The sequence below is a fragment of the Geotrypetes seraphini genome, chromosome 15 (assembly GCF_902459505.1).
Source record: "Geotrypetes seraphini chromosome 15, aGeoSer1.1, whole genome shotgun sequence".
NCBI lineage: Eukaryota > Metazoa > Chordata > Amphibia > Gymnophiona > Dermophiidae > Geotrypetes > Geotrypetes seraphini.
The window spans coordinates 30,067,863-30,356,220 of NC_047098.1; the positions used below are offsets into that span (position 1 = coordinate 30,067,863).

A 288,358-nucleotide genomic window follows, 5' to 3' on the forward strand; every position below is an offset into this window, starting at 1 on the left:
GGAAATCCATGCAGGACGTACTTCTTGAACAGAGAAACTTTAACTAGGACTTCAGCAGAACGAGATTTAGGAGTAATCATCAGTGCAGACATGAACACTGCCAATCAAGTGGAGAAGGCTTCATCTAAGGCAAGGCAGATATTGGGTTGTATCAATAGAAGTTTCGTCAGCCGAAAGCCTGAAGTCATAATGCCGTTGTACAGGGTCATGGTGAGACCTCATCTGGAGTACTGTGTGCAATTCAGGAAGCCACATTACAGTAAAGATGTGCGCAGAATTGAATCGGTTCAGCGGATGGCCACCAGGATGATCTCGGGGCTCAAGGGTCTCTCGTACGAAGAGAGACTGAACAAATTGCAGCTCTATACTCTCGAGGAACGTAGGGAGAGGGGAGACATGATCGAAACATTTAAGTACCTCACGGGACGTGTCGAAGTGGAAGATGATATTTTCTTTCTCAAGGGACCCTCGGCCACAAGAGGGCACCCGCTCAAACTCAGGGGCGGAAAATTTCATGGCGGCACCAGAAAGTATTTCTTCACAGAGAGAGTGGTTGATCATTGGAACAAGCTTCCAGTGCAGGTGATCGAGGCAGACAGCGTGCCAGACTTTAAGAATAAATGGGATACCCATGTGGGAACCCTACGAAGGTCAAGATAAGGAAATTGGGTCATTAGGGCATAGACAGGGGGTGGGTAAGCAGAGTGGGCAGACTTGATGGGCTGTAGCCCTTTTCTGCCGTCATCTTCTATGTTTCTATTGGTCTGACCCAGTTCTTATGAAGATTCAAATCTGCATGCATTCATTCCAGCTAGAGAATGACACAAGGACACATTTTTCCCCTTCCCCGTGGGAACTCAGTTTCCCATCCCCGTGAGTTCTTTTCCTGTCCCTGCCCCATTCCTGCAAGCTCTGTCCTCATCTGCACAAGCCTCAAACCCTTTAAAATCATAAGTGTTCGAGGCTTGTGTGGTTAAGGCAGAACTTACAGGAATGGAGCAGAGGCAGGGACAGGGACAACAACAAAACTCACGGGGATGAGATGGGAAAATTGAGCTCCTGTGGGGAAAGGGACACATTTCTTCCATGCCATTCTCTAGCTGGAAGGAATGCATACATATTTGAATCTTCATATCTATACAAGCTGTTTTCCTACAGAAAAAAGAAAAGCAGGTGTCAAAGTTCCCCAGTCCTTTATACTGTATCCATGGGCAATATTTAAAATAGGGATGGGCATTCATTTGCAATGATATGGGGGATGTCAACAACATAATGGCCAAAAGAAAATGAATAAAGCATTCCTGGAAATTACACAGGGAATGATATGAAATGAAATGTTTCAGGCTGCCCATCCCTAAAGTATGTGTGTGCTATTTACATCTAGGTTGGCTGTTTGAAAAACCTCCATCTCTTCCTCAACTTGTAAATCTCTGGCCTACTCCCATACCATCCAAATTGCTTAACAGTCTTCTGTATGGACCAGGTGTCAAGTCCTTACTGAAAGCCAAAAGGATGGTATTTGCCACACACCTCCCTGATCCACCAGGTTATCAGAAAAGGAAGAGACATGAAATATGTGATGAGTGTGGAACTGGTGGAGCACCCAGGATTATTCTTATCTCCCCTCTTTTTAACCTTTCAAATTCCTTTAGATCATTGTAATCTTATTAGTATGTTTATTTTCTTATTTTTCTCCTCTATCTCTGTTTTCTTTCTTTATTACTCTTCTAATTGTCATTTTTCCTGGTACTTTAGTTAGTTTGTGAGCCTTCGGGACAGTAAGGGAATTTCTAAGTACCTATCTTACTTATAATTTTAATGCACCAATATATTCATTGTAACCCGTTCTGGGCTCTTTTGGGAGGACGGGCTAAAAAATCGAATAAATAAATAAATAAATAATAAATCAGGAACTTAAGGATCCTGCCCTGCAACATGTTCAGGAAATTATTCCTGACACTTTCTACATCAGTTCTCTTTGGTTTCTCAGAAGCCAGCCCTGATGGACCAGAATGCTGAGTTTTCACTTTTCTCTTAGGACCTTTGTTAGTTCAACAATTCTGAGAGATAGTGGGGAAGGGGTAAAACACGGACCTTACGGATCTAAAATCGCACGTCCTTAAAAATCCGAGGTCCGTGCCACTTTTGAGGTCCGTGCCACTTTTAGTCTCTGGCTCTGACAGAGCTCTATGACAATTTAACTCTGACGGATCCTAGCATAGGGAGGGAAAAGCATTAGGATCCGTCAGAGTTAAATTGTCATAGAGCTCTGTCAGAGCCAGAGACTAAAAGTGGCAGGGACCTCAAAAGTGGTGTGGACCTCGGATTTTTAAGGATGTGACGTGCAGTTCAGATCCGTGAGGTCCGCGAGGGAGCTGGGGACCTGAGCTGAGCTGCAGGGAAAGCGAAAGCGGACTTGTCAATGTACGGACCTCGGATTTTTAAGGACGTGCGGTTTTAGATCTGCGAGGTCTGTAAGGTTCGTGAGGTCCGCGTTTTACGCGTTTTACCCCTTCCCGAGACAGTGCATTCTCTGTGCTTTTTTCCAAGCTTCTGTTTTCTACTTTCACTTGAATCCCTTCTGCTTTCTTTCTGCTTCTAACGTGCACCTGCTTTCACCCCAACTATCCTGTTACTTCTCTTCAGATGTATTAGGTATCTGGTCTGGAGCTCACTTGATTCTTTGACCTTATTTTGCTGTACAGCCTTTTTCCTGCTTAAGGCTCTGCCACTGGGGTGCTTCACACTTCTATGGGAACTGTTTTGCATAAAGCTTGCTTTGAACCACACTGGAACATGGGAAAGGTATACGAGATTACATATGTAGCAAGGTGAAAGAGGAAGAAACGTTGTAACATGCAGGATGCTAAAATGTGTAGGAGTGTAACAAGAGAAGGGGCTATAACTTGTAGAGCAGTGGTCTCAAACTCGCGGCCCGGGCACCACATGCAGCCCACAAGGTACTATTTTGAGGCCCTTGGTATGTTTATCATAATCACAAAAATAAAATAAAACAGTTTCTTGATCATATGTCTCTTTAGTTTTAAATTACAATATTATTATTAAGACTTAGCCAAAAGGAAAGATTTATAAACTACAAAGAGTTTTGCCTCATGCAAAATTGTCATTTCTTTAATAAGACATTAACCATTTTTTTCTGCGGCCCTCCAAGTACCTACAAATCCAAAATGTGGCCCCGCAAAGGGTTTGAGTTTAAGACCACTGTTGTAGAGGAACTGGAAAAGATTGAGGGCTGCTTTTACTAAGGCGCGCTAGCATTTTTAGCTGCGTTGCCGTGCACGCTAACCCCGCGCTACGCACCATGAACTAACGCCAGCTCAATGCTGGCGTTAGCATCTAGCACGTGGGCTAAAACCGCTAGCGCAGCTTAGTAAAAGGAGCCCTGAGTGATAGAGCATGTACAGGGGCAATGTGGGTGAAGGAAAGTAACAGGAAGAAGGGTATGGGATGGATCACATTCAAGGGCTAGAACTGTAGATTGGTGCCAATATGAGGATGCCTAGACAGGAGGGCTACAACATACAGAAAAGGGTGCAATGTTTGGAACTGTGGATTGGTGACAATATGTAAAAAAAAAGCCAGGACAAAGAAAGTAGAATATGTGGAGGGCCATGCCAGGATATCCTGTTAATTTGTTGTAACCATATGTATAGCTACAGTCAGCACCTAAATTATGTGACACAAATAATTTTGATATAAGAGCCCAACCAGAATAACATCCATGGCACAAATTCTCATCAACAATTATAAATTTGGCAGAGGATCTCACTAATAATGTGGTTTATAAGGCAGAGTGTGAGACACAATGATGCCCATGGCACAGGAGGCTGCCAAAGAGGTCTATAACATGGAATTTTGCTGATGAAGTCATTTGTAGCACAAAGTGTCACAGATTGCACCATTATAAATGTTAGGAAAGTGCACAGGATAGCACATAGATTGGGGAGGAGGGGAGAGTTTGAAAAAAAAAAAAAAAAAAGTAAAAAGTTTTTTCCAACCAGAAACTTCTCCAAATTTACAAGAAGTTTGTGAGCATCTGCCTGCAGCCTGGTGACGATATTGCATTGCTGTGTATGTGCAACTCATTTCCAAATACTCTGGGATATTGTCCAAAAACAGACGTACAACATGACTGTACTCTCACCAAGTAAGAGCTGGGAGGAGGAGGAGGAGAGCGTGAAATGGGCGATGGCATGAACAGATTCCAGTTTTCGGCTCTGCCAGTAGTGATTACTCAAGGCATGAGTAACAGGGTATGAGGGCAACAGACTTTGTGGGGGGCTTTATGCATCTGCCTGTGTGTGGGAAAGCAAGCAGGAATTCTTTAATTAGCTAGTAATAAAATGTCACAGAAGGTCTGAAGCCATCAGTATATGTGTCTGAATGTTTACGTGTTTGCATTATACAACGGTGGATAACCAGGTGTGTGTGTCTTCTATCCAGTATAATTACATATGTATGTATGCATTGTTATATATTCATGCAAGATTGTGGGCATATGCAAATATATGTATAATTGCGTTGCTTGGTGTATGTGAACCATTCATGTTTTATGAGTTATTGAGCCAACTTCCTATGAATATTTGTCTTTAACTGAATTTCAAAGTTTTCAAGACAATATTAAAAACTTACTTTTCCCAATCTGCCTTTGGGTCTGATATTCCTCAGAATGAACATATTTATTAAGAAGACATTAACGCACTTTTTATGGAGTGGTTTCTTTTTTCTTTCTTCTCTTTCTCTTGTATGATTGCATAGGTCTTTCCTTTCTTACTTCTATTGAATATATGTTTTAATTGTTAGCCGCAGAGAACTGTTGTAAGCTTCCTGGAATCTTCTTTTTCTAACATTCCAGTCTGATGGAAAAAAGAGTAGAAGGTAATTAATAATGAAACATTTGATAATCCATTTGGGAGTGGGTCATGGTGCTTTTGGAGTGCGTTTCCTTCCTGTGTTCAAACTATTTTTCCATTGCTTGGTCCCCTGCTCTTTGGAGATCTCTCCTGCTTTGGCTAAGCTTAATTTAGTAACTGGAAGAGTACAAGAGAGGAATGGAAGAGTACACGAGAGGAATGTGAGATGGGGCTGGGATCTAACATAGAAACATGATGACAGATAAAGGCCAAATGGCCCATCCAGTCTGCCCATCTGCAGTAACTACACTTCTCTTCCTCTCTCTAAGAGATCCCATGAGCCTATCCTAGGCTTTTTTGAAATCAGACACAGTCTCTGTCTCCACCACCTCTACCGGGAGACTGTTCCAGCATCTACCACCCTTTCTGTAAAAAAGGATTTCGTTAGATTACTCCTGAGCCTATCACCTCTTAACTTCATCCTATGCCCTCTCATTCCAGAGCTTCCTTTCAAATGAAAGAGACTCGATTCATGCGATTTTACGCCACATAGGTATTTAAACGTCTCTAACATAAGGATAGCAAAGGATGAAGTGGGAGGAGACATCAAGAGATGGGGGGAAAAAGCTGGAAGGCCCCAGCCTTCCCAGCAGGTGAAAGAGGCAGTTAAAATAATCTGGAAGCTGCAGAGAGAGGAATAAAAAAGAAATAGAAGGCTGGGTTTAGTTTACCTGATATAAAGCAGTTTACAAATGTAATACAGCAAAGGAAATAGAGATAAATGAAGAAAACAGTTACCTCATTAAAATATAAATAGAGAGTAAAATGTGGTGCTTTAGAAGAAGTCTATGCACCTGCTAAGATAAAAAATTCATTAATCTAATCTAACCTAAACCTTAAGTTTATATACCGCATCATCTCCATGAGAATGGAGCTCGACACGGTTTACAAGAACTTAAAATAGTGGGTAGAGAAGAAGAAAAAGGATTACATGAACTTATGTGTAGAAGGGGGGAGAGAAAGGGGGGGAAGGATAGACATTTTTCTTCCTACTATACTAGGAACCAAGTGGATCTTGAAATAAAAATGATTTCAGATTTTTCCTGAAATGGATATATGAGGATTCTGGGTGTAAATAATTGGTATACTATTCCCCAGAGGGAGGGACCCACTATGCTAAAGATAGAATCTCGTATCGAATCCAGATGATTGTGGCAAAAGACAGATACTACTAAAAGATTCTGTCTCAAGGATCTAGATGGCGTATATGTTTATGTTTATTAAAATTTGGTATCCTGCAATTTACAACAGATCAATGTGGCTTACAAAACGCACTTAAAACAAGAAAAGAATGCTATTATCAATAGGAAAGACTTAGGGCTCCTTTTACTAAGCTGTGGTAGTGTTTTTAGCACACACTAACCCCCGTGCTACGCGAAAAAACTAACGCCAGCTCTACGGAGGCGTTAGCATCTAGCGCACGCGGCATTGTAGCACGCGCTACGCACGTGCTAAAACCACTAGTGCAGCTTAGTAAAAGGAGCCCTTAATCTAAATATTGAGGAGAGAAAAAAAACAAATAAACCTCTTTTTGTTGTGGTCTCATGAATGCAGTCTTCTCATGTCCACTGACAATCTCAAAATTACCTCAAATTAAATGCCAAATTGAAACAATGAGTTTTCAATATAGATTTCAATTTTAGAAATGAAAATTCACTCCCAATAACTTGTGGAAGGTCGTTCGATAAGAATGGAAATAATAAAAAAAAAGCAAGCAGAATTACAAGTTGATTCATAATGAGCCATTTTTGGTGAAGGAGTCCCAAAATGAAATAATTTATATACTAAACAGATAATCTTCACAGAGATCCTACGAGCTACTGGCAACCAATGTTCGTCCCTTAATAACAGGGTGATATGTTCCCATTTCTGTGCCCTTTATTTACCCCCTCCTTTACAAAGCCACGCTAGAGTTTTTAGCGCCAGCCACCGCTCTGATGCTCATAGGAATTCTGTGAGCATTGGAGCTGTTACTGCGGCTGCCAGCAGTATTTTGGGATAATTGATGATGATGAATGCCAATGATAAAAATCCCTTTCAATGGGAAATGCTCAGATAACCTCCTCGATTAATTCTGATTCCTTTGAAGGCAGAGTAGGGATTGAGAGAAGGACCATGATGTCATCGGCATAACTATAGCTCTTAATTCTTGATGAGGCTAGTTGTTTCCCCTGCGAACATAAATAGATGTTGAACAGGATTGGGGACAGTGGGGAGCCTTGAGGGACTCCGTAGTGTGTGGTCTAGAGAAGGGGAGAGTTCATCATCGTGGAAGACTTGGTATGAGTGACTTGTTAGAAAGGCCTGTGTCTGTGATGCCAATAACATCCAGGCAAGAAAGAAGTATGTGATGATCTACTAAGTCAAAGGCGCTGCTCAAGTTGAATTGCAGGATAAGGGCACTCTGTCCTCCGCTGAAAAGTTGGTAGATGTTATTCAGTAAATCCTCAAGGCCTAAATTATGTAAACATATATGTAAATTCCCATGGTCACACCCCCTTCTTGGAACTGTGCACAAAATTTATGCACATAAATTTTAATTCCAATTAGCACCTATAATTGTTTAAGGTCCCAATTATCAGCGTTAATTGGCTCATTCAATTAGATTAATTTTTAGCTCCTTTAATAGAATTTGGGGCTTAGTATGCATGCCATCAAAAGCATGTAAACTTAACATGATCTGTGTATAGGTGTTCCTGGGGGTATAGTTAGGCAGTGTTGTGATATACATATGTACTTTATAAAATACATGCTCACATGCATACAGTACATTAAGTTATATCAAATTCCAGTGGTCTATGTTGCTGGTGATTCAAATCAGAGGGACTTCACCTTGAGAAAGCCTATCAGCGAAACATGTTGGTGAATGTTTGTCCCCGATTTAGAAGCGAACTTAATGCAAATGAAATATTTATTTAAATATTTAAAAAATTAAAAACTTAAATATATTTAAAAATCATTTAATCTATTTATACATATATTACTGTGGATCCGATGAAGATTTAACACGTAAAGCTTGGAGTAATGAAACTACTTGAACTCTGAGTGGTGTAGCTGAGGATCACAAACATTGATGAAGGGTGTTATTCATAGGGTTTATTAAGTAATTTTCCCTTATTGCTAGCTACAGTACATTAAGGACATAAGAATTGCCATACTGGGACAGACCGAAGGTCCATGAAGCCCAGTATCCTGTTTCCAACAGTGGCCAACCCAGGTCCCATGTACCTAGCTAGATCTCAAGTAGCATAATAGATTCATGTACATCTTCCTCAGAGAAAATGTAAATTTGTATACTACGAGGGGCTACTGGGTAGGTCTGGTACCATTCAAGGCTCTCAATATACTGTCAATTCTCTTCTTCTTACATTTTGCCAAAGAAATTTTCTGTTTGGTGCTTGTAAGGTGTAAGATATACAAGGGGTAGATTGAGGTGTACTTTGGAAGTTTTTCAATGAGGTCAGTGGCACCTAAGACCAGTGGGACTATTTCTGTATTTTGGGACCTGTATCTTCTGTCTTTCCATAGGTAGTACAGAACTGTTATTTCGTATTCACGCATCTTCTCTTCAGGGCCACATTAACCACCCAAGGGACTCTGGGTATATGGGTCTCCTTCATCCAGGGCCACAGTCCTCAGTCCAGAGTTCCGTCTCATGTGTGGTAATGAGCAGTGCTGAGTGAATCTGGTCGTGCTATAGAAATGAAAAGTAGCAGTAGTAAAGAGGATGAGAGAAGTACTGTAGTACTGTATAACACTTAAATATAACACCAGATGGATACTGATCACTTTCACTAATGACTATCTCAATAAGTTCAAGCATACAGTACAGCCTATTTTCAATGTTTTAATTTCTTAATTTTTATTACAAAGGGGAAAGGATCTCAGAAAACCGGCCTGCAAAAATATATCTGTCAATTTCCATCGGTTCCGTTCTCACTCATTGGTCCAAAAAACCCTCTGTTTTTCTTTTTGCTGTAAAAATGTCATGGTGGGGCTAAAAGCATCCAATTTATGCAATTTTGCAATATGTACTAGCTACCATGAAGAAGCTTGTGTAATTGGGTGAAGTGGGACCCGTCGCTTTGAAATTAACTATAAAGCTAAGTATATTTCTTATAAGTGCAATAATGAAATTTTACTGTATAAGCAAAAAAAAAACACAACAAAACAGAGGGGGTTTTGACCAATGAGTGAGAACGTAACTGATGGAAACTAACAGATACGTATATTTTTTAATTAAAATTTGCAGTCCGGTTTTCTGAGGTCCTTTCCCCTATTGTAAAAAAATTGAGAAATTAAAAAATTGAAAATAGACTGCATTGAATGCTTGATCTTCTTGAGATAGTAGTACTGTACTGTGTACCCATCCTGCATGCTTCTGAAGAGGATGCAGGATTAGATCCACCCCGAACTACTTGATCCAGTCCTGGTTGTGCCTTATTGCAATGCTTGTTAACCCTCTCCTGGAGGCATACCTTGCTATTTAGGTTTTCAGGATCACTACAATGAATATGCATGACATAGATTTGTATATAATGGATCTCTGTGATATGCAAATTTGGTGGTAATCCTGAAAACCCGACTGGCTAGGTGTACCTCTAGAAGAGGGTGAGAAGCAGTCCCATTGAATACAGGAAGTTGCAGTTCCAATGTCCGTAAGGAGAATTGGAACATATTCCCATTCGTGCAACAGGACAAACCCAGACTAATCTGTTTGAGCTGGCAACACAAAATTGCTTAGCTCCTAGCTGTTTTATATTCTATTACAAATTCTGCCCCAGCAAAACTCAGAATAATGGAGACAAAGATGCACATAGACCAAATGTACTACAGAGCGGGAGGCTTTGAGCATAACATACAGAGCAATTTCTGAGCATGATTTTCTGTGCTTCTGTGGCCACCCAATGCCTAAAAGCAGTTTTGCACATGAGCAAACTGAGCACATATACTGTAACTCATTTAAATCCCATGGTAATGAAGGTGTTACCTATTAAACCCAGATGCAAAGGACTGCACAAAAGACCTGAAGGACAAGCCTGTGGTTTTCTAATACCAGGGCTTTAATGCCAAGTCTGAGGAGGAGTAAAAACCTCTCTCATTCTTCTGTGACTGGTGTTAATGAGGATTTTATGTCTTGTTTGTTCTTCTTTCTACAAGCAAGAAAGGGCTAGATTCACTAAGCAAACCGATCGTGTACTGATTGGTTTGCGACCCCTTAACAAGCAAATTTCCCTCCGACCTGATTCACTTACCTCTCCTGCGATCCGCTTTGAATCCATGCATGCAAATGAGGAGAAACGCATGCAAATTGGACAGCGACCCGATTCACTACACAAAATTTCATATCGGACAGGGCTGGCCGATCAACTGCTGGGGAGCAATCAAAAACGTCCTTCTGACTCTCCTGTTATATTGAAGCCCTGCTCTCTGCCCTGTCAGTTTACTGTAGAAGTCATAAATCAGATATCATCCATATTATCTCAGATAGAGCAATGGACTATTAGTTTCAGGCTGAAACTCAATACAGAAAAAACAAAACTTTTTTTTAGCTAGTCCCAATGATAAAATAACAGAAACATGTCTCTGTCTTAATGGACATGTCTATCCAATAACCAATTCCATAAAAGTTCTGGGTATCACGCTTGACCGCCAACTGACTTGGATCAATCACACAAACTTGGTAGTACAAAAATGTTTCTATATATTGTGGAAATTACGGACCATTAAAAAATACTTTGACCCAGTGTCTCTCAGATTACTGGTACAATCATGATCCTACTCATTCTGGATTATTGTAACATCATTTATTTGGGATCTTCCCAAAAGATTTTAAGAAGACTAAGAATAGTTCAGAATGCTGCAGTTCGATTGATTTTGGTCTGAAGAAGAATGACCACATTAGTCCATATTATCAATTATTGCATTGGCTAGCGTTGGAAGCAAGAATACTATTTAAGTTTTCTTGTATTTGTTTTAAGCTGATTTCAGGAGAGTCTCCAATTTATTTGTCCCCTCACTTTGAATTTTATAGACCATCAAGGATTACAAGAAGCTTCAGCTTATTTACCTATCCTAAGCCAAATGGTGTCAGATATAAGACCTTTTTTGAAAGGACCTCAGCGTTTCAGGCAGGCAAACTACAATGTTGGCTCGGTGAATGTTTTCATCAAGCCATGTCTTATTGTTCTTTTCGAAAATTAGTAAAGTCTGCTTTGTTTGACAAATTTATCACATAATTAGGTCTTTTTAACATTGTAATTATTCTACTAACTTTTAATCCTGGTTTTTATCTTATGATATGTATGTACTTCACTGATTGTTCAGTTTCTTATGGTGTAAATCGCCTAGAACTCTTGGATAAAAGAATAAATTTATTATTATTATTATTATTATTACAGAATACGGCAGCTAAATTCATCTTTGGGTAGAGAAAATACGATCATGTCTCTCTTATGTTGAGAAAGCTTCATTGGCTCCCAATCCATTTTAGGATCCAGTTTAAATGCACCTGCGTCATTTTTGGTCCTTTGGTCCCTTTATACTAGAATACCCTTATCTTGCCATTCGAGGAATACACAGAGATATATCACTGTGAATGTTCAGTATCTTTACTCTGTAGTAGCTGCAGTATACAAGCATATTGTTATGTTATATAAACTACTGTTCCCTTCCTTCAAAGGAATTAAATCGGCCAGGAAACTCAGTCAATCTTTCGCTTATAAATTGGTAGAAATGTGGAATGGGCTTCCTGATTCTGTCAGATTGATAGGTCAGTTACAACAATTTTGTAAAGTTCTAAAAACTTTATTATTTACACAATACTTGAACAGTTTACCTAAAGATTCAACAAATTGATTGCTCTATAACACTTATTTTCTCTTATGCTCTTGTTTGCTTTTTTTTTTTTTTTGCTGGTCTTTATTTACTTGTAAACTGAGTCGAGCTCTGCTGGGAGATGACCCGGTATATAAATCAAAGACTAGATTAGATCCCACTAGAAAGAGGTAAACCACTGTAAGGCACGCCTGGCTAAACCAATGTCTGTGAACTGAGCAAACAGCAAAAGGTGATCTGCTAAGGTAAAAAGAACTGCATCCAGAGGCATAAGAGGCATTCTGCCCTCTATTAAAGACATTATGAAGTTCCCTAACCAAGGATGTATGATCAGGCCTGAATCTAGCCTTACAAAAGGGGCAACACATGAGAATATTACAGCTGTTGGTGGGAAAAACACCCCCCCAACCTTTTCAGTAAAGGCTGATAGGATAAGAAGATTCAAAATTGGCCTGAAATTGGCAGGGATTGAGATGCTGGGGTTGTCAGCTGGAGGGGCTTGGAGAACTCCATTGTTGAATGGGCCTGTGCCCACTCTAGCAAGTAGTGGGTATAGCTTTTTTTTCTGCCTGCACTTCACTACTAATAGTTTCAGATCTTACAGGGACACTTCTCCTTTCATATGACCAAGCAGAAAGTGCCAATTGCCATATCTGAAGGTGCCCAGGGTGGCAAACTGGGCAAAGAAGTGTTACAGAAGGGGAGGATTGAAGACAAAGCATGGGCGGAGCCAGGAGGTGCGGGTCAAACTCTACAGCTGGAAAAATGTTCTCTCTTTTTCTCTCCTCTTCTGGCGTCTTGAGATCTCTGCAGTGATCGCCATTGCTGAGTAACTGTCAGAGAGGCTTTGAAATCATAAGAACATAAAAATTGCCATTCTGGGACAGACCGAAGGTTCATCAAACACAGTATTCTGTTTCCCAACAGTGGCCAAAACCAGGTCCCCAAAGTACCCAGTTAGATCCCAAGTAGCAAAACAGATAAGCAGTGGATTTCCCTAAGCCGTCTCAATAATGGCCGGACTTCTCTTTTAGGAAATTAGCCAAGCCTTTTAAAACCCCGCCAAGTGAATTAGGGGGACATGCAATGCTTAAAGTTCCACATCCTTGCCGGCACAGAATCTTAGCCAATCAGCTTCAGGGGTGGGCGTTGACATTTTAACTATGAAGTGGTCTGCGAATGACGAGAGATATGACGCCGATTCTCAGTTCCGGGTTCGATTGCTTATCCCTGTTTCGGCTCAGGGCTCGACTTGTGCTGCCTCTTCGGTACACCTGGGGGTTTGCTTGCGATGGCCACAGTATCGGGAGCGTTGGAAGGAGGCCTCGGCTCGGAGCCGGCCGTAGCGGGAGAGCCTGGAACAGGGTCCGGCTCGGAAACGGCCGGCGGGATTCCGAGCCGGCAGGATGGAGAGAAAACGCCAGCGATTCCAGCATCAGGTTAGGAAGTCTGATGTCTGGGGAGTCTTTTCCCCTCCCCCTTTTTCTCGTAGCCACACCGAAGCGTTGCATCCAGTGTTTAGTGGACCACGTGCAAGAGCCCAGCTGCACTTAAATTTGATTATGCTCCTTTCCTTATTTGTACGGCAAGAAGTGTGCACCTACGTTGCTAGGTGCATGCTATGAGAACTTTGAATTTATTACAGTACTTTTTCTTATTTAGAATTTTACCCATAGATTTCTTTCTTTAAAAAAAAAAAAACAACAACAACCCACCAAATTAAGCCAGCAGAGATTCTTCCATGAAAAAGTCGATTTCAGGTTGTGTTACCCACATTGGTAGACCTTGGGCATTTTTAGTTAAGAAGTAGAGAATGACTTGGGGAGGGGGGAATCTATCGCTGTCCCTGCGAGCTCAGTCCCGTCCCCGCCTTGCAAACTGTCGGATCCCACCCGCATAAGCCTGGAATAGTTATGATTTTATACTGAACTAGTCTTTAAGCCCGTTGCATTAACGGGTGCTAGAATAGATGTGTCTGTCAGTCTGTGTTTCTTTATCTCTCTTTCCTTGGCCGCTGTCTGTATCCTTCTGTCTCCCCCCTCCCCGATCAAAACTGTCTGCCCCCAGCACCCACTTCCCCCCCAAATGTCTCTCCATGGTCCTCTTCTGTCTTCCCCCCCAGAGCAAAGCTGTCTGTCCCCTTTCCCTGTCTCTCCATGGCCCCTTCTGGCTTTCCCCCCAGATCTAAGCTGTTTGCCCCAAGCACACCCCTCCCCCCAAAGCAGCCCCCTTTCCCTCTCCCGCTGACTCTCTCTCTGGCCCCCTTTCTCTGTCTGCCTTTCTGTCCCTCTCCCTGCCCCTGTGTCTTTCTTTCTTTCTGTCTCCCTCCCTCCCGCTGTCTGTCTGTCATTTTTCCCCATTTCCCTGTGCAGCAGCATTTCCATCCCACTTCCCTATGCAGCAGCAACAGCATTTCCCTCCTATCCCCCCCTTTCCTGTGTAGAAGCAGTAGCAGAATTTTCCCCCACTCCCCCTTTCCTTTTTCGTACCTTATCTTCCCTGCTCCGTTCGGCCCCTCCCCCTTCTTTTACTGCCGTTGTCGATCCGGCCTGCTCCTGACCCTTCCACCGCTGACAAACCTCTGGACTCCAGCCGCGTAGGCAGCACTTTAAACGCGCTGCTCCCGACACTCACAGAGTTCCTAGCCTGCACTAAATAAACTTTAGCGGTTTTGTAAAAGTGGGGATAAGTTACTTCGCTTCATGCATTCTCTCTAAAACTCAGAACCTGATTTATAACAGGGTGCCTGTTTTTATAAGGCCACATAGGTTTAGATGGACCTTTATTAAAAAGGCTGCAGCTCCAGTTATATGCAAACACTAGTGAACACATTTACATTTGACTCTAAGTTGGTGTTAAATATATGCCAGTATATTTATTTTTTTTATTTTTTTTTATTTATTCAATTTTTCTATACCGCTCTCCCAGGGAAGCTCAGAACTGTTTACATTAATTTATTCAGGTACTCAAGCATTTTTCCCTGTCTGTCCCGGCGGGCTCACAATCTACCCAATGCACCTGGGGCAAAGGGGGGATTAAGTGACTTGCCCAGGGTCACAAGGAGCAGCGTGGCTTTGAACCCACAACCCCAGGGTGCTGAGGTTGTAGCTTTAACCACTGCACCACACACTCCCAAAATATATATATGACAGCAGTATACTGGCATATATTTAACACCAACTTAGAGTCGAATGTAAATGTGTTCACTAGTATTTGCATAACTCCGAAATGCATGGACAGATTTTAACCAAACATGGTATACATATCAATACTATCAGGGGAAAAATACTGTGGGGGGGGGGGGTGACATGTAAAGAATCATCGAAAAAGACAGATGTTGCTTTGACCAATGGTGTGAAGTTTGGGGAATGATGTCACAGCCAGAATGATGTCACAGTCAACAGTATAAAAGGAAGTGCAGCTGTGGTGTGTGGTGAAGCCTAAACAGAAAGTGAAAACTGCAAATTTGTGTGATGTTAATCCTCAAGGGAATGTTCCTCAAAGGAATTTATTTCAAGGCAACGCCAGGTGATCAGCTAGTATTTAATAAAATACACTTTTACATTTCAACTCCAGCTCTGCCTCCAATCTGGCCAAGCTTGTCATTCCCCGGAGTATGTGCCAAGTAGTTATGTATTTTCCATGGCCCCTTCAATTAAGTGGGTCCAAGGGATACCGTAATAGGTAGGGTCTGTGACCGAAAATGTTTAACTCTTCTTTTCTCCTTAGATTAGGGAACCAAAGTTCAGATGGACCCTAGAGTGGGTAACCTAATTTCAGTTCTGTTGGGCAACTTTGTAGAATAGTCAGATTTGATTGTCGCCTTTCTGGAGCAGAGGCCCAGACATTTTGCCAAATGCATAGGAAAGGCACATTGGCAGCTTGCTACACATTCAATTTTTACCTGCATATACAGCCATGCAGTTATATAAACACCTCTAAACTGAGAGTATTTGTGTCTCCCAATTTAGGATGGGCTGTTATGGGGCATAGTATTATTAAGCCTTTTTTTTGCATGTAGCCTGTTTTATGTGCTGAAAAAGGTTCATGACCTAGATTCATCCCTTCTTAGCAATGGCATTATTTCAGACATTTGTCATGTTAATCTGAGCCCTCTACTCTGAGTTCTGTTAAGCACTGAGCAGGAGCCTTGATTCCTGTGGTTCCGATTCATACTGTAAGATATCATTGGCACAGAGCAATTTTCTGCCCAGGTCCCACTCATACCCTTGATGTTCTGTTCATTTGCTTATATGAACATAGAATAAATATGATGGGCCAGACTAAATCATGTTCTTGATTTTTTTATATTTTATTGTAGCGAGTCATTCTATTCATTATATCATACATTCAACAGACCAAATTAACACATCTGTATTTTGATTATTGGATTTTTATTTTATTGCTACAATGATGATATAGATGTTTTTTCTTATTTGTCTTGAATATGGTTTCCCCAATTTTATTTCTAGTGTAGTGCTGTAGACTAAGGCCCTGATTCTGCATAGCACATCTTATGTTAGGCGCAGTTTGGATGTCCAAGTTAGGCATCCTTTGTAAAATCACGCTCAGCACTATTTAGACATCCAGATTTTGAGACGTCCTTTAGAGAATCGGGTTTTAGACGAGAGACGCCCAAACAATGTCCTTAATGTTATAATATTTTATTATTATGATGTTATTAGAATGGCGATTTTATGGTGTTTTTCATTATAATTGTGATACTGGGAGTTGGATCTGTTTAATGCTTTTATTTATGTCTCTTCCATCAGTGAGAGTGACTAGGATTCGAACCAGCAACATTAGGGTAGAAGGCTGTAGGTTCAACCAGTGTGCTACACTATGAGCTAGCAAGTTGTATAGCAATTGTAAAACTAGGCGAGTCATTCCTAAAAAACTGCACATGCAAATGAGGTTTGCTAAATTTGCATCTGCCGATCGTTGGTGATCGCAATCGCCACATATGCAGAATAAATGCACAAATAAAAATACCCCAAATTGAAGATCGGCAGGAGGGATGCCCACTCCCTGAGGATTACGAGAAATTGCAAAAGGATCTTGAGACCAGTAGTTTGGGCATCTAAATGACAGATTCAATTTAATCACCACATTCCTTGCTCCTTTTTCCAAATTGTTTATGTATATTTTAAACAGCACAGGTCCTAGTGGGGTACTCCACTATTAACTTTATTTGAAAAATTGACTATTTAGTCCTAATCTCTGCTTCCTGTCTTTTAGCCAGCATTCAGTCCATAAAAGGACATTGCCTTCTGCTCCGTGACTTTTTAATTTCCTGAGTCGTCTTTCATGAAGGACTTTGTCAAATGCCTTCTGAAAATTCAAATATGCTATATCAACTTCTTCACATGTTTGCTTACACCTTCAAAAAAATCTAATTGGTGAGAAGACTTGCCTTTGATTAACTCATGCTGACTCATTTCTATTACTGTAAGCTGAGTCTGTGTATTACTCTATGTCAGTAAATTAATTTACCGTAGTTTGTTTTTAGAATAGTAACATAGTAGATGACGGCAGATAAAGACCTGAATGGTCCATCTAGCTTCCACCATTTTGCCCATCACCATATTGGGTCATCTCTGAAACCTTTTTTTAAAACTTTGTGTTATATGGGTGAGACTCCAGTCATCAGAACTGTGGTTGTTTAAGTTATAGATTACTAGTAACAAGTTGAGCTCTTTCAAAACTTCTAGGATTAGGATTACCATATGGCTCCAGAAAAAGGAGGACAGATGGAGACAATGAAAGTAAAACCTGGATGTCTCGATCCATCCTCCTTTTTTTTTTCTTGAGACCAATGGTAACCCAAATTATAGCCTCATCAGGATTGTTCACTGCCTTTTATAACATGTTGATTTTCTTTTATACTAGAAAACCAGTAGTGTATTTGCAGTTCTGATCCACAATACTTTCCTGACTTGAGGAAGAAGGTTCTGGCCTTCAAAGGCTAGGCATATAATGTGTTATGAAGATAACCTTTTTTTAAGACCATAAGAATTGCCGCTGCTGGGTCAGACCAGTGGTCCATCATGCCCAGCAGTCTGCTCACGCGGCGGCCCTCTGGTCAAAGACCAGCACCCTAACTGAGACTAGCCCTACCAGCGAAAGTTCTTGTTCAGCAGGAATTTGTCTAACTTTGTCTAGAATCCCTGGAGGGTGTTTTCCCCTATGACAGACTCCGGAAGAGCGTTCCAGTTTTCTACCACTCTCTGGGTGAAGAAGAACTTCCTTACGTTTGTACGGAATCTATCCCCTTTCAATTTTAGAGAGTGCCTTCTCGTTCTCCCTACCGTGGAGAGGGTGAACAACCTGTCCTTATCTACTAAGTTTATTCCATAATCACAGATCAAAAGGTATACAACAATGTGCTACATCATAGGTAAAGGAAAATTTCCAGAGTTATCAATCTTTTTTAACTTTTTAAACCAACCTTACAACTCACCCCTCTCTCCCCCCCCCCCTCCTTCACAGCAACAGACCTCCCCTTGAGCCAGGACTAAGCAAAGGGAAAGATAAGCCAACATCCTGCTAGTTCCACCGGGGATTCCAGAGAAGATTGTAAGTGCCACCCCCCTTCCCCTACCTACCAAAATCTGGCCCTACCATCCAGCAACAAAAGAAAGGATAGTGTTTCTAGTGAGACAAAAAGTAGTAAGGATAATCATATGCTTAATGCTAGAGCTGAAAGTCTTTCCCCCCTCCCCCAACAAGATAACCTTTTTTAAAAATTTGGACTAACGTTTTGTTTTATTTATATTTATTAATCATTATATTAGGAGGAACTTGATATACCACTCCCTTAGAAATTAATCGGCACAATCTCCACATGACATACACGCTAGAGAGCTATCTAAAAAATTCCTAGTTAAATAAAGATGACATAAGTCTCAAGCACTGAACGATTAATCAAACTGGTAAGTTGTCCAAGAGGTAGGAAAAAGCCTCGGAACTCCTCCCATACCAACCAGTTAAAGTGGGGAAGAACCTTACAGGGGTAAGTGCACTTCATCGGCATGAAAACCTCCTCAATTGGACTGCTAGCCATAAAACCTTGTGCAATGCAGGAGACTAGAGTCAGCTAATGAGAAAGATGAGTACAGAGGTACCTTGGTTTGCGAGCGTAATTCGTTCCAGAAGCACGCTCGTAATCCAAAGCACTCGTTTATCAAAGCGAATTTCCCCACAGGAAATAATGGAAACTCGGACGATTCATTCCACATCCCAAAAACTCAAAGAGAAAATACAGTACTGTACATACTTGTATTGCAAATATCACTCATTTCGAACAGTGCCAATATACTATGGGTGAATTGGGCGTGATGTTTTTATTACGTTCAGCTGTACGCGCTTGAACTGCGGGTGCATGTATTACATTCAGCCGCGATCAGTGATGTAACGCGCCTATGCTGTGCATATTTGACGTGATGTATGTATATGTGCTCGTACTGCAAGACAACGCTCGTTTATAGAGTTAAAATTTAAGAAAATGTTTTGCTTGTCTTGCAAAACACTTGTAAACCACGTTATTCGCTATCCAAGGTTTGACTGTATTTCATTCTCGCTCTCTCCCATTAGATAACTCTAGTCTCCTGCATTGCACAAGGTTTTATGGTTAGCAGTCCAATTGAGGAGGTTTTCATGCCGATGAAGTGCACTTACCCCTGTAAGGTTCTTCCCCACTTTAACTGGTTGGTATGGGAGGAGTTCTGAGGCTTTTTCCTACCTCTTGGACAATTTACCAGCTTGATTAAGCGTTCAGTGCTTGAGACTTGTATCATTTTTATTTGACTAGGAATAGCTCTCTAGTGTGTGTCATGTGGAGATTGTGCTGATTAATTTCTAAGGGAGTAGCATATTATGTTCCGATTGTCCTTATGAACTTGTGTTGCGAGTACTAGTATTAGAGCAGTGGTCTCAAACACGCGACCCGGGGGCCACATGCGGCCCGCCAGGTACTATTTTGAGGCCCTCAGTATGTCTATCATAATCACAAAAGTAAAATAAAACAGTTTCTTGATCATCTGTCTCTTTAGCTATAAAATGACAATATTATTATTAAGACTTAGCCAAAAGGAAAGATTTATAAACTATAAAGAATTTTACCTCATGCAAAATTGTCAATTCTTTAATAACACATGAACTATTTTTTCAGAGGCCCTCCAAGTACCTACAAATCCAAAATGTGGCCCTGCAAAGGGGTTGAGTTTGAGACCACTGTATTAGAGGAACTCTTAACATTTTTCTGTTCAACCTTATACGAGATGGCAGAAATCATTTCAATATTTTATTTTCTGTAATTCCTTCTATTCCTAATGGAATCTGGGCATAATGTTTTTAAATTCTGTATACTATTGTTTTTCGAGTAGTAATGAATAACTCATAGATATTATTCTCATAGATATTATTCTCCAGAAGTACAGTGATACACCGCCAGTGATTTTTGGATTTAGCAATCCATAGAGTACAAAAGCTCTGAGCTGCAGGCAGTATGGACTTCTTGCAGCTGCCGAATATTGTGGCAACACAGTGGTATTTGTATTTATTGTTGCATATAGTTGTCTAAAAAAAGTCTGTATTGCTTGCCACTCTTCTTGTGCTTTGCAGATTACTAAATAAAAATCTCTGCAATCTAGAAAAACACATACACATGCACACTCCTTCTCATCCGCCCTTCAACATTCTCTCCTCCTAAACTAAACTAAACCTTAGGTTTATATACCGCATCATCTCCACAATCTTAGAGCTCGGCACGGTTTACAGGAGTTGAGAGAGAAAGGAACTCCATGAAGGTTAAAGGGTATAGAGAAAGGGTGATTGGGGGGCTTACGATGCCAAAGATGGGGTAAGAATTACATTTTTGAAAACAGCCAGGTTTTCAGATGTTTGCGGAAGAGTTGGAGAGAGCTCAGGGTCCGGAGGGGGGAGGAAAGGTTGTTCCAGAGCTCAGTGAGTCTGAAGGGGAGGGAGGTCCCTAGTTTTCCTGTGCGGGAAATGCCTTTTAATGAAGGAAAGGATAATTTAAGTTTGTGAGTGGGTCTGGTGGTATTAAGATTTAAGGAGTTCTAGGAGAGTGGGATGAAGGGGGGGGGGGGAGGATGCCATGGAGGATTTTGAAAGCTAGACAGGCGCATTTAAAATGGACCCTGGTGATATTCGGAAGCCAGTGGAGCTTGGACAGGAGCGGTGAGACATGGCCGAATTTACTTTTTGCGAAGATGAGCTTGGCCGCGGCATTCTCCTCCTCTGCACTGTTCTCAGATTCTCACAAGAACAGTACTTCAGTTACCACATGGATCACACTCTGAGAGCTATGTGGTTCAGGATGAAGACATCACAGACTCCACCTGCTACTGGTTGGAGGTTAGATTCTGTGTAGACACATGTAAATTCTGCACCCCAAAAGAATTCTGTGCAGATTTTTATTTTTTATTTTATTTATTTATTCCATTTTCTATACCGTTCTCCCAAGAGAGCTCTGAATGATTTACATGAATTTATTCAGGTACTCGAGCATTTTTCCATGTCTGTCCCGGTGGGCTCACAATCTATCTAGTGTATCTGGGGCAATGGGGGGATTAAGTGACTTGCCCAGGGTCACAAGGTACAGCGTGGGTTTGAACCCACAACTCCAGGGTGCTGAGGCTGTAGCTTTAACCACTGCGCCACACTCTCCCCTCCTGCATTCTGCAGCTTATTTCCCCAAGAGTACCGCCTTGTTTGTGTGTAAACTAATACATGTTTGGATTTCTTTCTCAAAGTGAAGAATTGTTCCTCCTTTTATATGGTTTTTTTCTTCCTAGCCTCATGGATGTTCCACTTCCATCTTAAACTTAACATGGCTAAAGACAGAACTTCACTTCCCCCCAGCCCTGTTACCCTCTTTTGTTCGTTTTCTGTTTTGATGGGTAAACAATGTATTCTACTCTTATTAAGTCCCTTCAGTCTTGGGGCTATTTTTATTCTTCTCTTTCTACACATATCCAAAACATAAGAATAGCCAAGCTGGGTAAGACCAAAGGTGCATCGTGTGCAGCTTTCTTGTCTCTTGACAGTGGCTAAGTAAGGTCACCAGAAAGTATCTCGTATTCAATTCGATTCAGCTTTGAATGGTGCCCCCAAACCATTTATTCGTATTTGGCCGAATAGTGATTTTAAAATCAAATACAAATAATCTGGGGCTATACTGTGCTAAATCCTACTGAAATAAGCATTTGATCTTTTGATTTTACATTTATTCTTTTGTTTATGTTAAAGCTACGTGCCCATTATTCATATTCAGTACTCGTGTTCAATCAACTATTGAATTTCTTAGAAAATTCTTCATACTAGACAATCTGCTTTCAAAAAAGGTCTGAGTACGGAAACCATAATTACAGCTTTTTCTGGTGTACATGACATACGAGTCCTGATGATTAGTTTAACTTCCCCTAACTGCAAAGCTGTGCAGAAGGAATTGTACACTTTTTCTTCAGCTCCTCCTCCTTCCTCAGTGGTCTACTCTTTACTGCCTCTCTCCATTTTTTTCCTTTTGCATGTGAGCTGGGAGGTTTCTTTCTGATCTGCTCTGAGATGTTTTTTTGTTTTGGGTTTTTTTTTAAACTAAACTAAACCTTAAGTTTGTATACCGCATCATCTCCATAAAGATAAAGCTCGGCACGGTTTACAGGTAATTCAAGAAATGAGGGAAGGACATTATAAGAAACTAGGGGTTATGAAGAGGATAGCTAGCTTTATGTTTTGGAGAAAAAACAGGTTTTCAGATGCTTTTGGAATAATTGGAATGAGCCTAGGTTCTGCAGCAGGGCAGGGAGGTTATTCCAAAGCTCAGTGAATTTGAAGTAAAGGGATTTCCCTAATTTACCTGCATACATGACGCCTTTTAACGAGGGGAAAGATAGTTTAAGTTTGTGAGCAGATCTGGTAGTGTCAAGGTCTTGAAGAATTCCAGGATAGTGGAATTAGGAAGAATGCCGTGTAGGATCTTGAATATTAGGCAGGTACATTTAAAGTGAATTCTAGAAATCACCGGAAGCCAGTGAAGTTTTGACAGAAGTGGGGAAACATGATCGAATTTGCTTTTCGTGAAGATCAACCTAGCCGCAGTGTTATGGATCTGCTGAAGTCTCTGAAGATTTTTCTTGGTTAGACTTAGATGGAATTACAATAGTCCAGTCTAGAAAGAATGATTGATTGTACAAGGACAGCAAAATGTTATTGGCGGAAGCAGGATCTCACTTTCCTCAGCATGTGAAGACTAAAAAAAACTTCTTCTTTTTTTTTTTTTTTAACCAGAGTGTTGAGATGATCATTAAAGGAAAGTGTAAGTCAATAATGATGCCCAAAACTTTGCTTGAGAATTTGATCTGCAGTGTGGGACCAGAAGGTAGTGGAATGAACGTGGGTAACTGATCTAAGTTTGGACCAAGCCAGAGTAGTTTTGTTTAGGACTCATTCAGCTTCATTTGTACAGTGAGAGCCCAGGATTGGAGTTTCATTATGCAAGCTGTTATATTTTTAGTGAGGTTAGTGAGATTCGAATCTATCTCGAGAAGGACAAGGATGTCATCTGCATATGTAAATAGAGTTTCAAAGAGAGATAGATGGAAGAGTTTCAAAGAAGACATATAAATGTTGAAAAGAATTGGGGACAGGGGTGATTCCTGGGATTACACCACATAGCGGTCTCCAAGGAGAAGACATGGGTCCATTCATGTTAACAGTGTAAGAGCGGGATCGTAAAAAATTTCGAGAGCCAGTCTATGACTGTGGAATCAATGCCTATCTCAGAAAGTTGGTAATTTAGGATATCGTGGTGGACAACATCAAAGGCCGCAGACAGGTCGAATTGTAGTAGGATAGCAAATTTATTATAAGATTGAAGTTGTTGAATCTTTGAGATTAAAGAGGCCAGCAGGGGATTCAGTGTTGAAATTGGGTCTGAAACCATATTGGCAAGGTAATAGAATGGAGAATATCTCTAAGTAAGATGAGAGCTGAGTGGATATAATAGCCTCGAGCATTTTGGTTTTTATCCAAATTTTGAGGCTTTCAGTGCTCAAGAGTCCCCTAGTAGCCCTGGGGCAACTCTGCCTGGGAGAAGATGCAGACTTTTGGCAATAGTAGTCTGCGGCTAACAGGGTAACCCTTTAAGAAACCTGTCTGGCTAGCCTACGCTAACACTTAAGGAGCTAAGGGACCATCCTCCCCTGGGAGCAAGGCTCGCCCATGATTTATTAGGCACTTGAGTGCAGGCTGTTTGGCCCCACGAGGATCAGGGAAGATTTTGACGGGTGCCAGCTGTATTTTCCTCCTCCCGTTGCCGCGCAGGGGACCGTGGGGGGGTCTGAAATCTAGGTATGTTATGAGTAAAGTTCACTCTAATATGGACACTGGATGTGTTGTCCTTGCTGTTTCTTCAGATCTCAACATAGTGTTCAACCTTATTGATCATTCTTTCTTGATCCAAAGACTGCAGGAAATAGGTATCAGAGGACAAGTCTTGGATTGCTTTGGGGGTTTTTTTCCCCTTACTTTCTGACAGAACATTCCAAGTAGACTGTTTTGGATTGTTTATTATAAGTACGTCTGCTTACCTATGAGTTTTGTAGAGTTCCTTCTTATCCCCATCTTTATTCAACATTTTTCTCTGTCCCCTGGCTACTGATTCAAGAATGTGCTTAAAGAAAGCTTGGTGGCTAGACTATCATAAATTGGTATTAAATACATCAAAGACTATTGCCTCTTTTCCTATCTGTCTTTGGGATTTTCTGCTTCAACTGGTGAATTCATTTAGATATTTAGGGATTTATTTTGACTTGTCTCTGCCTTTCATTTAAAGCTCAGGTTTCCTCAGTGGTTCAGATGGGCTTTCTAGTTCTATAACGTCTACAAATAATTTTTCACTTATTTGACTTTTCAACCATGCATTCTCTTATTCTGTGTAGCTTTCTCCTGCTTAGATTACTGTAATGTGATGTACCCCAGGATCCCTCAGTACCAAATTTGATGTCTACAGCGTCTTCAAAACATTGCAGCTAGATTATTTTATAATGCCAAAAGATACAATCGTGTTACTCCACTGTTGACAAATCTTTGCTGGCTTCCAGTTCGATTCATTTATAAATATAAGATACTTACCCTTATCTATTGATCTCTTTATGAAAGAATACCCTCATATTTAGCAAACTTGATTTTTTACTACTCTCAGCGGTTATACTTGCAATCTTCCTTTCAACAACAGCTGTCTTTTCCCCCCTCCTTCTAAGGCATATCTTGAGTCAACCCATCATTTGGCTTTCTTTTTTTATTGCACCTGCTTAGTAGAATGCAATGCCAGTACTTCACAAAGAGCATTCCTTGAAAAAATTTAAGACACTGTTAAACTCTCTCTCTTATTTTTTTTTTTTTAACTATAGCTTTGGTACACATCCAACCGAGCAAGCTCTTGTGGCATCGGGTCGACCTACATGACTTGCCCAGCTTGTTTTTCGAGTGAATGATCTTCTTTTGAATGAAGTCTGTCCTTTATTTTTATGGTGTTTCTTTTCTGTTTTTATTGTCATGGTGTACAATCACCTTGATCTGTTTTCTCAGATAAGGCGGCATAAAGTTTTTGAATAAACATTCATAGTAACATAGTAAATGACAGCAGATAAAGATCTGAATGGTCCATCCAGTCTGCCCAAACATATACTCTATAATTTCATTTAAATTGTTCTTTTTCTTAGATATTTCTGGGCCAGAAACCTAAAGCTCTGCCCGGTATTGTGTATCTACTGGAGTCTCTGTCAAAGCTCCAGCTCATCTAAACCATCCCAGCCCATCCTCACCTGAACAGTCATATATGTGACACAGACCGTGCAAGTCTGTCCAGTACTGGTCTAAGGCCTATATTCGCTAAGCCCACCGATCCTACCCGATCCGTGGCAGGCTGACTGATTTTCAACGTGGAAATGGGGGTGATTGGAGGCACGCCCTCCCACCGACCACACGGATCGCTACAGAACGATTCTGATGCATGCGCAAACCATTTTCTTTGCCTGTAGATGGTCTGCGCATGCTTACAGAGGTTGAAACGTTTTAGTTTAGTTTTTTTTTACTTTTACTTTGTGAGCCCTGCACTGCGGGGAAGGGTGGGCAGAGAGCGGGGCGGCAGAGAGCAGGCGAATCGGGGCAGAGAGCAGGGCAGTTGTAAAGGATGTGAGCGACTGGTCCCCAGTAGTCGCTTCTTTGTTGTTTGGCCAGCCTAGTCAGTGTTCTTGATTTTGGTTAGTGAATCGCTGCCTTCCTACTTTGCATGCCGTTTCCTCTCATTTGCATGCATATATCGGATCTGAGGATGATCGGCCCAGAGGTTAGTGAATTCGGATCGGAGGAAAATCGGATCGGTACATGATCGCAAACATGATCGGTGGGCTTAGTGAATCTAGCCTTTAGCTCTTCAATATATACCATTATTTTCTGATTAGAGATCCTCGTGTTCATCCCATGCTTTCTTGAACTGTCGCCGTTTTCCTCTCCACCACCTACCTCGGGAGCGCATTCCAGTCACATAATATTCATTAATAGTAAAATATGCTATTCGATACAGCTATATACTGTAGTACCAAATAGAACATGGAAAAATCATCAAAAAACAAACAAAAAAAATTAACGCTGGCTTTTACAAAGCTGCGGTAGTACTATCCCAGATAGATTACTGTAATGGTATCTATCTAGGTTGACCTCAAGTATGCATTAAAGCATTACAAATGATACAAAACTCAGCTGCCCGGCTACTGGCTAAAGTATCTCGATAGGAACACATTACACCTATTTTAAAAAGATTGCACTGGTTGCAGATTCTGTTTCGTATCCAATTCAAAGTTTTGAAACTTGTCCAGCAAGGTGTTTATGACATCTTTCCAAATTATGTGGCAAAATGTCTACCACTGTATACTCCGCCAGGATGCTGAGGTCACAGAATTGTTTGGTTGTTAGACAGTGTCTTAAATTACGATATGTACGGACCAAAAATTAATGTTTCTTTATAGCTGGACCTTTTATGTGGAATGTATTGTCTGGTACTTTACGGCTTTGTAGAAATCTATTGCAATTTAGAAAGTAATATTCTGTTTCTTGAATTAATTTTTTACTTTCTGAATATCATCTTTTTTGCAGGTTATTAGATTTGTGCTGCTTGATTGAAGTAATGTAGTAGATGAGCAGTTGAGATGTAATTTATAGGTGAGATGGTAAAATCCTATGATTTTTGATGATGTAGAGCGGGGTGCCCACACTTTTTGAGCTTGCGAGCTACTTTTAAAATGACCAAGTCAAAATGATCTACCAACAATAAAATTTTAAAAAACACAACGCATACTGTACGCATAGAAAATGTTAATTATCATTCCTATTCCAGGGTTTTTCAAAGAGGTCAAAGCAGATGACTCTATGCACTATCACCTCAGTAACAACCATACAAAAATAGACAAATATACCCCCCTCCCTTTTTACTAAACCACGATAGCAGTTTTTAGAGCGCAGGGAGCTGCGCTGAATGCCCAGCGCTGCTCTCGACGCTCATAGGCTCCCTGCGCTAAAAAACTTTATTGCAGTTTAGTAAAAGGGGACCTTAGTGTAAAATATAGACAGCAGGTATAAATTCAGACACATTTTGATCACTAAATTTAAAATAAAATCATTTTTCCTACCTTGTCTGGTGATTTCATGAGTCTCTGGTTGCACTTTCTTCTTCTGACTGTGCATCCAATCTTTCTTCCCTTCTTTTAGCCTGTATGCTTCCTTTCCTCCAGACCTCGTTCCCTCCCCCAACTTTTCCTTCCTCTCCCCCTGCCTTTTCTTTCTCTCTGCCTCCCTTTCTTTTTTTTCTGTTTCTCTTCTTTCCTTCTGTCTCCCTGCCTGCCCTTTTTCTTTCTTTCTCCCTGCCCTCCCCCAAGCCACTGCCATTGCCATCGGGGACCAGGACCCAAACCGCCACCAATAACAGGCCCGAAAGCCGACCCGCCCCAAGCTCTCTCTGCTTCGGCCGACCAGCATTCCTCTCCCCGACGTCAATTCTGCCGTCGGGGAGAAGAAGGCTGATTGGCCCAAGATCACGATCGACCTATTGGGAGAAATGCTGCCGGATCCTGCCTTCGCGGAAACAGAAAGTAGGCAGGACCCGGCAGCAAGAAGAGCAAATGCTTCACTAACCTGTCTCCCGCCTTAGCCCATAGCGAACGCTTGCTTCAGGGCTCTCAATTTGTGCGTGCTGGCTTCCCTTCTCCATCCCCCCCCCCCCCCCCCCGGACATAACTTCCGGTTTCGGAGGGAAGAGAAGGGAAGCCGGCACGCACACGTTAGAGCCACAGAGCATAAGTTCGCTACGGGCTGAAATCTCCAAGCCTGTTTTTTTTTTTGTTTTTTTTTAATGTTCAGCAGCGGCGGCGGCAGCAGATGACAGCTAAAAGGCCCTAGAGAGAACACTGGAGAGGAAGGCTGATCGGCCCGGTAGATCAGGACGGCAACACGAGTCTATCACGGAGCCCGGGATGGGCTCCGCGATCGACTCGCGTTGCCTTCCTTAGCTACTGGTCGATCGCGATCGACGTGTTGGGCACCCCTGATGTAGAGGATGTTTATTTTGTGCAAGTCTTGAAATATGTATGCAATACTGTGGACACCTGGAATGCGCTTCCAGAGAGCGTAATAGGGCAGAGTACGGTACTGGGGTTCAAGAAAGGATTGGACAATTTCTTGCTGGAAAAGGGGATAGAGGGGTATAGATAGAGGCTTACTGCACAGGTCCTGGACCTGTTGGGCCGCCGCGTGAGCGGACTGCTGGGCATGATGGACCTCAGGTGTGACCCAGCAGAGGCATTGCTTATATTCTAAATAAATAAATAAAACTTCCTCTTATAGGGCAATAGACTTCTTCCCTAAGCCCCACCCTACAGCCAGATTGGAGAGGAGCTGATCAGTTACCTCTATTGGAGGTGCTACTGTAGAAGGCCTGTCTTTTTGTCTCATGTGATTTCCATCTTCTGTCTTTCTCCCTAGGGATTGATTTTGTGTTTCAAAGGGCAATTCTGTTCTGCAGTCACCTACTGAGAGAGACTGGAGCTGATTCTCTGGTTTTAGTTACCACTTCCTCTCTGTTTTTATATCCAAAGTGATGGGACATAGATCCCGTCACATGCCCTTATGTGTAACCCAGCATGTAGGACTGCATAAAATGCAGTCCTGTCTTTGGCCAGTTAGGTATGCAGGTACTGACACTGAATATCGGCTGGCACCCATGTAACTTTAGATTTATCAAAGACATGAATATTCATTGTTGGTGCCTGGCCATAGTCTTGCATGGGATATCAAGGTGTAATTTAGCCAGTCACCATTGACTGAATAGCAATCCAATAGTATTACTCATATTCTAGGGGAAGAACTTTAAAATCCTACCCACCCCATTGGCTCTGCTTTTATGTAGGATCCCCAAAAAGCCCCATTCCTTGCAGATTGATTAAATAAGCTATCACTCCTCAGTTAATTCCACATATAACATACCTGCTTTAGTTCTTACTAGAGCTGCCCGATTCAAATCGATTCACCAATTTCACTTCAGTTGAATTGATTTCAAATCAGTTTGATCTGGGAAAAAATTAGCCTCACCAATTCAGTGCAGGCTCAGCATCTTCACGGTCCGGGAATTTCTCCACAATGGCAGCCTTCACAACATGATGCTCTTGCCTGTGTCGGGCCTTCCTCTCTGTCAGGTTATGCCTTCGTTGAAACAGGAAGTAAGCAGGACCCATCAGAAGAAGGCCCGATGCCAGCAAGAACAGTGTATTGTGGAGGCTGCACTACCGAAGGTGTATGTGTGTGTAAGGGGGGGGGGGGGGTTAACAAAGAAAGAACAAATGGGGGAGGGGAAGGGATTAGGGGGAGTTATGGAGGGTGCCAAATCGGAGAGGGGGGGTGGAAGATGCCTTACTATATAGGGCAGGCAAGGAAGGAGATGGTCTGGAGATGAGAGAGAGATTAGGTATTATTAGATTATTTACATTGTCCAATTTGACACGGACAAGAGGACATGAAATGAAGCTAAGGGGGGACAAGTTCAGGACTAATGTCAGAAAGTTCTGCTTCACACAGAGAGTGGTTGGCATCTGGAATACTCTCCCAGGGGAGATTATTGCAGAATCGACAGTCCTAGGCTTCAAAAGCAAACTAGATGCATATCTCCTTGAGAGAGGCATATAAAGTATGGTTGGCTATACTTGTATACCTGGCAGGGCCTCCGCGTGTGCGGATCACCGGACTTGATGGACCGAAGGTCTGATCCGGAGATGGCGCTTCTTATGTTCTTAGGTAAGGCAACGGGAAAGAATGGGAGAGGCTGAAGTCAAGGAGGGAGATGCTAGGGGGGAGCTAGAAGAGCAAAGGGAAGAGAGAGAAATGAGGAGAGAAGAGTGGGAAAGATGCTAAATTCACAAATGGAGAGAAAAAAAAAGAGAGATGCTTACCCTGGGATGAAGGGTTTATCAGGAGAAAGGGAGCAGAGGGGGAAAAGCTGGACAGAAGGAGAGGCAGGGCCATAGGGAGCGCACAGTGAATGGAAGGGGCAGAGAAAGAGGGCAGATGTATGGAAGGGAGAGAAAGGACAGATGCTGGATGAAAAGAAGAGAATGAAGAAGATGATTAAAGCAGAAATGACAAAAGGTAGAAAAAATATTTTTGGGGTTGCTTTATTGTAGCTGTACTGATAATGTTTTTAAATAGAAAATGGAAATAAAGTAATCTTTTTATTAGGACTAATTTTAATACATTTTTTTACTTACCAGGTCAGGACAGGATATCGTAACAGCAGTATACTGTACTGACCTGAAGAATGTTTTGGCCTCTGAAAGCTAATTTAAAAATGGATTAGTCCTACAGCATCTTCAGGGGAACTGCAAGGAACCACAAGTGAGAAATATTAAACTTCAACATAGCAAGAGAAAATGGTGCCAGCATCTTTTTTTCTCTCTTCTCCTCTTGACATCATCACCTAAGCCCCGCCTACCAAAATGCTTTTCATTAAATGAAGCGATTTTAAACTGGCAGGCATAACTGAGTTTGAGTTTAATGCAGAAATCCACTGCTGCTCTCGTCCTAATCATTGATGTGTATTGCCCCTCTGAATCCCCATCTGTATCTGTTCAGTACTAAGCATCGAAACGAAGAGAACTCTTGGTTGAACATTGGTTATTACAAAACCATATGTTTCCCAACTGTCACACAATGCCGATGCTGTATCAAACGGGTCTTCAGCTGACGGGACATTTGACCCACCTAATAAAGATTGCAAGGACAGATAAGCCGGTAGATAACATTGTGGGATTCACAGCATGTATTTGAGGACATAATTGTTCTATTTGTCTTAGGATCTGTAAAGGTAGAACATTCCACCATCAACTAGCAAACTGAACAGTGACCACATTTTTAACGCCATTTTAGCACTTTAGCCATTTCTTTTTCTCCATCTTCATGTCTACCTTTCTTCCCCTCTTTCTAATAGACTTTGTCTCCCCCTTATAGCTGGCAAACCTCGGCGCCGCATGACCAGTCACATCCCCCAACAAATTCTGGACAATCAGCAGCTGCAAGAGGCTGTGGGGACCCTACCCAACAACTACAACTTTGAGATTTACAAAACCATCTGGCGTATTCAGCAGACAAAAGCTAAACGGGGTAAGAGTGTGTGCATGGAATGGATGTTGAGGGTTAAGGTAAACTGCAGTGAGCAGGATAAGAATTAGGAACACCTTCAAAGGTTGGGGTGGGAAGGAAAGTTGCTGCAGGAGGATGAATGTGGCTGTTGTATCATCCTAGCATGAAGGTTGTAAGATTTGTGCTTTTTGTGAAATGTAACACCCTCTATATATAAACAATTGGTGTAAATACTCAGCAGCAGATTGTTTTTGAGTGAGGAAACCTGCTTCCTATTACCAGCATGTGAGATGTGATGACAAGAACCTGATAAACAGCCTGTGTGTAGTATCTGCATAATCAAGTCCTGTGTCCTTATGCCTAAGAAACAGCTGGTACACTAGGGACTGGTGCAATGAAACTGTCCATGGACATGCATAAATTTATATGGTACACCTGGGGTTTCCCAGCTTGAACCCATTCCTGCTGAAAGGTGCATACACAAAGCCAGCACCTTCAAGAGGTCACACTGTCCAACAATTGCCAGAGGTTTTCAGAACTTAAGTTAAAGTAAATTTTGATACTGATGCATGCTTTGCGTACCTTGCTTCTCACAACTAATATGCTTTCTCCCTATGTACTATCTCACCCTCTCCTCCAGTGTGCAGCACCTTTCCTTTCCTTTCCCTACCCTTCTCTTTCTAGTCCAGCAGTACCTTTCGTTCCTTTTCTGCCAGGTTCAGCAGTACCTCTTCTCCCTTCCCTTTCACTCTCCCTTTCCCCATGTCCAGCAGCAGTACCTCTCCTCCCTATCCCTCTTCCCCATATCCAGTAGTATCGTTCCCTCTCTCCATGTCCAGCAGTACCTTTTCTCCCTTCCCTTTCCCTCCTTACCAGTCTAGCAGTACCTTTCCTCTCCCTAGCAGCAGCTCACTGTGTGCTTTTAACTTCCCCACACCGCTGATGCTAGCATTAGTTTAACTGCGGTTCCATCAGGCAGCCTCGGGGCTTTTGCTAGGCCAGGCTGCCTCTGACGAAAGAGGAAGTTGCATCATCAGAGGTTGGCTGGCCTAGCAAAGACCCTGAGGCTGCCTGATGGAATCGTCAGCTAAACTAACACTAGTGGCAGCAGTGTGGGGAAGTTAAAAGCAAGTAGTGAACTGTCACTGCTTGGGGGGGGGGGGGAAAGGCTGGGAAGACAAGATGAGGAAGGCGGGAGATACACAAAGGCAGAAAGAAGTTGGGAGACATATAGCGCCGGCGCCAGACATATAAACTTTGGGGATTTTATATGTTTCCTGCAGTTCAGGAGCCCTTCCACATTCTTCCTTGAGGTCTGTCTGTGTTTATTAACATTGGTCTTTCTCTCGCCCCTTCCAGTTGCGCTACAGATGCCAGAAGGTCTCCTAATGTTTGCCTGCACTATTGCTGATATTATTGAAAGGTAAGGACACAGCTCTCTTGTCTGTTCTCTTTGTAGGCTGGATAGGAGACAGCTCTCGTATGCATGATCTCTCTGGGAAGGTTAGGATAAAGCTCTCTCTTGTATGGGCCTTCCCAGTTACTCACTGGGCAGTTTTGCCAAAAAGAGACGCTGGTTTCAATTCACAGCTGAGGTCTTATTTAATCTATATTTATAGATGATTTACTTAGCTTATAGCTGCCCAAAGACACCAATTCCACCCATCCAATTCAATTCCATCTAGAATACTAAAAGGGAACTTTAAGACAATCCCAAGAACGTAAAACCTTTGAAATCAAAATGAAAAAATATTTTGACACCTACCAGAAAGGACTTAACAGAGATCAGGACTTCCTTTTCCGCTACAGACGTTTAAAACTGCTCTGTCACCTCTGTCTCCTGTCCACCCACCCCTCCCTCTTCCTATCCCTGAAATGCTTTCATGTTTTCCTTTATATTTACTGATAATTGTCAACATTTGCTTATTTCTGATCTGAAGAAGAAGGGTTACTTTCGAAAGTTCAGCATAAAACACATTGAGTTAGTCCAATAAAAAAGGTATTTCATTTGTGTTTTGTTTTATTTCTTTATATTACCTTGGTGATCAGAGAATTGGATAGAGGGAATGCGCTAGATGTGGTATATTTAGATTTTAGCAAAGCTCTTCACTGTGTTCCACACAGATTTCTAATAAATAAATTGAGTGCTCTTGGTATGGGCCCCAAAGTGACGGGTTGGGTCAGGAACTGGTTGAGTGGAAGATGACAGAGGGTAGTGGTCAATGGAGATCGCTCTTAGGAAAGGGATGTTACCAGTGGTGTGCCTCAAGGGTCTGTTCTTGGGCCTGTTCTTTTTAACACTTTTATAAGTGATATTGCTGAAGGGCTGTTGGTTAAGATTTGCCTCTTTGCAGATGATACCAAAATCTGCAATAGAATAGACATCCCGGATGAAGCCGGAATAACATGAAGAAAGACCTAGCAAAGCTTGAAGATTTGTTTGAAATTTGGCAGCTAAAATTTAATGCTAGGAAATGCAAGGTCATGCTTTTGAGCTGCAAATAACTGAAGGAACGGTACAGTTAAGGAGGTGAAGAACTTTGTGCATGACAGAAGAGCGGGACTTGGGTATGATTGTATGTGAAAAGTTGAAAAGGTGATGGCGAAAGCTAAAAGGATTCTAGGGTGCATAGAAAGAGGTATGACCAGTAGTAAAAAGGAGGTATTGAATGCCCCTGTATAAGACTCTGGCAAGACCTCATTTAGAATATTGTGTACCATTCTGGAGACCGCACCTTCAAAAAGATAGAAAAAGGATGGAGTTGGTCCAGAGGAAGGCTATTAAAGTGGTGCATGGCCTTCATCATAAGGCATATGGGGACAGACTTATAAGATCTCAATCTGTATACTTTGGAGGAAAGGCAGGAGAGGGGATATATGATATAGAGACTTTTAAATTAAAAAATCTAAAAGAAATGTTATTTGCCAGAGTGGTGGAAGCACCCGCTGAAACCATTTACACAGAAGTGGAGAAAAAGCCTCAACCATCCATAAATGCAGACGGCAACCCAATGAGTTTTTAAGCTGTTCTTATTCTGTATCATAGGCAAAAAAACTCCACTACTTTCTCAAAATGTCATTTTCAAAAACAGGGAAACATCCCACCACTGTGCACAGGGAAAAGAAACAGAACAAGAGAACCAAAAAAACTGTACTTATCTTCACTGATAACCCTTTACTCCATCCAAAATCATGATGTTCCGGTAGTACACCTCTAGCAGTCAAGTCCCTGTTTTTGAAAATGACATTTTGACATTTTGAGAAACTAGTGGAGTTTTTTTGCCTATGATACAGAATAAGAACGGCTTAAAAACTCATATTATGGATGGTTGAGGCTTTTTCTCCGCTTCTGTGTAAATGGTTTTCAGCGGGTGCTTCCACCACTCTGGCAAATAACATTTTTCTTAGATTTTTGAATTAATTGTTATTTTGTTTTTGTCTTGAGAGACTTTTAAATACCTACGTGGTATAAATACGCACGAGTCGAGTCTTTCATTTGAAAGGAAGCTCTGGAATGAGAAGGCATAAAATGAAATTAAGAGATGATAGGCTCAGGAGTAATCTAAGGAAATACTTTTTTACAGAAAGGGTGGTAGATGTGTGTATTTGACGGTCTGTCTGCGTTCTGCAGGTGAGAGATTTTCTAGGGAGTGAAACATCCATTGTTCAAAGCTGATGCCTACTGACTGGATTCAGAGCCCATGATGGACTCGACATAGTCTGTGTTTCAGCTAAATAGCCTGCATCAGAAGTCCCGAAAGGTAAGTAACAAGCCAACAATGAAAATAAAATCCTTGAGGATACAAGGTTAAGCTTCCGAATGAAAAGCTCAGAGGGGAGATATGATAGACATTTAAATACGTACATGGCAAAAATGTACATGAGGCAAGTTTCTTTCACTTGAAAGGAAGCTCCGGAATGAGGCAGCATAGGATGAAGTTGAGGTGATAGGCTCAGAAGTAACCTTAAAAAATTATTTTTCATGGAAATGGTGGTGGAGATGAAAACTATATTTGAATTCGAGAAAGTTTGGGAGAGGAAGGAATAATGGATAGAAAAGCTCAGAGAGGAGATATGATATAGACATTTAAATACCTACAAGGCAAAAATGTGCATGAGGGAAGTCTTTCATTTGAGAGAAATCTCCAGAATGAGGCAGCATAGGTGATAGGCTCAGAAGTAACCTCAAAAGAGGTGACCCGGAGAACTAGACTGGTAAGTATGACCTCGGTTCTGGGGAAAATGGACAAAGGGACTGGGAGGGAACTTTTGGACAAAGGGACTGAGTGGAAATCTTCAGAAAAAGGGCCCACAGATGCAATGCAGGGGCCCAGTGCCCAAATGCAACTAACAGGCAGGGTCGAGAGAGAAAAATGGGAGCCAGGGGACCATCCAAAAAAGGGGATACTAGCTGGGGGCAGAACGGACACGCCACGGGAGGTGGATGACCGAGTAAAGGCAAGCCAAGTGGGAGCGCCGAGCCATGGAAAGAAAACAGCAGGGCGGGCGACAGATCAGGACCTATATTGCCTCTACACAAATGCGAGGAGCCTCAGGGCCAAAATGGGAGAGTTGGAAATTATAGCCAGTCAAAAAGCCCTAGACATAATTGGAATCACAGAAACATGGTGGGCTGATGACAATAAATGGGTTTTGGTCATACCAGGGTACAAACTCTACAGGAGAGACAGGACGCACAAGAAGGGTGGAGGAATAGCGCTATACATAAAGGACTCCATACCCTCAACCAAAATGGAAACAGCGGTAAGGGCGGACGGCTTGGAATCAATATGGGTTAAGATACCAGGAGGATCTAGAGCAGACATCAAATTGGGTCTATACTATCGTCCGCCTGACCAATCGGAAGAAATCGACCGGGACCTGGAGACTGAACTGCGGCAGGTATGCAAGAATGGAAGTGTGGTGGTGATGGGGGACTTCAACTACCCTGGGATAGACTGGAGTATCGGGCACTCAAGTTGCGTGAGAGAGACCAACTTCCTGGAAGCCACGAGGGACTGTTTCCTGGAGCAGCTGGTCACGGAACCTACACGAGGAGAAGCTACTCTTGATCTAATCTTCAGTGGACTGGGGGGACCTGCAAAGGAAGTAGCAGTATTAGACCCACTGGGGAACAGCGATCATAACATGATCCAGTGCAGACTAGAACTGGGATCATCCAGGGTGAAAAGAACCACAACAACAGCGCTCAACTTCAAAAAAGGGAATTATGATGCAATGAGGAAAATGGTGGGGAAGAACCTCAATGGCAGCACAAGGAAGATAGAGTCCGTAGAAAGCGCCTGGACCCTGCTCAAGCGTACGGTGCACGAAGCACAGAACCTGTACGTCCCCAGGTTCAGAAAAGAGTGCAAGAAAAATCGAATAAAGAACCCAGCATGGATAACGGCTGCTGTAAAAAAGGCGATCAGTGATAAGAAAGCATCGTTCAAAAAATGGAAACAGGACCAAACGCAGGCCAACCAAAAGGAACACAAGGAAAGCCAGAAGGAGTGCCACCGAGTGGTTAGGAGAGCAAAGAGGGAATATGAAGAGAGACTAGCGGGAGAGGTAAAAAATTTCAAATCATTCTTCAGGTACGTAAAGGGAAAGCAACCAGCGAGGGAGGAAGTGGGGCCCTTGGATGATGGGGATAGAAAGGGAGTAGTGAGGGAGGAAAAAGAAATAGCTGACAAGTTAAATGACTTCTTTACGTCGGTCTTCACGAGGGAGGACACATCCAAAATTCCGGAACCAGAGGCAATAGAAAATGGAGATCAAGATAGCGAGCTGGTCCAACTAGAGGTGAGCCAGGAGGATGTCCTCAGGCAGATAGACAAGCTAAAGAGCAACAAGTCACCAGGTCCGGACGGCATTCACCCAAGGGTGCTCAAGGAATTAAGGAATGAAATAGCAGAGACACTTCAACAAATATGCAACCTATCCCTAAAAACTGGAGAGATCCCGGAGGACTGGAAAATAGCTAATGTCACGCCCATCTTCAAGAAGGGTTCAAGGGGCGACCCGGGAAACTATAGGCCGGTGAGCCTCACATCGGTCCCGGGAAAGATGATGGAGGCGCTGATTAAGGACAGCATCTGTGATCATATCGAAAAAAATGGACAGCTAAGGTCGAGCCAGCATGGGTTCTGCAAGGGTAGGTCGTGCCTCACAAACTTGTTGTACTTCTTCGAGGGGGTAAATAGCCAGGTGGACAAAGGTGAACCCATAGACATAATTTACCTGGACTTCCAGAAAGCCTTCGATAAGGTACCACATGAGTGGTTGCTCAGGAAGCTATGGAATCACGGGGTGCGAGGGGAGGTCCACCGATGGATCAAAAACTGGCTGGCAGACAGGAAGCAGAGGGTTGGTGTAAAGGGCCACTACTCGGACTGGCAAGGGGTCACGAGCGGGGTTCCTCAAGGGTCAGTGCTGGGACCGCTCCTGTTTAACATATTCATTGACGACCTGGAGACGGGAACAAAATGTGAGGTCATCAAATTTGCAGATGACACCAAACTATTCAGCAAGGTTGAAACCACGGTAGATTGCGAGGATCTCCAAAGGGATCTTACGACACTGGAAGAATGGGCGAAAAAGTGGCAAATGAGCTTCAACGTAGGGAAATGCAAGGTCATGCATATAGGGAGAAGGAACCCGATGTTCACTTACAAAATGGGGGGATCAATGCTAGGGGTCAGTAAGCTGGAAAGAGACCTGGGAGTGATGGTAGACACGACATTGAAGGCGTCGGCACAGTGCGCCACAGCCTCGAGGAAAGCAAACCAAATGTTAGGTATCATTAAGAAGGGTATCTCGACCAGAACGAAGGAAGTCATCCTGCCACTGTACCGGGCTATGGTGCGCCCGCATCTTGAATACTGTGTACAGTACTGGTCACCGTACCTCAAAAAGGACATGGCAATGCTTGAGGGAGTCCAGAGAAGAGCAACTAAACTTATTAAGGGTATGGAAAACCTTACATACACTGACAGACTGAAGAGGCTGGGGCTGTTCTCCCTGGAAAAGCGGAGACTCAGAGGAGATATGATAGAGACCTTCAAGATCCTGAGGGGCATCGAAAAGGTTGACAAGGACAGATTTTTCAATTTGAAAGAAACCACAAGAACAAGGGGACACTCGATGAAATTGAAGGGGGACAGGTTTAGAACAAACGCAAGGAAATTCTTTTTCACACAGAGGGTGGTGGATACATGGAACACCCTTCCAGAGGCCGTGATAGGAAATAGCACAGTACATGGTTTCAAGGAAGACCTGGATAGGTTCCTGGAGGAAAAAGGGATTGAGGGGTACAGATAAGAGCAGTGGAAGGTTTAGAGATAAGTGTAGAGGTAGGTATAAAATTAGTCAGGGACCGCTGCTCAGGCAATATGCCTGATGGGCCGCCGCGTGAGCGGACCGCTGGGCGGGATGGACCTCTGGTCTGCCCCGGCGGAGGCGACTACTTATGTACTTATGTACTTAAGCGCTGATAAAAGACAGCATCGATGAGCATTTTGAAAGAAATAAACTTCTAATCACAAGCCAACATGGCTTCTGCAAGGGGAGATCGTGCCTAACGAACTTACTGCACTTCTTCGAAGGAATTAACAAAATGATGGACAAAGGGGACCCCATGAACGCATACTTCGGAAACTGAAGAACCATGGGGTGGAAGGAGACGTACACAGATGGATCAGAAATTGGTTGGCGGGTAGGAAGCAGAGGGTAGGAGTGAAGGGCCACTACTTGGATTTGAGGAGAGTCACGAGTGGTGTTCCGCAGGGGTCGGTGCTCAGACCGCTGCTATTCAATATATTTATAAATGATATAGAAACAGGGACGAAGTGCGAAATAATAAAATTTGCAGACGTCATCAAACTATTTAGTGGTGCTTGGACTAAAGAGGACTGTGAAGAATTACAAAGGAACCTGAACAAGCTAGTGGAGTGGGCGACGAATGAAGGTCAATGTAGAGAAATGTAAAGTTTTGCATGTAGGAAGCAAAAACCCGAGGTACAGCTATACGATTCGAGGGATACTATTGAGTGACAGTACCCAAGAAATGGACTTGGGGGTAATAGTGGACAAGACAATGAAGCCGTCGGCACAGTGCGCAGCGGCCGCCAAGAGAGCAAATAGAATGCTAGGTATAATCAAGAAGGGTATTACAACCAGAACGAAAGAAGTTATCCTGCCGTTGTGTCGGGCGATGGTGCGTCCGCATCTGGATTACTGCTTCTAATATTGGTCGCCGTACCTTAAGAAGGATATGGCGATACTCGAGAAGGTTCAGAGGAGAGCGACACGTTTGATAAAGGGTATGGAACACCTTTCATACACCGAGAGACTGGAAAAACTGGGGCTCTTTTCCCTGGAGAAGAGAAGACTTAGAGGGGACTTGAATGAGACCTATAAGATCATGAAGGGCATAGAGAAAGTGGAGAGGGACAGATTCTTCAAACTCTTGAAAACTACAAGAACGAGAGGGCATTCGGAAAAGTTGAAAGGGGACAGATTCAAAACCAATGCTAGGAAGTTTTTCTTCACCCAACGGGTGGTGGACACCTGGAATGCGCTTCCAGAGGGCGTGATAGGGCAGAGTACAGTATTAGGGATCAAGAAGGGATTGGACAATTTTCTAAAGGCTAAGGGGATAGAAAGGTATAGATAGAGGACTACTACACGGGTCCTGGACCTGTTGGGCTGCCGCGTGAGCGGAATGCTGGGCACGATGGACCTCTGGTCTGACCCAGCAGAGGCATTTCTTATGTTCTTATGATTGTAGGGATCTAGAAGGACTTGCTGTGTGTTTTCTGGCTAAGACTGTCACTGCATTCATTGTATTAAAGTAAATAGGGAGAAAATCTCTATGCAGTTATGAATGCCACTTCTCTGCTTGTTCTGGCCTGCTGCTTCTGTCTCCTTCTTGATTTGGCTGATCTGAAAGAGTAAGAAAGTAGAAGACAATGGTTGGGTCAAATAAATAAAACGAGGACAAAAAGGAGAATCTAGGTTTTGGTGCTGGTCTGTATTTGCCCTCATTTGACTACATTTCTGGCCTGGTGGTAGAAGACAATATATTTTGCTGCTTGTCCTGTTTCTCCCACATTTAAATTATCTGCTTGTTCTTTTCATTTTCTCTATCAGCTTTGGGGAAAACACTTACCAGTACATTTTCTGTTTTGTTTCTCCATTGTTGCTCTGCATGTGGAATCTAGGGCAGTGGTTCCCAACCCTGTCCTGGAGGACCACCAGGCCAGTCGGGTTTGGGGGATAGCCCTAATGAATATGCATGGAGCAGATTTGCATGCCTGTCACCTCCATTATATGCAAATATCTCTCATTAGGGCTATCCCCAAAACCTGACTGGCCTGGTTGTCCTTCAGAACAGGTTTGGGAACCACTGGACAGTATCTCCAGATGGGTTAATTTTACGCATACCAGGACAGTTATGAACCTTAGTCCTAATCAAGAGAACACAGGAGTGTGATTTTTTTTTTTTTGTCTCTCCAAAAAGCTTTTTGGAGTTACCACTTCCGTTTTTGTTAGTACTTTATTTTTAATCTCTATTTTGTATTTGATGGTCTGTCTGCGTTCTGCAGGTGAGATATTCTAGAATGTAGTTTCTTGGTATGGATTGATCACAAGCCACCTTTTTCCACTTGGAGGTGTATTGGTGTAATAGGGTCAGATGTCATAATTATTGCAGTGCTGCCATTTCATAGTTTCTGTTGTTGCTCTATGAGTCCAGGCAGTTAGTGCTGTTTTGTGAAAGCAGATTTCCTACATAGGTGTTGAGTATATGTGATGGGGACTTAGCTGTTGCTCTTTCCTAGTCACTCTTCCTGACTCTCATTCTTGCTCTGTTAAGTGCCATCTTCCTTGTCTGTGCTTTATTAACTGTAGAGTGGAAGGGTAAGCAGTTGACACTGGGTTGTGGGAGGTCTGAGCAGGTGAATCTGTGGAGAATTCAGTTCGATTTGGTTCACTGGGTGGTTGTTTTTTGTTTTTATGAAGTTGGCTCAGCTTGTTTGCTGATTCTTTGAGCTGTCAACCCTATCTGTGCCATCTTACCCTTTGTATCTGGGTGCCATTATATAGGTTCATGTCAGTAGCTTCTTGAATTTGACCGGCATTGTGATGCATTCTAGGTATCTTAATGAGACAAGGCTAAGCAGACAAACTGAAGGAGCTGATATTAGGCAGATGCATCCCTTTACTTATCTAGGAAGAAATATAACTATAAAAAGCAAATCGAAAGTAGGGTGCCCAGAGTCTGGAGGGTTTTACTAATTTATCTCTCCAGAAATCTTGAAGATGCAAATACTGTCAGCACCCTGTTTCTACCTGTTCTTATCTGCTGCTCCATAATCTTTTTTTTTTTCTTTTTCCTGAAGAAGAGAGACCCTTTTTTTTGCTCCATCAGGGAAAAGTTGGTGAAGGAGACCCATGGAAGGAGGATGCTGATGTATAAGTGGTTGCTTTTCCATTAGCCTTCCTGGGTTTAATTCTTCCCATCTCATCTTCAAACCAGTGAGCACAGAGGCTGCAGCTTCTGCACAAGTACTGCTATTAAATATCAATTGATTGTATTGTGCTCCTAGATGTGAAAATTAACATTCAGAAAGTAAAAGGCTTTCCTAGTGTTCTTCCTCTTAAGATCCTTTTAGGAAGACTAAAAGATGAAGGAAGAAATTTGGGACAGCAAAAGCGTGAGTGCAAGAAAAGATAGCTAAAGAGTAGAGATGTGCAGTTGTTGTGCATTTGATTTATTTTAGGATCTTTAAGTGCATGTAGAATCAGTTTTTACATACAATTAAGATATAAATTAATGCACATAAAATCTATTTCTTGCGATAAAAAAAATCTATTAACCAAAAGTTGAAAACAAGAAACTAAAGTCCAAAAATTAGGAAAAAGGTTCAGAAATGAACCTAGGTATGTCCCTGTCTTTAATGTTATACCTGAGACAGTGGAGGGTTCAGTGACTTGTGGAAGTTCACAAGATAACAGCAGCAGGATTTGAACCTTGGCTTTGCTGGTTGTCAGTCAGGTGCTTCTTCAGTGAAGGGAGGAAGACCATAGGTAGAAAGGAGATGAGGAGCAATGTGTAGCAAGAAATGAGAAAAATGCTAAACTTATTTATGGGTAGCTGGACTAGAAATGGGGTACCAGGTACAGCACCATTTACAGGAGAAAGTGTTTATGTAAAACTAGCAAAATCTGAAAATAGACAGATGCATCCTAAGACGCTAATGAGAGCTTAAAAAAAGGTTCTAGAAGGTCCGCTGAACAATCTTTGTGAATTTTTGGAGATAAGAATTTTTGTTTTTCCTCTTTACAAAGATGTTATGGAAAAGAGTGTTAGAAATTGCAGACTAGTTTTACTTTGGTGAAAAATTGAAAAGTAAACTCTATTGTAGGAAAGGACTGGTTTATTATAGGAGCCAAAGTAGCATCATTTTGCCATAAGAAAATAAGAATAGCCTTACTGGGTCAGACCAGTAGTTTACCTAGCCCAATATCCCGTCTTCATGGAGGCCAATCCAAGTTACAAGTACCTGGCAAAAACCCAAATAGTATTCTGCTTCAGCCGCATCTAACAGCTCCTCTCTTGCTTCACAGTTTGAGTTCTCTATGGCATGCTTTTTCTTTTTTTGCTGCATCCTATAAATGAGTTTTCTTTTGGTTGGTGGAGCCTTATTCCTCCCCTCCCCACCACCCCAACACATGCTGCTTCTGAGCTTCCGTTTTGCTTTATGCTTAGGTTTGTTTGTGAGTGCAGATGGACTTTTTTTCAGTAGGTCCTGTCACTGCCATGAAATATCTTATATGAAAAAAGAGAGATAAATCAAAGAGAATCCCTGGAGGCAAGAGGATGGCAATCAAACATGGAGATAACTTTTGTGGCATGTTGGTTTGGCTCAGAACAGTAATCGTATGTTTTATGTGCAAATTTTAAGTCCTTATTGTCTCTTGTTATATATGCAGTACATACAGATATGGAATGAACTACCTCCTCAAATTAGATCATGTTTATCTTTTCAGATCTTTTGCAAAACCTTAAAAACCACTATGTTTCATCGTTTTTTAAGCTATAGCTCCAATGAATGTCAAATGTGTCTTTCTTTGTGATCTAATTATGTAAACCGAATCGAGCTCCTATTTTTAGGAGATGATTCAGTATATAAGACTAAGGACTCCTTTTATGAAGGTGCGCTAGCATTTTTAGTGCACGCACCGGATTAGCGCGTGCTATAGCGCGCACTAGCCGAAAAACTACCGCCTGCTTAAGAGGAGGCAGTAGCGGCTAGTGCACGCGGCATTTTAATGTGCACTATTCCGCGTGTTAAGGCCCTAACGTGCCTTCGTAAAAGGAGCCCTAAGAGATAAGTTTATCGTATCTAATTTAAACAGAGTTTTGGGGGGGGTTTTTTCCTGTGCGGCAAGACACAGAATAGACAAATTAGGCAAGACAGAAAAGGCGAATAAGAGTATTTGTAGTGCATATGGCAAAGGATTCCAAGCGATAGGCTTTATACCCCTGGTCCGTGAATTGATTGCAGAAGGATTTCATGTATCATATATACTTGAATTTAAGATGATCCGAATATAACTCGAGGTATCCTTTTCCCCCCCAAAGGAGGAAAAAAGATTGACTTGAATATAAGGGTGGGTGGGTTAATAGTCATGTGCTCTGCCCTGCCAGGCTCTGCACCCAGCTCCCCTCCCTGCCTTTCCAGGCTCTGCATCCTGTCCCAACTCCCTGCTCTATACCCTGTCCCCCCCCCTCTCTCCTGATGTCCTGCAGGCCTCCACAGAGCCTGCTCTATGACCTGGTGGTCCAGTGGTAGGCTAGGACAGAAGCGATCCCATCTCCTGTTCCGGCTGACTCTGACAATTTTTTACCTCCCTTCCATCTCCCCCCACAATCCTTTTTGAATCCCTGGTGCTCCAGTGGTGAGCTTTCTGCACTCCTGCCCCACAAAGGCTCTCCCTGAATGGCTGCTTCCTTGATTTCTCACGGGCCAGCGATATACTGGGCAGGAGCAAGCTTTCCTTGCTCCTGCCTAGCCCTGAGCCACTCCCTGAATGGCTGCCATGAATTCTCACAAGTCCTACAAGAATTGGTGGCTGCCATTCAGCAAGTGGCTCGGCGCCGGGCAGGAACGCAAAAAGTTAACTCCTGCTCCATACACCGCTGGACCGTAAGAACTTGCAGCAGCCAATCAGAAGGGCTCATCATGGGGCAGGAGCATGGAAAGCTTGCTTCTGCCTGGTACACCGCTGGACTACCAGGGATTCAAAAAGGTAGGTGGGGAGAGGCAGGAGGGAGGTTAAAAAAATTGTCAGAGTCGGTTTGGACAGGGTAGGTTTTTAAAACAGGGGGGGGGGGGGTGTTCCAAAATTGTACCTTCGCTCCATAAGACTCACCGAGATTTCCACCCACTTGTCTTATGGAGCGAAAAATACGGTAGGTGTTTTGAAGCATGCAGTTTGTTCTACCATTTGACTTCCTAATAATTATCGTCCTACAGTTACAGTTATTTTATTTGATATACCGCCATTTTTAACAAAAAAAAGTCAAATCCTACCAATTATAGAACCACGGTTCAAAGACTTTTGGATATTTGAGCCATAGAGCCCGTTCCTAAAAAATAATCCAGCTCAGGCTGATACTCCATATACTTTATAATGCCCAAGAAAGGCTCGGACAACTGGAGACCTATCCTATCCTTGAAATCCTTAAATGTGGCACTGCGGGTGCCTCGCTTCAAAATGGAGATCATTGGCTCAGTCATTGTGGCAGTGGCTGCAGGGGAATTTTTAGGCCTCTATCAAGTCCAGGTAGGCTATTCCAATATTCCTGGACCACATCCAAGTGCTAGGGACAGTGTCAGCGACCATAGAAGTGGTTCCTTGGGCAAAGGCTTATATGTGTCCACTCCAGGACTCTCTCCTGTCCCATTGGTCTCCCCAAAAGGATTCTTTCCAGCTGATGCTTCCCTGGACGGCAGAAGTGTGGAACAGTCTGTGCTGGTGGCTCCAGAGGGACTCATTGTCCAAGGAAATGTTACTTCACATCTCCTCATTGGTGGTGTTGATGACTGATGCCAGCTTGTATGGCTGGGGGGGGGGGGGGGGGGCTAATGTGGTGGACATCCGGTACAGGGCTGCTGGACTCACTCACAGAGAAAATGGTCCAAAAATTGATTGGCTAGCATTGCAAACAATGGAGAAATCCCTGGAAGACAAGGCAGTCAGGGTTTTCTCAGATAATGCCTCCACAGTGGCCTATATCAACTGATAAGGGGGCACCAGAAGTGCTCAACGGCGACTAGAGGTCCAGTTCTTTTTCCAGTGGGCAGAGGCTCATCTGTAGGCTCTCTCCGCAGCACATGTAGCAGGAGTAGAGAATGTACAGGCTGACTACCTCAGCCCTCAGACGTTAGACTTAGGAGAATGGCCATTAACCGGAAGGGCATTTGACCTTATTGTTCAACATTGGGATCAACCGATGATGGACATGATGGCATCAGCTGAAAACAAGAAGGTAGATCGCTTCTACTGGCAAAGATTCGAACCCGGAAGTTCAAGGTTGATGCATTAGTAGAACCATGGCTGTAGAAAGGTCTGTTTTATGTGTTTTTCCTCTGTGGCCCATGGTAGGCTGGATCATTCGCAGAGGGGTGAACCATCCAGGGTTAGTAGTACTAGTGGCTCCAGATTAGCCACATTGTCTGTGGTATGCAGATCTAGTTAATCTCCAAAGAGACAGAAACATAAAGCTGCCAGTACATGTAGAATCTATTCAGGGACTAGTTCCCAAGGAGAATCCAGAATGCTTTGGGCTTATGGCATGGCTCTTGAACGTATAGCCTTAGCATTTAAGGGATACTAGGAAGTAGTCATTTCTACTCGGAACTAAGAAGCCTACAAAAGTTGTGGCTTATGCGAAGGCCTGGAAGACCTTTCAGTGCTGGTGCACCAAGGATAATGTGGAGCCCTTTAAAGTTCCAATTTTGGTGATCCTGCCATTCTTAAAAGCAGTACTAGAAAACGGTCTGGTGGTGGGATCACTTAAAGTACAAGTGGAAGGTCTTACATGCTCTTGAGCCTGAGTAGAAATTAATTCTTTGGCTTTGCACCCAGACCTGTCCAGATTAATGTTCTATTTTAATATTTGTCATTGCATTATGTTCAACTGGGTTTGTTCCCATTAATATAAATATATTGCTATCTGCCACAAACTCGTAAGGGCTTTGGAAGAATATGAGTCGGAATGTAATGTAAATTTTTGAAGGGAGTGCTCAGGTTACGCCAACCTGTATATAAACCTTTCCCATTGTGGAATCTTAACATTGTTCTGAAGGGACTTAGTAAGGCTCGGTATGAGCCTCTTCAACAGGCATTGCTGATTGTTTCTGTGAGAAGGGTCTTGGAGTTACAAGCACACTCATGCAGAGAACCATTCCTCAGGATCACAGAAGTGAGGATTTCCCTGCTTTCAGTCCCTTCTTTCCTACCAAAGGTTGTTACAGCCTTCCATGTCAACTAGGAGGTTCATTTACCTGTGTTTCAGTCTATGGGTTTGATGAAGCAGGATAAGCTATTGCAGGTGCTAGATGTCAGAAGAACTTTGCTCCGCTATTTGGAAAAGACCAATGATTTTTTTGTCTCTTAGACCATCTTTTTATTCTAACTAGTCTGACTACAAGACATTTCCAAGGGGAGATATGATAGAGATGTTGAAATACCCACGTGGTGTAAATGCGCATGAGTCACGTCTTTCAATTGAAAGGAAACTCTGGAATGAGAGGGCATAGGATGACTTTAAGAGGTGATTGGCTCCAGAGTAATCAAAGGAAATACTTTTTTACAGAAAGGATGGTAGATGCATGGAACAGTCTTCCAGAAGAAGTGGTGGAGACAGAGAGTGAATTCAAGAAGGTGTGGGATAAGCAAGTGGGATCTCTTGGAGAAAGAAAGAGATAATGCTTACTGTGGATGGGCAGACTAGATAGGCCATTTGGCTTTTATCTGCCATCATGTTTATATTTTAGATGGATCTGTATGGCAATTTCTTTGGCGTACATTGGCTGTGGCAAACAGCTGCTGATCTCGCTGATAGCACACACTACTAGAGGTGTAGCCTCTTTATGAGCAGAGTCTTGGGCAGTTTCGCCTGAGGATATATGGTCTACTCGTCATACCTTTATGAAGCTTTACAGAGTGGACGTAGTGGCTTTTGAGGATGCCATGTTTGGGTCCTTGGTTTTACAGGCAGGCTCATCTGTCTCACCTTAGATGTAAGATACTGCGTTGTACATCACCTATCGTCCAGAATCCTTTGCAGTACAAGGGAAGATTTTTTTTTTTTGCCTCAATTTTCTTTGTAGTAGAAGGGCAAAAGAGTCCGGGTACCCCGCCCCGTTGGTTACTTAACATACTTACTTCCTTGGACAAATTTTGTTGGTCTGGAAATGGAGATCTATTCCAGCCAGTTGGATGAGAATGTACTGGATCATAACAACAAAAAAGAATAGAAGTGATTGAAATTGATAAGTGTTTAAGAGCTCCAGATCTGTTAGTGTTGATTGCACACAGAGGTGGATTGTTAGTTCCATCTTGAGTTTTACTGTTTGGGTTAACATTGTTCAATTTATTTGTTACAGCCCAGAACAGAAATGTATTGTTGGGGAGGTTTCCCCATTTCCCTCCTTCTGATTTCTTATATTATAGTGGTAATTGACTGCTTTGGTACAAGCTGAAGATGGCAGTACAGCCCACTGGGGAAGGAGATGGAGTCAAAAGATGTAGATGACATCCTTCTGCAATCAATTTGTGACCAGGGGTATAAAGTCTGTCATCCAGAATTTATTGCTCTTCTATTACAAAGAAAATTATTGAGGTAAGAACCTAATGTTCCTTTTGGGAGAAGTAGATTTTATGGTTTAAAAAAGATGGAGTTTAGAGACTGGTACTTTTTTTATCTAATTAGATAAAGATGCAAGAAATCAGGCCTTTGCCTCACTAAAGGCCCCCCTTTATCAAGCTGCGTAAGGGTTTTTTATTGCAAGCTGCGGCGGTAAAAGCTCTGACGCTCATAGGAATTCTATGAGTGTCGGAGCTTTTACTGCCGCGGCCTGTGATTTAAAAAAAACAAACAAACCCTAATGCGGCTTGATAAAAGGGGGAGATGAGAATTTAAGAAAGCAGGTCGTAAGGAGAATTGACGAGGGCCTCTAAAGGAAAAAAAAAGGTATGTCTGATTTAACCTGGTGATTGTTTGCATAAAACTTTATTTTTATCAATGTATCATTGCTGAGTGTGAAAACATAAAACATTTTAACTATAATACAAAGACATTTGCTCCATAAACAAAAATAATAGCAAATTTTAAGAAAAACGGAGCTTTATGTAATTGGTGGCTTTAAGTGACCCCAGGATGAGCTTTGAAACATTTAAAAAATTATTTTCTGATCAAGCACAATCAAATTCATGGAAAAAACTTCAATTTGCACAGTTTTTCTAACTTTAGGTTTTTCTGGACAACCCTACCATATCCGCAGCATATCCTGGGGACAGAGTTGGGGGCAACACCAGGATTTATCCAGTTAGTGGAGATATGCTGCCTGCTAACTGAGTAAGTGCCTGCGTAAAGTTAAGACAGCAGAGGCGCTCTGTATCCGCATACAAAGATTCAACTTGTCCAAGCCATAGTACTTTCAATGATATATGGATTTGATGGTTGAACAGTGAAGTAGCAAGACGGAGAAAAATATTGCATATACCATGGACTTCTGGAAGGACAAATCAATTGATTATTGAAGGAGATCAAACCTAAGCTTTCCTTGAAAGCTCAGATAATAAGATTTCAACTTTCATACTTTGAATACATCAAGTGAAGAGAGAGATCATTAAAGAAAGAGGACGTACTTAGCAAAGTTGAAGGTCAGTGCAAAAGAGGAATACCAGCAATGCGATGGACTGATTTAACAGCAGCTATGGATACCACTTTATCAATTAGCCACCTGTCTGAAGACTGAACACAGTTCAGGGCAAATATCCACAGCATTACAGTGAATTAGCACCAATTTGACAACACTTTACAATCACCCAAGTACTGATCTGGGTATTGCTGGTACCCTGATAAGTTCCAGCAATTGCCTGCAACCCAGATATTCAATGCTGGTACCAAGATTACAGTAGAATCTCAGTTATCCGGCACCCATGGGGATTGGTGGATACTGAATAACTTTTTCTGGTTAATTGAGAGTGTGTTAGAAACCTTGTCTTAACACACTCTCAATTCCCTTCCCCCCCTCCCCCTGCCCCGAAGTGCCAGTGAGGCAGTGGTCCTGAGCGGCAAAGCCTTCCTCTCTCCCTCAAGCCCTGAAGTGGCAGAAGCAGGTAGCGGTCTTTTAGCCTCGAACCCTCTCCCTCTCTTCCTTATCTGAAGTGCAGTGGTCAGCAGGATGCAGCCTCAAAACAGGCTGCCTGTGGCCAGCCCTGGCAGGGCCTTTCATCTGATGCATTGGAAGTGATGCGTTGGAGGAAAAATGTTGCCAGGGCTGGCCACAAGCAATCTGTGCCTCCTGCTGACTGCTGTGCTTTGGGTAAGGAAGGGAGGGGGGGGGGGGGTTTGTAGCTGCTTTAGAGAGGAAGGATTTGCGACTTGGGACGCTGCCACTGGTGCTACGGGGGGCACTATCCCCCTCCCCCCCCCGGTGATTTTTTTTTATTTTGCCAGTTGTGTGAATCCCGGTTAACTGAGACTCTACTGCAGTGTATCGCAAACTATGTGCCACCCGAGATTCTGGGGGGAGAAGGAGGAGAGGCGCCAGCTGATTGCCTCCATTACATGCCTTTCGTGGCAAGAAGCACATCCTGTAGGCGTCAGCTGGTACCAGCGACTCTCCTCCTCCCCGGCACCTCTCCACACCTCTTCCCTTCTAGCATCCCCTACCGGTGGCTCATGGCCCCATCAGGAGGACCTTTGCGTGTGGACGGATGTCGATGTGGTGATGTCATGCATGCGTGTGACATCCACACACATCCGGATGCCCTTGAGCCACAGCCACCAGTTTAGTGTGCACGGCTTCGCAAAGTTTGCAAAACACTGCTCTCCTGTATATTTATTTATTTAAGTATTTATTATACCACTTATAGCCTAAGTAGTTTACATTCAGATGCTCAAGAATTACAACCAAAAGAACTGAACGCCAACAAATATCGGGCTCTTACACTATGTAATGTACCTGGGTCAATGGGGGATTAAGTGACTTGCCCAGGGTCACAAGGAGCAATATGATGTTTGAACCCACAACTTCAGGGTGCTGAAGCTGTAGCTCTAACCACTGCACCACATACTCCTCAGATTCAGCTAACCATCTCCCCCCCCCCCCTTCAATCCATTCAAAATTCTGTTGCACAACCATTTTATGTCCAAGTCGCCAGGCCCACAGCACCCCTCTCCTCAAGTCAGTTTATTGGCTCCCTATCCATTTCTGCATACTGTTCAAACTTCTGCTACTAACTTAAGTGCATTCACTCTGTGACTCCTCTATATCTTTCCTCTCTTATTTCTCCCTATACCACTCATCAGGAACTCCATCAGGCAAGCCTCTCTTATCTACACCCTTCTCCTCTACTGTGAATTCCAGATTACATCCTTCTAAATTGCTGCACCTAGAACAGACTGCCCAAGTCAATACATCAAGCTCTGTCCCTGGCAATATTTAAATCCAATCCAAAAGCCACCTTTTTGAGGCTGTGTTTAACTCTTAACCCCCACCATGCCTGAGAAACTCCCTAACCCCCTACTAGTCCTGTTGTCTGTTTGTTTAGATAAGCTCTATTGAGCAGAGACTAACATCTCTTGAATGTTTTAATATTACATTACATTAGTGACTTCTATTCTGCTTGTACCTTGCAGTTCTAAGCGGATTACAGTATAAGATAGCTGGACATTTCCAGGAAGTTACAATTTGGTGGACGTTTACAGTTCTAAGCGGATTACAGTATAATATACAGCACTATGTACGTCTAGCAGCAATATAAAAATAAGTAGTAGTAGTAATATGCTGATTGCTGACCGAAGAAAGTTGGGGGTGCATTTTTAGTATACTAGAATAATGGTTCCCAATCCTGACCTGAAGGAGTCAGGTTTTTGGGCTAGCCCTAATGAATATGAATGGGAAAGATTTTCTTATAATGGAGAATGAAAGTCATGCAAATCTGCCTCATGCATATTCACTAGGGTTATCCTGAAAACCTGACTGGCTGGTGATCCTCCAGGACAGGGTTGAGAACCATTGTACTAGAGCACATGAGGCATATTGGGTTCTGTAAAGGATGCGATTGAAGGTTCTGTCTATTGTGCATCAGACTCTATATCATAGGGCCCCAGTGTGGTTTCGAGACGTTGAAACAGTACTATCCGGCTAGAATTAAGGCCAGAAAATGCAATGAGACTGACCACTGACAGAGTAAACACTATATCATGTCGGGTGGACAATGGGGACTATATCAGTCGGGTGGACTATATCAGTCGGGTGGACAATGGGGAACCCATAGACATCATTTACCTCGATTTTCAAAAGGCTTTCGACAAGGTGCCACATGAAAGGCTGCTTAGGAAGCTGTGGAACCACGGGGTGGGAGGGGATGTGCACAGATGGATCAAGCACTGGTTGTCGGGTAGACTGCAGAGGGTCGGAGTGAAGGGCCAATATTCTGACTGGCGGGGAGTCACAAGCGGTGTGCCACAGGGATCGGTGCTGGGGCCGTTACTCTTCAACATATTTATCAATGACCTGGAAAAGGAGGCAAAGTGCGAGGTTATAAAATTTGCAGACGATACCAAACTGTGCGGCAGAGTTAGGTCCAGGGAGGAGTGTGAGGACCTGCAAAGGGACCTGGACAAGCTGGAAGACTGGGCAAACAAATGGCAAATGCGCTTTAACGTGGAAAAATGCAAGGTCATGCATATAGGGAAAAAGAACCCGTTGTTCAATTACAAATTGGGGGGGGGGGCATTGTTGGGAGACAGCAGACTTGAGAGAGACTTGGGTGTGCTGGTGGATGCATCACTGAAGCCATCTGCACAGTGCGCAGCAGCCTCGAAAAAAGCCAACAGGATGCTGGGCATCATAAAGAGGGGCATAACAACCAGGACGCGGGAAGTCATCATGCCATTGTATCGAGCGATGGTGCGTCCACATCTGGAATACTGCGTTCAGTATTGGTCGCCGCACCTCAAGAAGGACATGGCGGTACTTGAGAGAGTCCAAAGGAGAGCAACGAAACTGGTAAAAGGGCTGGAACACTGCCCATATGCCGAGAGGTTGGATAGGCTGGGGCTCTTCTCTCTGGAAAAAAGGAGGCTCAGGGGAGATATGATAGAGACCTTCAAGATCATGAGGGGCATAGAGAGGGTGGATAGGGACAGATTCTTCAGACTGAAGGGGACAACAAGTACGAGGGGGCATTCGGAGAAACTGAAGGGAGATAGGTTCAAAACAAATGCAAGGAAGTTTTTTTTCACCCAAAGGGTCGTGGACACTTGGAATGCGCTACCGGAGGAAGTGATCAGGCAGAGTACGGTCCAGGGATTCAAACAGGGATTGGACGGATTCCTGAGGGATAAAGGGATCGTGGGATACTGAGAGAGGAGCTGGGATGTAACACAAGTATAGAAAGCTAACCAGGTAATAAGTATAGAAACCCAACCAGGTCGTGCATGTGCAAGACCGGAGGGTTAGGACTTCGATGGGAAGATAGGACTTCAATGAGAAACCAAGGTGGCAAGGAAGCCCCTTCTGGTGATTCAGACAGGTCGTAACCTGTTTGGGCCGCCGCGGGAGCGGACTGCCGGGCAGGATGGACCTATGGTCTGACCCGGCGGAGGCACTGCTTATGTTCTTATGTGTGCGTATAGGGTTGTTAATGTTCTCTGTCATGGATGTCAAGCTGTGGAATGTTTTGGGTGGGCAAATGTGCTTGTTAAGCCCAGGTATGTGTTTAAAAAAATTTAGAAGACGGATTTGTATGTGTCAGCTTTTGTGTGAAATTGGGGTATTTAATGCATTCGGTTCTGGAAGAGTTGATTGCTTGATGCATGTTTAAAATTTTGTATGTCGATTGTACACTGCTTTGGTTTAAAGCAGTATATAATTTTTAAAATATAAACATTTCACTTTTTAAATAATATTAAAGGATGTAAGACAGAAGAGTTCTCTCAGGCTGGCCTTCACTATTCGTTCCCTGTGCCCTCCCACCAGTTTGTTTTCCTACTTCTCGGACTGGCTAATAGTTACCCAGAATGCCCCAGTATGGAGAGCTGTACATCAACTGGGGAAAACAGAACCCTCGTCAGTCATAAGCTGACTGGAGCAGATTTCACACTCATGCCAGCAAATATTAGATGTTTAAAATGGTTGAAGACCCGGTCTATAAAATTAAGTTTTAGTTTAATTGAAAAAACTTTGCTTACCTTTTGTTTAAATGTTTAATGTTTATTATCCCTGCTGCAGACAGGAATAATTGGGACGGCGTGACCAGTGGCATTTCACAGTGATGAGAGAGCCCTGGTTACCACCTGTCGCTGATGAATAGTTTGGGAGAATTAGCCGTGACAGCACCGCTTGAGCAGTACATCAAAAGATGACAGGAATAGGTGGTTGCTTGCACACACATAGTAACATAGTAGATGACAGCAGGTAAAGACCCGAATGGTCCATCCAGTCTGCCCAACCTGATTCAATTTTTTAAAAATTTTATTTTTTTTCTTAGCTATTTCTGGGCAAGAATCCAAAGCTCTGCCCGGTACTGTGCTTGGGTTCCAACTGCTGAAGTCTCTGTCAAAGCGCACTCCATCCTATCTACACCCTCCCAGCCATTGAAACCCTCCCCAGTCCATCCCTAACCAAAAGGCCATACTGTGCAAGTATGCCCAGTACCAGCCTTAGTTCTTCAATATTTACTATTATTTTCTGATTGATTTCTTTTTCTTTCTCCTTGAGTTCTCGCTTTTCTTCCTATGTATCGGTCCTTTTTATACATAGACCACTGTCCTGCTGGTGGTTCTTTCTTCCTGCACAAGCAGTTCTCTGCCTTTTGTTTCCTCTTAACCAGGGCATTGCCCTTGAGAGGGTGAATCCTAAGCCATGTTGGCATTTCCCCACAGCTACCATAAAATAGCAACTGGATGCTTAGCATAGAGCCTGGGGAATTTAAGACACTTTCAGAATTGATCCTTGCAAATCCGCATTAATTAGTGCTAATAGGGTTCAGTTATTATCTACTTCATGAAATAGCTCTTGGGCTTATAGTGTGGAAGGGAAGAAGTTCTCTTAACACATCTGCCAGGCATTTGCAGGAGAAAAGAAGTCTGGTCTTGGCATGGGGGGGGGAGTTGCTGTGTATTTGAATCCTTGCATGGCGTGAGGAATAGGGAAGAGACTGCTGTCAGGACTCTGGCCCAGATGCTCTAAAATCACCGTTAAAATCCTGTGAATCACTATGGGGCCGGTACATGTCCGATTTGAAAATGGCGATTGATGTTCAAACAATTTTGCATGTAAATGACTTTTGCAGAAGTCCGCTGTAATCCCATCTGATCATTTGTTGGAAAAGCGACTGACAACATGTGCAGAGCTGGCAGGGGAAGCCTGAACAGCTGAGTGGCAAGGGAAGCCCTGATGCAGCCTCCTTCCACTTAGTTGTTTGGGGCAGGAAGACTTTTTATTTTTTATTTTTAAATGGGCACAGATATTGCGCATGTGTAACACGCACAATATCTGTCCCCCATTAAAAAAAAATTGTGCCGCCCCCCCCTCCTCTGACAACAGTCCCCGAACTTTAAAAAAAAAAAATTGACAGGAGGGAAGTGCACTCTCCTGCCTTGATCCCCGGCCCCCACTGTGAAAATCAGCAGGAGGGATGCCCACTCCCTCCTGCCTCAGCCACCTAGTTCTCCCAGACCCAACACCCCCACCCCTCCGGTACCTTATTCACATTACAGCAGGAGAGATGCCCACTCCCTCCTGCCAGCAGGCCTGCCTCTTCAAAATGGCGAGACTTCCCCTTCCTAGTGCATCCTAGGTTTCACTGGAAGGGGCCCATGACTGGTTCAGATACCAACGGCCTCTCCTATGGGAGTTGCCTTGGGCGCCAGGACCAATTAGAACCTTGGAGAGTGGGCATCCCTTCCTGCAGTCATCTGAATAAGGAATGGGGGATCATGGAGTTTGGGGGGGTACTGTGTAGGCTGAGGCAAGAGGGAGTAGGCATTTCTCCTGTTGATCCTTGCAGGGGGAGTGGCTGAGACAGGAGGGTGTGAGCTTCCCTCTTGCCAATGTTTTTATTTGTTTGTTTAAAGTTTGGGGGCCGTGAGGGGGGGGAGCACACCTTTTTTTAATGGGGACAGATATTATGCCCATTAAACAAAAAAAAAAAAAAGTTGGCTTTTTAAAGGCTACTTGCACCTTCAGGCCTGTTGGAGATTTTGGAGTGTTAAAAACCATTGCTTCATTTTGTGCAGCCTCCTTCCACGATCAGAGTGCTCATTTTAATATTGATGAGCTCCTTGTAATATATTTACATATGATTACCGGAGACTGCTACAAACCACAGAAAAGACCACAATTTGCCATTTTAGGCATTGATAAGTATGATACTTTGTCACTAAACCAGTTCAAACTGGTTTAGCGACGATTGTTAAATGCACGGTGATTTTTATGTATCTGGCCCTCTGTGTACACACAGGTTAGGACAAAAAAGTTAGTCAGTGTAGATTTTCCTTTTTTTTAACAATTTTTATCATTATTGAGGTAAACAAAGCCAAAAGAACTCGCACCAACAAATATCCAATTCAATAAAACGACAAAGTTGTACCTGAACTCTTTGTTACAAGGTCTAAAATATACAGTCTGGTACACTTTCTCCCCCCCCCTCACTCCCCCTCTCGCCCATCTCCCTAGAGAGGTATGTTTTTCCTCTCAAACAAGAATATTAAGTTGATGCTTTGGATTGTTCTTTTCATGTAGGTTTCCCAGATCTTCTGAAAAACTGGTATTCAATTCCTGGAACGTGCAGTCAGCATAGATATGCGAAATATGAAGTCCACTTAACACCAGCAATTGTTGATGAGTTGGTGTCTGAGCCTGTTTCCACTGAGCAGCCAATAACGGCCAACTTCACTGTAACTATATGGAACAATAACCTTGAGTGTTTGCCAGGAAGTTTTTGTCAAATGGATATGGAGCATAGCACACCCCATGGATTTCTGTAAGGTCTTGTAGTATAGATAGATTTTCAAAAAGCATTTGACAGAGCTCTTTGTTGAGATACTTCTTAAGAAATTTTTAAAAAGTTGTAGGGTAGGTGGCCATGCCTTATTATAGACTGGTGACTGCTTAAAAGATAGGGGGAAAATTACAACAAAATGGTCGTTTTTTTCCAGTGGAGAGAGGTGTATAAAGGTGTGCTCCAAGGATCTCTGTTGGGGGCCAGAGTTTAATGAATCAGATAAAAGGAGCATTAAGCGAGGTGATGAAATTTGTAGATGACACATTATCCAGTGTAGTTGTGAGACTAAAACTGGGCATCCAAATGGTAGATGAAATTAATATGAACAAGTGCAAAATGATGCACATAAGGAATACTGAGCCCGAGAACGGGTCTCGACAGATGACTTTAACAATGGGCTGGAAGGCCCAGGTTGGTCGACCATTGAGACCTTTCTAGAAAAGTCCTGGGAGTGGAGTTTGGTAGATTAGTGGCAGGGAGCTATAGGAATCATGGCTTCCCACTTGGAAAACATCAGTTTGGGCAAGGGCCGAAGAGTAAGGAGTTATGGGAGTGAGTATAAAGATTGTTGCTTCCGAGGTAGAGGACCTTGGCCTGTTCCTTGGAGGCGGCTTTCCGTACCTCCCTCCCTAAAAAGGTTGGTCATGGTGTAAGGAAGCTTAAGATTGTCACAGTGATGGCTACTGGATATTGGGCTCATCAGAAGTTGAGCAGCTAATTGACTGTAAGCTCACAGAGTGAACGCAGTTTGGGTCAGGTGACCTGGAAATGGGGCATGGAGGTCCATGCCACCCTAGACCCTAGCTGATATGGCAGGGTCAGGGGACTATACATGTTGATAGCTCGGGAGGAGATGTTTTTGTTAATTGTTTGCACAATTGTGTTTTCCAATAAACAGAGCTGTGGCCTGGTTTTATTCCATCAGAAAGTGTCTTATGGTCTGATTTACTGTAATCAATATGTTTAAAGGTATACCAATGCTTTTTCTGAAATGGGTGTGAGGATGGAATGATAAGAAAGAGATGGTGGGATGGGGTTGGGCCCAGCTGGGCCATTCCAGATCCAGGTGTTAATAGTCTTAACTATGTAGACACAACAGTAGGTTACATAGTAGGAATTAGGATTTCCAATCAATAATAGCACATGAATTGTCATAGAATCCTTTGACTAAGTTTATTTATGTGTTTATGATGACAAGAAAGAGAGGAAGCCAAAGTACATGCCAACACACAGGAAATAAAAAGCACAAAGGGCCTTCAAGTCAGGGAAAACAAGCTCAGTTTATTTTGGCTCAACACAGGTCATGTTTTGGTGTATCTGCCTGTGTCAAAGGTCTAGATAAAATAAATGTACATGTAAAAAACAGGCCTTGGGGCCCCTTCCACTGCATTCCAAGATGCATTGGGAGGGGGAAGGCCTGTCATTCACAGCATGTGGCCCTGTAGGCAGGAGAGTGTGGGCTTCCCTCCTGCCGATCTGTCTTCGGCAGGTATGGGGGAGTCTGGGGATGTGGGAGGGGGATTGGCAGATTGTTATGGAACAGAGAAGGAAAAGTGCATGCTTGAATCCTTGCCAACCAAAAGATCTTAACAATGTTGGGGGATGGAGGGGATGTTAGGGAGGGGGGTCCAGCAATGTTGGGGGATGCGGGAGGTCCAGAGATGTTGGGGGGAGGGGTGTAGGGCTCTGCAGCTCAGCTGATCCTGGAAGGGGGAATTCCTATCAGCTGGACCGGCAGGAATCCTCCAAACCAAGGGATGGTGGGCCCAGTTTTCACTCTTCTCAGAAGTCTCTTCACCTGGATCTCTGTGATGGGCTCGAACTCTTCCATTGCATCTGCCATTTCCCTCATATCTTTGCCTATTCATATGTTGTTATTTAGGTTCTGAGAACAGTGAAACTGAGCCCACCATTCGTCACCACATGCCCGATACACCCAATGAGAGAGATCGATGGCCCAGGACTGTCCTACCTCACAGACCTTATCAATGACTCATTACAATCTGGACAAGCTCCACTTAAATAGAAACTCTTGTCATCAAGCCCAAAGAAAAGGACCGAGAAGATCTCTCCAACTAAGACCAGTTGCAAACCAACGGTGAATATCTAAACTAACAGGCAAACTAGCCTGCCAATAATATACAGTTAAGTATTATCCTGCCAGGCCATACATTTTCTTTTTTTTTTTCTCAATAAATTTTTATTAACCAGGCCGTGCATTTTCATATTCGTGCCATGGTCTTTTTGTATTGTCTTCCAATTGGAAGGGTATATATTCTCTTACCCCTCCTAACTCTCTTCACAGTGAATAATACAATATTTATAGATCATCAGATGTACTACCTAGCACTTGTACAAATTCATTGTGTCAGGCTTTATGTAGTACTTCCTCACCGGATCTTCCATACTTTGCTATTAAATTTATAAATACTTTTTTCCACCTTAGTGTATAAATAGTTTAAATACTTAGCTTAAAACTTGTGGTCATGCTTTCAGGGATTTATACCCTATTCAAATACGATTAAATGAACATAAATCTCATATCAATATAGGGGCTCTTCAAGCTTCTTTAGTCCAACACTGGGTTCAATAGCAACATACAATAGAACAGTTACAATGGAGAATAATAGAGCATTTGCAAGAAGGGAGGGAGGGTGGTAACTGGGAAGAAAAACTTAACTTTATAGAACAAAGATGGATCTACCGGCTTAATAAGGTGATCCCTTCTGGGTTAAATTTGGAACTCGAATAGACTACATTTATATGATTGGTTTCAGCCGGGTGAGTCTCAGGTTACAATAACTCAGGTCTTTAATATCATGGAGTAAGCTTTTGTCGAGGGCATAGCATAACATAACATTTTGTAACTAAGTTTTTCCAGTTAATTTTCCCTTCCCTATTCTAAATGTTGGTGCCGCCCTATGATGGCATCATCATCATCAGTCCAGGCTGGGTGAGTGTATTAAAGTGAGGCAGGAACAAGCCGCGGCCATTTTGAATTAACTATTCAGTGATCGGTTACAGCGGTGTTAAGCTTAAGAAAGGTAAGCTGAAAGGTTTGAATGTCTTTGTGTATTTTTATAAAAGAACCATCTGTAAAAAGTGTTCCCATGGTGGTGGGATATGGTAGTTAACTAAGTCTAAGATAGTAACATAGTTTAGATATGTGAGCATTAAAATTTTTGTTTTGATTTTATTAGGGATATGGTGCCTTAATAAAACCCCTTTGGGTGAAACATGTGAGGTGGTATAAATCCCTGAAAGCATGACCACAAGTTTTAAGCTAAGTATTTAAACTATTTATACACTAAGGTGGAAAAAAGTATTTATGAATTTAATAGCAAAGTATGGCAGATCCGGTGAGGAAGTAATACATAAAGCATGACACAATGAATTTGTATGAGTGCTAGGTGGTACTTCTGAGGATTTATAAATGTTGTATTATTCACTGTGAAGAGAATTAGGAGGGGTAAGAGAATATATACCCTTCCAATCTGAAGTTTGAGTTATACTCTCACAGAAAATTTAACTTGAACTATTGTGTTGTTTGGTCTTTTTGTATTGTCTGCCATACATCATAATGCACTGTTATGTACTGCCGAACCTAGCTTTGTACTGTTGGGCACTATAATTTAGGTTCACAGTTATTCGCGCCGACATTTGAGCCCAGACAATTGCACGCAAGACTCTAGCGCGCCGCCGGAAAAGTTAATTTTAAAGAGCTCCGATGGGGGGTGTGAGGGGAACCCCCCAGTTTACTTAAGTGTTTGCGCTGCTGTTGGGGGGGGGGGAGTTTGGAACCCCCATTATAGAGGAAACTTAACTTTTATCCTTTTTTTTTTTTGGAAAAAGTTGTTTTCTGTATAATGTGGAGGTTGCACCCCCCCCCCCCCCCAACAGCAGCACAAACAGTATGAAGTAAAGTGGGGGTTCCCCCCCTGCACCCCCCATTGGAGCTCTTTAAAATTAACTTTTACAGCGGTGCACTGGAGTCTTGCACCCAATTGTCTGGGCTGAAATGTCGGCGCGGCTTTGTCCAGCGTGCTTTTGTCCTGTCACCGTAATTTACTGTCAAGTTCTATTAGTTACCGCAAAGTCATACCAAACTCATAACCTCACCACCTCATGACGTCTTGCCTGTCATATCCTGTTATGTGATGCCATGCTTTTGAGTACCATCATGCTCCCCTATATATTGTCCAATTGTGTCTTGATCTAAAATGTACTGTCATGCTCTACATCAGTGTTCTTCAACCACCGGACCATGGACCAATGCCGGTCCACAGAAATTTCCTGCCAGTCCACAGGGCCAGCACGTGCATCAGGCCCAAAACAGTGTTCTTCAACCACCGGTCCATGGTGCGATCGATGCGGCATTATCTTTGAGCCAGCTCCCTCTTCCTAACTGATTCAGTGCACAAAGCCACGGACAGCGGCTCCTACGGGCATCCTGCGCCTGAATCGGAAGCCTTCTCTCTGACGTTGCAATGTCAGAGGGAAGGCTTCCAGATGAGGCACGGGACGTGCAAGGTGCAATTAGTACTATTATGGGGGGGCGGGGTCTAATGTGGAGATTGGGTAGAGAAGGGCGGGGTCTGGCCCACAAGTTAGCCCAGTGTTCTTCAACCGCCGATCCACGGACCGATGCCGGTCCACAGAATAATTATTTTATTTTTGCCGGTCCATAGGGGTAAAAAGGTTGAAAAACACTGCTCTACATTACTATACCCTGTTGTGTTTTATTATGTATGTAAACTCGTAACCTGTTCTGAGCGCTTCAGGGAGGACAGGATATAAATCCAAATAAATAAATAAATACAGCTTTAAAGACAGCGATTGCTGCTTCTGATTCTTGTCTGCAAATAGCAGCAATTTGCCGAGGTGAATTGCAGGGCAGAGTACTGTCTGAAGTATGCTTTCAAGAGCCCAAGCTCATTGCTTCGGTTTAATATATGCATTTAGTCATGGGCTTCCTTACTGGGGAAGGAACAAAAGAGAAAGTCAACAGTTCTGGAAATTAGTCTCCAGCCAGTATTTCAGAAAGTGAGTGTGTAAGATGGAAATAACTTGGGAGGAGGGGGAAGGGGCAGAGAGAAAAGGGATAGTAGAATTTGTTTTAAGTATATGCTGACATTGAAGCTGGAAGTCATTTTTAACACCAAGGCTGAATCAGGACTTTGGAGGAACAAAAACAGGACGATTTTAAGGAAACATTTTGTTCAAGGATTTGGTTATTTTTCTAGGAGTTTTATTTAGTTATCCTAAGCTCATTCAGAGTGAGTTCAACAAACCTTTGCAGCAAAAATGCATAAAACGCAGCGCAATAATAGCAAGTAATAATCCCCATCCCATTTCCCCTGCCCTGTTCCAATCACTACTTATTTTAACCACCAAAAATGAGTAGGTTTTTTAGTGCCCACCTAAATGGAACCAGGTCATTCACTATACTACTTCTAATAACCCCTAAAAATTGCTTAAAGGCAGTTGTAATCTGGTTGAAGGAATATTGGCTGGTTCTCAACCCAGAGAAGATAGCATATTGGCTATTAAGTCATTTTGCCCCCTCCAATTATACCCCTCCTACTTTTCGATCTCCCAGTTTCTCCTATTGACAAATTTAAGTATCTAGTGGAAGATGATATCTTCTTTCTCAAAGGACCCTCGGTCACAAGAGGGCATCCGCTAAAACTTAGGGGCGGGAGATTTCATGGTGACACCAGGAAGTATTTCTTCACTGAAAGAGTGGTTGCTCATTGGAATGAACTTCCGGTGCAGGTAATCGAGGCCAGCGGCGTTCCTGATTTTAAGAGTAAATAGGATGCCCATGTGGGATCTCTAAGAGGGCAGGGTTAAGGGGATGAGTCATTAGGGGAGGGATGGGTTAAGGGATGGGTCATTAGGGCAGGGATCTCTAGGAGGGTAGAATTAGGGGGGTGGGTCAGTAGAGTGGGCAGACTTGATGGGCTATGGCCCTTTTCTGCCGTCATTTTTCTATGTTTCTAGTTTTGATAAGACACTAATCTGACTTTCTCATCAAGTTTCTTCAGACAGTAGATCTAGCTGTTTGGTACGTCGCAAGCTAAAATCAGTCCATAGCTATCTTAGTTTTAATTCTCTCCATACACTAACCCACACATTAGTTGGCTCATACATTGACTACTGTAATCTAGTCTATTCTGGAATTACAAAAGTGGAATTAAAGTGATTACAAACATTATGGAACACTGCGGCTAAGATTTTTATCCATGCTCATAGACGAGATTGTGTTTCTCTGCTACTCATTAAGCGTCAATGGCTACCCATAGAGTATACAGTCCTATATGCTGCTTTGTGTACTCTTTGCTCTCTTAATGACCATAGATGATTTTACCAAATCCAAATGAGAGTGTGGCACAGTGGTTAAAGCTACAGCCTCAGCACCCTGAGGTTGTGGGTTCAAACCCACGCTACTCCTTGTGACCCAGAGAGTGGTAGAGAACTGGAATACTCTTCCGGAGTATGTTATAAGGAAAAACACCCTCCAGGGATTCAAGACAAGTTCCTGCTGAACCAGAATAAACGAAAGTAGGGCTGGTCTCAATTAAGGCACTGGTCTTTGACCTGGGGGCCGCCGCGTGAGCGGACTGCTGGGCGCAATGGACCACTGGTCTGACCCAGCAGTGGCTGTTCTTATGTTCTAAATAGATTGTGAACCCGCCAGGTCAGACAGGAAAAAAGTGTTGAGTACCTGAATAAATTCATTCTGAGCTCTCTTGGGAGAACGATGTAGAAAATTGAATAAATAAATAAATAAATCCACCTGAAGAGCTTTCTACTTTACTGCCCCATTTTTGTAGAATTCTTTGCCTAGCTATTTTAGATCAGAGACCTCTTTTTTATCAGTTCAAGATAGGGCTTAAAAACACTCATATTTTATTTTCAATCTGGTATTTGAAGGTCTCCTACCCAATAAAACTTGACCATTTCTTTTCTTGTTTGCCTTGCTGAGCTTCCTGTGCTGGAGATGTGCCTGCAGCTGGTGGATGCTGAATGTCTCTGCTATCTTTGGTGTTTGTTAACCTGTCCTTTACAATAATGGTGTACTTTTCCTAACATTTACTTTTTTTTATTGTGTTCCGCCTTGATTTGCTTTTGTGGTAAAGGCAGAGTTATCAAATTTTAACAATAAAACAATTTAGCACTCTCAGGGAAGATGGCAGATTGTTATGGGACAGAGAGAGAAAAGTGCATGCGTGAGCCTTTGCCAACCAAAAAAATCTTAACTGATGAAAGTGCCAGTAATCAGCCACTTTGTGATAGCAAGGAGAGAGCACACTACAGAACCTAGAATTTGTTTGCCTTATTATGTAGTCTAAAAAAGCTAGAACTATTAGTCTCATGCTACACAAGGATATATAGTGGATGTCTGGCACAAAACCTTCCAGGAATTCTTTGCCAAAATCCATGAAAGGGGCATCACCAAGGATAGACATATTGCTATACACAAATGTTCTGTAGTGACAAGGACATTGATGAAAGCTGAATGAAAAGGTAATATTTCAAGAAAGCAAAGTCAGGAGAAGAATCGGTAACAATTCAGAACTCTGAAAGAGGCAGCAGCAACCCTTCCAGCAAGCTGCCCTGTCTTGAGGAGGAAATGCTAGACCAGGGATGTCAAACTCAAATCACATAAGGGGCCGAAATCTAAAACACAGGCTAAGTCGTGGGCCGGATTTTTTCTTAAGATACTTACCCCCTCTGTTGCTGATGCACAGTGTGGGCCCCAGCGCCGGTGGCGGCTCCAGTGCTCACAGGACTTCTGTGAGCATCGGATTAATCGCATCAAAACTCACACTCCACGCCAGCAAAAGAGGGGGTTAGTCTTAGTAGAAGTATAGGGATACAACCTCTCCAACCTGACGCCAGCTACAAAATAAATAAAAAAGACTTTTCCTCTTTTAGGTCCTAGTTCATGCTTGCTGTCTAACACCAGCTCTGGTAGGATACACATTTAAAATTTGACATATTGTAATCACAAAATAGAAAATAAAATTATTTTTTCTACCTTTTGTTGTCTGGTCATTTTGCTATTAGTCCCAGTTTCTCTTTCTGATTTTGTCTATCTTCTAATTCTCTTTCCAGTGTCTGCTGTCCATTTTTTTTCCTCTTCTCTCTTGCTCCAGTCCCTGTCTCCAACATATTGATTTTTCCCTTTCAACTTTTCTCTTGTTTTCTTTTCTGCCTCTGTCCTCTCATCCTTCTCCTTTTTAAATTTTCAGCTACCTATCAATTTTCCATCTTCTCTTATTCTGTAGCGCTCCAATTTCCCATCTCACTCCATTCCCAGCCTATTTCCTTCTATCTCTCTTCCTCTCTCCTCTTGGTCCAACATTTTGCTCCCTCTCTATTCTGTTGTTCTTCCATCCCCCTTGATGCTGAACAATGAGATGGAAGGGAAAAAAAAAGATGCTGCATGTCTCTTTCTCCCTTCCACCCCCCAGGCCTAACATTTCTCCCTTCCATCTCAAGATCCAACTTCTCTACCTTTCTCTTCCCAACTGCCCAACATCCCATCTCTCCCCCTGTCTACCTGCCTGCCTCCCTCCCTCTCCCAGGTCCACCATTTCTCCCTTTTTCTTCCCAACGGTTCTCCCTTCAAGTATCTTTTTCCCTCTTCCTCCACACTACCCCAAGTCCAACCTCCTTTCATCTCGCTCTCCTCACAGCCCAACTTGCTTTTCCCTCCTGTGCCGAGCCCTCTCTCCTCATAGCCCAGCATGCCTTTCCCTCCAGCACCAGTCTCTTTCTCCTCACAGCCCTGTGTGTCTTTCCCTCCGGTGCCAGTCTGATGTTGTCACCAAGCTGAGGAATCTGCCGGCCTCAGCGATTCGGGAGTGTTATACCTGGCTTATCCTGCTTTTTGCCTGCTGCGGCCTGTCTCCAGTGACACACAACTTCCTGTTTCCGTTCAGGTGGACCGCAGCAGACAGAAGGCAGGAGGGGGAGCCACGAACAATATTGCTGAATTACTGGCAGACTTTCCAGCATGACGGCAACTTTGGACTGGCGCGGGAGGGAGGACACGCTGGGCTCTGAGAAGGGGAAGTTTGGGAGCATTGCTGCGGGCCACATAAAAAGGCCAAGTGGGCAGGCTTCGCCCCGCGGGCCTTTTGTTTGACACGTGTGCTAGACAAAGCAAAAACAACCGTCTCTCGTAGCCCACCACAGGATACAGAAAAAAGAAGGCAGAAAAATCACCAAAAGGCGATAATATCCTGAGCGGTTCCTAACATCCTTTACAAATGGATTTTGCTGAATTCAAAGAGCAAACGGGAAACTAAAAGAAACAGAACCCCGTGAATGTGTTTTAATAATGAAATTGTAAAAAGAAAACCAAACACAAGATTGGCCTTGTCTGACCAAAAATCATAAAATATCAGATCTGATACTGAAAAGTTGATCTCAAGAGCACTAGAGAAGAATGCTAAAATATATAGCAACAAGAGCCCAAAGGTGCTACAAGATTTGGGCTTTATTCAAAAAGATCTGCAAAGATTAGAAGTGACTGGGCTCTAAATTACTAACCCCAGAGTCTGGCTCACATGGACTGTTGTCCACCCTCTGAGTCTGGTCTATGGGAGAGAGTTATTGATGGTGAAAAACTGGCTTCTGCAAATGATGCACAGAAAACCTGATGTGTGAGAGAAGTTTGGTGTGCTTTCTAAAAGACTTGTACATACTTTCCCTTTCATAAGGTGATATAATTTATGTGCATATCCAGGACCTGAACAATCATTAGGCAAGAATAAGTGGTAGCCCAAGGTTACAGCTTCTTGGGGGCAGCAAAGAACAGCTGCAGTCAATGCAAAACAGAAGGTCCTGGCAACCATACAAACTCAAACAACCACTAGCATATACTTTAATCAACATTTTTATAGGATTTTTGTGTGATGAGCTTGCTTGATCATTTTAATTATCAAAATCTTGGATGGGGGTTTAGTTGCAGGCTAGAATGGGAAACATAGAAGAGAATGTTATATTGCCTTTGTATTGCTCTATAGTGCAGCTGCACTTGGCATACTGTGCAATTCTGGTCACCGCATCTCAAGAAAGATACAGTGTGATTAGAAAAGGTACAGATATTGGTGATGAAAATGATAAAGGGGTAAGGATGTCTTCCCTATGAGAAAAGGCTAAAGCGGCTAGAGCTCTTCAGCTTGGCGAAGAGATGGCTCGGAGGAGATACAAACAAGATCTATAAAATACTGAGTGGGGTAGAATGGGTAGATATGAATCACTTGTTTCTCTTTCCAAAAATATAAGGACTAGGGGACATGCAATGAAGCTACTAAGTAGTAGATTTAAAACAAACAGAAGAAAATATTTCTTAAGAATATAAGCAATGCCTCCACTGGGTCAGACCTGAGGTCCATCGTGCCCAGGAGTCCGCTCACGCGGCGGCCCAACAGGTCCAGGACCTGTGTAGTAATCCTCTGTCTGTACCCCTCTATCCCCTTTTCCAGCAGGAAATTGTCCAATCCTTTCTTAAACCCCAGTACCGTACTCTGCCCTATTACGCCCTCTGGAAGTGCATTCTAGGTGTCCACCACACGTTGGGTAAAGAAAAACTTCCTAGTATTCATTCTCAATCTGTCCCCTTTCAACTTTTCCAAATGCCCTCTTGTTCTTTTATTATTCAAAAGTTTGAAGAATCTGTTCCTCTCCACTTTCTCTATGCCCTTCATGATCTTATAAGTCTTTATCATATCCCCTCTAAGTCTCCTCTTCTCCAGGGAAAAGAGTCCCAGTTTCTCCAGTCTCTCAGCATATGAAAGGTTTTCCATACCTTTTATCAGACGTGTCGCTCTCTTCTGAACCCTCTCGAGTAACGCCATATCCTTCGGTACGGCGACCAATATTGGACGCAGTACTCCAGATGCGGACGCACCATTGCCCGATACAACGGCAGGATAACTTCTTTCGTTCTGGTAGTAATACCCTTCTTGATTATACCTAGCATTCTATTCGCTCTCTTTGCGGCCGCTGCGCACTGTGCCGTTAGCTTCATTGTCATGTCCACCATTACCCCCAAGTCCCTTTCTTGGGTACTCTCCTTCAATAATATTTCTCCCATCATATAGCTGTACCTCGGGTTTGTGCTTCCCACATGTACCTTAGTACTTTACATTTCTCAACGTTGAACTTCATCTGCCATCTCGTCGCCCATTCCCCTAGTTTGTTCAAGTTCCTTTGCAATTCTTCGCAGTCCTCTGTAGTCCAAGCTCCACTAAATAGTTTTGTGTCATCTGCAAATTTTATTATCTCACACTTCGTCCCTGTTTCTAGATCATTTATAAATATATTAAATAGCAGCAGCCCAAGCACCGAGCCCTGCGGGACACCACTTGTGACCCTCCTCCAGTCCAAGTAGTGGCCCTTCACTCCTACCCTCTGTTTCCTACTCGCCAACCAGTTTCCGATCCATCTATGTACATCTCCTTCCACCCCATGATTCTTCAGTTTCCGGAGTAGGCGTTCATGGGGCACCTTGTCGAAGGCTTTTTGGAAATCTAGATATATGATGTCTTTGGGGTCTCCTCTGTCCATCCGTTTGTTAATTCCTTCACTGTGTAATTAATCTCTGGAATTCATTGTCAGAGAATGTGGTGAAAGCAGTTAGCTAAGCAGGGTTTAAAAAAGATTTGGATAATTTCCTAAAAGAAAAATCCATAAGCCATTAGTAAGATGGACTTGGGGAAATCCACTGCTTATTCCTAGGATAAGCAGCATAAAATCTGTTTTACTGTTTTGGGATTTTGCCAGATACTTGTGACCTGGCATGACTGCTGTTGGAAACAGGATACTGGGCTTGATGGACCTTCAGTCAGTCCCAGTATGGCAACTTTTATGTTCTTATAATTAAGAGGAGTATAAAGCCTAGGGTTCCCACCACCTTTGCACCGGCTCTGTGCATGCCTGTTGTACAATTTAGAGGGACTGTTGTATAAAATTACTCTCACCATGTATACAGTTACTCAAGTACATGTTTGATGGTGTTGGGTTTGAGTAATGTAGCTAGACTTGCGCATGTCTAAACTAAACTAAACCTTAGGTTTGTATACCGCATCATCTCCACGTTCGTAGAGTTCGGCACGGTTTACAGGAGATGGGATAGAAAGGATCTACAATGGAAGGTAGAGGTTTACAGGAGGAGGAGAGAAAGGAACTAAAATGAAGGTTAGAGGACCAAGAATGAAGAGTTTTTTGAGAATAGCCAGGTCTTTAGATGTTTGCGGAAAAGTTGGAGAGCTCATGTTTCGTAGAGGGGAGGAAAGGTTGTTCCAGAGCTCGGTGATTCTGAAGGGAAGGGAGGTCCCTAGTTTTCCTTTATGAGAGATGCCTCTTAATGAGGGGAAGGATAGTTTTAATTTTTGGGTGGATCTGGTGGTATTAGGGTTTGAGGAGTTCCAAGAGAGAGGGATGCATGGAGGGAGGATCCCATGTAGGATTTTGAAGGCTAGGCAGGCGCATTTGAAATGGACCCTGGCGATTATCGGTAGCCAGTGGAGCTTGGATAGAAGCGGAGAAACATGGTCAAATTTACTTTTTGCGAAAATCAGCATGTCCCTTTGATGTTCATATTGGGGATGCTGGTTGCTGCAAAACTGATTGGCTTTTATTCCAAGTCTTTTGGGAAAAACACAGCTGTTCTGAGATGTCATCTGTGTCTCCATGTTTTCTAAACAGACAATTAAACTATTAAGATGTCTTTTTAAGCTAAAATTCTGAACCTTTTTGCAGTCCTTTCTGGTGTAATATGCTGGAGAATTTAATAATAGTTATTAAAGCAAGAAAGGTATCATTAGACACACAAAGGCGACTCATTAGAGATGCGTGAACACAAACTTAAACAGCAGTAAAACTGAAGGAGAGCAGAGAGAGGAGTTTACCTTGCTGTGATCATTAAATGGAAGAGAAGACAAAATAAAGGTTAGGATTACACAACAGGGTAATAAAGAAACTGGCAAGGTGGCAGCGTTCCAGTTTTCACTGTGACACTGTCTGCTAGATACCAAGTATCCCAAGGAGACCCACAGAGGACCTTATGTACAGAATATCTCATGGAGATGCACAGAGAGGCTCCTAAACAAAAAATATCCCAAGCAAATATAGCTAGAGAACCTCTTTATTTTTTATATATATATATATATATATATATATATATATATATATATTTATATATAAATAAAAATATATTTATTGTCCTAAGGAGACGCATACAGTGTATACTCCACATACACACTCCAGGCCTACTGGAAACAGTACCATAAGGAAATACACACAGTGCCATCTGTATATAAGGTATTCTGGGGAAGCACACATGTATAGCATCCCATATTTAGTATATATGTAGGTAATGGGGATATGTGGAGAGGGCTCTCTGTAAACAAATGTTTCCCAAATATGCACTCAGAAGGCCTGACATACAGAGAATCCAAGTAAGAGAAACAAAGATGGCCTCCAATATATAGCCATAGCCCATGGAGAGAGGCACATCTGCATCAGAAGGTGAGGGAGCAGTACTCTCTGTTATCCCAGAACACTTTTCGTATAGATACAGAGGATCTTGATGTGCTTTCTCACTATGTCTGAGAGAGTCTCTTACCTCTTTGTATTGTAAAAGGTGTGCAGATAGTCAGAAAGCTCCTTTATAGGAGGTCCCCTGGGTAGATTGTGCAGACTCTTGTGTGATTTAAAGTAATTGCACAGCTGTAGGATTCTTATAAGTGATTTGTAATAAATCTGAAACTTCATTATTTTAATTATGCAGTAGTGTCCTGTGCTAATGAAGTTTGAAATATGCTAATGTGTTTCCTTGACTTGCTCTCCTGTTAATTAAATCTGTGCTTCTCTTGGCGTATCCAGAAAGGATCTCCCGCATATCCTTTTTGAGTGACACCTGTCCAAATGGTGGGTGATGCTGGGTTTGGTTTGGGGTGAATAGGAGGACCATGAAGATATAGGGGTCCTTTTATCAAGCCACGGTAGGAGTTTAACCTGTGTAATACCACGCGTTAAACCGCCTGCCGCGCTAGCCGCTAATGCCTGCATTGAGCAGGCGTTAGTTTTTTAGTCGGCCGCGGGGGTTAGCGTGTGATGAAATGTCCGACGTGCTAACCCCACTAGCGCGGCTTAATAAAAGGACCCCACAGTCAGGGAAAATGGTTATAAAGCAGGTTAGTGGTCAAGAAGGTGGGGCATTGGGGTATGTTGGAGACTTTCCATGGTTACAGCTGCTGCTGTTAGTGGTCTTTGAAGTGAGGGTTTAGATGTGGTTTACAAGTATCCTTGAGAGCTAAAACTTTCATCTATTTGTTAGAATAAATATATATAATAAAAAAAATTGTCTTCGATCCCTGCTGCACTATTTAATATTAGACATTAATCAATGCTTTGTATAAGGAGAGAAGCAATTCAGTGCTTCTTTAGCTCCTTCTAAAAGCCTCATTTAGAATCCCTTTTTGTAAATTCATCAAGTGGCAGCTTACTGAAGGGGCGGCAGGCAAATTACTTCTGTTAACGATAACTGTGGTTCCCTCCCACAGTAGCACTGACTGCTGGCAGTCTCGAGCCATGACTGTCTCTCCAGCTTTAATTGTTGACAGTTACTATTCACACTCACAATTTTGCAGCAGTAATGGCTCTGTTTCCCTTCTTCCTGTCTCCATCTTACTACCATCTTGAAGTAGAATGCTGTAGCATCAACAGGATTACAAATCCTAAAGCTTGCGCGCTTCAGGCCTTCTCCAAGCATTTTTTGTATGGCCCTAATGTAGGACATGCATTTCTCTCCAACACTTCTCTATCCTATGGTGCGGAACCTGGATTTCATCAGGTATCTCTTGTCTATCCTTTGTTGCAAGACTTGGATTATCTTGGGCATCTCTCACATCCCATGGTGCAGGATATAGATTTTGCAGCATCCTTTTCCATCCCCTAGTGCATTACATAGATTTCCCCAAACATCGTTCTTCCATCTACTATTACTGAGCTACACAGCCTGAGCTGTGAAAACACTGTGCTAAGTGTTCAGATCATAGCACACTGATCTAGTCTGTTGGCAGCAAGATATATTGGTGAGAGGCCGGGAGGTTCCCTCGGAGCAGCTGCACTTGGCATTTGCTTATGAAATAAAGCAGTGCACCGTATCGCTCACCACAGCTCATCTGTCAGTGACCCCTCCTCAGGAGGAAGAAACATCACCATTTATTTCTGAGAGGCCTGAAATCAATCAGCTGCCTTTCAGCCCCTCCTGGTGTTGTGATGAGAATTCTTTTATTCTTGGAGTCTCAGCAAAGCTGTGAAGATGAAAGACAGAGGAAGGAAGCCGCTGGCTTTGGGTTTGCAGGCAGTCACTGGGGTGTACACTGAGTACCTGCAGGCTGGAGAAAACTGACATGCTGCTTTCTGTACTTTGGAGCAGATGAACAACATAGACAGGGCAGGCCAGAGTGCTAAGAATTTCTGGAACTCTTTTTTTTTTTCATCTTACAACAAGTGTATCAAGAAATAACATTTGAACTTAAAAACATCATTTGATATTCTATTACAATCAACTTAAATTAATGAATTATAACCCCCTCCCTCCTATCCTTCCCATATCATATGCATTCACATATATAATATAATCTTTCCTATTAATCCAAACATTTAATAAAGAATCAGAACCCCCCCCCCACCCCTATCCCATCATTTCAATTGTATTATTAAGGGAAAATATTAACTACTTATTACAATAATCTGTTAATGGTCCCCAAACATTTTGAAATTTACTAAAATATCCTTTTTGTGTGGCTAATATTCTTTCCATTTTATATAGATGACAAAGAATTCCATCAAAAACTAAAAAATTTCTGGAACTCTAATCCTGACATTCTTGAGGTGTTGGGGGGGAGGGGTTGGGTAATAAGCAGGTCAATTTTTAGTAAAACATCTCGGGAGTTATTGGAAATATTATCTATTCTGGCATCATTGAATATGTAAAGTGGCAATATTTGATATCTTTAAATATAAATTATGTTTAACTCAAATGACCCAAGTCATACCTGGTTTCCCCACATCTAAGTCTAGCATATAATCTCTATGTAGAGAGGCTGACTATCCTTTCCTACATATGTAATCTGTCTGTATGTGGCCCTCCTCTTTGGTCTACGCATAGCAATACATGTATAAAGCTCCTGGGTATTAAAAAAAAAAGTTTGTGGAGGGAGTTATATGTTTAGTTTGGTGCAAAACATAATAATACTGTTAATATAACTGCTGTTTGAGTATTGACCTCAAGGTTTATAGCACCCCTCCCCATCCTATATATAACAATTTATGATTTGGAATTGTTACTCTGGTGTATACTGTACACAGTACTCCCTCAATATTCATGGGGGTTCCGTTCTAGGAACCCCCACGAATCTTGAAATACCGCAAATATGGTTTTTCATGGGGGAGACTGGAGAGGCAGGAGAGAGCAGCCGGAGCACCAGCAAGTGCAGGAAATCACTTGCTGTATGCTCCGACTGCCTCTTCCTGCACTAAGTCGGGCTTTACCAATCGGGAGCTGCGTGTCAAAGCACAGTGAGGCATATTGCCAATATCTAATAATGCCCTTACCTTCCTTATGTAAATATGGCAGTTTCTTGCTCGAGAGACTCTCTAAAAGGAAGATGTTTTACAAGGGTGTCTCTTGTAACGGCCCTGCAGCATATTTAGTGCAGAGAGCTTTCTAGAAGCTGGGGGAGAGGCTAAAGTCTTTACTATGGACTAGCTTTTTTTGAAAGACCACTTGTTTAAGGAAAGAGAGAGTAAAAAGTACATAATATAGAGAAGTTCATTAGGTGGCTCAAAACTGGGTATCAACAAAAAGATTTTTAGAGATATAGGAGGTTAGGAGCAATATATGGGAAAAACTAAAGACTGTTCTATAATGGGTTACATTTTTCTGTGATAGGATCCCTTTCCTATCAATTATTGTATTTCTGATTTTCCCTCCCCTCTATCCCTTTCTTCTATTTGTTTTCTTTTTACTTTTTATAATATTTGTAAACCATTCCGATGTCCTTGCAATGCACAGTATTCTTATTATTTTATTTATTTAAAAATGTATATACTGCATAGAACTATGCGGTTAACATGTTAGTTACATACATAATATACTGATCGCCCTTTAGTCCACATAGATGTGGACAAACATCAATTAAACATTCAGCAATAAAACAGTAAAAAGTTAAAACCCAAATATTCATTAGCATTGTAGCTTACAGGAAGAACAGAAATAGCAACATTTTCATAGGAAAGCATCAACAAAGAGCTGCGTTTTCAACATTTTCTTAAAATTAATCTTTCCGACACAAAATCGCAATATGCCTAGCAGAGCGTTCCAAAATTTGACACCCGCCACTGACATCATTGATATCCAATTCTAACATGAGTAATAGACATCTTCCCCTCTAAATTTAATTTCATAGTGTTTTAACCTTTTCCTATCGTAATACATTTTACGTTACGCTGGTTCCAATCGTAATTATTTTAGCAAAGTTTTGTATTATTCACCGTTATCATTTACGGCTATTATAAACATAATGTAAATAAGTCATAAGTCTGTAAATTCAAATATTTTGTGTTCCTGGCTCTTTATTAGTCCATACAGACTGTTTATCCACTGTCTATGTCATTTTTGGAATGTCCCGTCATCTGGGACACACGATAGGAAAAGGTTAAGACCTTAGATTTCTTCTAGGTCGGTAAATTTCAAACAACTCTCATAGGACCCTTTTCATGAAGAAGTTTCATCCAAAGCGGTTTACAGTACATTGAATAGTAATCAGGTACTCTAAAGCAGTATTCTTCAACCTTTTGACACCTGGTCTGGCGGAAATAAAATAATTATTTTGTGGACCGGTACCAGTCCGCGGACCGGCAGTTGAAGAACACTGGGCTGTGGGCCTTACCCCACCCATCTCCACTACTGACCCCACCCCCATAATAGTACTAATTGTAACACCATTTTTTCCATTCATTTTTCATATATACACACACACAATATATAATCTTATTAACAACACATAATGGTTTACCACAAAAGTAAACTACACAAAGCACACTGTATGCTTCTCAATATTCATTCCTACCAGAACACAGATAACCCCATGCAAATACGTGACCAAAAACTAAAAGTACTAATATATACAAACAAACCCTAAGATGCAAGACTGCATCCAGAGGAAAAGAAACAAATGCATTTCTTCCTGAACAGATAGCAGATGTAAATCAATCACTAAATAAAAAAAATAAAATCATTCCCCCTACTGTTGTTGTCTCCCTCCCTCCATGCTGTGCCTTGCCTTCTGGCCTGCCCCCCCCTCCCCCCAGTGTTATCTTCGGGCTGGCTCCATCTTCCTCAGTGCTGCAGTGCACAAAGCCATGGGCAGCGGCTCCTTGTGCGTCCTGCGCCTCATCTGGAAGCCTTCCCTCTGACGTTGCGATGTCAGAGAGAAGGCTTTCGGTTCAGGTACAGGACGCGTGTAGGAGCCTCTGCCCACGGCTTTGTGCACTGCAGCAGTGACGAAGAGGGAGCCGGCACGAAGACCAACGCCGGAACAATCGTATCGTGGACCGGCGGCTGAAGAACACTGTCTCAGGCCCAAGGCACTGGTGGTTGAAGAAAACTGCTCTAAAGTATTTTCCCGGCAGGTTCGCAGTCTTAACTGTGGTACCTGGGGCGATGGAGTGTTAAAAGTGATTTGCCCAGAGTCGCAGGAAGCAGGCTGGGATCAAACTTACAACCTTAGGGTACAGAGGCAGCAGCTCTAACCACTAGGCATATATTACACAACTTGAATTCAGACAACATAAGGGAAATTCTATAAATCGGTGGCTCAGTCTTGGCACCAAGATTTTGTTATAGAATGCTAGGATGTTGTCATTGGTGCAACTCTATGTAGGCTTGCATGCTCTTATACAATTTCAGTGGCAGGTGTAAGTTGACACATCTAGGTACTCTAAGTGATTTGCATAATTTATAGAATTCTATAACTACATGCATAATTATGATACACCATGCTCCACTCACGTGTGCAACCCCTTGCAGTTAGATGCTATGGAACATAGGTGCTACCTTATAGAATAGAACCTAATGCACATAGGCACCTGCCAGTTTCATGGCACCTTTGATGCACATAAGTGGTGCCTACTTCTAGATGCCACTTTATAGACGTCACCTATATTTCTAGGTGTTTAAACCAGAGGGCGGAGGTGGCAAATAGAAGCAGGTGAGTTCAAAAAGTCACTCCCAGCAAAAGCATGACAACAATGGAGAAAATAATTGAGGATTGAGGCTGTGTTAATTAAGGCCTATTTTTTTTTTTTACAAAGGCCTTCCAAGATCTGGTAATTTTTAGCTTAAACATAGTTTGATATATGTTTTAAGTAACAGGATTGAGACTGTGCGTTAATATGGTATCATGTGTCTGTATTGTTTTACTTATGAATGTGATGTTGTTACCCACTTAGATTTCAGATATGCGGGATATAAATGTTTAAATAAAATAAATTAAAATTAAAAAAAAATCTTAACAACTTACTTATTAGCAACAAAGTAGAAGAGGAGACTAAGCAGAAAGCTATACAGAAGATGAGAGAGAACTAATTAAAGCTGGAAAGCAATGAGCACAATTGCTCACAGCCTGAGAAACAAAGATCAGGATTTGCAAGCCCTGATGTTGGAGGCAGATTTAGATATTATCATCTCAGTAATACGGTTCAGTGACACAGAAACCTGTCTATACACTTCTCCCTCCGTATTTGCTGTGATAGGGGATTAACAGACCCGTGAATACAGAAAAACCGCCTTTTCATATGTTATTCGCTGTTTTCTATTAAAAACCATTGTGAATATGGTGAAACCACAAATAACATGATGAGAGACTTGGCCTGTTCCTGAAGGAGAGGCAAAACACGGTGAAGAAAGTGCTGGGAATTGGCGATTTTCTGTGTAAATGCTTGGAATCAGCGATTTTTCTATGCAAGCTGAAAACCGCAAATAATAATTTTCATTTTTTGATCTTGTGATCTCTTTTTTCCTGGTTGTCTTTTTGACTTTTGTATTTGCCGGGTCTGTTTCTTTTGTGTTTTTGTTTTTTGTTCTAATCAAGTTCTAATAAAGTTGCTTCGATGACGTCATCCTGCTGCTAGGGGGCATTGTCTTTTGCGGGGCTTTTTAATCTGGCCCTCATCGCTCAATCGCTATTAAAGCTTTTCAATGTGTGGGCTATAGAGGGAGTAAAAACTTTGCAAATACTGACCTCTAATATTTAATTTTGAATAGACTTTCTGATTGCAAAAAAGACTGTTTTATCAGGAATGTGCAATATTTTGAAGAATTTAAATCGGAGGGAGTTCGGCTCCTGAAGAAGACAGCGAAACAGAGCTCTGTCGGGCATATCACGGACTTACCTTAGAGAAATCACAGACTTTTTAGTTAAGATAAGTTGGATTTCTTATCATATTTGTAGTAATACATTCTGCTGAAATACCGATTGTATTCGGATTTTTGAACTTTGAGGACGTATTTAAGAAAGGGAGATGTATGAGATTTTTTCACAGTTAAGGTTTTTTCACAGTTAGATTAGATTTATTTTTGTGAAATTGCACTATATATAATTGAGACATGATGATGTATCGGGCGAACTCACCCGGGCTTTGAATAGTTCTTACGAGAGTTGTCAACCCGAGAGATACTGACTGAGAGTTACCAACGCATTTCAGTTCCCTGATACTGAAGTCTCTCACATGTAAGTTTCACTATTTCTTTCTTCCCTTTCCCTCTTTCTCAAATATATGGGAAGAGGTGTCCTCCTCTCCCCATATTTTGTTGCTGATTTTGTTTTAGTTAGATATTGTCCAACAGACATTTCACTGAATGTTGGCTTCATTATCGTTGTATCGGGGGCCCTGTTTTGTTTTTTACCTTAACACTGGATCTTTTGGTTTGAGTTCCTGCTTCACTTCAGTGGTTGGAAAAGTAATGGAGGTGCTACTGAAGGAAAGCATAGTGAACTTCCTAGAATCCAACACGGTACAAGATCCAAAACAACACGGTTTTATCAAAGGAAAATTGTACTAAACAAATCTGATTGTAAATGATGGAGGATGGCGGTAAATGGAATTAATTCGGAAGGAAGAAAAGTGATAGTGGAGTGCCTCAGGGGTTGGTAATGGGGCCATTTCTATTTAGTATATTTGTGAGCGACATTGCTAAAGGATTAGAAGAAAAAGTTTGCTGTTTTTGCAGGTGACATGGAAATTTACAATAGGGAGTAAACAACATGAGAAGTCATCTACAAAAACAATTATATTCTGAGTGCTTATACCCTGCCCAATTTCTGTCTGATTCTAACGGCTTACAACAAAAGAGTTAACATACTATATTGAGAATTACAATAATTAAAACAAAATAGATTAAACTTCATAATATTTAAGAAATAAAAATATTTCAAATTCTTATGACAAGAGTGTAGGAAGGCACAATTTTAAATTGCTGTGGAAGATCATTCCAAATTTTAACAGCTTGAAATGTAAAAGAATGTTTCAAAGCATGCCTAAAGCAAATATGTTTAATTGAGGAATAATACAGATGATGTTACAAAACATAATTGACACCTTACCACAGGATAAGTAATAATTTGTGTAAAATATGAGCCCAAAACATTCAATATTTTATAATACAGACAATTTTAAGCTTGGCTCTTGCTTGAAAACTAGAAGAATGATCTAATGTTTGGCAGTTAATTAATGCAAGAAAAAAAAAAAAGTTCAGCGTGAAAAACTTGTAGAAATCCAAAGGAATTGTGTGTGTGATAAGGCGGAAAAGGCTAACATGCATGGACCAGGAAAGGGACATCATAGAAACATAGAAACATAGAAGATGACGGCAGAAAAGGGCCACAGCCCATCAAGTCTGCCCACTCCAACAACCCTACCCCCTTGAATTTACCCCCCTAGAGATCCCATATGTGTATCCCATTTCCTTTTAAAATCCTTCACGCTGCTGGCCTGAATCACCTGAGGTGGAAGTTCATTCCAACGATCGACCACCCTTTCGGTGAAGAAGAACTTCCTGGTGTCGCCATGAAATTTCCCACCCCTGATTTTCAGCGAATGGCCTCTTGTGGCAGAGGGGCCTTTAAAAAAGAAGATATCATCCTCCACCTCAATACGGCCGGTGATATATTTAAACGTCTCTATCATGTCTCCTCTCTCTCTACGTTCTTCAAGTGAATATAGCTGCAATTTATTCAGCCTTTCTTCATACGGGAGGTCTTTGAGTCCCGAGACCATTTTGGTGGCCATTCTTTGAACCGACTCAACTCTCAGCACATCCTTTTGATAATGTGGCCTCCAGAATTGTACACAATACTCCAGATGAGGCCTCACCATGGATCTGTACAATGGCATTATAACTTCGGGCTTCCGGCTGATAAAACTTCTTCGGATGCATCCCATCATTTGTCTTGCCTTTGATGAAGCCTTCTCCACTTGATTGGCAGTCTTCATGTCTTCGCTAATGATCACCCCCAAATCACGTTCCGCCTTGGTCCTAACTAAGGTTTCACCATTTAGTGTGTAAGTTTTGCATGGATTCCTGCTGCCGAGGTGCATGACCTTACATTTTTTAGCATTGAAGTTTAGCTGCCAAGTCGAGGACCAATGTTCCAATAGAAGTAGGTCCTGCGTCATACTGTCTGGTAAAGTGTTCTCACTTACTATGTTGCATAGTTTGGCGTCATCGGCGAATAATGTGATTTTACCCTGAAGCCCCTGAGTCAGATCTCCCACAAATATGTTGAAGAGGATCGGGCCCAAGACCGAGCCCTGAGGCACTCCACTGATCACCTCCGACGTTTTTGAAGGGGCACCATTTACCACCACTCTCTGAAGTCTACTGTTTAGCCAATCGCCGACCCATGTAGTTAACGTCTCTCCCAGTCCCATTGATTTCATCTTGTTCAATAGTCTGCGGTGCGGAACGCTATCAAAAGCTTTACTAAAGTCCAAGTAAACGACGTCCAGGGACTCACCCACATCCAGTTTCCTTGTTATCCAGTCAATATCGAGCGATAGTGTCTAAGGACCTCAAGGTGGTGGGGGCCAAAGCCAAAAGGATGTTATGCTATACAGAGGGCAGTATAACCAGCAGAAAAATGGCATTAATTCCCCTGTACAGGTCATTGGCGAGGCCCACTTGGAATATTGTGCTAAGTTTTGGAGGCTCTCTCTCATTAAGGACATTAAAGATTTTAAGGGCTCCTTTTACAAAGTATTAGCGTGCGCTAGCCGAAAATCTACCGCCTGCTCAAAAGGAGGCAGTAGTGGCTAGCGCACACGGCAATTTAGTGTGCGCTATTCCGTGCGTTAAGGCCCTAGCGTGCCTTTGTAAAAGGAGCCCTAAGTGGTTCAGAGGCAAGTGCCAAAAAATGTATGAGAAGAGACTTGTAGCCCTGAATATATATATACTGTACCTTAAAGGGGAGATATGATACGGATACTTGAAATGATAGGTAGAGTATGAATTGTTGAGCGAGATAGACTTAGAAGTAACATCATGAAATACTTTCTTTTCTTTTTTTTTTTTTATGAAGAAGAGTAGTGGATGACTGGAATAACCTTCCAAGCATATAGTTGGGATAAAAACGGTGACTGAATTCAATGTGGGATAAACATTGGATCCCTATTTAGAAAGAACATGGAATCAAAATAAAATTCTCTTCACACTTTAAGTAGGGCATAGAGGGGTGTAACCTGTACGTGGTAGCAGGTACAACTGCTGCTTTGTTGGAGAGATTGCATGGACCATACAGGTCTTCATCTGCTATCATTTACTATGTAACTATGAAAAGCAAAGCCTCAGCTGGAACAATTAGAGAGTTAATAGAATGCGGATGAGCTTCTATCCCTCTGGATTAGGTTCTTTCAGTTCATGGCTGTTTTAGTTAATTTTAAATAACTTCCTCCTCCCCCAGCCTACATGCAGAGCATAAGAAAGTGCTCCTGATTAGCATACGTTAGTGCCCGCCCTGCAAACAGACCTTCCCCGAAGCTGCCACTGCTCCTTTTGCTGGTTTTCCACCTAGATTAATAAAAAAGCTCTGAGTTCAGTGGCTTACACAGCAGAAATAAATACCCCTCTCCCAAAACAGGCCCTGAGGGAGCATACACAGACTCTGTACATGGCAGGAGTATATCTAGAAGGCCAAAACTGAATGTACAGAAAGCTGGTAATTCTATAAATGAGCGCCTCTGTTTAGGCATACTACAGCAGAAACAAAGTACTTAGTTTCCTTTGTAGAATACTAGCATAACCTGACACTGGTGCCCCTAACATCTAGGTGCCTGCAATTAACACCAGCCCTAGAGCTGATTTTAAGTGTGCATTCCTAAATACAGTAGGGACGTGCATTAATGATATTCTATAAGTGCTACTATTTATTATTTCTATAGCGCTGAAAGGCGGACACAGCACTGTACATTCTAACACACATTAGACAGTCCCTGCTCAGAAGAGCTTACAATCTAACTTAGACAGGACATTTCTATCTACCTCAGCCTAACCAAGAAAAGCCTCCACAGACTGCAGCGGATTCAGAACGCCGCGGCTAAGCTAATTTTTGCGAAAAGAAAATTTGATCACGTCTCACCACTCCTGTCTAAGCTCCATTGGCTCCTAGTAATCTCCAGGATCCACTTCAAATGTGCGTGCCTAGCCTACAAGATCCTACATAGCATCCTTCCTGCCGTTATCCCTCTATCCTGGAACTCCCCAACCCCTACCTCCTCCAGATCCTCCCAAACTCTTAAACTATCCTTCCCTTCCACAAAAGGTATTTCTCATGCAGGCAAACTTGGGTCATCCCTCCCCTTTAGAATCACTGAGATCTGGAATAACCTTACCTCCCCGCTCCGATCCTCAAGCTCCCTCCAACTTTTCCGTAAACACCTAAAAACCTGGCTATTCTCAAAACTGTAACATTTCCCCCCTCTTAGGCCTCTCCCACCTTCCCCACCCTTTTACATCGAACTCTTAAACTCTCCACTAGAGTTCTCTCTCATCCTAATTCCTGTAAACCGTGCCGAGCTCTGCATTTACTGAGATGGTGCAGTATATAAACCCAAGGTTTAGTTTAGTTTAGGGTTGGGGAGATTATAGTGGGTATAGGTATCTGACAGCAGTGAGTGGGAGTTAAGAGTTGAAAGCAGTTTCAAAAAAGTGGGCCTTTAGCTTGGATTTGAACACTGCCAGGGACGGAGCATGATGTAATGATTCAGGCAGCCATAGGTCCTCATGGTACTTGTACCCCAAAGGGTACAAGAGACATCAGCAGGGATTATGCAACACCCGGCAGATTTCTACTAACTGTTAAGAACCTAGCCTTCCTTGCCTCCCTCCTGCTGCCATTCCTACCACTGCTGATGCCTTCCCAGACCAGCAGCAAAACATTGCCTGGCCGTTGACCATAGTCTTCCTGCTTGCACTGTTGGCTTCTGGCCTTCTGCCTCACAACAGGAAGTTAATGTCGAGAATACAAAGGACTGGCAGAATCAACAGTGTGTGCAGGAAGATTATGGTGGGGGAAACAGAAGGAGTGATTGCAGGAGAGGAAAGAAAAGGCACTGGATGGAAGGGGGGAGAGGAGAGATATTGGATTGAATGATGGGGAGAGGAAGAGGGAAGATGCCAGGTGGAAGGATGGTGAGATCTGGTGTGAGGGAAAGAGATGGAAAGCTTTAGATAGATGCAGTAAAAAGAGAAAAATTTAAGACTTGATAGTAAAGAAAGAATTAAATCTGGACAGAGAGGCAGAAAAATACATTGAAGAAAGCAGAAAAGAAAAATGGCAAGAGAGTTTACAGAAGAAAGAGGAAAAGAGAAACCATAGTTGAAACAAAATAGTGAGAAAAAGAAAGACCTTGGAGCCATCTTTGACTTCTCTCTCTCTGCCCAATTCCATCAGACACCTAAAACCTGTGATTTCTTTATCTGTAATATTACCAAGATTGTCCCTTATTTATTTATTTAAAATTATTTATAACCTGCCTATCTACAAATCTAGGCGAGGAACAATACAAACATACAAAATCAGCAAATGACAAACAACAAATACAATAACAGCAAAAACACAACAAAAATGCAATAAAAACATGATATAAGCATGAGGAGTGTGTGGTGTAGTGGTTAGAGCCACAGCCTCAGCCTCAGCACCCTGAGGTTGTGGGTTCAAATCACACACTGCTCTTTGTGACTCTGGGCAAATCACTTAATCCCCCATTGCTCTAGGTATATTAGATAGAGTGTGAGCCTGCCAGACAGATAGAGAAAAATGTTTGAGTACCTGAATGTACACCACTTAGGTTATAAGTGGTATATAAACACTTAAAAAAAAAAAAAAATATATATATATATATACACTAGTCTTTAAGCCCGTTACATTAATGGGTGCTAGAATAGATGGGTGTGTCTGTCTTTCTCTCCTTGGCCACTTTCTGTCTGTCTTTCTTTCTGTCTCTCTCTTTCCTCAGCTGTCCACCACCACCCCTTGCCTGCTCCCCCTGTCGAGCAGTAGCCCTTCTCCCTTCCTTTTACCTCCCACGTGTCCACCACCACCCCTTGCCTGCTCCCTTGCCAGCAGCAGCCCTTCTCCCTTCGTTTTACCTCTCCCCTGTCCAGCAGCACCTTTTCCCTGCTCCCCCTGTCCAACAGTAGGCCTTCTCCCTTCCTTTTACCTCCCCCCCTTACCTGATCCGCCTGTCCAGTAGTACCCCTTCTCCTTTCCCTGCTCCCCCTGTTCAGCATCTGCTAGCCCAGGCAGCCTCGGGGCTTTTGCTAGGCCAGCCCACCTCACATTATCGAAGTGGGCCGGCCTAGCAAATGCCCTGCGGCTGCTGCATTTGCTGGTCCGAGGGTGAGAAGAGGCGTCCTGGCAGTGGAAGCGCAGGAGTCAAACCGCCACCGCCGCTCAAATCTCTCCACACGCCGCCACAAGCCATCGTGAACCGCCCCACACGCCACAAATCGAATTTGGCACGGAGGCAGACAGCATGGGGGCAGGGATCACAAAACCCTAAGCACACATGTGCACTTAGGGTTTTATTATAGAGGATATATATATACACAGTCACAAAATATATCTTCAAGAAGACAGTTCAGTGCAAGTTCAACCCACAGGCTGAAGCAAAATTGCAGAACCTCATACTAACACATGGCTGGTACCAAAAGCGCATTCAAACAACAAAGTTTTTACTCCTTTTCTAAATTGACAAAGCATAGTCAATTGACGCAATGTCAACAATAAGGCATTCCACAATGCCGGGCCCTGAACAGACAACCTAGATTTATGATTGCCAGTGAGTTTCACAGTTACCAAAGATGGAATTTCCAATCTCAAGCTGTTGGCAGATCGTAACTCACGTGAAGGAGAATGCCACCGAAAAAGGGAACGAACAACTGAAGGACAGTTACTTTGGAGCACCTTAAACATCAAGTAAAGAATCTTAAATTCTACCCACATCCCAATAGGCAGCCAATGAAGCGCTCGTAATATTGGAGTGATATGATCGCATTTTGAAGCATGAACAATAAGGCGTGCAGCAGCGTTCTGTGCCATCTGCAAAGCACGCAAAACACATTTAGGCAAACCTAAATATATGGAGTTGCAATAATCAAGTAGCGGTGTTATCATTAACATGACAACTGTACGAAAGTTATCCGAGAGATAATCATGCAACCTCCTCAATAACCGCAGTTTGAAAAAACTAAACTTATCCAACACAACAGCCTTCATAATGGTTCCATATTATTTGTATAGAGACCCGACTGGTTCTTTCTACTTCTGCAATCCATTATGAAGAACATATAAGAATGAAGTAGCACGGCCCCTGGGGAACTTAGCAGTGAAATGGTTGAGTAACCATTGGACTCTAGTTAAGTGCTTCTTCTGGTAACTCTTTGATGCATACAATTGTTTTGAGTTACAGCGCCTAAAAATTGAATGTGCAACAGACCGATGATGAATGAACCACCCTAGTAAGGGCATGAAAGAAATTTGAGTAATGTCCTGGGCAGGGCTGTGGAGTTGGAGTCGGAGTCGAGGAGTCGGAGGAAATTTCGGGTACCTGGAGTCGGAGTCTGAAGTACAAAAAACTGAGGAGTCGGAGTCGGAACATTTATCTACCGACTCCACAGCCCTGGTCCTGGATGTATGAGGTCTGAGTATTTAGATTATATTGTATCAGTTTGCTCTCTTCATTTTTTTTATATTTATGGTCTACTTTTGAGTGTGCACTTCAGATTTTCACTTGTAATTGTGTTTTTTAGAATGCCCATTTCAAAATCTCTGCTGATTAGAGTTCAGGGGTACTGGTTTGAAATTTGTTTGATGCAGGGGTGCATGACTGAAGTTGAGAAAAACAGAAGTTACCTGCATCTGTCTACGTCCCGACCATGTGTACACCCCTCTTTACAAATACACACTATGTAAGTTATGTGTACACATACCCATAAAAGGGCTAGCGTGGTTCTTAAGTGAGCCGTTCCCCTTGCACTCTATATACAACTGTAAGCCTCTCCTCTTACCCTTGCTCCTCTCCTCCCTTCACATTTTATGTGTATACATTAAGCTACACATCAATTCAAATTTTTTATTGCTCAGTTTTATCTTGCAATTAAAACTTTTAATCACTGTTTGCTTAAACTGGTCTTGATACAATGAAATGTACAAATTTGAAATAAATTTAGCATGGGTGCAACAATTTTTTTCAAAGACTAGCATAACTAAAACCTATCAGACTAGAGGGGACTTAAAAATAAATTCCTATTGTATATATGACAACACTGATTGGTTTCCAATAAAATGTGGTGTCAGGCAAGGATGAATCTTGTCACCTTACCTGTTCAACCTTTATAGCAAAGCCATCTTCAGAAGAGTAAATTTGGAAGAAGAGAGCTTCGGTAAAGTTGGTGACCAAAATATCAACAACCTACGCTATGCAAGTAGATGATACAACACTCAACACCAGCTGCAAAGAAGATATGCTATATCTACTTAGAAGAGTCAAAAGCAAAAGTCATAACATGGGATTAGAACTGAACATAAATAAGATGAAGATCGTAAATACAGAAAATGACAAAGATTTTGAGTTCCTGGGCTCTATCGTAAACAAAGAAGTAACTAGCAGGGAAGAAAGATTTCACAGAATAGCACTTGGTCGCTCTTCAAAGAAGGCTCTTGACAAGAGTATTCAAAGGCAAGGAAATAACACTCCAAACGAAGATCAGACTTGTCCATACACTCGTTTTCTCAGTGGTCAATTACAGATGTGAAAGCTAGACACTAATAATAATAATAACAGCTTATATACCGCAGTACCGTGAAGTTCTATGCGGTTTACAAAAGATTAAGCAAAGGTACAAATTGATTGACTTCAAGAGGGGTAGAAGAAAGAGAATTAATAGGACAGGAAATTCATTGTTGAGGAAACAAGACAGAAAGAAGATTGACTCATTTGATCTTTGGTGCTAGAGAAGGATTTTATGTGAGCCGTGGTCCACTAGAAGAACTAAGAAATCAATTCTGGAAGAGATCAAACTGGCTATGTCCCTTGAAGCCCAATGATAAAGTAAAACTGTCTTATTTTGGTCACACCGCTAGAAGAGAGAAGTGGCTCCAAGCATTGTATAAAAAAAACCTAGCCATTTTACAGCAGAAAGTCCTCAAGAACCTCCATCCTCCTGGCTCTACTCTTGTCTGTTCTTTTAAATCTGTGGCAACCTTAGTTTAATGGTGCATGCAAGACTATGTTCACACCCTACCCCTCCATCTCCCCACATTTCTTCCTTGCCCCTTGCCCCCAACCAGTCTTGCCCTTGCATCAGATGGTGGTGTAACTTCTGTAATTGGTTTGACGGATCTCCTTGTCTACTCTTAATGAACAGGTTGACATGCCCAACCGTCAAACCAGAGCGTTTGTCGCCAGTTTATGAATAAGAAAATGATTCCTTGGGCACAATCATGTGATAGGTATTTTAATGTTTACATTTTATGGGGATGAAAGGTAGATGAAAAAAGTCATCACCCAGATGAATTCATATGCTATGCCTAGTGCTGAAGGAAAAATGACAACAGCAGCTCCAAGAAGTGGATGTCGAATTTGGGCACAGGGATTCCCCTGCCCCGCCCCATCCCACCCCCACACTATTGAACTGAGTAGATGAGATGGTAGTGGAGGTACAGGGATCAAATGAAGACTTTTCACAGGGTACCTTTGAGATAAGTGTGGGCAGTTTCTATTTTCTGGGAGTTGCTGCTGAGTTTCTTTTTGCCCTCTCCTTGCTGTGCTCTGTAGTACCAGCTTGATCAGGATCAGTTACTGCACTGTTGTTTTCATTCAGCCTCTAGCTAGGCCCTTAACACCTGTCTGTAAGTTTATTGATGCTTTCTGAGGGATTTGGTTTTGTTAGGAATTTTTTTTCCTCTTCTATTCTTTTTGTGTGTGTGTCTGTGTCTGTGTCTGTCTCACAGTCTAGTGAAGCGGCACAAATAGAGCTCCAGATGCTTTTTTATCTTTTGCAGAAAATGGCCAAAATCAAGAAGGCATTGTTCAGAACCAAGAGGTGGGTTTGTTTGGTTCATAGTCTAAAGCGCGCGAGGACAAAGGCGCGCTGACAACCGAGTGCGGACAACTGAGCGCAGGACTTCATCGCGCCGAAGAAAAAGCGTAATTTAAAGGGCTCCGACGGGGGGTGTTGGTGGGGAACCCCCCACTTTACGTAATAGAGATCGCGCTGGCGTTGTGGGGGCTTTGGGGGGATGTAACCCCCCTCATTATACTGAAAACTTAACTTTTTCCCTGTTTTTTAGGGAAAAAGTTAAGTTTTCAGTATAATGTGGGGGGTTACACCCCACACACCCCCAACATTGCAGCGTGAGGCAGCGCGATCCCTATTAAGTAGAGTGGAGGGGATCCCCCCCCCTACTCACTGTCAGAGCCCTTTAAAATACGGGTTTTCTTCGATGCGATTAAGCCCTGCGCTCAGTTGTCCACGCTCGGTTGTCGGCGCGCCTTTCTCCTCGCGTGCTTTTGACCCGTCAACGGTTTGTTTAGACCTCAAAAAGGTGGTTTTTTTAAAAAAAACTTGGGGCTCCTTTTACTAAGGTGCGCTAGCGGTTTTAGCACGCGTTAGACGCTAACACCTCCATAGAGCTTGCGTTAGCATTTTTCATTTAGCGCAGGGTTTGCACGCGCTAAAAACGCTAGCACACCTTAGTAAAAGGAGCCCATAGTGGCTAGGTCAGAAAAAAGATGGTTGACTTGGGAGGTGCATAATAGTTTACAGAAAAGGTTTGTAAGGTCTCGCATCAGGAGAAGAAAGTGTAGTAGAATTATTAGAACATAGAAAGGAGGGAGATTAGATGTTTGATCTAACACCCCGCATTCAGAGCCTGTAAATGGGAAAGTTATCCAAATATCCAGTGAAACTTATCCAGGCAAGCCCAAACAGCTCTAGGACAAGCTGTTCTGATCCGTCTTATCTGCCCAAACTTAACTTGTCTGCACTTTCTTGGAAATACAGCCTGCACCACCTCTTTGTATGGGTCAATTTTGTATGGACCCTGCTTTGTCCAAACAATCCATTACACACCAAGATTTGGCTGATTAATTCCTAAGTATGGACATACTAATGGTCTTGCATCACGTGTATTGTTTCAAAATTGGGTAGGGATCACACTATACCCAGGTCTCACCCTCTAAGGCAGGGGTGTCAAACTCAATCACATTAAGGGGCTGAAATCTAAAACACAGGCTAAGTCGCGAGCCAGATCCCGCCCGATCTCCGCCTCAGACCCTGCCCCCATAATAATACCAATTGTAACACCATTTTTTCCATTTTTCATATATATACACAATATAATCTTATTAACAACACAAAATGGTTGATGTTCCATGTGTTCAAACCTGGGAGAAAGGGGAAGGGGAGAGGGGCTTCAGTAGAATAATAATAATAATAATAATAACAGCTTATATACTGCAATACCGTGAAGTTCTATGCGGTTTACAAAAGATTAAGCAAAGGTACAAATTGACTGACTTCAAGAGGGGAAGAAGAAAGAGAAGTAATTAGACAGGAAATTCATTGTTGAGGAGAAAAGCGATCAAAAGGACAGTAGGTTGCTATTGAGAGGAAAGAGATAAGTGGATCAGTTGTCAAGATGTTTTAGGAACAGGTGTGTTTTTAGACGTTTCCTAAATATCTCATAAGTAGAGGGCGAAAGTAATTGTTCTAGATCTTTACCCCATGATGCTGCTTGGTGTGAGAGAAGGAATTCATGGTGTTTTTTCAGTTTTCAACCTCTCACTGGGGGGGAAACGAAGTTGGAATGTGAACTTCTCTTGTGTCTGTTGGTTGAGAAGGAGAAAAGGTCAGTAATGTATTTGGGGGCAAGTCCGTGTAATGCTTTAAAGCAGAAACAGGCAAATTTGAACTTTACGTGTGCCTTCATCGGCAGCCAATGTAGCTGCCGGTAGTAGGGTGTCACATGGTCAAATTTTTTTAGTCCAAAGATTAGTCTGACTGCCGCATTCTGCAACAGTTGTAGGCGTCGCATATTTTTTTGGGAAATTGCCAAATAGGCGATGTTACAGTAGTCAAGCAGGTTTAGTACGAGGGATTGGACTAGGATTCTAAAAACCGATGTAACAAAATAAGCTTTAAGGGATCTGAGTTTCCAGAGAGTGAAAAATCCCTTTCTGATTAAGGAATCTACTTGGTCTTTCATGGTTAGGCATTGATCCAGAGTTACACCTAGTATCTTTATGGAGGGCTGGATAGGGTAACTAAGGTTATTGATACAGAGGGGTGATTTAATGTCAAGTGGATGTGGTGAAACAATGAAAAAAGTCGTTTTATCTGAATTAAGTTTGAGCCTAAAGTTTGTCATCCATTGTTCCATCATGTTTATAGCTTCTGAAGCTTTGGGAATAGTTTCGGAGACAGAATTGGTGAATGGGATGATAATCGTAAAATCATCTGCATAACTAAATAGTTTTATCCCCAGCTGGGTTAGCTTCGTGCCCAGTGAGGACATGTAGACGTTGAAGAGCAATGGGGATAGTGGAGAGCCTTGGTGTTGGATGGATTGCTCCAGGTGTCGGAAAGCTCATAATTAAAACGAACTTGATAGGTGCGGGATATAAGGAAGCCACGGAACCAGTTCAGCACCTTATCCCGGATACCAATGGCATCTAGGCATTGCAGCAGTTTCATGTGGTCCACTAGATCAAAGGCAGAACTCATATCGAATTGCATTATCAGGGCATTAAGGCCTTTACTAAACAGTAGGTGCAAATTGTCTAAGATAGCCGCAATTACTGTCTCCGTACTGAATAATGGCCTAAAACCAGATTGAGTTTCATGGAGGAGAGAGAATTGATCAAGATAACCCATCAGTTGGGTGTGAACCAATCCCTCCTTAATTTTTATAATAAACGGAATGGAAGCTACCGGTCTATAGTTGGATATTAGGGCTGAGGATACTTTATGATTTTTTAGAATTGGGGTTATAATAATGTGACCATTATTAGAAAGGAACTTCCCATTGTTTAGGTTGTAAGCCAAGTATTGCATCAGTGATAATTTAAATTCTAAAGGTGCTGCTTTCATAATTTCTGGGGGGCATGAGTCCAGAACGCAATAGGATCTAGAGTATTTGTTATATAATCTGATATAATCATTCCACTCTAAATCCTGAAAGGAGCTCCAGATCATGTCTGCCGGTATAATGAGGGTTTTTCCCAGGTACCTGTGCTCTTATATCTTCTGTGTCAATGCAGCCTTGGGAGATGGAAGTAAGTTCTGAGAGTAGGTCAAAGGTGATCAGGCCAGCCAGAAACTCTCGTTCCCATTCAAGCTTTGACAGATTGTTGTCCTGTGCTGGAAAGTACTTCCATGGCTTTCAAGCAGTATATCTTCTGGCCGGCTCCCTCCTCCTCATTTCTACAGTGTGCTCAAAGCCGTGGGCGGCAGCTTCTAAGCGCATCCTGTGCCTGAACTGGAAGCCTCTCTGACGTCGCAATGTCAGACGGAATGCTTCCGGATGAGGCGCAGGACGCGCAAAGAACCACGGCCTGCAGCTTTGAGCACACTGCGGAAATGAGGAGGAGGGAGCCGGCCAGAAGATAAAACACCCAGGTGCGGCAATGAAAACACCGCATTGCACTGCGAGCCACATAAAACAGCCAAGCGGGCAGGATTCGGCCCGCAGATTTTGTGTTTGATACCTGTGCTCTAAGGGGATAGTTTTTTTCTTTTGTTTTTTTTGAATTTCTAAAATCTTTATTCATTTTTAAACATACATACAGTGCATCAGAAAATATAACAAATGATACAGTTAAACACTTCCTCCTTCACTGCCCTGATCTCTTCCCATGGCTTCCAGTATCACCTTTATGCTGATGACTCCCAGATCTACCTCTCTACACGTGAAGTTTCACCTAAAGTTCAAGAAAAAGTCTCAGTTTGTTTGGCTGGATGTCCTGCCATTATCTGAAACTCTGCTCCTCTTAATCCGTCTGCTTCTCTCCCTCCTTCTCTGTCTCTGTAAATAATACTGTCAGAGGAGACTGAAACGATGACAGTATTATTTACTTATGGATTGAAGGCTACATCAAAAAGGTGGGTTTTCAGTCTGCTTTTAAACAAGGGAAGTGAAGGGACGTGGTGGACAAACTCAGGTAGTATATTCCAGGCAGCTAGATGAAAGGACTCTGGAATTAGCAGTGGAGGAGAAGGGTACAGTTAAGAGAAGCTGATCTGAGGAATGGAGTTCTCTTGGAGGTGTATAAGGAGAGAGAAGAGAGGAGAAATATTGAGGGGCAGCAGAATGAACACAGATTACGCCTTTCAATAGAATTCGGCCATACTGTTCAGGGTCATTTTGCAGTCTTTGGTCCTGTCTTGCTTGGACTATTATAATCTTGTGCTCTTGGGTTTGCCAAGAACCCTGTTGAGTGCATTACAGGTTGCACAGAATTCAGTGGTTAGAACCCTTTTTCGTTTGGAAAGGACTGAGCATGTTATGTGAAGCTATACTGGCTGAAATTAGAAGATCCGAATACATTTCAGGTTGCTTGTGATTATATATCTGTGTTTGAATGGGTTGGCTCCCCTTGTCAAAATTGTATTTGTCTGTGCCGTCTATAAGGGACCTGAGATTGAACTCCTCACACTTGACTACGTTCTCCTGTAGGGGACCCTAGGAATGGAATCTCCTACCTTTGCACATCAGAAAGCAATGTAAACTTGCTGGGTTTAAGAAGCTATTGAAGAGGCATTTATTTTGTCACATGAAGTATGGGTATTAAGATTGCTGTTTAAGTGTAAAGCGCTGGTCGCTTATTTGTGTGATTGATATGCATGTTATGTATTTTTTATTATGTATGTTTATACTTGTGAGCCACTTTGGGAAAAGCGGGTTATAAATAAAATAAAACAAAAACAAACACTTGGTAGGTTAGTAATAGAAGTTTGAACTGAATGTGAAGGCAGATAGGGAGCCAGTGAAGTGATTTAAGGAGAGGGGTGACATGAGTGTAGCGAGGTTGCTAGAAGATGAGTCGTGCAGCAGATTGTAGGAGGGAGGGAGACGCGGCACAGCGGGAGGCCAGTGAGAAGTAGAGTGCAGTAATCTAAGCATGAGGTTACGAGAGTGCGGACAAGGGTCCAGGTAGTGTGCTCAGAGAGGAAGGGACAAATTTTGGTAAGGTTGTAGAGATAGAAAGGACAGGCCTTAGCAGTTTGTTGGATCTGCAAAGAAAATGAGAGATCAGAATCAAAGACAACTCCAACAAACTACTAAGGCCTCTAGTAATAGTAGACAGATATTGCGTCTGTTTTGTAAAGGCAACATATTGCACAAAGCTTCACCTGTTCCTAGGTGATGGTCATTTCTGCTTGTTTTTATAGAGCGGTGCATATTTTATTATAACACATGCAACTTTGCTGAAATTCTGCCCTTGAGCACCTCTGGGCAGACCAATCCAATCCTTGGTTTTATATATCGATTCATCCCTCAATAGGGCTCGACTCGGTTAACAAAATATTCACAGAACATAGAAAGAGTTCGATAAGACCTCAGCCTCTATAATCATTAGTTTAAAGTAGAGGAATCGGTCAGAAATTTCTGAAATAGATAGGTTTTCAACACTTTCCGAAAGATTGATAAACGAGAAAGAAATCTAACTTCTGAAGGGAGCTCATTCCAAATTTTTGCGAACAAGAAAATAAAAGATTGGCAAAAGTTGCCCTCCTCCACTCCCCCTCCTCCTGGCGGCCAGCAAACAGCATGGTGGACCGCCTTGGCCGCCACCAAGAGGAATCAGCTGCCTGCCTCGCATGTTGGGCCTGCCCCTGACCTGCGACTCCATTCACCACAGCCCGGTAGGCTTAAATTTGGATATTTTTTTTAAACTACAGTAGTAGACTCAAATATAAACTGAGACTGCCATTTCTAGGCCCAAAAATCTCAGTTGATATTCAAGTATATATGGTAATAGTTTTGGAAGGCTGTTTTATAGAGGCACATAGGCATAATGTGACCTGCATTACTCCCACCTAGGACCAGGAAGATCTTTGTGCAGTAGGTTATAGGGTAGCACTTTTAGTTGCCTGCTTTCAATTGAAACCCCCCCCCCCCCCCCATTGTTTATAAGAGAAAAAGAACAAGTAAGATGGGTGCATGTGGGGCAAAACCATGAGCAGACAGAACTGGTGCTTGAGGGCAACAAGTTTTGAACTGTCTACAGGCACTTTTTCACCTACAGCCTCACTGTTCAAAGTGTATACATGTCGTTTCACATTCAAACTTGCCTCTCCATTTTTAGCTATGAAAAATTACACGTGTAACCTACATCTGCAGCCAGGAACAGTTCACCTAATTGTGGGTTAATGAGTACAGATTGTGCAATAACACACACATGCTTCTACCTACATGGGTAAGGCAATTTTCAGATGGCCAGTTTATGGGAATAAATTAGTGTTGACTCGTAGAGAAAAGCCTTTGAAAATTGTCTTTCTGAAAGTTTAAATTCTGTATTTGGAGAACAAGATGGGAAGGGTGCTTCAGCTTTACCACTTGCAGGGTATATTGTGTACCCTGGGACCTGCAAGTTCATCTTCAAAACAGAACTCTCCAGGAAGTTTCCCTTTGAAAATTTGTGGCTGGTAGTGAATTTGTGCACATATGCTTTGCATTTGTAAAGTGTGCACATTAAAATATACATATGGACTCCAAAATGAAACCCCAGCTTCTACTTTTTTCTTTCCTGGCCTGGCCCTGTACCACCCTGTTTGCTGTGGTTAAGATTACACACACTCTCCTAGAACATATATAATGTATTTTTAATCACGTGTACAGTAGCAATATCAAAACAGTTTTACATGGTTCCACACTTTTACCCATGTCAAGACCTTTAGGAAAGCACGCAAGTGTATATCTGGAGGATGGAACTAGGACCAGGTTCCTGCTGAACGGGAAAAGGAGAGGACAGGATTAATCTCTGCCTGTGCCTTTGGAAAGTGTGGATGTAGAAGGCATGTTTGAAGAAATGGATAGTAAAGGGAGGTGTCCTCAGCTTCCTCCTCTGTCATCTAAGCTGTGATATTTACTGCTTTGCTCCCCATGGTCTCCAAACAACTTGAGAACTGTGAGGCTTGAACAGAAGGATATACAAGCATTTAAAATAGTTTTCCTTTTATCTTGTGTAAGTACTGGTTTGCTTCGCAGAGCAGAAGCTAAATGGATTTATTAATTAAAATCCAGACTTCAAGCAGAGTCATCTTCAAATGGCAGATAGTCATTGTCTCTGTTAAGCAAGAATCAATTGTTGAGAGCCTTGAGGGTTGTGTCCTAGAGAGACAGTGAATGTGCATATGTAAGTATAAAAATGGTGGATGTGGGAGCACATCTGCAGTGCTGGGATCACACAGGACACCGAACATTTGCACAGATGCCTGCTTACTCTGGTGCTTCCAGGTGACCATGCCAATAAGGAGGGAGTAGAAATCTCAGCACTCCAAAGATGTACACGAGCATGGGCTTATGTACTTTCAGTGAATATGTGGCTCACTTGTCCAACCTTATGCACATTTGCACACTTGTTCACATGCATACTTTGCACAATTTCATACGCAGTTGTACTCCTACATGCACTTGATGTATAACTCCTCGTGTCTATCGGTAAATGTTTATGAGAGACTTATTAATGTGTGGAAAGATACTATAGGCTGGGAATGAGAGATTTACTGCTGTCCATGTGGACAGACCAGCATATTGTCACATACTAAAACACTGATTTCTGGTTCACCGACTTCTAGAGCATTGGTTCTCAACCCTGTCCTGGAGGACCACCAGGCCAATCGGGTTTTCAGGCTAGCCCTAATGAATATGCATGGAGCAGATTTGCAAACCTGTCACTTCCATTATATGCAAATCTCTCTCATACATATTCATTAGGGCTAGCCTGAAAACCCGATTGGCCTGGTGGTCCTCCAGGACAGGGTTGGGAACCACTGTTCTAGAGAACCTTATTTTTTAGCAACTGTTTGCCTGTATGTAGCCTTCACCCCCTCCCCCTTCATGGTGTAGTTCTCCACTCTTTTGAATGGCTTTAGACACTGGAAGTTGGAGATTCTTCTTCCTCTTCCTTATTCCCAAGAGATCACCCCATGGAAAGTGAACGGTGACTTTCAAGGAGCAGGCAGCAAAACTCTGCGGCTTCTGAGATATTAACATACTTCTTTTTCAGTGAATATTTAGCCCATTCCAAAGAGAGAGAACAAGGACAGGGGGGTGAGCTATGAAATGTAAAGGTGTATATCTCATGCTGTAAAATAATTATGCACAGTTCAGGTCACGCTCTAGCAGTGAGACCTTTGGATCATTCTCTGCATCTCTGAATTCTGATAGCTCAGATCTGGGCGGTTTGCTGTTAAAATGAGATTTTTTTTCCTGCAGCCTGCACACCGTCAGGCCTCATATCCTCAGTAGGGATTGGAGAGTACTGTAGCGGGAGGAGCATGGTAAAAGAAGCTTCCAGTATGAGATTTCTTCACCTTGGTTTCCAGCTGTCCCTTGAGAAACAGCGAGAGAGAGGAATAAGGAATGGTGGTAGATGCAGAGGGATTTCAATGGTGTCTAACAGCTGCCTCATCAGACCTTGGGGCTTAATGTTATCATTACCCACAATCTGACTACGTCCTTAGGCCTCAGCATTTCCTCCCTCTATCCCCATCACAGAACCTTTCCTTCTTCCCAGTCTTTTCCACCACTGCTGCCTCTTTTTTCTCTCCTCCAGTTCTCAGGGTTCTTCCCCCCTTCGTCCCTTCTCTAGTCGTAGTGACACTTTTTTTCTTTACTTAAGACTCAGGGCTACTTATTGCTGGCAGCCTTCCTAAGTGTCACTTTTCTCTCTCCCTTAGCCCAGTTAAGAGAGTGCCCTTCCTCACAAGACCTCAGTGCCCCCCTCTTTCTTTTTCTAATTCAAAGCATTTTTTTCGTTCCTCTTCCTGGGTCTCTGTGCTCCTTCCCTGCTTCCTGTCACTCCTCTCCCTCATCTGTGTCTCCTTCCCTTATCCCCAGGTCTCATGGTTCCCTTTTTTCCCTTGCAGATTCACAGAGGCAGACACACTGGTGATGGGAGACGTGACATATGGGGCATGCTGCGTGGATGATTACACAGCCAGGGCACTCGAAGCAGACTTTATGGTACATTATGGACATAGCTGCCTAAGTACGTATGGGTTCTGATATATGTTCCCCAGTAAATGGGTATTATCACCAAGCTGTTACATGTATATCCAGCAGGGGGTGTTTATAACCAGGATTTTATTAAATGTGTACCGAGCAGGGATAAGGGAGGGTATTCTCACCAAGGTTTTCTTTCATTTTTATCCAGCAGGGGTCTTGTCACCGACATTGTGCTTCCCCCAGAGAATTTCTATAGTTAGTGAAGGGTGTTATCACTGCATTTGTACCCAGCAGATGTTATAGACTACACATTTAGGCATGCAGGAGCCATCAGTTGGATTTTCAGGTTCAGTTTCCATTGCTTTGGTCAACTGGGAATGCTGCAAGTCAGTGTTCATGTTTCCCAGGTTGGGAGAGCCATCACGCAACAACAATGCACACAGTGCCTCAATGTGTGCCCCCCCCCCCCCCGCCACAGATTGTATAAATAAAATGGAAACAGTCTGATAGATGCAAATGAAGCTCATTGCACTGTAACCCCAGTAGAGGCCAGTTTCAAAGGAGTAGGAGGAATCTGGGTGCCAAATGCAAAAGGAAAGTAGCTTTGGGGTAATGTCTCCAAATGAGTTAATATACTGCGTGCCATGACAGCAATGAACTTCACTCCTAAGGCAGGGTATGTGGAATATGATCTCGGTCTCTCAGATTTACTGTTAATGCTTGCTATAACACCTGCATTTTGATCTCAGAGCTGAACTTCCTCTCCTCGCCTGAGTGATAATTCACCCAGAAATCCTTTGCGTCTGCAATATCAGTGGGGAGCCTTTCTGCTGCACCAGGGAATATGTTTATTAGATTTGTTTATTAGATTCTAGATATACTGCCCTTCTGTGTGGTACAACCAAAAAGGTTTACATATTACATACAGATACATTCTCTATCTCCAGTGAGCTCACAGTCTAAACTTTGTAGTCCTTTTGCTCTCTCCTCTCCTCTTTGTGTTGATTTATCTTATGGATCTTAGGGGCATCTGCCTCTCCACGCTCTGGGGGTTTATCTTTATTTTGTTGTTGAGGGGGGAAGTCAAATGACAAAATGTGGGAGCCTACTTTTGCATATTGTTGGATGGTTGTTAGCTGCTTCTCTTTTTAGAGGGCAAAATGCACACGAGGGGGCAAACACATATGAGCCTTAAAGTGTCTCCTGGCCCCTGTTTTCCTGATGGGATCTGTCTCAGGAAGAAAAAAATATCCTGCCTCGGGGCTTTACTCCCTAATGTAGATGCCTATGCATTTACCAATGGACTAAAGTTTCTCTTTTTCTCTCTTGTTTTGTCCTTTGGTTCACGCCATACCTTTCCTTCTCTCATCACTGGAGTTATGCAGCCTGATGGTGGTGAGAGTATAGCAAGAACAGCCCCTTCTTCCTCCTCCGCCTCATTAGAGCTCCTGTTCCTCTTCTGTCCTACCTAGATGGTTTCTGTGCATTGGATTTTGCGTGTGATTGTATATTGGTTTTAATAATTGTGGACCTACCCAGGACTGAGGGTTTTCTATGCTAGGTTCACAGGGGTTTTTTTTCATAATTTTTCTCAGTATTTAGTTTCTGCTTTCCATTTTCAAGAGCCCTCTGGTCCTGCTGCATGTGGCAAATTCATTCTCCTTGCTGTGAAGGTGAGAAGTTAGCTTTGCTATTAAATGCCCCATATTTTCCTCCCTTCCTCCCCCCCCCAAAAAAAAAATAGTGATGCACTAAATCAGGACTTTTCTAAACAGGGAGGCTCCCTGTTCCTTCAGTGCTAGGGCTGCTGCTGCATTTGGTTGCTATGGAAACTGCCTTGTCCCAGATGCAGCTACCTTTGAAGTCCAACGTGATGGATTCAGCCCAAAAATAACAAAGAAAGATGTGAGGATGAAACACTGCACTTTGATTTTAAGATAGACTTGGGTAGTCCTCTTCCTTAACGTGCAAGTGCAGTATGTGAAGAACATATCTTCTGTGACTGTATTGCCTCCATGTCCTGCCCCCCCTCATTGTCGTTTCCAAATTCCATTGTTATATGCTCGAATATAAACTGAAATTTTGGGGCCTAAACAATGGCCCAAAAATGGGGGTCTCTATATATTCAGGTCAGCACTGACCCGCCCCCCCCCTCCTGAACCTGTTGCAAGCCTCTACCGAGTCTGCCATGAGACCTGGTGGTCCAGCGGTGACCAGAAAAGGAGAGATCATTCCCACCACCTGTCCCAGCCAATTCTAAGAAATTTTTACCTCCCTCCCACCTCTCCCACGTACCTTTAGTATCTCTGGTGGTCCAGCAGTGAATCGGGCAGAAGCGACCTTCCTTCACTCCTGCCTGTGCAGAGCCGCTAGCTGATTGACTACTGTGAGTTCTTGGGATCCCTCCTGTCCCGGTCACTGCTAGATCACCAGGACTCACGGCAGCCTGGTGGAGGCCTGCAAGTCATTGGAAGGAAGGGGGGACAGGGTACAGAGCTTGGCATGGTGGAAGTGGGACCGGGTGTAGAGACTGGCAGGACAGGGGAGGAAGTGTGTGAGGGGGCTGGATACAGAGGCTGGCAGAGCAGCGAGGGAGGGGGGAGCAAGGTGCAGAGCAGGGAAACGCAAGGTACTGCACTAGAATAATAACCCACTCCGGGTTTATATTCAAATCAACTTTTTTCCTCGTTTTTTTTTTTTTTTTTTGGGGGGGGGAAAGGTTACCTTGGTTTATATTTGGGTCGGTTTATAGAAACATAGAAATATGATGGAAGATAAAGGCCAAATGGCCCATCCAGTCTGCCCATTCGCAATGACCATTATCTCTTCCTCTCTCTAAGAGATCCCATGTGCCTATCCCAGGCTTTCTTAAATTCAGACAGTCTCTGTCTCCACCACCTTTATTGGGAAACTGTTCCATGCATCTACCACCCTTTCTGTAAAAAAAAGTATTTGAGTATATATGGTAGTTCCTTTTCCTAATCAGTAAGCCAGATAAGAATTTTTTCTCTCTACCATTGGTTGGGACTCTAATTATGGAAAATGCTATGGTGACTCCTGCTAGTTGTTCCATAGAGTAGTCTTATGTGGGAGCTCAAAATGCAACGTAATCCATATTACTTCCAGGGGAATTTTCTTTTGAATGACATACAGAAAATATAAAAAAAAATACTGTAAAATACCACTTATATAGAACAATACACATCAGTATTGTTAAACCCTAACACTATAGGGCTCGCTAAACGGCCTCAGAGATGGAGCCTACGCAGAGCCATACAATCACAAGCTGGGATGATCCGCGTAGATGTAATACTCCTGCTCCAATCATTGGCCAATAAATACTTGGATTGGAGCAGGAGTATTACATCTACGCGGATCATCCCAGCTTGTGATTGTATGGCTGTGCGTAGGCTCCATCTCTGAGGCCGTTTAGCAAGCCCTATAGTGTTAGGGTTTAACAATACTGATGTGTATTGTTCTATATAAGTGGTATTTTACAGTATTTTTGTGATTGTGACATATACCGCTGGGTTGTATGATTTTAGGTTTCATACAGAAAATATCCTCATAACGTTAGGTGGTGAAGAAATTTCTTATTAGTGTTTCTGGATTTTGTGATGCAGTACACCATGTGGGATCTTTAGTAAGGAAGCTGCATTGCTGATACAGTGTGTGGTCTGTATTAATGCAGATGCAGTGCTGACATTCTATGGCCTGCACTAAGGTAGTATTGCAGTACTGATACAGGGGTAATTCTTTTAAGTTGGACATTTTAATATTATACTGTTAACATATTTGTAAATATTATGTTAAACTGTACCTGCTGTACACTGCCTTGGGTTAATCTCTTCATAAAAGCAATTAATAAGTCCCAATCAGTCAAAAAAGAAATACCTGCATGGATGCATGAAAAGTATTTGCATATTCTTCTCTTTGTAAGCTTTAATGAATTTTCAAAATGAAAGTATTCTTTCAACAATTCCGAGAAATTGGTGTTCTTTTACTTCTTTTTTGCACACACATTTTCTGGATTAATTTGTGAAAACGTGTATATAAAAGCCAAATCACCTCCACCCCTTCCCAAATGCCTCTGCTTGAGTGAGCAGTTTAATCCTATTTTTACACCTAAAATGCTGCTTTTCTTCAGAATTGCTTTAGAAAATTATCCTCATAGGAGGTAATTTTTAGAGCAGACTGTCTTTAATAAGGTCCATATCTTATGCCTATTTTATAAAGGTACACAAAACAAAAAAGATATGTATGCAGGTGAAAAAATCCATCCTAGCAAACACTACACTTTTGATTTATATGGGACCATCATATCGGAAATCCTTCCTCATTTCTTTTTTTCCAGAAAGAATTTCAAAGATATAATGATCGGTCCTAAGAGGCAAGTGGTGAAATAATATTTGACTATTCTTTAAATCTATCAATTCAATCCTCTGCGCAAAAGTTCAACATTTTAAAGATCTCTTACCTTAAATAGTTGAATGAAGTAGCCCTCGGCAACACAGGTGATTCATAAGTGACTTCACAGAATCTTCTTATTCAGAAGTGCCATAAAATTCAATTGCCAGTTAATAAAAATACTCTTCTGTTAGATTTGCACTTTTGTCACTGTATCCCAAAAATTCTGGTCACTGTATCCCAAAAAAGATATAGCGGAATTAGAAAAGTTTTAAAGCAGGGCGACCAAAACGATAAAAGGAATGAAATTCCTCTCATATGAGGAGAGGCTAAAGAGAGTAGGTGTCTTCAGCTTGGAAAAGAGATGGCTGGCAGGGGGCTATGATTAAGGTCTGTAAAATACTAAGGGGCTCATAATCGAAAGAGAAAAACGTCCAAAAACCAGCCTAAGTCGGCACTTGGACGATCATAAATGAAAGACGTCCAAGTGCTGATAATCGAAACGGGTTTTGGACATGTTTACAGATGACCTAGGCCTTACCAGTGCCGCTGAACGACCAGAGCTAAACGGGGCGTTTCAGGAGGAGTGTCGAGGGCGGGATTTGGGCAGGACGTGGGCTGTGCTAGACTTAGTCGTACTGAATGTATAACCCAAAGTTTTACAACACAGCCTAGACGGAACTTGGACGTTGTGACTTAGGCCATTTAAAACATTGTCTAAGTCACAAAATACTATATCAAATGACCAGATAAGCACTGCAAACACATAGTACAGACCCCCACACACTACCCCAGTGATCACTGACCCCCCCCCTAAAAATCGTAATCACAACTTTAAATATCTGCCTCCAGAACATCAGCACCTGGCAGCCTGTCATAGGAAAACCTAGTAGAGCTGCACAGAGGCGGCTTAAGTCATCTTGGGGGTGGGTTAGGGACCCATGGAGAGGAGGACTCAGGCCCATAAGCCACTGTAATCACTGCATTCATTGTGAAACATGTGCACTCCCCCCAAAAAATCCAAAACCCTTGTACTGCCATATAAGTGGCTCCTGCAGCCATAAGGGCTATTGGGGTTGTAGACAGGTGGGTATAGTACGTTTTGGGGGGCTCACCATGACCTTTAAGGGAGCTGTAGTGAGATGTTTATGGGGCACCCTTTTTGTGAAGTTCACCGCAGTGCCCTGTAAGGTACCCCATTATTCAGGTGCCATGTCTGGGTGTCCAGTCCATTTCTTTGCTTATCCCTCCCACGTCCAACAGGGCTTATTCTAGGCATTTTTGACCTGGAAGAATATTTGGATGAAAATGTGGTATAAAGATGGACGATTTAGCAGCTTGGACGATCAGACGGCTGGAAATATAGTTAGACAATTTTTGAGAGAAAAAAATATTTTAGGCATATTTTTCGAAAATGTGTCCTAAGCTGTGTCTGACTTTGGACGACTTGCGACATAGGCAAAAATGGAGTTAGACGTTTCTTTCGATTATGCCCCTCCACGTGTATAAAAGTGAATTGATTTTTTACTCTTTCAAAAAGTACAAAGATTAAGGGACACTAAATGAAGTTCCAGTGCAACAGTCCTGAACAGTCGGTAGACACCCTCAAACCACGTGTTTTTGCAGAAGGCATCATTCATTTTCTTTGGCTCCGCCTCCTTCCTCAGTGGGCTGTGCTGTAATCCCTCGGTTTTTCTGTTACGCAAGCATGTTCAGAAGGTATCTGATCTGCTCTGACTTTTTTGTTTTATTTTTTGGGATTTTTTCCCCCAGTTTTTGAGGCTTTAGTACTGCAAAGGTTCTCAGTGTTCCTGGAACAGCTTTGACTGAGGAGACATGGAGCAAAAAAGTCTAGTTAGCAGGCTTCTCTGTTCTCAGAGTATCTGCATAGCCATCCTGCTCTGAAAGTTTAAGGACGCTCTGGGACTGATCCCCTTATAGCAAAGCTTGCCCTGAATTTTGTCCGGAGGTTGGAGTGCAAGTTGTGTGGCCCCAAATCGGTCCCAAGAGCTGGAATTGGAATCAGCTGCGTAGGTTTTTCCCCGCCCTCCTGTGTGTGTGTGTGTGTGGTGGTGGGGGGGGGGCAGCCCACCTTCCAAGATCTGGCTGGTAGTTCACGGAAGTAAACATCTGGATTTTCTGTGCTTCTCGGAGGCAGACATCTCTTCTTCATAGCTACAGTGGCAGCACAAGCAGGCACAGGTGAATACTGGCTTTTGCAACCTATGCGGAAAATGAGGGGGGGGGGAGAATGGTTTTAAAATTTGCATTTTAGAAGGTTTCTGGGGCCAGATTAGGGGTTCCCCATCTCTAAAAACCCCTTGTCCAAATTTTTTTAGTTTGTTTATAGCTTTCTTAGGCTATTTTAGAGCTAAAATTGCTATTGTGGCTGCCAATTTGAATTTTAAAACCTCTATCTGCCTTAATATACATTGATTTTGCAAAAAAATCAACCTAGATGGACTCCTCAAGCTCAGATGCATTGGATTCATGCCAGATTTGTACCATATGATCAGCTGGAGAGCACCCATGTTCCACATGCCACAAGGCGCATGAGGGAGGGTTGGGGGCCTCAGACTCAACTTCCTCTGTTTCTTTGAGGGTGTTGGGATTACAAACAGACTGCTCTGGGGGAGCTAGGGCTTCCCCAGAGATGTCAAAGGCCGAGAGAGCATCAATAGCAAAAAGGTGCTGTGTGAAAGATGCTAGGCCTTCCAGGAGACAGAATAATAATAATAATAATTTATATGCCGCCATACTGGGGAGGTTCTAAGTGGCTCACAGCTCAGAAAACAATACATACAATTCCATAAAAAGTATCCTGGTAAATTAACTTGGTAGAATGAGCCATCACAAGGGGCTTCGGGTCCTCCTGTTCAGGTTTTCACACCAGATTTTGTCAATCTGCTCTATGATTCGCATTTGAATTATAAACAGCAATCAACAGGTTCTGTGTTTGCCCTGGTAGTGGCGTGGAGGGGAGAGCCTACCAGGAGCGCAGAGTGTGCTCGACAGGTTTTGGCCGCAGACCAGGAAGACCAGTTAAAGAAGGACTGGAAGAAAGGGAGTAGAAAATAACATGGTGAAAAATGTGTCCCTAACCCCATGGGATAGGGGGAAAGGGATTGGGACTTGGTTTTGCAATTATAGAACCACACTCAAAGTGTTTTACATACAGGTACTTTAAGCATTTTCCCTATCTGTCCTGGTGAGCTCACAATCTATCTAATATTCCTTTTTTACAGTAAGGGTGGTGGATGCGTGGAACGGTCTCCCGGAGGAGGTGATAGAGACAGAGACTGTGTCTGACTTCAAGAAAGCGTGGGATAGGCATGTGGTATCTCTTAGAGAGAGGAAGAGATAATGGTTACTGCGGATGGGCAGACTGGATGGGCCATTTAGCCTTTATCTACCATCATGTTTCTATGGGGCAGTGGAAGATTAAGTGACTTGCCCAGGGTCACAGGGAGCAGCACGGGTTTGAACCCACAACTGAGGCTGTAGCTCTAACCACTATACCACACTCTCCTCAATATCCCCGTCCTGTTCTTGCAAGTTCTATTCCTGCCCCATTCCTGCAAACTCGGCCTTAACTGCACAAGCCTCGAACATGTATGATTTTAAAGTGTTTGAGACTTGTGCAGATGAGGGACGGAGCTTGCAGGAACGGGGCAGGGACTGGAATAGAGCTGGCTGAGATGGGATGAGGATAGAGAGATCCTGTGGGGATGGGGAAAATTTGTTTCCATGTCATTCTCTAGAACAGAGTTCAGTCTTGATGCCCCTTCATTTTCAAAACAAATTTTCTGTTTTCAGAGGTTCAGAAGCTCAGACAGAGTCCAGGGATCAGCAGGCTGTGGTGGCTCTGGACTAGGGAGATGATCTCTGATGGTTTGCAGGCTTTTGAAGCTTGCTAGTCTGATGGATATCATCACAGGCTTTGCAGGAATTGAATTTAGAACTGCCAGACCTTTGTAATGAGTGGATCTAAAGCACAGCCCATATACTGCCTTTCCTATCTGGATGTTGCACTGCTTCCTAGAGAGCAATGGGAGGCCCAAAGGGACCCTTGAGAGTGGCTAAATCTATGACTACTAGCAGCTGAGTTTCAGTAGCTGTTTGTCACTCCTAAGGTTGATTTCCTGGTAGCGCAGGTCAGTAAGTGAACTTCCCTCCCCAGTGAGGGAGGGGTAGTTCTCAAGGATGCGCAGGATTGTATATTGGATTCAGTCCTCAAAAGACATTTTGACGCTTTAGCAGTGGGACTAAAGGCGGCAGCAGTGGCATTCTTTGTTGCCTACGCTTGTTATACTAGGCTGCATCGCTGTCTTCAATTGGAAGATGACATTTATCCCCACTTACTATTGGCAGGAGTGGATTATGTAGTAGATGCGCTGTATAATATTTTTAGAGTCCTGATTAAATTGTCTGCTTACTCTATTTCCGCCTGCAGAATGCTTTGGATTAGGCAATGGGCAGGTGACTCCTCTTCCAAAGCCATGTTGAGCAGGTTACCCTTCAAGGGGCAAATGCTTTTTGGCAAGGGTGTGAACAATTTGATGACCAGTGTAACAGAACGTCGGCCTAAGCCCCTGCTGGAAACATCCATTAGGATTTTGAACTCTTCTTTGTTACGATTATACAGGTTGTTCTATCCTGGAACTCTTACCTACTGTCATAAGATTGATTAATAACTACCAACTGTTTCGTAAATCACTTAAAACTTTTATTTTTCAAAAATATGTACTTCAGAAAGATTGATGTAGTTTGTTGTATCAGAACATTTACTGTTAGCTCCTGGTCGTATTGTTTTAACCTGTTGAAATCTTTTTGTAATCCGCACAGAACCTTTGAAGGTAGTCGCAGAATATAAGATCAGAATAACATAACATAACAAGCATTCCATTTGTAGATGAAAGTTCACAGGGAATTGACAAAACTGGAAGTAGACAGAGCAGTGAAGTCAGATGGAATCTATCCCAGGATACTAAAACAGATTAGGTTCCACTGCTTTGAGGAAGCAGGACTGGAGAAAGGCCGCATTATCAAAAAGATGTGTGGAGAATTGAGTCGGTTCAGTGAATTGCCACCAGGATGGTCTCAGGACTCGAGGATCTCCCGTATGAGGAACGACTGGGTAAGTTGCAGCTGTACTCACTTGAGGAACGCAGAGAGAGAGGGGAGACATGATCGAGATGTTCAAATATGTCACAGGCCGTATCGAGGTGGAAGAGGATCTCTTTTTCCTTAAAGGACCCACGGCAACAAGAGGGCATCCGTTGAAAATCAGGGGTGGGAAATTTCATGGCGACACCAGAAAATATTTCTTCACCGAAAGGGTGGTTGATCGCTGGAATAATCTTCCACAACAGGTAATTGAGGCAAGCAGCGTGCCAGATTTTAAGAAAAGATGGGATTGGCATGTGGGATCTCTTCATGGAGTTAGTTAGGGGGTGGGTCATTAGTGTGGGCAGACTAGATGGGCCGTGGCCCTTTTCTGCCGTCATGTTCTATGTTTCTATAAGGCCGACACCATTCCTCTTCATACCATTAGAAATACGAAAGAGGTTAGTAATACAGAGTTGCGTGGGGACAGAATTCAAGAGGGCCTGGGATAGGCATGTGGAATCGTTCAGAGAGAGAAAGAGATAATGGTTACTGTGGATGGGCCATTTGGCCTTTATCTGCCGTCATGTTTACATGTTTCTGTCTCCTGGAAGAGGTGGTGGAAATAGAGACTGTGTCTGAAAAAAAAGCCTGTATCCACTGGAATCAAACCCATACCTGCTGGAATCAAATATGTCCCCACCCGTCCCTATAAACTTCAATAGTTATTTTATTTAATTATGCTACTGAATTAAAGGGTCTGATAGAGACCCACTTACAAATAAGCAAAGACACTTTATTAATTTGGAAATATAAATTGGGAAGAATACATATTTTATAAACAGGTCTCTACCAGAGCCTCTAGTGGCAAATATAAAATATAAATACTTCAGCTGATGAGGACTCCCAAGCTATGTCAGCTGAGGACTTCCTCTGAGGTGGCTGGGGGTCCCTTTTGCCAAGAGGTCCCAAGATGTAAATAAGGAGGGGGGGGGGCAGTGTTACAGCATGTTTCCTAATGCAAGTGTAACACCAAATATCTATGCTCCACTGCAGTAAAATTATATGCAAATAAGAGCTGCGTAAAACTGGCGTACTAACCATAGAGAGCGCAATGTATACATGCGGACACGATTCCGTGCTAAGAGCAACTAGTGCTGCGCAGGTGCCTATGCAGAAAAATAAAATGTATCGGCGCACATCTGCTGAAATGCTATTGTGGGCTTCAAATAGTTTCAGTATTATTTATGTGCACAATACCAGCAAGTGTGCAGATGAGTGCTGATGGCATTTCTTTTCCTGCTTGGGCCTGTACATGTGTCTTGTCTGCCCTTAGTGCAGAAACATGTGTCCTCTCTAACTTTACCAGCATATTGCCCTTGTTCTCTTGTGTTTCATACCCACGCTCTTCATGGAGGCCACAGACAAAAGTTACGGGAACTGTAATGCTTGCAACAAAAGGAAGAAACAGGCATTCTCCAAGGATAACCTGACATAATATTCTCACATGTGGGTGATTTCATCCATTCAACCCAGTACGGACACTGCTAAATGCACTGTCACTTTTTAAATCTTTAGGCAGTACCCACATCGTGTGTGTGCAGATGTCTTCCCGCCTGATGTTTATTTATTTTAAAAATTTCTAACCTGCCTAGATCTAAGCGGTTTAATAATAACAGTTTATATACCGCAGGACCGTGAAGTTCTATGCGGTTTACAATGATTAAAAAATGCTACAAATTGAGAGGAGTTAACAAAGTTAAAAGCTAGTGATTAACATCTCTAAGGAATAAGATTGTGCAGGTTAGTTGCCTAAATACTTCAGGGACAGATATGTTTTTAGGCGTTTCCTAAATTCCCCATAAGTAGTAGGCGTAAGCAATTGTTCCAGATCTTTACCCCATAATGCTGCCTGATGTGAGAAAAGATGTTGATGATGTCTTTTAAATTTACTTCCTCTAACCGGAGGGGAAACAAAATTCAAGTGTGAGCTTCTCTTATGTCTGTTGGTTGAGAAAGAGAAAAGGTCAGTTATATATTTAGGAGCTAAACCGAATAGTACCTTAAAACAAAAACAACCAAACTTAAACTTCACCCGTGCCTCCATCGGTAGCCAATGCAGAAGTCGGTAGGAAGGTGTTACATGATCGAACTTCTTCAACCCGAAAATCAGTTTGACCGCTGCATTTTGCACCAGTTGTAGTCGCCGCATGTTCTTCTGGGAAATTGCCAAGTAGGCGATATTACAGTAGTCAAGTTGACTCAGTATGAGGGATTGTACCAGAATTCTGAATGATGACACATCAAAATATGCTCTAATGGACTGAAGCTTCCAGAGAGTGAAAAAACCCTTTCTGATTATGGAGTCCACCTGGTCTTTCATGGTTAGGCTCTGGTCCAGTGTTACACCCAATACTTTCATAGTAAATTGAATAGGATAACTACAAACATAATCATCATATAACCAACATTCAAATAAGTAAACAAACATATCTAAAACATCTTCAATCAAGATCCCAGGTCAATCAAGAGAATGTCTCCACAAAATTGTTTTAAATTGTTTCTTAAATTTTTGAATATCAGAAAGCAACCTCAGCTGTCCTGTTAGATTGTTCCATAATAAAGCACCTTCAACTGATATTATAGATGTCCTCATATTAGTATAATGTACATTCGCTAATCCATCTGTTGATGATCGTAACTTTTCCTCTGATCTTAATGATCTAGATGGATGGTAAAGTCTCATCAATTGTGTTAGATACCAAGGGATCTTATAATGAATGACTTTAAAAGTTAATACCAGAACCTTGGGATGTTCTCTTGTGAGATATGAAAAGTATTTTATGAATGGAGTTTTTTATGCCTATGATAGTATTAAGTCAATACTACACAGGAGGAAAATAACTTCAAAAATCAAAAAGCATGAAAAAATTCCAGAAAATAAAATTCAAGACAATGTTTATGATAGTATTAAGGCAGCTTGTCACAATGTGGTTGAAATGTGCTGCATGGTGTTTTTGAGGCTTTTTCTCTTCTGTTGAAAATACCACATACTCCTCATTGTTTTCCAATTTTTAGCATAGTAACTTTCAGAATAATTTTGTAATAGGACAGGTGGCTTCCTATGACACAGTGCAGCAGCCAAAGTAGAGTCATTCAGGCAGATCCAGGTCTCATCTATTGAGGACATTTGCAAAGCAGCTACTTGGTCCACAGTATATACATTTATCTCTCATTACTGTTCAGAACACAACTTCAGAAGAGTCGGTCTGTTTGGGACCAGGCAAGTGGCAAAAAGTCACTCAGCCAAGGCATGGAGGCAGCCGTCCAGTGAGGGAGGGGCAGGAGATACAGTTCTGGACTGCTGGAATTTAGAAAAGAGGTACCAGGGGTGTGTGTGTCTGCCTGCCTGCCTGGACCGCCGGTATTTAAAAAAGTACTGGGGGGGGGGCATATTCGCTCCATAAGACGCACCCACTTTTCCACCCCCGTTTTGGGGATGGCAAAAGTGCTACTTATGGAGCGAAAAATACGATATATACCTGTTGTCCTCAGAGAATACCTGCTACAGGTAAGTATCTTTGCTTTACTGCAGAAGAACCAGTTACTCCTTCTGTTCCTCTAGAACCTAGCATCTTCGGTTTCTTCTGGAACTAAACCTGTGACCAAAATTAGCAACTCAGTTTTGGCCGAAGCCAAAGATGAAGATGAAACTGGCCCTGCCCCACATCTGTCCAAAACGTGTCCTCCCCCAAACACACTCACCAGCAGCAGCCCTCCTCCCGAGTGTGAGCCTGAGCCTGATCCTTGGCAGCCCCTTCTTGGGCCTATTGTGTCTTGGTGGGTAGTGGGCACAGCAGCAATCCCCATTCACTCCTGTGCACAGTCAGTTCCTCCTTCAATATGCCTTCTGGGATTTTCATTGGCAGTCTCAAGAGACTAACTCGGAGGTTCCAATAACCATATTGAGATTGCTCCTGCTTATGCCATTTCCAATCTTTGTGCCTCCACAGACTTTGTTGTCTGGCATTGTGTTGAACCTTTGCCTTGTGCATCTGTGCAGAATAGCTAAGAGCCTCTTTACCATTGATTTTAATTTGCTGTGCACTGATCTCTACTGCATTACTATAAAAGGCTTTTTTACATAGGGTTACCTTCTGTGCAAACTCTTTTTTTTTTGCATTTTTTCTCCTTACAAAATTGTGCCCTAAAGCCATGCGCACCCTGCGCTAGCCTTGTACAAAGCCTTGCGCGTACTGCATAAGCCCCACCAGGTTAGAGATAAAACAGTGCTTCTCAACCCAGTCCTTTGCCAGTCAGGTTTTCAGGATATCCACAACTTAACATGCCTGAGATAAATTTGCACACACTGCCTCCATTGCTTATAAATTTATCATATTCATTGTGAGTATCCTGAAAACTCGATGAGCTTGATGTGTCCCAAGGATTGGCTTAAGAATTGCTGTAATAGAGGGTGCTGGTGAATTACTTTCATCCCCAGAGAAAAAGGCTGTGTTGAGGATAGTGCCATAAGGGTCAGTTCTTGAACTGATTTTCTTCAATAGCTTTGTATTACAGAGGGATTGGTAGTAAGAAAGGTTTGTCTTTTTACAGATAATGCCAGGAAGCACAACAGGGTGAAAACTCTAGGTGGGCAGAAAATAGGAGAAGTAATTTGAGTAAGCTTGAAGAGCAGTCAAGGACTTGGCCATAAAATTTCATGCATAAAAGTGCAGAGTTATGCGTTTGGTGCTTAGAAATCCAGTGGAGCAATACATGATGGGGTGAGATACTAATTGGTCCCAGCCACAGAGAGAGAGAGAGAGGCCTTGAGGTAATCTGTCCAACATCCCAAGAGCTCTGTGCAAGTCACTGACAAGACCCCCATCTGGAATAATATGGTGCAGTAGTAACAGCATTGGCTCAGAGGAGATCTTCCCCAGCGCCCAGTGCTTTGCTATGAACTGGAGTGAAAGGGCTGTTTGTTGTCCGTTTTTATTTCCTCTGTAATGCTGTTTGGGGAATCGATAAACAGAAATCTAATTCCCCTTAATGCTAAGGAACACTGTGTCACGGCAATTAAGTGAATAATTAAAGAATGAGGGCTGCCTAACGAATCACGGCTGTTCATTAATATTTAATTATATTTGCTATTGACCCCAGCACAGTTAAGTGCAAAATCCCTCCTCCCTACAGAGGGAAAGTAGCCCACAAAAGCTGGGAAAGGAGCAGCCAAGCAGCTCGGTGCATGAGTGTTTTGGTCACCAATTAAACATATTGAATTTCTTTTGGATGTATAAGGAAACTAGTGCATCCTTGTTTAGAAAACCTCAAACTATAGATATAGAAAGTACATAGTCCCGTACACCGCCAGTACATTTGTACCCTTATACTCTGACAGAGGTGCCACCAACCCGTACCTGTAGGACGTTAGTAGATCACTTAGATCAGTGGTTCTCGAACCTTTTCTAGTGGATCACCAGCAATTCCGGTTTTCAGGATATCCTTAATGAATATGCATATAATGGAGGTGACAGGCATGCAAATCTGTTTCAGTCGTATTCATTATGGATATCCTGAAAACTCAACTGACATGGATCTCAGGGTTCACCTGCCTAGTCCTTAGAAACACTTTCCCCATTTGTAAAACCAAGTTTAATATTGTCTCCGCCCCCTTGTGATCTGTCGCCATTTGTCTGAGGAGCACCACTGCTTCTGTTTTTGCATCTCCAACAAGCAACATTTTATCTATCTTTGCAATCTTATATGTGTCTTTTGACTAAATCTGTTTTCAACTCCTTTGCCCTTGATGGAGATTGTATGCCTGCTTGTCCTCAGAGAAGGCAAAGATACTTACCTGTAGCAGGTGTTCTCACAACCCGCCCACCCTCCTTAGTTGGCTTCATAGCTTTTCTACTGAATTGATGGTTCAGCAAGCTGGGTATTGCCTAAAGATTTAAAGTGACAGGGCACTTGGCAGTGTCTGGACTGGGTGCTGTGGATGACATCACCCACATATGAGAATATATGCCTGGGTCTGTCCTTGGAGAACACCTGCTACAGGTAAGTATCTTTGCTTTATCTCGCTAATTAAAATTGTAATCTGGTATGCCCATTTCTCAGTTATGGGACTTACTGAAGCCACATCTCTGATGGCAACAGTATCCAAACCTGCCTCTGCAGTTAGGGCTTTGTTTGAGATCTTATTACCCAACTGTGTAAAGATTTTCACCTATGACTAGATTAGAATTGGGGTGGAGTCACAGGGTGCTAATTGTATAAAAGATGTTTCATGGATAAACCCTGCTGTATGTGGTAAAAGGCCACTTATAAAATTACCTCACAGTATCAAGAAGGTGCACATTTACAGTCTGAGTGTAGGGATATTTGGAGGAGTTTGGATAGAACATGGACAGTCACAAAGTAGGGGTTAAAAGTACCTGTGAATGCCTGTGCTTCAATTGCATACAGTTACATGACCTCCCAAGCAGGTGTGAATGTATGTGGCAGCATTTATAGCTGATTTGGCCTGTTTTCATGATGGTATTGTATTAAGACATCCAGGTACCTTCCTGGCCTTCCAACCTAAGTGACCAGTTACAAAGACTGGCTATGGTGTCAATTTTTCAAAGGGTTTGACACACTACATTTTTTAGATTTTCTATTCAAAACCTGAGGTTTTGAATGTTAAACTAAACTAAACTAAGCCTTAAGTTTATATACCGTATCATCTCCACGGAAGTGGAGCTCGACACGGTTTACAAAGCTTAAAAATAAGAAGAAGGGTTTACAAAAGCATATAAAAAGAGGGGATGTAGACAGAAGGAGAGAGAGTTATATGCTAGGGAAAAGCCAGGTTTTCAGTTGTTTTCGGAATAGTTGGAGGGAACCCAGGTTCCATGTGCTCTCCCCTGCTTACCAGCTAAATTTTTCCCAGCGAACTTGTTCACTACATAAAGTTTAACTAGCTAAAAAAAAAAAATTAGTCAGCATTGATATCCGATGATGATTTGATGAAGTTAGGCAGACTGATTAGTCCTCACAACCTGAAGTTAACCAGATAAATTTTATATATTCCACAGACTTGATGACTATTGCCCTCTGTGTGTCTGTGAGCAGGGAGAGGGGAGTCCTCTATTCTTGTGTCTGGATCACTGGTGGAGGAATGACATCGTCACAGTGCTAGAGGGAGGGGTGTCACTGTGCCACTGCGTACCTTTACCTGTGACTGTTTCTTGGAAATATGGATTGTCATTGTGTGCCTAGACTTTGTCACAGTGGTGGGGGAAGGATGTGCTTGTGATTGTTATGCTAGGGGGATTCTACCAAGTGGTGAATTATCTTGTTGCTTGCATTTCTAGTTCCCATTGATGCAACAAAAGGGATTCAGATGCTGTACGTGTTTGTGGATATCAAGATTGACACATCCCATTTCTTAGAGACCTTGCGCTTTAACTTTCCCCCAGGCCGAACTCTGGCACTGGTCAGCACCATCCAGTTTGTGTCAGCAATACAGGTGGGTCTGGGAAGAGGATAACTAATTTTAGAGCGAAAAGGAACAGCTGAATTGCTTAGAAAAAAATCTTAGTGGTTTATTTAGGTGTTGTGGGTACCAGGGTTTCATCGGAAGAGCTGACTCCTTTGACCCCAACAGAATTGGCATTCCAGTTTTCAGACTCAGTAAATTGGTTATCATCATGCATCTAATTCTGTTATGAACAAACAGATATTTCTCTAAATAGCAACATAAAATCTAATGAGATCAGAGCTACTGTGGCTCTCCTGAAGTTTGCTTTGCTGGATACTATTTTTAAAGCAGCAACCTGGACCTCACATCTTTGTATTATGCTGCTTGAACCAGTCCAAAGTAACAGACCATGCATTTGGTTGAACTGTACTAGCCAGTCTGTCTGTGCGATACTGTAGCTGTCTTGCTCTATTTTTGTGTGTGCTGCTCCTGAAAGTGGACAATACATGAAAAGATGAGCAACCTTGAGTTTGAAAGTCATGTTTGTCTGACTAAATCCTGCTTGTTGATGGAAAAAGCATTGTTGCTCCCTATAAAGCCTTAGACAGCAGGATTGATGATACACACAGTCCCTCTCATTTCTTCAAAGATTGCATTGCATTATATGTTGAGCTATGGAATTAACTAAGGAGCTGAGGAGACTGTGTACAGGAATGACCACGCTGGCTCAGAACTTTATACTACACTAAGATTAAGCTCTGGGAGTATTGTTCTATTTCAGTGATATGCAGTGACATCACCCACTTGCGTGCCTGATCAATTCTTTGATGCTTTTAGTACAGCAGACTTTTTATGACAGGAGAAGGTGACTTAAAAGCAAAGTTTTAAAAACACCTTCTCTGTAGGCTGCTAAGAGAAGGAGGTAGATATAGACATGATACAAACCATGGAATGTTGCTACTAGTTGGGTTTTTGCCATGTACTAGTGATCTGGATTGGCCACCGTGAAGATGGTCCACTGGGCTAGATGGACCATTGGTCTGACCCAGCAAAGCTATTCTTCTGTTCATCCAAAAGATAGCAAGCAAAAATGATGTCAACAATTTCTGTTAGTCATGGAGGGTTATATTACGGAACAACTTGACTGCTATCTCCAATGTTTTATACTTCACAGTTGTTTTTCAGAAGAAATCATAGTATAGAAACGGTTGTTTCAGCATCTATTATCTAAGGGACACTGCGTTATAGTGATTCAGTTTGAGCAGTGCTTTTGATTTAGTTGATTTTGATCGTATGCTGGAAATTTTAAATTATTTTGAAATTGAAGGTTCCATTTTGTCATGGTTTCAAGGTTTTTTTTTGATTGAATGATACTATACTGTGAGAAAAGATAAAAAAATTTTCAGATACCTGGTATCCTTTGAATTGAGTGGGGTACCACAAGGGTTCCTCACTCTCTCCCCCATCGTTTAATATAATTATGCAATCTCTGGGTTCTATTCTGGATCAGACAGGAATTCAACATTACATATATAGAGAGAGAAATGATATTAACCAGTATCCTCATTTTTTTTTTTTATTCTTTATTTATAATTTCAATATTACATATCAAGTTCAAACTTGTACAGAAAGTAAAAGTTAAGTCATCAAGAATTATACATATAAAGAAAATATACTTCCTAAAGCAATCAAATATGTGCTTAAATTCCACTTAAGTCCTCCAAATTAGGATCTAAAATGTTACCAAAAGCAAGACTAAAGGTAATTGTAATCAGAAGAAAAATAAGGTTTAATTAACTGAGGACAGGACTATCTCTTTTCCTTTGTATTACATGACATTAGCTCTTTTCTTTTTCCAGTCGTGACAATGATAAGAACGTGGACAGTTGGAAAGGTTCAAAGAAAACAAATTTTTGTAAAGAATAATGCACAATACATGTATACGGATGATGCAAATAGAAAGTTGCCTCTAGAGCTAACATTCCTGGTTTTAGAAGTAAAAATTCTCGATGACGTCTCTGGATATCATGAGCTAAATCTGGATATATTTGTATTTTTTGACCCAAGAAATCTTTCTGTTTATTTTTAAAGAAAAGTTTCAGTAACCAATTTTTATCTGGCGCTAAAGCAACCGTCAGAATTAAAGTTAATGGTATCACTTGTTCTTTATCAGAAAGTTCTCAGTATCCTCATTTTTAAGAGATACAGTTTCCAATATAAAGATCTGTTTTAATATTATTGAAAATTGGATTTCCATGCAACAACTTTAAACTGAATAAAAATTTTTTAAAAAGTTTCTGTGGCTTGGTTCCAAGAAAGACCGAAGATATGTTCCTACAATTTCTATAGATAGGAATCATTTTCCTCTTGAATTACATTCATGAATACTAGGAGTAGAATTGGATAATAACTTGTCCATGTATTATCATGTACAATAAGTAGTTAAACAATGTTATCTGATCATAAGAAAACAGAGAACTATAAGGAAATATTTTGAGATCCGGATTTTAGTGCAGTCCTTGATTTTGTCTAGAATCAATTACTGCAACCTAGTATTGCTCTAAATCTCTTATTAATCAATTACAGTTGGTTCAAATTTCAGCTGTAAGATTAATATGTACAACCTTATTACAGTAGACTTTATTGGTTACCTTTTGGAAGCTAGAATAAAATTCAAGTTAGGAATTACAGTTTATAAGATCTTAACAGATAATGTTCCTGATTATCTGTCAAAGCTAATGTCATTGTATTAACCCTCTTTCTAAATATCAAATGAGAAATTCTTTTCAATTGAAATTTCCTTTGGGCTAAGAATGTAAAGTCTATTAGACAGTTTTCTTTGTCAATTCAATGTCAACTGGTTAATTTTTGGAACTAACTTCCTTTGGGATTATGTGTCTGTGGGCATTATCTTTGGTGCAGAAAACTTTTAAAATCTTTTCTGTTTCCATCTTGATTGATTTTAAATTGGGCTTAATTATGTTATATAAGTTTTATGTTTTAAATCTGTAATTCCTGGACAGAAGAAAGGACTGCCAATCCATTCTATTGTGCCAAGAAAACTTGATGATGTTCATCAAGTTCTTAGGACTCGAATATGAGTCGATGGCACCTAACAAATTCCCGGACAAATTGGTCTGTTTTTTAATTTCTGTTATCCGTCCTTGAACTATTTAGGTAAAGGCGGAATAGAAAAAACTTGTTAAGATAAGGTGCTGTTAATAGGGGATCTGTATCTACTGCTAGCTTCAGGAAGGTATTTGAATCTTTGCAAAAGGTATTTTTCCCATGCAGATGCAAAGAAGGGTGACCAAAATGATTTAAGAGGGTTGAACTATTTTCATATGCGAAAAGGCAAGGGAAGTTTGAAGAAGAGATGGCCAAGGGGCGATAATAAGAGGTCTATAAAATCCTGAGTAGAGTAGAACAGTTTATCACAAATTGTTTACTTTTTCAAAAATTAGAAATACTAGGGATTGGCATTCCAATAAGCTACTAACTTGTACATTTCAAACAAATCAGAGAAAATATTTATTTCACTTAATGCATAGTTTAGCTCTGGAACGCGCTGCCAGAGGATGTAGTAAAGGCAGATTGCATAGCTGGATTTATAAAATGTTTGGACAAATTCCTGAAGAAAAGTCCATAAGCTATTATTAAGGTATACAGTATATGGAGAAGGCCATTGCTTATTCCTGGGGTTAAACAGAATAGAATCTTGCCACTTTTGGGGGATCTTACCATATAGTTGTGTCTTGGATTGGTCACTGTTGGAAACAGGATGCTAGATTAGATGGACCTTTGGTCTGAACCAGTAAGGCAAATTTAGGTAGCATGGAACCTGATGCTGATAGACAGTTTCACCAGTACCATAGCAGGAGATAACTTGGGGGTCCAACGATTTATCATAGTGTAAATACTGGATTAGAACTGAACAACAGAAGAACAAAGGTTTTAAACTTCAGAAGGACTGACTTGAAGACATGAATGATTTAGGATAAATAAGTCTTATTAGAACAAGTGATCAAAGAGGCAACATTAAAAAAAGGCCTATTGAATAGCAATAAATGTTTGCAGCAGACATGTTAGCAAGGGGAAGTGAGTAAAGAGACCAGAGCAGTAAAGGACAAAGAAAAAAGTTACAGAAAAATAGACTTCACTGTTTAACATTCTTTAGCAATACAAACGTTAACACAATCATTGTAACACTTTGGGCTCCTTTTACTAAAGTGCACTAGCGTTTTTAGCGCACGCAGGATTTTAGCGCACACTAAACCAGCGCTATGCTTCTAGAACTAACACCAGCTCAATGCTGGCGTTAAGGTCTAGCTCGTGCGGCAATTCCGCGCGTTAAAGCCCTAACGCACCTTTGTAAAAGGAGCCCTTTGCCTAGAGATCCTGGCTGTTGAATGTAGGTGTGTAATAAGGTAGGGATCTGCAATGTGAAGAATGTGTGTTGTGCCTTTAATACAAATAAAAGCATTGTAATGTACTTTGTGCTATATTTGAACAATGTCTGAAAATCAGTTAAGAAAAATAAGAATATAGAAAAGGATAACCAGCACCAAATGTTAAGAGAGACATCCTTGACAACTGTTCAACTTACACTCCAAATAGAGTTTTGAGATCTAATGAACAGAATTTATTGACTATTCCCTCGCTGAAGGTTATCAATACAAGACGGCAGTTTATTTTTTCGGTTACCGCACCACAGACTTGGAATGCCCTTCCAATGTTTTTAAGGGAAGAACAGGAACTTGGAAAATTTAAAAGTAATTTAAAAACATTTCTCTTCAAAGATGCCTTTGAAAATTAATTTTAATACTCCATATGCCCTAACTAATTTTATCTTATAAAATTTTAATTGTTATTTTGTTTACCTTCTGTATCTTTCCCTTTATTGTTTCTACTTTACTATATTGATTTGTATTTCATTTCCCTATTTACCCAATGTTATGAGTATGTTAAGTTAAATTTCAATTCCTTGTCAGTATATAAATTTTGTTTTGTATTGTATTGTTTCCCATCAATATGTAATTTTAAACTGTTCATCGCTTAGAAGTATGATTAAGCGATTAATCAAAAAACCATTAAACTTGAAACTTGAAACTTGAAATGAGGATGCTTAATAACGTAGGGGAAAGACTGTTATGTAAATAAGCAGATGATTCATCCATTTTAGGTGGGACTGCTGAATATAAAGTAACAGAGAAAGTGACAGCAGATAAAGGCCATATGGCCTATCCAGTCTGCCCATCCATATCGTCTGCTGTCTCTTCCTCCCCTAAGAGATCCCACATGCCTGTCCAAGGCTTTCTTGATTTCAGATACACTCCTTCTCTCCACAAGGAGGTCATTCCATGCATCCACTACCCTCTCTGTGAAGAAGTATTTCTTTAGATTACTTTTGAGATAATTCCCCTTATATACCCTCTCGTCCCAAAGCTTCCTTTCAGTTGAAAGAGATTCACCTCTTGTGCAGCTATGCCACAGAGATACAGTGGTGTGCAAATGGCTGGAACCACTTCTGAATTTTTCATTCTTTCAACTTTTTGGCTTTCTATTTTAATTTTTTTGTTGACCCAATTCATTTGGCTAGTAGAATCAGCTTTTTATTCAAGCTTGGCCTTAAATTTCTCAGTTTGTTAAAGTTGCCATGCTAATCGATTTTATGCATAAATTGAGTAATGTACTTCGCTGGCCAAAAAAGTACATACGAGCATCATCCTTCATATTCTTGTAGGTGGCCTTGAAAAAGGCTGTTTTGTGTGTCGGTGATGGCTCAGTATTTGGTGGCAAAACATTACCATTTTTCAAAATCAGTCTATCTACAAAAGTAATAATTGATCCAAATTTATTCAAAAAACATAATACATTTTCTTTGAATCCTCAAGACGGCTGTCAGAGTATTTAACTCAGACAGTATTGGCCCTTATCTTCATCGATCCATTTTTCTTATATCTTAATCCATTTTATTCTTTTTTTTTTTTTTCTTTTTCTTTTTATATAAGAATTAAGAATTTATCTTTAATAGATGTATCACCCTCTCCTGATATGAAATCATGTTTCATTCTTCTTCAGGGTCGAACCATGTAATTGATAGAACCCACTGCTATGCTCCTTCACTGACCTCTCGTCTAAGAGAAAATGACCATGCCATGCACTATGTGCCTTGGAATAATGCTGATATGTTATTATAAAAATGCTATAACTAATAAATGAACAGCGAATAAAATAATGATAAAGAAATATTCAGCATATAATCAGACAGCACACAGGAGAGAAATTTACAACATGACTGAATGCTGGCCAATCTATTCGTGTAAAAAAAAATTCTCTAACCAGGGCTGTACTCTGTCCACATTTTTATACTTTTTATAATGTCACTAGAGGATCATCTGATCTGATAAAGCATACCTAACTTTACCCTGGACATGTCCTGTTCCTAATCCGCTTCCCAGCTCTCATGGGTCTCCTTGTCCATATAAGGTGATCGAAACATTCAAGATAATGAAAGGAATAGACTTAGTAAAGACAGGTTGTTCACCTTCTCCAAGGCAGAGAGAACGAGAGGGCACTCTCTAAAGTTAAAAAAGGGGATAGATTCCATACAAACGTAAGGAAGTTCTTCACCCAGAGAGTGGTAGAAAACTGGAATGTTCTTCCGGAGGCTGTTATAGGGGAAAACACCCTCCAGGGATTCAAGACAAAGTTAGACAAGTTCCTTTGATCTAAGGGCCACCATGTGAGCAGACTGCTGGGCACGATGGACCACTGGTCTGACCCAGCAACGGCAATTCTTATGTTCTTATACAACTGGAGTCAGCTTTTTCTATTCTGCTTGGCCTGGACCTTTGGCCAAGGAAAGATGAGTCATCTATAGACAGTGTTCAGATCTGCATGTCCAGCTGAAAGTTTGTTTCCTTGAAAATGCAGGTAGTTTACTGGGAAATACATCAGCCATTTTTTATAGACTTAGGTTTCAGTCTGTGCCATTTTGTATGCCTTCCTTGCCTCCAGCAACTTAGACAGGTCAGGGCCCATCTCATAAAATACTGTGCTGAGAATTTAGTGGCCGTGTTGTATGCACCCTCATCACTTGCACTTACTTGCATGATGTTGCACTGTTGGATGGTGGTGTCCTTGTAGAATCAAAACTAGTACTTAAAATTACATTTGTAAGCCTGAAATCTTTTGTGGCACCCAGAGCTTGCAAACAAATTTGATTGTGTTTTTTTTTTTTGTTTTGTTTTGTTTTTTTGGGGGGGTTGTTTTTTTTAACATGATCAGAATAGTAGATCTGGGAGAGTTTACATCATTTGATCCATCTGGATTTCAATAAACACTTTGATAATGTTCCACAAAGAAAACTGATGACCCCGATAGCTAATCTGGAGTTAAAAATTATGAGAAGTTGGTTGAGCAACAGAAGTTTGTGTGATGATTGGTGGGGTCCATTCTAGGGAAGGGAGGGTAACCAATAGGTGCCACAAGGTCTTTATAAGTGACATTACGGGGAGGCTTTGAAAAGGCAAGTTTGCTTAATTGTGACTAATACAAAAATCAGCAAAAGAGGAAATATGCCAGATGAAAGAAGATACATTTTGGAGGAGTAGTCAAGGGTTTTGGAACTGTTTAAATCATATATTGGAGGGACATAAAGTCAAAGGCAGTATACCATAAGAGAGGGGGAGAACTGGCATTCACAAAAGAACATGAGGAGTTATACCACTTCTTTGCTCCTGCAAATGATACCTGTTCTTATACATTCAAGTGTGCTATTAACTTTACCAACTGATTTTTTCCCACTGAAGTCCTTCAGATCTTCATTTGTAATGATCAATTAATCCGATGGCCTGTGTGAAGGTGGATGTTAGGAGCTAAGGAAACATCCTCTCAAAGTGAGGAGAAATACCATAGATATGTTCAGATTTTTAGGAGGCTTCGGTAAAGTACCTTAAGACAGCTTGTAAACCTAACACCATCCCATATGTAATGCAACCGGTACCTTCTTTTTATGTTTGGGCAGCTTCATTCCTAATCATTCTGCATTGAGCTGAGCAAAGAGTCTCTGCCTGGAAAACTTGTCATAATTGTATTAAGTGAGCTTGGTGCAAACTATCACACCCAACTTATTCGATGACCTTTAATTTTAAGTATTGATTAATTGAGAAGTTAAAAAATGATTGTGAGAAAATACGTTTTTTTAAATCGGGCACCTTGAACATACTTTCAAAAGAGGTGGGAAGAGTCTAAACAATGGCAGAATTCAAGCCTTCTTTGCACTGACTCAGAGGGACAAGGGTGAAAGAGAATGTCAATGCAGTAGTCAGATACTAAAGAGCAAAGTGGCCATTTTCTCTGTTATTGTGCCATTTTCGATGCATTTGAAACATACGTCTAGTCTAGCATGATAACTGAGCAGAGGTCCCAGTAGCTGCATAATGTATGATTATCTAAAGAATCATTTGGCCATAAATTTTATAAATTAAGTGCCATCTTTGTTATGAAGGTTGGCAATAATGGTGTGGCACAGTTCTCTTTCTGTTTGATTTTCCTCTGAACTTTGACACAGACCTGAGACCAGAGAGACAGTTGAGGAAGGGGAGATCCGCTATCGTAGTGGGAGACTCAATCTTGAGAGAAGTGGACAGTCACATAGCCGGAGGGAGAGAGAACCAACTAGTGACATGTCTACCGGGGGCAAGAACGACGGATGTCATCAACAGAATTGAGAGGATCCTGGAGGGAGCCGAGACGGAGGAGACAGCAGTAGTAATCCACATGTAGTAATCCACATTGGAACCAATGACGTCAGCAGGAGGAACTACAACAGGACTACACTAACCGATCCTGGGGAGGAAATTGAAACTGAGGACAAGGAAGATAGCCTTCTCGGAGATCCTGCCAGTACCGAGAGCGGACGCAAGGAGGCAGAGCGAACTACAAGCAATAAACGGTTGGCTGAGGAGATGGTGCGAAGAGGAGGGTTTCCACTTTGTTCGGAACTGGACAACTTTCTTGGGGAAGAACAAGCTCTACAGGAGAGACGGACTGCACCTGAGCACGGCTGGGACAAGGATGCTGGCACGCAACGTCCAGAGCGTCATAGACTTGGCTTTAAACTGAGGAGAAGGGGAAAGCCGATAGTCGATCTGACCTCGACACATCGGACAATAGTATCAAATAAAGATACTGAGCAAGGACATTGTAAAAGAGGGCTCGGGACTGAATGGGAATTTTTGGAAAAAGGACCTAAGGACGCAATGCAGGGGCTCAGGGCACAAATGAAACTAGCAATCAGGATCAACAGAGAACAACAGGAGGCAGAGGGGCAAGGACATTGTAAAAGAGGGCTCGGGACTGAGTGGGAATTTTTGGAAAAGGGACCTAAGGACGCAATACAGGGGCCCAGGGCACAAATGAAACTAGCAAGCAGGATCAGCAGAGAACAACGGGAGCCAGAAGGGCAACCAAAAATGGGGAAACAGGCTGAGGACAGAACAGACACAACGCAGGTGGAGGATGACCGAGACGAGGTTCGGGGACTAGCAGCCCATGAGGGGGTCGCCAGGAGTGCCAAACCACGAGAAAAACCAGCAGGGAAGGCAAACAACCGGGACTTACATTGCCTATACACCAATGCTAGGAGCCTAAGGGCCAAAATGGGAGAGCTGGAAGTCATAGCCAGCAAGAAGGACCTAGACATAATTGGAGTCACAGAAACATGGTGGACTGATGACAATAAATGGGATGTGGCCATACCAGGTACAAACTCTACAGGAGGGACAGGACACACAAGAAGGGTGGAGGAATAGCGCTATATATAAAAGACTCCATACCCTCAACCAGGATGGAAACAACAGTAAAGGCGGATGGCTTAGAATCACTATGGGTTAAGCTACCGGGAGGAACTGGAGCAGATATAAAATTGGGATTGTACTATCGCCCACCTGGACAATCGGAAGAAATCGACCAGGACCTGGAGACTGAACTGAGGCAGGTATGCAAAAGCGGAAGTGTGGTGGTGATGGGGGACATCAACTACCCTGGGATAGACTGGAGTATCGGGCACTCAAACTGCACGAGGGAGACCAAATTCCTGGAGGCCACGAGGGACTGTTTCATGGAACAGCTGGTCACGGAACCAACACGGGGAGATGCCACTCTTGACCTAATCTTCAGTGGTCTAGGGGGACCCGCAAAAGAGGTGGTGGTACTAGCCCCACTAGGAAACAGCGATCACAACACGATCCATTGTAGGCTAGAAATTGGATCATCAAAGGTGAAAAGAACCACAACAACGGCACTCAACTTCAAAAAAGGAAATTATGATGCCATGAGGAAAATGGTAAGAAAGAAACTCGACGGAAACACAAGGAAGATGGAGTCCGTAGAAAAAGCCTGGACCCTACTCAAGGACACGGTGCACGAAGCACAGAACCTGTGCGTCCCCAAGTTCAGGAAAGGGTGCAAAAAAAAAAAAAAAAATAGAACAAAAAACCCAGTGTGGATAACAAATGCAGTGAAAAAGGCGATAAGTGACAAGAAAGCATCATTCAAAAAATGGAAAAAGGACCAAACAAAGGACAACCAAAAGGAGCACAAAGAACACCAGAAGGAGTGTCACCGAGTGTTTAGGAAAGCAAAAAGAGAATATGAAGAGAGACTGGCGGGGGAAGCAACAAACTTCAAATCATTCTTCAGGTACGTTAAGGGGAAGCAACCAGCAAGGGAGGAAGTGGGACCCTTGGATGATGGAGACAGAAAGGGAGTAGTAAAAGAGGAAAAAGAGATAGCTGACAAGTTAAATGAGTTCTTCACGTCAGTCTTCACGAGGGAGGACACAACCAACATTCCGGAACCCGAAGAGATTGTAAATGGAGATCAGGACGATAAGCTGGTCCAACTAGAGGTAAGCCAAGAAGATGTCCTCAGGCAGATAGACAGGCTAAAGAGTGACAAATCACCAGGTCCGGACGGCATTCATCCAAGGGTACTCAAGGAACTAAGGAACGAAATAGCAGAGCCACTTTGACAAATATGCAACCTATCCTTAAAAACTGGAGAGGTTCCGGAGGACTGGAAAATAGCAAATGTCACGCCCATCTTCAAGAAGGGTTCAAGGGGTGACCCAGGAAACTACAGTCCGGTGAGCTTGACCTCGGTCCCGGGAAAGATGATGGAAGCGCTGATTGAGGACAGCATCTGTGAGCACATCGAAAACAATGGGCAGCTAAAGTCGAGTCAGCATGGCTTCTGCAAGGGTAGGTCATGCCTCACAAACTTATTGTACTTCTTTGAGGGGGTAAACAGCCAGGTGGATAAAGGGGAATCCATAGACATCATTTACCTTGACTTCCAAAAAGCCTTCGACAAGGTACCACATGAAAGACTGCAAGGGGGGGTGCAAGGGGAGGTCCACCGATGGATCAAAAACTGGCTAGCAGACAGGAAACAGAGGGTTGGAGTTAAGGGCCATTACTCAGACTGGCAACGGGTCACGAGCGGAGTTCCGCAGGGGTCGGTGCCGGGACCGCTCCTGTTCAATATATTTATCAACGACCTGGAGGCGGGAACAAAATGTGAGCTCATTAAATTTGCGGATGACACCAAACTATATAGCAGGGTTAAAACTACGGAAGACTGCGAAGATCTCCAAAAGGATCTGACGACACTGGAAGAGTGGGCCAAAAAGTGGCAAATGAGCTTCAACATAGGGAAATGCAAGGTCATGCATGTGGGGAAAAAGAACCCGATGTTCACTTACAAAATGGGGGGATCACCGCTAAGGGTAAGTAACCTTGAAAGAGACCTGGGAGTGATGGTGGACACAACATTGAAGACGTCGGCGCAGGCGCCACAGCCTCAAGGAAAGCAAACAAAATGTTGGGTATCATCAAGAAGGGTATCCGACCAGGACGAAGGAAGTCATCCTGCCACTTTATCGTGCAATGGTGCGCCCGCATCTGGAATACTGCGTCCAGTACTGGTCACCGTACCTCAGGAAGGACATGGCAATGCTTGAGGGAGTCCAGAGAAGAGCAACTAAGCTAATAAAGGGCATGGAAAACCTTTCATATACTGACAGGCTGAAAGAGCTGGGGCTGTTCTCCCTGGAGAAGCGGAGACTTAGAGGAGACATGATAGAAACCTTCAAGATCCTGAAGGGCATAGAAAAAGTAGACAGGGACAGATTTTTCAAATTATGGGGAACCACAAGTACGAGGGGGCACCCGGAGAAATTGAAAGGGGACAGGTTTAGAACAAACACTAGGAAGTTCTTTTTCACCCAGATGGTGGTGGATACATGGACCGCACTTCCGGAGGCTGTGATAGGCAGAAGCACGTTACAGGGCTTCAAAGAAGGTTTGGATAGGTTCCTAGAGGACAAAGGGATTGAGGGGTACAGATAGGAGTAGAGGCAGGTTATAGGGATAGGAGTAAGAGGTAAGTTATAGAAATAGTCAGGGATCACTGCTCAGGCAATAGGCCTGATGGGCTGCCGCGGGAGCGGACCGCTGGGTGAGATGGACCTCTGGTCTGCCTCAGCGGAGGCAACTTCTTATGTTCTATTTTGAAGTGATCACTCCAGGCTGCTTTCTCTTTTTCTGTGGGAATTTTGCCCTCTACCATATGCAGATACCTTAGGTGGCCAAATGAACACAAGTCTTCAGAAGAATTCAAGTTGGCTCTATCTGACACGCTGTCAGTTGTGTGTGTCTTCTTGATGACTGCACACAGTGCCTGAGAGGGCTGAGCTCTTGCCTTAATTCAGTGCCACTGTTCTCTTGCTAGAATGTTTGTCAGATACTTTGTACAGTTTTTCATGGCGGTTTCTCTGCTCCTCCCACTCCCAGGAGGTGCTGCTGGAAATGTCAGTGTGCAGAGCGGAGTGCCTGGCATTTTAATGCGGGGGGAAGGGAGGCTTAGCCTTCTTCCTCCTTCATGACCCAGAGGCTGTCTGCAGGATGCTGGCAGATGAATGGCAGTGCCAGGCTCAGGAGCTCACTGAGGCCTGCATGAAACTTCTCATTTCATCAATGCCTCGTTCTAAACTTTTAAGGCATGTTTCTGTTGCAAGCAGATCAAGGAAAGTTTTCCCTATGAAGCCTAAATATTCTGTTTAGCTACCCTTAATATCACTGGACTTTTCATCCCCGTCCTGACAGTATCATCTGCCTCCACCACGCCAGGATTTACTGTCGCACTATGTTGTCGATGCCCCCCACCCTCGAGTTCTCTCCTCATATTGTCAGCACCCCTGCCCCACTTCTATCTTTGTCTTATTTTTTTATTTAGTTGCATTTTAAATCAAGCATATATCATGCATTAGGAAAAAGGTTCAACTGCATTATATTTATTTAATCCCCTTTAAGTCACTATTGGGCAATAAATTTGCAAACTAGTGTCCCAAAATGGTGAAACATTCATCAAAAACAACAAATAGATTTGGGCGGAAAAAAGACCGCGGGTGAGTCGCCGAGTCTTATATTTGGGCAAGGGCGAGGGTGGGTTGGCGGTACCTAATGTGCTGAAGTATTACCAGGCGGCGCAGCTGCGAGCACTCTTGGAGTGGCAGACTCAAGCCCCGAAACTTTGGGTGGACCTTGAACAGGGCTTGGAGGGGGATGTGCCCTTACTACATCTGCCGTGGGTCCCGGGGAGTGGGGGGGGTAGATGTCGGATGTCCTCCGTCCGGACAGCGATGCGGGTGTGGAGAGCGGTGCGCTGTGTGCTTTTACAGGGGCGGCGATATTCTTGGTATGCCCCTTTGCGTTTTAATCCTGAGTTTATTCCGGGAAGGGGGGCCGGGGTGTTTAAGAGGTGGGAGGCTCAGGGTTTGGTTTGTTTGGGACAATTTTGCGATTTGGAAACGAAGAGGGTGAGGTCTTTTGGGGAGCTCCAGCCTCGCTACCAGTTGTTGCCCCGGGATATTTTCCCCTATTTGCAGGTGGTTCACTATGTTCAATCCTCTGGTTTCCTGACTGAGATGTTGGGGGGTAAAACAGGATTTGAGCTTTTATTGGGCCCTGTGGTTCGGAAGGGAGCTCTGTCGGCGATCTACAAGTGTTTGAATTCTGGGGGGGTGAGTGTATTGCCTTATGTGACGTCCTGGGAGGGTGATTGGGGTGCCCCTATCCCGAGGGAGGTGTGGGTGGAAATTTGGCGGGCGATCTCTTCTTCTGGTATTGCTACTTTGATTGTGGAAAATGGGTTTAAAGTTCTGCTCCGGTGGTATTATACCCCCCTGCTATTGGCCAAGATGGGGAGGGGGGGTGGGGGTCTCTGTTGGAGGGGTTGTGGGGAAGTGGGCTCATATCTTCATATGTGGTGGTCCTGTAGGATTGTGCGGGATTATTGGATCGAAATTTTTGATCATATCTCTGTCATTCTGCAGCAGAGGATTCCAGCAGACTGGCGTCATGCCTTGTTGTTTTGGCATGAGCTGGACCTGGAACGGGGAGAATCCACCTTTTGCATTTTAGCTCTTACTGCTGCCCGCTTGCTTTTGGCCTCTAGGTGGAAGCAACCGGTACCTCCATCATGGCAGGAGGTGGAATTGAAGTTACACCAGTGGCAACTCTTGTACCGCCTTACAGCGGCTCAGCATGGGCTCCGCCATAGCTTTGCTCATATATGGAGGAATTTTCGCTCCCTTACTTGACTTCTGTGGGACATCTACTGTGGGGGGTGGGTCTGTTTGGTCTATGCTTTCCTTTCGGGGTACCTTTTTCTTTACTTATTGCTCTTTGAACCTTTCCTGTCCACTGTTGGAGTGGGAGTCTGGGCTTGTCTGGGCTTGTCACCGGGGGTGGGGGGGGGGAGGGGGAGGGCTTGGGACGTTGTTGATTCTGTATTTTTGCATATTTTATTGTACAACATTGTTTTTCTTATTTTGTTCTTGAGAGCCTGATTATTGATTGCCTTTGTTTTCGCTTGTGATGTGTACTGCCTTGCTCTCTTGTGCATTTTCTTTATTAATAAAAATTTCAATTATAAAAATAAAAAAAAAAACAACAAATAGGAGCACTAAAAACTTAAAACCACTTTATAAACTGCCTGAAGGAGCTCAGAACCATGAGATGGTGTAATGAACACGACCAGGATAAAACCCTGTTTAGTGTTTCAAATGTCTATCATTGCTCCCTTTTGGAGTTGTTTATAAAGTTGTTTCATATAGTGTAAAAAAAATTTTAAATAAAAGTGCAAAAGTGTTTCACTGATTCACAACAGCTTTCTTATATTTTAAACTTTGAACTTAGTCTTTTTGAAAAAACTCAAGGTAAGTAAAAGTTATCTTTCTGAAGCAGAATCTTATCTTGCTAAAAGCCAGGTCTGACGCATTTCGCCAAGACGGCTTCCTCAGAGAACCCGCTTCAACAAGTTGACAATCAAAAAGAGAACTGCATTCTGAAAAAAAGAAGAGAAAAAATGCTTGTTACTATATAAGAAAGCTGTTGTGAATTAGTGAAACACTTTTGCACTTCTATTTAATTTTTTTTACACAATATGAAACAACTTTATAAACAACTCCAAAAGGGAGCAATGATAGACATTTGAAACACTAATCAGTGTTTTACCCTGGTCATGTTCATTACACCATCTCATGGTTTTACCCTGGTCATGTTCATTACACCATCTCATGGTCCTTCAGGCAGTTTATAAAGTGGTTTTATTTGTTATATTTATTTAATTCATTTTCTATCCAGCCGTCTCGAAAGAGCTCAGGACAGGTTACAGGTTAATTAACAGACTTGTACGGTCTGTGTCTGTGCATGGCCGTTTGGAGGAGGATGGGCAGGGGAGGGCTTCAATGGCTGGGAGGGTGTAGATGGGCTGGAGTAAGTCTTAACAGAGATTTCGGCAGTTGGAACCCAAGCACAGTACCGGGTAAAGCTTTGGATTCTCGCCCAGAAATAGCTAAGAAGAAAAAATAATAAAAATAATAATAATTTAAATTGAATCAGATTGGGCAGACTGGATGGACCATTCGGGTCTTTATCTGCCGTCATCTACTATGTTACTATGTTATAAATCCAGCAGATAATAACCCACTTCCATCTTTAATAATAATAATAATTAATAATAATAATTGTATTTCTTATATACCGCTATACCCTAAGTTCGAAGCGGTTTACAAAGAGGGTCGTGCCGGGAGAGGGTGCAGTGTTTACAGCAGGAGACATATGTTTACAACAAGATACATATGTTTGGAACAGGATATAAGCTAGGTATTGGAACCAGGGATTTGAGATACATAAGCTTTGTGAATGAGAATGTGCATGAGAAGTTGGATATTACAATGAATAAGATACAGGGAGTTACAATGTGCATGAGATATTGGGGGAAGTTTACAGTGAGAAGAGGATATTACAAAGTGAACAGGAACAGGAGATGTTTACAATACGATACAGGATAATACAAAGTGAGCAGGTACCGGGGAGGTTTACCATAAGATAAAGTAAATTACAGAGTGGACCGATACAGGATGTTTACAATAAGATACAGGATGTTTACAATAAGAAACAGGATATTACAATATGAACAGGAATAAATAGTTTTTATCGATGACTATTAAAAACAACTGAACAATAAAGCGCATCAGTAAAAATAACTGTAGTCATCTGCATCTAATATAATAAAAGCCTAAGCGCGCATGCGCACTCTTACCAGCGTGTTCCCATTTTCTGTGCGCTGTAGGTCCCTGCAGGTAGGAGTGCACATGCGCGCTTCCACGCGTATCTCTCTCTCTCTCTCTCTCCCAAGGCGGATGTCGGCTTCAGGCGACGCAGAGGCTGTGGGCCACGGTGGCTCTTGGCGTCTGCAGGCTGCGGCAGCTGTCGGCGTCTGCAGGCCGCGGCAGCTTAAGGCTGCTGTCGGCGGAGGGCAGACGCGAGGTAATTGGTGCTGATGGACAGGGGAAGAGATGGGGGGGAGAAAAAGGAAGGGAGGCCTACTGCTGGACGGGGGAAGCAGGAAAGAGGTGCTAGGGGGGAAGAAAAAGGAAGGGAGGCCTACTGCTGGACAGGGGGACAGGAAAGAGGTGCTGCTGGACAGGGGGAGATTAAAAAAAGGGAGAAGGGCTGCTGCTGGATAAGGGGAGCAGTGAAGGGGTGGTGGTGGACACAGGGAAGGTAAAAGGAAGAGAGAATGGGTAGACAGCCGAGGAAAAAGAAAGACAGAAATACAGAAAGCGGCTAAGGAGAGAGAGAGAGAGAGAGAGAGAAAGAAATAAAGATAGACACACACACACATATATTCTAGCACCCGTTAATGTAACGGGCTATAAGACTAGTTTGGTAATAATCCCACAATCCCTCTCTCCAAACTCTTGATAAATATGAACAATGTTATCGATGACAGAATAAAAAGTACTACTTATACAGCCACATGGATGCAGTTATCAATAGACAGAGAAAGAAAAACAACCCCCCACCCCCAATTCTTCATAGAAGAACAGGTCGAACCAAGAGCACCCATAACAAAACAGCTACTGTAAACCCACTTCCATCTTTAAATTATACCCGTGTCTTGCAGACTTTGCGAGCCGCGGTACACTAAACCGGCGGCCGTGACTCAAGGGTACCCAGAAGTGCACAGACGTCGGCGTGATGACATCACGTGCATGCCTGACATTATCACACCGATGTCCGCACATGCTCGGAGGCCCTCCAGACGGGGCCCTGAGCTGCCAGAGGGGGGGGGTGTTAAAAAATAGGAAGAGAGACACCAGGGCGGAGGAGAGGCGCTAGCGCTGGCTGACTTCCACAAGAGGCCCATCCTGTAGGCAGTCAGCCAGCGCTGGCGCCTCTTGGCACACCTGAAATGCAGCACACGATTTGCTATGCACTGATGTATACCATTGCATTGTACTCTCATTGTCTTCACTCCTTGGGTTTCCCATCACACTTTTTGCTCACAGTCTTCACTGGTCTAAGTTTACCAAGTTTATTAAGAATTTGTTATACCACCTTATCATGTATTTCAAGGTGGTTGTACAATAAAATCAAGGGAAGAACAAATAATAAGCCAAAAACGGACAACAAGACAGACGAAACAAAGATAAACAAGCTGATACGAGAGGAAAGGGCAAAAGAAAAATAAAAAGCCGGCCCAGAGATCCAGTAAAAAGTTTTAAAAAATGATCACGGCTCTGATGGGCATGCGCAGACCATCTACAGATGGTCTGCGCATGTGCATGGATTGCACAACAGCGATCTGTGCAGGCAGATGGGGGCATTCCTCTGATCGCCCCCATCTGCATATTTTTCTTTCCTGAATTCGTCGGACCTGCCCGGATTGGGTCCGATCGGGCAGATTAGTGAATCTGGGCCTTAGTGCCCCACTGTGCTTGCTATCGTGTGATATCCTCCTGCCCCACCCCCACCTCTCATGCATACTGTTTATTGTTCTGTGATCCTTCTCTCTTATTTGCACACATGTCTTGCTTTAATAGTCTGTTCTCTCTCGTGAACTCCCACTTTATTGACCTTTCTATTCTGTGTGATTGTGAGGTGACAGTTTCGCTCTTTCTCAGGAATTGTATTGTCTCATGATGGCTTTAGCCTGACAAACAAAAACCAATTATTACAAACGTACTTCTCATTTGAATTATAGCCTCCGGTGGAATTCACTATGTGTGTGTGTTATATAACTATGAAACCATTATGGTGGAAAAGTTGGGTTGAAGGTCTAATTATTGGAGGATTTGGGCTCTGTTTAAGAGGGATAAGTAGATGACGTAACTTGAAACCTAATGATCTCTGTTTGTATATTGATGTGTTACTAAATGTTAGATTATTATAACTATACTCCAGCTCTGTGGTTAAAGGGGAGGGGGGCTTGGGGTTAGATATGAATATGTGCTGCACTGCTATGCTGTCTTCATATATATGAATAGGGTGTTTAGGAAGAGGGGTTTTTTTGTTCTTCATTTCAACGTATATTCTCTATAATCAATACAAATATTATGACTTTAAAAAAAATTTTTTTTTGCTCTTTCTGCAGGCTGTATCGCAGGCTCTGAGATCTGAGTATCATGTCATTGTTCCTCAGAGCAAGCCTCTCTCCCCAGGGGAGATACTGGGCTGTACATCTCCACGACTAGAACAAGATGTGGATGCAGTGGTGTAAGTATCATGATGCCTCAAAGAGGGGAGGATTAGGGGAAATTCCTTTGGTGTGAGCAGTGAATAGAGAGCAGATTTTGTTGAGAATTTTGCTTGCTGGAAACTGGAATGTAGGCAGAGTCTCTACTGCAGGGTTGTATTTAAGATTTTGGTACCTAATAAGCTATGAAATCCTGAACTGAGTGGAACCATAAGTATGGATTGATTTATTTACTTTTTTGCTAAAGCTAGGGGACACTCCATGAAGTTTCATAGTAGCACATTTAAAACAAATAAGAGGAATTTTTTTCACTCAGCATACTGTATAATTAAGCTCTGGAACTGATGTTAGGTTAATGTATCTGGTTTTAAAGAGGTTTGTACAAATTCCTGGAGGAAAAGTCTTTCAGCCATTATTAAGGTAGGCCAGACCAGTTGAGAGAGAAGGTTTCTTCAACTGAGATAAAAAAAAACCCATGAATAATAAATCAGGTGGAGTCAGGCTCCTGCTTAGCCGAAACGGTGCCTGGGTTGCCTATGTCTAAGTCCAGGCTTCTGCAGGGACAGTAGGGAATCTATCTGTCTTTAGCTTGTCCTGTTCATGCAAAGCATGTATTTGTTAGGGATCTGCATGAAACGTCTGCCCACGGAAACTATTAATAATGGGAGTGTGTGGCGTAAGGGTTAGAGCTACAGCCTTGACACCCTGAGGTTGTGGGTTCAAATCCCTCGCTTCTCCTTGTGACCCTGGGCAAGTCACTTAATCCCCTCATTGCCCCAGGTACACTAGATAGAGTTTGAGTCCACCGGGACAGATAGAGAAATATGATAAAATACCTGAATGTAAACCACTTAGGATATAAGTGGTATATAAATAAATAAAGTCCAGTAAAATGACTGGGCCAGTATTTCACAAGGATACCTGAGAACATAAGGAGATGGTAAAGCTCCTGTCTATCAATAGATCTTTGCATGCTTAGGCTTTCTGCTCTCAAGAAAAGACTTCAGGGGCTCTCAGGAGTAACCTTAAAACTGTCCGCAATGATGAAAGGTATGCTGGTGCTTTTCAAACTGCAGACTTGGCAGGATTCTTGGAGTAAAAGTACGTGTGTAGTTTCACACTGAAAAATTACACTTTTACTGTACACCTGCTAATTTATGCAAATACATTTTCTGATTTTCAAAAGCATGCACGTATTTTTTTTTTTTAATCTTTATTAAGTTTTCAAAGCTAACAAAAAGTGCAAAACAATATACATACATGTACATTGCATTACATTAGAGATTCTATTCCACCATTGCCTTGCAGTTCAAGGCGAATTACAAAAGAATTACAAGAAACATATTACAAGAAGAAGATATCTGGTAATTTCTAGAGGAGATAAAGAGCGCATAAGGTTGCTTTGGGGAATCAGGAAGGTATTAGGGAGTGGTATTAGGAAGTGGGAAGGAGCTAGTGGTATTAAGTCATTTGCAGGAATTTCTTGAAAAGTAGCGTCTTTACTTCTTTTCTGAATGTTTTGTAGTCTGCGGGGTCATAATTACCGTATTTTCTTGCATATAACGCGTGCGTTATACGTGGTTTTTACATACCGCGCATACCCTTGCGCGTTATACAAATTTTTTTTAACATAGTTCCCCCCCCCAACGTCCGATTCACCCCCCCGCAGGACCCCTCGCACCCCCACCCCGAAGGACCGCTCGCACGCACCCACACCCGCATCCCCACCCCGAAGGACCGCTCGCACGCACTCCCACCCGTACCCCCACCCTGAAGGACTGCTCGCACCCCCACAGCCTCCCGACCCCCCCCCCCCCCATCATGTAGAAGCTCCTACCGGTGTCCTGCTGCTTCCTCTTGGCGGTCCCGACAACCGACACGATCGGGGCAAGAGGGAGCTCAAGCCCTCTTGCCCCAGCCAACCGCGGCACCCCCGACACGATCGGGGCAAGAGGGAGCTCAAGCCCTCTTGCCCCCCGACTCCCCGACACAATCGGGGCAAAAGGGAGCCCAAGCCCTCTTGCCCTGCCGACTCCCCAACTCCCTGACAATATCGGGCCAGGAGGGAGCCCATGTCCTCCTGGCCCTGGCGACCCCCCCCCCCCCCGCTAGTTGTTCAGGCCAGGAGGGAGCCCAAACCCTCCTGGCCACGGCGACCCCCTACGCCCACCCCGCACTACATTACGGGCAGGAGGGATCCCAGGCCCTCCTGCCCTCGACGCAAACCCCCCTCCCCCCAACGACAGCCCCCCCCCAAGACCCCCCGACCGCCCCCCCAGCCGACCCGCGACCCCCCTGGCCGACCCCCACGACACCCCACCCTCCCTCCCCGTACCGTTGTGTAGTTGGCCGGACAGACGGGAGCCAAACCCGCCTGTCCGGCAGGCAGCCAACGACGGATTGAGGCCGGATTGGCCCATCCGTCCCAAAGCTCCGCCTACTGGTGGGGCCTAAGGCGCCTGGGCCAATCAGAATAGGTCCGGAAGCCTTAGGTCCCTCCTGGGGGCGGGGCCTGAGGCACATGGGCTCAACCCCATGCCCCAAGCCCATGTGCCTCAGGCCCCGCCCCAGGAGGGTTTGGCTCCCGTCTGTCCGGCCAACTGCACAAAGGTACGGGGAAGGGGGGTGGGGTGTCGTGGGGGTCGGCCAGTGGGGTCACGGGTCGGCTGGGGGGGCGGTCGGAGGTTCTTGGGGGGGGCAGTTGTTGGGGGGTGGGGGGTTTGCATCGAGGGCAGGAGGGCCTGGGATCCCTCCTTCCCGTAATATAGTGCGGGGTGGGGGTAGGGGGTCGCCATGGCCAGGAGGGTTTGGGCTCCCTCCTGGCCCGAACAACTAGCGGGGGGGGGGAGTCGCCAGGGCCAGGAGGACTTAGGCACCCTCCTGGCCCGAACAACTAGCGGGGGGGGGGGGGGGTCGCCAGGGCCAGGAGGACTTGGGCTCCCTCCTGCCCCGATATTGTCGGGGAGTTGGGGAGTCGGCGGGGCAAGAGGGTTTGGGCTCCCTTTTGCCCCGATCATGTCGGGGAGTCGGGACCGCCAAGAGGAAGCAGCAGGACACCGGTAGGAGCTTCTACATGATGGGGGGGGGGGTCGGGAGGCTGTGGGGGTGCGAGCGGTCCTTCAGGGTGGGGGTGCGGGTGGGAGTGCATGCGAGCGGTCCTTCGGGGTGGGGGTGCGGGTGCGTGCGAGCGGTCCTTTGGGGTGGGGGTGCGAGCGGTCCTGTGGGGGGGTGAATTGGACGTCGGGGGGGCATCAGGCTTTCAGGGTGGGGACAGGACTTCAAGGGAGAGAGGAGACTTGGGGCGGGCGAAAGGAGAGTCGGGGTGGCCAGAGGAGAGTCGGGGCGGGCGAAAGGAGAGTCGGGCGGCGACGGGAGAGTCGGGCAGCATGCGCGGTATACGGGTGTGCGCGGTACATAAAAATTTCTGTACATAAATTTGTGTTTTTCGCGCGCTATACCCATGTGCGCGTTTTACACGGGTGCGCGTTATCTACGTGAAAATACGGTAGTAGATTGGAGATTTGGTTGTTGAGTTTTGCTGCTTGTGTGGCTAGGAGGCCATCATTTAGTTTTTTCCTTTTGACTTCTTTAATTGGCGGGTGCGTGAATGGAGTATGGATTTTCTTATGTCTAGTTGATGTAGTTTGGATGAGGCGGTTGTTCAGGTAGGTTGGGCTGTCGCCGTTTATGGTTTTAAATAGTAGACAGTAGAATTTTAATAGTATTCTTGCCGGAATTGGAAGCCATATATTAATAATCATAATAAGCACTTATAATCCATCAGTAGCAATACAGAAATAATAAAACCCTCAATCCCATCCAACATTTTTATGCATGTATTTTTGATTCAGGAGGGTTGTCCAGAAAAACCTAAAGTTGGAAAAACTGCGAATTGAAATTTTTCCCATGAATTTGATTGTGCTTGATCAGAAAATAATTTTTTTAAGCCCATCCTGGGGTCCCTCAAAGCCGCTGATTACATAAAGCTCTGTTTTTCTTAAAATTTCTGCTCTTTTTGCTTAATGGAGCAAATGGTTATTATAGCTATAACTTTATGTTTTCACACTCAGCAATAATACATTGATAAAAAGGCATTTTCTCTTAGTGGGTAAAACTTCAATTTGCAGTTTTTTCCAACTTTAAGTTTTTCTGGACAACTCTACTGCCCCCTACAGCAAGAAAATGTATGCACTACATGCATTCTGTTGACTGCATAAAGGGTAGACAGGTTTGTAAAAGCCCATTTCCATGGATAAAATATTGCAGGGAAGAAAACCACAGAGGCTTGGTAATACAGAATAGACTAATTCATGCTGTAAATCTGTGTGAAGGATACTGTGAGAGCAGTTTGATACTGCTGTTTTATTCTGTAACTGAAATAACCTAGTGTTTGAACTGGGATTTACTGTATCTTTTGCCCCTGATGCAGCCTGAGGGTGAAACTTGGCCATGCCACATTTTTATTAAAGAATTACATCTGTTCAAGGCTGAATCCCTGCCACCCATGCTGTACCCAGCCAGTTGTTGTTGATCTTTTGTCTCTGCTCCCCCTCCCCATCCAAATTTGGGCAGCTTAGGTAATTGCAAAGTTCTCCAAGTGGTAGAACCAGTCCCAATTTATTTCCAGGACTTAGAGTCCTGGAACAGAAAAGTCACAGAAACAAAAATGAGATAAGAGATGTGGCTAGGGAGAGACAGACTGGACTAAAGAAAGCCAGGTCCTGCTCTACCATCAGGCAAATTAGGTGGCTTTCTAGACCTCGATTGATAGTACACATACTTCCACTGCTGCCTTAAGCAGCTATCTATTCCCCTCTCTGATGGGGTAAAAGAAAATCCAGCACTCTCCCATGCCCCATGTTCCAACAGAGCTCATCTGGGCCTTTGGGAAAAGAAATTTTGTGGCTGCTGCTGAGTCAAATAAAGTCAGTACTGTTTTGCCTCAATTACTTTGCCTATGGCCAACAAGTGAGCTCTCAAACAGCTAATCTCAACTTGGTAGGATGAGCAATAGAGAGGTAACAGGGTCAAGAGAGAAAGAAATCCAGGAGGAGTGGGGCCAAGATCCTTAAAGTTGACTTGTGCTGCTGCTGCTTATATGTGCCACCTTGCAGGTTCCTGGGATCTGCTCTGCAACTTGTAGCTGATAGCTCGGTTTTACTCTTCCTCCCTGCTCCAACATAAACAAGTTTCAAGTATGATATAAATTTGATTGATCGCTTATTCAAAATTCTAAGCAATGTACAAATCAGTAAAATTACAAAATTTAGGGGACAACAAAACAGACAACACAAATTAAATCTTGTAAGACATATTAAAAACTTCTGAGTTCACTAGTGCAAGATAACTACTGTCCCTTTTGCCAGTTCCTTTTACCAAAATGTTTAAAATCCACTTCAGGGACTGCAGGGTGTTGATCTTCCTTGGCTGCTAGCTCCTTCAGGACCCCCCCCCCCCTACAGTGATTCATGTACAAATATATTTAATTTTAAATTTTGTATCTGGCTACAATTCCTATATGGGTGGGACCTCAAGGAATGGGTAAGAGATAAGGCAGAACAAGGATGCAGAAATTAGATTGAGGAAGTGAGGCAAAGGCTCTAAGAATAAGGAAAATAGAAATCTATGGTTTGGAGACAGAGTAGAGACATGAGGTTTGGTTGACAGGGGATTGAAGACTGTGAGGCTTAGTTGAAAGCAGGAACTCTGGAGTTAAGTAGACATAGGCAAGCAGAGATTCAGAGATGAGGGACCATAGGGATGTCCGAAATTAGAGACTTGGGAACTGGTGGGAGGAAACAGAAGAAGAGTAAAAGACAATAAAAGATATAGAAGGTGGCAAACAGAAGTGCTAGAGAGATTGTGATTAGGTAGAAGGTGTATTGGTGTTATAGGATCTGATATAATTGCTATGCTGCCTTTCCATAGGCAGCGTTAGTACTGCTTGAGTCTTGGAAGTTTGTGCTATTATGATATGACCATTTTGCTGCATAGGTTCTAACCCCCTATTTGACAAAGCCAGGCTAGCAGCTGCCATGTGGTGACGGTCCCGAAGCCCATAGAGATTTAAAAGGCTTCGGGGCTGTAGCCACGTGGCTTTGTAGAAGAGGGGGTAAGTGTTGTTTTGTAGGGTTTTAAGCAATTTTTTTGAACCACAGCAGTGCATGTAAAGACATTGGGCTCCTTTTATGAATCCGCACGTAAAAGCGTGCATTAAACCGCCGGCCGCGCTAGCCGCTACCACCTCCTCTTGAACAGGCGGTAGTTTTTAGCCAGCGCAGGGGTTAGCGCGTGATGAAAAGTCGCACGTGTTAACCTCGCTAGCGCGGCTTGATAAAAGGAGCCCATTGTCTTTTGAGGCAAATCTTGTGGGTGGTTAACTATCAAATGACCTGTTTTTATAAAGGCAAAATTAGCTTGCAGACATTTTATTGATAATTTTTAGAATTGTACATGTAGAAACGTACATGTGGTTATATGATAGTAGGGGAGGAGTTGAGAAATCCTGTAGAAAAAAGTCCATTAAGATGTAGCCAGAGTTGCTGCCTTGCTCACAACCTTCTACAAAAGGAGGTCTCGACTTCTGATCTAATATTGTGTATTTGGAATCTTTTTGCTATTTTTTAAAGGACCAATATTTATGGTTCATATAGTCACAAAATATACATGTACTTTCTGAAGCTAATCTTCAGAGAGAAACTATCCTTGGGGATTGGAGAAGAGTGTGTATATTCATGAACATTGCAGATGCCCTTGCTGGGTTGTTGTTTTTTTTTGCCTAATAATACCTCTTTTTAACTCAGTTAAAAATATATACATTATGAAAGCCTGTGCATATTTCTAGCTGGATCCCTTTTTTGTTTTTTCTTCTCTTCTATCAAAAATTGTAACTATTCCCCCTCTTAACCACACATGTCTTGTATGTCTTACCCACAAAATTATTTTAAACTTATGTCTACACTCAGTTTGTTAAATGTGTTAAATTTTAACTAACAACAAATTTGTTTTTATGTTAACATTAACATTGTACTTGTTTAATTTATTAATATATGTTATTATTATTGTACATCGCCTAGTAATTTAAATAGGCGATTCATCAAGAATAAATAAACTTGAACTTGAACTTGAATAGCTTGTAAGAAAGTTGGTTTAACCAGATTAATAGCTATTTACTTGGATAAATGATTTGGAAATACTGTTGTCTGTAAAAGGGCCTTTTATAGTATCCCATATTACTAGATCATAAAGTGTGTTGAAATGCACAAAATAAATACTGGATTGATATGAGTACATCAAGTTCAGAAATATAGCAATAGTGCAAGCGTAGCCTAATAGTTAAACATTGGGCTAAGAATCAGGGAAGCCAGGTTCAAATATTACTGCTGCTTTTGTGAACTTGGGCAAGCCTCTTAACCCTCCATTGCCTCAGATTCAGACTTAGACTGTGAGCCCCCCAGGGACAACGAAATACCTCTTATACCTGAAGGTAACTCAACCTGTGCTGCCACTAGGAAAGGCATGAGAGAAACTCAAATCCTTTCCCTTTCCATTTGAAGTATGTAAATAAAAAAGTTTGTCACTTCCTAAATCAAGATGTGGTGAGGAATATTTTAGGAAGACTCCTCATCACTACTTTCATTTTGTATGACATTTAATCCATTGAGTATTCTATTAACTCTTTGGGCTATGGATTTACCCCCTCTTCTACAGCGCGGGGAGCCGCGCTGCTCCCGATGCTCATAGAGTTTCTATGAGCTTCGGGAGCAGTGTGGGCGATTCAGCGTGGCTCCCCGCGCTAGAAACTGCTATCGCAGTTTCGTAGAAGAGGGGGGCTAGTCTTGATCAGGACCAGATTAAAGGGTACCATACTATACCATTTCTTATATCATGCAAATTTCTATAAGGATTTAGTATGGCTTACAATAAGATTTTTCAGGCAATCCAAGATGGCGCTTAACTGAGGAGCTTGTGCTGTCCGTTTTCCTGAAGTCCCAAAGTCTGAGCCTATTGGCTTTTTCTTGCCATTATTATGGGCAAGAGGAAGGGAACTGCGAAGGCTCAAGTCTCAGCAGCCAGACAGATACCGCCAATGAGGCAAACCACTTTGAAGGATTTTTGGTCATCAGTCAGACCCATAGTGTCTGTCCTCCACTCAAGCGCTGCACTCAGGCAATCGGCGACAGTGGGAATGGGATCTTTAGTCCAGAGAACCACACGGCACCCCTACAACCCAGAAGGAATTTTGAAGGGAGGACAGCAACGATGGAGTTCGGGAGAATTTCAGACCTCTTCATTGCTTTCCGGGAACCTCTCTCCGATAGAATTTTTCCTCCTAGGAGGTATAACATCAAAGGTGTTCACTCCACAAGAATTTTTGCCATCTAGAACTGAGAATGGTGCATGTGGGGGGAATGTTCCTTCTGAAGCTATTGTAGTGGTGAGGACTGAGAAACCAGCTGTTATAACTTCAGAAGTACTCTGGGAGGCCATACCAAATTTAAATTCCTCTTTTATGAGAACTGTGGACAAAATGGAAGGTGGATTAAAAGGTTTTTCCCATGACTCAGTTCAACAATTGGAGAAAGTATCATTTTTAGAACAGAAGGTCGAGAAAGTGCAAAATCTTTGAGTGATTTTGGTGAAACTAGAAGTGATGAGGCAGAGTGATCAAAGCCACTGGATGAGTATAAGCCCTCAAGAAGTCAATCACTGAATACCTCTACATGGATGGGAAAAGGGGGCAATGTCTGGCAAGCAGTATATACTAATGCTCGAAGTATGGGAAACAAGATTCTGGATCTAGAAGCAATGATGGAAGAAGATGAGTTGGATATAGTGGCGATCACAGAGACATGGTTCACAGAGAACTGGGTCTGGGATGTAGTTATACTGCCTATAATCTGTTTAGGAAAGACAGGGTAAGAAGAACAGGAGGGGGAGTAGCCTTATATAAAGATCATATTAAAGCCACCCAATTGCAGGATCTACAGGGCAAGGAAGAGGCACTATGGATCAGTTTGGAAAGAGGGAATGGTAGATATATTTATATCAGTGTGATATACAGGCCTCCTTCACAGACAGAAGAAATGGACAGCGATTTAACAGACATTCAGAATGTATCATAAAAAGGGGAAATTTTACTGACAGGTGATTTTAACATGCCAGATGTTGATTGGAGTATCCCTTTTGCAGGGTCTTCTAGAAGTAGGGAGATCCTGGATTCTCTTCAAGGAGAACTGTTCTAGCAGTTGGTAATGGAACCCACACGGGATGGGGTCATACTGTACTTAGTGCTTACAAATGAGGAAAGTGCTTCTGATGTTACATTGGATGATCATCTGGCATCCAGTGATCACTGCATGGTACAGTTTAATATTAAGACAGGTATAAAGAGGGCTCATTTAAAAGTAAAGGTTCTAGATTTTTAAAAAGCTAACTTTGTTCAGATGGGGGAGTAAGTCAAGAAATTGTTGTCTGGATGGGACCGTCTGGAAGGAGTAAAATGCAGGTCGCTTTGGTTCTCAAAAGTAGTAGCTGAGAAGGTAAAGAATAAGAGGTTTTTAATTTTTAAATTTTTAAATTTTTTTAATTTTTGGATCCACCTATTTCATGAATACATGTTGCTTCCTGGTATCTGTTTTTGTTTTATATTGGAGTCACATCAAATTTCAGAACATGTCAGGGTTCATAGGAATCATAATGGGAGTATGTGTCACAGATCCACATGTTTAATACATGTACACAATGATGTTATCTTAAAACATTTTGCTTTTACATCTGATTTTCATATCAGATTTTTCTCTGGGTATGATGGAGGATGTCTATGGGGATCATGAGAGAATAATTTGAGAGGTATCTCACATAGTCCATGAGAAAACACACACAGTTAAGTTGTTATTGTTAGGTGCCATTGACTCGAGCTCGAGTCCTAGCGACTTGATGAATTGCAGATCTAAAAAGAAATCGGTTTTGTGCTAGTCTGGAAAGGTCCTCCAACATCATCCCCAAGGTTGTTTTCAATGTGTCCAGCCATCTGATTGCTTTGAGTGACATAGCCAGTTTGATCTCTTCAAGAATCGATTTGTTAATTCTTCTGGCGGTCCATGACATGCTTAAAATCCTTTGCTAGCACCAAAGCTCAAATGAGTCAATCTTCTTTCTGTCTTGTTTCCATAGTGTCCACCTTTCGCATCTGTAACTGACCACTGAGAAAATGAGTGCATGGACAAGTCTGATCTTTGTTTGGAATGTTAAATCCTTGCCTTTGAATACTTTGTCGAGAGCCTTCATTGAAGAGCAACCAAGTGCTGTTTCATGGAGTATTTCCTCCCTGCTAGTTGCTTCTTTGTTTACAAAAGAGCCCAGGAGATTGAAATCCTTTACAACTTCTATTTTATTGCGTTCAAGCTCAAAATCTTCATCATTTCCCCCGTTCATGATTTTTGTCTTGTTTATGTTCAGTTCTAATCCCATGTTATGACTTTCGGCTTTGACTTTTCTCAGTAGATATAGCGTGTCTCCTTTGCTGCTGGTGATGAGCGTTGTATCATTTGCATAGCGCAGGTTGTTTAAGTAAGCCACTAAATAAGCTTTGGGTTTTGCATTGGATCCACACCAAATTCCGAGAGATGAGGTGGTCAATAGGAGTCCGACATGAAACTTGTCTTCTATGAACGTAGGGATATGCATTTTGAAAAATAGTGTCCATTATTTTTCTGTGTAACATCTAGATTTTTTTTCTACTACTTTAATTCTTTGGATTTTTAGGATCTTTTTATGGTCGCTGACCTCATGAAGGAAGGATGACTCTTAAAAGCTAGTCACAGATGTTATTAATTTAGTTCAATATTTATCTCTTACAACCAGATTTATACTTATGCTAGATAACAGACCTGTATTTCTGTTCTTTAAAGGAATCTTTTCATTTGGGATGAATTGTATGATCCTGGAGAATTTGAGCATGCTTCTGTACAGGAGAATATTCTTTTTCTGGCACAGGTAGTTGAGTTGTACATTGAAAGAGATAATAGATGGACTGGCAGGAGCATAATTGAGGATGAAAAATGACTTGGGCTCAGCATCACAGTGGCATTCATTTTATTTAAAGACAGCAAATTAGAAAGTCAGCTCCTTTTCCATTACCTAATTATTTTAGGTAATGGAAATGCTTAATGTAGTGTGAATATTGTGAATTAAAAATGAAAGAAATAAACTGAATGGTGAACATAGAAACTAACCCTGGTTGGTTTCGTAAAGATTGTGTGCTTTGGTGGGCTGAATAAGGGAGAAAACGAAGGATTTATGACTAGTCACAGTCTGAGTACTGCAGAAGGCACCAGGAGAATTAACCACATCTAACAGGGAGTACCAGAGAGATTGAAGAGGATCAGTCATAGGTAACAGACAGAACACCACAGAGGAGGCAGAGCAATGGGAATCAACCACATTGTAACATCTATCTCATCAGCCCCGCAGTAGAAACTTCTATCGCTGCTTTGAAAAAAGAGCTCTTTTCTAAATTAACCAACACTGTGTATTCAAAGCCCTGGTAATAGCGCATAAAAGAATTTACGCCACCACCTCTACCTACATAAAATCCAAGCTAACCCTGTATACCCCCACCCGCTCCCTCCGCTCAGAAATGGAGAAACGCCTATGCACCCCCCCAGGAAGGTCCCTCCTGTCAGAAACCGCCCACAAACGCTCCTACAGCCACTTCATTCCCCCCAACTCTGGAACCAACTCCCCCCACAGACTACAGAATTCATTGATGACCTTCCGGAAAGCGGTAAAGACCCTCCTCTTCAACTAAAATTCAACCACAGTCTATGCCTCACCCCCCTTAGACCCCCCTCCCCTCTAACCTCTCTTCTCCATTCGAAACTTCTACTTAAATAGCTGTACAGTCCATTCTTAACCTGTACTTAAATTACTGTATAGTCCTTGTATTTAAACTACTGTATAGTCTTTGTACTATCCAAATGTACTCCACTGTGAATGTTTGCTTGTAGACCGTTCTGAGCTACTGGGAGGATGGGATAAAAATCTAAATAAATAAATAAATGACATCATGACATCATGAGTTACAAGTGATACAAAATACCTCTGCCAGATTAATTTTTGGGTAGGTAAATATGAAAGGACCTCCCTTACAAAATGGTCTACATTGATTACCCATGGAGCAATGCATTAAATTAAAAATTGTTAACTTTGATTCTTAAATCCCTATATGGATTTTGTCTAAATGACCTTATTTAGATACTGAATTTTCCATGCAATTGTACATTTTCAAATTTTAGGACAACTTTAGGAATAGATGTCCTTTGATGAAGAATGTACATTTTAAGTCTTGAATATAATATACTTTTTCTTTACAAGGTGCAAAAATTTAGAACAAAATTCCTTTAAAAATTAAGCATATTTATCCTATCTTCTGTTCTGTAAGACACTGAAGACTAATTTGTTTTCTTTTTGGGTAAATAAATGAATGTCTGTATTCTATTTTATTTGTTTGAAGACAGTTTTATTTCCTTTTTGCAAATTATCTGTACTCCACCCTGAATCCACTGCAGAAATAGGCAGAATATAAATCTTAGAATAAAATGAGGTTTTTTTATGGATGTGATAAGAGTGAGAAGACGAAAATGCAGACCCTCCACAGACACAAACCACAGTGCAAGTAGAATAAGATACTGTACTTTTATTGGGTTGGGCATCAGTTACACACCAAGGCTTCTTCCATCATTGGCCTGGTAACATAGGAGTAAGTAGAATCATTTTGCTACTTAGGGCTCCTTTCATAAGCTGCGTTAGGGCTTTAACACGTGGAATAGCGCGCTAGACCTTAACGCCAGTATTGAGCTGGAGTTAGTTCTAGAAGCGTAGCGCGCGGTAATTTCCTGCGAGCGCTAAAAGCGCTAACGCATCTTGGTAAAAGGAGCCCTTAGTTCCCAGTACAAAATGGAGTAGCGCCTCCTAGGCTACAGTTACACACTGTGGCTCATATTCTATAAACGGCGCCCTACTGGCGCCTAACTTAAATTGAAAACGGCGTTCCCAAAAAAATTAAAAGCATTTTAAAACAATAAATGTAGGCGCCTACTGGTGTCTTAAAAAAAGCACCTGCTTTGAGGCTACGAAGGCACTTTACGATGCCTAGCACCGCTATAGGTAGGACACCTACTATGGCTGCAATCGGGATGTGCGTTTTTGAGAATCAGGCCCTAAATACCTAATGCACTTTAGTGCCTATTTTTTTATGTGAGGTGTGTGTTCTGGGATAGAGAAAGGGAATGGGGTACTTGTATACTGCCTTTTTGTTGCTTTGGCATTTCAAAGTGGTGGGCACTGGAGGATTAAGTAACTTGCCCAGGGTCACACAAGGTGCAGAGGCAGCAGCTCAACCAGTGAGCCACAGTGGACAGATCAGGGATGCACTCATTTCTAACAAGAATACACAAAGGGCATGATTTTCAAACCGCAGGAGGCAGCCTGGCTGTATCCCACAGTCGGCAGCAAACACAGAAATTCAAGGCCAGGGCCATATCCAGTGGCCAGCATTGAATTTCCGCTCTATTTTTAGCCACATTTGACATAGCTGGCCAAGCTGATATTCATCATTTGACATAGCTGGCCAAGCTGATATAGCAGCCAAGGATAGACCTGCTATTTAGCCAGGTCTATATAGCGGCTAAACTTAGCCGGTCAGCCAATGAATATTGGCACTTACTGACTTCATTGTGCGACATAGGGCCTCTTTTACAAAGCTGCGCTAGTGGCCCCGAAGCCCATAGAGATTTAAAGGCCTTCGGGGCTGTTGCCACGCGGCAGCCACTAGCATGGCTTTGTAAAAGAGGCAGATAGTCATGGATCAGGCTAGCCGCTAACCAGGATATTCAGTGGGAAATAGCCGGCTATCTCCCGCTAAATATTAGCAGTTAGCTGGCTTAGCGCTATTTAGCCAGCCAGGAGCCATTCCTAAGCATCTAAATAGCGCTGAATATCGAGCAGGCAAACATTTCTTTTTGCCTAGGAGTTTTCAGGGAGACTATTTAGTAACAATATATAAATGTATGTTTTCTTAGTAAAAATGGGCATGCAGATACATCTATGTGCTTTCTCGGCCTACTACTACTATTTATTATTTCTGTAGCACTACCAGATGCACACAGCACTGTACATTAAACATGTAAGAGACGGTCCCTGCTTGGCCTAGGTACCATGTTATAAAATTACCATCCCTACTGTTCTGGGTTTGGGGTTTTTGGTTTTTTTTTTATAAAACTATTTAGATTCCTAGTCCCTTAGTCTGGCAAGGTCCTTTTCTAGCTATTTGCAGTTTGCTAGTATTTTAACAACCTGAATAATTTTGTGTCATTTAGAAATTTGATCACTTAAATTCCCTTTTCAGGTCATTTGTATCCCACCCATGACTGGTCCTTGGCAGCATTTTTATTATCCACTTCTCTCCACTGGATAAGCTGACCATTTAGTCCAGCTTTTTTCCTAACCTGCAATATGACATTGCCTTCTATCCAATAACTACTTATTTTCTTGAGGAGTTTCACATGAGGTACTATGTGAAAATGTCTTCTGAAAATCCGGGTATACTTTATCAACTGGTTTTCCCCTATGCATGCACATGTTTAGTAACACCGCCAAACAAAATAACAAATTGGTAAATTAAGACTTCCTTTGCTAAACTCAATGGGGCAGCTAAGATGGCATGTCTGTCATGTGCCCAGTAATTCTTAAGAATAACTGAATAGTAGAGAAAAAGAGTGAACATAAGAACATAAGCACTGCCTCTGCCGGGTCAGACCAGGGGTCCATCGTGCCCGGCAGTCCGCTCCCGCGGTGGCCCCCCAGGTCCATGACCTGTAAGTGTTCCCTACCTAACCTAAAATGTCCATACCCTGTTCGCTCAATGTCCTGTAAGGTAAACCTTTATCTGTACCCTGTTATCCCCTTCGCTTCCATGAAGTCATCCAGTCCCTTTTTGAACCCCAGAATTGTACTCTGTCTTATCACCTCTCCGGGAAGCGCGTTCCAGGTGTCTACCACCCGTTGAGTGAAGAACAACTTCCCTGCATTCGTTATGAATCTGTCTCCTCTCAGTTTTTCTGAATGACCTCTTGTTTTTGTTGTCCCTGCTAGTCTAAAGAATCTGTCCCTCTCCATCTTCTCTATGCCTTTCATGATTTTATAAGTCTCTATCATGTCCCCTCTCAGTCTCCGCTTTTCCAGGGTAAAGAGTCCCAGCTTGTCCAACCGTTCGGCATATGAAAGGTTCTCCATGCCCTTTATCATCCTCGTTGCTCTCCTCTGGACCCTCTCGAGTATTGCTAGGAGGATGAAACACATAACAGGCCGCTATTGGCTGGGGAGAGCAGAAGTGGTACAGGCTTCCTCATATGGCAGAGGAAGGGAAATAAAGGTGATTGGCATCCTCTTGGAGTGTTCTGGAAATAAGTGGCCTTATTTCTATGCACTTTAATGTGCTTCACTCACTACCCGTAGAGAAACCTCCTCCCCCCAATTCCTTAAACTAAGTCGTTGATGGAAGTGGATCAATGCCCAGGGTCTTGCCTCCTACGCAAATTCTCTTTTTTTTTCCTACCCCTTTTAAGACTTAGTAAGTTCCTTTCCAGCTCTTGGCTGAGGTTTCCTCCAGACGCCTGTGGTTACGCATTATGCACTGGGATCAGGCAGCATCCATTTAGAATTTACAGACACGTGTGCCCCTCTTTACAGGATGAGTTAAAAGGATGGTGATGATAAATCTGTCTTGGTTAAAATAACAGCCTAATGTCACATCATCACCATTTTAGAGGGAGGCAGACGCCCCTAAATCAGACTTACGGCACACATTAAAATTGAGAGTCTACCAACGACTCCCTTAGAGCAGGAAGCCAGCTTTCCTGTTAGCCTCTGCTACTATTTTTAGCTTCATGGGGTCAGTGTTTCTTGTAAAAGATCTCAAGTCTCTATATCCCTGACTTTCTGTGATTTTAATTTTTTCCTTTTCTGTTCTTCCTGGGTTTTCTGGACTCTTTCTTTTTATATATGATTTTTTTCATTCTTTTTCTTTTGGCTCTCTCTGGTTCTGTAACATTTTCTTTCTTTGTTCTATCTGTCATTTGCTTCTCATCTTCCTTGTGTTTGTTTTTTGTGTTTGAGCATATGGGTATGTATGTGCATGTGGAGGGGCATAATCAAAAAAAGTCTAAGTCCCCTTTTGGCCTAAGGCCTTAAACGCTGAAAGTAGAAGCAGGGAAAATGTCCATTATCCAAAAAAAAACGTCCAAAAGGAGTTTTTTTTTTTATAATGGCCTGCCTCTATGTTCAGCTGTTTAAACGCCCAGACCACCACTACTTCTACACCTAAAATCATATAATCAACCTAAAAAAAGCCTAAGTCCCAAACGTCCAAAACAAGGGCTTTTAGGCGAAGGAGGAGCTAGTCCTTCGCCTAAAAGCTGGATTCTGTAACCGGTGTCTGTCAAAAACAACACCGGTTACAGAATCCCCCCCTACAAAGATCAGGGCAAGAGGGAGCCCAAGCCCTCTTGCCCAGCGGCACCCCCGAACTCCCTGACATTATCGGGGCAGGAGGGATCACAAGCCCTCCTGCCCCGCGGCACCCCCAAACCCCTGATGAAGATCGGGGCAAGAGGAAGCCCAAGCCTTCTTGCCCCGCAGCACCCCCAAACCCCCCCCAACACGATCGGGCAGGAGGGAGCCCAAGCCCTCCTGCCCTCGACGTAAGGGCCCCCCCTGATTGCTTCCCGCCGACCCGCGACCCCCCCCGCCGACCCTCCCGCCCAAACCAGCCCATATGCCTAAGGACTAGATGGACTAGATGGACCTCGGTCTGATCCGGTGAGGGCGTTTCTTATGTTCTTATGCCTCGCCCACAGGAGGGGCCTAAGCCTACCGGGCCTATTCCGGTTGCCCAGGCGTCTCAGGCCCCACCTGTGGGCGGGATTTGAGCCGCCTGGGCCAATGAGGTCCTAAGGCCAGCCATTCAATAGATGGCTGGCCTGTCCATCCGACCAACGTTTTTGAAGGTACGGGGAGTGGAGGTGGGGGGTCGGGGGGTCGGCAGGGGGGATGCAGGGGGGCCCTTGCATCGAAGACAGGAGGGCTTGGGCTCCCTCCTGCCCGATCGTGACAGGGGGGGTTTGGGGGTGCCGCGAGGAGGGCTTGGGTTCTCTTCTGCCCTGATTGTTGGGGGGGGAAGGGTGGATCGCGGCAGAGGAGATGAGCCATCTCTCCTGCCACTATTATTGCTGTAGGGGGTAGGCAGGTTGCTGGGGCCGCTGAGCTGATCGCAGCAGCCACGATCAGATCAGTGGCCCCTTTTCGGCACTTATATCTATTTTGACTTGGTCTAAGTCAAAACGTATAAGTGCCGACTAGGCAACCTGCCTAAAGTTTTGGTTATACCTGCTGCATGCCTAGGTCTCAGTCAGCCCACCTCCCACCTACCGCCCGCCCTTTCCCCTCCTCTAAAAACGCCTCTTTTCTCTCTGTGCGTTTAGAGGCAGGGGAAAAGCCTAAGCTGGTTTTAGATATGTCTAAAACCAGCTTTGATTATGGGTACTTGGACGATCAGGCTTTTTGATCGTCCAGGTACCCATTTAGGCCACTTTTTAGACGTTTTGTTTTGTTTTTGATTATGAGCCCCATAGTACATATGTATACCTTGTTTTACAATAGGGATTTATTTAGCTGCTGTGCTTTGGCAGTTTTCCAACCCAGAAACAGAAAATGATGGCAGAAAAAAAATCACGTGGTATGTCTCGTCTGCCCATTTAAAGCAAATGATTCAGCAGTCTGTTCCTCTCTATCAGAGATCATCTGTGTTTGTTCCATGCTTTCTTGAATTCAGGTATTACTCTCATCTTCACCACCTCTGTAAAGAAATGTATCCTTAGATTAGAAATGTATCCTTAACTTAAAAAGCTTTCTTTTTAAAGATGCTTTTAATCTTTTAATCATATTTAAGCAGTGAAGTAGTGGCCCCCGAAAGATACACTTTGTGTTCTTTCCATTCATGGTTCTCTTTTCTTTTTCAAAGCACTAATTTTGTAACTTTATCCCTTCACTCCTTGTGTATCAATTTTGTCAGTCTAACCCATTATATGCAAATTTTAAATAGTATGTCTAAATTTATGTCTATTTTTATTTTATTGTAATTCACTTAGTAAATTTCAAATAAGCGATTCATCAAATTATAATAAAACTTGAAACTTAGATTGCTTTTACGGTAAGTCTATCCCCTTTTACCCTTATCCTGTAAAGCCTCATTCCAGGGCCTCCCTTCTATTGAAAGAGGCCTGCGTCCTCTGTATTTACACCTTTGAGGTATTTAAATATATTTATCATGTCTCCTCTGTACTGCCAATTCTCTGAAGTATACATGTTAAAATTATTAAGCTTGTTCCCTTATGTTATAGACCATTTTATTAGCTGCTCTCCTCACCAACTCCATTTGGTTTATATCTTTTAAAGGTAAGGTCTCCAGAATTGCACGCAGTATTCCTATTGTGGTTGTGGGTCCATGTGCAGAGATTCATTTTGGGGCCTCATTTGCATAAATATTGATAGAAGTAACTAAGGACTGAAAAGCAGGGCTATGTGCAAAAAAACGTAGCTGCTCATGTATAGGGCAGAATCTGCTCACCAGAAATTTGTACAGAAAGACTATCCTCCTTCCCCTTGGCCATTCCTCTCTCTACGTACTCAAGCTTCCCTCTGGTTATTTCTGTTACCTTATTTACTGGTTTGACCACTAAAAAATCATCAGATATGATAACTATCAAATACTACTCTTCATTTATGCACAGAAATATTTCACCCCTTATACTGTATCACTTGCTTAGATGTTTTCATTTGAGTGGAGGACTTCCATATATCATCAACAATAACACCTAGATCATTTCAATAGTGACTGCAAACTATTCAAAATACTGCTATCAGAGTCCTTGTTAATGCTTGAAGATATGATCACATTTCTCCTTTTTTAAAGGAATATCACTGGCTACCAGTTAAATTTTGCCTTATGCATAAGGCTTTATTTAACGTTTGCGTATAAAGCATTACAATCAGGTCAACCAGACTATTTAGGAAAATTATTAGTTCCCTATAAGCCTTCTCATAGTCTTCGTTTATTGACTGCTCACCAACTTGATTTACCTGCTGTTCATTTGGTACGTCTAGCATCTATGCGGAAATCTGCCTTTTTTGCAGCAGATCCTCGCCCGTGGAATTCCCTCCCAGTCATAATTTGTTCTGAATTATCTTATGAAAAATCAGATCAATGATTAAGATTCATCTTTTTGGTTTAGTATTTTTATGAGAGGATTGGTGACTTGGTATCCTGTTTCTTTTTGGCAACTATTTAAACAAAAATTGTTTTTTAGTTTTTAGGTTTTTTTTTTAATTTATAGATTGCTTGGATTTAATTTCCTTTTCTTGTCTTTGTCTCTTCTTTGCTTTCCTATTTTAAATGGCGTTCTTTTCGTTTCTTGTTTTTATATATTTTGTACACCGTGCTGTTGATAAACCGAAGTGTATTTAAAACTTTTAATAAATATAATAAAACTCCTAATGGTTCAACCCTACATCATATAGCTATATTTTGAATTTCTCTTTCTGACATATGTCACTTTGCACTTGCTCACATTAAATTACATCTGCCATTTAGATATTCAGGCTTCCCGTCATAAAAGATCATCTTGCAATTTCTCACAATCCTCTTGTGATTTAACAACTTTGAATAACTTTGTATGATTAGCAAATTTGATCACCTGACTTATTCCTGGTTCCACTTGATTTCTAAATATTAAAATCAGTGGTCGTAGCACACATCTCTGGGGATCCCCATCTTTAACCTTCTCCATTGAAAATATTGACAATGTAACCCTACTCTGTTTTCTAAATGTTAACCAATTCTTAATCCATAACAGAACACTGCCTCCTATTCCATGACTTTTTAATTTCCTCCAGAGTCATTCATAAGGTATTTTTGTCAAATGCATTCTGAAAATCCAAATGCACAGTATCGACCAGCCTACTTTTATCCACATGTTTTTTTGCCTTTCAAAAAATTAATGTAGTAGATTGGTGAGGAAATATTTCCCTCAGCTAAATCTATGTTGGCTTTCTCCCATTAATCCATGCTTGTGTTTCTTCAGTGACTTTGGTCTTTATAACAGTCTCTCTACCATTTTGTTTGGCCCAACATCAGACTCGCTGCTTTATAATTTCCAATGATGGGCTTGCAGTTATCCTCCTCTACTCTGCAACATGCATGAGCCTAGTAAATTGCGTCCAAGCTGAGTCCTACAAACTCATGCGTCTGATGACTGTCCTTTTCAGCTTACAGCTCTCATTTTTCATGTATTTTTAGCAATTTATTATTATTTGTCTTGGTCTTTTGGACTGAAGTTTGATACAAATTAGCTTTCATCTTTCAAATGTCACATTGTCCAATTATAGGCAGCTTCTAGTCAAGGTTTAGTGTCAGAATTAATTTTGTGAGACCTTTCTCCATTAAAAGGTGAACGACAGGCTTTGAACTGAATTGCTCACTTGAAATCTGATTAGAAATAAATTGCAGAATTATCTGTAATCAACTTACAGCACCTGAACAGTGGACAGAATGTTGGAAGTACAACCAACCCATAAATGCCTAACATCAAAGGATGTGCCAGCTATAACTGACCCAGTAAAGGGCAATACCATGTTTTTAAAAGTTATGTGCATTTCACAGTACACGTGTTTCTCACAGCACAGTTTTATACTTGGTTGTTCTTAGACCTTCTTGGACCATCCACATAACTTGTTCCAGTGAAGGGCTGTTTCAACATTTATCTGCCTTAGGGAGCTACTCTAAATAAATATTCATCCAAACTGTCACCCCCTTTCCATGGCCTCTCTCTTGATTCTGACTCTTGTTTTCAAATGAATACTGCTGGCTTATAAGTAATCCAGATGGCGCCAAAATATAGATGAGAGAACCAGTAATGAAGGGTTCTCAAAGTCCCTCCTTGAGGGCCACAATCCAGGTGAGTTTTCAGGATTTCCCCAATGAATATGCATGAGATCTATGTACATGCACTGCTTTCAATGCATATTCATTGGGGAAATCCTGAAAACTCAATTGGATTGCGGCCCTCAAGGAGGGACTTTGAGATCCCTGCAGTAATGCATAGTGCATCACACCCCAACCAATGGACTTTCTTAATTATATACATAACTGATCTCACTAGGGGGATGAAGGTGATAATGGAGGTCTTACATAAAAGAAATTTATAAGATGTGCCTGAGACTTTAAGCAGAGAGAAAATAGGAAAAATAACCTATTGTGCACCACACAATTTAAAAGAATTGTGCACCACACAATTTAAAAGAATTGTGCACCACACAATTTAAAAGAATTCTGGTTGATAAAGCGAGACTAACTCAAGTTCTAAGCTGGAGGAAAATTAGCAGGCAAAAATGGGAAAAGTGAGCACCTATGATCTGCTTAAATTTAAAAAAAATAAATCCAACATTTACTGGTGATCCCAAAAATTAAAGTACATACAGTTCGCAAAAATGAAATCAAAATTATAATCATACAAAAGTACATTGAATATATGGTTCAAAGTCCTAAAGGCTGAAACATTCCTCTGGATCGCCTCTTCTCTAGGTCCAAGATGGGTATCTCACGCCTCTCAAGTAGCCGTAGAACTAGTCATCTTACCATAAGTAACTTTAATGTATACCTTCAGTTAGTATATTAACCAAGGTAAACACCTGCAGTGTGTATTGGCCTCTGCATGCTGAATAACTTCTAAGTTCCCTTGACCTTATAGCTCCTAGATGGAGATCTAGAAGCATTGCGAATTATCTGTTATTCTTCCCGACATGGTAGATAGGAAAGCATTGTAAGAAAAATGTTTAAGATGTACCCTTGACTAAGAAGTTAACCTAAGACAAACAGCTTCGGGACTTCCCAATCTAATTAGATAGCTTCCTATTATATTCACTACTCAATAATAAAGCTATTCACCAGAAAATCTTTCATCTGCTTTAATCACCAGTTTTTAACAATTGTGGGAGTGTGTGGCGCAGTGGTTAGAGCTACAGCCTCAGCACCCTTAGGTTGTGGGTTCAAATCCCTCGCTGTTCCTTGTGACCCTGGGCAAGCCACTTAATCCCCTCATTGCCCCAGGTACACTAGATAGAGTTTGAGCCCACTGGGACAGATAGGGAAATATGATAAAGTACCTGAATGTAAACCACGTGGGATATAAATAATAATTTTTTTAAAAAATCAATGAACCCACATTGTACAAATTTCTCCATTAAATATTATTTTTATATAATTATCTATATATATAAAATCGAATTATCTATATATATAAAATCGGAGGTATGTATGTGTGTGTGTATGTGCCGCGATCACGCAAAAACGGCTTGACCGATTTGAACGAAACTTGGTATGCAGATCCCTCACTACCTGGGATGATATGTTCTGGGGGTCTCGCGGCCCACCTGCACATGTGGGCGGAGCTACAAACATAAAATCAGATTTCACCCATTCATGTCAATGGAAAAAATGTAAAAAGCTGCCATTCTCACTGTGACCAATTTGGACGAAACTTGGTATGCAGATCCCTCACTACCTGGGGTGATATGTTCTGGGGGTCTCGCGGCCCACCTGCACACGTGGGCGGAGCTACAAACAGAAAATCAGATTTCACCCATTCATGTCAATGGAAAAAATGTAAAAAGCTGCCATTCTCACAGTAATTCACAAACGGCTTGACTGATTTGAACGAAACTTGGTATGCAGATCCCTCACTACCTGGGGTGATATGTTCTGGGGGTCTTGCGGCCCTCCACACGTTGGCGGAGCTACAAACAGAAAATCAGATTTCACCCATTCATGTCAATGGAAAATATGTAAAAAGCTGCCATTCTCACATTAATTCAAAAACGGCTTCACCGATTTGAACGAAACTTGGTATGCTGATCCCTCACTACCTGGGTTGATATGTTCTGGGGGTCTCGCGGCCCACAACTCTATGTTGCTTGCTCAAGGGTGGGTTCACCTAAGAATTTATATGTTCTTGCTCCAGGAGGTGAAACTAAAATTGTTGTTTATAATCACGTTTTGCGTTAGTTGTATTGTATTCATTTTGTCAAATATTTCACATTATTATTTGAATATTGTACTTTTTATTAAGCTGTAAAAAAATACTTTCATTCACCACTATAAAGTATCTTTATTTGAATCCATTTACAGTGTTATTGCTATAATTAAATACCCGTGCAACGCCGGGGCATCAGCTAGTAATACTATAAATACCTCCCTAAGTGAACCTCCAAGTGTCACTCATACTACTCATTCACTGACCCCACTCATCCTTCACACGTACACAATAGCAGCAATTACAACCTAGTAATTACAAAATAGCTCCATAGCAGCAATCTGTTCATATTTATTTCAACGTGTTTGCATGTCACACTTAGCAATATTGTTTATACTCTACTATTGATGTTTCATTACGTATTTGTTGTCAGCTTATTTATGTATGACATTAACGTTTATGCAAGTTTAATACACCACATCTAGCACACTCCCTCTATCCAGTTCTCTGGTCACCCAGTCAAAGAAATTGATCAGATTTGTCTGACAAGACCTACCTCTATTGAATCCATGTTGCCTCCGGTCCTGTTATCCATCAGATTTCCGCCATTCTCTGTTTTAAAAGCGTTTCCATTAATTTGTTTACCACTGAAGTCAGACTTAGCAGCCTGTAATTCCCTACATCTTTCTTACTTCAACCACTTTGGTTGTACCCTCGGAAAGACGGCAAATCAAATCCATGACCCTTTACTCTTACCCTTTACTTTTCAAGCCTAGCCAGCTTGTGGGTTAAAACTGCAGATCATTAGCAGGTGACATAACTGGTTATCTAAGATGCTGTACCCCTTTTGGGTAGCCATAGCCATTCCTGCTACCCGGAAAGAAGCTCCTGTGATTCTGATAGCAGGGTCCCATGTACTTACCTTCAAATTTGAGAGGGAAATCTTCCTGTTTAGTGTCAATCTAAGAGCAGGGTCATGGTGGAGGACACATTTCAGTGATCCTGCTATATATCTTACCAAGATCAACTCTGAACAGTCCACAAGACTAAACAGTGATGTAGAAAAAAATGACTTTTTTTGAGTAATACACAAAAGATAAACTTGAAAATGATGATACTTAAGTGGTCATTTTTTAAATAGAAAATTAAAGGCTCTTTTTACTAAGCTGCGCTAGCGTTTTTATATTTAAATCTTTTTTATTAAGCAGTGACAACAGCAGGTACAACAATAGCAGAAAACAAGGTTTACAATTTCAACCAACAACCGCGGAGGACTGGACTCTGATGTCCTCCACGATCCAAAGCAACACCCCCAACCCCACTGCGCTAGCGTTTTTAGCGCGCACTACACGCTAACACCTCCATGGAGCTGGCGTTAGTAATTTTTGAATAGCGCACGCTAAAAATGCTAGCGCAGCTTAGTAAAAGGAGCCCTAAGTTAAATTAATGGAAATTAAAGATACATAGATGTAAATTGTTACTGAAGAAAATATGGAACAGCAAATAAGATTATATATAAGCTAAGGGAAAAGCCCATAATAAAATGATGGGAAACATAAATGGCAGGCTCCCACCTCAGTTCTACCATCAAGATCCTCAGTCTCTGAAGTGTTTGCTCCACTTGGGTAGGAAGACCTAGGCTCTTTTTTTTTTAGACTTCTTTTTGAAAGTAAGTACTAAGAAAAGCAAAGTAGCCATGGGATGGGGTTACCAGTCTGAGCACATGCAGGTCCTTTTACTCAGCTGCGCTGCCAGATGCCAAGTCGCCAGTTCTATTCCTATGGGCAGCTCAGAATTTAGCATCTTTGTTAAAAAGCCCCCCACCCCCAATGATTTGAGGTAAATGAATGTTGAAACAGAGCCTACATTAGATAGATTACATAAGTTAGATGGCTATACCCTTTTGAAGATTTGAGATCTAAGTATAAGAATTTTTTGTACAAAATAAATATATATTAGAATAAATGAGGACACGAGAAAAATGATTATGAAATTTTTTAAAGAATTTTGCACAGTATTATGTACATGAGAGGTAAACTGGTACAGTGAAGTTGGCCACTTATATGATATGAGCACCTTTCAAAAATATCATTAAAACCTGGATATTGAAGTTTATTTATTTTATTTTTTGAGATTTATTAACCATCTTTATGAAGAGATTCTCCCAAAGCAATGCACCTGTATGCTTGAGCCTAGTATTGTATGATATCAAGACTAGCCCTTAATTTGGACATATTTTAGCTCTTTGACCAATCCATGGTTCCCATCCTAACAGCATAGGGCATGTTAAACTATAGGAAACTCCTAGTATACTAATGGCATAGGGAGTGTCAACTATAACCAACAAACAATGCCGTAACAGCCAAAGGAGCGTTGGAACTATTTTCATAGCCATAGCTGGCGGAGCTATGAGAAGAGTCCCAGCATGGAGCTGGCAGAAAATGAAGGAGAAGGCTCTTTTGTTAAGCATGTGATCTTTTCTTCTGTGTTCTCTGCAGATATCTAGGGGATGGCCACTTTCACTTGGAATCAATCATGATTGCAAACCCTGGGATCCAAGCATACAGGTATTGTAAAAACAATCTCTACAGAGAGCTTTTGGTAAAGGTTGTCCTAGATAGGAATTAAGAACTTGATTGCAGTTCCTGAAGAAAGCGCACTCAGAACCAGGGAAAAGACACAATGTCACCGTTGTGTGTGGGAAGCTTACACTGTTCCTGCCTGTGCTGTTCATTACCTGTGGATGTACTGTCTATGCTGTACTTGATGTATAGTGAGATATGTATATATATCTCTCTATATCTAGCTGTGTGTGTGTGGGAATCTGCCACTGCTGCTGCTTGAGTTATTCCTCCCAAGTGGAAGCTTAAACTTCTGCTGTCAGTTCTGCCCCTGTTCTGAACTGAAATACTCTTCTATGATGGGGCAGCATGCGTATTTGGATTTCAGTAGGCTGTTGGCCATTGTATGTGATTACTGTTAAGAAGTGGGGATTTATGTATCTCTGGAGTTTTTATGTTTAAATATGATTCGCCATATCTTATTTGCTTGTACATTGTTAGGAACCCACGTTTACTCGGTACATTTTTGTTTTGAAACCCCTCTTATCGACTGTCTCCCTCCTTCAGTGCCCTCTTCATCTTATGTAATGTACTTCTTACCCTAATTTGTTAACCACCCCAAGAAAGGTTCCCAGCTATTCAAAACTTCCTACTTAGGGCTAGATGTACTAAAGTCAGTCAGTAATACCAACTGGATCGCTGTTGGCCGATTCTCTGACTGATTCTGGCCGAGCAATCGATACACTACAAGTTTGCATGGAGGTGCAAATCATTTGCATGCAAACCCAACAGATCAATCGCTCATGGAAAGTGATGGGCCTTCCCCTTCTCGATGGCAGGAGGGAGTGGGCATCCCTCCTGCCTTTTTTTGGGGGGGGAGGGTAGGAGATGGTTGGTGGTGCAGTGGTACATGTCAGTTTTTTCTGATAGCTAAAACCCCTAGTGGGTTGTTTTGGGGGGTTTTTTGCATAGCCAAGCATTGTTACTGCATCAATCACTTGGCTACTTTGCATGGGGTTTTAGCTAATTTGCGTGGCCGGATCAGAAAATGAGTGGTCGAGGGGAAAAACTCACGGTGAGCCATTTGTGCATCAGGTTGGTAAAAGTGATTGTCGTTAAAGCTGTGAAAGACAGATATTTATGGTCAATCAAGAGCCATTGTCACAGAAAGATAATAGAAAATAACAGAAACTCAAATCTATGAGGGACAGACCCTCGCCCCTGTTTCTCTCTCTTTGGGCTAGATTCACAAAGCAAACCGATCGTATACCGATCGGTTTGCGACCCCTTAGCGACCCTGGCCCGATTCACTTATCTGTCTGCTGACCATCCTCCGATCCGCGCATGCAAATGAGGGCAACGGCATGCAAAGTAGGCAGGGACGCGATTCACTAAACAAAACCCTGCAACACCAACTGGGCTGCCGATCAAAAAAAAGCAACTTCTGAGGACCAGTCGCTGAAGCCCTTTGCAACTGCCCTGCCTTCTGCAGCCCCGAACGTGCCTGCCTGCCTGGCCTGAACACGCCTGCCTTCTAGCCCCGAACCTGAACACCCTGCCTGCCTGCCCCAACTCTCCCACCCTTCCAAGCACTGCAAGCCCATGGTTTTAACTCGCGGGCTTAAACGGGTTAAAACCATGGGCTCCCAAAAGATCCTCGATTGCCTATTTTAAAAAATCTATGCCGGCCCTGAGGTCCAGCACTTTTCAAGTTCCCTGGCTGCGCTCAGTGTAAAAAAATAGAAGAAGGGGGAAAAAAAACCCCAACTCTGACGGCCTGGAGGTCCCGCGCATGCTCAGACCATCTACAGATGGTCTGCGCATGCACGGGGATCACTATAGCACGATCCACGCCTGCAGATGGGAGAGTTCCTCCGATCGCCCTCATCTGCATGTTGGAGTTTGCTGAATTCATCGGACCTGCCCGGATCGGGCAGGTTAGTGAATCCTGGCCTTTCTCTTCTCCTCCAACTTTTTCACACCTCATGCACCTTAACCCCCTGCAGGCGCTCACACAACATTCAGATAAAACTTCTTGCCTGCTTTTCCACACCCTCTTTCTTTCTATCCTCAGCTTCACACACAAATTTTCCCTCTCTCTTATTTCCCTCTCTTCCCCCACACATCACCCCACCTATCCAGAGACACAAAGGAAAACCTGTCTTTTCTCTCTTATTCACAAGAGCACAGAAGTAGCTACATAATAGAATATCTTTTTGTATCTTTCTTCTAAGCATTGCATTTCTGTAATATTAAGCCTGTTTCTATACAATATATTTTTTAAGCAACCACTGTTGGCTATCAGTTTCATTAATTTCACTTCCCACTAGTCCTCTGAGGGCATTGAACCCAGGACCTCTAGTGCACACTCACAATAGACTAGACAAAAACATACACAATTTTAAACGCCAAAAAATTACGCTAAGAGTTGTTTTAAATGGGTAATTGTCTGCTCGGTTGTAACTTTCTGCCTTTGTGCAGTTTCAAATGGTATTTTGGGAACTTTTATGGGCGTACCTCTTTTGGCTTGTAAATGGTTCGGATATCATTGAAGGGTGGTACTTCCAGGAGTTTAAGTTAATTTAACTCTGCTATATCTGCAATGAGGTGGGAATGGGGGTGGTATGAAGCTTGAACTGTTGTTGCTTGTGCCGTCCCTAGTCCTTGGTAGGACAGTGTGTGCGTATATATTTGAGGGAAGCTTGAACTGCTGCCGCCCATTCTTTCTGTCTTCTGTGTGAATGTGTTTAGAGGAGGTACATTTGCACTACTGCTGTCTTTGTTCTGTGAACAATTCAAAGACTTAACCATATGCTTTACTGACAGCCTGAAGAATTGTTTGCATTCATAAACAAAATGTTTTAGAGTGAAAATGTTACCCCCATACTATGGCACTTGTACCAGAACATATATGTAATGTAATGTAATGTAATTTATTTCTTATATACCGCTACATCCGTTAGGTTCTAAGCGGTTTACAGAAAATATACATTAAGATTAGAAATAAGAAAGGTACTTGAAAAATTCCCTTACTGTCCCGAAGGCTCACAATCTAACTAAAGTACCTGGAGGGTAATAGAGAAGTGAAAAGTAGAGTTAGAGGAAAAATAAAAATAAAATAAACATTTTAACAAGACAGCATTGATCTAAATACTTTGGAAGGTAGAAGAGAGGAGAGAAAGGAATAGAAGCAGAAGGGGGAGCCGTTGAACAGTAGAATTCTGGAGAAATTTAAATGATAGAAATAGAACAAAACAAAGACAAAAGGCAAAACAATAGATAAGATTAAAGATAAATCATAAGCTGGAAAGAAAAATAAAATAAAACTTTGTCTTCAATCCACGGTTTCAGCGTCAGTGATGAAGTGGAGCAAGTAAGTTTAGGATATAGATCGTATCTGAGTGAAAAAGCCTGTTTCCTATAACCGGGAGGTCCCAAAATGTTTTCAAAATGAATTATATCTTATTTTCTCACGGACCTCAGTGGTACCGTCTGCATGCCACTAGACTTTTAGAACATGCAGAACAATGGCACCCCTAATCGTCATTGGTCCCTTGTAATTTTTATCATTTTTCATAAACGCGGGGAGCATGAGCTGGTTGATTTGAGGGGGATTTCCTTGATACAGCCCTGCGGGGCGAAATGTAGCCTACGTCGGAGTGCTTTGCTTACCCCCACCCGCGTAGCTAAAGATAAGTACTGATACATTTAAAAATATAAATTATAAATAAACTATTTATGAAAAATGATAAAAATTACAAGGGACCAATGACGATTAGGGGTGCCATTGTTCTGCATGTTCTAAAAGTCTAGTGGCATGCAGACGGTATCACTGAGGTCCGTGAGAAAATAAGATATAATTCATTTTGAAAACGTTTTGGGACCTCCCAGTTGATGTTTTGAATAGATTATATTTGAGGAAGGTCTGAAGAGTTCTTATAGCCACTGTTGATTTCTTGTTTCCTATAACCAACATGTGAGATCTTGATTAGAGAATGACACAGGAACAAATTTGTCCCCACAGGAACTCAATTTCCCCATCCCGACCCCGCGAGTTTTGTTCATGCCCCTGTCCCATTCCTGTAAGTTCAGCCTTAACCACACAAGCCTGGAACACTTAAGATTTTAAAGTGTTTGAGGCTTCTGCAGATGAGGACAGAGCTTAGGCATTGCTGGAATGAGGCATTATGACATCACAATCTGAGCTCTAGAATGTTGCTACTTATGATTTTAAAGGGTTTGAGGCTTGTGCAGATGAGGACAGAGCTTAGGCATTGGTGGAATGAGGCATTATGACATCACAATTAGCTCTAGAATGTTGCTACTTCTGATTTTAAAGTGTTTGAGGCTTGTGCAGATGAGGACGGAGCTTAGGCATTGGTGGAATGAGGCATTATGACATCACAATCTGAGCTCTAGAATGTTTCTACTTCTGATTTTAAAGTGTTTGAGGCTTGTGCAGATGAGGATGGAGCTTCCAGGAATGGGGCAGGGATAGGAAAAGAACTCGAGGAGACAGGATGGGAAAATAAGTTTCTGCGGGGACCAGGAAAAATTCTCTAATCTTGATGCAATGTGCCTGTGCAGTCTCTGATGTTTCTGCCTGTTCCAACATCAGCCTGAGTCTCTCACCAACTACTCGTCTTTTCCAGACAGCCTTATTATGAGTTCATCTACTGTCTCCTCACCCTTCTTTCCCACCTGCCCCTTGCCCCCCTACTGCGAGGAAGGATACTGCAGGAGAAAGCAAAGCTGAATATAGGTTGCTCCAGGGGGAAGTGGGAAAACAGAGGATAGATGTGGGACAGAAGGAGTGTGGCTGATGAGAGACGTGGAAGCCATTTACTGGAACAGAAAAGAAACATTTTGACAAGTGCCATCCTGTGAAAGCGCTTCTAGTGCCTGCTGTTAAACGCTCTGAAGGCAGAGGCAATAAACTATAATGAGGAAGAAGCTGTGAGCATAGATGAAGTCTAGAGAAGAGCGGGCCAAGCACCGTCCTAATACCAGGACATGCTACAGCAGCTCATCTCTTACTGTAGTGGGAAGAGAGGCAGTTTTATAGCTCTGCAAGGGATGCCAAAACCCGCCTGCAATGTGATTAAAATTCTCTTTTGATCAAATCAAACCACAAATCCCAAAGATTTCTCTATAAATAATATGCAGGATCCCAAGAATGATACATTTCAGAAAAATAACTGGAATATTTTGTAAAAAGCCTGAGAGATTGTAATCCCAAGGCCCCTAATCCATCTTTGGAGGACTACACACAGTCCTGCCTACATCATTACATTACATTATATGTGTTACCTACTGTGCCATAACTCACTACAGTCTTTCAGAGAGTGCCATGTAGAGGGGAGAAGATTGGGACCCAGAGCATTTGAGACAGGAGGCTTAGCACACCTTTAAATCTAGTAAAAGATAAGCCTTCAATATTTTTCACAAGGCATCGACAAGCCAATGCAGAAAGCTTGCATTAGTCATGCTCTGGTGACTTAGCGCATGGCTTCCTAACAGAGCATAATGCCCAATTTTTGTTTGACAGTATAGTAATCAAATTATTTGCAAATAGGACTGTGCAAACGTATGCACTAATCATGGTGAACACATCAGACACTTAAGGGCAGCTAGTGCCATGCGTATAGCTGAACAGTAAAATGTACACCTGTGCAGGTGCTGAAATGCTGCTATATGCATGCATTAAAATTTTTGCAGTGCCTGATTAGCATTCCAGTACATGTGCAGATGTATGCCAATAAAGCTGTTTTCTGCTCAATTCTGGGCAAACAAAAAAAGGAAGAACCAACAGGGTCTGCAGTAAAAGGGTCGAAGACAAAACAAGAAAAACTGCAGGCAAAATTTATTGAATTGATTGCGGTTAAAAACAACACCTTAAAAACAAAACCACGGGACCCAACACGGTCCGTGTTTCAGTACACGCCTTCTTCAGGGGTCCCAGGTTGGAAGGGAATCAAATAAAACCACAAAACAAACTAAAACCTGTTTTGAGACGAACGCCAAAGAACAGCTTGAGCATAGGCTTAGATATCAGAAAATTCTGTGCATAACTGTAACATAGTAAATGATGGCAGATGAAGACCTGAACGGTCCATCCAGTCTGCCCATAAGTTATATCCATTAAAAAATACTTGATTAGATTAACTTGTCTCTTCTTTGATGCTTCTGGGCCTTAGACTGTAAAGTCTGGTATTGTCCTAGGTTCCAAATGCTGAAATTGCCGTTCAAGCTCACTCCAGCCTAGCCAACCTTCCTGTTTGCAGGATATCTACCATAAAGTCTGGCCAGTAACATCCTCATGTTCCAAGTTAGTGGAGTTCCCATTGATGCCCTCTCCAGCCCATCCTACACCAAATCATCACATAAGGGACACAGTAGTTGCCCTTAGCACAGAATCATTACCTCCCTGGTTCTGTCTTTTATTTTTATTTTTTTTTCTGTTCATGCTCTTTATGGAGACCATGAAAAAGGTTGGTGTGTCCCATGTGCTTGCAGGAAAAAAAAACCCCAAGTAAATCCTCACAGAGTTTACTGCAGAAGAGCGAGCTAACCCTTCTGGGCCTCCTCAGACTTGGCATTAAAGCCCGGGTATTGTGCTCAGTCTTAATCCAGTTTATCATGAACTGTGTGCCGTGGCAAGATTCTGGGTATGCCGCCAGGGATCTAAGAAAAAATGGCACGAGTCTGTCACTGCTGGTGCCTTGCCTCCTCTCCGCCCCCACACAAACCTCATCTCGTCTTCCCCGATCTCGGGGCCATGTCCAGAGGGCCTCCGAGCATGCGTGGACGTCGACATGATGGCATCACACACACACGTGCACATGCATGCGACATCATTGCGTCAACATCCGTGCATTCTCGGAGGCCCTCTAGATGTGGCTCTGGGCGCAGGGAAGATGAAACAAAGTTTGTGTAGGGGCAGAGTTGTGGGTGGAGCATGGTGGAGCCACATGTCCTCTTATGTCTGCCACAGAAAACCATTTGCTCCATTAGTGTGTTGGAGCTATAAAAAAAAAAAGTTTGCGGGACACTGCTTTGGTCTTTCTGCACACTTCTCTGTATTGGTGTAGAATAGCTAATTACTTCATTTGTTTGTTTGTTTTATTTATTTATCCCCGCCTTTATCCAGGGCGAGTTACACACTTACATATAAAATTAAATATAACAAACAAGTCACTTCAACGACAAACATCTCTACAAACAATAAAAACAGTCCAGACCAGTGCTCCCTCTAAGCGGGCGGGTGGTGTGAGCAAAATTTTTTCCCCGTGCGCTAAAAATATCGGGCGCCAGCGCCAACTCGCCCGATTCTCCTCTCGCCGCGGCCTGCCATCTCCGTACGCCGTGCGCTGTGACGTGACATTGTGCGCTGCGAGGCAATATTTTGTGCGCCTGCGCACGCCAGCGCAGCTTAGAGGGAACACTGGCCAGACAGTAAAATGCATCAGTGACCAGCACCCTGCAAACAACAATCTCCACTCTTCCTCATTTAAACAATCTCAAACCCTGTATTTTATCTGACAGAACAAGTGCCTTTTGAGTAATTTCTTGAAATTGTTGTTGACGAATATACCGTATTTTTGCGGATATAACGCGCGCGTTATACGCGATTTTACCTACCGCGCATACCCCTCGCGCGTTATATGCCTGAGCGCGGTATAGAAAAGTTTTTAAACATAGTTCCCACCCCGCCCGACGCCCGATTCACCCCCCCAGCAGGACCGCTCGCACCCCCACCCCGAACGACCGCTCGCACGCGCTCCCACCCGCACCCGCATCCACGATCGGAGCAAGAGGGAGCCCAAGCCCTCTTGCCCGGCCGACTCCCCGACGTCCGATACATCCCCCCCCCCCCGAAGGACCGCCGACTTCCCGACAATATCGGGCCAGGAGGGAGCCCAAACCCTCCTGGCCACGGCGACCCCCTACCCCCACCCCGCACTACATTACGGGCAGGAGGGATCCCAGGCCCTCCTGCCCTCGACGCAAACCCCCTCCCCCCAACGACCGCCCCCCCAAGAACCTCCGCCCGTCCCCCAGCCGACCCGCGACCCCCCTGGCCGACCCCCATGACACCCCCACCCGCCTTCCCCGTACCTTTGTGTAGTTGGGCCAGAAGGGAGCCCAAACCCTCCTGGCCACGGCGACCCCCTAACCCCACCCCGCACTACATTACGGGCAGGAGGGATCCCAGGCCCTCCTGCCCTCGACGCAAACCCACCTCCCCCCCCCAACGACCGCCCCCCCCAAGAACCTCCGCCCGTCCCCCAGCCGACCCGCGACCCCCCTGGCCGACCCCCACGACCCCCCCACCCCCCTTCCCCGTACCTTTGGAAGTTGGCCGGACAGACGGGAGCCAAATCCGCCTGTCCGGCAGGCAGCCAACGAAGGAATGAGGCCGGATTGGCCCATCCGTCCTAAAGCTCCGCCTACTGGTGGGGCCTAAGGCGCGTGGGCCAATCAGAATAGGCCCTGGAGCCTTAGGTCCCACCTGGGGGCGCGGCCTGAGACACATGGTCGGGTTTGGCCCATGTGCCTCAGGCCGCGCCCCCAGGTGGGACCTAAGGCTCCAGGGCCTATTCTGATTGGCCCACGCGCCTTAGGCCCCACCAGTAGGCGGAGCTTTAGGATGGATGGGCCAATCCGGCCTCATTCCTTCGTTGGCTGCCTGCCGGACAGGCGGGTTTGGCTCCCGTCTGTCCGGCCAACTTCCAAAGGTACGGGGAAGGGGGGTGGGGGGGTCGTGGGGGTCGGCCAGGGGGGTCGCGGGTCGGCTGGGGGACGGGCGGAGGTTCTTGGGGGGGGGGGTCGTTGGGGGGGGGGGTGGGTTTGCGTCGAGGGCAGGAGGGCCTGGGATCCCTCCTGCCCGTAATGTAGTGCGGGGTGGGGTTAGGGGGTCGCCGTGGCCAGGAGGGTTTGGGCTCCCTTCTGGCCCAACTACACAAAGGTACGGGGAAGGCGGGTGGGGGTGTCGTGGGGGTCGGCCAGGGGGGTCGCGGGTCGGCTGGGGGACGGGCGGAGGTTCTTGGGGGGGGCGGTCGTTGGGGGGAGGGGGTTTGCGTCGAGGGCAGGAGGGCCTGGGATCCCTCCTGCCCGTAATGTAGTGCGGGGTGGGGTTAGGGGGTCGCCGTGGCCAGGAGGGTTTGGGCTCCCTCCTGGCCCGATATTATTGGGGAGTCGGCGGTCCTTCAGGGTGAGGGTGCGAGTGGTGCTGCCGGGGGGGGGATGTATCGGACGTCGGGGGGGGGCATCAGGCTTTCAGGATGGGGACAGACCTTCAAGGGGGGACAGGACTTCAAGGGGGGACAGTGCACGGAAGTCAGGGGGGGTGAACGGAGAGTCGGGACAGCGCACGGAAAGTCAGGGCGGGCGAAAGGAGCGTCGGGCATCATGCGCGTTATATGCCTGAGCGCGGTATAGAAAAGTTTTGGTACATATCATCGTGATTTCTGCGCGCTATACCCCTGTGCGCGTTTTACACAGGTGCGCGTTATATCCGCGAAAATACGGTACTCAGGGAGATTATTCCATTCCCTGGACCCAATACAATGGAAAATACTATCCCTGGATGATGTGCACTAATGTCTAAGGCAAGACTTTGCACAGGTTTATCTTATGCACAAAACTCCTTTCCGCATTATGCGTTTACAAAATTCTGCGCTAAAGTTGTGCTGACTGTAGGGGTGTTTCCTTATTCACACCTGAAGGTTAGGCCTCTCTGACATCATCAAGCCTGAACCATTGTTTGCAAGAAATCATTCCAGCCTAAAACTTGCAAGAAGAGAAAGAAGAATACATCTTTGCTGTTTCTGCCTGATGCATTCTGGGTATGTACCAGAAGTGTATTCTAGTCAAGGACATCCAGCTATGCCTACATGCTCAGCCTTTGTGAATCTTGGGGGAGGCATGGCTCTTATGCTGTTCTTATCTAACGAAGGCGCTTCTGTTTCACAGCCTATACGAGACTCTATACAGAAAGGCTATTCATCTAAGTCCTGTTTCTGGATTGGTCCGAAGAGGTCATCTGATGAATCAAGTGGAATGTGCCTAATTATTAGTTAGTCTGTGCTAGGATGTGAGGGAACTTGCATCTTATCATAGGTGTTCTCTGCACATCTTCTATAATAATTAGGACCTGAAAAGTTACCTCTTGTGACAGCCTGAGAGAGAGAAACCGGACTTTTATACATCTGGATCCATCACATAAAGGAAACCTTTGCTGCCAACCTAATTTATAGTTGTTCCAGTGACTAACGGACTCTTGTTCCTGTACCAAGAGAATTCTTATCTTCAGTACTGAGTAGAAGACGTCTTCCCTTTCACCTGATTCTGTGCTACGGCCTAATCGGATAGTGAGATAAGGAACTTATCTATCTTATCAGCTGGGTTAAGATAAAATAATTCTATTGTGGTTCGGGATAAGGAGATGTAAAGTTACTCGGGGTGATAAGCTATATTTTTAGTTGCTGCTAATCAGGAATTATTATTATTACAAAAAATTGTTTAGAGTATAAGAATTAGTTTTACTCATTTATCTAGCAAGTGTGGTGTGATAATTATGTACTGAGTTTCATATATGTATTTGGATATTTTGTGAACAATAATCATTATTTGCTACTGGCTTATGAATTATATTTTTATATTTCTAATAAAGTATTTCTCATAGCCTGGGTCTCTATGCTTCTTAGTATAAACTGGCAAAATAACGAACCTTGGGTAAGGAGATTATGGTTCCCTTAATCTAAGACAGACACGTAAGTTGTTTATGTAACTGATTAGTCATCCATAAATCTTACTACATGACCCTGTGCAAAATATGAGTGCACTTTAATGCATTAACCCCTTCCCTGAGTTTAGCCCATATCTCAAATGGTAGATTATTTTACAGCCTCCCTTTTTAGAGTTTTCATTACCGTGTGGCTCTCAGTCTAAGCCACCAAGTCCAAAGAGTGCCTGACTAACGTGAAGAGGACAAATGCATAGATGAGTGAGGTGCATAAGTTGCAGGGGATTCTTCGGTATTCTGCCCCCATACCGCAATAATTGTGGTGAAGGGAAATTTAACACCTGTTAGCTCAGCCGGGGAAATTTGTGTAGATTTGAAGTGAAGCTTCTATGACAGTTTGGATAAAAGAAACGAGAAGACCTTATGCGACAGTGTGGCTGATGGCATTGCCTCCTTGTATGCATCAGCCTTCTGAATGTAATCAATCACTACAGATCTTCATTTTCATCTGCCTGTATCTGCTTCTTCCCAGCTGTGAACACTATTTACTTCACGTTCCTTTTCAAACTGTTTTTTTTTTTTTAATGCAATTTTTACATAAGAATTGTCACTGTTGGGTCAGACCAGTGGTCCATCGTGCCTGGCAGTCTGCTCCTGCCGCGGCCCTTAGGTCAAAGACCAGTGCCCTAACTGAGACTAGCCTTACCTGCGTACATTCTGTTTCAGCAGGAACTTGTCTAACTTTGTCTTGAATCCCTGGAGGGTGTTTTCCCCTATAACAGCCTCCGGAAGAGCGTTCCAGGTTTCTACCACTCTCTGGGTGAAGAAGAACTTCCTTACGTTTGTACGGAATCTATCTCCTTTTAACTTTAGAGAGTGCCCTCTCATTCTCCCTACCTTGAAGAGGGTGAACAACCTGTCCTTATCTACTAAGTCTATTCCCTTCATTATCGTGAATGTTTCGATCATGTCCCCTCTCAGTCTCCTCTTTTTAAGGGAGAAGAAGCCCAGTTTCTCTAATCTCTCACTGTACGGCACCTCTGTCATATTTCTCTTCCTTAACTTCCCCCATAGCATCTTTTTTTATGGTGAACTTTTTTCAATGTGGGCTCTTTGTTATTTTACAACACACCCAACAACCCTTTGAATCAAAGGTTTTAGGTTCAGCTGAAAACCCTTTCCTAGATGCTTTGATTCAAAAAGGTGTTGGGTGTGTTGTGATTATTTTGTACCCTTTTTTCCCTGTAGGTTTTTTTTAATGCTCCTGCTATTTTACCCCAGTTATTGGTTAACGAGGTCTTATTGCATAAAATAGCAAGTGTTAATAGTCAAATAAGATGTCTTAATGGGAGCCCACACTGATAACTTCACCCCTTTTGGGAGTCTGAGCTCAGGCATACAGACAATATATCTGTCTATTTAAGTTGTTATAAGTATTTCCACACTGGTTGTGCTGTCTTGCCACTCGAAATTTGGAATGTGATCTTAGTTTAGTTTAGTTTCATTTGAAATTTGATAGACTAGCTAGTCTCAAGTTACATCAAAGCAGTTAGCAATTCATTAAGGGCCTGATTCTGGAAACGGCGCCTGCAAAACGGGTGCCTACTGTCAATCACCAGAGGGTGCCATGTCCAGAATCACGTCTGTTTTCTTATAGAGACGCCTTAAATATAGGCCAGCATTTCACAGGCCTACATTTAAGGTGTCTGACTTGCGCCTACAGATGCCTAAGGCCACTTGCGGCGTAAACCATGTCTATGCTGGCCTTAGGCGTTCGTAGTCTTGCCTAGACATCGCCGTACATGCACGAATAACGCCTACATTGTAGGCATCCTTCACCCCATTGATATATATATATATTTTTTTAAAGAAACATGCATCCCCCGATTGATCTGTTAGACAGAGATAGGATGCTATCTCCTACTGCCGCCTACAATTGGGACGCTGTTTTTAGAATTGGGCCCAAAATGCTTATAAAAGCAAACTTAATGACACACAGGATGAGGAAGGTGTACCACAGATTACACTAAATGAGTTTAATATATAGCAAAAAGATCAAGCTGCCACAGATGTCCCTGTTGCAGGCATATAAGCTCTTTCTAATGTGTCACCTATATAGGGTTATTGTTTTTATGGAATACAGAAATGCATTTAGCACCACATACATTTTAGTTGCTGGGCTGATACTGAAGACATTTTGATAATCTTCCAAACACTTATGAAACTGATTGAATACAGTATGTGGCCTCTTCATCAGAAGTGTAATTAAAAACTGACATTTCTTGTCATCCTGCCAGATCACTCCAGACATAGGTTGCCATCCTGTAAATAGACACAGAGGACCGCAGCTTTCAAGTGATGTCATTACTGTATAGATTAGAACAGTGCTCTTCAACCTTTTTACACCTATAGACCGGCAGAAATAAAATAATTATTTTGTGGTCCGGCATCGGTCCACAGACCGGCGGTTGAAGAACACTGGGCTACGTCGTGGGCCAGACCCTGCCCATCTCTACCCAATCTCCACCCCAGACCCTGCCCTAATTGTAACACTATTTTTCATATATACACAATATAATCTAAACTAAACTAAACCTTAAGTTTGTATACCGCATCATCTCCACAGAAGTGGAGCTCGACACGGTTTACAGGAATTAATATAGAAAGGAACTCCAATGGAAAGAAAAAGGGCTTAGTAAAAAAAGAAAGAAAGAGGGGACTTAGTATAATGGAGAGGGAGGGAGTAGTTACATTTTAGAGAAAAGCTAAGTTTTCAAATGTTTTTGGAAGCGTTGGAGGGAGGTCGAACTCCGAAGAGGGGCAGTAAAGCTGTTCCACAGCTCGGTGATCCTGAAGAGGAGGGATGTCCCAAGTTTTCCTGCATGGGATATGCCTTTTAACAATCTTATTAACAATGCATCGATCGCACCATGGACCAGCAGTTGAAGAACACAGTTTTGGGCCTGATGCACATGCCGGCCCTGTGGACCGGCAGGAAATTTCTGTGGACCGACACCGGTCCATGGACCGGTGGTTGAAGAACACTGGATTAGAAGAATGGTGCATAAAAGGCACTGACAGTATTCTGTACCTCCAGCATATAGTGGATGCGTGCAGAACTAGTACAGCAAGGTGGAAGTCACCCAAAGTCTTCGAGCTGTCTGTGCCTGGTTGAAAATGATCTCTCCTGCTAATTTTGAGATCCTGCCAGGACTTCATGGACCCTTTTTTCTCACCCAGTATAGCAATACTTATGTAATTTGCATTCACAATGGCATATGTGAATTGGCAAAGGCACGTGGAGTGCAGCAGTGATGAGAGGTGATTCTGTTAATTATTTGAGTGGAACACAATCTCCTTTTGACTACATATAGCGGGTGGAAACTGTTAAGACTGACTTACTTAGTTGGCATATCCTGGATACCATGAAATGCGAGCTTCACCTTGAAGCCACCCAACTCATTGTAGACATGTGGGATAGTCTCCACATGGATTTAATGGTGACTTGGGAAACGTCAAGACCAACAAATACAGCTACTAGGAAAAAAATGGAAGTCCAACAGGGAGAGCAGACATACTAACCATTTTATGCTTTTGCAGAAGAGGTATGTCAAAGGGTTAACACTGAATTCATTAGATTCAAGTGTGAAATGGTATGTTGGCCGTGTTAATATATAGAAATACTGTAAAACAAAAAAGGAAATGAGGTAATACCTTTTTTATTGGACTAACTCAATGCATTTTTTGATGAGCTTTCGAATGTAATCCTTCTTCAGATCAGATTCAGGTGGAAATCATAGCCTGGTTTAGGAAGTCACCCATCATTCTTCACTCTTCAGTGAAAACAAGCCACAACCCCCTTTTTCAGCCCCTGGTTCCCTCATGGGATCTGCCTCTTGTTCTTTGCATCCTGGCAGGGGCTCCTTTCAAGCCTCTCTGGTAAGCTTTGATGAAAGTCCTTTCTTTCAAGGTAATGATTGTAGTGGAATTTGATCAGCAAGGTGCACTTCAGAATTGCAGACCTTATTGTATAGGGAACCAAATTTTGTCTTTCACAGCATGGGGGTCTTCTTTTGTCCAGTGACACCCTTCCTGTCTAAGATAGTCTCACCTTTGTATCTCAATCAGTTTCTCTTCTGTCATTCCAGGAAGAGGATTGTTCTCATGGGGGCATTTCCCTCCGTTTGTTGAATTTGTTAGGTACTGCTCCATTATCTTAAGTTGAAAAATTATTTCAGCAAGATGGATTGGCTCTTTGTTTTTCAGTTAGCTGTATAAAGTGGGGGCTGCATCAAAGGCTTCCATTTTTAGGTTTTATCAGAGAGGCTCTTTCATCAGCATATTTGCAAAAAAGGTACCAAGGATACTAAGGCCCTGATTCTCCAAAGTGCCGTCCCGATTTTAGGCAGCTATAGGCGTCCTACAGCTGTCTAATCAGCCAATCGGGATGCACGTTTTTTAAAAAAAAATGCTCCCCAGGCAGGCCTGAAGGCACCTCCGGGAACCTAGGGAGATCCGCAAGAAGCCTAAGCTCGTCTAAGGGCCTTAGGCGAACCTAGGCGGCCCTACGCATCTCCCTAGTAGAGGAGAAGCTTAAAATGTAGGCCAGCAAAATGCTGGTCTACATTGTAAGTAGACGCGGCCGCTATACTTATCGCGGCAAGGGATCTCTCTGCCGCTATAAGTATAGCGGGCCGCGGCCTGTCCGATCGCTGGCAGGAGGGTGCCCAATCCCTCCTGCCCGAAGACGCACCCCCCCCCGACACTACCGACTGCCCCCCCCCCCGACATTACCAATCTCCCCCCCCGACAATATCGATCGCTGGCAGGAGGGTGCCCAATCCCTCCTGCCCGAAGACGCACCCCCCCTGGCGCTAACAACCCCCAAACCTCCACTCCACCAAACCTGTTCTTACGGCCAGATGGGTCTTGCATGTCCAGCCGGCAGGCACGCCTCGTCGAAATGAGGCGGGCCCGCCCCTTCCCGGCCCATCCCGCCGAAGCCTAAGGCCTGATTGGCCCAGGCTCTAGAAGCCTGGACCAATCAGGCCTTAGGCATAGCGGGTCCGCCCATCCCCACTAAGTCTAAGGTCTGATTGGCCAATCTTGAATGCTGTTGTACCCAAGGTAGTAGTGTGAAAGGAGATACCCTTGGTAGGACAGAATAGCTGGGCAGCAGGACAGGCCAAGCGGTCTTTCTGTTGTCATTTACTCTATTACTAAATGAGCCATAGTCTGAAAAATGAAGCTGCAGAACCTGCTGCACAAAACTGGAAGTTTGATTATAGAAATTTCTGACAAGGCAAGAGAACAAATTGGTGCTTATTAGAAAGCCATTTTGATATTGCTCATGGTGCTTCTTAACCCTCAGCCCTCCCTTCTTAACCTATCTCTTCTCACATGTTAATTTGTGTTAAAGTATGACACTCATGCTTGTTTCCACACCTAGTGGGTAATTTTATAACCAACATCAGCACAGAGTACAAGAGTTTTATTTCATCAGCTGGGTACTTCCAAAATTGCCATGGGTATCTTAAGTATAAATTTAGGCATTGGGAACACACAGCACTTAATGCTTTTATTTTATACACGTCAATTTCTTTCAGCGCATGTACATAAGAACATAAGCATGGCCTCTGCCAGGTCAGACCAGGGGTCCATCGTGCCCGGCAGTCCGCTCCCGCGGCGGCCCTCCAGGTCCATGACCTGAAAGTGTTCCCTACCTAACCTAAAATGTCCATACCCTGTTCGCTCAATGTCCTGTAAGGTAAACCTCTATCTGTACCCTGTTATCCCCTTCGCTTCCAGGAAGTCATCCAGTCCCTTTTTGAACCCCAGAATTGTACTCTGTCTTATCACCTCTCCGGGAAGCGCGTTCCAGGTGTACAAGGATGTTACTACTACAGGAAGGCTGCCTTTTTAAAACAGAAGTATGCCTTTTTGCCTAAGCACCCTGTTACAAAATTAGCTTCTACTTATAACAGGCTACCTAACTTGTACAGACATGGGAGAAGCCAAAGCTTGCCCTGGGATCGGTAGCATCAAATATTGCTACTATTTGGGTTTCTGCCAGGTACTTGTGATCTGGATTGACCATTGTGGAAACAGGGTACTGGGCCTGATGGACCATTGGTCTGACCCAGTATGGCTGTTCTTATATAAGTTATAGAAAAAAAGCCGAATAGAGGCAGACCAAATTCCAGCACAAAGGCTTTAGTTAAAAAAGGCCCATTTTCAGCGCAGATGAACTGCAGAAACAAGAACAAGCTGCATCCAAAATGGAGAGTCTATTTAGCACACAAAGTGAAGAGTATTAAACAGGCAGCAGGTCAGCAGAGAAACAGCATCAATGCTAAATAAACTCACTCTTTGGATGCAGCTTGTTTCTGTGGGTCATTTGTATGAATAGTGTATACTTGTTTACAGTGATTTGACTCCTGAGGCAAGTGCTTCTGTGCCAAAATGCAGATCTACGTCGGGTCTTTTTTTTTTTTTTTTTTAATAAAGCCCTTCTGCTGGAATGTGTCTAGTTCACCTCTACTCTTCTTTTTTCTGCATAAACTGTAAGTTACACCAATTTTCAAAGGGAAAGTATGCACATATTTTCCCTTTTTTGAAAATGGACATAATATATGTGTGAAATACATACCTAAGTTGGCTGGTCTTCTATAATTACTCTTTAATGTTACACTTTTGTTTACTGCAAAGGAACATATATTTTTAGCAACTGTATTTATTATAATAAAGACAGACAACATGAAGATGGAAAGAAGTTGATGAAACTGAAAGATTCTTGCTCGTTTCAGGTATGACCCATATAGCAAAATTCTCTCCAAGCAAGCTTACAATCATGAAGCCATGAACCAAACACGGAGAGCTGCCATCAATAAAGCAGCAAATGCTCAGACTTGGGGACTCATCTTGGGTACCCTAGGACGGCAAGGGTCACCTAAAATTCTGCAGGTAAGCCTCAACATTTCCAACTGGCCAATTACAAAATAGGGTGTCTGCAATGCTTGTTTTCCTTTAGGTTGTCTCATGTCTTAAAAGGAACCTTAATGCTGGCTTCCAAAGGCAATGTCATACAGTCTGCACCGTGAGAGTGTGGTGGTGATGTGGGGGCTTCTATCCTAGTGATAGCACCTTGTAGTGTGTGTTGTAAGGGAGCAGTAATTGGACTTTCAGATAAGATCAAACAAATGCTTCGAGCCATGAGCTGAGGATGGCCCCTTCTTGGGCCTTATTAAGTGAGATTGAGTACAATATAAGAACATAAAAATGAACACAGATTGGACCAGTGGTCAGTAGTCTCAGAGTTATTAGTATGCCCAACAAATCTAAACCAGAGATCATCTGCATTCTAGTGAGTGTAGCAACTAGGCCCAGGCTATATATAGGGGTGTTAATATCCTTCCAGCCCAGCCCACATCATTGGGGGGTGTGAAACTATTTGAGCACTGGCCAAAACTGGAGGATTAAATCTCCCTTTTACGTAAAATGTTCTGGAGAGATATTAATCCCCTATACTGGTACTCTTTGAGTCTGAGTGGGAGGAGAGGGAGAGATGATAGATCTCTGCAGCTGTGTTGATATTTTGCATTAGGAAAATAGACAAAAGCTGATTTCTTGGGCTGTGTATTAGGAGGTGACAGTACTCTCATTTCTTTGGTTTTGGAGATGAATGTAAAATACTTTATCAAAGCCTGAGGACCTCTTAGTACTTTTGGGTCTGCATAATCAACAGATAATGCCTCAAGTGCATTTTAATCAGACCCTGTCCTGACCTTCCCAATTATGACATGATTCCACCTTGCCTGCCTGTCAACTTTCAGTTATTCCTCCCAGTCAGGGCAGGATTAACCCTTTGTTGGGCCCTAGGCAAGTAGGTATGTTGGACCCCTCATTGTAATTGCGCAATTCTGACTACAGAGGAAAACTGGCAGAGGAGGAAACAGCAGGTAAGAAGCCCTGCTCAATGGTTCCTGCTGCTGACTAGAAGGCAGTAAACAGGGAATGAGACAGTATGCAGAGCCAACATTGGCTCTGTGCCCTCCACTCCCATCTGATTCTCTTCTGGTAGCAGCTAATGTACCAGGGCAAAAATCTGCCTTGACTTATCCATTTGAGAGGGCCCCTCCTAAATAGTTGGGTCTTAGGCCCATGTTTAGTTTGCCTAAGCTTTAATCCTGCCCTTCTCCTAGTCATCCTGTGTCACTCCCTTTTCTCCTTATGAATATACACATTTGTACAATAGCAGACTTATTTTGCATTCTCTGTGCCTGACAGCACCTCCTGTTGATATAGACAGGGCTGCAGTAATGGAACGTTTTTTCTAGTTTGACCTTGAGGAGCTTCAGGATTACCAAAGGACTAGAGGAGGGAACTGAGGCTCAACTAATTAAAAAGATGCACCGTCTAAGAAACTTATCTCAGGCCATTTCTGAAATTAAGAAAATAGCCAATTATTCTTCTAATGTCACTGACAATGTTTCTGTAATAAAATAATAGATATTTTTGTAATCTGTTTTTCTCTCGCTGCTATAGGAATGCTTGCCCTAAGGGTCAGTTCTTCTCAGGCCATTCATTAGACCTGCCAGCCATGCTCTATAAAATTAATCACTGCCGAAGTTGCATACTCTTCTCCACCGCACACACAGCGCAGGGAGAAAAACCTTCCATGAAAATGGTTCATTTTTTAAAATTCCATTAGCCTTTCTCTGGAGTGACTTTTTAATGATGTGGCTTCTGCTCATTGATCAAGGACTGCTTGTCCCTCTCTGTGCCATGCAAACAGACAGCAGGACACTTACTTGAATCTTAACTTTTATTCAGCATAGAGCAGGAGGAGATCTGTTTCTGCAAGGACGGGGACTCATCATTTGGCCTCTTGTTAAACACATGCTACTCAGTAATGAGAGGGACTCATCTTCCAGTCTCTTGCTAAATTACAGGCCAGTTAGTCTTACCTTCCTATTGAGAAAATTAATGGAGTCTCCGCTGATAAAAAGGACATTGAAGTATCTTGGATTCCAGCAGGCTGCAGGATCCAAAGCAGCATGATTTTATCAAAAGAATATCCTGCCAGTCAAAACTAATCAATCTATTTGATTGGGTGATTAGAGAATTAGATAAGAGTCCTACACAGTATGTGGTATATTTGGACTTTGGCAAAGCGTTTGACAGCTCATAAATAAACTGAGCAGCCAGGGTTTGAGCCCCAAGCTGATGAACAGGTTAGGGATAGATGACAGAATATGGTGGTAAATGGCAGTCATTTTGAGGAAAGAAGGGCAATTAGGGGCACATTCTATAAACGGCATCCTGATTGTAGGCAGTGGTGGAGTCTTACCATTGTCTAACCAACCAATCAGGACGCACGTTTTTTGTTGTTTTTTTTTTTTTAAAAAAACCCAAGGCCGTCTGTTGCGGGTGCAGGGAGGCACCTTCCAATGTCTGTTCATACTTTCCTGGAATTTAGTAACACAGTGTGGGTAGGATGAAGTTTAAGAATATGTTAAAAATGTGTCCGACTATTTTGCCTTCCTGTGTTACACTTGTTGTGGTTTGTCTTTTTATGGATGTAGCGAGCTCAAGATAATGTGTATGTAATTTGTAAACCGCATAGCTAATATGCGGTATATAAATTTTTAAATAAATAAATAGGGATGCGTAAGCTCACCTAAGGCTGGGCGTGGGCATGATTTCACCCAAAAATGACCTGTCAGGGGATGCTTCGGGGAAGGAGGGGGAGCGGCAGGAAGAATTGGGCACTCCTGCCACTGACAGTTTGGGGGGGTGTTGGGGGTTCCCTGCTGCTGCCGCTGAGCTAATCGTGTCAGGGAGATTCCTTTGCCACGATCAGCTCAGCAGCAACGCGATTCTCTAAACGGCGCCTGTGACATGGACACTGGTTAGAGAATCGGAGTGGTTAGGCATCTGTCCATTAAGACAGACACAATTCTGTCTAGGACGCCCATGAGTGATTCTCAAAAGCCGCTTAGGCAGCTGCTGAGATCAGGCGTTCTATACAGAATCAGGCCCTTAGTGCAGTGCTATGTTCCCTCTAAGCCAGTGGTCTCAAACTTGCGGCCCGGGGCCACATGTGACCCGCTAGGTACTATTTTGAGGTCCTTGGTATGTTTATCATAATCAGAAAAGTAAAATAAAAGTTTCTTGATCATATGTCTCTTTAGCTATAAATTACAATATTATTATTAAGACTTAGCCAAAAGGAAAGATTTATAAACTATAAAGAGTTTTACCTCATGCAAAATTGTCATTTCTTTAATAAGACATTAACTATTTTTTGATGCCCTCCAAGTACCTACAAATCCAAAATGTGGCCCTGCATATGGTTTCAGTTTGAGACCACATGAACAATCGCTTCTACATTGTAGGAGCAACACTCACAGATTTTACATGGCTGTTCAAAAAAATACTTGCAAATCTGGAAAATTATTGGGTCACATGAAAAAATTTTTTTAGAACTTGTCGCTCACATGAGCAAAAATTTGCACGGCACCTGGCCAACCCTTAGAGGGAGCATTGATGCAGTGCCTCAGAGAGTCACCATGTGACCAGTTCTGAAGATACATATGCGAGCTATAGAATGTACAGATTTGAACAAGGCTCGGCAATCAAGGCCTGCAGGCTATATGTGATCCACATTCATCCTTCTTGCAGACCATAACAGCATAAGTGGCCTGAGCTGCAGCACTATCTCTTCTACTGGTCCCCAGAAGGAAATTGTAGATTTACAGGCCAGTTGAAGCAAAGTAACTACTGCAGGCCATTCTCCACTCCAAGTGCTTCACTATGTAGTTCCCTGCCCCATTAGTGAGACCTGCTACATAGACAAGGTCATCAGTGTGGCCCTTAAGCCCCAAAAGTTTCCCAAACCTGAGTTGGAAGGGAACATTTATCTTTTTGTAGTTGGCACTAAGATCCACAACAGAGTGGACACCCCTGAGAAATAATCTATGAAAGCTTGAGGCATGATTGAGTGCTTGACAGTTAAGTTTTAGTGCAAAACAGTACATTTAGGCATTTGGCTAGGAATAATAACAAGAGGCACGGAGCACTCTTTGGCTGTCTGACATAGGTATTGAGGCATAGAAAGCTCTACATCAGGGATTCTTAAGCTGGGATCCATGAGGGTCAGATAAAAATTAACATTTTCACTATACAACCCGGTCCTGTTGATTTTTCTCACAGATAACAAGAGAGTAGATGTAGTAGTAATGGCAGTAGAAAACATAGTAGATTTGTTTTAATTTGCACAAGAGGATTGTATTTCATAATGAGTGGCCATTACTTTTTGCATAAAAAGGGTGTGTGTCATATATGTATGAGACAATCAAATCTCGCATATAAGAAGATTTGGGGGCAAAAGAAATGGCCCAAAAATGTGGGTCTCATCTTATTTGGGTCAGCATCCCCCGCCCCCCCCCCCCCCCCCCCGACTTGTTACAGGCCTCAGCTGGCTTGCTGTATGACCTGATGGTCCAGTGGTAGGCCATGACAGGAGGGATCCCTCCCATCTCCTGTTCCGGCCAACTCTGACAGTTTTTTTTTACCTCCCTCCCGCCTCCCCCCATGTACCTTTTTGAATCCCTGGTGGTCTAGCAGTGTACCGGGCAGGACAAGCTTTCCATGCTCCTGCCTTATGCTGAGCCCCTCTGAATGGCTGCTGCGAGTTCTTGCGGTCCAGCTGTGTACCAGGCAGGAGTGAGCTTTTTGCACTCCTGCCTGGTGCTGAGCCTCTCGCTGAATGGCTGCCACCAGTTCTCGCGGGACTCATGAGAACTGGTGGTAGCTATTCAGGGAGCAGCTCAGGGCTGGGCAAGAATACAAAAAGCTTGCTCATGCCCAGCACACTGCTGGGCCGCAAGAACTCAAGGCAGCCATTCAGGGAGGGGCTCAGCGCGGAGCTGCCCAGTACACCGCTGACTCACCAGGGATTCAAAAAGGTACAGGGGGGAGGTGGGAGAGAGGTAAAAAATTTGAGCCGGCCAGAGGGAGAATTAGAAGGGCTTGAGCATGTGCAGATGCATGCTCAAAGCTGGCAGAGACTGGGAAGAAGATCTTCAAGCAGCACCGGCACTTGTGGGCTGCGTGCCGGTGCCAAAGGGGGGGTGAGTTAAAGTTGGGCGGGCGGGGGGTTCCTGTTCGAGCGGGGGGGGGTTCGATTCGAGCGGGGGGGGCCTTTGCGAACGGGTGGGGCGGTTCTCATGCCGATGCCAGACGGGGGGGGGGGGTGAGTTAAAGTTGGGCGGGCGGGGGGTGCCGGATCACGCGGGGGGGGGACTTTGCGAATGGGGGGGAGGAGCAGCGCCCTGGCCTCGGGGGGGGGGGGTGGGAACGTATCAAAGCGAGTTTCCATTATTTCCTATGGGGAAACTCGCTTTGATAAACGAGCATTTTGGATTACGAGCATGCTCCTGGAATGGATTATGCTCGTAATCCAAGGTACCACTGTATATGGTATATTCATTGCATGCAAAGTTGTGTTTATGTGAACATTTGTGGGGAAGGGGGTCCATAGCTTTCATCAGATTCTTAAAGAGGTCTGTGACTCAAAAAAGATCAAGAATCACTGCTCTCCATGAACCTTCTAATTTCGCTCCTGCTGCAATTCAAGACTGCAGCTGATCTTGCCTTTCCTCTCACCTCTGTACCCCTAAAGAGCCTCTGTGCTTATCTCAGGATTTCTGTTACCTTGTTTTGCCTCCCAGCATCCCCTAGGATGCCATGCGATGCATTCGCCACCCTTTTCATGGAGAATGTGGATTAGGAACAGAGAGGTCCAACTTTTCTACTGTTTGTGCTCAGAGCCGGACAGCAAATTTGCTCTTTCTTGCCCTGTGATGATTTTTGTCTAATTTATATAGCTAGGAGCATGAATAAAATAGAAATTGTTGTGAAAAGCATGGTAATATGAACAGAAGGGACAGCAAATGCAATTACCATGGTCTTCCTATCATAACCACCCTTCTAAGCTGCTTCATAAATACTCTTGAAGATTTTTTCCTATCCTACCCCATACCCTTACACATACAATAAGGTTCTTTCTTCTCACTTCTGCCCTCCTTTGTTGCTTCAAATATACTTTGCCGCCATGCCCCCCTCCTCCCTCCCGATTCCCGATTCTCTTGAATCTCTTTTGACTCCTACCCTTCCTACCTATTCTCTCTTCTCCCTTGGCTGCCTCATACAAAAAGATTCTTTCACTACCTTTCTCTCCCTGCAATGCCCACCTCCACCCCCTTCTTGATGGCTGTCTCTGGTGCATACCCTGTGCTTTTTTTCTTCCTGGTACATGCCCTTGGCTGCCTCACATGTGCTCTGGGGATGTCTCCTGCCCATCCTACATCATATACACATTGGTTGTATAGTGCAGTGGTTCCCAACCCTGTCCTGGAGGAACACCAGGCCAATTGGGTTTTCAGGCTAGCCCTAATGAATATGCATGAAGCAAATTTGCATGCCTATCACTTCCATCATATGCAAATCTCTCTCATGCATATTCATTAGGGCTAGCCTGAAAACCCGATTGGCCTGGTGTTCCTCCAGGACAGGGTTGGGAATCACTGGTATAGTACATTGTGTTGAAGAGGAAGGGTGGGGAGTAGGGGGTTGCCTGCTGTTCACTAATGATGCTCTTCAGAGCTGAAAGGCAGCTATATACAGCCAGCTGTATACTTCAGTTGCTCCCCCTTTCTAGTCCCTTCTAATTGATGACTGGATATTGCAGAAGTTTAGAGCAGTGGATGATTATCTGTTCTGGGTGCAGTGAAGCGCTCCTTTTCCCTGCCCCCACCCCCTACATAAAATAATGAATCTGGCTTACCAGGGAAAGCTCAGCACTGTCCTGTTTGGCTGCATTTATCCAACCTGAATTAATTCAAGAGGCCAAAATCCTTTTGTACGGGTTGCACTGCCGCATGTTGCAATTACATATTCTTCAGAGGTAATCTCCTAGTACAGGGGCAGGCAATTCCGGTCCTCGAGAGCCGGAGCCAGGTCAGGTTTTCCACCATGAATATGTATGAGATGCAAATCTATCTCATGCATATTTATTGTGGATATCCTGAAAACCTGACCTGGCTCCGACTCTCGAGGACCGGAATTGCCTACCCCTGCCCTAGTATGATATAATAAAAACATACGGCTCAGCCCAGATTTGTAAGCCATGGTACTGATCGTGGAGAACAGACATCACAGCTCGACCCCTGCAACCTTTTTTTAATGTATATCCAGGACTTAAGTTATAGACACTGTTCTAGAGTGTTCCCTAGCAGTTAAGCCACATACACACAAAGCCAGGAGTGTGTGAGTAACAATATTCAGAAGGTGTACTTCTCTTGTTTTGGCCATTGTCTAGCTGCACTGATAGAGCAGAGAAGGTTGGTCAGGCCCAATACTTGATGTTAACCTTTCCAGCTGCCTGAAAGAAGAATGCCTACATGCCTCGGAGCTGGTTTTGGCTCTGTTGGGAAACACTTAAGCAAAGCAGTGTCTGCAGCTGTGTGAGAATATGCCCTGAACAGACACTGCTCCCCCTCCCATTGTCTGTGTAAGCTCGTTATTCCTTTATTAGAATGGATTTATGGACTAGAAAGGAAGCCTTTCCTGTCTGTTTCTCTCCTCTTGATAGATTCTCGTTTTCTTCAGTTTCCATTTCTATGCTTTCAGTCTCCCGCTTTTGCTCAATTGAACTTATTTCTTCCCTACTCCCTCCATTCTGTATTATTTTTTCTTCTTTTTTTCCCTCGCCATTTGTCTCTTGTGTTATTGCCTAAGATAACAGATCTTGGGGGAGGCAGCTCAGTGCCAGCAGAGAACAGTGCTTTAAAGCTACTGATTATCAGTGTGGTAGTGGGTAAAGAATGGCACGGAGACAAATTTGTCCCCATCCCCGCAGGAACTAATTTTTCCCTTGTCAATGTCCCTGCCCCATTTTTGTAATCTCTGCCTTAACCGCACAAGCCTCAAACAGTGAGGCTTGTGCAGATGAGGTCAGAGCTTAGGCATTGGTGGAATGAGGCATTATGACATCACAATCTGAGCTCTAGAATGTTGCTACTTATGATTTTGAAGTGTTTGAGGCTTGTGCAGATGAGGACAGAGCTTAGACATTGGTGGAATGAGGCATTATGACATCACAATCTGAGCTCTAGAATGTTGCTACTTATGATTTTAAAGTGTTTGAGGCTTGTGCAGATGAGGATGGAGCTTAGGCATTGGTGGAATGAGGCATTATGACATCACAATCTGAGCTCTAGAATCTTGCTACTTATGATTTTAAAGTGTTTGAGGCTTGTGCAGATGAGGACGGAACTTGCAGGAATGGGACAGGGACAGGAAAAGAACTTGTCTGAACAAGACGGGGAAAATTTGTCCCCCTGTCATTCTCTAGTAGTGGGCCTCTAAGCTCTATGTGCCTTCAAGGTCTGAAGTATCTGCCCCCTCCAATGAGAATTTGTTTCAGAGGGCATGGGACTCAGGAGGAGAAGAGAGGGACATTTGAAGAGTCAGAAGTTGGGAGATGGGGTGCCACCATTGATGTGGTCAAGGGGCTGCTGGCGGTGACTAGGGTCTGCTAGACTCCAGAGACTTGAAGAAAATCCACCAAGACATCCAAATATCTAAGATTTGGTAGCCCTACTCTCCTTTCTGTTGTCTTTCCTCACTGTTCTTTTTTTAATTCCTGCAGTCATTGAGAGGAAAGCTGCTTACCAGAACAGATTGTCACTGAGTAGTAAAACATCATTAGATTCAGCTAGAGATCAGGAGCAGTGTGGGAACAGATCTAAACTGGGCCCTGGATTATTTCATTGATATTTGCAAAAGGGGTTATTAGTGAAATGAGATAGTATTGCTTTCTATGTGGACAAACTTCGCTGTCAACGGATTCACTCATCCCTAGGTCAGAGATCTTTGAAAAGGTCCCTGTGAGCACATGCCAGTGGTCCCCATTGAAGAGCCAGCCCATTTTCTTCCTCAATATATTCTATATATAATGCCAGGCAGACAGATCATCCTACTCTTCAATTTTCCCCCATGACGATGTATTCTTTATAGAAAAAAGGAAAGAAGGTACCAAGCCTCGAAGTAAAGTATTCTTTATACCATAATTCTCCTTTTCATGCCCTCTGTTCAGTGTGCAGCAGCGGCTAAGAAAGCAAATAGAATGTTAGGAATTATGAGAAATGGAATGAAAAACAAAGATGAAAATGTTATAATGCCCTCGTATCACTCTATGGTACAGCTACAACTCAAATACTGTGTGCTGATCGCCGTATCTCAAAAAAGATATAGGGGAATTAGGAAAGGTAAAGAGGAGGGCGATGGAAATGATAAAAGGGATGGGACGACATCCTTTTGAGAAAAGGCTAACGTGGCTAGGGCTCTTCAGCTTGGAGAATAGACGGCTCAGGGGTGAAATGATAGAGGTCTATAAATAGTGAGTGGAGTGGAAAGGTAGATGTGAATCACTTGTTTACGTTTTCCAAAAATACTAGGAGTAGGGGGGGATGCAATGAAGTTAGTAAGTTTTAGATTTAAAACAAACCAGAGAAAATATTTCTGCACATAACGTGTAATTAAACTCTGGAATTCGTTGCCTGAGAATGTAGTGAAATCAGTTAGTTTAGCAGGGTTTAAAAAAGGTTTGTATAATTTCCTAAAAGAGAAGTCCATAGGCCATTATTGAGATGGCTTGCAGAAATCCACTACTTGGGGTCTAGCTTGGTACTTGGGACCCGGGTTGGCCACTGTTGGAAATAGGATACTGAGCTTGATGGACCTTCGGTTTGTCCCAGTATGGCAATTTTTATGTTCTTAAGCAAGAGAGAGCAGCTGCATTTGTCCATCTGCAAAGTACCATCAGGACAACCTGCAGAGTTCCATGTGGATCCAGAGCACTTAGGGTCGTGCCCCTCCTCCCCCAAACTCCTCCCCATTAAGCCCATAACAGGCTGCAGTCAGATATGCTGACTTCCCGCTTGACCTAGAGCCATTTGTAACCCATTCCAGGGCTCTATGCTTGTTTACTACTACTGCTATTATTATCTCTATAGCCCTACCAGTGCTGTACAGAGCCACAAAGAACACAGCCCATTCTCAAAAGAGCTTACAATCTAAACAGATAAGACAGACTACCACAAACAGGTACAGGCACTGAGTATCACAGCCTTCTGAGAGATACAGGCCAAAACCACCATAGCCATAATTCTCCTCAACCAACAGTACAGACTCTTTCATGGGGAGAATCCCCTCTACCACTAAGCCCACAATCTGGAGAAAATTGGCTAGATGTCAGCTGGCAAACAAGGTGACTCATGCCGTCTCCAGCAGGCTCCCAGCTTAACAAGCATCCAGTGCTGACCAGCATTGCAATCTTCTCTGCTCAGCACCTCCTCCACTGCTATCATGTGGGAGTTTTCACTTTGGTCTGGCTCACCTGATGACATGCTCTGCCTTGGCACCTCCTCCCTGCACCAATAACACTCGTGGAGAATGACAGGGGGACAAATTTGTCCCCGCAGGAACTCAATTTTTCCGTCCCGTCCCCTTTAGTTTTGTCCCTGACCCATTCCTGCTAGCTCTGCTTTAACCGCACAAGATTTGAACACTTATGATTTTAAAGTATTTGAGGCTTGTGCAGATGAGGACAGAGCTTGCAGGGACAGGAAAAGAACTTGATGGGAAAATGAATTTCTGCAGGGATGGGGGAAAAATTTGCCCCTTTGACATTCTTTCGCACTGGGCCTGCATTAGTTTTCATATTTTCACCAATTCTGCTGCACGTACAACTACTTTTGGAGTAGAGATGTAACCTAATGGTTAGTGCAGCAGCCTGAGGAACTGGTTTGATTTCCACTTCAGCTTCTTGTGACTCTGGGCAAGTCACTTAACCCTCAATTGGCCCAGGAACAAAATAAGTACTTGTATATAATATGTAACCTGCTTTGATTGTAACCATAGAAAGGCGGTATATCAAGTCCTGCCTCTCATGCCATCAGTGTCTCAGCCTCTGGGTGCCATCCTCTGAACTTAGAGAGACACCCACTATTTTGGCTTTGCTCCAAGGCATTACCCATAATGGCCCTTCCACCCACCACATCGTGATGCTCATTTTGGCACCAAACAATGAACCTGGCTATCGCAACTAGTGTGCTCTTCCTCTACCGTCAGAACTCTGAAGGCTTTTCCTTGATCAAACTGGCAGCACAGAACACTAGATTTGATGACCCCCCCCCCCCCCCCCCCAGCTCACCACCATTGTGCTCTTGGTGCCAGTCATCACTCATGTCGGTGCCAATCTAGGAGTGCTCCATTCTTCAAGATGCCACCCATGTTGATCTAATCAAAGACCTGCTCAGAGGGCTTCTGGCTAATCTCATCTGGACCTCTTGCGAAGCCGTGCTACTTGTGCCAGCACCACTGAAAGCCCGATCCCTCCCCTCCCCCTCAACAAGGCTCCATCAGACTGGGAAACACATTCCTTAAGAGGGAGATTCCTACCATATCTGAATGTAACTCACCTTTGAAGTGCTTCTCAGAAAGTGAACTAATTCTACGTCTTACCTTGAATCCTGGCAGACAGCAAGGCAAAGTCTGTAGTTTTCTTTTAAGTTTTGTATGACAAGCAGACCTTCCTTTCTTTTACCATTTCTATGATACCCCCAAAAAAAGTTTTTCAAAAAACTACTGGTAATTTTAAGTCAAGCCGTAACGTAATGATTAGAATAATGGACTGAGAACCTGCTTCCTGCCTATCCACTGCTCCCAGTCAGGGCTAGGGATAATGTATGCACAAAAAGAAAAATAAATCTTCACAGTTCTACACTGGCTACTGACATAGAACCCCCCCAAAAAAAAAACCTCTTCCTGCAATCAAATTACAGCCCTGCTGTTTTCTTAAGACTCTCGCCCAGGCCCAAGGGACATAATCAACAAACTCAAGCTCTGGGAATAAGCAGCAAGCTTCAAACTCTGGGTTTCACATACACTCAATCCTATAAAATCCTCATCCTCAAACAAGATGATTTCACTTTTTACTTAAATCTTTCATAGGAGAGATCTGCCAATATCTAATGCCCCTTCACAACTCTAGAAAGTTGCTCTCACTTGCTAATTCAATTTTAGAATACATTCATCTTATGCTTTCCAATAGGTTGACATTCTCCCTGATCAGGCTGACATTTTTTTCCCTGACTGAGCTGTCCTCGGGATCACACTCCCACAATAGAGGCTTCAGAGTTCCTTTATAAAGGTTGTTTTTCGTAGTACTAAATTCCTTCCACAACATCTCTATACACCTGTCAGCTGGGGAGTCACCTACATACCTGTAACAGGGTTCTCTGTGGGCAGCAGGATAAGTCAGCCACACAAACCTGCCTACCCTTTCAGATAAACCTAAGTATATGCTTTGGAATCAGGGAGAAAGTAGACTGGCTCATGGGTAGGAACTGCTGGAGAATGCTCTGAAGGACCTTTTCAAAATGCCTTTCTGAGCTACAGGAGAGTGTGTCCATTCATGATGCCCTCATAAGATGCCACTTAAGTGTGGGTGAATTATCCTGCTGTCCATGGAGAACCCTTGTTACAGGTAAATAAACTCACACATATTAAACTCATCACCATTGAGAACTGCCGTTTTCAATTGTTTTAAGTGGAAACATTCAGGGCCAGTTTCTCAAAACAAAAATCTGCCCCATGCATCACTCCAAGCGATTCTCTATAATCGCTGAGTGATTCTCTAACCTGGTTGTGCCACATTTACATACAAAATTTACCGACAGGTCTGAGCTGTCATTGCTTTACTTTTTAATCAGTGCCTGAGTGCTGATTGGCTCAGGTACTGACAGCTCAAGCTCCCCCCCCCCACACACACAAACATACACACACAACGCAAATTAAAATAATAATTTTTTTAAAAATTAAAGTTTGGCAGGAGTGATACGCCCCACTCTCTCCTGCTGCGTCACCGACACTAACCCCACACACCCCTGGCAGCGGGAGAGATGCCCAATCTCTCCTGCTGCCAAGAAACACACACCCCCAACACCTTTCGGTGGCAGGAGAGATACTCATCCTCTCCCACTGCCACACAACACCCCCCCCCACCCCTCCCACAGCGGACCTTAAACAACCTGGGCCAATCAGAGTCTCAGGTCCCTCCCTGGTGCATCCCAGGATGCACTGGGAAAGAGACGACCTGTCATTTTGAAGAGGCAGGCCAGCTGGCCAGAGGGAGTAGGCATTCCTTCAGCCATCTAACCAAAGTAAGGGGGAGAGGGCCTGGGTTGTCGGAGGCATGAGGAGGGGAGTGTTGCGTGGTGGCAGGAGAGCGTGGACATATCTCCTACTGCCGAGGGGGGTTGGAGGGTGTTTCTTGGCAACGGGAGAGATTGGGCATCTCTCCCGCTGGGGTGGTGATGTATGGCGGCGGGAGAGCGTGGGCATCTCTCCCACCGCCCAGGGGTGTTGTGGGGTGTTTTTCTTGGCGGCAGGAAAGATTTGGCATCTCTCCCAATGTCAAGGGGGTTTTGGGTGGTGTATTAGTTGGCTGCAGGAGTAGTGGGCATCTCTCCTGCTGTCCGGTGGAGGGTTACTTGTCCCAGCGGCTCAATTTTTTTGTGTTTAATCTGCGCATGTGTCTATTGCTTTCGCGTTTTTTGGAGAATGATTCGCTTTTTTTAAATTGGTACTATTAACGGCTGCAACAGTGGCTTGTAAGTTTTTTACATGGATTTCTGAGAATCTAGCCCCCTAGTGTTGAATTCCAGTAGCATGTTTTAGTACACAGGCACTTGAGACCACACAGATCCCTTTTGTAGATGTTATACTTGTCAAGTTTTGAAAGTTCATGGATTGCATCTCTTTGTTGAACCAAGAAAAGGCTTCATTAGCTTCAGAGACCAATAGGGCCATTAAACCTGCACCACAAAAAGAGCATTTGGGTGAAGAAAGAACTCTTCACTCCTAGATCAAAGAGACTTAAAGTGAGCAATGAGAGTTCTTTTCTCATTTTGAAGCAGTGTAGTCTACTAGAAATCAGGGATACATTTTTAGACTTATACTATGGAATTAAACTCAAGGAAGGGCTAAATGAGACAATGGTAGTCTGTGACTGATTATACTTTCTAATGGGTTTTCAATAATTGGTGACTACATATGTCAAAGATAGCAATAAGCCTAGATCCTTGGGTCCCCAGTAGAGGATTAATGGGGTGATCAGGGTTTAATGCTAGAAGGAGGGGGGAGTCTTGTTATAAAAGAAAACGCTAGCAAAGGAAGCTGCCTTTCCTCTGGAGAGGATTCAAAGAAAAACCTCTGATGCTTTTGGGAGGAAATGTAGGACATCCCACACCTCTTGCTGTGTTAATATGAAACTGAGCCTTCCAATTTAACTTTTAATTCTTGCAGTTTCTGGAGTCCCGTTTGGAGGCCCTTGGCCGCTCTTTTGTGAGAGTCCTCCTGTCTGAGATCTGCCCCAGCAAACTCCAGCTATTCCCTCAAGTGGAAGTGTGAGTATAATTTGAATTTTAGTCCTTCCCTACAGTACCCTTAACTACCCTAGTACTGGGCCTCTCATGTACCACCATGCAGAACTAAGAGCCCTGCACACACAGTTCTGACACATCGACTAATTTCTTGCCATGTCCCGTCTACCCCACATAATTTATTCCTGCCCCACAGCACCTCCTCCTGTTCTAGAACAAAGACCCACTCACAGTAGAGAATGACACGGGGACAAATATTTCCCCGTCCCTACCAGAACTCATTTTCCTGGCCCAGCGAGTTATTTTCCTGTCCCTGCCCCATTCCCGCAAGCTCTGTCCTCACCTGCACAAGCCTCAAACCCTTTAAAATCATAAGTAGCAACATTCTAGAGCTCAGATTGTGATGTCATAATGCCTCATTCCACCAATGCCTAAGCTCCGTCCTCACCTGCACAAGCCTCAAACGCTTTAAAATCATAAGTAGCAACATTCTAGAGCTCAGATTGTGATGTCATAATGCCTCATTCCACCAATGCCTAAGCTCCGTCCTCATCTGCACAAGCCTCAAACACTTTAATATCATAAGTGTTTGAAGCTTGTGCGGTTAAGGCAGAGCTTACAGGAATGGGACAGGGACGGGAAAATTGAGTCCCTGCGGGGACAGGGACAAATTTGTCCCTGTGCCTCACTCCTGCCCTGCAGCGTCCCTGTTAGTCTAGTACTATTACCATGCTTCCATATAGACACAGCTCTGCAATACACCTGCCCTACATAACCCTCTGGTATTCCAGCTCTGAGAGAGAAACCTCAGGGAATGGAGGATAGTTCTGGTAGGGGGAGGTGGGTCGTCCAGCAGTGAAGGAGGGGAAGGGCAAGTCTTCCAGTAGTGACTGTGACTGGAGGAGATGCTGGTTCCTATTGAATAAAAGGGATTGCAGGTGTTACATTTCATGAAGATTCAGTATACATTTCTTATATTACTTCCCTTAACTACATTATTTCTAAACAGCAGTATCCACATGAATCCCTATCCTTCCACCCCAACTTCTCTCTCACACACATGCAGACACACAGACATATCTACATATGCAGTCAAGTCTGTGTTTAGTTATGTTAGTCAATCCAGTGCTTGTCACAGAACCATTGTGGGGAGTGTGTGTGTTGTTCTTCTATCAAATTTGTATCAGACACACACATGAAAAAAAAAAAAACAGCTTAGTGGAAACCTCTTGTGCCTTTGCCTTTTGTTGTCTGCCCCAGTTGAGATATTAAACCTTTTAGTTGTATTGAATTTTTCCGTTATTAGTGTGCAGCAGGAGCTGAGTGTCACTCCAGCCCCCCTCCCCAATCTCAGCAGTGATCCCCAGGGGGGCTGTGAGCAGTCTTTAGCAGGGAGCTTTGTGGTGAGTCTATTGCAAGGATAAATCACAGTAATTCCATTAGGGTTCTTGGACTGACAGAGATGGTTGTCTTTCTGCTTTTAATTTTTACTACTGGCCTTGTGAGTGATGTTTTCTGATCTGCGTCAGAGCTGCAGGCTTTATCTTCCTGGATTTCCAGTTTCCAAGGACCACCTGACACGCTCATAAAAAGAACAAAAAATAGAGATAGAAAATATTTTTAAAAAACAGAAATCCAGGTGGTCATTTGACCAAGAAAGTACAACTTCCATATCTGTATTTTCCAATGATTTTGATATAAAGAAATTACAGTATTCATGTAATTAATGAAATGCAATGTCCCACATATTAAGATTTTAGAACCCAGTGGATTGCATGTAGGCCTGTGGATAAGCTCTAGGGCATGGAGGGCCCCGACAGGCTATAAATTGTAAATATGTGGTAATAATACTAGCAACCAGCTCTTCATTTTGTGCAAGTGACAAGCAATAATGGAAGCACTGATACTGGGTTTGAAGATTAGTTCCTGAACCTCTCTTGAGTGCAGCAGGCAGTGTTCTGGAGCTCTATCCTACACAGACACAACCAAAGTTGCAGAACCTTTGAACAACCTAAGTTTAGTGTTTGAGATATGACCTGTTTAATTATTGTTTTCTCCTACCCTTTTGGGCTAATTTTGTGAAACGGATTGATTCCCCTTCAGGGAAAGACCCCGTATATAAAACTAAGGATTGTATTGGCTTTTGTATATTAGAGATAGTGAACAAACAGTGCTCCCTTCTGTTGATCCCCAGCAGTGTGTCCTCAGCCCACATAGATTCAAAAATCAGTAGTGATGTGTGCTAAATTGAAATAAAGAGAGAAATTAAGAGCCTAAGATAAGCTTGGGGAAAACCTGAAGGAAGCTTCCTGTCAGGATGTTTCTGAAGCAGGATGTAGGGGATTGTTTTATCTGTGGCTCCCTCTGCTGGGCAGGGATGGGATTGTGCCTGAAGTGTTCCTTGAGGATTGTCTCTGAAAACTAGTTTCTCAGCAGTGAATAAAAGGCTGGCACATATTATCTACTTAAAAAGTGGGCACCAAAGGGGATATTAAATGCCTCTAGGAACGCTTAGCAGATTGCACATAATGCTTGCAGTAAGAGCCAAACTATACATTTTTTTAAATCAACACAGAGCAGGGCAGAAAGAAAAAGATAGCCCAGTCAAACTGGATGGACCATTCGGGTCTTTATCTGCCATCATCTACTATGCTACTATGTAATAGCATAGCTGTGATATATCGGAAAATTCCTATTGAACAAATGATGAATTGTCTGTCCTCTTTAGGTGGGTACAGGTGGCTTGTCCAAGGCTTTCCATAGACTGGGGAACAGCATTCTCAAAGCCACTTCTTACTCCTTATGAGGTAAGACCAGTATGTGAGTATAAGGGAAGAAAGCAGAATTTCGATTTTCGATTTGGCAATGAAACAGGCCGAAATACAGGTTGAAAATGGCTGAAATGCCTGTGTATTTTTGGCTGAAACCTGAAACTTACTCCTTCGCTCTCCCCAACACCTCCATCCCACATATAGTCCCTGCCTTAGCCTATCTTAGGAAGGCCTAGTGCTCTAATGGTGACTTCAGGAGGAGAACGAACCCCACTCTTTCCTGCCTCAGGCTCCTGCTCCATTGCAATGATGACTGCTGGGCCCTCCCACAGCAGTCTTGGCAGCTATTGTGATGAAGTAGCATGTAGAGAGTTGCGCGGGGACAGAAATCCCACCCGTCCCCACCCGTCCCCGCCAAAGTCCCACCCGTCCCCACCCGTCCCCGTGAGGAATCCCTCCGTCCCCACCCGTCCCCGCAAGGAATCCCTCCGTCCCCACCCGTCCCCGCGAGGAATCCCCTCCGTCCCCACCCGTCCCCGCGAGGAATCCCCTCCGTCCCCGCCCGTCCCCGCGAGGAATCCCCCTACATCCCCACCTGTCCCTATAAACTACAGAAATAGTTATTTCATTTAATTATGCTACTGAATTAAAGGCTCTGGTAGAAACCCATTTAAAAATAAGCAAAAAGACTTTATTAATTTGGAAATATTAATTGGGAAGAATACATACTTTGTAAACGGGTTTCTACCAGAGCCTCTAATGTTTATAAATTTTTATCAACACAACTAATATACTACTTTATCCTTAAGCAAAAAAAAAAAAAAAAAAATTTTTCCTACCTTTATTGCCTGGTTTCTGCTTTCCTCATGTTCTCATTCAGTTCCTTCCATCCACTGTCTCTCTTCCTTCTGCGTCTTCCATTTGCTCTGTTACTGTGCCTCTCCCTTTCTCCCCCCTCCCAAATTGGTCTGGCACCCATCTTTTTCCCTCCGCTCCCCCCATAGTCTGGCACCTCTGTCTTCTTCCCTGCCAGCGTCTTCTTCCCATTCCCTCTTCCCCATTTCCTTTCAGTGTCCTTCTCCCCCACCATCTTTCCCATGTCCTGTCAGGCAGCATCCTTCTCCCCTCTCTGCCTTCCCCATGTCCTTTCAGCGGCCTTCTCCCCCCTCTGTCTTCCCCATGTCCTTTCAGTGGCATTCTCCACCCCTTTGTCTTCCCCAGTGCTTTCAGGGTCCTTCCCCCCCCCTTCCTCCCGTTTACCCCATGTCCTTTCAGCGTTCTTTTCCACCCCTTTGTCTTCCCCAGTACTTTCAGCGGCCTTCTCCCCCCTTAAGCGTCTTTTCTTCTCCACTCCACCTTTCCTCCCTCCCTGCCTCCACCTTTGTGGCGCTTTTGCACCCGACCGACAACAGAACAGGCCCGGTCGGACAAATCTCCCTGTCCTGTAGCCGCGATCTAAATTACCTTCTTACAGCAGCTGGAGTAGTGAAGCTGCTGTAAGAGGTAATTTAGATTCGCGGCTACAGGGCAGGGAGGTTTGTCGGCCGGGCCTGTTGTCGGTCGATCGGGGGACCTGACCGGCTGTGCACATTCTTCGGAGCGGACCGCCCCCTCCCCCCTCTTTCGTTCGCCATTGCCTTCTTCCTACCTGCCCTGCCGCAGCCGCACACAGCCGACCGGAAGTCTTCCTGATGTCAGCGCTGACGTCGGAGGAAGGGAGGGCTTTGCTTAAGCCCTCCCTCCGACGTCAGCGCTGACATCGGGAAGATTTCCGTTCGGATGTGTGCTGCGACAGGGCAGGTAAGGAGAAGGAGACTACCCTCGCGGCTCGACCAACCCCGCTGCGATCCAACCCCGCAGGAACCCCGCTACCCTCGGAGGCGTCCCCACGGGATCCCCGCGACCCTAGGGGGCGTCCCCACGGGATCCCCGCGACCCTAGGGGGCGTCCCCACGGGATCCCCGTGACCCAAAGGGGGAACCCGCGGGATCCCCGCGGGTCCCGCGGGATTCCCGTCATCCCCGTTCCCGTGCAGCTCTCTAGTAGCATGGGGGCAAGAAAGAGGGGTTCATTCTTTCCACAAAGATTAAACTAGGTCTTAAGCGGGCCTACGAGTGGGGAGTGATTGTGATAAGGGGGCTGCGACAGGGTTGAGGAAACATTTGGCTTGAGAGGAGACTTTTGGTTGGATGCAGAGGGGGTGGGAGGGTTTCGTTGTCAGTTATGGTTTCTGCTGAAACTGAACGGGTCCATTTTGGTCTCTGATTTGGTTTTGACAGAAACTGAAATCCTGGATTTGATTGAGCTTTAGGAGAATGTACATAAGAACATAAGAATTACCATACAGGAAGAGACTGAAGGTCCATCAAGCCCTGTTCCCAACAGTGGCCAACCCAGTTCCCGAGTAACTAGCTAATATGCATTCATTATCCTGTCATTGACTGGGTAATATGAAGTTTTCTTATAGCTAATCATCTGTCTTTTTTATTTTTCCATTAAAATTGCTCATGCTTAGCTCCCTAGACACCTACTGAGAGAGGTTGGGGCTTCAAGAGCTGTGAAACTTTCCCCCATAGTCAGCACTTCTAGTGCGACAATCTATTCCTGAACCTCTGAGTAGTCTAGTCAATCCCTTCTCGCGAGAAGAGAGCATCATTAGCATTCTTTTGTTCCGCCTCCTATCCCTCTGGGCTGTTCTCCAATTCCTCAGTTCATTTCAAAGCAGATGATCAGCCCTGGAGAGGAAATAAAATAGGGAGGGATACATGGATTCTCCCCTAGAAACGTGTCAGTTCTTCTTAGATAAAACAAAACTTAACCATTAGCAATACATAACAAGGTGAAAACAAACAAGTCACCCAGCTGAGCCCAACCTCCACTAAGAATGTGGGAGATTCTACAGATACACCCTAGATTCATTAATGCGACAGTTACATCCTCTATCCTGTTAAAGCTGGATAAAGGAAAGAAACAATGTCTAGATGCCCTGGCACATTTGAGGCAGTAAGCAGGCAAATGAACATCTGACAGGAACAGAGTGTCTGTCTATTAGAAAGAAGATTATCGAGGTAAGAACCTAATCTTTCCTTATGTACCATCCACACCTACCACCTCTCATCCCATTCCTTTCCACTCCTACTGAGAGTCAGTAGAACTGCAAGAATTATGAGCTCCTTCCACACCCAGCACTTGTGCATCATTCCCTACAGTGTTGCCTGAGGCTGTAGGAGATATGATATCTCACAGCCATTGCCTGCACCTCCTCTGGGATTCTGTTGTCCCATGTTCTTAAAATTTGCTAAGTGCCAGTTCAAGGAAGGGGGTTCAGTTCTTTTGTCTGAATTTTTGAAGGGTGGGCATATGATATGGATTTCTGTGTTTAGGGAAGGGGGATTTGGTATATTTTCCATGTTCCTGAAGAAAGGCTGAATTGATTTCAGGCTGCTGTGGCTCTGAAGGAAATTGAATGGCAGCCGATATACCCCATGGATTTCTATGCGGGACAGTCTCTTGGGCCATGGACTGTGAACCATGAGAGTCATCGCCCCCCACGGACTGCTTACAAGATGACTCATGTAAGTAGGAAACAGCAGAGAACCAAAAAGTATGCTTTTGTCTCTGAAAATGAGTCGGATTAAATGCCTTTTGGTATGTAATTCACAGCCAGATTGTTTGCCTCCTCCTATACTATTAGCATGAAATCTTGAAAGCTATTTCACTTTGTAGGACATGTGAACGTTTTGTTTTATCACATACTGATAGTGCTATCTAGTGTTAGAAGCAGGGAGTTGCAACAAGCGAAGTTATGTTTGTTGTGAACTGTGCTAAAGCTGGAAAGAATTAAGATTGCCTATGTTACATGCATCTATGTATTTGCTACTTGGGATAGGAAAATCTGAGTGAGTGATTTTCTTTCTGCGTCTGGTTACATCCTTGCTGGGGCCTGAAGGATCTTAGACAGACAGTGACTGTGTATGTACTTGCTAGGGATAGGAATTACAGTGCAACCTTGGTTTGCGAGCATAATTCATTCCAGAAGCATGCTTGTAAACCAAAGTGCTCGTATATCAAAGCAATTTTCCCCATAGGAGTTAATGGAAAAGCGGGCGATTCGTTCCACATCCCAAAGACACCCCCTACCCTGAGGCCACTAGCATGCTTCCACCCCACCTCCGGGAACCTGCTTCCCCCACTCCACCCCCAAGAACTGGCATCGCCCCGCCCGCCCGCACCCTTACTGTGATTGGGCACCAGCATGCAGCACCAACCCACAGGACGTGCCGGTGCCGAAAGAGCCTGCCGGTGATCTCTGCTGGGCCTTGAGCATCTGCGCATGCTCAAGGCCTTCTGGCTCCCGCTCTCTCTGAGATTCTAATGCCGGTTCTCGGGGGTGGGGGCTCGCATAGCAACACTCGGTTTGTGAGAGTGTTTTGCTCGTCTTGCAAAATACTCGCAAACCGAGGTTTGACTGTAAATGCTATCTATTTTTGCTTGGGATAGGAGTTTCTGAAAGTGTGTTGCCTTTTGTAGCTGGCTGGGGATGGGAGGAGCTTGGTGTGAATTCTGAGTCACATTTTAAGGTCCCACTGAGAGATGGTGCTCTTTCTAGTGAGTAAGCAGTGCTGTAAAAATACTTCCAAGGAGTGACTGCACATGAGACTGCTTTAGTAACAGTTTGTTCTACTTGCTGAGACCTTGTCTTGGACTGGGAGAGGGAATCTCTAGAGCAGTGGTCTCAAATTCACGGCCCATGGGCCGCATGTGGCCCACCAGATATTATTTTGAGGCTCTCGGTCTTCCACTCCACTTCACAAGTGTCTTGCAGTCGCTGTAACCTCACACAAGCGTTTTCCTGTGTCTATATGTGATTGTGAGGTAGAGTCCAATCGCATGCAGACACAGGAAAGGGCTTGTGTGAGGTTACAGCAGTGAAGTGGGCAACAATCCATAAAGTAAGGTAACCATTGGAGCAATGATAAGAGGCAGTACAGCTTGTGCATGTGTCCGGTGCTGGAGGAGGATGCAGTAGAGCTGGAGGCGGTTGCGGACGCCTGTTATAACGGTTATAATCTTTTGTTAATTCAAAGGAAAAGATTTATAAACTATAGAGTTTTACCTCATACAAAATTGTCATCCTATATAATAAAACGCTAGCCGCGCATGCGCACTCAGACCTGCGTGATCTGTAATCCCTGATCCGTGATCTGTAGGTCCGTGGCCAGAGTGCATATGCGGCGGCTAGACAAAGCGGGAGAAACAAACTCGAGCGCTGTGGCCGACTCAGGATGGGAGGATGCGCCACAGCAAAGTGCTGCACAGGTACTGGAGGGGGAGAGACATATCGCTTCTGCACATACTGGTACAGACCTTCCTCCAGCATTGGCAGCCGCAGCACGTTAAACAGGCTGCTTCGCGACTTTCTCCTGCAGTTGAGTCCCTCTGCCGCGTCACTAATGATGTCATCAATGACGCGACAGAGAGACTCAACGGCAGAAGAAAGCCGCAAATCAGCCTGTTTAGCGTGCTGCGGCTGCCAACGCTGGAGGGAGGTTTGTTATTAAAGTCATCTCGCCGGGAGGGTCGCAGAGTCAGCGGGGGTTGGGCTGGGAGGGGAGAGAAGCGTCTGTCTCGGGAGCTTCAGGCAGCAGCAGCGTTTACAATTCGCTGCTGTTGCGGCTTCAGGCCTTCCTCTCTGGCCGGTCCTGCCTACTTCCTGTTTTCATGAACACAGGACCCGCCAGAGAGGAATACCTGAAGCCAGCAACAGCAATGAATTGTGAATGCTGCTGTTTCCTGATGAAGTAGTTGAAGGAAGAAAGTGAGCAGAGGGGGAGAGAGTGGCTTGGAGGGAAGAACAGATGGCAGGGCATGGAGGGAAGGAGGAAGGTATGCCAGACCAAGGGAAAAGGAAAGAGGAGATGGAGAGAGGCCATATGGGACAGAGAGAGAGAGGGGGCGGACACTGGATGGAAAGAGAAGAGAGGGCAGTGAATGGAAGGGGCAACATAGAGGGTGAACAGTATTCTAGCACTCGTTAATGTAACGGGCTTAATGACTAGTTTCTTTAATAAGGCATTAACTATTTTTTTCTGCGGCCCTCCAAGTACTTACAAATCCAAAATGTGGCCCTGCAAAGGGTTTGAGTTTGAGACCCCTGCTTTAGAGGGACTGACAGAACAGATGAGTAGGAAAAGTATGGCTCTTTATTTTTCCCTTTACAGAATAAAGTATGCAAGAAGACTTTACATGTGGAAAACAGTACGACAGGGGTTCCTGCCGAAAGCAGCAGCAGGAGGATTCCTTCCCCTGCAGACCTACATGAACCAAAGAAAAGTGACAGTAGCTGCTGCCAAAGGCCTGTGGAAAGCAACATGAGGATATCTGCCCCTGGAGATACACATGAGATCCAGAAGAACTTCAGCTGCTGTTGCCAAGTGCCCCTGGAGAGTGGCATGAGAATTCCCGCCCTTACAGACACGCATGAAAAACAACAGACGAGCAGCAGCTGCCTCTGCCAAGGGCCTGTAGAAAGCAATAAAGGGCTGCTGCGTGCCCCAGCAGATATGGATGAACAACACAAGCACTGCAACTGCCTCTGCCAAGCGACAAAGCCAGGCTCTGTTGATCTGTAACTAGACTCTGCTCTAGTATTTTCCATCTGTTAGTGAGAGCAGGGACCCAGGACATGTTCTGTTATCAACAAGCAATAGTTTTCTTTATCTGTCTCCAAATTGTGCACCACTTTTCCTTGTTGTATATTCTTGCTTTCAAAAACTTAGCTAAACAAGGTTGTACAGTATATTCTATTAAAGAAACCAATGCACTGCAGCAGTAGACGGGTCTTCCTTGTCCTAGGGATCAAGGCAGTAGGAAGGGGTTTGTACACTAACATGCCTCCGTAGCGAGGCACATGCCAGTACTCCATGATACCACTACAACTACACTGTTCGGAGGAGCAGTTTTCAGCTGTCAGCTTCACCCCTCTGTACTGGGGTGGCCTGCTACTCACTCGGGGGACAAAGGTGCATACAATGCAACTAGATTTCCTTAAGAAATTGCAAGAAAACTTCCGATTGAAAACATAAGAAGAAGAAGAACATAAGAAGTTGCCTCCGCTGAGGCAGATCAGAGGTCCATCTCGCCCAGCGGTCCGCTCCTGCGGCGGCCCATCAGGCCCATTGCCTGATCAGTGGTCCCTGGCTATTCCTATAACTTGCCTCTCACTCCTATCCCTGTACCTACCTCTACTCTTATCTGTACCCCTCAATCCCTTTGTCCTCTAGGAACCTATCCAAACTTTCTTTGAAGCCCTGCAATGTGCTCCTGCCTATCACAGCCTCCGGAAACGTGTTCCATGTATCCACCACTCTGAGTGAAAAAGAACTTCCTAGCGTTTGTTCTAAACCTGTCCCCTTTCAATTTTTCGGGAGTGCCCCCTTGTATTTGCAGCTTTTTCAATAATGATCATGCTCCAAGCCAGGGAAATTTAAAGAATATATCACAGTCTTTTAAAACTTTTTAAACCCTTTTAAAAGACTGTGATATATTCTTTAAATTTCCCTGGCTTGGAGCGTGATCATTATTGAAAAAGCTGCAATGACTGGAAGGCAAACTCTGTACCCATACTGGGGAGGTATATACCTTCCCTGAAGAGTTTCACTTCTCTGAGCAACTTCCAAATTTTTGTTCAATCTCCATAGACAGGTTTTAAGTGAGGTCAGTTTACTTTTTGATACAATGCAACTAGAGCAAAAAGGCCAAACAATAGCTCCAGGCAATGTTTCAAATATTTTCTTTAAACTTGCAACAATGTAATCTCTCAAAGTGCTCAGAGAAGTTGATGTAACCTGTGAGACAATAAGACTAATCTGGGTTACAGACCCGCTGGTCAATGGCTCAGTTCTCAATCATTGCACTTCTGGTAACAGATCTCTTAAAATTGCACATAAAATAAGTAAACACTTGGCAGTACTCTTAGGCCTAGATTCACTAAACTCACTGTTGTTGGGCGATCCGTGGCCGAGTCTTGCCGGGCGACCGATTCACTACAGCGTCCTCATGCAAATGATGTGATTGGACGCACACTGACCCACAGATCGCTGCAGAGCAATCCAGACGCATGCGCAGACCATCCTCTTTGCCTGCAGATGCGATCCGCGCATGCGCGTGCTCTCCGCACAAGGAGAGGGGTGGCTGTACTCGCTGGCCTCACAAGTGGACATTCAGGAATCATTTCAATTTTTGTGCAACCAGAATGGAACAAAACACGCCTTGCGCAGCCCCGCTTTAAACCCGTGGGTTAAAACCACAGGCTTGCACTGCGCTTTTTGCACAAGGGAGATATGTTTTAAGACATTCCAAAAATGTTTTAATTTGATGGTTTTATGTTTTATTATGATACTGGGATTTCAGGGCGGCAGAGAGCAGGACAGTCGGCAAGGATGTGAGCAACTGGCCCTCAGCAGTTGCTTCATTTTGGATCGGCAAGCCCAATCAGTGTTCCTTCTGCCTAGTAAATTGAGGGCTTCCTACTTATGCATGCCATTTCCCCTCATTTGCATGGGTGGATTGGATCAGGTGAGAGATTGATCGGCCAGAAGGTTAATGAATTGGGTCGGGGGTCAGGGAACGCTCGCAAATTGATTGGACAGGATCGGTGAGCTTAGTGAATCTAGCCCTTAATATCAAAATGCTCAGAAGTAGAATTCAAAGTTCTTTCTCAAATGCGGAGTTCAGGTTTCAGTCAGAACTGGCATCCTCTATACCAGCTTCCAGTGTTTCTGCAGCTGTAAAAATAGTTTCAGATAGGGAATGACACAGGGATAAAGTTTGTCCCCTCCCCATCACTGGTGGACTCTGTCCTCATTTGCATAAGCCTCAAACATGTATTTAAATTTTGTACAACTATTTAGAAATTGCAATTAAAGCCTTCCATTTTGATCTAGTTTGGTATAACCTTCCCAAAGATTCAGTTGTCTATGTTTTTACATCATGTGAGAAGGTAATTAAGTTGTCTTTTAGACATGGGTGTAGAAGAGACCCTAAACTGTGGATGAACAGGAAAATGAATGTTTGTTAAATGTTGGAAATGTTCCTTGATGCCCAGCAACAATTGATGAAACTGTTGTAGTAACAGTAAATTTCTTGAGAAGCTGGGCACATCATGGACATTGCAGATGGTAAAAGTCTGATCAGCAGATAAGACTTGTTGCCACATCAAAGGTAGATAAAACACAAATGATGTACAGTCCATTCTCGTTCTATTATGTTTCCCTAAATTGCAAAATGAACCGTGAAACCACATATATTCAAACGTTGAGTCTATGAGAAAATAGAGGTTAGGTTGCAGCAGTACACATTACACCTCAAAATCATGTAAAGTGAGCAGTGGATCCTATTGAGAAAATAGGGTTTGGTTCCTGCATGGGACACTGGGACAGCACTGTAAATGCTTGTAATTCACTCCCTGGACACTTGGGGGCCACATCTACAAGTGAACACCAGACACGAAGTGAAAATGAAAGCAAAGTAAGATTTTTTTTAGAACAGGTCTGTGAACATGCAAACAACAGCGCAAATGGGGGGATTTTGGTCTCATTAGATACAACTATGGATATGCAAAATCATGCATTGGGAATACGTGAATCACAAGAATTGACTAACAGTAATTCAGAAGCAGCTTCTGCAGTTTTTTAATCATTGAATTCAGTTGCCAGTTGTCTAAGATGTGTTATCTTAGACAACTGGCATATTGATACTAGTCTCATATTTTTAGAGAATGATACAAGGACAGAATAGAGGCATTTAAATACTTACATGGCATAAATGCATATGAGGCAAGTCTCTCATTTAAAAGGAAGCTCTGGAATGAGAGGGCATAGGAAGAAGTTAAAAGGTGATAGGCTCAGGAGTAATCTAAGAAATTACTTTATTACAGAAAGAGTGGTAGATGTGTGGAATAGGCTCCCGGGAGATTTGGTGGAGACAAAGACTGTGTCTGAATTCAAGAAAGCATAGGGCAGGCACGTGGGATCGCTCTTAGGGAGAGGAGATAGTGGATGGACCATTTTGGCCTTTATCTGCCATCATATTTGTATGACAAAGTTTGTCCCTTTCCCCACCCTGTCCCTGTAGGGCTCTGTTCCCATCCCCACCCTGCAGTTAACCACAGGTACCCATCCTTGTGTCATTCTGTAGTTTCAGGACAATATTGGTTCTGAACCTGATCCTTGACCAGTTCATCTGTCAGATTTTTCACTATGAATCTGCAAGAGAGAAAATGGCATTTGGCCAGAGCTGGATTATGGTATAGTCTGTTCTCATTATTCGTGATAGTACGGTTCCTGGAAAATTCCATAAACCATGACATTGTGAATGATGAAATGCTGCACCTATGGGAAAATAGTGATTAGGTTCCAGAAGTACATTTTGCACCTCAAAACTGTGTAAAGTGAATAATGGATCCTCTAGGAAAAATAGGATTAGGTTCCTGCATGGGACAGAAACAAAAAAAACCATAGTAGAATATTTAGAATGTTGCAAACTTTTTTTTAAATTATTTGCAGTATTGCTTGTAGAAGTAACATGCTTAAATAAAATAACTGCACACAACAATGGTAGAAAATAAATAAATATGATATTGTCCAACCATAGTAAGCAATTAATGTGCTCATCAACTAATGCACCATGGTTTTTTCACCATTAGAAGTACAATAATGCTGTTTAAAAAAAATTGCACACAAGAGTACTGAAAAATAAATAAGTAGCCACGCTGGGCTTTCTAAAAGGGGCCCTTAGTGTGCTCACCAATAGGCTAAAATGGTTTAGGATGCTACAGCGTAGACTGGGAAATGGACATATATAAAGAGATGGTACACTACCATTATGAAAACATTACTTGACAAAAATCAGCTTTACACAAATACAGGTGTACAGTATACTGTACTGTATCACTCAAAGTAAACTTCTGTCAGATCAGCTACTGGAGAGGGAGAGGCTTGCAGCTCCAAGATGACAGTAGAAGATGAAGAGTCAATGCTGGTAGGTTGACCTCAGCCTGATCAACCTCTAGTGCATGAGTTGAGGTTGGAAGGTCAACTTCTGACACATCAACCTCTGAAGAAGAACAGGCATGCAGCTCCAGAATGACTGTATCTGTAGACGATGGAGATGTCTGTGCTGGTAGGTCGACTGCAGCCTGATCAACTTCTGGCGCATGAGTCGAGGCTGGCAAGTCAACTTCTGTCACGTCAACCTCTGGCATGTGAGTCTCGCAACTTGACTGGAAAAACTGTTGGCCTTGTCTGCTTGGCTTTCCTTCTCAAGTCCTTAAGTATCTCAGCATAAGAGGAAAATGCAGAACATGTCAAACACTTGAATTTTAGACTGCGCGCCAGCATGGATCACATTCCTCCATGTCACTGAACAGTTTTTACAACATTGATACTCATCCTGGCATGCAGGTCATGTTCTTTCCTTTAAGTGCACGAGGATTTGGGATTCTGTAGACCATAAGAGCTGGCACACAGTAGCAGGGTGGTGCAATCTTTAAATGCCTTGAATCCTGGGGCTTTTGCTATCAATTTCATTATATAAGTCTGCTTCCCAGTCTGCTTGAAAAACAAACCAGTCTCATCCACATTGAATGTCTCCACAAACCCTTTTTCTTAAATACACTTAGCAGGAATGTTTTAAATTCCTCAGCAGCTTTGTTGTTAACTAAAACCGCCTTCCCAAAAAGGCTTATATTTTTTTAGTGCTATCATTTTTAAAATGTTCTAGCCTACTGTTTGTTCATTTGTATGACACTGTTTTAGATTAAAAATCAATAAAGATTAAAAAAAAATGTTCTAGCCAACCTGAACTTGCAGAGAAGGGTTTCACGTTTTCCTGCCCTGTAAATATGTCTCTTGACTTTTATCCTGACAACAATGCTGTCCACTGTGCTTTATTTCTCATTCACAATTTGATTTATCCACAAATTTTGCCGCTTCTTCATCTTTTCCATTGACTGATCACGAACCACAGACGTTTTGGAACTTTTTGGTACAGCTTTATAAACAGACCGACGAATAACTTCCTCTCTTTGCCAGATGGATTGGATTGTGGATTCGTTCACATTGAACTCAAGGCTGACAACAGACTTGCCAGAATGAAGCCTGTCTATAATATGTATTTTGTCATTCAGACACATGACATGCTTCTTTCTTTTTGGAGCTGTATCTGCACATGCTTGTAACTCACTCTCTTGACACTTGGTAGCCATTCTCTGGAGCTGTACCTGCAGATGCTTGTAACTCACTTTCATATACTTTTAACTTGCTCTCTTGATTTTAGGTGGCCGTTTCTGGAAGCAAAGCCAAAATTGTTTGGGGTTTTTTCATTTTTTTTAATGGCTCAGATATTTTGCAAAATATCTGTCCCATAAAAAAAAAAGTCCCCCACTCCCAATGACCCCCCAACAAATGCAGTATGAGAGAAAATTGGCAGGAGGGTGCCCACTCCCTCCTGCCATGCAGAACAACCCTGCCCCCCCCCATGCCTGGTACCCCCAAGCTACTGTCCCCCCCCAAAAAAAATGGCAGGAGGGATGTCCACTGCCACTGGACACCCTACCCTGAGCCCCCGTACCTTCTAAAAAAGTTGGAAGCCCACTCCTCCAAGGGATGGGGCCTTAGGCATCTGAACCAATCAGGACCTTTGGCCCCTCCTCTTGCATCACATGATGGTGGTAATGTCAGGCAGGCAGGCTGATAGTCCTGGATTTCTGTAGAAATTTCAGGCCTAGAGGTAGATTTGCGAGTTGTCAGCATAGAGGTAATACTGGAAGCCGTGGGAGAAGATTAGGGCACCAAAGGAAGAAGTGTAGATGTAGTAGTAGATGAAAAAAAGGAGAGGACCCAGGCAGAGGTACGCCAACTGATAGTAGAATGGCGGCGGAGGAAGATACTCTAGAGCTTACACTAAAAGTGTGATGAGAAAGATAGGAGGAAAACCAAGACATAACAGAGCCCAGAAAGGCTGCAGCTAGGTCAAGGAGGATGAGGACAGAGAAAAGGCCTTTGATCTGTCCAGGTGCTAGGTCATTGGAGACTCTAGCAAGGGCAGTTTCTGTAGAATGAAGAAGGCAAAAACCCAATTGAAGCAGATAAAGGATAGCTTGAGATGAAAGAAAGTCAAGACAGTGGCAATGAATAGGGCATTCAAGTAGCTTGGATAAGAAGGGAAGGAGGGAGACAGGATGATAATTGAAGGGGCAGGTAGGGTCTAGCAATGTTTTTTGAAGAAGTGGAGTAACTACGGCATGTTTGAAGGAATTGGACACAGTGGAGAGCAAGAGGTTGAGGATATGGCAGATAGAGGGGATGATAAATGAATCAGTAGACTGGTGGAGATGGCATCAGAGGAACATACATCAATAGTGTTACAACCACAAAAGAATAGGAAAACATTTTCCTGTCATCAAATAATGATAAAAAGACATTTTATGCAAAAATTCTAGCAGTATTTTATTAAATGAACCTTTACTATATTGTGGGAAAACAACAGAAATGTAACATACTTCACTAATACATTTTGGTGTAATCATCTACCAAAGGCGTTCCAAACACAAGCATTCTGTCTTCTTGAGATAGTCAGGATAAAGCCTGCAATGCTGCTCAACTTCATGCAGCAAAACCTCATGCCTGTTTCCTGTTGGTTATATGTTTAGGCTGCCTAGCATCCCTGTGGCTTTGGCTACCACTTTGTTATATTGTTTCACAGTCATGAGATCTCAGACATAATCTTCCTGCAGTGTCTCTTGGTGCAGTCTGTGGGATTTCTGTTCCTCTATAATGCATTACTGTGTTTAGTTCTTCACATTAAAGCTTAACTGCCAAGAATTTGACCAGTCTTCTAGCAGCAGATAACTTGTTGTGTTGTCTGCTCCATCAGGAATGTTTCTCTGTTGCACATCTTTATCAGCTACAAAAAAAAAGGCAGACTTTTCCTTTGAACCCTTCTGCAGTATTGCTCAAATATGTTGGACAGAACTGGCCCTAAAACTGTTCCTGAAACCTTCCACTCTGCATAGGCACCAACATTTCAAAATGCTTGATTGGGGATTCTAATCAATTCAGATTACTCTTCCCTGGACAAAGTAGAGGAGCTTGTTCACAAACTGAGCTCCTCCTATGTCACTACTCCTTTCCTACAAGTGAACTTAATTTACTACCAATTTCTAATTCAGGTCACAACCTTGGGACAATCCCCAAGCCGCTCATTTTCATAACAAGCCTCGTATGAGAATCGGTTTCAAATTTTGCTGAAAGCCAAGTCGATCACATTCAGCACATACCTCATTCTAGTTCTCTAGTTCATCAATCAAATTATTTGGTATAATGCAAAGGAACATGGTTAACTCGCTAGATTGTAGATAGATATTTATAGCCTTCCTTTCAGTAGCATCTTCTTTATCACCAAACCTCACTGTTAAAACATTTGTGAAGGACTACAGCTATTCTTTTCCAGTCCAACTGGATCCTCTCCTATTAATGGCTGATGTGACTGGGTGGAGGGAGAAAGTAGTAAATTCAGGCAAGGGGGAGAAATGCTGGAGGTTAGCTTAGATAGGGAGGGGTGTGTTCAACTGGACTTGAAGAGGGAGAAAGAGGAGAGTGCTAGGATTGCCACTAGTAGAGGTACAGAGTATGAGACGGGAGAGATTTGGGTTTAGCTCATACTCTTCAGTAATTGAAGGCAAGTTACAGCCAAGTAGAGTGGGTATTTTTCTATCTCCTGGGGACTTACAATCTAAGTTTTATAATATATTTGAGGGAATGGAGCGGGTTTAGTGTTTTGTCCAAGATCATGAAGATTATGTGAGAAAGTTGGGAGAGAGAGTGTTGGGCAAAGATGGGGAAGTGATGCACCTAATCACTAGTCAGGATAACCAAAATTGAAAAGTTCCCAGGTTTGTTCATATTGAATTTTGAAAGTTGCTCTACCATTAGTGCTTGTGGTCAGCCAAAAAAACTAAGCATGTAATAAGACATGCATCAATCTATTTTCTGCTTTTGGGCCCATTTTCAAAAGACAAACATGTCCAAAAAATGGCAAAGTGCAACTTGGACATTTTATTCACCAAAACATCCAAATCACCATTTTCGAAACCTATGTTTTCTATACATTTGTCAGTAGTTCATCTAAATTTCAAGGAGGTGTGTTTTGGGTAGGACTAGTGTGAGCTTATGACTTGGACATTTTGCAGCGATAAATATTTTACAAAATGTCCAGGGCACAAATTGGACATTTGGAGCTAGATCTATTTAACAATGAGGAAGTACAAACAAGGTGCCCAAATTAACCAGAAGACCACCAGAGACATTAAGGCATAACTCCCCACATACATACACATTTCCCCAGTGGTCACTGACCCCCTCCCACCCCCTAAAGATTTGAATGAAACATAACATACCTGTACAGCAGCAGATGTAATAGCCAGTCCTAGTACAGCAGCAAGCAGATGTCTTCCCATCCCTCTTTCCATCCCCCTGAGCAGTAGCTTTCCATCCCTCCTTCCCATCTCCCTGAGCAGCAGATTTCCATCCCTCCTATCCCCTGTGCCAACCAACCTACCTTCAAGCCTCCCAAAGCAGCAGCAGCGGTGGCCATCGGGCAGGGGCAGCGCCGTGAACAGGCTGCTTCTGGCCTGCCCCATCTACCATGTCATCAGTGATGCGGCAGAGAGAAAGCCCTAACAGGGCAGGCCAGGAGCAGCCTGTTCACCGTGCTACCTCTGGCCAACGACCACCATCACTGCTGCTTTGGAGACCCGGAGGCATGTCAGGACTCACTAAATCAGTGAGTCCGATTTCTTTAGAAAATGAATCGATTTGAATCTATTCACTGAAGTGAATCGGGCAGCACTAGGGTACAGTAATTTTTGGAAGACTCCATACAATGTAAGGGAATTAAGGTGAGATATATACTTGGGGCCCTTTAAGTGAAGTTTATAGTGCCCCAATGCTCTGTTGGCATGTCTGTGTGGCCAGTCTTCTAAAAAAATGCTGGCCCCTCCTACATCCCAATAGCTTTGTTTTGTGCGTTTGTCATTTGGATGTTTTATTTTTTAAAAATGGTCAAAAAAGATAGGCACACTAAAGGGTGAACATGTCTAGAAAGGTAATTTAAAAAAAAAAAGAGAGACTTTTTTGCAGTTTCAAAAATTACCATTTTCTCTACCCAATTTTTGGATGTACTTCACAAAACGTCCAGATTTAGACATCACATCAAAAATGGCCTGCTATATGTAATTGAACAACAGTGGCATCTCTAGACAAAAGTATTGGGGGCAGTAACGTGTGGCAAGCCAAACTGATAATTTCCCCCTTTAAATTTAAGTATAAAAGACATTACAAGGAAAAGTCCCAAGGGCTTCTACACCATAAAGAACCCACTGGCTAGTTTGAACCAGCCAGTAAAAATATATGTTACAGTTTTTGAATAGCCTCATTCAAGCTATGCTGCTATGTAAGAATAAAATTTGGAGTCTGTACAAGGTGCAACAGAATCTCAGGTTCTATAATACATGCCACATCCAGAGAACTTTCCCTAAAAACAGGCACAAAGCAGAACTATTATAGGATGAGTCCTTAGTAATACTTGGCAGAACCCTCCCAAGTGTCAGGGTTTAACCCTGAGTGGCTATGAGGGCTACTGCTGAAGCATTACGCAGTAGTTCATTAAATTATTTGCTTGGCAGACTTGGAAAAACCACTGGCAGTAAGCATCAAGGAATGGAGCTGAGAATGTCTAATGACTCAGACTGATCACTGTCAAGACAGTATGCTAGATTCTGTGGTCTGACCAGCTTGCCACGTCTTCTGTTTTTATGATGCTGAAGCACTGCAGGCATTAAGCAGTAGTTCACAAACAGACAACAAGGCAGCCTGCATTAAATCCTAACAGCAAGAAAGGCTGAAAAAGCATTTTCACTGAGTTCTTACAAAGGTTGGGAAGTTGAGCAATTAGACATATTACTTAGGAAATCAGTCATATGGAAGAGGAAATGGATCTTAAAATTTGAGACTCCTGGAAAAATTTAAGCAAAAGACATTTTTTAAAATGTGATGACTACAAAAACAAGATTAAGACACACACGGATTTAAACTGGGTACCAGATACAGAGAGAGAATGTGGGTCTCCCAAGGTCACAAGGAGTCAGTGGCAGAATGTTCTTTCTAATGACTAGTCAGAGATCCCAATCCAAAGTTACCATGTCCAAAGAAATCTGGACTTTTAAATTTCATTTTCATTTGAGCTGTGTTTCACTGTAACCTCTTGCTATCTTAGAACCACTGGACACAGAAATGCTGTTTTCAGGGCTTAGACTGTGTCATGTTGCCAATGCAGACATCATCTTGGCTTTATGCTTTAAAGACATTTGCCAATACAAAGAATCAAAACAGAGAGCAAAGCGAGGCACATGCAGGAGAGCAGGGAGAAACTTTCTGTTGAAACACTGGGGTTTTTGAAGTTTGTGTGCTGCTATGCCTAAATCAATCAGTGCATTTTAAGATGGTCTGTAAAGTTTTACCAGCAGAGCTCCCCTATATAATTAATGTATGTTTTCTTAGTAACTGAAACTAATAAGTAAAGCCAGCACAATTACTTTAATACAGATACTTTTACATCATTGATTTGCCTGGCTCACTTCAAAACTAGGCAAGCCACCAGACACTGTGGAAGCCAACAATATCAATCTGCATCTGCTGTTCATGGACCAGACACAAGGCCAGGGGTGTGGGAAATACACAAGAGAACGAGCAAAACAGATTCATAGATGTAATACAGTGTCCTGCAAACTTTTTTTTACTGGGCGGCACAGTAAACTCCTGGCTGCGTCTGGAGAGCACCTAGAAATGTGCAGAAGTCAAAGTGATGTCATGCGCGAAGGCCCTCCAGAAGGGACCCTAAGCCACCAATGCGGGGATGCTGGAGCAGGAGAGGCACCGGCGAGGAGAAGAGGCACGGGTGCCGATTAACTGCCTACAGGGCGTGCCGGATCCAGTTTGGATCTTTTTAAGCCAGGCTTCCAGAGAACCAGTAAAAATAAAGGATTGATCTGGCATTCATGGTGAGAATATCTATGTACCTGTTAAGATGTTAAAAGAGCAAAAGAATGACAGATCTTAATTTGAGTAAGTGCTGGGAGGAGAAATCAACTCACGCATCTATGCTGGTTGTTGCCACGTGACCCCCACCCCACACACACCTTAGAAAAAAAAAGAAAGATTATATAGGTTGAAAATTAGCTGGGTCAGAGGAGTCAAGTGATGGTTTCTTGAAGAGCGGGATAACAAGAGCATGGTTCCAGTGACTCAGGACTTTACCACTAGTGAGGCTGGCCTGTAATATAAGGAGAGATAAGGGGAGGACCAGATGGGCCAGGTGCTTAAATAAATGTGCTGGCTATGGATCTAGGGCTGAGGCCCATGGCTAGAGAATGACATGGGGAAAAAATTCCCGCCCCATCCCCATGAGCTCATTCCCGTCCCTGCAAGCTCAGTCCCCATCCTTGCCCCGTCCCCACCCTGTAAATTGTCAGATCCCATCCACACAAGCCTCGAAGTTATGATTTTATACTGAACTTATTTTATTAAAGTATAAAAAGACAATATTCTGTACAATTGTCATTTTATAAACACAAATAATACAGAACAACAAGGATCAACAAAACCCCTGTCTCCCCTCTCTTTCACAAATATCCCCTCCACTATTGTGAAAACTGAACAAACCAAATTATTACAGAATGCTACACAAAAAAATCAAGCTAACAGAATACTTCAGTCACACGTGGCAGGAATAGTGTTAGGAGAAAGCAACTAGGACAACTGCTCCCTGGCCAAAGATAGAGCCCTAAGTCAGCTGGAAGCTAAAGAAGCAAAGCCTGGGCTTTGTGTTCCCCAGTTATGTCTAATACAAGCTCTAGCAGGATACATATTTCAAATCTGAAATATTCTAATCACAAAATATAAAATAAATTTATTTTTTCCTACCTTTTGTTGTCTGGTAATTTTATTCTTCAAATCACATTGGTCTCGGGCTTTGGGTTCCTTCTGTCTTCATCATGGCATGGCTGACTCCTGAAGGTAAAATAGGCACAAGAAGAACTGGGGAGGAGATGCTGAGTGTGACACGGATGCAATTTGTTTTACCACGGGAGCAAGACTTTTTACCGCTCCCACGGGGCGGTAAAAGGTCTTGTCCCCATTCCCGCGGGGCAGTGAAAGGTCTTGTCCCCATTCCTGCGGTAAACCAGTTGCAAATGTCTCCATTCCTGCGGATTTACTGCAGTGACCACGGTTTACCGTAGTAAACGGTCCCTGTGTCATTCTCTACCCATGGGTTCATATCCCTAAGTGCTATTCTTAAGGAATAAAATGAGATTGGATTGAATGAACTCTAAGTTGGGGGGGGGAGGAGGTGAGAGAGAGCGCAAGAGTAATGGGTAATGAGCAAGGGTTCAGAAAGGGAGGCCCAGAGTCTGTTAACTTTGTTTTGCCAGAAAGAGGCAAGGGCAGTGAGCAAAAGAATAGTAAAGCAGCAAGTTTAGGCTTTGGGTCATTACATTGGGAACATGTGCCTACGGCAGAAAAGCACAACAGGAAGAGACAAACTTAAAATGTGTTTTCCCAGGCTATGGCTATGGGGAAAGCAAAGCTTGGTGAAATAGGGCTCTGAACAGACAACCCTGTGGACTAGATGTATGCCTAGGCTGTCACTGAGGCAACAGTCAGCCTCACCTGTGACAGGTGTGAGGCCCTTCACATATGTACATGTTCAAGGTCAACTGAGTCCCACCCCCTCTGACTTTCCTGTTTCAGAGGGGTAGGATTGGGTAGGCTTTGCCTGTGTGTGGATACTCAAGGTCCTGCCATGTTGCAATAAGTTAAACAAGCTGACTATGTTCCTAATGCCCTTCTGGACGGGTTAGAGAAAAGGGGGAGCAAGAAAAGTGTTTACTGGAGATATTTTTGGAAGGGGATGTAGGGAAGGAAGGATTCTGCACTATGGAAGGAGTTTGTGGGGGGTGGCACATAGCTGAAAGTTTGGCTTCCTAATGCCCTTCTGTTGATCCTGGTACAGAATGTCCACATGAGATAAAGGCAACACTCCCGGAACCTGAAGCCACTTCAGTTCCTGCTTGTGCAGGTTCTTGGCAGCTGCCCCTACTATCTCAAAAAATGCGGTGTGGATCTGCTAGTGGTGGAGTGATGAATTAATACTAGATATTTAATATAAGTTGATGGTAATGTAATGTAATGTAATTTATTTCTTATATACCGCTACATCCGTTAGGTTCTAAGCGGTTTGAAGAAAATATACATTAAGATTATAAATGAGAAGTAAGAAGGTACTTAAAAAATTCCCTTACTGTCCCGAAGGCTCACAATCTAACTAAAGTACCTGGAAATTAATAAAGAAGAGAAAATAAAGATGGTTGAAAAAAGAAAAATTCTATGTGAACTTATAGGATGGAAATTAAACTGACAGTGAAGAACTGTATGAAAAATACATATGGAATGTAGTTAGAGAGGGTAGGTTACAATCTATTTATGGTATTTGATTAATTGGAAGGTGTTAAGGTGGGTAATTTGGGGGAAGGTTATCTGAAGGTAGGTGAATCTTCTGGAGGTAAAAGAGGAGGGGTTAAGATATTTGGATGAATTTTTTGAAAAGCAGGGTTTTGATTTCTTTTCTGAATGTTTTGAAGTTGTCTGATATTGTCATAAGATTGGAGATGGAATGGTTGATTTTTGCTGCTTGTGTTGCCAGAAGGTTGTCAAACATTTTCTTGCGTTGTGTGCCTTTGAGTGGGGGGAAGGCGAAAGGGTTCGAGGTTCTTCTGTGTCTTGAGGTGGAGATTTGGTTTAAGCGGTTATTTAGATAGGAGGGGGAAGAGCCGTGTAATGCTTTGAATATCAGACAGTAGAATTTGAATTGGATTCGTGCTTGTATGGGTAGCCAGTGAGAGTCTAAGAAGGCAGTTGTTATGTGATCATATTTTTTGAGTGAGTAGATCAATCTGAGGGCGGTGTTTTGTATGGTCTGGAGTTGTTTTATCATAGTGGCTGGACAAGGAAGATATAGGGAGTTGCAATAATCCAGCAGACCTAAGACTAGGGATTGGACGATTAGTCTAAATTGTGCTTGGTCAAAGAATTTTCTGATTTTACGGAGATTTCTCATGGTTAGAAAAGCTTTCTGGGTTGTTTTGTTGATCTGGGGCTGCATTGTGCAACATCTGTCTTTCGTAACTCCTAGGAGTTTTAGTTCGGGTTGTATTGGGTATTTGGTATTTTTGATTTTCAGTTCAGTGATGGTAGGAGTTTGGGCTTTTTCGAGCAAATGTCACCATTTCTATTAGAGTTCACAAATAATTCTACACATCCAAGGGATTCAACAAGAAAGTTTGTAGAAAATGCATTAAGCAAAAATAAATGTAGAATGTATACTTAATATGTTTTTTAATGGGTACCAATTGTCAAAGCTAGATGGTATTAAGCAAATGTTACAATAAGTTAATACTTTGTAATGAGCTACAAAAGCAATAGGCTATCAAAGTCTTATTATCAAAGTTAGCAAAAGTTCAGTTTTAATTTTTGTAGTAAATGAAATTTGCTTTGGTTCCTTTATTAACAACTACTGGAACTCAAAACCTCTGTACTCAAACACTCTCAAGGATAAGTGAATAAAGTTATTCCTTCACATGTATCTAGCTAACATTCACTAAGAATTTGATTCTTTGTTCTCAAATCTTCTAATTTTCTCTTGCAAGTTTTTTTTAAGCATTCTTTATTCATTTTAAATCATACAAGTGCACAAAAATACAACATAAGAACAATCATACATCACTTGTATATCTTTCATTAATATCATGAATACATAAATAAATAATACCCCCTCCCCCTACCCACCATTTCATTATTATGAAACATTACATACCCCCACCACCCTCCCTCCCCCTTTATATAATTAAAATTTCATCAAAGGAAAACAATGCCTATTCATTACAATATTTAAGTTTCAATATTGCAAGTTTCAATGGATTCACATAAAACCAGATTACCTTCAGGTAAGTATCTTATAATGAGAATCTGCATATAGTTAGCTACTCAGATCTGAGATTTTTTAAATAAAATAAATGTGTGTGCACACAAAGTTACCAGTTGTGAAGACTCTTTGTTAAAGTTGCAGCTGTCTTGCGTTGGGTACCATACTCTCAGCATCCTCATCTCCCTGGACATTGGTGTCAGCTCACAGGTCCAGGGACTCCAGGGTACCTACTATCCTGACTAAAACAAAAATCAATAAAGGAAAACCCTGATTCCCTGTTCTCTGTCCCTGGGTAACAAAGCTAGGTAGACTAGTTAAATACAAATAAAATAATAGCATGGGGAATTCCTATCTAGCCTTCCCAGTATACTTTTATTTCTCTTATTTGCTTTTTGCCCCACTCATCCTACACTTATTACTTAGGCTGACAGGTTATTGTCTAAAACTTCTCTGAGGTAGTCTTCTAAATTGATTTCACAAAGACAAGCATCAAAATGAGGGGAAGAAGTATATTCACAGAGGCAGGCTTTTAGAATCTGCAGGCACTCATACCATCAGGTCCACACATGTTTACACTGGGAGTGAGCTGTGGCTGGGCTCTGTGTCTCACTCCAGCTCCTTCCCTCTCCCTTCAGGACTTGCCTGCAGTTTCTGCTCTCCTCTCTGCTTCCAGCTAATCTCTCGGTCTCTCCTGCAGCCATGGTTTCCTCAGCAGCCAAAATTTTTTCCAGAGCTTCAACCTAGAGCTCAACTGTGGTCTGATCTTCCTCTATCCGGCTTGATAGTCTGCTGAACTGCTCTGTTCGCCAGAACAAGGTAAAACCAGGATCTTCAGGATTCCTATTTAGCAGTATTGAAATCCTGGTTAAAAAAAAAAAAAAGATTTGCAGGATTTTCCAGGATCCCATGGATCCTGGACTACCTTAACAGCAGACCTCCTCTTTTTTTTGATTGCCTTGGATGCTGATTACAGGGAGTCCCCTGCTGACCTCTTCATACCTTCTCTGCCAGATCCTGCCTCCTATGATGTACCCTTCTCTTCCTCTGTGGGCAGAACTGGCAGAAAAGAAGACATCAGCATGAGGACTCCCTGCACAATAACAGCCAGAGGGGCACTCAAAACAGGTTGTAGCTTATTCAGGCAGTGGGGGGAAAAACAGCAACACTTTGGATTTAAAAGGTGATTTTTAGTAGCTGGTTAAACTGATTACTAAGCAAGTGAATGTTAGTGTCTTTTAAACAGTGCAGAAAATCTAGCTGCTCCTCCTTCCTCTGCTGTTTCTAAACCTGCAGCAGGAAGATATCAGCACTTTCTGACTAGACTAATGTGTGAGACTGTTCAAAAGGTGGAAGCTGTCGGGACTGGGTAAAATGAGGATCCCACAGACCCCATGGATCTCATGGATTTCTACCACATGTCCTTAAAAATCTGCTTATCTTGGCGGTGAGCGGGATCTACAAGGTCCACAAGACTTAAAATAAGGATGGTCCTTGCGGACCCCAAGCCACAGCCACTTTCTTTTTAAGGCTGTGTACTTTAGCTCCACGGGATCCATGGGACCCCATGTAGAAGGCATTTGGGGCACTAGGGTGTAGAAAAGATGGGCACAACAAAAGGGAGGGCTAGGATGAGACAGCAGGAAATTCATGAGGTATACAGCACCAGCAATCCCAACCACAAAACTGAAAAGAAACCAGCAAGGGTAGAAGTTAAAACACGGACATCACAGAACTAAAAACATATGGCTTTAAAAAGAAAGTACCGTAGTTGTGGAGGGGGGGGGGGTTGTTTTGGTTTTTTTTAACTCATGCGGACCTCACAAATCTCACTCTATAAATCCTTGTTTTATAACTCCTGCGGACCTCATAGATCCCGCTGGAAGGGTTAAGATTAGGATCATGAGGTGAGCAGGATCCATGAGGTCCACAGGAGTTAAAACAAAGATCCCTGCACACCCCATTTAACAGCTGCTTTCTTTTTAAGGCCATGCAATAGAGATCCACAAAGTCCATGGGGTCTATGGGATCCTTGTTTTACCCAGTCCCAAAGCTGTCTTCCGCAAGAAGCTGCTTGTGTTTAAAATTACATGACTCCGAGGAGCACTATAGATTATTGCCCTTGCCCCATGTTCCTTGGAAGACAGCTTTTCAACCTTAACAGAAAAACCTAACCCAAAGTGTGAATTAACTTCAGGTATCCTGTAAAAGAAGTGCAATAATCTTTCTGTCTGTAGTCACACCGGCTACAGCGCAGTTTTGCTCTTCAGGTGACTTTGAGGAATAGCTGAGAGCCTCCTGCACCCCTCTTTCTGGCTCTAGCAGTGCCACTTGACCTCCTCCTATATAAGATCAAGGATCAGTTAACAGTCAAAACTTCCTGGGAGTAAAGAGCAGTCTGGCCTAAACGTAGAGGGTTAGGGAATGATGCACAACACTGACAGCATGATAATAAATACCGTGTTGGGAGTGATTTAAATTTATAGGGTGATGCTCAGCACAATAGCATGCAAATTATATGCATGCTATTTGTGCAGAGCAAACCTGGTAATAGGTAAAAGAACTCTGCCTGGCACCTGCTCAGAAGAGCAAATGTAGGCACAGCTCTTCCCCCTTCTCTGCCCACTGCTAAAAAAAAAAGCTCTTCTCCCCTGCCTGTGATTAGCTGGCCAACATCGGAGTCATGATCAGCTGAGCTAGCAGGAGAGAAGAGTTGAGCAGGCACCGAAGCCACCATCAACTGAGAGGGTTTTCCCTTTGTGTATCACAAGGAGAGCTCAATTAAATACTAATGAGCTCCTTGTAATTTATTTGTATAGAGTTCTTGGTGGCTGCTATGAGGATTGGCAACAATCCCAAGAACCCTTCTGAGCATTGGATGCAAAGCTTCTATGCCGATAAGACTGATTTAACTAGTCTTACCAGCATGGAAAGCTTGTGAGCACTGGTACCATATTAGTCTTTTAGCCTAGCTTCCTCAGTATACCACAAAACAAAGCCAGCCTCCCCAGTCTGACCTCCTTAGTGTATGCACTAATCCTCCTTGTTTTCCTAAGTAGCTTTCTTATAAGAAGTACAAATTTCATCCTCAGCCTAGGAGTAAAACCCAACCTTCTCCTTAGCTTGATGTCAGGAGCAGAAAGCTGGAGGCAGTCCTAAACGAAGATCCAAAATTCTGACCCAATGAAGGACCCTGGATTCAGCACCCATCACCACCTATAAGGGTTACCATTACCTACTAAAATGTACATATTGCATTTTCGCTCAGCAAATTGTATTTCTATACTATTGCCTCCTGAGGTCTCTGATCTCTGTAATTCCTCTGAATATCTACTTATTGTATTTCGCTGAATGTCCAGCACTCTTGATTGTAAACCGCCTAGAAGTCGCAAGATTGTGGCGGTATAGAAGAATAAAGTTGTTATTATTATTATTATGCAGGAAACATCCATATCCTGCATGCCTTCACCATCAAAAGCAAAGGATCTGCCAGGATCCTGCAGCATCTCACAGAATATGCCAGGATCTTGCAATTCTGACCCAGGAAGGGTTGTATCCACCTGGATTCAACACCCTTCACCACCTTATAAGGCAAGAAACATCCATATCCTGCACTATTTATTTCCACCTTTCTGGAACGTACTGATCCTACTTTATGGCTCTTTCAGGCCCCCATACCCCACCCCATGCAGCAGCTTTCACTATCACCTGTACCCTTTAGCTCGACTGCCCCTCTAGCTGCCATTCTGCAGAGAGTCGTATCCTTCCCCCCTTCCCCCGTGCTGAAATCATTGGTAGAGAAGGACCAATCTCATCCACAGAATAAAAGAACTGCATCACAGGGGGGGGGGGGGGGGGGGACCTTGCAGAGAAGGATGAAAGAGCCTGGGGATTCCCTGCTGAATAACATCAGCAGGCGCTGGCAGTCATAAAAGAAGAGGACTCCATAATTAATTTGGTCTGCCCTAGATCCTGGTTTTACCCCGATGCCTTTGAGGGCTCAACTGCCTCCAACTAGGCTTTTCTACTCGCGAAGCTTTTCCCCTGTGCCCCAGCTCCCCCTTCTACTCTGCCTGCTTCCTTTCCTCGCAACACTTCCGGGTTCACGGGGGAATTGCTGCCGACCTGTTCTGCCCAAGGCGAGGAAATAAAGAGCGTCCTTAGAGCTCCGCATGCGCACTACCGTTGCTCGTGACCTCCCGGACCGTTGATGGCTGTTGGGCGAGTGCCGTTGCGTGTGCTCGGTCTCCATGGATACCGTCAGAACGAGCGCGTGTTCCGGGAGCGGACGGGAGCTTTGCGGAAGGTGCTGCGGGGCCGGATGGAGCTGGTGTGCGTGAGCGGGCCTCTGTGCATACGTGCTAGGGAAGCAGCCACAGGTATGAGGCGAGAGGCCTGCGGCGAATTCTAATTGAAGGCTGGTGGTATGGCACCAGCCGTTCAGGAACAGGCCCGCTCTGGCAGCCTACAGCAAACCTACACTGGTGGCATTTAGAGCAGAGCAGTCCCGTCCATGTTATCAAACAGTTGCTGCTCTGAAATGACATTTCACACTCTTCCCTTGAGCCCTGACTTCCCAGGGGGAGAAGTGGAACCCAGCTGCTCCAGGAAAGGCCACTTGGTTGAGCACTCATTTGTTTAACACTTAATCACCTGTATCCCCTCCTTCCCCCCTCTCCTCTTCACCCCCTATTCCATCCTCTCCCCTCCTATAAGTCGCCTTGAGCCTACCTAGGTATGAGCGAGGCAGAAATAGATTAAATTAGATGCCTTCAGAGAGCTAAAAATAGCTGCTATGCTAATCGGTGTGCTTATATTAAAATGCAAACTGTACTGTACCGTCCTACCTGGTCTTGACCATAACTTACCTTACCCAACTTTGTTTCACAGAGGCTCTCATCTTCAAATCGGTGTAGAGATACAGAAGGTTCTAATTCTGAATGCACATAAGCATTAATAAAAAAAGCATATTAAGAACATAAGAATAGCCTTACTGGATCAGACCATCTAGCCCAGTATCCTGTCTTCACCGTAGCCAATCCAGGTCACTAGTACCTGGCAAAAACCCAAACAGTAGCAACATTTCATGCTATTGATCCAGGGCAAGCAGTGGCTTCTCCCATATCTGTCTCAATAGCAAGCTATGGACTTTTCCTCCAGGAAATTGTCCAAACCTTTCTTAAAATCAGCTGTATTAACCGCTCATACCACAACCTCTGGTAATGCATTCCAGAGCTTAACTATTCTCTGAGTGAAAATATATTTCTTCCTATTGGTTTTAAAAGTATTTCCTTGTAACTTCAAGCGTCCTCTAGTCTTTGTAATTTTTTGACGGAGTAAAAAAAAATTGATTCACTTGATTCACAGAAACCAAACCCGTTCTGTACCACTTAGGATTTTGTAGACTTCAGTCATATCTCCCCTCAGCTGTCTCTTCCAAGCTAAAGAGCCCTAACCTCTTTAGTCTTACCTCATACGAGAGGAATTCCATCCTATGGTGACCAGAATTGAATGCAGTACTTGGGTGAGGTTGCACCATGGAGCGATACAGAGGCATTATAATATTTTTAATCTTGTTAACGATCCTTTTTTAAAATAATTCCTAACATCTTGTTTGCTTTTTTGTCTGCTGCCGCACTTTGGTTGGAAGGTTTCAACATATTATCTACAATGACACCCAGTTCTTTTTCTTTGGCACTGACCCCCAAAGTTGACCCTAGCATTTAGTAACTTATTTGTCCACATTAAGTTTCATCTGCCACTCCTATGTAAGAAAAGAAAGTGGTTAGTTTAATGGGTTGATGGATTTCACTTTTTTTACTTGTATTTACCTGAACTATTTGGTAGCAGGAGATTATAAATGATAAAATAACATACAAGTTCCAAGTCTGTTGCTTTTTTTTCTTATTATTATGGAGCTCATAATTGAAAGTTAAATACTGTACATCTAAAAACCCACCCAAGTCAGCACTTGGATGATCTAAAAGGCATCCAGGTGTCGATAATTGAAACGTTTTTTTAGACATATCCAAGGACTATTTAGGCCTCTGAATCCCATAGTGCATCCAGAGCTGAAAGGGGCGTTTTTGGAGGAGTGGTTAGGGCAGGATGTGGGCTGACCTAGACTTAGTCATCCTGCAGGGATAATCTAATGTTTGACAAAAATGCCTAGATGGAACTTATACGTTGTGACTTAGACAATGTAAAGACACGTATAAGTGCCCAAAAGGTATCCAAAGTGACCAGATAACTACTGCAGGGACAAAGTAAAGACACACACATACCCATATTCACTGACCATGTCCCACTCCAGCAAAGTTCAAAATAAAAACGTACATACTTGCCTCTGGAACATCAGTACCAGGCATAGGAAAGCCTAGTAGAGCTTAAATAGTTTAGGGCAGTGGTTCCCAACCCTGTCCTGGAGGAACACCAGGCCAATTGGGTTTTCAGGCTAGCCCTAATGAATATGCATGAAGCAAATTTGCATGCCTATCACTTCCATCATATGCAAATCTCTCTCATGCATATTCATTAGGGCTAGCCTGAAAACCCGATTGGCCTGGTGTTCCTCCAGGACAGGGTTGGGAATCACTGGTTTAGGGGGTGGGCTAGTGAACCATTGAGAGGAGGTCCCTGGCCCATAAGCCACGGTAACCACTGTATTCATGGTAGAACATGTGAGCCCCCCCAAAACACTACTGTATTGCCATATAAGTGCCACTTGCAGCCATAAGGGCTATTGGGGTTGTAGACAGGTGGGTATAATGGGTTTTGGGGGTCTCACCATGACCTATAAGGGAGTTCTGATGAGATGTTATGTTGAATCCTTTTTGTGAAGTTCACAGCAGTGCCCTATAAGGTGCCCCACTGCTTTGTTGTCATGTCTGGGTGGCTAGTCCATCACAACGCTGGCCCCTCTAAAGGTCTTGTTCTGGACGTTTCAGACTTAGATGAATTTTTGGTCGAGAATGTGGTATAAAGAAAGATGTAATGGTGGTCTAGATAATCAAATGACTGGACATAAAAATAGATGATTTAAAAAATATATATATATATTCTGGATGTACTTTTTGAGAATAGACATTTTTCTGCTGCCGACTTTGGGTGACTAGTGCCCTACATCCAAATCAGACTTGGACGTTTATTTTTATTATGCCCCTCTATATGTTTGGCCCCAAGGCAGAATATAACATTTTGCTATTTTACTTGCTGTTTCTCCTAAGAATAAACAAGATTTTTTGCTCATTCTTTTCTGGAAAGTCTTCTTTTATATCTTTATTTCCAGTGCAATTGATGTGTCATTCTGGGCAAGCGGGTTATCTCCCAAAGGCCACAAGCCAGTCTGTAGAAGGAACCCATTCTGGATTTTTTTCTGTAACCGTCCTACTTCACGAAGAGCTCTACTGCCACCTACAGGTTTTTTCCCTTCTGCACGCGAGCCAGATGGAAGGTTTCTGTTTTGCTCTGCTCTACTCTTTATTTTCTTTGTTATTTTTGGTTTTCTTTAGTTTTTTGGTGCTTGGAGCTTCCCTGTTTGTGGGTCCAGCTCTACCTGCATGGAGAAGAAGCAGATGGTAGTCTGCAGCTGACAGGCCAATCCCTGGTAGCCCACCTGTGAAACCATTTTTGGAGGTAAGGGCTGTCACTGGTGAGCGTGGCTCACCTGCTAGTCAGGGGTTTGAGCTTAGACTGTCAGGCATCCTTAGGAGGCTCAGCGGTGTTTCATAGGGTGTCAGCTGTGTTTTTGCCTATCCCCTTCTGGTTGCGCATCCATCAGTCCTTGAGGGTGAGGATTCAGTCAGACGCCATGTTCAATTGGCAGCCCAAAGATTCAGCGTTGTTTGAGATGTTTTGGATGAGGCAGTGATTTCTTCTCCCTTTCCAGCTACTGTTCAGAGCTGAGGCAGGCTACAGCACATTACCAGGTCAGGTCACAGTGAGTAAGATTGGTATAGTCTATGAGGTGAATTTGGGGAGGGGGGTTCAGAATCTACAGTTTTCAGTGATCTGAAACAGGATGTTAACTCCTGGCTCATGGGTCCTGGGATCACACGGTCCGTCTCACCAAAAACATGAAGTGTGGGGACCTTGATTGCGTTCTGGTAATAGCCCTGGTGTTCAGTTGCTCGGCTCTTGAATCCAGAAACCATCCTGTTTTCCTTATGTTTCCCCTTCCCCAAAATCCTAAATTTGCCGGGTTTTGCATTTAATTTTGTTGATTTCAAGCATTTTTTTGGCACCAAAATCCTGATGGCAGCCATCTTGGATTTTAGCTATCTTATTCTTTTCTAAAGTTTCCTGCAACTCCCAAATTGCAAATTTTGCCTCAAAACTTGTTGGTATGGAGTCCTTGGGCTCTTTTACCAATAATCCATATCTGGAATGTGCAAATTATGCACCTCAGGAACATCCTTGCGCCACGTGCTGTGCAGCATGTACAGGAGAGGCAGGAGCGGCCGTCTTAGCATTTCCTTTGGGAAACAATGTATGCTGTTTTTGTGAAGGCACATTCAACCAGAAGTGTAGCTTCGTCAAGGGCAGAAGCTGGGATAGTCTCTGAAGCAAAGATTTTTAGGACAGTGACTTGGTCCACTCTACATTCGCTAAGTTTTACAGAGTGGATGTTTGCAGCAAGGGAGGACTCTGCCTTTGGGTCCTCAGTGCTATGTGCCAGCGCAGTCATCCCACCCTAGATTCTGGGACTGCTTTGTACATTCTGCTTGTCCAGAATGGTACACCTATTGCACTGGAAAAAGAGATTAGGTTCTTAACCTTGCTAATATCTTTTCCAGTAGATAGGTGTGTCATTCTGGACCCCTGCTCTGTTATTCCTGCACCCACCTACTGTTTCATTCTGATTGTTCTGCTCCAAGTCTGTAGCTTGGATGTCAGTCAGCCCTTTGGGCCCTGAAGAGTAGTGTATTTCTAGTGTGTCTAGGACAGTGATGGCTAACCTTTTTGAGCCCGAGTGCCCAAACTGCCACACAAAACCAAAGAATTTCCTCAAAGTGCCAGCACGTCAATTAAACCTTAATAACAAGATTTTAGTATCTAAAAACTCTTTATAAAGTTGCCTGAACTATGTAACATCATTTTTAAAGGTTGGAATCTTTGTATTGTCAGAGAATCAATTTGATTCACAATCCTTTGGTTTTCATTTCAATTTATTGGCAATTTATAATGTTTTAATGATTTCATTCATGGGCCGAATACACACATACTTTTCTCTGTCGCCGCACTCTTTGACCAAAAGATTTGTAAGCCTGCAACCACGTCAAGGTAGACTCTTTCAGCAGCTCCCCTCCCTCCCCCTTACCTTTGTGGCCAAGTCAAAATGATCTACCAACAATAAAATTTTAAAAACACAAAGCACGCTGTACGCAGAGAAAATGTTAATTATCATTTATATTCCACGGGTTTTCAAAGAGGTCAAGGCAGATGACTTTATGCAATGTCACCTCAGTAACAACTATACAAAAATAGACAAATATTCCCCCTCCCTTTTTACTAAACCGCGATAGTGTTTTTTAGCGCAGGGACCTGCGCTGAATGCCCTACGCTGCTCTTGAAGCTCATAGGCTCCCTGCGCTAAAAAACGCTATTGCGGTTTAGTAAAAGGGGGCCATAGTGCAAAATATAGACAGCATATATAAATTCTCAAAACGGACACATTTTGATCACTAAATTGAAAATAAAATCATTTTCCTACCTTTAGTAATTTCATCAGTCTCTGGTTGCACTTTATTCTTCTGACTGTACATCCAATATTTCTTCTCTTTTTTCAGCCTCCTGTATGCTTTCTCTCCTCCAGACTTCATTTCCTCCCCAAACTTTTTCTTTGTTCACCCTGCCCCCTTCTTTCTTTTTCTCTCTCTCCATACCCCTTTTCATTCTGTATGTCTGTCTTTCTCTCTCTCTCCGTGCCCCATTTTTCTTTGCTTCACCCAGCCCTATTTCTTTTTTTTTTTTTTTGGCTCCCTGTTCCCCCCCTTTCTTTCTTTCTCCTTGCCCTCCCCTATGCCACCACCATTGGGAAAATGCTGCCACCGCCACTGGGGAATAGGCTGCCACTGCCGCTATCGGGAACAGGCCGGCGCCGAGTTCGCCCTGCTTCTCTTCCCCACGGAGCCGACCAACTCTCGCCACTTGACGTCAATTCTAACATCGGAGAGGACGTTCTGGGCCAGCCAGGCAGCGATTGGCTGGCCCAGAACGTCCTCTCCGACATCAGAATTGACGCGGGTGGTGAGAGTTGGTCGGCCCCACAGGGAAAAGCAGGCCTGTTCCCAATGGCGGCGGTGGCACTCAAGTGGCTAAAGAGACGCAGTTTGCCAGCCTAGGGAGAACACTGGAGGGTGGCCAGCTATGCACCCCCTTGGGGCGTAAAACCGGGGCAGACCGCCCCCACCCCCACCTTGGTATGCAACTGTCTGTACCTCACTCCCTCCCTATGACCAAAAATTCTCCTTTCTTTTATTCCCCGTGTACACAACCATCTCTTTCCCTCCCTTCCTCTCTCCCAAGTCCTTGCCTTCTGTGTCCAAAAACACATTCCCTCCCCCACCTCAGCATCTCTTTTCCTCCTTTCCTCTCTTCCAAGTTCATGCTTTCTGTGTCCAAAAACCCATTCCATCCCCCACCTCAGCATCTCTTTCCCTCCCTTCCTCTCTCCCAAGTTCATGCCTTATGTGTCCAAAAACCCATTCCCTCCCCCACCTCAGCATCTCTTTCCCTCCCTTCCTTTCTCCCAAGTTCATGCCTTGTGTCCAAAACGCACTCCCTCCCCCTTTTGTGTTCCCCGTTTGTCTCCCAGCCCATCTTAGCAACTTTGTCAGCAAAATGTAGCTCAAGTTGCGTAGGCTTGTCTTCTATTTCCTGCCTGTCCCGCCGCGCACACATAGCCGATCGGAAATCTTCCCCGACTTCAGCGCTGACGTCGGAGGGCAGGCTTTGCTTAAGCCCTCCCTCCGACGTCAGCGCTGACATCGGGGAAGATTTCCGATCGGCTGTGTGAGCGGCAGGGCAGTCGGAGTAGAAGACGAGCCTCGCGGCTCGAGTTATATTTAACCCCGCGGGTCCCCCATCGTCCCCGTTCAGCTCTCTCTCCTGTGCACCCCCTGGTAGTACTGCCCTGATGGCGGCCCTGCGCGTGCCAACTGCAAGGCCTTCGCGTGCCACAGTTGGCACGCGTGCCATAGGTTCGCCATCGCTGGTCTAGGACGACCTAGAAAGATTTTACCCTTAGTTCCCCTCCTATTGGTTTTCCTCTAAACGTTATCTTTTAAAATGAAAATTGTAGTTCTTGCCTATTTACCTTGTCCCCATTTGTCATGGTTTTATGTCTTTGAATGTTATGGTCGTCCCTAGGGATGCCCTGTCATCTTAAATCTGTATTTTAGCCAATGTATGTTTTTACAAATTTGTACACCGCCTAGAAGGCTGATTAGGCAGTCTAAGAAGTTTTAAATAAACTTGAACTCTTCTGATGCTTCTGTTTGGCATATTGTTGATGTTAGATTGTTCTCAGTTCAAATCTTATTTGTTTGAGCAGAACAGATTTATTTGTTGGGGATGATTTCCCATGTCCCTACTTCACCTAATTTTGGAAGAGCTCTTGCTTGCTTGGGGTCTAACTGTAGGTGGCATTAGAGCTCTCAGTGAAGTAGGAGGGTTACAGAAAAAAATCCAGAGTTGATTCCTTCTGCAGAGGCTCGCGGCCTGGGGAAGATAACTCGTTTGTCCAGAATGACACACCTATCTGCTAGAAAAGATACTAACAAAGTAAAAGCCTAATCTCTTTATTGTGTGCAGGAGGAAATGCATTTTTATTTCTTTACACCCTCAAACTGTCTCTCTTATTTAAGAAATTTTGTTGGTATGGCAATTGTTTACTGTATATGTTTCCAATATAATACTTAGTGATTAAAAATAAAATACATTTTAATACAGAACAGCCAGTACAAAGTCCAGGATTTTGGTAATGTTTAATATTGTCTCTGATTTTATTGTGTTTCTGGCCTGGTCTCTCTTATAGTTTCCTTTTGCCATCTTCTTAATAATTCCATTCTTCTGCTCCAAAGTAGTTCATTAATACATTAGAACATTTTTCCAATAACCGGTAATGTTAGGTCTAGCATGTTCCCCTCTAACCTGGTTTATTTTCTGTCTACAGAAAAGTTGGACCCACAGCCAAATGAGTCCCGGGGGTGGTGGTTTTCAAATTCTCAGCTGCAGACATTTGATGCTTTGGAAGAGACAGACTCATGCCAGGGGCTAGAAGACACCCTGGCACTACTTGACCGAGTCTTTACTGAGCAAGGTCCTTTTGATGGTGTGCTAGGGTTTAGCCAGGGTGCTGCACTGGGGGCCATTCTCTGTGCACTGAAAAGTCAAGGAGACAACAGGTTTCCCTTCCACTTTGCAATCCTGGTTTCTGGATTCAAGAGCCGAGCAACTGAACACCAGGGCTATTACCAGAACGCAATCAAGGTCCCCACACTTCATGTTTTTGGTGAGACGGACCGTGTGATCCCAGGACCCATGAGCCAGGAGTTAACATCCTGTTTCAGAGAGCCAGTTGTTCTCACTCATCAGGGTGGGCATTTCTTGCCAGCCTCTGCTTCTGAGAAAAATACTTACTGTACATTCTTGGACCAGTTTCTGAAATAGTTTGTTTTATCATCTGAAAAGATAAATTATTATGCAGCTTCCTTGTTCTTGTGCAATTAAAATATTAATAAGAATCAGACAATCATCTGTTAACAGTAAATTTGTGCAAGATACAGAAAATGAGGAACAAGATCACTATCTCCTGATAACCACAAAGGGGCTCATAATCAGAACTTAAACACATCTAAAAACCCACCCAAGTTGGCACTTAGTCATCCAAGTGCTGATAATCGAAACGGCTTTTTGGACGTATCCAGAGTCATTTTAAGCCTCTGAATACCGCTGTGCACCCATAGCTTAAAGGTACATTTCTGGCTGAGTGGTTGGGGCAGGATGTAGGCCGACCTAGACTTTTGTCATCCTGCAGCGATAATGTTTGATGAGACTGCCTAGATCAAACATATGCATTGTGAATTAGACGATGTAAAACAGGTATAAGTGCCCAAAAGGTATCCAAAGTGACCAGATAACCGTTGCAGAGTCAAAGTAAAGACCCACACACACTCCCGCTGTGTTCACTGACCCTGTCGCACCTCCACAAAGTTCAGAATGAAAGCATACATACCTGCCTCCGGAACATCAGCACCTGGCATAGGAAAGTCTAGTAGAGATGCACAGAGGTGGCTTATGTAGTCTGGGGGGTGGGTTAGTGAACCATAGAGAAGAGGACCAGGCCCATATGCCACTCTAACCAATACATTCATGATGGAAAATTTGAACCCACCAAAAAAAAACCAAACCCCACTCTGCTGCCATATAGGTGGCACCTGCAGACATAAGGTCTATTGAAGTTGTAGACAGGTAGGTATAGTAGGTTTTGGGGGGGCTCTGGTGAGATGTTTGTGGTACTCTTTTTGTGAAGTTCACAGCGGTGCTCTGTAAGGTGCCCCTCTGTTGCCATGTCTAGGTGGCCAATCTGTCAAAATGCTGGCCCCTCCCACATCCAAAAGGTCTTCTTCTGGGTGTTTGGGACTTGGACAAATTTTTATACGAGAATGTGGTATAAATATAGACATAGTGGCAGTCTGGATGATCAGATGCCTGGACGTACAGACAGACAATTTTTAGAAAAAATATTTTAGATATACTTTTCGAGAATGGGCATTTTGCTGCTGCCAACTTTGGGCGACTAGCATCCTAAGTCCAAATTGGACTTAGTTGTATCTTTTGATCATGGTCCTCCACATGTTGCAGTGAACAGGTAAAAACCCAACAAAGGGAATAGAATAAAGTTCCACATTGTCAATAAACAAACAAACAAAGTGGAACACAAAAGTCTTAATCATCTTTAATATTAGATATAGGGGGAGAATGTGGCGCAGTGGTTTAAGCTACAGCCTTGGCACCCTGAGGTTGTGGGTTTAAACCCACACTGCTTATGACCCTGGGCAAGTCACTTAATCCCCCCATTCCCCCAAGTTCATTAGGTAGATTGTGAGCCTGCTGGGACAGACGGGGAAAAATGCTTGAGTACCTGAATAAATTCATGTAAACCGGTCTGAGGTCCCCTGAGAGAACGGTACAGATAATTGAATAGATAAATAAGTAAAATCGTCCATCAAATCAAGGTGTTCTCAGGAAAAACAAATACTATTTCAAAGTAGTCACTTTCTCTCAATTCCAAGCAGTTGCTTTTCTCTTGACATGCCCGTGTTTCGGCTGGTGAGCCTTCATCAGAAGGAAACAACTTTGCAAACTCACTGGTCGAGATGATATTAAGGGATTGATTGCAGCTCACATATTTTGAACTGTCTTCTAAGCATCCGTTGATACTATCTTGACCAACAAGTTTGCAAAGTTGTTTCCTTCTGATGAAGGCTCATCAGCCGAAACACGGGTGTGTCAAGAGAGAAGCAACTGCTTGGAATTGAGAGAAAGTGACTACTTATGACGGTATATAAAAATAAAGTTATTATTATTATTACTTTGGAATAGTGTTTACTTTTTTGTAAGAGCAACTTGACGGATGTTTTTATGTGATGTTAAAACTAATTTAGACTTTTCTGTTCCACTTTGTTTAACAATGAACAAGTATCCAGAAGAATACACACACTGGGAAATGAAAGGGCTGTACTCAGTAAAATTTGTCCTCCCACAAAATATTTACAGCCACCAAAGAATTGGAATAATATACACACCTGCACCTTCAGGGCATCACAGCAACCAGGGCACAAAAAGGGTATATGTTCCATCACCTGCAGGGCATCACACAACTGGGATGCAAAAAGGATACACATGCCACCACCTGCAGGGCATCACAGCAACCAGAGAATTGAACATGTACACAGAGTAGTGCAACAACCAAATGACCGGAGATCTGATTTTCCTGTACTGGGAAACATATCTGCACATGTTGGTTGGAGCTGGGGACTGTTAAGTATATATAGCTTGTGCCTTAATCTGTGTGTCACAGGCCTGACATGGTTTATTGAGTGCTCAGTAAGCATAGATTGTCTTAACTTTCACTGTGCTATTTGTTAGACATTGAATATAAATGATTACTTCCAGACCCTGAGGTTTGACTGCAGTGAGTTTCCAGAACTGAATGAGCAGTTGGTGGAACATTCACAGCTGAATGGAATTTCCCTTCTGGCTTTCCTGTTGCTGTTTGATTATAGTCTTATGTCCCTTTTTCTTCCCCCCTCACTCATGCGCGCGCACACTTTTTGCTGGTTGAGAATGGACAATACTGATATCTGTACCATGGTGTGTGGTGTAATACAAGTTATCCCAGGACAAGCAGGCAGCTATTCTTGACTGATGGGTGACGGCACCGACGGAGCCCCGGTACGGACAATTTTAGAGTGATTGCACTCTAAGAACTTAGAAAGTTCTGGTAGGCCGCACCGCGCACGCGCGAGTGCCTTCCCGCCCGACAGAGGCGCGCGGTCCCCAGTTTCTTAGTTTCCGCGGAGCTAAGAAGACGCGTCTCTCTCAACGGCTGTTGTGAGAGGATTTTTTGTGAACTTCCCGCTCGCGTAAACTTTTTGAGGAATATTATTTCCTTTCCTTTTTTCTTTATTTTCTTTCTTAAAAAAAAAAAAAAAAAACATTTTGTTTTTTTTGCCTGTTTTTCGGCCTTGCCCCGGCGGGGCCTTTAGCCACCATCGAGGCCTCGGCCTTCGATTTGGCTGAAGCCGTTTTTACATTCATGCCCCCCCAACCCGGCTTCAAAAAGTGCCAGCGGTGTGCACGACCAATTTCACTAACTGATCCTCATAATTGGTGTCTCCAGTGTCTTGGTCCCGACCATCGAGCGTCAACCTGCACCCGCTGTGCAACTTTAAAAAAGAGAACTCTTAAAAATCGAGAGATTCAACAAAAATTATTGTTTGGTGCCGAGATGTCTGATTCTACACCGGCACCGACATCGGCACCGGCGCAGTCGGCACCCACATCATCGACACCACGCGATACCGCGGCGGTGTCGACTCCAGGTAAGCCGGCTAAGAAGCCTTCCCCGTTGGAGCGTCCTCCGGTCTCGATGGCAGCGAGTCCAATTCTGCCGACCTCGAGGCGCCCACGGAAGCGCTCCGCTCCAATAGAGGTGAGCCCCTCGACATCGGGGTCCTCATCCTCGGAGCGTAGAGCGGCACCGAAGGTACCATTAAAGAAAAAGACGGTACCGGTGCCTTCCCTTGAGGAGCGTATAGCTGCTGTTCTGAAGGAACAACTTAAAGAACAGCTACAGCACCTCCTACCTCCAGCCCTGGCATCGAATTTGCCGGTACCAGTCCGGTCTGAGCCACCGGTACCGATAGTGGACCGTCCTATTTTATCGACGTCCACTCTATCGGTACCGGTACAGTCGGTTTCCTCGGTCTCCATGCCGATTCTGGCGCCGGAGCCGAGAGCTCACCATCAAGCTGTACAAACTTCGGCTCCGGTGCGTACTGTAGCATCTCCCGGTACCGAATCGGGCAGGTCAGGGAAGTCTCTTCACAAGTCCCGGCATTTAGAGCCTTCCACTCCAGAGTCTCGAGACCGGAGTTCTCAGGTTCGAGACCCTGACTTATGGGGTGACTCGGAGGATCCTCTTCTTTCGGAGGGAGAATGCTCTTCTGGTGATGAGGACCCGTCTCTTTTAGAAGCCTCCTCTAAACCAGAAGTATCTTCCTTTTCTTCATTTTTGAAGGAAATGTGTGATTCTCTCTCCATTCCTTTGGAGGCTGAGTCAAAGAAATCCAAGGCTTTCCTTGATGCCTTGGACTTTGACCAGCCTCCAAAGGAATACCTTAAACTCCCTCTCCATGATATATTGAGAGAGACGTTTTATAAAAATCTGGAATCTCCTTTAACTATTCCTGGAGCGCCTAGAAAGTTGGATTCCTTGTATAAAGTCATTCCTATTCCTGGGTTTGACAAGCCCCAATTAGCTCATGAGTCCCTTTTGGTTGAGTCCACTTTGAAAAAGTCCAAAGGGGCTAGTGTATATGCCTCAGTCCCTCCTGGCAGAGAGGGCAAATCTATGGACAAGTTTGGTAAAAGGCTATACCAAAATGCTATGTTAGCAAATCGATCAGGAAATTATGCATTCCATTTCTCTTTTTATCTTAAGCACTTAATACAAAATATCACTGCTTTTGAGAAATATCTTCCTGATAGGAAAAAGTCTGCTTTTCACCACACTTGTTCATCTCTTTTACAGCTTCGAAAATTCATGGTAAGATCTATCTATGATACTTTCGAGCTGACCTCCAGAGCCACGGCCATCTCAGTGGCCATGCGAAGGCTAGCCTGGCTTCGTGTTTCAGAACTGGACGTTAATCACCAGGATAGGCTAGCCAATACACCTTGCTTAGGGGATGAGCTGTTTGGAGATTCCATGGACTCCACTACCCAGAAATTATCGGCTCATGAGACCAGATGGGACACGCTTCTTAAACCTAAGAAGCCTCCACCAACTAGGCCCTTTCGTCCACAATCAACCTACCAACGTAGATTTGTGGCTCGTCCTCTGCCTCAAACTGCTCAACAACCTAGGCGTCAGAGGCAACAGCGTCCAGCTGCTAGACAACCTCAGCAACAACAGCAGGTAAAATCTACTCCTGCACAAAAGTCTACTCAACCCTTTTGACTTGGTTCTCCAGAACATAGCCAGTCTTCTCCCTCCTACTCAACTTCCACAGCCTATAGGAGGACGTCTTTCTTATTTCATAAGCCGTTGGGAACTTATCACGTCAGATCAGTGGGTTCTGAACATCATCCACCACGGCTACTCTCTCAACTTTCAAACTCTACCTCCTCCAAGTCAACCAAAAGAGTCTGCTTCGCACAATCAGTCTTTCCTTCTTCTCCAGGAGGTTCAATCCCTTCTCCTTTTGAACGCCATAGAGGAGGTTCCTCTAGATCAAAAGGGACAGGGATTCTACTCCCGTTACTTTTTAGTCCCCAAAAAAACAGGAGATCTCAGACCAATTCTAGATCTCCGCGATCTCAACAAATGTTTGGTCAAAGAAAAGTTCAAAATGCTCTCTCTAGCCACTCTTTATCCTCTTCTAAATCAAGGCGACTGGCTATGTTCTCTCGATCTCAAAGAAGCATACACTCATATACCGGTCAATCTGGCCTCCAGACAATACCTACGCTTCATGATCAATCGTTGTCATTACCAATACAAGGTGCTACCCTTCGGTCTTGCCTCCTCTCCGAGAGTATTCACCAAATGTCTGATTGTGGTGGCTGCCTTCCTGCGATCTCACCACCTTCAGGTCTTTCCTTACCTGGACGATTGGTTGATAAAGGCCAATTCATCTCAGACTGTTCTCCTGGCCACCAACCAAACCATCAGGTTTCTTCAACTTCTGGGGTTCGAGATCAATCTACCCAAATCTCATCTCATCCCCACTCAGAGACTTCAATTCATAGGAGCTGTCTTGGACACAATCCTCATGAGAGCGTTCCTGCCGTCCAATCGTCTTCAAACGCTGCACTCTCTATGTCAGCAGGTGCTTCCACAGCGTTCCATCACAGCAAAGCAAATGATGATTCTCTTGGGTCACATGGCCTCCACAGTTCATGTCACGCCTCTTGCACGTCTTCACCTGCGCACTCCTCAATGGACACTAGCTACCCAGTGGTCCCAAGCGACGGATCCTTGCTCACGTCACATATCTGTGACATCATCTCTTCGTCAGTCTCTACAATGGTGGTTGGTATCCTCAAATCTGTCCAGAGGTCTTCTGTTCCATCAACCTCCTCATCAACTAGTCATCACCACCGATGCCTCCCCTTATGCATGGGGAGCTCATTTGAACGAGTTCCAAACTCAAGGTCTTTGGACTGCCCAGGAAAAGAAGCGTCACATCAATTTCCTGGAACTCAGAGCGATGTTTTATGCCCTCAAGGCCTTCCAACATCTTCTTTTTCCTCAAGTTGTCCTGTTGTGCACAGACAATCAAGTTGCGATGTACTACATCAACAAACAGGGTGGGACGGGCTCTCGCCTCTTATGCCAGGAAGCCCAAAAGATCTGGACTTGGGCCATAAATCACCATCTATTCCTGAAAGCTATTTACATTCAGGGAGAGGAGAATTCCTTAGCGGACAAGCTCAGCAGAGTTCTCCAACCTCACGAATGGACAATCGATCCGGTAACTCTACAATCCATCTTCGCTCAATGGGGCACCCCTCAGATAGACCTCTTTGCAGCTCCGCACAATCATCAGCTGCCCCTATTCTGCTCCAGACTCTACTCACCTCACCGTCTGGCAGCGGATGCTTTTCTCCTCGATTGGTCCAATCTGTTCCTGTACGCTTTCCCTCCTCTGCCTCTCATGTTGAGAACATTATTCAAGCTCAAGAGGGATCAAGCAACCATGATTCTGATTGCTCCGAGGTGGCCCAGGCAACATTGGTTCTCCCTTCTACTTCAACTCAGTTCCAGGGAACCTTTTCTTCTGCCTCTGTATCCTTCTCTGCTTACTCAGCATCAGGAAACTCTCCTACACCCCAACCTACAGTCTCTGCACCTGACAGCTTGGTATCTCTCGGGCTGACTTCTCATGATACACTCTTGTCTCAGCCTGTTCGTTCAATTCTGGATGCCTCCAGGAAACCGGCCACTCTTCAATGTTACCATCAGAAGTGGACACGGTTTTCTTCATGGTGTTTTCTCCATCATTATGATCCCACTTCCCTTGCAGTGGAGACATTGTTGGATTATCTCCTTTCTTTGTCAGACTCTGGCCTCAAGTCCACTTCAATCAGAGTCCATCTTAGTGCTATAGCAGCTTTTCATGAGCCAATCCATGGAAAACTCCTCTCAGCTCATCCCTTAGTGTCCAGGTTCATGCGGGGTCTTTTTAATGTGAAACCACCTCTTAAAGCCCCTCCTGTTATCTGGGATCTTAATGTAGTTCTTTCCGCTTTAATGAAGCCTCCATTTGAACCCTTGGCTACTGCTTCTTTCAAGTTTCTCACTTGGAAGGTGCTTTTTCTTATTGCTCTTACCTCTGCCAGGAGGGTCAGTGAGCTCCATGCACTAGTGTCGGATCCACCTTTTACAGTCTTTCATCATGACAAGGTGGTTCTGCGTACTCATCCAAAGTTTCTCCCGAAGGTTGTCTCTGAATTCCATCTCAACCAATCCATTGTTCTGCCTGTCTTTTTTCCAAAACCTCACTCTCATTCTGGTGAACAGGCTTTACATACTTTGGACTGTAAGAGGGCTCTGGCTTACTATTTAGACCGTACTAAGCCTCACAGATCATTCCCTCAACTCTTTCTGTCCTTTGATCCAAATAAATTGGGACGTCCTGTTTCGAAACGTACGTTGTCTAATTGGCTGGCAGCGTGCATTTCATTCTGTTATGCTCAGACCGGACTGACACTGGAAGGTTCTGTCACAGCCCATAAAGTCCGAGCTATGGCAGCATCTGTAGCTTTCCTCCGATCCACGCCCATTGAGGAAATCTGCAAAGCTGCCACTTGGTCCTCAGTTCATACTTTTACATCTCATTATTGTCTGGACACATTTTCCAGACGGGATGGACACTTCGGCCAATCTGTTTTGCAAAATTTGTTTTCCTAATGGCCAACCTTCCCTCCATCCCTCTTTTATTAGCTTGGAGGTCACCCATCAGTCAAGAATAGCTGCCTGCTTGTCCTGGGATAAAGCACAGTTACTTACCGTAACAGGTGTTATCCAGGGACAGCAGGCAGATATTCTTGCGTCCCTCCCTCCTCCCCGGGTTGGCTTCTTAGCTGGCTTATCATAACTGGGGACCGCGCGCCTCTGTCGGGCGGGAAGGCACTCGCGCGTGCGCGGTGCGGCCTACCAGAACTTTCTAAGTTCTTAGAGTGCAATCACTCTAAAATTGTCCGTACCGGGGCTCCGTCGGTGCCGTCACCCATCAGTCAAGAATATCTGCCTGCTGTCCCTGGATAACACCTGTTACGGTAAGTAACTGTGCTTTCTTGTAGATTTGTGCAGTCACTCTGCTATCTTATTAAAGTACTGCTATCTCTGTTACTGGAGAGGGAAAGATGAGATAAACACAGTGAGAGATGTCAGCCCCATAGGGAATAGTTTTGGCAAACAAGCCTTTTAAATAAAAATAAGGCATAGTTTGGTATTCTAAGTGAAACACTGCAGTCCTCGGTCACTCTGCCTCCTCCTGCCTTGTTATTGAGGGGGTTTCTCCAGGGAAGCCCTTGCTGAGCTGCAACCTCAGAAGCAAGCCACAGAGTCATGGGTCAGTCTGGAAAAACGTGGCAGACACGCTCAAATGTTAAAAGCAATAATATGAACTGCAAAAAAAGAGAAATCACATGCCATCTCTTTTTTCTTCACCTAATTGTTCTCTCTGCTATCCTGAGCCTTCATTTGCAGCACTGTTTTATATTTAGGGTTTCTGTTTAAGTAACAATGTATGCACAAATATAAAGTATTTATTATCCCAGGACAAGCAGGCAGGTATTCTCACTAGTGGGTGATGTCATCCGACAGAGCCCCGATATGGACGTCTCACAAGCATGTCTTGCTTGAAGAAACTCAGAAGTTTCGAGATGCCCGCACCGCGCATGCGCCAGTGCCTTCCCGCCCGTGTCTCCTCAGTTCTTTTTCTTCCACGGAGCTGAGAAGTTCAACTTCAAGTCTGCGCCCATTGAATCTGTTTTTTGCCTTCTATATTGCCGCGGGTTGGGTTCTTTTGGCTCTCCCGTGAGTTTGTTTCTTTCTTTGATTTCTTTTTTCAAAAAAAAAAAAATTTTTCTTCCGACACCGGGTCGGCCGCGTGGCTGGGGCCCCGCGCCTTCGACCTTGCGGCGGAGCTTTTCCGGCCTATGTCCCAGCCGATCACCGGTTTTAAAAAGTGTAGCAAGTGCCAGCGCGCGATTTCGCTCACGGACCCGCATCGACGCTGCCTCCAGTGTCTGGGTCCGGATCACTTCCCGAAATCGTGCCAGCCTTGCTCCACTTTGACGGCGCGAGCATTTAAGCGCCGTTGCCTGCTGTGGGAGTCCATGTTCAAGATGGAAGCTTCGTTGGATCCTACAGCTTCGACATCGACTGGTGCTTCGACTTCGTCGACAAAAGCCTCTGCCACCCCAGCTGCTTCGGGCCTTCTGAAACCGGCCTCGTTCACGCCGGTTTCGGCCTCATCCTCGGCGCCGGTGCCTTCCTCTGTCTCTTCGGAACAGGTACCGACCCCCATAGTTCCACCGGTGGTGCTTAAAGTGCCGAAGGCTGGCAAGCAGAAGCACGCTGCACTGAAAGAGCGCGGAGACCGTGCGGAAGGGCCCCTGTTTGGTGCGGATCCCTCCATATTGGCTTCGTTGAAGTCCCTTCTGGAGGCTCAGTTTGTGGAACTCATGCACACCATGGGTCCCCGGCTGATTGCCTCGATCCAGGGTGACCTCCCGGTTCTGGTCCCGAGCGCCCCCTCCCCCTCCTCCACGCCGCTCGACCTCGTTGCTCGGCGTGGAGGAGCGGCGGGCGGTGTCCGGCTCATCGAGGCGGTCCTCGGTTAGTGACATGCCTCCCTTGGAGCTGATTCCATCGAGGAAGGCCCCTTCTGGAGAGATGCCTCCCTTGGAACCGATTCTCTCGAAAAAAGCCTCCCTTAGTGAACTGCCTCCTTTGGAGCCTATTACTCCGCCCCATGACACAGTGTGGCATCCACCTTCGAGGCCTCCCAGTCCTGGGCATAGCAGGGGGCAGGACGAGTTTTTCAGGACCCCCTATCAAGCCTGGGCGGCTTCTGGGGAAGTACCGAATCTTCCACGTCTTCGATCGACAGCGTCGAGTCCTATCTGCTCCTTGGAGGCTTCTGGGGACCAGTATTCTCACAGGCGGGCTCGATCCCCGTCCAGGCATCGATCCAGACATTCTTCGAGGCATTCCTCTCGACACTCGACAGTCTCACCTCAGAAGAAGTTGCCCCGGATGGGATATTCTGCTTCGGCTGGGTCTCCTCCTCCGGGCCCGGAGTTCAAGGATCCTGAGGTTTTTTATTCGCCCTGTTGTTCACAGGCCTCGGTGGAGCCCGAAGCCTCGACTTCGTCTAGTCCTTCTCGAAGACCGGCGCTGGCGGACCAGCTGTCTTTTTCCTCATTTCTCAGACAAATGGTGGATGACATGGACATTACTCTCGATGCAGGGTCTCGATACTCAAAGGAGTATCTCGATACCATGCACTTGCCTCGTCCTCCGGCCGAGTCCTTACGCCTACCCTTGCACAAGCTCCTCGATCAGACCTTCATGAGGTGCTTTGAGTCTCTGGAAAGTTGGATGCTCGGTACTGCACAGTGCATCATAAGGGCTTCGAGGGACCTCAGCTTTCTCATCAGTCCCTCTTGGTCAAATCCTCGCTCAAGAGGTCTCATCCAGGCCAAGTGTATGCTTCGGTGCCTCCGGGCCACAAGGGCAGAACCATGGATAAGTTTGGGTGTCGCATCTATCAGAATGCTATGATGATGTCTCGAGTCCTGAATTATAATTTCCACTTTGCCACCTATTTGGAATTTTTTCTACCTGTGCTTCGAAAATTCACGCCATACATCGAGTCTCAGGCTCGATTTGAGTTTGAGGAAGTGGTTGCTTCGCTGTCCCAGCTTCGTCTTCAGTTGATGCAATCGGCCTATGATGCTTTCGAGCTCTCGGCCAGAGCGGCGGCCTGCTCTGTGGCGATGCGCCGTTTGGCCTGGTTGCGGACCATTGACATGGACCCGAATCTTCAGGACCGCCTGGCGAACGTCCCGTGTGCTGGGGCGGATCTTTTCGACGAATCCATCGAAACAGTCACGAAGAAGTTGTCTGATCATGAAAAGTCCTTCCAGTCCATTCTTAGGCCGAAGCCTAAGCCTCAGCAGTCTCGACCCTCTCGACCGCCATTGATCTATCAGCGACGCTATCAGCCGAGGCAATCTCCGCCTGCATGGCAACCTGCGAAGCGGCAGCCCCCCCAAAAGGCTCAGCAAAAGTCCCAGGCGTCTGCTGTCCCTAAGGCTCCTCAGCCTTTTTGACTGTCTCGTCGAGGGCATAACCAGTCTCGTTCTGCCTCCCCCTGTTTTTCCCATCGGAGGGTGCCTCCATCAGTTTTATCATCGTTGGGAGGCCGTAATCACCAACCTCTGGGTCCTTACTATCATCAGGGAGGGATACTCTCTTCAATTCCATCGGGTCCCTCCGGACCACCCTCCAAGAGAGTATCCTTCCAACTTGACTCAGACCGCCCTTCTTCTTCAGGAAGCTCAGGCTTTGCTCCGGCTTCGTGCCGTCGAGCCAGTCCCTGTGGACCAACACAACCGGGGGTTTTACTCCCAGTACTTCCTTGTTCCGAAGAAGACGGGCGACCTGCGACCCATTTTGGACCTCAGGGTCCTCAACAAATTCCTAGTCAGAGAGAGGTTTCGCATGCTGACCCTTGCTTCTCTCTACCCCCTCCTCGAGCAGAACGACTGGTTATGCTCTCTGGATCTCAAGGAGGCCTACACTCACATTCCCATTCATCCGGCCTCTCGCAAGTTCCTCAGATTTCGGGTGGGACATCTGCATCTACAGTACCGAGTGCTCCCTTTCGGTCTGTCCTCGTCTCCCAGAGTCTTCACGAAGTGTCTGGTGGTGGTGGCCGCTGCACTCTGGAACCAGGGTCTTCAGGTATTTCCCTACCTCGACGACTGGCTCATCAAGGCTCCCTCGGCCTCGGGGGTCATCTCGGCGACCCTGTCCACGATTCTGTTCCTGCAGAGTTTGGGATTCGAGATCAACTTTCCCAAATCTCATCTACAGCCTACACAGTCGCTCCCCTTTATCGGGGCGGTCTTGGATACCATACGTCTCAGAGCATTCCTTCCTCCTCAGCGCCTGAATGCTCTTCTTCATCTCTGCCAGTCTGTGTCTTCTCGCCACTCCATCTCAGCGAGACACATGATGGTCCTCCTGGGCCACATGGCCTCTACAGTTCATATGACGCCGTTCGCCAGACTCCATCTCAGGATTCCTCAGTGGACCCTGGCATCTCAGTGGACTCAGGTGTCTGATCCGTTGACTCGACACATCATCGTCACTCCTGCTCTTCGGCAGTCTCTACTTTGGTGGATGACCTCTTCGAATCTATCCAGAGGTTTGCTGTTTCACTCTCCTCCCCACCAGAAGGTCCTCACGACAGATTCATCGACCTATGCCTGGGGAGCGCATCTGGATGGGCTTCGCACTCAGGGATTCTGGACCAGTGCGGACCGACTCCATCAAATCAATCTTCTGGAGCTCAGAGCCATCTTCAATGCTCTTCAGGCATTTCAACATCTGCTTCACGACATGGTGGTCCTGATTCGCACAGACAATCAGGTGGCCATGTATTATGTCAACAAGCAGGGGGGCACGGGCTCGGCCTCTCTCTGCCAGGAAGCTCTCAGAGTCTGGGATTGGGCGGTTCGCCACAACGCCTTCCTCAAAGCTGTCTACATTCAGGGAAAGGACAATGTCTTGGCGGACAACTTGAGTCGTCTACTCCAGCCTCACGAATGGACGCTCCATTCAACTTCCCTTCATCAGATCTTTGCTCAGTGGGGGATGCCTCAGATAGACCTCTTTGCGGCTCCCCACAACTTGAAGCTGCCTCAATTTTGCTCCAGGATCTACACTCCTCATCGCCTCGAGGCCGATGCTTTTCTGCTTGATTGGGGGAATCGCTTTCTGTATGCGTTTCCTCCATTTCCTCTCATACAAAAGACTCTGGTCAAACTGAGGTCCGACCGCGCCACCATGATTCTGATTGCTCCTCGGTGGCCCCGACAACCTTGGTTCTCCCTTCTACTTCAACTCAGCAGCAGGGAGCCATTTCTCCTTCCGGTGTTTCCTTCACTGCTTACTCAGCATCAGGGATCGATACTTCATCCCAACCTGCAGTCTCTCCACCTGACAGCTTGGTTCCTCTCAACGTAACTCCTCACCAGTTTTCCCAGGCGGTGAGGGATGTCTTGGAGGCTTCCAGGAAGCCTGCTACTCGTCAATGCTACTTCCAAAAATGGACTAAATTTACTTCATGGTGTATTTCCAATTCTAAGGAGCCTCAGCGAGCCTCCCTATCCTCTGTGTTGGACTATCTTCTACACTTGTCTCAATCTGGTCTCAAGTCGACCTCTATACGAGTCCACCTGAGCGCTATTGCGGCTTTCCATCAGCCTCTACAAGGGAAACCTCTCTCCTCTCATCCTGTGGTTTCCAGATTTATGAAAGGACTTTTTCATGTCAATCCTCCTCTCAAACCGCCTCCAGTGGTTTGGGATCTCAATGTTGTCCTTTCTCAGCTTATGAAACCCCCTTTTGAGCCTCTGAGCAAGGCTCCACTAAAGTTTCTCACTTGGAAAGTGGTTTTTCTGGTGGCCCTCACATCTGCTCGCAGGGTCAGTGAGCTTCAGGCCTTGGTGGCGGACCCACCTTTCACAGTATTCCATCATGACAAGGTGGTCCTCCGCACTCATCCAAAATTCCTACCTAAAGTGGTCTCTGAATTTCATCTCAACCAATCCATTGTACTTCCAGTGTTTTTTCCAAAGCCTCATTTTCATCCTGGAGAATCAGCTCTAAACACTCTGGACTGTAAACGTGCTTTGGCTTTCTACTTGGATCGCACCAAACCACACAGAACTGCTCCTCAACTTTTCGTCTCCTTTGATCCAAACAAGTTGGGATGACCTGTATCGAAGCGCACCATCTCCAACTGGATGGCAGCTTGTATTTCTTTCTGCTATGCCCAGGCTGGATTACCCCTTCCCTGTAGAGTCACAGCCCATAGGGTCAGAGCAATGGCAGCCTCTGTATCCTTCCTCAGATCGACACCGATTGAGGAGATTTGTAAGGCTGCCACTTGGTCCTCGGTTCATACATTCACCTCTCATTATTGTCTGGATACTTTCTCCAGAAGGGATGGACAGTTTGGCCAAACAGTGTTACAAAATTTATTCTCCTAAGTTGCCAACTCTCCCACCATCCCATTGAGGTTAGCTTGGAGGTCACCCACTAGTGAGAATACCTGCCTGCTTGTCCTGGGATAAAGCAATGTTACTTACCGTAACAGTTGTTATCCAGGGACAGCAGGCAGCTATTCTCACGTCCCACCCACCTCCCCTGGGTTGGCTTCTCTGCTAGCTACCTGAACTGAGGAGACACGCCCGGACCATCGGGCGGGAAGGCACTGGCGCATGCGCGGTGCGGGCATCTCAAAACTTCTGAGTTTCTTCAAGCAAGACATGCTTGTGAGACGTCCGTATCAGGGCTCTGTTGGATGACATCCCCACTAGTGAGAATAGCTGCCTGCTGTCCCTGGATAACAACTGTTACGGTAAGTAACATTGCTTTTTCCATCTAAATATAGGTTTTATGAGAATACAAAAAAAATGGTGGTTTCATGTCATTGCTATTGCTTGGTACTCTTTCTGGGGCAAATCAGTTATCTACATGTGTTACATTTAGAAATCAGAAGCATAGACAAAGGTCTAAAAGCAAAGTAGATGATCAAAGTCAGGCCCGGAGAGGAGTGAGAGAGTACAAGGGGGAAGCAATGTTTTTAAAGAGGAGGTGTTTCAGTTAAACTAAGGCTGTCAACTAGATCCAGCCCAAGCATGGATTAATCCTGTCCTGTGAATCTGGATCTAGTTGGCCAATACCTCCTTTTTCCTATTGGCCATACCTCTCTCTATGCACCCTAGCATCCTTTTCAACCTGTTTGGCCACCTTAAGATCATCACATACTATCGCACCTGTCAGAACTGTCTGCTACTTCAGGGACTAGAATGAGGGAGATTTGTGGTTGCTGCTGATGCTTCGGGAGAGCAGCGCTGAGGGAAGGAGGGCAGACCTGGGGGAGGAAGGGAGATGGATGGATGTTGGACCCATAAGTGAGGAGAGAGAAAGTGACCCAGCAAGAAGGGAAGAACAGATGCTGGACCTACAATTGAGGGTGGGAGGATTATAGAGTTAGGTGGGAAGGGAGACAAAATTATTTTTACATTAACTCAAGCAGCCAGAAACTACAGTATCCACCAATCCTTATGGGTGCCGGATAACTGAGAATTTATATATATATATATATATATATATATATATAACTGTATGTATGTGTATGGTCTGGCATCTGTCTCCTTCCCTACCATCGCCCCCTCCCCATGCTCTGGCATATCTCTTCCCTTCCTCCCCTGTGGTCTGGCATCTCTCCTCTTCCACTGCCCCCCCCCCCCCCCCACCAAAAAAATAAAAAATTGGCAGCTTTCTCCCTTACCCTTCTCTCACCCCAATAAGGTGTAGCATTCCCTCCTCCCCTGCAAGATCTGGTACCCCTTTCTCTCTCTTCAGGCTGTAGCTTACAATCTTCAGACTACCAGCAGTGTCAGCTGAATACACTGCCTTCGGTGGCCCCAGAAACTTTCCTTTTGTTTCAACTTTCTGTTCCTGCAAAAGCAGGATGCTGCAGCAGAGGGAAAACTTCCAGGTTCTGAAAGCAGCGTGTTTAACTCACTGGCACTACTACTGGCAATATGAAGATTGCAAACTGCAGTGTGGGGAAGGGATGGTGCAGGACCAGAGTGAGAGCACCCCTTTATGTTTTGCACCCGTGGTGGACCACCCTACCCTTGGTACATCACTTCTATCTTCCAAGGTAGTGGGAGTCCAACTGATGTCAAAAACAGAGAAATGTCAAGATACTGCAGTGGTATGTTCAATTTTTCCTATGTGCACATTTTTATTCCCAGTTTGACAGAAGTTGGAAAGAATTATGCAAAGGGGTTGAGAATATCTGCCTTAGCGAAATAACTCTAAAAATTTAACAGAATGGGATGAAAATTGGCATGAGAGAAAAAACAGTAAACAGATAAACCATGTTTTAAGACAGTTCAAATTGGACTGGTGGTTCCAGAGAAATAAGTCTCCCCCTCCTCAATGTCCCAATGCATTTTTGTGGGAAAAGAAGTTCTACTGCTGTAGCATAGAAATTAAGTGAAATGTAGCAGTTAAGAGAACAGGGCAAGATAGGTTAAAAGAAGAAATTCCTACTCTTCCAATCCCCAAATTTCCCCCACATTTCATAAACTACTGACCTTCAACTATCCCACCATCCTGCATACTCTCTTCAAATCCAAAAATTATCCCTGCAACTGCCACACCACCCCCTACCTCCTTAAACAGTCCTCCCCAAAAACTACTGCAAACTACCCTACTCCAGAACTTAACCCTCACAAATGCCTCATCATCCAACAAACTACGCCCAAAAACACCCTACCCACTTCTGACATAACACCTCATAAACTGCCCTAGTCCCAAAAGTTACCACTTGCAACTACCCCATCATCCCACAAATTCCACTACAACTACCCCTATGTGCTCCAACTTCTCCATTCCCTAAAGCAGTATCTCAAACTTTTTTAGGTCCAGGAACACTAAACAGAGCAAATGTTTTTCGTGGCACATTATAATTGAAATTATATAATTGCAAAACCAATAAAAAATTAAATTTGAGAGTTATTTATTTAAAGGTCTTTAAGCAATGTATGGATAATTGTAACAATGGTGAAACTAAAGTTGATAGAATTGAATTGCTAATCAATGTGATGAGTGAGCTTGTTTTTGTTTACCTCAAAACGTGGCTCAAAAGTTGACAAGCAAACACTCATTTCATCATTCCCCAATCTGCAGTCAATCTCTCGTTTTTTATTTAATTTCTGTCAGAACTGAAAATCCAAGTTCTCCAAGATAAGAAGATCCAAATGGTGACAAAGCTTTGATTGCTTTCTTGCTAAAATTAGGATAACTACTGCATTAAAAAAAAATAAAAATAATACTAAAATTAGTTTTCAAGGAACAATCACATCAAAGAATGATGCTTTTGCTGGGCAGTTGAATCCTTACGCATGTAGACACTCATAACATTGGCAGACTCTTGTGTATGCGACTTACATGTCATGTATTCTAGTGCAGTGTTTTTCAACCTTTTTACACCTATGGACCGGCAGAAATAAAAGAATTATTCTGTGGACCGGCGGTTGAAGAACACTGGGCTAAGTCGTGGGCCAGACCCCACCCATCTCTACCCAATCTCCACCCCAGACCCCGCCCCCATAGTAGTACTAATTGCACCTTGCACATCCTGTGCCTCATCTGGAAGCCTTCCCTCTGATGTTGCAGCGTCAGAGAGAAGGCTTCCGGTTCAGGCGCAGGATGCCCGTAGGAGCCACTGCCCGTGGCTTTGTGCACTGAATCAGTGAGGAAGAGGAAGCTGGCTCGAAGATAACAACGCATCGATCGCACTGTGGACCGGCGGTTGAAGAACACTGTTTTGGGCCTGATGCACGTGCTGGCCCTGTGGATCGGCAGGAAATTTCTGTGGACCGGCACTGGTCCATGGACCAGTGGTTGAAGAACACTGTTCTAGTGTATACTTAAGAAGGGAATTTTGAAAAAAAGGAAAATTCTGGAATCTCTCATGGCACACCCAGAATCTCTTTGGGGCAAACAGTTTGAGAGCCACTGCCCTAAAGCATGCTGTGCTGGAAGTGCCTCACCCCAGCTACCTCCTTCACATACACAACACAGAAAAGAGACACACATGCAGAACCCACAGATATATGCACACAGAGTAAATAATTCTCTGTCTTTATTTCATTTTCTTTGTTAATTCTACTGTGATGATTGCTTCAAGAGCATTTAGTTTTATTATTGGTTATTATGCGTTTTGCCAAATTATATCTGTTGCTGAGACAGTGCCAGAATAAGTTACTGGCAGACTTTGTTCCCACACGTTTGGGAGGACCCTGTGAGATGTGCTCAGGACTCAGGAAGTTAAGATTGCTGGCTGGCTGATGCTTTTTTTTCCTGAAGTCAGTATAATGTCAGCATTACGGTCCAGAAGGTAGACAATGGGTAATATGTCTGAGTTTAAAACCATCTATACAGGTCTTAAGTTCCCCCTTCCTAGGGTGACCAAACATCTGGATTTACCTGGACGTCTTCTTTTTAGAGGACTGTCCAGGCGTCCAGATTGCTTTTCAAAACCTGGCACTTTGTCCATGTTTTGAAAAGCTACGAACTTGGGGCCGTGTCTGGAGGACATCTGCATATGCAAAGATGCAATGTGGTGACATCACATCATACCGCATGCTCAGAGGGCCTCCAAACGCAGCTCCAGGCTTGAAGAGAAGAGGTTTGGGGGCAGGGCTGGGGCAGAATGGGGAGTGACTTGGGTGAGGCCACATGTCTGGATTTTACAACCACAAAATTGGTAACCTTACCTCTTCTACCCCAATGTGAGTGAGCCTGCCCTGCCTGCTTCAGCTGTAACTAACTGCAAAGACTGTAGGTAGGATCCAAACAGTAGTAAGGCAGCTCTAGTTGCAGGAAAGGAGGAGGTAATTTAGAGCAAGTTTCTGCATGTGGTGTGGAATGGAGAAATTGACTCCCTCTGAAAAAATGCTCCATTACACTTCTATGGGAGAAGCAATTCCAACAGCTGCAGTATGTATACGTATACTGATTCACTGTAACATGGTGATTAAGGAATTGCACCTTTCAAACTGCCTTCCCCTCTCTTCACTCCTGATCACAGACTTATAGAAAGCACACGTACATATACCAACATATGCACAGACACACAAAAATGTATACACACACATATGCATCAATCATCCTTACATACACATTTGCATGCAGAAAAGTTGGAAACAACTCTATGAGGCATTCTCTGCATGTTTTCCAACTTGCTTAATGTTGCAGTCATTTGCATGACATTAGTTTACTGGGTTGGCAGTAGCATGACTTTTGTTTTTGTTAGTGTGTGTTAAACTGTGTGCTGGTTTTTGCTGCATAGTCATAATCCACAGCTTATTATATTGACCAATGAGTTGGTTCCTGGACTGGGGGCCAAGCAGTCTGGTTCTTTTTGGACTCTTACAACCATGGATTCTAACTGGCCATCTATGTCTTACTTCCTTGTAATGCTGCCTCTTCTCCCCAGCTGAGAGTATTACCAGAGGTCCCATCCCAGGAGTCAAGCTGAGGGCCTTCCCATGGTAGTATGTGATACTCACATCTCAGCTATGGGCTGGCCCCATCCTGCATACTGTTAGTGTGGCTCTATCTGGGCATATACGCTCTTCCGAATTAAGTTCTAAGTTATCAACATCCACATTTTCACCTTAGTTTAACCTCCCTTCTTAGGACCCCTGAGGAAGATGGCTAAGTTGAAACATGGCACATGTTGGGTCCAAACATATCAAGCTATTGTGGATACTGTTGGCTGCACAGACAGCTGCATTGTGCGATATAATAAATCCTTGTTTTTCATAAAAGAACATGTTCCCCTATATACAGTACAGTTTATCGAAATACAGACCTATAATGCTAGGTATTACAGTACACCAGGGATGCCCAATATTGGTCCACAGCCCAATCAGGCTTTTAGGATTTCCTCAATGAATAAACTTGAGAAGTATTTGCATTCAGTCTCCATTGTATGCAAATAGATCTCATTTTCGAAATCCTGAAAACCTGACTGGGTTGTGGCCCTGCAATATACCATAAACTCAGGAATAAGGTATCCGTGTTCATCAGATCACGGTTTTGTTTTGGGGGGTTTTATGACCAGACTAATGGGGCACATAAGATGCAGAGGGAGGAGTTGTGTGGATAAAGGTAAGCAGAGGTAACAGGAGCATTCATTGTGGATTAGTGAGAGATAGAGAAGCAGAGGGAAGTTTACCAAAAGGGGAAAGTCAAGGAAGGAAGATGGAACATCAAAAAAAGATAGTAAGGGGAAGAGCAAAACAAGATGCTGATCTGTGAATAGGGAGTACTGGAAGAGAGTCAAGTGCAAGAAAAGGAGCCTAGAGGGAAAGATAGATCCATGAGCTGATAAGAAGCAAAGGGGATCAGGGAAGGGAGCAAGGGGGAATAAGATAAAGGAGCAGAGAGCATAGGGTGAGTGGATATGCATAAAGAGAAGGGGAATATAAGAGAAGTTGGAGGAGCCTGAAAAAGGTGAAAAATGGATGTGTGAGGAGAGGAGCACAGGGGCAATGGGAGATGTTTGAGTAGAGAATGCAGGATGAGTTAAGGAGTCCATGAAGGAGGAAGGCATATAGCACCAGAGAAGTGGAGTTTAATTGACAAATGAGGGGGGGGGGGTGCACAGGAAGAGTAGGGGTTGTATGAAGAGGCAAGTACAGAATAAGTGGTGGGAGCACATAAGGGGTAGAGGATGGGTGAAGAGGGGATCATGAAGTGAAGGATATAGACAATGAGGATTAGTGCGGAGGTTCTCAACGCATGTACGCATACCATTGTCAGGGGGTATGTGGCGCGAATGTGACCATATCTTCCACCTTTCTCATCTCATCTCCTCTCCCCCTCCCCCCTTCCCGTATTAGCAATGGCAGCTCACTGTGTGCTGTTAACTTCCCCACACAGCTGATAGTTTCCTTAAGAAATATCAGGGAAATATACTGAGAAAAACCAAGGTCAGAAAAAGCTTGCTATATAATCAAAACAACTGACCCTAAGAATATTCTGTCTGAAGAGGGCGGTTGGAAGTTTATTGGACCTTCAGAAGTTACTTTTTCAACCACCCAGCAGCAATATGATTGCTTGTCACGAAGCTTACCAGGATCATTTTGAACAAGTTCTTAGGACTGTTTTTGAAATATGCACTAGTCGGGTCTCCTGAGGCAGGCAACGAAACGGGGCTACGATGGGACCCCTTTAGCCTTGTTCTTGCAAGCTAAGTGAACGCTTTTCTAATCTATTTATGCAGTGACTTTTTGCATGATTGACATAAGAAGAAAGGAAAACTACCATCATATTTTGAAATTGTGTAAAGCTCTTCAAATTTTATGAAAAAATCCTAGTCTATGAGCGTGATCAAAAAACGTATCTAGTAGCAATGAATGGAAGGTGAACTCTTTACACAGGGAGGTTTTTCAGCCTTCCCTCCAGAGTTCCATATCTCTGAGCTAATGATAGTTTAGCAGGCGATTCCATCAGGGAGCCTTTGCTAAGCCAACCTACCTCCAATGATGCAACTTCCTCTTTCGTCAGAGGTGGACCGGCCTAGCAAAGGCCCCAAGGCTGCCTAATGGAACCACAGCTAAACTGTGTGGGGAAGTTGAAAGCACACAATGTTTGACACATGCAAATTTAGTGACCCTCAGCAAACCTCATTTGTATGTGCAGTCTTTTACGAATGACTTGCCTTTTTGAAATCATTACAATAGCGGCTGCGACAGCGGCCCATCGGATTTTAACCATGAACATTTGAGAATCTTCCCCTCAATGCATAGTTAGCTCTGAAATTCATTGCCAGAGGATGTGGTAAAAGTAGTGCAGCTGGTTGTAAAAAATGATTTGTAAAAATTCCTAGAGACAAAGTCTGTTTACTTATTAATACTTATTAAGGTAAATCCAGGGAAAGGCACTTTTGAAAATAAGGCAAGATAAACCCATACTGTTGCTACTCTTTGGAATTCTGCCAGGTACTTGTGACCTGGACTGGCTACCGTTAAAAGCAGGATATGGGGATAAATAAATGCCTTTGGTCTGACCCAGTATGGCAATTCTTGTTTTAAAGAAGTTCCAAGGACTGGTGAATAGGGAAGCAGAAGAGGATGGGGGGGGGGGGGGGGGACACACACACACCGGGATGGGTGATTGGGCAAGAAAAGGAAGGAGAAGGATGTGGGATGGAGTACATGGCTGCTTATGAGATTTTTGGCATGTGCTGGAACACACATGCTTTTAATAACTAAATGAAAACCTGGAATTTCCTGAATGTTTAAAATAAATACTCCTGACTCGTATACTCAGGAATTTTTTAAAGATCGTTTCACAACACATTGAATTGTGCAACCTGTTGACAAATTTGTTCAATTTTTCCTATGCTCTCCTGATTGGTTCCTGGTTTTCCAAGGAAGAGGAATGTCCTTTTCAAGTGGAGAGAGGAGCAGTACTTCTGGGCTGATTTTCCTCTGTAGTTTTCCATAGCTGGAAGATTGAACCCAGAAGATTCCACTCCATGGAACTGAATGGGGCTCCTCACCCAGAACTGGACTAGATCTGATGGTATTTCATCCTCTGAACCTGCCAGATCCTTCTCTTACAGATACTGTTATACTGGATTTCAGGAACATTATTATTATTATTATTATTATTTTATTTTTTATATACCGCCATCAAAGGAAGAAAGAGTCCTCCAGTCTCAAGTAAGTGTGTAGTCCTTTCTAGTGAAAGAATGAGAAGGTCTGTTTTGGATGTAATTATTTGCCTTTCAAAATCCAAGCTCACTGCAAGTTGTAAATGCAATTTCTTGCCTACTGTGCTAAAGACTAAGCTACCTCACAAATCACAAGACAGAGGGGACACTGTTGTTGTTACATCAGAGATAATGAGACAAGACTAAGTCAGAGGTTGCAACACAGAGAGGATGGCTTATCAGAGAATCTGAGTTATGAAATCTATGCTTGATCTCAGTTGCCATAAGTGGAAGCAGGAGACAGCAAGTGTGGATGAGAGTTCAGCTGCATTGGCATGTATGTTTCAGGATTATTACTCTAATAAGTGACAAGTGATATTTTTCAGTTATTGATAGCTTCCTATGAAAGTGAATAGTGCTGCTGGATCTTCCCACAATTTGAAAATAAAGCAAAAATAAACCCATACTGAATTTCTGAGGCACCCAAGGAACTCAACAGATGAGCTTTAGATATCTATTCACATTTAAGATGCTGCATAGCTGCCACATTACCCATTCCAAACGGGTAATATTTTGGCTGGTCCTGTTTAAAATTTACATCCCAAAGCCGGGTAGTATTTGTAGTCCATGATTCTATCCATTGAAACTGGTGCTGCAGGTTCCATAATGCACCAGGATGAGGTTGTCAGAAATCTAGGACCGGCTCAAAAGTCTCCCTCCTGGAATGGGTAACTTGGCGGCTCTGATGTTGGAAAATGTATCCTCTAAAAACAGTGTTTCTCAACTTGATTCTATCCCCTTGCCAATCATGTTTTCAGGATATCCACAATGAATATGCATGAAAGAAATTTGCATATAATGGAGGCAGTGCATTCAAATGTATCCAATGCATATTCATATATTTATTATTTGAATTGTGGGATCGTGAACAATGATAGATCTTCAATGGACATCCATGACTGCCAAGTCAGCACTGATGCCACTCAGAGATGGTAGGAAAGCAAGGAAAGGAAGCCACTGAACACATCATGGATGTGTGGGGGTGGGGATGCTCAACACCTCAGCAAGGGGAGGGAAAGGAGAGAGAGATGCTGGGCACCACAGGGGGATAGGGAAGGATACCAAGGGTGGACAGCAAGGGGGAGCAATATTAAGGAAAGGAAGGGGAGATACTGGACATTGGGAAGTAGTCAAAAGTCACCCAGGGTATGACTGAAGGTTTATCTAAGACAGGAGTGGGCAATTTGTGGCCCACCATTGAATTTTATGTGGCTGACGAGACTATAAGAAGTATACACAAAAACATAATTAACTAGAGTTTTGGACATTTTTAAATATTTCACAAATATTTTTAAAATAACCACTGTTTTGTTTTGTTTTCTTTTAATTTATAGTTAATTTTTTGCTTATTTATCACAAATGATCCATGCATTTTAAGTTCCAACATTACTTAATGTTGTGGCCCTCCAGGGATACTCCTGACATTCATGTGGCCCACTGTATATAAAGGTTGCCCACCCCTATGCTGAGTCAAATCCCCTTGTGGCTTGGTTGTGATTAATATTATTCTGTCTCCTTATACTCGTTGAAATGCAGAATTTAATCATGGTCCCTCCATGCAATCAGTTTAGCCTTCTTGGAAATTCATTGCTATTGTACTATCTCTTTCCTACCACTGGTGTCCTGTCCAACATCTTTCTCCCCCCCTCCCTCCCCCCCATATTGTCTAGCATCTCTTTACCTCTCCTTGCTGAGGTGTAACTAGCAAGTATATCTGTTGAATATTGAGTAATTTTTGGCTGATTGTCTTGAATGGAAATGTTTATGCTGTATAGTGAGTAGTGAGTACATTGGCCTGGGTGTGTGTTGGCATGAAATACTGATATTTACTCCTCGTGAGATTTGTGATTCTTACGCTCTCAGTCCTGCCTTGTTTGATCCATTCAGTTTCAGCTCTTCCCTAGAGCTCACTGATTCATCTCAATGTTGCAGTACAGTCTGACCCCTATATGTTGGAATAGACCATTTAAATTAAATGATTAATTTATATAGTGTGTATGGTTGGGCAGACTGGATAGACCATTTGGGTCTTTATCTGCCATCATTTACTATGTTTACATCTGTACTCTCTTGTAGGAGGCCAGACGGGTTGCCAAACTTCAGCTCTGCCCTGGTGCTCTATGTTCCCCATCTCTGTTGTTGTTCCAAGCAAACACCAACTTCTTTGTCTTGGGCTCCTTCCAGCTGTGGTTCCATGAACTCAGAAACTGGAGCTCTGGAAACAGACTTCCTGTTTTTCTGGACTTTGTTCCTCACATAGTACAGCATGTGAGAAAGTGAGAGCAGCAGATTCAGTTCTGACAAGTAGCAAGTTCAGAGAAAAAACACACAGTCCTGAAACTGAGGTTATGGCTCTAATGATATGATTTCAGGTTGACAGAGAAGGGGCAGATCTGAAATTGTGGTACATGGTAGGAACAATAACCAAAACATGCCTGTCTTCACCCAGAGAGTAGTAGACAACTGGAACGCCCTTCCGGAGTCTGTTATAGGGGAAAACACCCTCCAGAGATTCAAGACAAAGTTGGACAAGTTCCTGCTAAACTGGAATGTACGCAGGTGAGGCGGACTCATTTAGAGCACTGGTCTTTGACCTGGGGGCTGCCACGTGACCGGGCTGCTGGGCACGATGGACCACTGGTCTGACCCAGCAGCGGCAATTCTTATGTTCTTATGTCTCCCAATCAAGATGGTTCTGCCTTCCTTCCAACTCCTGCCCTGTCATCAATCATTATCTGTGATTGTAGTGTGAATGATTTTTTTTTAAAGTCTAATTGTCTCTATTTCTTCTATCAGAACTAGTGAAAAAGCAGTCCAGAAAATGCAGGTCTGTGCATCACAATCATCAAAGCACCAGCGACAAGAAGCTTTGAGCAGGCTAATGCATCACAGTCATCCCAAGCACCATTGAGAGAAAGCTGGAAGAGGGATTGAGCCTCGCAGTCACTCCAATAGCAAAGAGAAGAGAAAAACGTTACCTCCTGCGCTGTCTCTGCCTGTTTTCCTAAACAGTAAAAGTTTATGTGCCGTGGCATTTGACAAACCAGCACAGAAACATTTACTGTTAAGGGAGGCAGGAAAAAGAAGAGGCAACAAAGGGATAACTTTCCCTTAGGCAGTAGAGTATTGTTACTGCTCCTGAGGTGTTATTACTTTCTGGCTGTACAATTCGTCCTGCTTTATCACTGACTGCACTGCCTCTCCTATGTTATTACTGACTACTCTCCCTGTCTGATTACTACTGATTGTACTCTCTGTCCTGTGTTATTATAGACCGTGCTTCCTCTCCTACTTTATTATTGACATGACTACCAGTCCTTTTATTACTGACTGTGCTTCTAGGGGGACACTCGAAATTATAGGGAAATACATTTTAAACCAATAGGAGGAAATTTGTTTTCGCTCAGAGAATAGTTAAGCTCTGGAACGCGTTGCCAGAGGTTGTGGTAAGAGCGGATAGCGTAACTGGTTTTAAGAAAGGTTTGGCCAAATTCCTGGAGGAAAAGTCCCTAGTCTGTTATTGAGAAAGACAAGGGGGAAGCCACTGCTTGCCCTGGATTGGTAGCATGGAATGTTGCTACTCCTTGGGTTTTGGCTAGGTATTAGGAACCTGGATTGTCCACCATGAGGACGGGCTACTGGGCTAGATGGACCATTGGTCTGACCCAGTATGGTTGTTCTTATGCTCTTATGTGTGCCAAGTATAGGACAATCAAGCCATTGTAACATCACTGATGAGGTTGGCTCTGGGGCACTGTGGAATGAGGCATTATGACATCAAAATCTCAGCTCCGGAATGTTGCTCTCATTGGAGTTCCAGAATCTTGATATTCTTTGAGATGCTGGAATGTTGCTACTCCTTGGGTTTTGGCCAGGTACGAGTGACGGGCTACTGGGCTTGATGGACCATTGGTCTGACCCAGTAAGGTTATTCTTATGTTTTTAGACTGCAGTTCCTTTCTTGTCTTATTACTGACTACGCTCCATGTCCAGTTCGTATTGACAACACTTTCCTTCAAAAGCAGGCGGTAGCGGCTAGCACATCCAGCGGTTTAGCGTGCAGTATTACGCGTGTTAAACCGCTAACGCGCCTTCGTAAAAGGAGCCCTATGACTCTCCTGTGTTATTAATGACTATATTTCATGTTATTACTGATCTCTCCTGTTATGTACTGTACTTCCTGTCCTGCTCTTACTACAGTAACACTTCCTGTACTTTTTTTCCCACTGTCATTATGTACTTCCTCTCTGACAGTGTTACTGACTGTACTTCCTCTCCCCTGTTATTACTGCCTGATTTTTCTCTGCTATTACAGACTGCGCTTTCTCTTCCCTATTGTTAATGACTGCGTTTTGTCTCCTACTACTGACTGTATTTCCACTTCCGTGCTATTGCTGATGGCACATTCTTTCCTGTGTTATCAGTGAGTGTGTTTTCTGTCCTCTTCTTACAAACTGTTCCTCTTCTCCATATTACCGATAGACTGCGCTTCCTTTCCTGGGTGCTTCCTCTCCTCTCTTGCTATTGGTTGAGCTCCCAGTTTTGTTTTACTGACTGCCCTTCTCCTCCTGTAATATTTCTACTTGTACCATTTCTGTGTTATTGCTGAGGAGATCATGCAGAAAACGACCATGGGCTACAGCTCGCCCTTAATGAGCAGTGTACCTGCTTGCTAATGACCACTTTGTGCTAAAAGGGCTTCTGTTTTCCCACGGTGGACATCAGCGAACAGTATATTAAAATGCATGCTAAATAGGTGATCAGGCTACGCTATGAACTGGTCTACGGTGAGGGCTCAATGCCAGAAACCGACTGCCAGGTCGGAGGCTGCCATAGAGCCCCTGTGGTCAGCATTGACCACCATCTCCTTCCCCACATTCACGCTTCTGATATTAAAAAAAAAATTTCTCCTGTGACACTCCCCCCTTCCCCAACATGACTGGCCCTCTCCCTCCCAACAAATCCGTTTCCCTGGTGTCTAGTGGAACCCATCTCCCTGACCAACCAGAATTTTAAACAAACAAAGTACCTGGTGTTTGGCGACACCCACCCAGTCCACTTTCCAAACTACCCCCTCAGAGCCGTCCCTTGAATGAGGCAGGAGTGATGCACACTTGCTCGTGTTTCCTTGCCATCATTTCCAGAAAGGCAACTCCCTGCCTGGAGAAGCGCCAGGCAGGGCAAATTTGCCATATAAGGGAGAAATTCCCTTATATGGCAGACAGGTCCCACCCAGCGTATTCCAGAATTCACTGAGTGAAGCAGGAGGGTGCCACAATTATGAGAATGATAGAGCTGGAGTGCAGGAGTAAGTCGGCATCTCTCCTGCCTCATTAAGAGGTAAGGGGCCTGGGTATGGGTTGGGTGGAGGAGACCCCACTAGACACCAGAGACTTATTTTTTTTCAACTATGAAGACAGGTCAGGCAGAGACAGGGGTGGAGGGGGGAGGGAGAGAAGTGTACCACTAGACACCAGAGAATGTGGTATTTTTATAAGTCGAGGGATGGAGGAGTAATGGGTGGGGTTGCCCTAGTTACCAGGGATTGTTTGTGGGGAGTGCCACTAGATATCAGGGTTGTTCAGGGGGGTTAGGATAGGAGAAATGGTGCGCCATGCTTGCCTGCAGCTTTAAAAAAAAAAAAAAAAAAAATCACCATTCCTGTCGTTGCCTGACCCAATCGCCACTCAGGCACTGACAGGAAAGGTGACTTTTATCAATGAGCTGCACATTACTGCTTCAATATTAATGAGACAGCAATGTACAGGTTTATTGATTATAGCATTTCTTGTGTGGTATTTTGTGGTAGAGCTGCGGCTCTACTGCGAGGCTGCGGCTCTACTGCGAGGCTGCATCTGTGCTTGGCTGCAAAATCTGTCCTGTTCTTATCACTGCTACTATTACTACTAGTTATTTCTAGAGCACTACCAGCTGTACGCAGCACTGTACAAAGTCACAAAGAAAAAAAGTCCCTGCTCGAAAGAGCTTACAATCTAAACACACAAACAGGATGCATTTCTCCTCCGATTGGAAGAGAGATGCATCCTGTTTGTCTGTTTAAAAAGTCCCTGCTTGAAAGAGCTTACAGTCTCCTCTGTGACTCTGTACAGTGCTGCGTACATTCTCCGGTGCTATTGTACTTCCTTTCCTGTGCAATTAGAGGTTTCCTGTTCTTACTGACAGAACTTCTCCTGTATTAGTTTCAGCCTGTGTTGTTACTGATTGTATTTCCTCTCCTATGTCATTACAGACAACACTCTCTGTTCTATTCATACTAACTGTATGTCTTCTCCTGTATTGTTACTAATTGTGCCTTTTCTCCTGTGTTATTACTGATTGTGTTTCCTCTCCTATATTGTTACTGATTGTACCTCTTTGCCTGTGTTATTATTCAATGTGCTTACTTTCCTGTTATCAGTGATTACACTTCTCTCCTCCTATGTTATTTTCTGGCTCTGTTCCCTGTTATTTCTAACCATGCTTTCAGTCCTATTACTGACTGCACCTCCCCTCTTGTGTCATTACCGACTGTGCTGTTTAATTAATAACTGTGCCCTGTCCTATCATTACAGTATTTACTGTTCATTGTTATGTTGGGTTTTTTAAATTATTATTTCTTTTTTTACTAGCAAGTATAACAAAAGTGCAATGCTTCACATAACTTAACAAATTAGGGAATGGAGAGGCAGTGGTCTTCTAGGGAAAAGGGTTGTGAGAAGGTTTGTTAAAAAAATTGTTCAATATACAGTTCAGTGGATGTGAGATGGAACTAGGAGTTGTATATGGTTTCCATAATCATTCTGTGGTTTTTCACATTGATATTTCTGGCTATTTTTTTTTTTGTAAAGTCCTGCTACAATTAACCAGAAGCGAAAGGGGTTTTTTTTTTTTGCCAGTGATGCTTGGGTGGTAGGATGTGGGTTCACCTCTCCTATGGTCTGAGGCTTTTTCTTTCACTGGTTAATAATGCTTCACTATGGGAACCATACACACCTCATAGTTCCATCTCACATCCAATGAACTGTATATTGAAGAATTTTTTTTTTTTTTAACAAACCTTCTCACAACCCTTTTCCTTAGAAGACCTTTACCCATCACCACTGCTTCGTGTATGGTAAAATTTTCTAGCTCCCTCCCTCCCATCTCCTATCTTCCTTCCCTCTCCCTCTAAAACAGAGTTTCTTTCCAAGTTGAGATTCCAGGGCAATTCCATCCCTTCGTGATCAAACCAGGACTATGCTACTCAAGGTTCTTCCACCTCAGCTGTAAGGTTTGAATGGCTCCCTTACTTCCAAGAACTTTTTAAATTGCTGGGCAGGATGGACCACTGGTCTGACCTAGCAGCGGCAATTCATATGTTCTTAACAGCTGTACCCATTTTTATAAGCTTTTTTTTAAATTTCCAAACTGCTTCTGTTTTTGGGAGTTTTTCTGGTTAAAAAAGGAATTGATTATGTGCAAACTAAGTTGATAAATTGTATGAATAAGATCAGGAAATGGATGGACAACATGTTGATGCTAAATTTGCAAAAAAAACAACAAAAAAAACCCCCCAGAAATTATGTTCGTAGGCAATGATGAGCGGTTATTGCAATTGAAGGAGATAAAATTACAGGATGTAAAATTGTCAACTTCGTCATGTATGAGACTACTAGGTGTTTACTTAAATAATCACTTATCGATGGAAAATCACATTCTGAATGCTGTTAAGAGTGCGTTCCTGCAGATGAGAATACTCCCTAGGGTGAAGCCAATGTTATCAATGCTAGACTTTCAGGTAGTAGTAATCCAAAGTCTTGTCATTACTAAACTGGATTTCTGTAATGCGTTCTTTTTGGGTGTAATAAAATCAAAGATGAATGCTCTACAAGTCGTACAAAATACCGCAGCAAGGATGATTACAGGGGTATCTCACTATGAGCATATATCTCCATTGCTGAAGCAATTACTTTGGTTGCACATGGAGTACCATATTGAATACAAAAGTTTGACCATAATACATCATGTACTCTGCGGGGAAGCACCAAAGTATTTGGTTCAGGCACTGAGAAGATATATGCCAAAACATGAAAACTGGAGAGGTACCAGAGGACTGGAAACTGGCGAATGTCACACCTATCTTTAAGAAAGGATCGAGAGGTGACCCCGGGAACTACAGGCCAGTGAGCATGACTTCAGTTATAGGGAAGATGGTGGAAGCAATGATCTAGGACAGCATTTGTGAGCACATCGAGAAAAATGGCCTACTGCGAACAAGCCAGCACGGATTCTTTAAGGGAAGGTCGTGCCTGACAAACCTTCTGTACTTCTTTGAGGGAATAAGCAGTCAGGTGGACAAAGGGGAACCCATAGACATCATTTACCTCGATTTTCAAAAGGCCTTTGACAAGGTGCCACATGAAAGGCTGCTTAGGAAGCTGTGGAACCACGGGGTGGGCGGGGATGTACACAGATGGATCAAGCACTGGCTGTCAGGTAGACTACAGAGGGTCGGAGTAAAGGGCCAATATTCTGACTGGCGGGGAGTCGCGAGCGGTGTGCCGCAGGGATCGGTGCTGGGGCCGCTACTCTTCAACATATTTATCAATGACCTGGAAACGGAGGCAAAGTGTGAGGTTATAAAATTTGCAGACAATACCAAGCTCTGCGCCAGAGTTAGGACCAGGGAGGAGTGTGAGGAACTGCAAAGGGACCTCGATAAGCTGGAGGACTGGGCAAACAAATGGCAAATGCGCTTTAACGTAGATAAATGCAAGGTCATGCACATAGGGAAAAAGAACCCGTTGTTCGAGTATAAAATGGGGGGGAGATTGCTGGAAGACACCGGACTTGAGAGAGACTTGGGTGTGCTAGTGGATCCATCCATGAAACCATCCGCACAGTGTGCAGCAGCCTCGAAGAAAGCCAACAGGATGCTGGGCATATCAACCAGGACGCGGGAAGTCATCATGCCGCTGTATCGAGCGATGGTGCGCCCACATCTGGAATACTGCGTTCAATATTGGTCGCCGCACCTCAAGAAGGACATGGCAGTTCTTGAGAGAGTCCAAAGGAGGGCAACGAAACTGGTAAGAGGGCTGGAAAACTGCCCATATGCTGAGAGGCTGGATAAACTGCGGCTCTTCTCTCTGGAAAAGAGGAGGCTCAGGGGGGATATGATAGAGACCTTCAAAATACTTAGGGGCATAGAGAGGGTGGACAGGGACAGGTTCTTCAGACTAAAAGGGACGACAGGTACGAGGGGGCACTCAGAGAAACTGAAGGGAGATAGGTTCAAATCAAATGCAAGGAAGTTTTTCTTCACCCAAAGGGTCGTGGACAAATGGAATGCGCTCCCGGAGGAAGTGATCCGGCAGAGTACAGTACAGGGATTCAAACAGGGATTGGACAGATTCCTGAGGGAAAAGGGGATCGTGGGGTACTGAGGGAGGTGCTGGGGTGTTGCATAAGTATAGACAGCTCACCAGGTCGTGCAGGTGCAAGGCCGGAGGGTTAGGACATTGATGGGAAGATAGGACTTCGATGAGAAACCTAGGGGGCAAGGGGGCCCCTTCTGGTGATTAAGGCAGGTCATGACCTGTTGGGCCGCCGCGGGGGCGGACTGCTGGGCGGGATGGACCTCTGGTCTGACCCGGCAGAGGCACTGCTTATGTTATGTTCTTATGTTCTTATGAACTACATTCACAAACGACAATGAGATTGTCCCTTGAACAAACTCATGATGTGCACTATAAAAAGACCTGGATAGCAGCGATCTCGGTGGCTGGGCCGAGGCTATGGAATGCAATGAAGGGTTCATTGAGGTCGTGTTCTAAATTTAGATCCTTTAAAAAAATTGTTAAAAACCCATCTATTTGTTAGAGCTTTCTATAAGTAAGAAGATATTGGTAGTTCTTTCATAAGGATCTAGGGCAATGATGTTTTATATGATTTTCAATTGTGCATAGATGTTTGAATTTGTACATTTTTAAGTATGTCTTTTTACATTATGTATGTGAACTTGTAATCCGTCTAGCTGAAAGGTGGACTAGAAATTTTTAAAATAAATAAATAAAATCAGATGAGCTGGCAGGGGAGAAGAGAAGAACCATGATCAGCACGGCCAGTATGGAGCTGCAATCAGCTGAGCAGGCACCGGTGCTGGCACAGCTGATCATGGCTCTTCTCTTCAGCCCCTGCCTGCTCAGCTGACAGCAGCTCCAGTGCCATCTCAGCCTTTCGTTGACAGAGAAGAGGGTTTTTTTTTTTTTGGGGGGGGGGGTTGGAGAGGGTTTAACAGGAGGGGGAAGAGCTGTGCCTACCAATTTGCTCTTCAGAGCAGGCACCAGGCACAGTTCTTCTCCCTTTTACCGGGGCTACGCCACACAAATAGCATGCATATAATTTGCATGCTATTGTGCTGAGCATCATCTAGTCAATTAAAATTGTTCCCAACACGGTATGTTGTCGGAGCTTTGTGCATCCTGCCCCAACACTTTTACATGAATGTTCACTAGTGTTATGGAGCCTAAGCTTTTAAAGAGCTCTCCCACACAACTCTCAGAAGCCTTCTGCTTGCTACCAAATGTCAGTTCCCAGCTAGTAATGTATGCACATTATGTTGTCTTTCATTGAATTCCCTATTTAACATTCTTATCAATTGAGCTCCCTGGCCTGTTACTCCTGTTTTATATCCTGGATTATTATAGATTACACACCCTGTCCTCTTACTACTGACTCTGCTTCCTTTCCTGAATTATTTCTGATTTGGGATAAGCATAGATAATCCTTAGAAAAAAAATTGAGAAAGCAAAGCAGATGAATTAGCAGCTTATTCTCTTTCTCTGATGGTATTTAAATGGCTGTCCATGGCAGTCTTTATGGGGAGGGCCAAGTACCACTCACTGGCTAGGCAGAAAAGCAGAGGACTTCCCACAAAGGGGCTCCCCCATAAGGGTTTGTGACTAAAATGGGAACTGCCAGGGGGATAACACACCTGTGGTTCCCTTCTCTTTCTTCCTGTCCTGCAGTTTTTTACCTTTCAGTCTTTCCCTCCCCCCCTCCCCCATGCACAAATAAGGCTTTCATGGGGCACCAGAAGGACAGAGAAAACATGGGGGTAGAGCTAGAAAAGAATGTATCAAAAGAGACACACTGACATCCTTCTGAGCTTTTCAAATATAAATTCACCCTTTTTTACACAAGGCAAAAGAACTGTCTTTGCTCTCATTGATATTGTATAACCAAAGACCACAGTAGGTGTTTGGAAGCCTAATGCTTCAATCTAGTCTGTTCCTTCCTTGATGGCTTTTTGGAGCTGTAGACTGTGTGGTACAGCCATTGCAGTGAATACATGACATGTTGATGTTAGGAGGAATAGTTAGATGGAGTCTTTCTGAGTCAGTTAACCTGCGTCTCCTATTTCCATGCTCTTTGAAGATCCCTACAGTCATGGAAAACAAATGGCCCTCAACAATTAGGTCAGTTTTCTACTTTTCTGGACCATTGTGTGATTGCATCCCATGGAGTGAGGGGGCTTCCTCCTCTTCTCAGCACTGAAAAGTGACACCTATGTGCCAGGCTTACTTGCGTACTCATTGGAAGTAATCAATCAAGAATCAAAAGCAAAAGGGTGCTGAGCATGCTCAGTTTAATATGATCACCTGCTAGCTTGCCCTTGCCAAGAAATGGTCTCATGCAATTCCGCCAATGAAGGTGTAACATGTTAGTGAATGGAAATAGCATATGCGCGCTATTTATTTAGGACTGGATATTCAAAAAAACTTACAGATGGGTGGCAGCTGCCAAACATATAAGTCCCCTAGCTTTGATTTTTCAGCTGCTGAAAAGTCCTCTGACCACCCTATATATTTATTTATTTCAATTTTTATCCCGTTCTCCCGGTAGCTCAGTACGGCCTACAAGCAAATATAGTGCTGGAGCACAGTGAAGGTGTTAAACAGAGAGCAACAATATCCATCCACAGGGGGAAATTCTATACAGGGCACCAAGATGCAGCCCCCTAAGTACTAATTCTGTAACAGCATTCATTTAAATAATTCCTTCTTCCAAAAAAGCATATATCTGGAACAGGCTTCCCGTGGAGGTTAAGCAAAAACTTTCTTATTACCGGTTTTGAAAGAAATTGAAGAATTTTCTTTTTGCTAAGTTTCTGATTATGCAACTCATTTATTCTCACCCTATCTTATGACAACTGGCAATTAACATCTCATAATTGGAGCTAATTAAAAGTTACACACACAACTTGGTTGGCGCATTCTATAACGTGCTGCATGCTAGGTCTAGTGCATGAATCTGTAAAGGGAACATGGCCAGGGAAAGAGCATGGTCAGATTGCGGAAGTTCCTAAAATTTATCTGCACTGTTATAGAATACGCTCAAAGTGTGCATAAGTTAGGCCTGGTTTTCTTTGGCCTAAATGGATGTACCTAAAAGTTATAACATAACATAAAAATTTACTTCTGTACCGCATTACCATGAAGATCCATGTGGTTTATAAATGAGCAAGAAGACAATCAAAAGGAATGATTTATTGCCTCGAAATCTAGTGAACAAATACGGTGTTTTAAGATGTTTCCTAAACATGCTAGTATTCACTATTAAAGAATTCAAATCCTTGCCCCAGGACACTGCGTGGTATGATAAGAGACGTTGATGATATTTTTTGAATTTACATCCTTTAATGGATGGAAATGAGAAAAAAAAGTGTCTGAATGTCTAGAACGTTTTATATTAACAAACATGAACGAATCCACCAAGTATCCAGATAACACCTTGAAACACATATAGCCAAACTTAAATTTCACACGTGCCTCCATCGGCAATCAATGCAATTCGCGCAGAAAAGGAGAAATATGGTCACATTTTTTCAAACCAAAGATCAATTGGATTGCCGCATTCTGTAAAGATTTTTTTTGGGTGCCAGCCAAATAGACAATGTTGCAATAATCCAATTAGCTCAGAATCGGAGACTGAACCAAAAATTTAAATGATGAAATGTCAAAATATGTTCTTATAGCGCACAATTTCCATAAAGTGTGGAAGCCTTTCCTTACCATGGTTAGATTCTGGTCCAAGATTATACCTAAGTTCTTAATTGTGAGAAGGACTGAATAGGTCACGGCAATCAATGTCAACGATGTTTCAGTACAAGTTTGGCAAGGAGACGCATACAAAAATTTTGTCTTTTCCTGATTAAGTTTTAATTGTATGTAATACACTGGCATTTAGCACAATTCTATAAGGTTCATGTACCTTTTATAGAATTGCGGGAAGCTCTACTTTAGTTGGCGTCAATTTTTTGGATGCCAGATATAGAATATGGCCCACACTCAGCCTGTGGTAGTATGCGATATCAGAGCCACCCACAGCGGGCTGACCTGACCATGGATATTCATTGCCAGGGCTTGCGCAGCTCCCGGCATTAAATATCCAATATTCAGACTGGTGCTCTGGCTTTAATACATAAATCCCCCCTTTTACTAAACCACGATAGTGGTTATTAGCACAGGGAGCCACGCTGAATGCTCCGCACTGCTCCCAATGCCTATAAGAACTCTATGAGCATCGGGAGCAGCACAGAGCATTCAGTGTGGCTCCCTGCACTAATAACGGCTATTGTGGTTTAGTAAATGGGGGGAAGTTAGGACTGCTAACTGGTTAGGGGGAATGTGTGGTGCAGTGGTTAAAGTTATAGCCTCAGCACCCTGGGGTTGTGGGTTCAAACCCACGCTGCTCCTTGTGACACTGGCCAAGTCACTTAATCCCCCCATTGCCCCAGGTACATTAGATAGATAGTGAGCCCATCAGGACAGACAGGGATAAATGCTTGAGTACCTAAATAAATGCATGTAAGTCGTTCGGAGCTCCCCTGGGAGAATGGTATAGAAAATTGAATAAATAAATAGACACTTTGCCCATGCTTTGTCTCCTAACCAGTTAGGAGATAGCCAGTTAGTGGCAATATTAAGTGGCATTAGCTGGTTAAGTGCCACTGAATATCAAGTGCCAGGTTGCTCAGCAGGATTTAACAGGTAGAGCAGTGTTTTTCAACCGCTGTTCCGCGGCACACTAGTGTGCCGCGAGATGTTGCCTGGTGTGCCATACGGTGCAGACACTGATTAGGCCTCAGGCCGGGTCCCGCACGCGCTCCCATGAGACTCCCCCGGTCCCCGCTGCTATTCAGTTTCGATCTTCTGCTCTGACGCAACCGGAAACAGGAAGTTGCAGCAGAGCAGAAGATTGAACACTGAGCAGCCGCGCATGCACGGCTCTTTGGGAAAGCGTGCATGTCGCCGAAAAACAAAACCTACAAACTAAGGTGAGGCGAAGGGAGAGAGCTGGCTAAACAGTAGGATCGATTGGGCAGGCGAGTGGTGGCTGCGGGGACCGTGCGATCGCTCGTGTTCCCGGCTCAAATTGGAAGGAGGGAGTGAAAGGGAAAAGGATTCTGGGCCAAGGGGATGAAGACGGAAAGAAAAACCCACAGCAGGAAAGAAAGGGAAGGACAGGCAGAAGCAGGGGGGGGAAGAAAGAGGGAAAAAAGCTAGATGGGGTTGAAAAGAAGAGACACACTGGTATGGAAGAGGAAGATAGGGGAAATCTGGACACAGGAAGGTAACAGAAAGAGGGGAAATTATGTGCATGGGGCATAGGGACAGAGACATAAAGGGGACATGCCATGGGGATGGTATATGGACACAGGGGGGGGCAATGACAGATACATAGGGGATATATTAGAAATGGAGAAAATAGGAGCATAGAAGCAAGATGGTTTATGGGGATGGGACAGGGACCGAGCTCGCAGGCTCCAGTGGCTTGCACAAATTACATTGTAACGTGCCATGAAAATAAGAGGGAGGAAGGTAGATAGATAAGCCACGTGAGAGGAGCTGAAGGGTAGTAGAAAGGAACAGATGGTAAAGGAGGGAGGGAAGGGTGGTGGTGGAAAGGAATAGGACAGACATTGAAGGAGGGTGGAGAGGAACAGACCCCGAAGGGAAATGTGGAAGACAGAGTGGGAAGAAGACAGATGCCAGACTATGGGGGAGCGGAGGGAAGAAGATGGGTGCTAGACCAATTTGGGGGGGGGGTGAAGGGAGAGGCACAGTTACAGCAAATGGAAGACGTAGAGAGAAGAAACACAGTGGATGGAAGGAATTGAATGAGAAGATGTGGAAAGCAGAAACCAGACAACAAAGGTAGAAAAAAAATTATATTTATTTATTTATTTTTTTGCTTTAGGATAAAATAGTATATTAGTTGTGTTGATAAAAATTTATAAACAAAGCCCTGCCAGCTGAACATCTCTTTCTCTAGTTCAGCAGCAGGAACTTTGATTTATAAGAAAGGAATAAGCTAAATATTACAGTACTAAGGCTTATATGGATGCAGCGGGGACGGTGACGGGGCGGTGAATGGGATGGCAGTGGCGGTGACGGGGCAGTGAAAGGGATGGCGGTGACGGGGCGGTGAAGGGAACGGCTGTTGACGAAGAGCTACGTGTGTGTCTTTCTTCGATTCCAGCCAGAATATCAGCTTTGTGTTCAGCCAAACAGGCCCAGGTTTCGCACTGAATAAAGTATTTTATAATTTTTCACTATTCTGTTTACTTAATATTTCATAATAAAGTAATTATAAAATACTTTCTTTGTGTTTATTTGATTCCTATTCAAGAGAATTACTTTATATATAGTCAATATAGGCACAGAGTTAAATTTTTTAACATTTTCTAATGGTGGTGTGCCTCGTGATTTTTTTCATGAAACAAGTGTGCCTTTGCCCAAAAAAGGTTGAAAAACACTGAGGTAGAGGCCTCTTTTTCCTGATTAAACACTTTTGAATATTGGGCCCATAGTTACCAGTAGAGGGCACTGTCTACATATAATGAGCACAGCCACTTTATTTTTGTTTCCGGTAAGTACTATACTGTCTTTCAAGTAAACAATGACTATCAAGATGACAGGGCTGAATATAGGTGATTTGTTAAACAGCACAGCCTGTATTATAAAAAATGCTTGCCACCAGGTCTGATTTGCAATGAGACTGTGGACAGGAATGTAGGCAGGAGAAGAGGAAGAGAGGATCTGCCAATTTGCTCTATGAAGGAGTCCAGCTAGAAGTACTGGAGAAAGGCTTCTTTCAGCCACTCCTGGGCAAGCTGTCTGTGCTAAGCTTTTATGCAGGCAAGCTGGGATGTTTAACTGAAGTACCAAGGAGCACATCCTGATCTGAAGCTATGCCAGATGAACATAAGAATTACAGCTGCTGGGTCAGACCAGTGGTCCATCCTGCCCAGCAGTCCGCTCAAGCGGCGGCCCCCAGGTCAAAGACCAGCGCTCTAAATGAGTCCAGCCTCACCTGCGTACGTTCCAGTTTAGCAGGAACTTGGGTGTAGATAAGTTAGGTCACCGACAAGGGGATCAGTAGATTTACTCTTTTGATTAAAAAGTTCAAGCTTGAAGCTTGGAAGCCAAGATTTGAGTTGTAAGAACTGACAAGGGAATGATTTGGGTGGAAATTCTATAAATGGCATCTAAAAAGATAGGCACCTCTCTCTTGTCAATCACACTTAGGCACCAATTACAAAATTGTGCCTAACTTAAATATTATATACTCCAAGCGATCATAAAAAATTTTTTTGAATAGTTTAAACAGTAATTTTATGAGCCTCAGCCCCACCACTCCACCGTATCAAGTATCTTTCATAGCGGTGAGCTTTATGTGGACTGCCGGGCACGATGGACCCCTGGTCTGACCTGGCAGGGGCAATGCTTATGTTTTTATGTTCTTAATATCCTCATCGGCTACTTTATACTGCTTAAATTGTTTCTTCCCTATTTACTATAAAGTGCACCGTGCTTCATGCTACATCAACTCAATTTCTCTCTCAAAAGTGTTTAGTGCTTGATCATGCCATCGTGGTTTAGTAAAAAAGGGGGTAAGTCTGCTATGAGGCAGTTATGTCATACATTGTGGCATGAAAGCTCCGGTTTCTAGTATATATATATTAACAGATGGAATCTGTCAGCAATGGACAAGGTATGCAAGCATTTAGTAGCATAATTATACACACAGTATGCTCTACTCTCAAACTCCAGTATTCGAGGCTGTAGCCATCAGTCCCATAAATCAAGTTTGGGAAGGGTGTGAGGGAGGAGGGCAGTGCTCCAGATTTGAATCGGCCACTGTGGGGCCCAAACAGAAGCAGCATGGACTGCAGGACCGGCCTAAGGTATGAGCCAGACGAGGCACTGGTTCAGGTACCAGAGCTCCAGGACACCATAGGTCTGCCTCACCAGCCCACCCTTCTCCATGCTCTCCTTGCACTGCTGCTGGCTAACAGGAATTAAACATATACACTGGCTGAAAGGAAACTCGGAGGGAGGGAAGGGCTGGAGGGAAGCGAATGCAGGTGAATGTGCAGGCAGGCTGGAAGACAGCTGATGAAGGTAGGCAAGGGGGAGAAGACTGGAAGAGAATGTGTGTGAAGTGGGGTGAGGGAAGAGCTGATGTGAGCAGGTATGTGCAAGCTGTAAAGGAGATAATACAGGGTGAAGGGAGGATCTGATATGGACCCCAAGATAGAAACATCAAAGCAAAAGTTGGCTTAGGGCATCACAACCCCTTAAGCAAGCACTGAACTGCCATCACCACAATTTGTGCCATGGGAACTGCAATCATTCAAAGTTATGCTGGCCCCCTTAGGCCTTTCCTCTCTTTATTCACTCAGTTCCTGCTTCAGAGTGCCCTGGTAGAAGAGGGAGGGGCTGTGGGAACCAGAAGTCCTTGCTGTTGGTTGTGTGGAAAGGAAAGTGGAGAACAATAAAAATGTGAAGACAGGATGAAAGAAATGAGGGAGAGGTTGAAGGAGAGAGAAAAGAGATGGGGATATGGGAAAATAAGAGGAGAATGTAGGGAAAGGAGTGAGATGGGAGGACAGGGATGAAGGGGAAGGTGTGAAGAAGGAGGGAAAGAAACTGGCACGGAAAGATAAAGAAGAAAGGAGAGAGATATGTGAAGGATATGAGATGGGAAAAGGAAAGATGAGGAGAGGCGTGTGACAGAGAAAGGTGTGAAGCAGAGGAAGGAAAGGAATAGAGAGCAAAGGTAGAGGAGAAAGATTAGAGAGGATTGAAGAAAGTGATGAGCAGGAGGAGGTCGAAATGGGAAGACTATTTTAAAATGGATAGGAGGAAATATTTTTCCAATGAAAGAATAGTTAAGTGCTGGAACTTTTTACCAGAGGATGTGATAACAGTGGTTAGTGTATCTGGGTTTAAAAAATATATTTGGACATGTTACTGGAGAAAAAGTCAATAGTTTGCTATTGAGATAGAAATGGTGGAAGACACTGCTGTCCCTTGGATTGGTAGCATGAAATCTTGCTACTCTTTGGGATCTTGCCAGGTATTTGTGACCTGGATTGGCCACTGTTGGAAGCAGGATACTGGGCTAGATGGACTACCAGTTTGCCCCAGTATGGCTATTTTTTATGTTCTTATAAAGAATAGGAAAGAAGAAAAGAGAGTGGTGAAGAGAGATGAAAGGAGAACAAAAAGAAGATAAATAAGGAATATATGGCAGTAGCAAGAGGAAACCAGTATGTAAGAGAAGGGGGAAGAGTGTGAAGATGAGAACTATGCTTGAGGAGAGAACAAGAGCTGTGTGAGAGAAAAGAGAAGTAACAAGAGAATGGAAGAGTGTAGGCATGATTTAAAAAAACAAAAGAAATGGGACCTTGAAACAAGCCCAGCACTACTGCTAGCCTTGTTCCAGTTAAAAAGCAACAAACAAACACAGCTCCTTTTACTGATCAAGACTCTGATTCTGGCCAAGTTTTCCAAGAGCAGGAACCCTGGAAAGATTCAGTGCCCTATGAGGGTAATAGCAAAACAGCCCAGGAAACAGGAACTGTCCCCTTTAAATCCACCCTTGCTCCAATTGCTGAGCAGGAGAGAACACAGAGGGAACTGAAACCTATGCCACTCCCACCTAGGTTTGGGCGTGGCACTCTGAAAGAAAGTCAGCTAGAGCAGTGCAAAATCAAAGGGAGTTGGTCAAGCAGAGGAAACAGATCCATGGTTGAGTGCTCCAGAGGTTAGACAAGGTAATGACATAGAAATGCAAGATTGGGAGGAATCTATGCCTTTAAACCAGCCCGAATGCCTGAGACAAGAGGAGCCTTTGGACATTACAGTGCAACCTGTTTGTGAGAGCATGGATGTAAGTTGAGTTTTACTTTTTTCCTTATTCTGGGGAAACAGAACTGCCATGTGTTTTGTGAAAGGAATTGCTGGCTGCCTTTGAACCTAGCAGCTAGGAGCTATTTTTAGAGGTTAAAAGGCAACTGGAGGGAAAGTTGCTCAAGCACAGAAAGGACTATTTTTGCCGTGTTTGTTGGGTTTGTTTTATTGGGGGTTTTTTTAAGAAAACATTAGATCTACAAAGACTGCTACATAATAGCACCACTGAGCACAGGAAGAAATTGTCGGTGCTGTTTGTGTAACTCGGTGTTGTTTTTCCTTTGCTTTTCTCCTTGTTTGGCTTTCAGAAGCCGCTCATTGCTGTTCTGGAGATTGTTTGGGGCAGAATCCACAATATATCCAAGGGTTTGGGATTGCAGGGCCTGAAAGGCCAATTACTTCTGTGGATTTGGCAATTCTCCCCTCCCCCAACTCACTAGAGTTGGTGGTCAGCCTGGCTGAATTCAAACAGGTCCAGTGAGGTTTACAAGAGAGTGTTTTGGACTATATGAACTGCTGTGTGAATATATGATTTTGTTTTGATCTTTTGTTTGAGGAATACCAGAAGTTTAATTCCTGTAGCAAGCCATGTGCTGACCCAGCAGCCTGAGGAGCTGCATTGTAACCCCAGGAACAGGTGAACTGTTTGGTTTTTTTATTTTTTATTTTTTGCTTTATTTTATGTCTTTGCTACCTGTGAGGAGGAACTGTGATGCTCTGGCAGATAGAAAGCTGGGGGACCTATGCAAGTGAACTGAAACTACCTTTTCTCAGTTTAAATGATTTGAAGGTTATTGAGTGCTGAATAAATGACCACTCCATTTTACCAGTGACTGAATTGTGGTCTTATTTCTCTTTTGAGCTTTACCAGCATAAAGATTATCACTAGAACAGGGCTTTCAACTCTTGAAGGCACGCCAGAACCGTGATTAGCACTCAGTGAAGTTACCTGCCTGTGGACTGGGACCCGCTGTGCAACTACCTACAAATGACTTCAGCAGAAAGATGGCAACAGTGGGAGCTCTTCTAACATCTATTGAATATTGCAGCATACGCTTTTCAGTGCTATAGAAATGATGAGTAGTAGTAGAGAAAGATCGAAAGAAAAGTTAGAGAATAGAACAGGTAGCAGAAAGAAACTTACCAGTCAGTATTTAAACTCTATGGTCAAGACTTATTACACACTTCATTCTCTCTTGGAATGCCTTTTTTTTTTATTGAACAGGCAAGTTTGTGTATGTCTTAGGGGTAATTTCATAATGACGCTTGTATGAGACATCCTTAAAGAAATTTGAAGCCTCATTGTAGTCCAGTACCTTTTATAAAATAGTCTTGAAGATCTGCAGTGCACAAAGGCTGACGCGGTGTCAGGTCAAAAGCACGCCGGGACAAAGGCGCACCCAGACAATTGAGCACAGCGCGGAGGCGCGCGCCGCTCTAAATTACTGTTTTTAGGGCTCCGACGGGGGGTGTGGGGGGGAACCCCCCCCCACTTTACTTAATAGACATCGCGCCGCGTTGTGGGGGGGTGTGGGGGGTTGTAACCCCCCACATTTTACTGAAAACTTAACTTTTTCCCTGTTTTTAGGGAAAAAGTTCAGTTTACAGTAAAATGTGGAGGGTTACAACCCCCCAAACCCCCCATAACGCCGGCGCAATGTCTAGTAAGTAAACTGGGGGGTTCCCCAACAAAAACCCCCGTCGGAGCCCCTAAAAACTGTAATTTTGTGCGGCGCGCACCTCTGCGCTGCGCTCAATTGTCGGCGCGCGCTTTTGTCTTTCACACCTTTGTCTATGAACCAGCTGACACTCCCCTTTCCACCTGCTCTGAAGAAGCTATAAATGTGTGCATGGAAGAGTGCATTTTACAAAGCATGCATGTACATTGTACTCTGCCCAAACTGTGCCCTCGGGGACATCTACATGTAAATCGAATGAAAGTAGACACAGTCATTCCTTGAGTGCACTTTTTACAAACACATGCAGTTTAATGAAAGCTATTTCTGTATGTAAGATGTAGATAAAGCTTAATTAAATTACCTCCTTGAAATGCAATTGCTCCTTCCAGATAACTGAAAATCCACTTACTGGCATATTGCTAGCCCACGATAATCAGTGATTTTTTTTTTTTTTAAACACCAGCCACCATATCTAGACATTGGCATTGAAAACCCAGGTATAAAGCAGCCACTGACACTGGTCAGGGTGCCAGTGATATTGAGAATGATACCTGGATAAAAGAACTAGGGGGCATAGCTACAAGTGGCCTTGGAGGCCTGCCCCCCCCCTCCCAAATTTGTGTTCAGGCCTTCGGCTGGCAAAGGCCCCCATGCCCCGCGTAGAAGTGCTTCTCCACTTACAACTGCCGCTATGCCAGTCAGGAGGTGGAGCTCTGCCATGCATGCTCAGTTTCATGGAAGCTAAGCATGCACTGGGGGAAGGCCCAGCATGGATGTAGCAGCAGCCACATTTCTGCTGATGGGGTTGGGGACCCCGACCAACTCAGATATGTGGGGGTCATAGGGGCACAAAGAGGCACACGCACTCCCCAATCTTCAATGGACAGGGCTGCTGGAAAGCTGTGCATGGATTCATGAACACATGTTTTTACCCTATGAAGACTTACCTACAGGGTGTTATTCAGCCCATAATTTTTCATAAGCATAGAGGGTCAATATTCAAACTACTTCCATTGGGGAAGAAGTTGCATGTGTGTTTCACTCGTGGGCTTTGCAGCAGTTCTCAAGACCAAACCACATCTACATTTTTACTTTGAAAGTTGCATTGTGTACAAAGCGCGTGCAGTCACTCGCAGCCGCTGTTTCTGCAGGTCAGATTTTCAGAAACGGTACATATGGAGATTTGGAAATGCTCTCTGTGCATTTACTTTTCAGCCCTGCTCTAAACTTGCCCTCCCCGGAATGTGTCCCCTACACGTGGTGCATATAATGTTAGCTGCATTGAGGATGAGAGCAATTTTCAAACAAGTAAAAACACTTTTCACCTTTGAAAACTCTTTTTTCCAATTGGATAAAGTGTAGTTACTTACCTGTAACGTAGGTTCTCCGTGGACAGTAGGATAAGTCAGCCACACTTTACCTCTTTACTTGTGTGCCATTTACCGATAACATTCTGTGATTATCTGTTTTGATCACTGGGTTGCTGTAGATTAGAGAATGACACGGTGACAAAATTCATCACCGTTCCCGTTCCCATGGATAACCGCGGGAAATAATCCCATGTCATTCTGTAGTGTCTGTTTTAACCTCAGTCCTTCTACACCAGCATTCTTCAAAGCAAAGCTTGCGGGTCAGTGGTTGTGGCCATTCATACTCTGATTCTTATGTGAGCCAAGGATAATGAAGCCATTGTGACATCACTGATGTGATTGGCTCTTAGGCACTGGTGGAATGAGGCATTATGACATCACAATATCTGCTCTGGATACCAGAGACTGTCATTCTGTAGTGTCTGTTTCAACCTCAGTCTTTCTACACCAGCATTCTTCAAAGCAAAGCTTGCGGGTCAGTGGTTGGGCCCAATTATACTCTGATTCTTCCCTCTCTCCTTAAAGAATGACATAAAGATGGTTTCCCGCGGTTATCCGCGGGGACGGGAACGGTGATGAATTTTGTCACCATGTCATTCTCTACTGTAGACGGTTTGAATGATAACATTGCTAGACTAGTGTGGATGTTCTGAATGAAGGCATCACTGGACCTTGAAGAGATGTTTCATTTTTATTTAATCATCTTTCTTAGCTGCCTATATGAAAAAAAAAATTTGCCCAGCTAGTAAAGAAAAGGTATTGTTTGACATAAAGAATTGGATTAGATACATCAGTTCTGGTACCAAAGAGGACCAGTCTGTTCTTTAGTCATCCAGAATTGGGTGAGCCTCTAACTCCCCCCTCCCAAATCTAATTCCTGCAAACTTGGAGCTGATTAGGATTTGTGATTTTGTCCTGTCATCCTTGGGAGTCCTTGCGCTTGAATATTGAATGAGACCTTCTGGGAAATGAGCAGAAAGTTGAAGGTACATGTATTGGTGTCTTTTGAATCACTGGGGAGACAGGCAAAGAAGAGAAAGCAAACTACTGTAGGATCAAGCAATTTCCTCTGTGACATTACATTACATTACATTACATTAGGGATTTCTATTCCGCCATTACCTTGCGGTTCAAGGCGGATTACAAAAGGTTAATTTAAAAACAGAGTTACAATGATTAGCTAGAGAGGTAAGTTGTAGGTCTTATGAACATTTAGCGGGTTGTTGAGGGTGGGGTGGTTTGTAAGAGAGTTAATAGGTGGTCATATTGGAGATTCTTTTGTTATTATTAGTGCAGTAATGGGTAGATCAAATGTCAGTTTTAAAGTTACTAAGAGGTCGTATTGTTATTGCTGCTTCAGGAATTTCTTGAAAAGTGTGGTTTTTATTTCTTTTCTGAACGTCCTATAGTCTGGGGTGGTCATCAGAAGGTTGGAGATCTGGTTGTCCAGCCTTGCGGCTTGAGTGGCTAGGAGGCCGTCGTGTAGTTTTGTTCTTTTTACTTCCTTGATTGGGGGGGGTATGAATGGGGAGTGCGTTTTTCTGTGTCTGGTAGTGGGTGCTTGGATGAGGCGATTGTTCAGGTATGATGGGCTGTCTCCGTGTAGGGTTTTAAATAATATGCAGTAGAATTTGAATTGGATTCTTTCTTGGATTGGGAGCCAATGTGAGTTGATGAAGGCTTCAGTGATGTGGTCATGTTTTTTCAATGAGTAGATGAGTCTCAAAGCTGTATTTTGGATTGTTTGGAGTTGTCTTATCGTAGTTGCAGGGCATGGAAGGAAGAGTATGTTACAGTAGTCCAATATACCTAGTATTAGGGATTGTACTATAAGTTGGAATTGTGTTCTTTCAAAGAATTTTCGGACTTGTCTCAGATTTCTCATGACTGCGAATGATTTTTGAATTGTTTTATTTATTTGCGGTTGCATAGTGCAGCATCTGTCTATGGTCATGCCAAGTAGTTTTATGGTGGTTTGGATGGGATATTTGATTGCGTTTATATCTAGGTTGGTTGTGGTTTGGATCTTGTCATTTTCTAGGAGGATGAATTTGGTTTTGTCTTGGTTGAGTTTAAGTTTGTGATTTTTCATCCAGGTTGTGACTGTTTCAAGTGTTTGGTGAAGTTTGTCTGTCATGGTAGGTTTAGAATGATCGTATGGGATGAGGATGGTGATGTCATCCGCATAACTATAGGTGGTTATGCCCAGATTGTCCAGATGCGTTCCTAGAGAGGCAGTGTAGAGATTGAAGAGGGTAGGGGATAGTGGAGATCCTTGTGGTACGCCGCAGGGGTTTGTCCAGGATTCTGATTTTTCTTTGTTTGATTTTACACTGTAGGTTCTGAGTTTTAGGAATCCTTCATTAATTGTGAAACAAAAGCTCGTTGCATTGCTGACTGATCTGATCTGTGTCTGTCATAGCGTTACATTTATGTGAACCAGAGAAGTGAATGGGCTACTACTAATCACTTATATAGCGTTGAAAGGCATACGCAGTGCTGTACATTTTGGCATTTGTAAACGGTCCCTGCTCAGAAGAGCTTACAATCTAACTTGGAACAGACAGACAGGCGTCAAAAGCACTCTCAAAGCAGTGGGCTTTTAACATAGCCCACTGTATACCTACAAGAGGCATGGCTTTTCCACACCTTAATAAAAGGACCCCCTAAATTTGATTTCACACTTCTGTGAAAAATGTACAAATACTTAGCTGAAAGTATAGTGTGCTGAATCATACATTTAGGCTGCGGTCTGTATTGTTGTGTACTCTGAAACGACCTTCCCCTCTCCTGTCTTCTGGTTTTCCCTAGCTTCTCTCATGTACATCCCAGTGGCATAGCCATGAGTGGGCAGGGGCCCACCCAGCAGCTGTGCACCCTTTTGTGGTAGCTGATGGGGTGTCCCCAAGCCCTGCCAGCTGAAGACCTCCGATGGCACCCAGGATGCCAGCTTGACATTTGGCAGCAGCCAGGCCATGCACTGTTATCTTCTTGCCATGCTCTTAAACATATTGTCTGCCATACCATGTACTGTCAGGCATTACAATGAATTGTCAAGCTCTATTAGTTACCGCAGTGTGTCATACCAAACTCAACATCACCACCCCATGTTGTATGAGGCCTTGTCCTGTCGTATCCTATTGTAGCATTTGCCATGCTTTTGAGTACCATCATGCTCCCACTATGTATTGTCCTATCATGTCACAATATAAAATGTACTGTCATGCTCTTCTGGGAGGATGGGATATAAATCCAAATAAATTAACATTCCTGTACCATTGATGCTGGCATCACATGCTTGCTCAGTTGTACTTTTGGAGAGGGTCTTCAGCTGGCAGGGTTTAGGGATCCCTGCCAACTCAGGTCTTTATATTTTGAGTTGGGGAGGAAGTGAAGAAAACATTTTGTGCCCACCCATTTTTCCCATAAACCCACCCAGAATCTGCCATGTGGCTACACCACTGGTACATCCTCTCACTTCTATGTCCTCCTCTCCTAGCCCCTTGAGGTTGTTGCTTGGTGGGCGTCTCTAGAGTTGCTTTATCAAAGAGGTATTCAGCATTCATCTCATTGTGAGATAGTTATAGTTTGGGCTAAAGGCAAATTGGTCATCTATTCCCTACTCTCTTCATTCTTCACTGGCTAGTATTCAAAATAACTGTTTATATGTCATACTAACCATTCGCGCAGTTTTTCAATGACGAGTGGAGAGCTCCATCTTCCCCACAACAAAAAAAATCTTGACGAGTTCAATGAAAAGTCAAACAAATGATGATTTTTGCTTATGATCATGAAGGCATCATCATCGCAGACAAAGTTCCATGTGAAAGAAGTGTCACAGCAGTGTATTATCGTGATTTTTTCATAAAATATGCGCAGAAAAATGCACAAAACCCGACCTCAGTTGCTCTTGGCTGAGCCAATCATTCATCACAACAATGCTCACCCATACATAGGGAATGTCATTGAAAAACTGCACGAATCGGCTGGAATGTGTTACCTCTTGTCCCCTACAGTCCAGACATGAGTCCACCAAATTTCGACCTTTTTCCAAAGTTGAAATAACCTATGCGTGGACATAGTTTTGCATCTCTGGAAGAGCTTTCTTTCGCTGGTACCCGAACCATTCGGCAACTAATCAAAACGGTGTCTTGGGTGGAATAATGTTCCCGGATGTTGGGACTCGGTCATTGCAAAGCAGGGAGACTATATTGAAGGATTATAAAGGAATACTTGAAAAAAAATAAATTTTTAACAAATAGTGTGCATTATTTATGATATGACCCTCGTATTAAAGGCTTGGGAGAAGAGCCAAGCTTTCACCTGCTTCCTTGTCTTGAGTTCAGTGTGGCCCCCCCCCCTCAGGATTGAGATCCAGAGTTTGGCGATTACTCTAGAGAAGGCTCACTAGCAGGTATCACATCTTGCAATTTCCTTTCACAAGAGTAGAGATTAGGATGATCCTTAAAAGGACCTTAGAGGCCTAAAAGGTATTTAGAGGGCCCATTTTGTCTGAGGGCCTTAAAAAGCAAACAAAATTCAGCCCTGCCTGCCTCTGCAATTCAGCTGTTTAACTGTCTTTTTTTCTAATAACCAGTATAACTTTATTCATAGATCAAAGCCCTCCAAGTCATTATGACAACAGTTTACTTCTATCTGATTTTTCTTGCAAGAGTGCCCCATTTGTCTATCCGTTGCTTGTGTCTTGCCCAAGCGACCATGGCTGTAGACTGTTACCAGGCTCAAAGTACAGTAACAATCTAAAGCCACGGTTGCCCTAGAGACAGTAGGAGGCAGCCGATGATTCCTCTGGAAGTGACGCATGTGGTAAACATGTCACCCCCCCACCCCTCCAATTCTTAAGCAAAAGCAAACAAACTTTGTTGAATTGTATTATAACTTCAAGTTGTGTTTATGGTCAGTCCATCCCAGTCTGGATAATTCTTGTTTCTTTTTTTTTAGTCTCTATTTAACCATTTTCAATATTTGGGTGCAATTTTATCTCTGTAACCTGCATTTCTATTGGAGCTCCAGCTGTTATGATGAACCCCAGATATCCATTGATTGGACAACAAATCAGAATGTCCCCCGCCTCCCACCTCCTCCCCCCCCCCCACACACAATTTACCACAAATACTTTAAGAGAAGGTCAATGGTGAAATAGCAAAGGGTCCTGTGTAGAAGGACTGAGGTATATTAATAGCATTCTGTGAGATGGTGTTAGGTTTGGAATAATACAAGTTGCTGCAGGACAGCAATGAGGTGCATTGGCAGAGCTACATACCCTGGGCTAGAAATTTCAGAATATATGTAGTCTATATCTAATGTAGAGTAATAGATCAGATGCATAGCCTGCTTCTTTCATTAACAGTCCTTGGGACCTTGGGCTTCCTCGAGGGCCGTAATCCAGTCGGGTTTTCAGGATTTCCCCAATGAATATGCATTGAAAGCAATGCATGCACATAGATCTCATGCATATTCATTGGAGAAATCCTGAAAACCCAACTGGATTGTGGCCCTCAAGGAGGGACTTTGAGACCCCTGGTGTACACTAAATCCAAAATTGTGAAAAGTGCTTGTTTCAGTGTTTTTAAAATGACCCCTTAGATCAGAGATCTCAAAGTCCCTCCTTGAGGGCTGCAATCCAGTCGGGTTTTCAGGATTTCCCCAATGAATATGCATTGAAAGCAATGCATGCACATAGATCTCGTGCATATTCATTGGAGAAATCCTGAAAACCCAACTGGATTGTGGCCCTCAAGGAGGAACTTTGAGACCCCTGCTATAGATTTATAGCTATTCAAAGAAAGCACTTGAATACTTATCATTATTGTACAATAATTCATACTTAATAGTAGTGCTATAAAAAAAATTATAAAGATCGTTATAATGGCTGTTACACTCATCTGTTTATTTAATTTTCTATACCATTCTCCCAGGGGAGCTCAGAATGGTTGACATGAATTTATTCAGGTTCTCAAGCATTTTTCCCTATCTGTCCCAGTGGACTCACAATCTATCTAATGTACCTGGGGCAATGGGGGAATGAAATCACTTGCCCAGGGTCACAAGGAGCAGCGTGGATTTGAATCCACAATCTTGGGGTGCTGAGGCTGTAGCTCTAACTACTGTGCCACTCTAGAAATCAAAATGTAACAAAAAGTGAGCCAAATATAGGACAATGAAGCCTTTGTGACATCACTGATGAGGTTGGCTCTTAGGCACTGGTGGAATGAGATATTATGATGTCACGATACCAGCTCTGGCTCTCATAGGCTGAAACTTGTCACATTATTTATTCAAATTTTCTATACTGTTCTCCCAGGGGAGAATTTATTCAGGTCCTCAAGCATTTTTTCCATGTTTGTCCCAGTGGACTCGCAATCTATCTAATGTACCTGGGGGGATTAAGTGACTTGCCCAGGGTCACAAGGAGCAGCATGGGTTTGAACCCACAATCTGTAGCTTTAACCACTGCGCCACTCTCTAATTGTCTTCAAATTTGTGCTAAGTAGTCGTGGTTTTCTATGGTTTCCCGCTCTTTATAGTTCTGCCTGTCCCAAAGTTTCTCACTCTCTCCGGTTCTCTGTGTATCTCTCCAAATTCCTCTCTCCCGCACTCTCTAGTTTTTCATACTCACTGTCTCTCCGTGGTACTTTCAAACCAAGTTGCCTCTGGAATAGGTCTCTAGCCCAGTGCTTCTCCTGAAGGCACTCCTAGCCAGTCTGGTTTTCAGGATTGCCACTAGGAATGCGAAAGAGAGAAATGTGCAGATCCAGTACTGGAGACCCACTGTATGCAAATCTAGCTCATGTATATATGGATAGTGGTAACCTTGAAAATCTGACAGGCTGTGTGCCTCTAGGAGAGGGTTGAGAAGCACTGCTCTGGAATAATCAGATTCTTCAGATCCATCCAGCTTTCATTCTGATGTGTTGCTTCTGTATTCTCTCACTGCCACCCCCTTCCAAGTGTGAGTCACTGTTCCTGCTCCCACACTCATTCTCTACCATGAATCACTGGCCTTAAATCTTGCCACGTAAAGTTCATCTGGGAAACTGTTTTCATTAACTGGTACCCAGTACCCCTGGACCCCCATTCTCAACTCCTACTCCCCTTTAGGAAGCGGAACCTACAGCTAAATGAACCTGTCTTTTACAGCAATTTGTCTTTCATGTTTGCAAAAAAACCCAAAACAATCTAGAGGTAAATGAATGTCACAAAGTCCTGGCAGTAAGTCAGGTCTAATGAATCGCATGGACAGCATTTTATCTTTTAAATGTTAAGTAGCAATAGAGAAAATGTCACAGAAAACAAACATTTGGTCCATCTAATCTATCCATTGATACTGCCCATAGCTTGTTCTTCTCTACGGCCAACTGCAGACTCTGCCTCTTCTACCTTGCTGCATCGTATGCCTGGAACAAACTGCCTGACTCAGTACGTCAAGCTCCGTCTCTCTGGCAGTATTCAAGTCCATGCTCACAGCCCACGTCTTTGATGCGGCTTTCAGTTCCTAACTCTAACCCACCTGCTAAGCAATCGTATCTGTCTTATCACTCCTTCTGTAATTCCCCCTTTTTGTCCAGTTTGTCTGTCATAAATAGACTGTAAGCTCTTTCGAGCAGGGACAGTCTCTTCCATGTTTTATGTACAGTGCTGTGTATGCCTGGTAGCGCTATAGAAATGATAAGAAGTTGTAGTCTCCAGTCATGGTACATGGGCTTGTCGTGCCCCTGGGGCTTATGCGCATCTGTGAAGTTTTTTTTTTATTATTAGGATTTTATATACCGCCTATCAAGGTTATCTAAGCGGTTTTTTACAATCAGGTACTCAAGCATTTTCCCTCTCTGTCCCGGTGGGCTCACAATCTATCGAACGTACCTGGGGCTATGGAGGATTAAGTGACTTGCCCAGGGTCACAAGGAGCAGCGCGGGGTTTGAACCCACAACCCCAGGGTGCTGAAGCTGTAGATCCAACCACTGCGCCACACACTCCTCACTCCACACTCACAAGTTGAACGCTATGCCGTCGGTAGTTTCACTACAAGGCAGACAGGTTTCAGTGGAGATGTCAGAGTAACAATCTGGGCAGCAGCAGACGGGGAGGATTGCGTTTGATGCAACAACGGCGACAATATCAAATTTATACTGCGCAGAAGAAAGGCCTGGGCAATCTACTTCTGTATTCTGCCCATCAAGTCACTAGGACTCGAACACGATTCGATATCGTCTAACTAGTAGTAGAAAGCAAATATTTGGTCCATCTAATCGACTAGTTGGTACTACCATAGTTTGAACTCAGTTGTCCGTCTTCTCTCTGTGTCTGCCTCTGATTATTTAAGTTTCTGGTTTATTTAAGCTTGATAGACCGCATTACAACTAAGCGGTTTCCATATCACATACATAAAATATTGTTTCCCTACGATTATCACATATAACATAGACATGTATAAACAACATCATTAAATGTCCCTGTTATAAACGGGTATAGAGCGCAAATTCAATCAATTCATAAGAACATAAGAACTGCCATCTCCGGATCAGACCTTCGGTCCATCAAGTCCAGCGATCCGCACACGCGGAGGCCCTGCCAGGTGTACACCTGGTGTAATTTATAGTCCACCATATCTTTATATGCCTCTCTTAAGGAGATATGCATCTAGTTTGCTCTTGAAGCCTAGGACGGTCGATTCCGCAATAATCTCCTCTGGGAGGGCATTCCAGGTGTCAACCACTCTCTGAGTGAAGCAGAACTTCCTGACATTAGTCCTGAACCTGTCCCCCCTTAGCTTCATTACATGTCCTCTAGTCCGTGTCAAATTGGACAGTGTAAATAATCTTCTCTGCTCTATTTACAAGCAAGCTTTAAATCATACATTGATGTCCGAAAAGTTCTAAAAGGCGATTATCAACTGAAATATACCTTAGCATAAGAAGGCATTGGCAAATAATTTGAGTTTTCAGCATTTTCTTAAAATTCATTCTCCCCATACAAAACTGCAAGTTACCAGGCAAGGCATTCCATAGTTCTACGCCAGCCACAGATATCAATGATGCTCCGATCCTAGCATGCACAGTCGACATTCTACCCTCCGAACTTAAATTTCATCCCATTTATATCTCTAAGCTCTCTTCTCAGTTTATAGATCTCAAAAAATTCTTGTAAGATCTTTTGGGGAAGCATAATTTAATTTAAAAACAAGGGGATCAGACAAAAGGGAAAACTTCATGATACAAAGGGAAGCGTGGGGGATTACAATATTTCTATAAAATAATTTAAAATAAAATCAGTAGAGGAGGTAAAAACAAAAGGACATGTAGAATAACTGAAATCAAGTTCCAAGTCCATACCTCATAGGTGTCTTTAAAAAGAAAGGTTGTAAGGTTAGATTTGAATTTAGCAGTGTTGGTTTCTTGTCTCATAATTAAATGGGAGTGAGTTCCACAACGTGGGAGCTACCACCGAGAAGATTGCTTTACGGGTGGTATCGTACACTAACGAATGGAGGGAATTGCAAGAAGGCATTGATGCGATGAACGAAGCACTCTTGGGGTTGTGTATGAGATTAACAGTCTATCAATGAATGCTGGAGGAATGCTCTGTTTTTACCTTGTAGGTAAGGAAAAGTAATTTGAAGGTGAACCAGTGGGATAAAGGCAACCAATGTGCTCTAAAAGCTTTCTTATTTCAAGACGCATACCATAGCGTTTGACCATACCGTAACAGCATTTAGCTTACAAAAAAGAATCGCTTTTAAGAAGTGACCCCCCTCCCCCGGTGTCTTTCCCCCCTCCTCCTTCCCTCTATTATTTTTATTTAATGATGTAATTACAACCTTCCCTCCGCCTCTTCTCCCAAACTTAGGTATGTCCATCTATCATGACTGTTTTGTTTGTTGTGGGGTTTTTTTCTCTGATAAAATTTCAATAAAAATATTTGAAATCATGTTTTCGTCTATTCCATGTACAACCTTTTAATTTTATCCCCACTTTTTAAAATTTATATTAATATTTTTTTTTTAGCTTTGTTAACCGGTCAGATACACGATGATGGTATATTAAAATGTAAATAAACCTGGAAACTTTTCAGAAGAGGAATAACGTGATCATATTTTATTTATTTATTTTTTACCCCTGCCTGGCTCTCACTCATTCGATGCCTCATCTCCTCTTTGTGTAACTACTTATCAGCTTTTAGGGATACTTTTTCTTTCCGTCTTAGGTGCCCTTTTTTATTACGTCGCAGTAAGCACTAATGCGTGAATGCAGCACCTTAAAATGGCCTACCGCAGGGTGTGCATATGCGTGCGCTACCCACATGCTAAAAATAAATAATAATTTTTAGTACTGGGGTGTATTTGGGGCAGAGAGTGGGTACATCTATGCTAATTGATTAGTGCATGGGCATTGCTGCGTACTAACTGATATTAGTACAGGATTGCTAAGTGCTCACATGCTACTGGCCATGCGCTATGGGAAAATTAATGCATGGCCATTGTTTTAGAAATGTAAAAATCGGCCATTTACCGGCCTTAGGAAACAGGAAAGACCATTTTTTAGTGTTGCTTAATAAAAGGACCTTTTCTTTAATTGCATACAGAAGGGCACATTCTATATCATCAGCCTAAAGTTAGGTACTTCTATCGGCATCAATAACTGGCACTTAACATCTCATAAATGCCATTAATTGGACTTAATTGAAAGGCATCTAACACGACTCTATAAAAAGCAGGTGCCTAGTCCAAAGCGCCTACTTAAAAGTGGATGTAGTTAGGGGTGGACTGCGGGTGTGTTTTCGAGTTAGGCATCGCTTCATGAATTAAGCACCGCGAAGCATCCAACTTAGGCGCAGGTATTTAGATGAAGAAAACCACGCCATAAATACAATGCCTAAGGTTGTGTAGGTGGCACTAAGCGTTATTATATATGAGAATGAAACGAGGGGCCGCTGAAACGTTCTCAGCCCATCCAAGAAGCGAATGATGCGGAGCCATGAAACTTACAAGTTCTTCTACACTTTTCTCGACGCTTTTCGTTTTCATTTCAATGATATGAAATGAAACGAAAAGTGTCAAGAAGAGTGTGGAATAACTTGTAAGTTTCATGGCTCCACATCATTCTCTTCTTGGTTGGGCTGGGAACTTCTCAGCGACCCCTTGTACTCGGTGCCACAAAAATCAAATAAACAGAATGATAAAATACAGTGCTTCTCCTAGGACAAGCAGGATGAGTCGGCCACATATGGGTGTTGTCCCAACAGCTCCCAATTTGCAGATAAGCTCTCCAATAGCTCAGAGAGATTTATTTTTTTTCTCTCTCTCTCTCTCTCTGAGCACGTGCAGTGCCCGGGCCCCACTGGACATGCCCGAGCCCTACCCATTTCCCCCTGCTTCCCCCTAATCCCCAGTCTTTAGTTTCCGCCCGTTCCCTTCGGTTGGATTTTCTACAGCTCTCCATTACAACTTTTCTACTCAGGATATCCAAGTGCATCCCCTTCACCTATAGAAGAGCGCAGCGTCAACCGCAGGTGGGAGCCCACGCCCACCAGCGCAGAGCCATAGCCACCACAACGGCTCATCTGCACCACACATCAATAGGGGACATCTGTGATGCAGCCACTTGGTCCTCCATGCACACCTTCACCAAACACTTCTGCCTCGACATAGCATTCCACGTTCCAAATGCATTCGGCCGAGCAGTCGTGGAAGTGGTTCTTCCCTCCCAGGAGGGACAGCAACCACTAGCACAGCCGTGACAAACACTGACCAAGTAGGGTGTTATAAACAGTGACAAACACTGATCAAGTAGGGTGTTATAGATATTGATTAAGTAGGTCTTCCCTGTCTAGACTGAATATTGAATATGCAAGTATGAATTGTCACATGCAACTACGAATTGTCACTGTTGACCAGTTGGTTTCTCACTGTTCATTGATTGTTATTGACCAGTTTCACTGTTCTGTGAGTATTATTGCTCAGTTAACACAGCACTTTATCAAAAACCTTGTTTCCACAACTCCACCTGCTTCACCTGGTTACCCTGCCCGGCTCAGCCTCCACAGCCAGGCGATGGATGCACAGAGACGCTAAGGCGTCGGTACATCCCTCGGCTAGGGAGTCACCCATATGTGGCTGACTCATCCTGCTTGTCCTAGGAGAAAGTGTAGTTACTTACCTGTAACGTAGGTTCTCCGTGGACAGCAGGATAGTCAGCCACACAACCCACCCGCCTCTCCATACGGCCGACCCGGCCACAGCTAGGAACATCCTGGGGATTAGGGGGAAGCAGGGGGAAATGGGTAGGGCTCGGGCATGCCCAGTGGGGCCCGGGCACTGCACGTGCTCAGAGAGAGAGAAAAAAAAAATCTCTCTGAGCTTTTGGAGAGCTTATCCACAAATTGGGAGCTGTTGGGACAACACCCATATGTGGCTGACTATCCTGCTGTCCACGGAGAACCTACGTTACAGGTAAGTAACTACACTTTATCCCTTCACCTCCAGCACAATTTTCTTTACTGTTTCCCTGTTTCTTCTGTGTTTCCTGAAGATAGGACAGTTTTTAAGACGTTTGCTGAGATTTTTCTTTTGTTAACTTGATCAGATCCTTCTCATGTTGTGATAAATCAGCATTATATAGGCTCACATTTTTGAGTGACTATCTGCATCTCTTTTCCTATGTTGTCCTGCCTTGGATCCAGGCCAGGCTGGGACTCCCAGATGTGCAATTCAGGAATTGTCTTGCCTGCTATTAGTCCTGCATTTTATGTTTTTCTCAAGGCACAGCTCCCACGGAGAAACTGCGGTCTTGCGAAAATACCAACCCAAAGAGAGAAAGTATTTCAGATCCCAATTATTTCTCCAGCAGTCTTAATCATGAATATATAGCTTTTACTACTGTTGGTCATAGGCAATGGAACACTTTTTGGTTTGGGAGGCCCAAAAGCTTCGCCCCTGACCCTACCCAAGCTCCACCCTAAACACACCCAAGCCCCACCTCATAACAATAGTACTATTTGTAATGCCATTTCTTCCATTCATTATTCATATACACACAATATAATCTTAACAATACATAACGGTAACCACAAAATTAAACTACACAAAGCATACTGTATGCAAATAAAATTTTAATTAACTATCCCCTTCTTTTACGAATGCATAGTGCGGGTTTTAGCTAAAACCTGTGCTATGTGTTCGTAAAAGGGGTGGGTATCGTTTATATTCTTTTTCCAGAGGTCAAGGCAGATGACTTTAAAATATGCAATGTCACCTCGGTAACTGCTACAGAAATATAGACAGGTGGAGTGCAAAATATAGACAGCAGATATAAATTCCCAAAACTGACACATTTCAATCATATATTGAAAATAGAATAATTTTCCCTACCTTTGTTTGACTTTTATTTTTTTATCATCTTTTCCCAGTCTCTGGATACATTTTCTTCTGCCTGTGCTCTTAACTGTGTTTCAAAGGCCTTCTTATCTATTTGCTGTTTTTCTCTCCTTCACTTTCTGCCCTACATCCAACTTTGGTAGTAACTTTTAACATTCAACTTTCTTCCGTTTTTTCTGCTTTCTTCTTAAAATCTATCTAATTTTCCATGTCTTTCCTTTCCTTTCCTTCCCATCTATCCATGTGCACCACATCCTCTCTTTTTCTTATCCCCATTTTCATCTATCCATAAACATCATTTCTTCCATATCTGTCCCTCTTCCCACCCATGCCTGTGCACCATCTTCTCCTTCTCTCTTTCCCCTTCCCCCCTCCAATGGTCTGGAATCTTTCTCCTCTCCTTCCAACAGCCTGGCATCTCTCTCCCATGGTTTGGCTTTTTCTCCCCTCCTTCCCTTCCCTCTTCCACCCTATTGTAGTATGGCATCTCTCTATCCTTCTCCTCCCTCCACCAGTCTGGAATCTCTCTTTCCTCCTTCCTTGGTTTTGTATATCTCTCCTCCTTCCTTCCTTCCCTTTCTCTGGTCTTGTATCTCTCTCCTCTCCTTCCCACAGTCTGGCATCTCTCTCTCTCCTTCCACCCCCCCCTTCCTTTGGTCCAACATCTCTCTCCTTCCTTTCCTCCTTCCCGTGATCTGGTATCTCTTGCCTCTCCTTCCCAAAGTCTGGAATCTTTCTCCTCCTTCCCTTCCTTCTTCCCCTCTGCCAGTCTGGAATCTCTCCTCCTTTCCTGGTTTTGTATCTCTCTCTTCCCTCCCTCCCCTATGTCCTCGATACCCTCCTTGACCACATTGCTGCTGATAACTGAATGATCTCATAATTAGAACTGTTGAAGACCTCTTTGAGTTTCATAGGTTTTGCTGTCAGTCGGCTAAAAAAAATCTTCTTAGTATCTATCTCATCAAGTTAGTCATTCAGTAAAGATCAGAGGAAGTTACATTCCCTCCATCTCACACTGATTCACTCAGGTAATTTTCTACAATGCATTTGTATTACTCTGTTATTGCAGAGAGAAAAAAATCAAGCTGTGTCTCTTTTCTCATTAGACATTCACATAAACCTCAGCCTAGTACCATATGAAAGTGAAAGAAAACAGTGTACTTTTCAGTAGCTAGGCTAAGATTTTGCAAAGTATTATTCAGAAGGATGAATATTCAAGAAGTATCAATCACTGAAATTGTTTTGTAGTCAGTAATGTAGCAAATTTCCACTGACCTTTTGATATCAAAGTAACTATGGCCTGGCCCTACCTTTTTACCCCAAGACAGGAGATCACTCTGGTTAAGGGGAAATTGATATAACCATTTTCAGAGGAAGAGATTCTTTTATGCAGCTGCATTTTTAAATAAGTGTAAAAGAAAATTTGGCACAGTGTTTTTTTGAAAAAAACAAATGCAACAGTGGTTGTAGAAAAGGTGAGCACATGTGTGCGCTGGACCTTTATTTCTGGACTACGAGGGTGAGACAGTCATACAGTAATCGCACAGCTGCACAAAGCTGGACCTCTAATCTTCTTTCAGCCTAACTATGAGGTCCTTTAACAAAGCTGCATTAGGCATGGGAGAAAAAAACCTTGTTCCATGTTAGTTTGGAGATAGCACAAGCTAAGTGGGGGAAGGGGTAAAACGCGGACCTCACGGACCTGATGGACCTC

The 288,358-nt window shown here is 43.5% G+C and overlaps 2 protein-coding genes and 1 long non-coding RNA gene across 4 annotated transcripts; all 3 read left to right on the forward strand.

The window, feature by feature from the left end:
* Positions 1-12,965: 12,965 nt before the first annotated feature.
* DPH1 (diphthamide biosynthesis 1) lies at positions 12,966-200,279 on the forward strand. Of its 2 annotated transcripts, XM_033922691.1 has the most exons (13): positions 12,966-13,210; positions 31,344-31,496; positions 32,835-32,898; positions 96,541-96,662; positions 113,494-113,648; positions 132,612-132,733; positions 158,359-158,427; positions 175,975-176,131; positions 190,604-190,704; positions 193,409-193,487; positions 196,892-197,026; positions 198,662-198,770; positions 199,673-199,807. In XM_033922691.1, the coding sequence occupies exons 1-13, from the start codon at positions 13,063-13,065 to the stop codon at positions 199,675-199,677; spliced, it is 1,419 nt and encodes a 472-aa protein (XP_033778582.1). In that variant the 5' UTR covers positions 12,966-13,062; the 3' UTR covers positions 199,678-199,807. The 2 variants fall into 2 exon arrangements, with proteins under 2 accessions (XP_033778582.1, XP_033778581.1); XM_033922690.1 differs by lacking the exon at positions 198,662-198,770 and having other exon boundaries at positions 12,968-13,210; positions 199,673-200,279.
* Positions 49,140-57,716, forward strand: LOC117349345. The gene is made up of 2 exons (XR_004537136.1): positions 49,140-49,436; positions 56,534-57,716. It is a non-coding gene; the product is annotated as an uncharacterized LOC117349345 (long non-coding RNA).
* A 19,192-nt stretch (positions 200,280-219,471) lies between the features above and the next one.
* OVCA2 (OVCA2 serine hydrolase domain containing) lies at positions 219,472-228,300 on the forward strand. Its single transcript, XM_033921269.1, has 2 exons — positions 219,472-219,928; positions 227,725-228,300. Exons 1-2 carry the CDS (start codon positions 219,760-219,762, stop codon positions 228,219-228,221), a joined length of 666 nt encoding a protein of 221 aa, XP_033777160.1. The 5' UTR covers positions 219,472-219,759; the 3' UTR covers positions 228,222-228,300.
* The last annotated feature ends 60,058 nt before the right edge of the window (positions 228,301-288,358 follow it).

Coding starts and splice junctions, on each gene's coding strand:
- OVCA2 (XM_033921269.1), top strand. CDS start 219,760: ATGGCTGTTGGGCGAGTGCCGTTGCGTGTGCTCGGTCTCCATGGATAC. Junction 219,929..227,724: donor TGCTAGGGAAGCAGCCACAG/GTATGAGGCGAG, acceptor TTCTGTCTACAG/AAAAGTTGGACCCACAGCCA.
- DPH1 (XM_033922690.1), top strand. CDS start 13,063: ATGGCCACAGTATCGGGAGCGTTGGAAGGAGGCCTCGGCTCGGAGCCG. Junction 13,211..31,343: donor GCCAGCGATTCCAGCATCAG/GTTAGGAAGTCT, acceptor TCCCCCTTATAG/CTGGCAAACCTCGGCGCCGC. Junction 96,663..113,493: donor TTATGGACATAGCTGCCTAA/GTACGTATGGGT, acceptor TTGCATTTCTAG/TTCCCATTGATGCAACAAAA.